Consider the following 248,179-nt stretch of genomic DNA (forward strand, 5'->3'; position numbering starts at 1 on the left):
GTGTATGTCAGGGATGGCGAACCTTTTCGTCGCGCGGGTCACAAACACGACCTTAATCCTTATAAAATGCACAAGTGGGTCATATATTTAATTATTTGCTTAATTCTAGGCGAAACTTTGCTGCTGCATGGTTTTAAGTGTTATTGTCTGGGTTGGTAATTCAAGGTTTTGAATGATTTCCAAATTCGGATTCCCACAAATAGTAAGAAGCCAAATAGTTAACAAATGCTGCAGCATTTTTTTGAAATTACGGGAGTTTTTTTGTTGTTGAAGTGAATGTAGGCCTACTCGTCACCCGTAAAACACTTTTGAACGACCCACAGATTTTCCAGCCCTGATTTAAACAGTATAATGCTATCTAACAAACTGTTTTTTTACATTTATCCTTTCGTGAAAATGATTAAAAACATTTCGGTATTTCGAGAGAGACAAGTGGGTCATTAAAAATCTGTGGCGGGACAGTCGTTCGCCATCATGGTGTATGTTGTGTTTAAGAGTGATGAATGCAAACATAGCTTAAATTGACCCAATATACTTAATAATCCGTTGGCTGTGTGAATGCGTGGCAAGCGGTGCTTTACTCAACCTAACTTACTTTTTGCTGTTGTTTTAAAACAAAAAACAATAAACGCAATAAAAGATAGCACTACCTATAACAGCACTTAATCTGGCGTCCAATCTAATTATGGTGGTAAATAGTTGTTAACATAAGAAGAAATGCAGTTAAAAGTCTCATGTAAAACAAGTAGGCCTACACCTTTAGCATTAAAAGGGATTCTGGTATGCGAGTAATAAAGAAAAAATGATTTATACCAAATTACAAAACCAAGTGCACCAGGGAGTCGATTTGACATTTTCGGTTCAGTTCCGGTAAGGGTTAAAACAAGCTACGTTAAACGTAAAAATGTGAGTAAATCAATGCATAGAATATTATTGAAGAATTGTAACTCGTTTTTGATTGAAGTTTTAGAAGTAATAAAATCCAGTTCAATATAAACCTCTAAACATAAAAAAGCAACATTTCGTTTAAAAATTATGAATTATTTCTTCATATGTTTTGCGCTGTTATCACTTTTTAACAGTTACCGGAGATGTAGCCTACACTTTTTCTCTCCTGGGTGGCCTAAACATTTTTATATTATTTCTAAAAAGTACTCCAAATGCTTGATATTTATTCTGTAATTAAACATCATGATAAAAATTAGGTTAGCAAATAAATGCTATCTTATGTTTTACGTCATACATTAATCGAAATATTTCGCGAACGGCGCTCTAAATTTGAACATGCTATAACTTGATTCTAAATCAGTGGGCTTGTGGCCCACTAAACAACAACAAAAAAATTCGCCACACTTTCTACATTAGGTTATTTTAAAAAAAAATAATTGTTCTGATTTTAATGCGTCCAACACACAAGGCGAATGGTAAATCTATAGTATCATCAGTTACCTATAAATATTGTGCCATTCACAAGTCTCACATGGTCCCTGCCTATTTGTAATTCGAATATTTTATTCAAAATTACAAAAAGTTTTGCGACATCTTGATGACTATCTCAAGGCACACGGGTGTGTCACAGTTTGAGAATCACACCTTTTTGAAAGGCTAAGCTTCTTTCAAAATTTTTTCGGCTTAGTTCCGGTTCGACCCTTTGAATTTTAAGGAATTCCTTTCCTTTTTTCCTTTGTTTATCGTGCACTGTACTAGTCGCATTCCGTGTTATTTACCCTGATGAAGACGACCTGTATAGGACGTCGAAACGTCGGAATAAAAATTACATTTGCCAGAAGAGCTCTACAAACCTGATATTATGCCTGGTAGCAATAGCTTATATATCGCATAAAACTGATTTAAAACGGGTTTATTTTAGAAGTAGGCTAAATAAAAATTGTTCCACTGGACAAATAGTTCTTGTTGCTCGCTATTTAAATACGTTAAGTTTCATTATGGTAAGCAATTGACAAAAGCCTCTGCGGCCATTTATGTAGTATTGATAAGAGGGCTTTTAAAGGTTATTTCTTTTAACAAAAAAACACAATGACGAAATTTAAAATAAGACGGGACTGCCTATTATAACCGCACGATGGAGACAAGGAGCGAAAAACTGTCGATCCAATCAAAACCTTGGAAATTCGCAGACAGAGAAAAAATTAGTAGATACTGCGTTGGTTTCTTGCTGTTTAGTTTCAAGCGGGCAGTACGGTCTCGCAGTAAGGTGCAGAAGTTTGGGGCGCGGGCCGCTTAAATGCTTGTAACGAAGTTAATTATCAGTGAATTTCATCAGAGCAGATTTGTTGATTTTCACAGTTTATAAGCTTAAAAGTGATAAAGCTTTCCTATTTCGAAATTAAGCAGTAACGTTATTAGTGCACGAAATGTGTGATCTTCAAAGTACGACCCTTAAGTTGTATACCTAAAAACGTTTTAAACCTTCAGCTGTTAGGTTTGAATCAGTATTTTATTTGGCGCTGGTCTAGAATCCTACCACAGTTTCGTCCATGGTTTATATTGCTAACAATATTTGGGTTAGGGTGAGAGACTGAGAGTTAGCGTTTGGGTTGGTCAAGTATTATTATTAAATTTATTCTTACATATTTATATGTCTTCCCTGCAATTTGAACTTTGACAACTCGTTTTGTTAACGTTAAAATAAATGTGGTAGGATTCTAGACCAGCTCCTTTTGTTTTCACCAAACGCAATGTTTTAACCGAAAAATCATAGTAATATTTTCAGGATAGGAACATTTGCTGGTTTTTATCTAATTTTCTGTAAAATATTTTGGAATCTATTGGATTACAGTGAAAATTTAAATTCGGGGACAGTTAAGAAGTAAGGAACAAGAAGATGACATAGTCTTGTATGCACCATTTGGAAGTTTAAAATATAAACTTGACAATTTTTTTTGGAGAAGACATTGTTTTGAAAGTTTTTTATCCATTTTTGCCACCATACCTCAAGAGTACAACAATGCAACTGCTTCAGAAGTACCTGTCACTTTCATTTTGGATTATAGTTAGCTACTTATGTTCAATATCAAGTGCAAACAGTGACACCATAACTCCACCTCCAGGTAATATCTAGTTCGATTTAAAGTTTACAAAATTTAAAGTATTTTTTTGAGTTCTCTAACTATTCTAGTGACGTTCTTTGCTGCAAAGATACGTTTTATCTACTTAGTATGCGTAGCAATGAGTTGTATATAAAATATTGTTAAGAAGCTGATTTCCACCACTATACCTAGTTCTAATAGTTCAGTACTTAATCTTGTTGTACACTTCTTGTTGGCTTGCAGTAGGAGAAATAACAATTCTTCCAAAAATTTGCAAATCGATGCTTGGTAAAACATTGATATTTGGGTATTTGGCATAACATGGCTCTGAACCTGAATTGAATATTCAATAAACCAATTAGAATGCAAACTGAAATTTGGTGTAAGAGTTTTTCAGCAAGAACAAATTTAGTGGAAATCTTTGGCAGCACCAAGTTGCAAATATACATTGGTGTCTGTCACTATTTATTTCTGCACATTAAATTCCACTTTCCTACAACTTGGTTTAATAAGTAATCGTCCATCATTACCATCGAATAAAATTTGTAAAATTTTCGAATAAAATTTCTAATCTTTTCTTACAGGTGAGGAGAACTGTGTTTGCGAGTGGAGCCCTTGGATGAGTGCCAGCAATCCAGCTGAAACAACTGGTCAGGACGATGAGACCTACGCCACCCTCCGCAAAAAGGGATACCACTTCTGCCAGAAGCCGGTCGACATCCAGTGCTTTAGCATCACTTCCAATATCCCGGTTGAAAACTCGCTACTGCTGACTTGCAACAAGGAAACTGGGGCCATGTGCAATCTGTTCTGCGAAGATTACAAGATTAGAGTGGCCTGTTGCTACTGTCCACCCAAACCCATAGGTAGGATGTTGACAAATGTTTGCGTTGCTTCAAAATTTATTATTGCATTTTTCTATACGTGAATATCCAGCAAACATAAGCAACCATCTGGAAAACCTTATATACATTTTTTTTTTCGAAACATGCCACCTGCACATCTTAATATTGATTTAAATAAGTGTATATATATATGCATGTAAAGAGCATAGTTTATGTCCAATATATTTTACTTTATTTGACTTTTTGTAGCTTATAAATTGTCATGCAGAAACAGGCAATGTTTTCAGATACCGATATGTCAGCAGAAAAATGCTTATTGTTGGATAAAGTTTATATCATCATGTGCATACTGTGCCAACATGCAGGACAAAGGAAAAGTTACCACAGATTTTATACCAGACAGCATTTAATTTGACCAGCATTTGTTTTATACGCCCCAGGGCTACAAGCATTCCTTGAATTCATGTCCAGATTATTGCCTTGTGAGAAGAGAAACTTATGTGGTTGGATTTATTGTCTGAATTTTTCTGACATTCCATTACTGTACATAGTTAATTTGATTAACACGTTCAAACAAAGTTACAAAGAAATACTGTTGCTACCAGGCAATTATAAAATTTTTCTTCCAAAATATTTTTTACTAGACATAACAACGTTTTAATAACCGTTGCAGGAAATCTTCAACTGGTCAATGTCACCAATATGGTACATTTAATAAAAATATTGCCAGCAAAACATTTTACAAAACTACCAATATGGTATTGTTGGACCATAAAAAATATTTTGTAGTGTGATTAAAGTTATTTTCTAAAGCTTAGCCAAGGCCAATTAACTTGCCATGACTACATGTGATATACTAATAATCCTACATTATTATTATTTGGGTTTTCTGTTGGTGCCTTTGTGGTTTCATTAGGCATATTTCTTGACTGAAAGCGTTTTATTTGTGAAACTTAATATGGCAGCAAAGAAAGACGTTTGTTTTGCCGTTTTAGTCGGTAAATGCTTGAATAAAATACAGTAACGTAAAATACATCCATAGAGCTTTTTCCCCAGAGTGTAGGGACAGTCGCGGATTTTCCCACCTATAATTGTGTTCAGAAACATTAACGACCTCCATTAAAAATAGTTCGCCGCGAAATCGTTTATCGTTTAAGACGCCCGGGCTTCGGACTTTCCATTGCCCACCGGTCACTTACTTAAACAGAGGCGCCTTGGCTTAAACATCTAAAGACGGCCAACTGTCGGAATTTTCCCTGACCGGACGTTCGTTTGTCAAGCGGTTAAGGCGAAACAAGCAGCCAGCGATGATATTCCCTGGAGGGACCATTGATTATGAATAAGGCCAGGGCTCCTGTTGTGTGAACCCCCACGCCGGCCTTGGGCATAATCGGATATATCGATCACACGCACTCGCGTTGCGCTGCCAGTTGCTGTATGTTGGTGGTAAACCGATGCAAAACCGAACGGGAATGCAATTCAACTCCCACCAGGCTACGTATGTGCTAGCCAATTCGGAAAGCGTCACTATTTTCGTTTTTTTCTTGGTCGTTTGCTTTTAGAAAATTGCCCTTTGACATTAGAACTGATGCGAAAACCAAACAGAAATGCAATTCAACTCCCACCAGACTACGTATGTGCTGGCCAAATCCTAAATCGTCACTGTTTTTCGTTTTTTCTTGGTCGTTTGCTTTTAGAAAATTGCCGTTTGGCATTAGAACCCACGCAAAAATCAAACAGAATGCAATTCAACTCACACCAGGTTTCGTATGCTCTGGCCATTTTTCGAAAGCGCCACTGTTTTGTATCGTTTTTTTCCTTTGCTCATTTGCTTTTAGATAAAGCCGTTTAACATTCGTGTCGTTCTTAAAACAAAAAACGGCGCGAAACTTTAGTGGACCGAAAAATGTGATCGGCTTGTTTTGAAGGGCCCTGTCGACTGGAGAGTGACGTCATACTGCGACGAGCACCCTTCTGAAATGCCGGTGCCTTTGTTGTCGTCTGACACTTGTCTTTTTTTGGCATCCAGTCTCCGGCCTCTGTGCGCGGTATACGGACTTGTGTATTTCGTGAAGCTATCTTACGAAGGTTGAAAATGACGAAACACGCTTTTAATGTTATTTAAAGCAACTTACAAAACCCAAACAAACTAGAAGTGCATTGCTTTGCATATTCAAAAACGGATTGAACTGGAAAGTGCAGATAGACGAGTTTTCTCGATCAGAAACAGCAGTTAAAACGGTCGGGTGAAAAATAATAATGCGCTTGCTTTTATTGTTTATATTCGGATTTAAGCCTGTTCCAAACACTGCCAGTTGTTTATCCATGTCGTAGGATACAAACATACAAAACAACCACAAAGGTTAAAAAGATCGTAAAACAAATTTATTAAACGACTGAATTCCGCAGTTACGCAAAAAAGCGGCATTATCGGTTCTGCTAAAAACGTATTCACGCCTCAGTGAACACCGGTCATGTGCATAGTGACGTCAAATTAGGCAATACAGAGTAACATTGCTCGGTAAATGCTACATTTAAATAGGCTTAAAAGTGTTTTAGATCTTTTCGAACTTTTGTGTTTTTTGGATCTCAAAAACAGTCGCGCGTTTTCGTGCTGGTCTTAGACGTGAAACTTTCGCACTACGACGATCAACTTGGTGGACTAGAAAGTTCTACCCAATGCCACGTCCCGTCGGTTCGATAGTTTATTGTCTGCGACCGACGCCGCTCCAGACAATTGACCAACAAAGGTGACCCCTTACCCCCTCCCTACCAACACCAAAGGCGAAAGGCCTTGTTTCGCTTGTTTGTGCAACGGCTGGAGTCCCTGTTTGTACTTGATCCCCCGTCCCCTTTCGCGGGAACACAACAACGAGCTGATTTCGCACCGGTTGCCGCCACCGATTACGACCGGCCGACCGTTCAGGCCTGTTTGCATGGCCCTTTTGAAGCACTTCGGTAATCTCTTGTCCACCCCTGGACTAGTTTACACACCGATTCAAAATTAATCATGGTCCTTTTTTTAATGGCGGTCCTATTTTGTTCCAAGAAAAAAAGGAGCTGAAATTAAAAAAAAGGAGCTGAAATGATATCTGTTCCAATTAACCGAAATAAATGGCAAAATGCGATATGAATCCAATTTGGAGTCGAAACTAAGGATCCCATGTTGTTCTTTGAATATCCCAAGACATGTTTCTTTTTTCTACGCTAGTTTGCACCAAAAATGGCCACAAGTTGGACAATAAGGAGCTGGCCGCTTTATAGAATAGCCTTTCGTGAGAAAACAAAAAAATATATCGATACCAATTACCCAAAATAAACAGCAATGCGAATCCAAGGATCCGATATTCTACTCTAAACATCTCTAGTCATGGTCATTTTTTTCTGCGCTATTTTGCACCAAAAACTGGCACAAATTTGGACAAAATAGAGTTGGCCGTTTTATAGAATGGCCTTGAAAGTTGGCCATCTTTGTACGTTGCAAGCCGAAGAGCAAATAGTGTAATTGGCGCAATCGAGTGAACGTCGGGCAACGAGCATGCATTGTTTAATATGGCAACCCTGTTCGTATTGTCTAAGGATTGACAACTGGGTTTCTTCTAATTTGCGCTTTTCTTTGCTTCTGGTCGATGTTTTTGTTCTCTGTGTGCCTGACACATGTTGATGACAGTCTCATGTTAAATATTATCGACCCGTTTCGTTGTTTTTACCCTTCGTTGTTCAACCTGGTTGCTTTCTGTTCAATGCTATGTTACTTTTTGTTTCGCTATGTTTTGCGACTATTGTTGGAAATTAAATGCAAAGTAAACTGACGTGACGAGATGGTGTTACAGTTGTGCGATCCGTCCCGAAAGGCGCGAATAGTACACAAAAATATCTGCTTTCAAAGGCAAACTCACGCTTGATTCGTGGTTGCCCTCATGTCACAATCCAGCATTGGTAAAGTTGGAAAACTTCTTTCAATGAAAGAACAGCTTTTCCCAACCCCTTCGCGGCCTTATTTATATTCGTTCACGGCAATTTTGGCCGTTTTCGTGCCGTCTTCACAACTAGGCAATGGGCTGGATTGGGGACTAATGAAGGATTGTAATTACCACCTTTAAAACTGACGTTTCAGTTATTATTTTTAAAACTGACCTTGAGTTTTTTGACCCTATGTTTAAAGGCACGCTTTACCTTCCGTGACAGGCGCGATGCATTTTTAAATACTTGTTTATGTTAATGGGTGGTTTTGTTGCCAGAATCTTGCGAATCTCCTTTACCACAAGGCCATCGATCATAACAGCAAGGCGACTGACAGGCCACACTGCAAGGCAAGCGTTTGTTAAGTGTAACTGCTGCTGGTGTCATTGACCAGCTGACTGATGCGCTTGCATTATACAGGCGCCTGTCCGCAAAATGACCGAGTAGGCGTTTTTTAACTCGGGTGATTTTCGGCATCTGTTTCAATTTTCCGGTTCCAAAACGACTACGGTTGCCGTCCCGTGTGAAATCTATGCAAAGTATCATTGGCTTCCATGAAATTAATTTATTTGACCAAGGTTTGGTTTATTTTGTTGGATATGTGATTTCCCGCAAACATATACGTTTTCGGTCGGCCCTTATTACGTAAAAATTATTTCCTAAAATACATCTTCAATGACCTAAATTTGGATTAAATCGGCATATGTGTAGTTGTTCACGTACAAAAGGTTAAGGTCGGTGCCTATTTACGCTAAAAAGCAATACTTTCCAAAAATTCATCTCCTTTGTCTCAAATTTGGTTGAATTTGGTATATAGGTAGTTTTCCAAATATAAAATGTGACTGTCGGCGTTTGTTCATGCCAAAAGGCGATAACTCACTAATATCAATTTCAATGGCTTGGGTTTTGTTTAATTGTTTCGTCGTGCGTCCCCGGTGCTTGTACTTGCAACAAAATTAGCTAATGTGTACCGGCTTTTGCCAACCTCGATCAGCCATTAAGAAAACAACGTCGCCTCTGTTTACCGAGGCTCCGATTTACATTGAGCTGAACCGAACTCGGCCAATATTTGTGCCTTATAAAGTCAAGTGGACTGGCTATTTAAAGTTGACTGGTTCTGATTTTTATACCAAGGTGTATGTTTTTATTTGAAAGCAAGCGTTCCCTGTCGCCGTTAATATCAACAGCTTTTATTGTACGGGAAATAAACGGTTAAAGAGAACTTATTTCTACATGTGCAGTTCACTGCCGTTAACGTGCCTACAAACGCCAATGTGTGCGCGCGGCTTTTCTTTACACGCGTTTATTATTAAGCGCATGCAGTAATTTACAAAAGGCTTGCGAGTGAGTTACGACCTTCAACGTGACGCAAAGGCACTGGTTACTTGCTTAGACAGCGACGCCGCGACCGCCCAGTCTTAACCCATGGACTTGAACACTAAGCCGCGTTACAAAAGCGTCTTTGTGATTTCAGCTACTGAGCCATTTGATTAGCCTTGGAGCGTTGACAACAAACCGCCTTGTTTCTTTCCCTTTTGAGGCCTATGGGCCCGTTTATTTTCTGGCCATTGTTGCTCGTTCGGCCGTCGGACGTTTTGTTGAGCTGCACTATGGAAAGTGTATTGCCTTAATTAGTCAATCGACTGTTGCGAATGCTTCGCTAGTGAAGAATAACTTCAAAGGGTGAAAATGACTGATTGTGTGTGGCCTATTGTTTCATTTCTCGCATAATTACAACTATAATGGCTATAATACATATACTCCCAATTATGAAAGGCCGAACTTCTTGACTTTTTGTTGGCCTTTCTGTTTAGACAATACACAGTGCAAACAGTGCAACAAAATTTTAAGCTAAAAAAAGTAATCTTTATTTATATGACTTTCGGTTTCGGAATGTATGCAATGCCAAGCGAAACTTATTTTTGGCATGTAAATTTTATATTAAATAGCGCATTGTGTATTTAAAAAAAAAAAAAAAAACTTTTTGCACCTCTTTGCCTTTCCTTTTTCTGACTGCCTTTGTCAATGCGCTTAAAAAAGTGAAGAATAGAAAATGACTTGCGCTGCTTTCTATTGATAGACGCCTTTCGTTGGATCATTCTTATGCTTTTCGGAAGATTTAAATTGTTTTGATGTACTTTTAAATTGCTGTTGCAATAAGTAAGCAAAAACCTGCTTTTCCTTATTATTTCGCAACACGTTTAAAAAAAATGGACAAGTTGTATTTTCATATAAATGGCTGAAATATTTAAAAACGCAATGGAAGAAACGTTCTAATGACGAGTACTTTAAACGGAATTTTAAACCAGGTGTTAAAGACAATAATATCTCGATTTATTCAATAACCCATGCGGCAGAATGTATTCCTAGTCCTACACAAGTTAAGCTCAACATTCAGGTATTTTTTGACATGTATAAAAATGGAACGGACAGATCGTGCAAACCGAAAAAAAAAACGAATGTAAACAGCATGATGCTGTAAGTAATACAAGGCTTCTACATGTGCCAGCCCGGCCCAGCACTTCTCAAACTTGCCCATTGTGCCTTCCCGACAAATCCGACCGCAGGCCTCGTTACACGCTCCAGCGACTTTCACGCTTCGCCACACCCTCTTACCTGCCCGCCTTGTCAGTGGCAATGTAGCCAGGTCGCGCAAGAACCCTCGGGCTATTGAAGCGAGCTTTAAGCTAACTTTTTGCGAGGTGATCACATCGTGTTTGTTTGTGGGGGATATGTAGGGACTAACCTTTTTTATAAGGTGTTTCCTAGGACTGAAACATTCACCTGTAACCTGTAATTCTCTTAAAAGTCTCTCAAAGCGCGTTTCCCCAGCTTCTGCTGTGTGGAATCTGCAGCGCTGCTGAACAATAATCATGTTGGGCAATAATATAGGCTGGTTTAACCTATTTTTTGATAAAGATTCTTTTTGAACTGTCACCAACGCATATATATGTATTAACACGGTATAATATGTGCAGAAAAAATAACCTTCTCTTCCTAATTAGTCCCACGTAGGGCAATTCCAACCAATTTGTATTATGTGCCAACTTTTAAATCAACAAATAAACGCCAGCGTTTAAAAATAAAGGTAAACACGCCCAATTGCCTCGTTCCTATGCGTGCAATTTAACCATCAAATTGATCTGAAACCTATTCCACCCTAACCTTACTAATGAACTACAACCGAGGACGTTTACATGGATACAGTTGTACATTATTTGTTGTGTTTAGCTCAAATGAAAAAAGTACCTTGTTAGACTTTATATAACACCTTACAAAAATTTAACATCCTCTGTTGCACCAAAAGTGTCAGTTATTCGAGACCAGTACTTTTAGAAAATAGTCTTTTTTCCCGGAACAAGAGTACGTCTCAAGTTTGCGGTGACCTCATCTGCTGTTTCGCCCCTTCGTAACACGACAGCGCAATTAAACGCGCAATTATCGCCGCTATTGCAATTCAGAAGCAAATTCAACCGGATTAACAGCGCCCTCTGGCTTCCTGCCAAGCGTAGCGTCAGCTGTCACCCCTCGGGCCCCCGCGGGACCCAGGGGGTGCAAAGGTCCAAAGAACCGACGCCTCTGGCCGCGAGAGAACAATCCCTCTGCGGTCGACACGGCTCCGCTGCCAATTCGTTTCGCCTCTTGTTCTCAGCATCTCGCTAATGCTTTGATGATTAGGAAGCGACTTGGCTTTGTTTCGAACTCGCTTGCAGTTGCTTGCATCGAATGACGCTGTTCGAATACAGCAATGAACTAACGAGCACTTGTATAATGGGTTGACGTCTTGTTTTCGACATTATTATTTCTGTGATTGTTTATGGTGGCTATGTGAATTGGTTCCAATGCAAGGTTTTTTTGGTGGTGACTTAGCTGCACTTTGTAGTCATCATTTTGTTTTGAAGTATCAATAACATCGTCCCAATGTGTTTTAACCGACAAACGCCTTTACATAGGCACCTGGTTGTTTGTCACTGTTTATAAACTTATTAAACAAAGACAATTATTTTAGCCAAATGTCGTACTTCGAGATTCTACCAGTTATTATTAGCGTAAATATTACCTCTGCTAATCAGTAGAAACATGTACATAAAAGCGATCATAAAGATTTTAGTTTAACCAAAGTATTACCGACCACGTATAACGTAGAATGGCTAGAGCAGCTATAGGTTAAATAAACCTTACTCGAAACTCAGCCCATGGACGCTTCGGTGTCAATGAAACAAAAGCCTTGGCGCCAACTCCCTTTCTGTCAATACACTTCCCAGCAAAGCCGCGATTGATTCTTTTCACAAAAACTCCCCGCCTTCTACGAGCTGTTGATAGGTTATCTCGGATTCAAGGTTGTATTTTCACACAGCGCAAGTTTCCAAGTTTCGCCCAATTTTATCTATTTTTTGCGGTTAATTGCTAGAGCTGTTAGTCAAACTCGCCAACTGTGTGTAAAATTAAACCGTAAAAATTCTTGATTTCGAGGTTATATGTTGCCTTATATTTCCAATTAAAAATGTTGGCTACTAATGATAAACAAACAATTTATTTAACTACGTCCAAGGTCCAACCCATATTTGTACCTCATTTCGTCCAACCGTTAACCTTTTTAGGACCTTGTACCCACATAGTTAATTACAATTATCAAGGAATTCCCTGAATTGCCCATTTGAGTGGAAACGTGCTATTTGCGCGAAAATGTCGCCTTTTGCTGGGCAATTAGTGTGTTTCGCCCCCGCGATTATTAGCACCACCGCTGACTTGCTGCGTGCCATCTAGCCCAACTGGAGAATTGCTAACCCGCCTGGCCGAATACACAGACGATGACGGGGCATTGCGAAGATCTGACTAAAAACAAAAGTGTCCCAAAATAGGTTCTCAAACCTGTAGTATACCACAAGTGATACGTTAAGGCTTTTCACCAGCTGGTATAACAGCATCTTACTGTTCTTATGCCGGTTTGGGAAAATCAAACGCAAGTATTATTAAATTATTATATTAATACGGCTGCCGTAAGTTATATTTTCTTTCGCCACTTTTATTAAACCTTATAAAATTTGGGAAAACCGCTATACCAAATTATCCTAAACCGCTATACCAAATTATCCTTATATATCGAATAGTGAAAAGGCGACTTTACAACCTACAAGCACAAGGCGTTATATTCTCGCCGACGTATTGCGACAATATCCACCCCTACGCTTTGTGCTGCTCGCAATCGATACGGGATTTGTCGAGGCGCGACTGGCGTGGGACTGTGTACACGCCTCACTTGGCAATATTTGCTGTTCAATGCGCAATATTATGGTCTTGGGTAGTGCAGTTCCACGGTCGTTATGTACAACGCGCTCGCCACTGGGAAAAAATGAATGTCCGATACTTCGTACCAGTGTTGTAAACAAGTCATTAAGTCTCAGTCGAGTCATTTGAAAGAGACTTTTGTCCAAGTAAAGTCATTTTTGAAAGAACTTAAGTCCAAGTCAAGTCAAGTCCCCAGTCAACTCATAATTCGAGCCAATCACAAGTCAAGTCCTTGTCATAAAAGTTGATCGTTAAAGTGTTAAAATTGGAACTAGTCCGATTATAAGAAGTTACTAAACTAAAAAATAACGTAAAACGCACCATATAGCAAGCAAAATGTTACGTGCAAATCTTAAATAACCTAATTTTCTAATGAAAAATGCTTAATTGAAGACACTATATTTCATTTGTCGAAAGCTTTGTACTGTATTTCGATATCGCTATCCTATATTTTAGGCATAAAATACCGGCAATCTGTTCCGAAACCAAATGAAGCCATTGCTTTTGCAAAATAAGTAAAATCGATCAATTTGAAACGTTGAAACGTGTTTTCTGGACAAAAATTGCTTGTTCTCTGGGCAACCTAGAACTTTACCTTCATCGTTAGACTCCAAAATTCAAGTAAAAAAACGCTAATCTCGATCGCAAACCATAACTGCAACACTTAAGTCAATTTGGTATAGGATCAACATCGATATACCACCCTTGTACCGATATGACCACTTGACATCGGTATGTTATCGAACATCAGTTCAGTGCTCCGACCCTTGGACATCTCTACAGCGTGTAGTAGGATTGTTTAATTATCTAAAATCACATTTGTTTTGAGCCCAGCCTTTCATTTTGCCTGTTGAGTTACCTTGGTTTTGCTCGGTTGCTTTGCCCGCCTTATAAGTCTGCTGATCCCAAGGCGCGTTTTTTTGTTTTGTCTCACTGCGGCGAGCCTGAAAGGGAACAGTGACTGCTGCAAAATTGCAGGGAACTTGGCATGACCAATAATAAAGTGCTCGTATGAATACATTTTAGACCTGACGTCCTTCGTATGAAGTGGCCTAGACCTCGAACCGTTTCCTAACTTGTCCTGCTGGAGCACAGTTGTTTAACACACATGTGTGTATATCATTCGTTGTCCTGTCAAATTAGGACTTAAGTCGTAGTAGTATTTTATAAGGTTTGGTGATGATCTTTTTTCTGGGGCATCCGGCCAGTTTATAAAAAAAATTGAAATCAAATTTGCCTTTATTTGTCACATTTATGTGCCTTTACCGCCTGGCTGTGTAAACAAGTACGGGCATAACTGAAACGACCTAAAAGAGAGAAAGGTGTGTTCTGATACGAACGTGGCTTTATATTCATCGTACAATGCAAGTTAGTCAGTCAAAATACAGCATTTTTCCGTATTTGGCATTTTTTCCGTACAAGGCCCATGTTGAATGCATTTCTTTTTGTAAACAGTCGCAAACCAACGCCCGGAATCGCCTTGTTCCGGTCGGTCGCCTTTAGCCTACGTCGAGGTGTGCGTTTGCTGGATCTGCACTACAGCAAGTAGCTCTTAACAGCGCAAAAAGACCACTCGAGTCGCTACTCGAAAAACGGCGCGCCCGTGACCTTTCCTCGGCAAAAAGGAAACGCCAAGGTCGCCCGCTGATTACTGTGCATGCGCGGCGAGTTTCCGTCATCTGGCCGCTAGTTGTGTAGCGATTTGTCTCGCATAGTCTTCGATTTTTCGCCAGGTAGCAGCGTCCCAAACAAACTGTAGCGCGCCCGCAGATCGTCGTAAAGAGCGACTAGACTCAGAAAAAGTTCAATTCGGATGGTGTTTCGCTTGTTTATCGCGCCAACTTCCGATAACAAACACGGGCGCGGATTTTTTGCGCGTTTTAGCCCAGCCGTGTAAACAGCGCCGGCGATTTTCGTGCGTGGGGATAACATGTAGGTATTTTTGATTTGCTGGTGATATGTGGCAACTTCGCCGTTTTTTGTTTTGTATGTCAACTTTTGGTATTTGTAAATTTATCGCGACTGTCTAAGAGGCATATTTCGTTTAACACAGTATTCGTCAACCCTTTTTCTCAGTTATCTAAATTATTAGCGTAAAAAGTATAAACAGCGAAGCTTTGGGTGCACGATACTCTTCACTGAAAAAATTAAACAAATACAAAATAAAGACAACAGCGATATTAAATTCAAATTATTGATTAATCGAGCTCTTCGCATTTCTATCTTGCTAGTATGCAATCTCAATCCATCTAACCATGTGAACGGCCGCAGCCGTTAACCCAACCAAATTCAACCGCGACCAAATTTTTGGTCGCGCGACATGCGTTAATAAGAAACATTGACCATCTTTATGCCGTTTCAGTTTAGCCTGTAAACATTCCACAAAAAGTCGCACTAGTTTTTAGGCTTTTTTGCATTTTTTTAAATAACAAATACAAAGTTACCGATGATTTAAAGCATTGGCGTAACCAGGCCTTAGTTTTAAGCAAAAGAAACTGTTTATGATTGTACAAGCGTTTGTCGAAGAAAAACTGGCGCTCGAGATTTTGGCGAGTTGTTCTGTCACGATAAGAAATCGTGCAAGAAGGCGACAACTTGGAATCGACGCCGAACGAACGGCTTTGTTTTTGATCCGGAGAGAGCGAATTAAAGCCGCTAGCAAACCAGCAAATCGCCTTAAAGTGTTTTGCAAAGCGCAACGGTCGCCCGCCTCGCTAGCCCGAGGGTCCCTCATGTCGGATTTGTTTCAGGCTCTCAGCGACCTGCAACTTAGTGTTGAGCTTGTGCCGCACGTCCTTCGCTTTGTGCACGAATTGGCAAATTGGATTGTACGCTGATCGGACTCTGTTCGACTCTGGGATTAGTAAATTGTCGAGAGCGCTCGCCAGCAGTCTGCGCACTTGAAAGTTGAAAGCAGTTCTTTTGCTTGGTCGACAATTAAGTGCCCGACTTTGACTCATTTTACTTTCCTAATGAGTGCCGCTGCTTTTATAGTGTTTCTCGGTCATCTCCCTTGAGCTTAATTTACGATGATTGTCCAGCGAACAGTTTCAAAAACAAAACCTGTGCGTCTTGATATATGGATGCCCAATTGGTATTTCGTTTCTTTGCATTTTGTCACCCTTTTGCAAAAAGGTTTCATATTGTAAAAAAAGGGTTTCTTGAAGAGGATCTGCTTATTCCTTATTCCCCGAAACTCGTTTCATTGCACCAACTTAGCATGAGAATACGACCTGCATTTTGCTTTTAAAACGAAACTTTTTTTGGTTCTAATGCTTTCCAAAGGGTGGAATCGGCATTTTGTTTTGGCTGAAGTTGCTTTTCGTTATTTTGATTGACTGCTGGCTAATTCGCAATCGATTCAAATAAGCGACGAATTACATCGATCCCGCCAAATGCCAATGCACGTTAATGTGTATTCCCGTGCCACGCGGTCAAACCTCCAACAAATTGCGCTTTAATAAAAAAGTCCGTCTGTCTTATTAAAATCTGTCGCTGCTTAATTTAAACCGCGACAGCTGTGGCTTCAAAATGTTCGCTATTGGACAACACTTAATTTTTAATTTTCGCACATTGGATTGATGTATACTAACAGGCACAGCAGGTGCAAACTAGTTACGGGTATAATCTCTCGGTAAATGTGCAACATTTGTTGGGGATTCACACGTTTTACACAAATGATTTTTCGGTGCTGTTGAACGTCGGATGTTTCAAATACAATATTGAGAATTTTCCGTTTGTGCGATATAATTTGGTCGTTAGGGCTTTTGTAGCTTTTTACGATGTCGCTCTTCTTAACTTAATTATCGCATATTGCTCTTGGCATGGAGTATAGGACGACAGATTAGGCACAAACTATTCTTGTCATGTGTACTGCCGCGCTAAAGGTGCTATTTAAAAGTTTTGAGTTTACATTTACCTGGTTTTATGTAGCCAACTGGGTTTTCTAGTGTTTTTAAAAGTTTTTCTTATAGTTGTACGTTTCTGAACTCTGTCTTTTTGCGATATAATTTCAGTTGTTGGAGAAATAGCTATTTTACAATACCCGGATTTACTTAATCACCCTTTTACGAAGCACCGGCTTTACTTAATTATAAATTTGTTATGATTATAACTTGTCAGACCGACCGCAACCTAACGGATTTACATGACATTTTCATAAACAGCGCCGCCATTACCGGGAATGATTCACCAGGGGTGACTAGCAGTCACACGCTCGCTAGCATTACGTACGCCTGTCCAAATTATCCCTTTGCTTTTGTGCGCGGAAGAGAAAGTGGCTTGATTCATTGATTCACGGAATCGTATATCATGCCATATTCAGACCCTGGTGGGTATTCGTATGCCTATTTGTCACCTCCTACTCGAACAAGCCATGTGTGTCGATACCCTTTTGAGAAACACCTTAATCGAAAAAATATTAAATAGATCACGTATCCACTAAACTCGTTTGGTCATAGATAGATAAAAGCTCACTGTAGATATGCTTTATTGAAAAAACGAGTTTACACCGTCTTTCAAAATTTGCTAAAAATAGATTTACTATTTTATTGCGAACATCGTAATGTACAACCTATAAGTTTTCACAAAAAAGTTTCGCATATCCATGTCTAATTTATTATGATTTAAACCTGACCTAAGCATTGTAGTAATTAAAATTTCAAAAAAATAAATTAAAATATGTTTCTCAAGATTTGCCGCGCCTTCAATTTTTTAGCAGTGGTCAATAACAACAAAAAAATCATGTCACAAAAACTTACACGATAAAGAGATACGTAAAATAAGTCTAACTGTGATTAGCGTTTTCAATTAATTGTGCTTTCCGCCAAAACCGACATTGGAATCCTCAAAAACCCGGCAAAAACCGTTTATCGCCACAGCTTAGAAAATCACCACAAGTTCCGGCAGCACAAAGCCAGAGAGTTTATTGACAAAGACACGCACGAGGAGCTATCCAAGGTCCCCAAACCCAAACCCAAACCCAAGCCGCCAGTCCTAGGCCGTGTTTCGCCTTAACCAAACCCAATCTCTCAGTCGCTCTGTTTTCACCGAGGCACATTAGCCGACGTCCGAGCCGCAGGTGACAAAAGACCACGTGATCGCTATGACGTCATGCGCTGTAAGGCTAGCCTTGACTCGGAGCTGTTTTGCTTGTTGTTGCTCCACCGATTGTTGGTGTACCTTGGGTTTTCGTTTGCCTTGGAGAGGTGTTCATTGGCGTTTTTGCTTTGAGGCCGCTGATCGCCGAGGATATCGCATACCGCTGGTGGGTAATGTTGCAGAAATGATAGATAAGGGTCGCGTTTCCTTGTGGAATTTTTCGATTTGATTTAAACTGCGTTTTGCCGTCGCTGGCTGTTATTTTCGAAAAGTCGCTGGCTGTTATTTTCGAAAAGTCGCTGGCTGTTATTTTCGAAAGAGGCTTTTTTACAACGAAAACCAAACTAAACAATAATCGCAACTCAAATTAGGCGAATTAGGAATTATAAAGTCGTTCCATAGTGTTGTTAACCCCACCCTATGGTTATATTATATACGTCGGCTTTTGTTAATTTAAAAGTAATGAGGTAGATGTTTTGGTGAAAATCTTAATTTTTGCTTCTGGGATCATAATAGACAACGTGACATTCCTGCCGTTGCGCTCTATATCATTACCCCTATTCCTCAGCCCCAACATTACCCCCACCCCCTAGCTGTTGTAACAATGCCATTAAAAGCCCACAGTCACGTAGCGATCCGTAACATCGGCAGTCGGTCTGTGAATCACACACAACACGTTTCCAACTGTGCTCGGGCGGATAAACAGACTTCTCGGCCAAATCCCGCTGACAAACTTCCCTTTTCGCCCTTGCTGCTTCTTTGAAACCTTCGAAATGACATGTTTTTGTTGTTTGAGGTTTTGCGCAATTGTTGTCGACCCCCTTTTTCAGCTTGTGAAACACTTATTTCGCGGCACTATATTTTACAACAAGCAGAACACTAAAATTGCTTTGGTAACTCAACATTGTTTATTATGAATTGACCGTTATATGAAAAAAAGAAAGACACTAGTTCAAAAGTTTCCGGTGCAAATAAATTGATCTCGCGGTACACTGTTTTTGACCTACGATGCCTTGTCAATGCTATGTTTTTTTCCAAGAATACGTTTCACGAACGTTAAAAAACAAAATGATGTAATGCGACAGGTCGTATTGGACTCGGGTAAAGTGTTTTGTCGCGCTTAAACTTTTCACCAGTTGTAAAATCTGAATATTTGCGACAGGTCGATTTTACTGGAATATAAAGAGTGCATCCAAGCTTCCAAAATGAAACAGAATGCGTTTGGGCTGAAAGCAGGACGTATATTAAAAAAAAACATCTTGTAATAAATAAATGAGCTTGAACATAAATCCGACAATCGAAATAGGTAGTCGTGGCAAGAAAACCCGTTTAACGCTTAAAATATTTCCGTCGCGCCATCTGAACGGTTGAAACCTTATTCAAGATTAACCGATATGGCCCTAGTGTGATTCACCTGTACCGGTAAATAAACAAACAAGCCAGTACGTCTTGCCGTTTACAGAACTTACTAAAGCTGCCTGACGCGTGTGAAACGACGCCAAATACCAGTCGTTTCCTTGCCAGACCTGTCGCCTTTTGTTTCAAGCGAGAAAGGCAACTTCCGTGTGTATTGTGCGCCCCGACACTAATCCCTTTCTGACCCCACTGCTACTTTTTCGCATCGCAAATACGGTAGAGCGGCGGCGTTCGCTTTTTATCGCGGCTGCCCGGGCCTTGTTCTTCCCACGCCTTATCCCGCTGCAGCAACTATCACCTGGAAAAATACACACAAGTCGGCGTGAGGCGTTAATTTAACGAGCGTAATTCGGACTGGTGTTTAACGCTTTGTCCGGTAACTTTGAACACAAGTTTCCCTCAGATTTTATATCGATTTTCCATAGGCTTCAAAGCACAAAAAAAACAGTTATGTCGAAATTACCTTTCGCTGAGGTTAAATAATTTGTTAAATATCTTCTCTGTTGAATTTTTTGCAGTTCTTGGCATAATTCTCGAGTCATTGGTGGTAGACCAAACGTTCGCGCCACTCTTTACTTAGTTATGCATCGATTTTGCATGTGTGTACACTTTTCAAAGATTTTTTTTCCGCAACAAACATCGTAATTCAGTAAGCATATTCAAGTCAATAATGCAAGGTATAAAGAACTTTGGTCTCTTCCTTAAAAGCCTATGCTTTTGAAATCAGTTAGTAAAGCAAGTGACGACTATCAACATACAGTTTATTTTGTCCTTCGGGATGAGTAAATACGTAACCGCGTCTCCCTAACCCGCTCGATTCCTTCATGGCGGTAAATCAAAGCCAGCCAAGTAAAACATTACACAACATTCCCGGCCCAGCGAATTGGCGAAGCGCCTTTATCACTGCCCGCATACTCGCGACATGGGAGAATCTCCTCGCAACGAAACAATTCCGAGCCTTGTTGAAATTTTGCTATGCGTCGTAAACCAACGTTGTCCGGTCGCCCGATGACGTAATTGCGCTGGAATTTCGTTCGAAATCGGTCGCTTTAAAATTTGACGAGCGGCGGTTATCAGTAGCTTAACGTGTTAGAGCAGTGATTCCCAAACTTTTTTTCTCGCGAACCATTTTGAGATTTTGTACAGTGTTGATGTACCACCTAAGTTACACCTTACCAGAATATCTCAAACTTTAACTCAGTGGTTCTTAACCTTTTTTCAGCCGCGCCCCCCTTTGGTAATTTTGTCATGCCTTGCGCCCCCCTAATATTTCGACATTTTGCAATTAAATATCACTGAGAAAACAGGAAAATAGTGAAGGAAGGGATTGTTGGTCGCGCGAAGCGCGAAAAATTTTGAGTTTTAGTTGGTCGAATTGGCTAAACTGTAACCGAAGAGGCGTTTCGCATTGGGCACGCAACAAATTGCGCGAGCTCGACACATTGATTTTATCGAGCTGATTTTGACAAACGTGTTGCGAGGGCATTTACTCCACAGTTGTAAGAGTTATTATGTCGAGCGCAAAAAATGTCAAGCGCAAATATTAAACATTACGTTATCGTGTTTCAAAAGATGTAACGACACACAATACAACGGCAATATTGCAAAAACAATATAGTTTCTCGCAAAAAAAGTTCGACTCCCCCTGTTGCTATAGCCTGTTATCATATATAAAATATGGATGAAAAATAGTCCGAAAGGGCGATAGCTTTTATCGTTTATCTATAAGTTAATTTAATAGGACGGTGATACCATGGATTTTCTAAAAGGGAACTATAAGATTCGCGCGCAGCGCGAAAATTTTTGCAGTTTTAATGTTAAAGTTGGCAAAAAACAGAGTTTGTATGTAGGAATTATGCCTAACCCAAACGAAACCATTAAAATCACTGCAAAAATTAAAAATATATAAAGTCGAGCTCGCGCCCCCCTTAGAATTCCTTGGCGCACCCCTACCCGGTTAAGAACCGCGAACCGCTGCTTTAACTATTTTAGCATATTATACAAAATAAGTAAGCAGAATTAAACTTTACCAAACGCCATACCAGGAAGACAAAGAAGCCATAAATTAAACAAAACCCAAGGTTCAATGCGATAGTTGTTTTTTCTTCACCAGCTGGTCGATACATACTACAACTACACCGCTCACTATTAGTTTATTACTACATATATATTAAACCAGCTAACAATTAGCGTTATATTATCTTGAACAAGATAAGTGTTACGTCATAAACGTGCGAAACCTCAAGTTAAAGGTAACTAAAACGCAGCACGGCAAATTACCCAATCTGAAAGTTTAAAAAGTTGAACGTTTTCGAAATTTATACGTATGCTGAAGTTAGTCGCGTACCACCTGAAAGACTCTCGCGTACCACCGGTGGTACGCGTACCACAGTTTGGGAACCACTGTGTTAGAGTTTGTTAATCTGTTGGTTATGGGTAATCAACCCAAAAGGGTTAAGTTTTCGTTTTTGCCGGTAGTAACTTTGAATATGTCAATTGGTACTATGTTTGACCGCTTTTAAAGCCCAAAAAAGTATTTTTGCCAGCCTTGAAATTTTCTTTTCAATTTCAATAGACGTCTCCATTCAAATAAATACGCCATTTTAAATTTAAAAGTACAATATTCATCAAGGCGTTAATTAAAATCCATAATGCTCTTCTTTAATCGTGTGAAATACTCGAGAAATTTAAAAGGAGCAAACCCACCACCACTTTACGTGCCTGCATCGTGTGTCTAACATCAAACTTGGTACACTGCGCTTTTGTTGTCTTTGGCCTGTGCGTCGTCTTACTCTTTTAGTCCATCCACTGCTGGTCTGTGCGATTTCGCGCGCGGCCGAGCGCGACTCTTTCGTATCTCGAGCGAGCTACGTACGGTCAGCACTCACAGTCATTTGCTACCTGGTGCACGGTTGTCATTCACGCGTGTCACCGCCACTGCGCATTTTTACATAGTCGGCTTACATAACTGACTCTTTGCATTTGCATGCCATGCCTGTCGCATCTAAAGTCGAATTTTTGAGTTTATGCTAGTGTTCTATGCGCCTGGATTTTTCTGGGCGTAACCCTTTGCATCCGTGAGCAATTTTTAGCTTGATTAATCCAGACGAGTGGAAAAAATTGAAAAGGGTTGTTTGTCTTTAATTAATGGAAGCGGAATATTGTCCTTTGGCAACTTTGGTGCCGCTTAGATGTTTCTCCAAATTGTAATAAATGTTTTGGGATTTTGTCTGTTCGAAAATAGAGACCCTTGTTTAGGCGGCCCACTGTCTTCGTATTTTTCTTTTTTAAATTGGAATGTAGCATAGTAAAACGAACGACTGATTGACATCGTCTGATACTAGGCAATAAAGCATTCGGTCTGTTCACAATTGCCGATAAATTTGCTTTTCTAAGTCGTGTTAAATGATTTCTCCCACTCCCACGCGAAACCCGAGGTAAATTAATGAATCGTTCGTGGACATCGATACCATTTTAAACCCAAACCCAATTGCAATCGTTTTTCAGAATGCGAAACCAGTAGCAGAACGTTTTTGTCTGTCAAACAGTGCTACTCTAACGCGTACATAAACAAGTATACGTTTAACATGCCTTTATTCCTCGACAGAACAACGGGTCCAGAAAAAATATTGTTCGGGTCTTCAACTTTCAAGTTTATAGTTCTTTACACGAAAGTTTATTATTTCTTTATTATTTGTGCAAGTTCATGACTCGTGAGTATCCTATCGTCCTTACTTTCCCATGATCTTAAACAGTACAGCAGCCGCTTTCCCGGTATGACTGAGGTTGGCAGAACCTCCCAAAAATGACGTAATGCGTAAATGCGTCCCTCTGAACAATGGTGGATGGCACTTGAACTGTAAGGTGAAGTTTACCGCACCCCTCGTCTCTTTGTACGTTGGAAATTCAAAACTGATTCAGCGGCACAACGCCGTGCTTATTTTTACAGCGGCTCTACTGATTCGTTCCTGATAACAATGTATAATTTTATTTGAAATTGAAGCACCTATTATAAACCCATTATAGGAAGGTGGTACATGTATCTTTAACGTAAACGCAAGCTGATTTTAGGTATTTTCTATTCAGATAGTAATTTATTCGTATTTGCCAGTAGTCCATCCAGATTAGCTGGTTTTAACCATGTGCATGAAGACCAGCTAGTGAAATCGTGGATAAAATAGGTTGAAGTCCTATATCTGTACAATAAGCGAAACTCAACTATCCAACTTTGAAAATGGCCCCTACTGTACACGCTTAAACTCAATTTCGATTTCTATAAATAAATGTTTTATCTAATAAAAAAAAACATCTCTGTACAATGTACAAACATCCTCGCGTGAAAATCATTTGCCATTCCTTACAGTTAGCTGTGTTAAATCGGAATGGTCCAGGGCGTAGCGTGCATTTCTTAGATTGTCCGTTAGGATGGTCGAATTACACGCAAAGCTCCGTTTTCGGCTTTAAACTGGCCTTTCTTTAGCGTCTGTAGCCGCTGTCTGAGAACCTCATGCGCTTCTTTGGGAACTTGCAGGCGACATGACAGATCGACAAGCATCTTCAGACCGCAATCAGTTGCGCGATCTTAGTGCTAATCACCACCCACCGCGATAATACACTGCTTTCTCACTGTAGGAAGAAACTGGCAGTTTGATCAAGTGCAGCCAGGGCAAGTTTTACGTTTCTTGGGTTATGTCGTCCCTGATGCTTCATAATCTTTTAAAGAAGTAGAATTGTAGCACATTGCAATTTTACACCTAGTACATGTAAGTCGGGATACCACACTGAAATTTTAAGCTTAATCTTTTAAAATTTAAACGGTTATTGAATACTCGAAATGAATGTTAAAATTTCCGTATAGCCGAAATTGACTTTGAAAACTCCATTCGCGTTTGGTCAACGAAAGAATGTAAAAGCTACTTAAAAAATCCGTGTTAATTGACTATTAGCCGACTTAACGCGAGTCGGAGGTTACGAGTGAAGGAGCCATACATCCTAATTGCCGCCTCGCCCCGTTCATATTGCCCACAGCTATTAACCGAAAGGCAAAAGTGAACTGTGATTGTGTATTGCGCGTTTTCCGCTCACACGAGAAACGACGGTAATTTACTCGACTGTGGTTCGCGGGAGGCGCCTGTAACGCTGTAGAAAAGAGCTATGCAAATTGACTATAGCTCTTGCATAAGGCCCTGGCGTTTTTAGGCCGTGCAAATCTTTTGTTCTGATATCTAATGTTGCATATTCATTTTTTGTTTTTTCTATCATTTTTTTTATCTTAGGTGTACTACGGCAAGCTTTTTTGGTGGTCGATGTAGAATTGCTGCTTTAAAACTATTTGGTCATATTTTAGCCAGTTTTTGTTTATTTTGTTTCTCGAAGAAACCTGACAAAATAATTGAGGTTAAGGCCGTGACCGAAAAAAGAGACGCCTAGCTTTTGCCACGTAAAATCCACTTACAAATACACCCAAGACCAACCTAAACAGCTTCATTTGCAGCCTGAGCCAAACTCACGTCGTATGAAAACTGTACAGGTGAAGTTTGGGTTTGGATTCTGCCAACTGCACGGTTGCTAGGTTTCCCTGTAGGTAATGTAGAACTTCGACTTGTAGTTGCTATCTTCCAAATCCAAAACAACAAGGCCAAACAGGAAAACCAGGCAGTTTTTCCCGATACCAAATCGAAAAATTTAAATTTTTTTTTAACTTTTGTCTTTAATTTCTATTCGTTTAAAGAACGAAATTTCCCCATCGCATTTAAAAACTATTTTCAGTCGAAGGGAAGTTTCAATGGCGCTTTAAAACAAATCGTAAAAAGTCGTAAAGAGAAAGAGCTCTTTCGCGTAATAAACAAAAACGACCTAAGCGCAAAGCTCTTAAATCTGCACATAAAAGGATCGCCCGCCCCTGTCATGTTTGCCGTCCACTCCTGGCACACCTGACAAGAAATAAAGGGCACTCTGTAACCGGTCTTTCGTTTTCCTCTCCAATTGTTTAAACCTCACCCCAAGGTTTGGAGCATAATGGTTGCAGGTTGTAGTAAGACGTAGTAAGGTTATTATAAAGCCCATATAGAAGTAGGTAGCATTTCGAACGTTTCGAATAATCAGATATTTGAAACGTTTAGAATGCTACTTACTTCTGTTTGGACTTTTCTATACTTATTGCGCATTACAGCTGTATGGGATTTAATATTCTTTACCACCTCGAAGGATGTATAAGGGACTTGACCAGAGTTGACAAAATGCAGTTGCCCACTTTAAATGCGGACAAATGTAAAGTTGTATGACTGTGAGAAGTCGATGTAGAAATGGAGCTGGCCACTTTTGCAGGCCAGCCTTCATGGTCGATCAGCCTAACGTTGCAATTACGCTGAATCAACAACACCAGCTCTCAAAGCCCACAGTTCGCGGGCGCATACCCTTTCCATTCAGTCAGCCGTCAGTCCCAACCCACCCACCTACACGCACCTTGCCCTGTCACGGAGCAAACATTTGTCCAGGCGCTTGCTCCGCTAAGAGATTGCTGACTGGTTCTGAGTCGTAACCCGTTTTTTCGACCGTGTCACTTGCACCTTTCGCAACCTGATTTGCCCGCCGCGAATGACGCCGTTTGAGAATGGCACGTCGAAACGCCAAGTTTAATTTGACCGCTGTACACGTCTTACTGCTGCTACTGTAAGCCGCAACCTTTAGGAGGATTTCAGCTGGAAATGTTTCCTTTAGGAGTAAAATACGGCCCGTTTTTTAACACCTGACCTTATCTAGTTTGAACACTTGTTTGTACGGAAATAAAATGCAAAAATAAATATTGTTGTTTTAAACCAGAATAACCTTAATGCCTTTTTTATGTAAAACAGTAAAACACAGAAGTAATTTATTTAATATATACATAATGCTGCGTAAACAGGGTGAATTCTAAAATTATACAAACAATTATTAGTTGTAGCATAAAAAATAGGCTAAATGCCTTAAAGATTGTTCCATAACATGTTGTAGACTGGTAGTCCAGCCAAGTTTAATTGACTAAGACTGCAGATATGCAAGCAAAGAAGTTTGTAAACCCCAAATGCGGATATTGTAATCTAAACTAGCAGTACACGCCGGTTGGTTTGCAATAGCTCTCACGTCGTATTCAGATACACTACACAGCCTCGGAAAACTGGTAAAAAAATTCCCTGGATGTCGTTTTTTCGCAAATTTGCGACAGTATCTCTTTTCGCGGCGAGCCTTTAGAAAACTATCGCGTTCGCTCGAAGCCTGCGTCTAATTTATCACCGCTTTTCGGGCGACACACGTTAACCCGTCGGGTATACGGGCCGGGGTTACTGCCAGCGGAAGGCCGCCGACACCCTATACTGCGCGTGGGGCAAAAACCCGACACGCAGGGCAAATAAAAAGTCGCCAAACACGCTGGCTGCTGGCAAATAGACGCCGTGTGACGTTGGAATGGCAGGTGACCCAGTTTTTTGGCGCAATTGGAATAGAGCCGCACACAGTAAGCGAACGTTCACGTTTGTGCCGCTTCGTCGCCGCACTTGAAAGACTTTAAAGCAGTGGTTCTTAACCCTTTTCTTTCCAGCTCCCTTTTAAATCACCAACCAATTCTCTCACCCCCTTCTAAATAGTAGTTAGTTGTACACTTAATTGAGCAAATAAATAAATTACAGTAATACATTATCTGTGTCTGATTCAGCATCCCCACACCCCATTGGAACAGTTCTCGCGTCCCTTGGAGGTGTGGCACCCCTGGTTAAGAAACCGTACATTAAAGAGAGATCGCGGATTAGGCTTCAGCGGTGCATTGATTGTGCTGTTGTGGTAGAATCGGAGCGCTACACTCTTTCAGTTCCGTGGGTCTGATGTGTAAATCAGTTTTCGGCTTTTAATACCTTGACGTAGGGTGTTATATGATCCCAAAATGTAGGGACATGCATCAGTATTCAGTATACTAGGAAATAAAAAATGAATTGGTTCTTCGAATACCATGATTTTGACTCTAGTTCCATTCTGGTCATGGTTGTCAAATTACGTTCTTTCCTCTGTTTTACGTGGTCTTTTTGTCGGGATTTTGTGTTAACTCAGGCGATATTTGAACATTTGTCTAGGACCGCACACAACTACGGTTTATTCATGCCTCTTAATGTTTGCCAAATCGTTAACAATAATCAAAGTAGAATGCATATAGCCTGCGTACAATGGTTTAACTTTTCTCCAAAAAAAATAACTTGCACGATCACTGGCAGTGTTTTAATCCCAGCCCTGTACATTTAAACTGCTGTTGACACTGTACTTGAAATCTGACGTTGCCCAAGTTTTATTTGTGCAGCTGTGCCGCTGTGGTTGTTAGAGAAGGTGCTTTTGCTATGCATTAGGTCATCGAAACGCCACACCTTTAATGTGAGAAAAGGCGTTTAAAGTGTTCCTTTTATTAGCTAACAGTGAAAGAAACAATTAGTGTCCAACAAATTTTACTACTGAGTTAGCGAAAAACGGTCACCGCCTCTTCGTTTTTGCACCATTCCTAACTATGCAGTTGAGCTTAGCTAAACAAAGCGGGCATTGTAACGGCGTATTCGAGAAATGTTCACTATTTGATACTTAAAAGAACTATTTGATGCTTTGAAAAGGGTTTATGGCTGCCCCAGCCGATGTCAATTTTATTAGCGGAGTCAATACAAGGAGAAAATTATTCAAGTCAAGCAAAGGCCAATGTTAGCATTTTAGGCATATTTTGCTAGCTTTGGAGATTCCGTTTGCTTTCAGTAGCTGTAAAAATAAAAACCGTTTCTATTACAGCGTTGTTCTAATATTGCTAAAAGTACCTAATTTATTCGGTTTCGGATTGTAACCTATATCGACCACCCTAGAATTGTACGGATTTCAAAAACCACGACCTGACAAAATATATTTATGCTTTTTTTACTTTTTCAAAAAAGAAAACTGTCCTTTTGTAAAATTTTCTTTTCTACCAACCAAAAAATTGTTTAATTCTCCCTTCCCAAAAATTTAAAAATTAAAAAAATGCGAATTCAACGGGTAAACGACCTGGGATTCGGCTTTGTATCAACATTATCCAACAATCGATACAAACAACAGCCTAACGCATTCTCTTCTTTTTCACGCAGGTCCCCTATTCCAGATTGAAGCGCAGCCGAGCAAGCGTTGTCTGACCGCAGCGCCGACGCCCGCTCTCACCGCCTCACCCAGCCTGTCTCTTGCGGCCACTTGCGACTCCACAGACGAGTCCCAGATTTGGAGCTGGGTGTCCAGTGACCAGATAAAAAACCAGAAAACCCAACAGTGCGTCCAAGTCAATGGCACCACTAGGGGATCGCTGGTTGTAACGGCCGATTGCGATGCTGCCTCGCCAGCCCAGCGCTGGACCTACGACAAGCTGACCACCTCGTTGGCCGGTTCCGGGGCCTATTTGGGCCGTGACGATGGGCGCATTACCGACACGTCCTCACGAAGCCACTGGCACGCGCTGGTCGAGATCGGCTCCATGGACCTGACCTACATGAAAGGTTGGGTTAGCTTTTTGGATTGTGTGTTTATGCAATTTTAATGAGCTGTGTTGGGGACCGAAAGGTCGCGTATGTTGTGGTGGTGGCATGCGTTTGAGGTTACTGCTTTTGAGGCGGGAAAAACTATGCGTTTTTTTTTGGACGAGACGCTGGCAATGCTGCAAGGTTTGAGGTTGTACCGGGGGTTAAGTGCATAAGAAAACACGTACACCTGTTTTAATGACTTCATTTTAAAGGACAAATTACCAAACCTAATCGAATTAAAAAAAAGTGCAAGGGTAATCGAAATTTGCTTTTGCTTTACCAAGCTAATTTAACTTCGATTTGTAAAATTATATTTAAATAAATTGTTTTCACCTTTGAAGGCAAATTAAGTCCAAGCTAAAAAAAGTCAAGGTTGGTTCGTAAACAAGGCTAAAGTGTTCATATTAGTTTGTTATCGGATCGGCACCGATATAACCTGGACCGAGTATCGGACGGGACCCGATACAATTCCTCGGTGGCTCGTATCACTTCTGATACGATTTCGGCATCCCTTATGACCGAGTGTTGTGACCTGATGCAAATTCGCCGAATATGCTCCGCTTTGTCGAGTGAATATTCTAGCGTTGAAATTTGCGGCGGTCGAGGTTTTGGCCGAAACGGCGCATACTCCCGACTAGGAAATGAATTATTCAAACAATGCCCACGCACTTTTGTCGAGTAGCGTAAATAAAATGGTTCAAATTCCGTAGGAGGAGGAAAAAGGGTCTAGTAGGGTTTGTAGACCCCTTCCTTATTTGAAAATAATAGCATGCTGGGCAAACGGACTTTTTTTGGAAAAAGGGCAAACAATTGTTTTTTGGTACTTGGGATTTTTTTTCTTTAACATGGCTTGTTGACCAGCGAGACACACAACATCTTGCTTCCACTAAATGTTCGATTTGCCCATCGTTATTATTTTATGAGGAGCCTTACTACCACGATGTCATCTTAAGTCACGAAAGTTATTTAACCCCGGTAGCTTTTAAAGAGGCATACAAACAAAGGTTTCGACCGTTGGCTCATCTAAAAGTGTTTTTTCTCGCCTCAAAAACAGACTGTTATGTTTTAACCATTTCCCTTGGTTGTTTTTTCTTAAATCTATGACCGATAAAAATGGAATCCACTGCTCTCAAATAGTCATGACCCAACGGCATGACCTAATATTCAACAGTTATTTGACAAGCAGGTTTTTTTTTCTTGTTCAGCTTTAGTTTTAAATGTAGAAATCAGAAGCCACAAAGAACAGTGTTGACCACTCTCAAAGGGTATAAAATCGACCCAATGACCACCCTCCGCTTTGTTGTAACTATAACCCGTTTAAAGCAACATGCTTTTTTCACTGCCTATTTTTGAAAGTAAGACCGCAAACACAGATCAGACCGCCTTCAAAACTCCCTACTAAAGCTTCCTCTTGCTGTTCTCCAGGTATGCCTTGTCAGACGCCTCCCACAGCTCCAGCTGAAGGATCTGTCGACTGTCCACTTGGTACGTACCAGGGATCGCAGTGCTCTTTCTCTTGTGACTACGGCTACCGGCTTCCCGCCAACGCAAAATACCCGGCCGTATGCATGACCAACGGACAGTTCAACGCCACCTCCACGACGTGCGAACGTAAGTCTTGCTGTCTTCTTTGGTGACTCTTTTTTGCGCAAGGCGAGGCTTTGGGGGTAGAGGGCTTGTACAGGACCCTGTGACAAAAGACAGGTCGAAATAAGATGCATTTAACTTAGTGTTTCTAACCCTTTTTTTCGATGAGACCCAAATATTAAGCGTTCGTAAAACAGTAGATCTTATTTCTTCCGCGTTTTTTCTTAATTTTTGGAGAAATTTGCTTACAAGCAATCTCAACGAATCTAACCATATGGTAGGACTCCAGAAGGGCTTGACCGCAGAATACAAATTGTGTATATGTACGTTTTAATATCTACAGTACTACACATTTCAGATTTGAGAAACTTAAAAACGCTGCTTGCTTTTTTGTGGGATCGGTTCGTTATCGTTTGGAACGAAGCAGGACATTTTTATTTTACTCTTAAAGATAGATCGTTAATAACAACTAATGTTATTTTCCTATTTCTTGAAAGAACGGCGTAATATAAGATTCCGATTAAAGTTTCGACACCCGAAGCCGTCACACAGTTATATCGCACTTGCGTTAATTTTTTGGTTCGCATTTAAAACAGTCTCACCGCCTGACATTATCCTGACCACGAATCGACGACAAACGATACGACGTTTATTAAAACGAGAGCACCCATTTTAGAGGTTATTTGTGTGCCAAGCTTCTGGCTTGTCCAATCGTACGAACCGATGAATAATGCAACTCTGTGGCTTTCGCGAGGGGCTTTTAATGGGAGAGGGTCTAGGGGTATTTTTAGAATTTGAATTACATTGGAAATGTGTCGCCGTTGGGTCGAATAACAGAAACGCCGGCATTTGTTAAACAAGTGTAATTTAGATTTCGGTTGGCCCTATTAGAATGTCAAATTGCTTCGGTTTTTAAATTTTATTGTGTCAATTTGTAGTTTTATTTCCCTTTTAATGATTAACGTCATAATATTATTTTTAACGCTTTTCAACTTCTTATTTTTACGTCAAAAAGCAGCTTCAGAACGGCTAGATCACAGTTGTTGAACGCATATGTGTGTGCTTCTTTCATTGTATTATTTGTTTATTATGGATTTTAACTTTCGCCGTTACTGAATAAATAACAAGTCAGGCCCCAGTCAAATCAAAATTAAGAGCAAGTCCATTCCTAGTCAAGTCCTTGTAATTAAAATTTAACGTTAAACTATTAAAATTGGTAAACCCTTCCGGTTACGAGCAATACCTCAACTAAAAAATGACACTCAACGCAACTTTTTGCACTCTTATGCGTAACATTTGCCGTTTTACTCTTTCCCGTTTCACAGGAGTCGTGTGTAGTCCGGCGCTGACCACCATCGAGAACGGCGCGATCGCCTGCTCCAACGACAACTTCCAGGACTCGAATTGCGTCATCACCTGTGACGTAGGCCACAAGTTGAGCAGCAGCCAACGTCAGAGCATTTGTCAGGAGGACGGATGGGACAACTACCCGCTGCCGGAATGCAAACGTGCGTGGTCTTGGTTTGTTCTTGTTTCAAAAATGTTCTCTGATTTAAAAAGGCAGTGTTGATATTTTGCACTTGTCCTCGCTATCTCTATTACTTTCTAGAACAGGGTTTCCTAATACTTTAAGGGTTTTTCCCCTTGGGGGTGCGGGGATGCTGCTGAATCATACACAGGAAATGTATTACTATTTACTATCATTTATTTCTTTGCTCAGCTAAACGTAAAACTAACTCCCATTTTGGTATTGTGTTACTGTATTATCAATTACTCAAATGAAAATGTAGTTTCAATGGTTTGTTATTTAAGCAATTCTAGAAAGGGGTGCAGCAAGAAAAAAAGGTTAAGAACCACTATTATAGAACTTTACGCAAAACTGCAACATGTCGCGTTGAAAACATAGCCTTTTTCTAAGCTGCTTGCACGATAATAAAATATATTATTTCTGCAAATAGATAAATAGATCTTTAATTTGCGTTAGGAGTAAACTCTTGCCTTGCCAGCGACGATTGAATTATATGAGTTCTTGTGATGCTTGATTTACAAGCTACATGACCATCTTTTCAAAGAAGTTGTCCCTATTTTATTCTACCTATTTCCCTATTTGTAAACTCCCTTTTAAGCTATCTCTTTACTTTCTTCGAAAAAACGACCATAGCGTTAAGGAAAAAAGCGTGGGCGAAAGTGCGAGCCCACTTCTCTTAAATTTCACGTAAAGTGGCGATATAAAATCTCACTTAAGTAACGATAGCGTTGACTCGCGGTCACTAATGGAAAAAAGGTTCAAGAAAGTAGTGGTGATTTTTTTGTATAAATTAATCAAAGCTTTGAGTGTTGATGATCTTGTTTACGAACCTGGGCTAACTTAAGAAAAAGCTTTGTGTATATTCCAGTGTTTTAATGACTTAAGTCTACCACTTTACTTAGTCAAATTAGGTCTTTGAGGTAAAATGTTTCAAATGACTCAACTTAAGTCATTTCAAATTGAATACATTTTAGTTAAATTTAGTTATTTAATTAAATGTTTAAATTTAAAAGATGTGGACTTGCTATAGATGTTTCATTTGCCAAATATTGCTCGGATGAGTACGTATTTGGTATTTCATAGGCATAACAACATTTAAATATAATGCAAATGAACGTGGCTTGCTTTGGAAATGACTTAGACTTGTCCTTGGCTTGCTATTCGTTAAAAAATGACTTGACATGGACTTGAGTTATTTGTACTGGGACTTATTTCAAAATGAATTGTGCGCAACGCTGCTATATGCTGACGGAAAAATGCTGCTTTAAAGTGTGATTTTGCACGCATGGCTGCCACATTCCTGTTCAGGGCTGGTAAAACGCTTAAAAACGACTTTTCGCCAATTTTATTTTGTTGCTATTAATGCAACAGCGAATTGACACTGAATCATTTTTTTCCATTTTTTGTGAACCTGTTGGTTGTTCGTTCCGAACTTCCAAAAAAAGATGGTAAACAAGTTTTACTGATGTTTGCTTAGCGTTGGGCGGGTGATCCGTGGAGGCCTCCGGCTCGCTTTCTCCAAAGCAAACAGGTTTCTTTGTTCTGTGCGACTTTTACAGCTCTGTGTTGAGGACGGGACCGTGATGAGCACCATGGCGGCCCAGTTTTCTACACAAAGCACCAAACAAAAAACTCTACACCAGTGTTATAAATAAGTCATTTTGAAATGACTTTAGTTCCGCGTCGAGTCATTTGTAAAATAACTCAAGTCCAAGTCAAGTATTTTTGAATAAATAACAAGTCAAGTCCCCGTCAAGTCATAATTAGAGCAAGCCAATTCCAAGTCAAGTCCTTGTAACTGAAATTAAACGTTAAACTATTAACATTTTTAAACTCGTACGATTATGAGCAATTACTCAACTCAAAAATATCACAAAACGCAACATGTCGCACGCCTATTGTTTTACATGCACAACTTGAAATAAATCACCCGATTTTACACAAATAATCCTTAATGAAAACGCTTCATTTCAACCCCAGTCATTTGTCCAGGAGACTTAAGTCAATCGTCATTTTACTTAAAAGACTAATTTAAGTTAAGTAATTTAAAAGCAGTGACTTAGTCAAGTCATTGATTTGAGTCATTACAACAGTGCCCTACACTTGTTTTTTCTGCAGAGTAAAACCAAAAATTTTCTTTCGATTAAATTCAACCCTTGTGAATGGTACTGGTACATGCAAACGATCGGGTTGTAAAGCCAGTGATTCCGACCTAAATGAAACATACCATGAAACCAAAGTGCAGCTTGTTTATGGAAAAGTTATGTGTATTTCAATGTAATGAGGGGGTTATTAGTAACTAATACTGTAAGCAGAGCAAAACATAAAGCCACTTTTATTTTTGAAATACTGGTGATACCCTCGTTAGGTAAAATATATTTATTTAAAAATATACGCAACCCCTTTTCGGTTCTTAAGTACGTTGTCCTTGATTGATTTTAAATTCATTGAAAGGTTTTCAGTATAAATAAAGAAGATTCGGTTTTGCACTGGCTTAAACGGTCCTTGTTCCTCTTCGTGCAGTCCAGCCTTTTACAAAACGGCGCATGTCCCCCGTTGAAATCGCACACCCAGCAGCAATAGACTTTCTGTTATTTTTGTAACCCGAATCTACACACTGGCTGGCCCGCGGCATGTGCGCTAATCACAAGAGGCGTTATATGGGCCACTGTGTCCATTGCTTACGGTCGAAACAGGCCTTTGGTCGGGTGGATGTTTTGCTTTTTGTATCCTGAGCTATAGCGATTCAGACTGGTAAAGGACGGCGCTCGTCAAAAAGACCCGGTGTGATTCACTAACACCACTTGTGTCGCCCACAAGTGTCTAAGGTGGATAGGGCTGCTTTGCTCGATGAGTCCGAACTACACCGTTTTGATTTTGCTACGATCAACGCCATACTGTTGACACCGGCGCAAATTTTTGCGCGTAAACCTTTTTTTGGACTTGATGTTGCACGCTCGAATTTCCCAAAATTCGATTTTTTTAAAACACGCTTTTGAGGATAGGCCCGGCTAGATGAAGTTTCACGTTTTATAAATTGCAATTTGCCTTTCGAAGAATCTAATGGATTTCGATAACCTTATTGGAAAATTTAGAATGTTGTTATCTACAGGCAAATAAAAAATAATTAATAATGCTTAAAATTAATTGAGGCAATTAGCTTGTGGTACTTTTGATATTGCAAACTTCCGTATTTTATATTGTTGAAATACCTCCTTTTTAAAGGTGTGATTCGGAATCAGATATTGAATAAAAAATGAAAGGCCTAAAGATAGCACGTAGTAGCATTTTTAAAGTTGTCCCATTTTAATTTACCAATTAACCCTTGGGGAACAACATCCCGCCAATCAAGAACCGAGGTTAAGCTCGAAAGCTCAAAACTCTTTAGTCTATTGGTGTTACTGAACCCCGTTGACACCCGAGCTTATTGATCGACCCTTTAGTGGGAATGTGTCACTGACTCTAATCCAATTTGAAAATTTTCAAGCCAGCTCATAAACACATGGAAATAATCGATAAAACGTTTTCTCTTATCATATTGAGTTACTGATGCGCGAATTTCCATATGGTTTGCGATTGGCAAAACTGTGTGAATGATCCTGTACCGCCTAACTGTCTTATTTGCTATATTTTGAAGCTAATATCTTCCAAATTCGTGTTTTAAAGCCACCTATAGTACTGGATTTATTTAAACAAGATACTTTAAAACAGATATGACTTCTTTAAAGGTCGCACAGTGCTTATTACCCTTTTAACCCCCCGCAATACAGAAAGAGTTCTAATTACTCTAGCCTATGCGTCAATATCATGTCGTGAACAAATGACCTCAAATATGTCTAAAATGTGTTTTTTACCATAAAATGACCTGGGATTGGTACAAAGCATTTCGCAACCCCCTGCCGAAGAGTGCATTAGACTTGTAGAGTTATGGTTTAAACCTGTTCTAACACCTATACCAGGGCTACTCAACTATTTTTAGCAAAGGTCCAGTTACAAAAGTTTAAAATTAGTTTGTTTAGGTTCGTTACAACTCTCATGAAATAATTTACAGTCATACAAAATGTAATACCGTATATAATTTACTTTTGTTCTCCGCTTCAACTGAGAATTCTTGAATGTCCGTTGATATAAAGGGGTTTTCAATGAACAGCAGCAATTGTGTGCCAAGGAAAAAATTCATCAAATCGCATTGCCAAGTAAATACTGAGACAGATAAGGTCCGGATTCAACACTGAAAAGGTTCGCATTCGGGCCGCGGTCCGGCAGTTGAGTAGCACTGGTCTATACTTTTCTTAACGAAAATTCCCCGTTAACCTTCCGCAATGTTGAGAAAGTTCAAATTATTTTAGCTTATGATTCAATTCTCCATTCTGAACTAATGGCCATTAAATGCCCCAAAACATGTTTTTTACCATAAAATGTCCAACGAATGGTACGAAGTTTGCATTTCGAAACCCCCTTCCGATCAATGTATTAGATTAGTAAAGGGACGATTTAAACCTATTATAACACCTACACTTTTCCTAACGACAATTTCCCGTTACAGGAACATCTTGCACGCCTGCTGCTGCCGAAGAACCGGTGTCGAATGGCATGGTGAACTGTTCGATGGGCGACTTCTACAACTCCAGGTGCAGCTACAGGTGCGACAAGGGATACGAACTGGTCGGACCCGACTCCCGCCTCTGCCTCGCCTCTACGATGTGGAGCGCCGTCAAGCCCATTTGTCAAAGTAAGTCGATGATGCTGATGACGTCAGTGATTACGTCATTATAAACCAGGGGTTATAAAATGGGCGTTTCTTTATGGCATCCAAAACCATTGGCTGCAGGTTTTCGCTTGTCGATCACTGTTTCGCTGACGCGTAAATAAACAAATATAACTCATTTAATGATCAGACATTTTGTTAAAGGAATAACCAGGGGTTATTTTGGGGAATTTTGGGTGCTCCTACTTACTATTTGTGCTACATTTGATTGGAGCTTGCTCGAAGAATGGGCGCGAAATTTTTGAGTGCGACCGAATACTACAACGCCGTCAACTTCGATCCATGCGTTTGGTCGTAGTCAATGGTCAGAAAAGTTGGGAAAAATTGTTTAAAATTTGAAAGTTAAATGAAAGTTTAAAATTCAAGATTTTTCAGATTTTTAATGGTTTATTAAGTGGATCCATCTTAGTAAACGTTTGTTGTTCTTATAATAAGGTTGAGGAATACAAACACTTGCCTTAGTAAGCTTCTATTTTATAGGGTTTCTGCCGTAAACCTGACAAAATGCCCTTAAAAGCGGCCGACGTTAGGTAACTTACCGCGCAGGGTTTCTTAAACTTTTTTAACTGGAACCCTGTGAAAAAATGCTTTGGTTCGCGTGAATCATGGTCGGCATGAAATTTTAGATGACGTCATAATATAAAGAAACTTAGAAACTATTTGTTTTCTGTCCGAAATATGTGAAATTTTAATGGAGTCTATACATACATTTAAGGAGAAAGCGCCAAAGCGTTTCTTCAATTAACATATTTTCTTCAAAAACAACTCATTCCACTTATTAAATAATACGTTAAGATTTCAATTAAGCCTTTATGCCCTGTAAAACTAGTCTTCATAGACCCCCCAAGGGTCCACGAAACCCGGTATAAGAACCCCTGGCTTAACGTGACCGATAAACTACCCTTGTTGCAGAAATCTCTTGTGCCCGCCTGACCGCTCCCGGCAACGGTTCGGTTTCGTGCACGGAAGGTTGGAGCTACGGTTCGGACTGCAGCTACCGGTGCAACGTTGGTTACCTGATGGACGGCAGCGCCACCACCACATGCCAGTATGACGTCACGTGGAGCAGTGTGCCGCCCACCTGCATGCGTAAGTCCTGCGTTTTTAGGGTTTTAAGAAGGGCTGGGAGCCACAGTAAAAAGCATGTGCTAAGGCTTCAGCTCCGGAGCCATCAATATCTCACATAAAAAGTAACAAAAACGGAGCACATAGCAAGAAAATTGTTTTGTGCGCAAAAATTAGGAAAAATAACTTAACTTTATTGAACAATGGCATAATAAAAACACCCAATTTTAACCCAAGTCATTCATTTAAAATTCTTGAATCAAGTCAAGTAACTTCACCCAAACAACTTAAGTTAAGTCAAGTCATTTGAAAACAGTGACTTAAGTGCACTTAAGTCAAGTCTTTGACTGACTTCATTGTCAAGTCATAGACTCAAGTCATTACAACACTGTCTTACTCTTGGTTCAGCGATCACCTGTAGCGCCCTGAACACGCCCAGCCACGGAACTGTGGCCTGCTCATCTGGTAACTACTTCGGTTCGGAGTGCACCTACAACTGTGCGGAGGGTTACCGTGTCAAGGGCGACGCCGTGCTCACTTGCACGGGCCAGGGATGGAACTATGGATCTCCAGAATGCACTCGTGAGTTAAAAATATAACTTTGTGGGTGTCGTTTGTGTCATTTTTTGCTTTTTTTACCCGTTTGTCGCTTAAAGTTTGAATGGATCTTCTATATTGAAAACATAAAAAGCTAGCACGATTAATTATTGTCAGTAAATTTGGTAATAGAGCTCAAATAAATACAGCAATCACGGACAGCAGATTGTAAAAACATGAAGAACTCTTAATTAATTAATTATTTGATTTGTACATAGTAGAATCGTTGAGCACACGTTTGAGTTAAAGTATTTTACCAACTTCAAAATTGAAATCTCTTTTTATTTATCTGAGAAACATATTCTAAAAAATATACTAAAGAAAAATAAACATTATAAAAATAATTTAAATCGGGAGCCTAATGGCTGGAGGTTGTACTAAGACGTAGTAAAAATATCATAGACCAGCAGAAGTAGACAACATTTTAAACATTTCGAATATCTATTTATTAATTTTCAACATAGTATTTAAAAAAATGTGCTTCTTACTATTATTTTGTTTTATTGTTTTTATTTTATTTTTTTTAATTTTTTTTTTTAATTAACTATTTTATTTTTATTTTTAGGAATTGAGTGCTCGCCCGCGCAAAGGGAGCCATCCAACGGCCGAATGACCTGCAGCGATTCCTCGTTTTACGCGTCACGATGCAACTTCTCGTGCTTCACCGGATTCCAGGTCACGGGGTCAAAGGTCGTGACCTGTGGGGCCAACGGGTGGAGCGCCGCGACCCCAACTTGTCAACGTAAGCTTGAAAATGTTGTTTGGAAACGTGTTTGTTTATTCCAGTCATAGACACTTGATCGAACTGAGCGCGTCGAGATTTTTATAGAGCAATATCTCCGAAAGTTGTGACGTTACAGAGTTAAAATTTTTTACACAGTCTTTTATTGGCTACACCTTTCCAGCAAACATTTTTAGCGAAAAATATTCATAAATATGAATATTAATATACAACGATATCCACTTAATTTAAGCGATATACCGCTAGGGTGTCATAGACGCCGACTTTTATTTCGTTTTGTTTACTAAGTGTGCTCAAAATCTTCCGCTAAATATGACGCCACTAAATGCCCGCCGAAAATATGAGTTTTTGTGTGGAGTAGGCTTTGGTATTTAATACTTTCATTGCTTGATAACTGCGAAAACAAATTTCTCCTTAATGGTCTAATCGGTTGTTTAGACGAAACAACGTTCTTTATGTAATAACTGTAAACGTTCGTGTTAAATATTTTGCTAAATTAAATATTTTTGCTGAATTACTATGACCAACTGTCAAATTCTTTGACCAACTGTCAAATTCCAAAATGGCACGCATCAAACGAAATATACAGTAATTAACAGGACTTTCTTATTAATTAGTTGGGAAGCTAAGCATCCAAGTTTCTGCTTAGGGTGATCTGAGCCCCTTTTTATTTTGTTTTTGTTTTTATTTTTGTGGCCTGTTTTCTTAGATGCTATTTTTATTGCAACACCGAATTAGACAAACAAAATTTGGTCCCGACAATGCTTATGTCCCATAAAACCTAACACAAAATTTGCGAAATATTTAACGTAAATTAAGTGAACCTATTTCGTTCTACATGTTTTTGTTCTTTTTTTAGTATTTTTGAATTTTAGTTTTGTTGCTTGTTTCACTTTGATGATAATTTTATTGCAACAGAGAATATGACAAAATGAATTTGCTCTCAAACGAGCTTGACAATTTCAATCTTATAGTTTTATCTTTAAAAAGGCTTCTTTTTCCTCGTGTCGTTAACCTCTCTAGCCTATTGAATCCAATCCAGGAAGTTGTTGAAATATATTACTTCCTCTGATTTGGCTCGTTACTTAGATCGAGCGCTCCACCTAGCGATTTTTTCTCTCAGTTTGAATAATCTGGTTTTTGTTGATCTATTTTTTTTTTTTTTTTTTTGTTGTTCATCTATTTTAAGTGATTTCTATTGATTAATATTTACTTGTTTTTGTGGTTGGATTGAAAATAGCTTTTCCAGATGTTCTTAAATCGCCTATTTGTCAAGCTTCTGTCCTTCGTGTGAGTTCATTTCGGCAGCTGCCATATAAATCTAGTTAATGGTTTTGTAGCCGTAATCTTTCCATACGTTGAATTTTTTTTTAAAATAGGTCCCGTTATTTTGGTTGGTTAAGTGGAAATTGATTTTGGCTTTCTTAAGTGATATTGGACGTTAAAAAAACACCCATGCATGGTATATTGGTGTATGATTAAAGTATAGCATACATAGGCTGTAAAGGCAAAGAAGAGATTCGCGACATGTCAGATACAGTTTTTCAATTTTCCTTTATCGACAATTTCTTGACGCAATGCTTACAACATATCTATGTACAGTTATTATTGCAAAAAAGGGGTATTTTACTCGTTGTTTGATTCTATGTAAAATTAGCACGAAAAAAAAAAAAACATTTCATCAAATTGACTTGGATCCTTCGCTTTTTTTAGTGTTTCACCCCATGGCTTTGGCATTTTAGTCAGTGTCACTAAACTTGGTGTGAGAATAAAAAAGGTGAAATACTCATTTCTGTTTTTAATTTTCAGTGACAAAAAAAAAATTCTGTTTTTCATTTTCAGTGACGCAATGCCCGGCGATTCGGGCCGGTCGCAATGGCGGTGTCGAGTGTTCAGAGGGCAACGACTACAAGTCGCACTGCATCTTCCACTGCCTGGAGGGCTACCGACCCAAAAAGTCCGGATCCTCTGACGTCACAGCCACATCCTGCCTGGCCAACGGCACCTGGTCGCGAAAGCCCTTCGACTGCAAAAGTAAGCAGTCGTTGTTTTTTGTGATGTGATGCTCTGTTTTTCTTTGGATTGTCGGCGTTTTGACTTTTTCTGATTGTCGAGTCAAATTTTACTCATTTTAATTCGCAGAGATAATTATTTTGTAACAAGCCCGAAGCTGTTTCTTGTTGCTTTCGTTTCCCTATTGTGTACTATACGTGTTTTTTTTTCTTTTTTGCCAATTAGTTCATATTACAAAACATAAATAAAGATAAAACGTGCCAAAAATTAACTAAAGAAGACTACACAGTTTAACAAAAAATAGAATATAAACAAGTAATGAACTAAAACTGTTATACTCTTTAATAAAATTATTTCAGCTTTAAATTTAGAATCTTTCAATAAGATGGTCCACTTAAATACGTGGCTATTCGCATCAAAATAAAATCTATTTACTGTCCTTCTTTTGCCGGGCTTAATATATGAACTAGAAATTACATTAGTTTATTCCCAATTTATTCTTATAGGAGTGTGAATGGTAAATATTTGTGCGCTAGTTTTTATCGTTTTGGCACAGCCAGTGCTTTTCAGTCTGTAAAAATCGAGCGTTGATTCAAACTCTTTTTTTCGACTTAGAGACCAAAAATGCCGTTGGATAAAAAAAACATTTTTTGTAAAATCCAATTTAGACTAGATTAGAATTAGAGCACTCAAGCAATTCACAAATTAGATTAGAATTAGAATTAGCAGCATTCTACCTTAATTAATTCAATTAGAAAAACAGAACTATCTATAGTTGTCCAAGTCTGGTACCAATTAAAAATCAAAACTGTTCGCTTTTGGAACACGAAGGTTGCAACTTGAACGCCGATTGGTACAGTACAGACAAGTTAAAAACTCCTGCTCGTTCTCTTTAACAGGAATAAAATGCCGCAACATGAACCTGCGAAGGGGCAAGGTGAACTGCAGCGACAGCAACCTCTACAACTCGGTTTGCTCGTTCACCTGCAACGACGGCACCAACATCTACGGCGCCACGCAAACCACTTGCGGCGCCCAAGGCTGGACCGAGCAGACTCCGACTTGCGAGAGTAAGTGGCGAAAAATTTGAATATAAGTTCTAAATCTGGATCTGTGGTTCTCGATCCATGGGAGTCTTTTAGTTGGTTTAAAGTGGTCTGCACAACATCTCTTATTTTATAGGATGACAAGTTATATTTCTCTAAAGCAGGGTTTCTTAACCAGGGTTGCTCGCACCCCCAATAGGTGCGAGAGATGTTCCAATGGGGGGTGTGGGGCTGCTGAATCAGATACAGAAAATGTATTACTGTAATTTATTTCTTTGCTCAGAGTTTCTGTGTGGTAACAATTTCACAACAAAGGGGCTTTAGGTCTTTAAAAAGTTTCGGTACCCAAAGTTCTAAACCGAATGTGTTTTGATAAATTTACCTTTCAAGCCAAGATTACTGCGCTAGATGACGAATCATGGCGAAAATTACTCTACGAATCGGGTAGCGCCACCGATACCATCCAAGTATCGGACAAGTACATATACTATCATTTAGCACCGGTTATATACGCGCCGATCCGATATTATCGTACACCCCTACTGAATATAAAACCATAATTAAAATTCAAGTAGCAGAAAGTGTATCCCGAAACCTTAAACAACTTTATTTAAAACCAGAGGGCGTGACCTAACAAACACAAAAAGGCGGAAAATGCTAACTATACTATTCGTTGAATATGCTGTTGCTGCAATATATTGTTTTCAAATGCAAAATAAATTGAACTTATACTATTTCTCAGGATTGTCTTGCTTTCCTACCCCGAGCCGTCCGGTGAACGGCAAGATCACTTGTACGTCGAGCGGAAGCCTCTCGTGCACCTACTCCTGTAACGAGGGCTTCAACCTGCTGGGAACCGACAAGACCCACTGCCAGAAAGACGAAACCTGGACTAGCACCGATACACCAACTTGTCAGAGTGAGTCATTTTTGTGAATATTCTTTAAAAGCATTTTCCGATTCACCAACTTGTTAGAATGAGTAATTTTTGTTTTGTTTTTGTTGTGACGCAGTTTATACCCGCTTTTCAGAGTGAGTTATTTTTTGTAGTTGTTTGTAATTCTTATTTGAAATTAATTTACTTCGGTTGGATTTGTTGCTGCAAATATAATCTTATTTTTTTCTAATTTTTTCGTTAAAAAACTTTCATTAAGCTTTTATCATATTTTTTTCCAGTTTAGCTGTCGGAAAAAAATTGGCGAAAATCAAGTTTGCCAATCGCCTCAATTAGAGTTAACAAATAATTTCGATTTTCTTCAGGAATCCGGTGCAGCACTTCGGCGACAGCGCCCTCCAACGGCAAGGTGAGCTGTACCTCCGCGGACCAGTTCGGCAGCGAATGCATTTACACGTGCGACGAGGGTTACCTTTTGGAGGGCGAGAACAAGCTAACCTGCACCGAGACCGGGGCATGGGACCTGCCAGCACCAAAGTGCAATCGTAAGTACTTGAAATGACAGGGTTCTTCTACCTTTGTTTGTGGGTTGTAAACCGCCATTTTTGGTCTGGGTAACACTGGTTGTTTGGGGGGTAGTAATACCTAATGTTACTACTATTTATATGTAGTAAAAATAGTGTTAAACGTCAATCAAACGTCTAGTGAAATATTGAAAATCTCCGTCTAACTTATATGCACGGTTGTTTTCTCCAGTAATTCTAGCCATATTTTTTTTTAATTTTATAGTACTTTTGCTGTTTTATGGGACTGTGGAAAGTAAATCAGTTACAACGGGTCAGCTACGAAATTATTTAAACAAATCAGAAACCACCGAGCCTGTTCTTCAAGCCTTATTATTATTAATGTCCAACAAAAAATGTGTTTTCAAAAACCCTTAATTTCAACCAAAGTCATTTGACTGACTAACTTAAGTCCAAGTCAAGTCATTAAAAGGCTTGAATCAAGGCAAGTCATTTTACCGAAACGACTTAAGTCAAGTAATTTACAAACTTACATAAGTCCACTTAAGTCAAGTCACATTGGAACTGACTTAAGTCATTGCAACACTGTTTTGGGGGTGGTAAAAAACAAAAGAGAAGTGCAATCGTAAGTGAAGCTTAGACTTCTACGTTTGATTGAAGATTTTCTAAACCGACCAGTTTTTCTGCTTTAGGCAAATACAACACTTTTTTAATCTTTAAAGAAATCGGAAAACTAATCAAAGATATAAAATCTGTGCATCTAATTAAACTTAAACTTAAATTTAAAGTTGTTTTATTAGATATTTCTGGTGGTATTTTTAGTTTTATAGCTCTTATGCTGGTATGGGACTGTGGATATACCAAAACAATTGCAACGGGTCAGCTACGAAATTATAACAAATCGCAGCCCACCGAATCAGTGTTTCAAACAAAATTTTTAATGTCATATTGGCGAAAACAAAAACAAAACTCTTTTCCTTTCTTGTCTAAGGTATTTCCTGTCCCGCCTTAAGCCTAGGGGAGGGCAGCGTAAAGTGCAGCAAGCAGTTCTACTACTCGTCCAACTGCAGCTTCTCGTGCAATCGTGGCTTCAACCTGATCGGAACCTCCATCGCCCGGTGCCAGGTGGACGGAACCTGGACCAGCCAAAACCTCCCGTACTGCGAAAGTAAGCGCGTGTTTAGTTTGCTATTGATTTTGCCGCCGACTGCTATCTCTTATTTTATATTATATCGTTTTGTTGTGACGCGGTTTATACCAACTTGTCAGAGTAAACGCTTCGTTTTGCCACCTTGGTTTTTCGTCGTTTTTCTTCACTGTATAAGTGTATATATATATACGTTTCTGCAAGGTTACAAGTTAATTTGCCCTGAAGAAGATTGCCTGAACAGGTAATCGAATCACTGTTCCGCTGACAAGTATATGAACAATAAAACGTTTGAAACCCGAGTAAAATCAGGATCAGATATTACTTAGAGGAATATATATATTCGCCTATACTTATTATTACTTTGTTATGTATATGTATTTTACTTTACGTATACGAGCTGACGATGCCAGTATAAAAATATATATATATATATTCCTTTTGATCCTGGTTTTACTCGTGTTTTTAAACTTTTGTCTATATTTTATATTAGGTTTGTTCAATTTTTAGTGTTTACTTTTTATGTGAAATTCTAATTAATATTTTGCTGCTTTTATTTCACTGGTGCCTGATGGTTAAGTTGTAGTTCCACAGCAGTTCTAAACCGGTTACTTGTGTAGGAATTACTTGCTCTCCCGACTTCAGTAACCCGAGCAACGGTCGCGTGAACTGCCTGGACGACAGCAACTTCGGTTCGGTGTGCAGTTTCCGTTGTTTGGAGGGCTTCAGTCTGAAGGGGACGTCTGAGACCAGGTGCAACGCCGACGGATGGTCAAGTCGCACCGCTCCCACCTGCAAAAGTGGGTTTTACCTTGCTGAGTTTTTGTTTTTCCTTTTTTACTGAGTTTTCTTTTTCCGCCGGTATGGTTTTGTTTTTGCTAAGTTTTTTTTTTTTTTTTTTGGCAAGTTGTTTTTTACGCTTGTATGGTTTCAATTTCTAGCTGATTTTTTGGGCCCTAGTATGGCTTCCATTCTTGCTGAGTTTTCTTTTTCTTTCACTGGTATGGTTTCATTTTTTCTGAGTTTTTTTTTGTAAGTTTCTTTTTTCGCAGGTATAGTTTCATTTTTGCTGAGTTTTGTTTTCATTTTTTGCTGATTTTTTTTTATTTTTTAACGATTTTTTTTGCTGGTATTACTTCAAAGCCATCTTATGCAGCCCCAACCTTAACACCAGCGATTTGTGATTATTTTGTTGTAGCTTACTCCGAATAACAAAAAAAACAAAAAACACGTACGCTTTCTAAAAAATAAAATAAATAGCCCATAGAACACGATAAGGCGATCGATAGACCGATTACTGTTTCCAAACCCTGTGTCGCGCCGTATGATTTGGTTGGGCACCGACTTGCACCTATTGCACTATATAGTTTAGATTCATTGAGATTGCGCTCTGAGCACGATTTTTTCCCATAAAATATTGTTAGAATTTATTTTGTTCAACTTTTATAAAAATTGCGGAGGCACTATTTTTTTATGCTGGTTTTACTGTTTATGCTATATTTTTATTTTTTCGAAACAATGATGCACGGCAACAAAGCATCTCACTTTTTACTGTATGCTGCAATCAGTTTCGAATAACCCGAAAGTTTCCACAGTAACCCGCTGCGTAGTTTTTTTTCCCAAACTCAACCGCAAAGAGACAGAACAACTTCAAACGTAAACAAGGCCAGTTCGAAACTCGCAAGGCGAACAAACGCGTTTGTGACGTCACTGACGGGTATTCGTTTTTCAGAGATAACGTGTCCGGACAACACGGCCAATCTGAAGCACGGAACCGAGAGTTGCGACCGGTCCAACGAGTACCGTTCAAAATGCACTTTCCACTGTGAGCAGGCCTACGAACTGGTCGGGGAGGCCCAGCGTTCCTGCACCGCCCAGGGGACCTGGACCGCCGAGAAGCCCAACTGCACAAGTAAGGCCAAGGCTAAAAAAGTAACACTTAAAAAGAACGACAAATAACTGATAAAATACGACGCTTTTACGTTGTAGACGAAACTCGGCGTAAGGTTTTTTTGTTTGCCCAATCATTGTGTCTATATCATGGGCATGTGACCCTACCGAACTATACGTTAATGAAAACAAACGAAATGTATCGATTTCTAAGCAACAAAAAACACTTCTATATTCTTATTTCGCCCTTCAACTAAAAGCAATTCATTGTTATTATTTTTCATTGCAGCAATGATTTATAGCTTAAGAATAAAGTGGGTGCAGTAAAGTTAAAAAAAATGGACATGCTGTTGATGCTAACAGGAACCATGGCATCGGAGATATCAAAAAAGAAGGTCTTCCGGCACCTATTTATTTCCTCCAACGTTTGGGCTATCTATGTGGGTACCCACATCACAAAATGCAATAAATACCACAGAAATCGAGAAAGTTAAAAAAAATTCTTTCAAACAAAAGCGAAACACCATTTCTTTCAGCCGGCACCAACTCAAACTGATTCAGCGTCGAACCCACAACCTATACAACTTGTTGTTTTTTCGCAGAAATAAGGTGTCCTTCAATCGCGCCTATCAACAACGGAGAGACGCTGTGCGAGTCGAAAACTACGCACTACGTGGACGACCAGTGTGGCTTCCTCTGCGCTCAAGGATACGAACGAGTTGGCTTCAGTTCCGTCACTTGCCTCGAAACCAAGAAATGGTCAGGACCGGCGCCAAAATGCGGTGAGTTATATTAAAATATTGGAAATGTTAGACGTCACTATTCTTACCGCCTTTTACTCGCGCTTGTGCTTTTACGTGCATTTCAATTCTTTTTTTATATTTTTGACTTGATGAGGGGATAGATCACAATTGTTGTACACGTATGTGTGTGCATCTTTCTTTGATTTATGTTTTGCTTTAGAACCTTGTAAATGTGAAGTTCCTTGTACTAAAAGAATGTAGTAGGTGTTGGCGTATTGTTGTTTCTAGACTCTCTCCCCTCTTAGCCTGTGTAGCTCAGTTTGTATAGAGCACTGGTCCCGGTATGGCCAGAGGTCGTGAGTTCGAACCTCACTGCAGGCTAGTTGTTTTCTAGCATGGTTTCTTACATCATTGATCGACAGATTTGGTAAGGTTGCGATGAAAATAAATAAAGAAGTATTCGCTGCGAAATTTCGCCTCTATCTAACAAAATTGTTTTGCTTGATTTTATAATTATACTTGGCTTTAAGCTTGGTTTTGAGGTGTCGTTTTTAAAATGGTTTGGTAAATTTTGCTATTTTGAAAAATTGTATGTTTCGCAAATTTGTCTGTTTTTAAAATTATATTGCTGCTGAATTTCGACTTCTAAATTGGTCTGTTTTGTTTTTAAATTTTACCTGTTAACAAAGTTTGCCTGTTATCAAAAATTCCCAGATTTTTTTACAATTTGTGAACTTCGAGAGTGCGGTATGTTTTCGAGGAAAGTGATAGGGTACGTCCTTTTTCGCATCAAGCCTATGTGTATAACCAAGTAAAACATTCTCCAATTTACCCACTGGCCTGTCTGGACATTAAGAATGCCAAACTGAAATGCAAAGCCTAACAAACTAGTTGAATTCACAATACGACATCACTTCAGGAAAAGGATTCTTTCGGTGGTTTAGCGCTTTATTTGAAATCGTATTGTGGCGATTACGAGATTAAGCTATTAGTGGCTTGCAGTCCAAAATTACACGCACACACACACAGCAACACCCGAGCCCCGGTGCTAAGTTCCGATATTTCTTTGATAGCATCTCCGGCCATTGACTGGAAGCGCGCTGCTTTCTTTTTCTTCCGAAAAGGCAAAACGCCGCTCCTAATTTAATTGCTCGAAGGGTTACAAAGGGGCGTGCGCGTGAAAAGAAACCGGCGGTGAAATCAACTGTTATTCGATACAGATCCGCCATGAAAAGGAGCCACTTGCGACGGGCAATTTTCCGCCCTTGGAAAGTTTAACGTTGTCTGGTTCCTTTATAAAGACGGATCTGTACTGCTCACTGTTGTTTTGATATAGAGTAGGTAATAGTTGCGGCTTATTGAACTTGCCACGTTTATGCAGCCGTAAGGAGGAATTTTTGAAAACGCTAAGAATGTCCTGTTTTGTTTTTGAGATTTTCTCTTCTAAAGAGATTACCAATTTAAGGTTTTTGATCGAGTTAGACGATAAATATTTAGTAGCGAAATACGGATTTTCGGTTTACTAAGTTCTGTACACCATTCGGATTCAGGCAGAATCTGTTATTCGAAAGAAATGTCTAGCTATTATTTAGATTGTGTTTTAAGATTTTTATAGGCCGTTTTGTTCTTATGGCTATGTAAGCTAAAAAGAAAACATTGTTTGTGATTATATTAAAGCCTAAATTATATGATTTTTCGAAAAAAATGAATATTTGCCATTGATATTCGATCTGCACTTGATTGAAATTACATTTGTTATTTCAAAGTAAAATTACATTGTTAAAATTCCTATAAACACGAGAAAGGCACCTTGCTTACTAAGAAAGAGTCGTCGATTGCAGGTGAATCACGCCTTGCTTATTGCGTCAAGGTCTGGTGTAAGCCGCTTACCACCTTTCCCAACCAGAAAATGCCTTGATTAATGGCCTCGGGAATTGTTGTGTGTTTGTCCTCAAAGACGCCGGAAAACTTGTTGTTTGATCACCGCGAGCCACGATCGTTTTAAGAGCACAGGTCGAGTCGTCTTTACGGCATCTGCAAACTAGAAATATGTTTTAATGCCGATCTGATATTTGCTCTAGTTATGGCTTCTGCATCGCTCGACGATTTGATCAGTAGTTAAACGACTGCAGTGCGGTCAGTATGCCGAAAATCGCTATCCCATCAGACCGGTGTGGATGCATTCAAAGCCAAAGTTGGATCTAATCTTGTTTTTTGATAACGTCAGCATTCATGGCATCGGTTGATTTAGCTAAGAACCAGTTCTAATTGGGTGTGGTTGCTGTAAGCCTATTTTGTGTACGCTTAAGATGAACATATACACTACAGATTCGATGCCTTACAAGGACATTTTAATGTTATGTACTAACTTAAAGGTTTTATTAAGTATTATTAAGGTATGCCGAAGGAATAGTTTATTTTATCTGATACATTCTTTAGTCAGATCAGCAGAGGTATTACCCTTTTCCTAATTTAATGATGGAATTAAGTTATAGCTTATTGCCCCTTAGATTGCCACATTGTTCAAATGCTTTATTTTTACTTGTTAGGTTAATAAAACTTAGTTGTATTTCTGTATTGAAAAGTCCAACTTTGCTTGGCGGTTACCTGCCAAGTCAGACGAGATGTCTGGATATGGGGTTTCCCATTCTGAAGGTAAGTGCCATTTCTCGCATTACATTTTGTCTACAGATTTTTTTACTGTTCTTCTGAACCTACAACCTTAAAAATAATAATTAGGCAATCGTGGTTTCATATAGGCAGAGAGGCTGGAAATTAAAACCACAAAGCACAATATAAAATCAATTACGAATTATCTTCAAAAGTTTAATTTTCTCTTTGGAACTATCAATTTTGCGTTAAAGCTTTACGTTAGAATTTTTTTGTTTATAACAAATTTTATTATTTAATTTCCTTTGCAATTGGGTGACTGCATTCTTAAAATTGCATTGAGATTTAATGGCATTTTCCACTGTCATAAAAATTCATCATCGAGCTTTTCCCTGCTGTTTACTGTACTTGTGTTGGAATATGTATGGCTCCTGCAATAACCTTCTTCCTATGTTGATAGCGGTTTGCTTGACATTTTTGAATAGTTAAATATTAATTAGCCGTCTTGAGGTAAGGCTCTCTTTTCGCAGACTTAGCTGGCAAGGTTACCTCCAGTGTTTGTCTGGCATTGAAATTTAATTATCGATGATGGATGTTTTAACACACCTAATACGACTAGATTTTGTTTGTTCATTGTTTAGAGATGAAGTTTTTATTATGTAGTGTTTATGTTTGTCGGAATCACAAAAAGTTTAAACGACTAGTTTTCACTATGGGTTTCACACAATTTCCATATAGGTCATTACTGTCATGCTGATTTTCGTGCGATATTTTAACTATTATTCAGTAAACTGTCGAAAGTTGAATTAGTAAAACCAAATAAAGTTAAGCGTGTTGCAGTTGGCTTAAATTCGACCTTGCAAATATTGTCCATTTTGGCAAACTATGTTTGAGGACGAGTTATTTCATGTATTTTCGGTTACACATTATGTTGTATAGCTTTAACGGTGTTTGCAGTCGAAAGGGAAAATCCATATCCTTTAAAAACGGCATACAAAACGCCCTTTCGCAATCTACCTGTATAATCAGTAATCACGAAATTAAACATTAACGAACACAGTAAACAGACCAAGTCGAAAGGAAAGTAAAAAAACGGAAAGCAGCTTCAACCGTAACGTTCCTACACGTTTATTCGCCGATAGAACGACGTACACACCTAGTTTCCGCAGTCTAAATATTTCATAACGCGAAATACGACCCTGAGCGGTTTTCCGTCGGCCAAGCTTCTCGAATTGCGTCAGAGGCGGCCATCTTGCGGGCAAACGCTTCTATGTCTAGAGCGTAAAAGGAGAAAGGCTTGAGCGTCGCATAAAGCTGCACTTGACTGACTGGCATCAGCAGCCAAGGCAAGGCTAGATCACTGCGGTCTGGAAGCCTCTACCCTATGATTCTGTGCTTGTTTTAGTATAGAGGGCTGTTGGTTTAGGTTCGGTCGTGGTGCCTCATTGTGCTCCAGAGGGTCGTCGACTTAGCTGCGAAATATCAAGGTCGTGCGCGTGTATGTCATTGCTCTTACACGACTCGCGCGCCATACGGAAAGCTGTTTAACTCAAGTTCAGTCTGGTAACTCCAGTGCAGTCTTTTTAAGTTTTGTGTTTATTTCAAGTTCGGAGTTTAACTCAATTTTGGTGTTTAACCCAAGTTCAGTGTTGGACTATATTCTAGGTAAAAACGACAGAAGACTCGCCTGGTGTGCTTTTCAGTCGATATGTTTTGGTTCTTGTATGTTGTGACAGTTTAGAATAATTCCGGATATCTGTGACCACTGCTATGTAGCCGGAAAAGGTGTACAGCTAATTTTGTGGCGGTTGTGTTTATGCGACAAGGTTGTGGATTGTAGCACATCGACATGGAGGGAAGCCACAACAAAAAGGGTCACGACAGACTGAACGGATCACACTGATGTGGTGTTGGTAACTGAGTATGTCGTGTTTAGTCTGTCCAGCATAGCTAGTACCTGAGTTTCGATGTTTCGGGTAGTCAAAATAGCTAGTACCCGAGTTTCCGTATTTAGGTTGGTCAATGTAGCTAGTACCCGAGTTTCCGTATTTAGGTTGGTCAATGTAGCTAGTACCTGAGTTTTCCGTATTTAGGTTGGTCAATGTAGCTAGTACCTGAGTTTTCCGTATTTAGGTTGGTCAGTAGAGCTATAGTACCTGAGTTTGCCGCATTTAAGTTGGTCAATACAAATGGTATTTCAGTTGTGGTGTTTAGGTTGGTCAATAGAGCTATTACCTAAGTTTGTCGTGTTTTGAGATAGACACTACTTAAGTTTTGGTCTGTACTGTATGAAGATTCCCATTTTTTTGGTTTTCGTTAGTGTTTCGTGTTTAGGCCAGCCTCCACAGCTAGCTATAGTACCCCAACGCGAAGCCAGAAATAGTAAATTTTAGACAAGGGCATTACTAAACGAAACCTTAGCGCCGTTCGGTACATTTACGGGCAGTGAATGTCGCGCGACGCGCGGTAACTATTAGTCAGCCGATACTGTTGTTTTCAGGCTCGATTTCACAAGAGGCTACTCTGAATTATAACAGATTGGCGAATCAAAAGGAGCCGCCTTACTAGAAAGCGACCTAGGGTTGAAAAAACTGCTCAAATGCTGGACAGGATGTTTTTCACACAGCCATATAACCAGATAAAAATGTCTTACATTGAAATAGTCCAGATGCGAAAACGATTCGCCAGATGTGAACCTTTTTCGCTTCAGTGATTGCGCTTTGCGGACAGAAACGGTTGTTGACTGACAAATTTCGTAGTTTTTGTCTTTTCCCGCCCCTGCCCGTTGCGAAAGTGAATTTGCTGAGCTCTGAAGGACGCCCAGGGTGCTAAGCTGTGTTTAAATGCGGGAGCGGCGCAATTTGAACGCCCGGGCGCGAAACCACTTGAGTGGCGAATAAAGGAAAAGAAAGCCAGCACCTCTCGAAATTGACGGAAGCGTCTTTGTAATTGGCCATATGATGGCGGCGTCGTAAGACTTTGCTACGTCAGTCGCTAACCGTACTGACCGCCGTTTAAAAGTTTTCAATCTAAGGTTGTAGCAGCATATTGCTAACTTTGCAGTTAGGGATTTCCATCGAATTATTGAGTTCTGATTTTAACTCAAGTTTGGCGTTTAACTAAATTTCGATTTTTAACTCAAATTATGTGTTTTAACTCAAGTTCAGGCTTTTTAACTTAAGTTCAGTATTTTTGACTCAACTTAAGCCAGTTTAATTTAACTTAGTCTGCTTCACTCAAATTCACTCTTTTGAAGTCAACTTCATTGTTTGACGTAAAATTGCTGTTTAACCCAAGTTCAGTCTGTTTATCTCAAGTTTAGTACTTTTAAGTCAACTTTCGTGTTTAACTTATTTCGATGTTCAACCCAAGTTAAGTGTTTAGCTGAGTGAGTGTTAGGTGTTGGTAAACAAAAATAAAAAACGATAAACAAACTTAGGTCCTTCGTTTAGCGTTGTGTACAAGTATTTCCTTTTCTAAAGAAACAGAAATTTTGTGAAAGAAACAGAACATTTTGTGAATTCTAAAGAAACAGAAATTTTGTGACCTTTAATCGAAATCTCGAGGCTTGAAGGATGAAGTTGACCTGTGTACCAGCTTACTACTTAAATTTTCGTGCTGTTAGGATTGCGGTATTGATTAGTTATTCGTTGCGCTAGGCTGACTTTCTAGAATATAGGGTGGGGTTTGTTTATTTAACTAGAACGAGTCTTAGCACTGCGAAACACATCATGACTCTTGTTTTCCGTATTTGTTTAGCCCGAATGGTTTTTGGGAAACCTAGATTAATGGTAGATCAGGCCAGCTGCGAAACATTTCGTAAAAATTGCACAGGCATTTAATGAATTTTGTTAAGAATCGATTCTTAACTTTAAATGTTGATTTTCTGTGACAGAACATCTTTTTTCAAAGTGTAAGAGTTTTGTAATGTCTAAAACATGCGCCGGACTGCTTAGGTAAACAAACGTCTGAATTTCTACAGTGGAAGGAACCCTTCAGCCAGCCTTGGTAAAGGTAAACTGCCTCATTTTATAAAATGGCACGACAAATGCTTATCATGTACTTTGTCCTTCTGTAGTACCTTGTTTCATCATTGGACCAATATGGCCCCGGGATAGGATCAGTCTGTGGCCTCTTGCCCGACTTTTTGATAACAAGGATGTAAATACGTTGGATAAGTGTTCACACGCACGACACGCCTGCTATGTTTTGTGCAAGCCACAACGTTTATTCCTTATGTGGAACGTTTCGTTGACTCGAGCAATTCAATTACTAGAACGACCTAGCATTTTATACTGCGTGAGTTAAATTTGGGTGACTATAGGAAAAGTAAATCTTAATACTCAGGACAAGACGTCTCAGTCAAAGCAGAAAGCAATTTTAATATAAATAAGTTGTATAATTTTGCTGTTTTACGGATTTATCAGCTTCAACGCATTTCATTAAAGCATCAGCACAATGCAACATTTGTAACATAAGATGATAAACGGCACATGGCATTTGTTAATCTACCACATTTAATTAAATAAACTCTCAACAACTTAACGTCACTCGTTGTCTGCTTCTGCACTAATATTTTTTAAGTGGTGTTGAACTCACTTGATATTTTTGTCTTGTGTGAGTTGATGTATCCATACTCGCGACTCTTAACATGGTTTTCGACCCTAACTTTGAAAAGCTCTGCTATAAGCAATAGTTTTGCATACAATTTCATTAAACCACTGCACAAAATTTAAAGATAAAACTACTGTACACATTTAAAATAATCAACAGCACTAAATTAAATTGCAGCATTTATAACAGAAGAGGATAAAAGGCAGATGCAAACATTTGTCTTAATCTGACACACCTTTCAACTAATTAAACTATCAACTACTTAACTTTTGACAGTGATAAACGAAAAATTACTCGCTATTTGCTCTTAATTTCAAACAATATGGAGCCTAAATTGTTTTCACGTAATGTTGAACTCACTGGAGAATTGTGTGTTCTGTGAATTGATATATCCATAAGCCCGACTCCGAAAACAAGTTGCTCTTCCACTATGTTTGGAAGCTATGCAATAAGATACAGTTTTACGTACAATTTCATCAAACGCATAACGAAATTAAAAATAAACCAATGTACGAAATTTTAAATTGACGACAGCACCAAATAGATTTACAACATTTATAGCAAAAGATTATAAAAGGCAGATGCCGAATTTATTCTTAATCTGACATCCCTTTTAAACAATTAAACCCTTATTAATTTTGACAGTGATAAACGGAACATTACTCCTATCTGCTCTTGCACTAATTTTTTTCAAGTAATGTGAAACTCACTTAAGAGTTGTGTCTTTGTGTGAATTGATGTATAGTCGAGACACTAAAACACAGTTGCTCGACTCCAATGTTGAAAAGCTCTGTCTACAGTTTTATTTACAAATTTTCATTAAACCAACTGCATACCTCTGTTTAAAATTCAAAATAAACGAGGCAGAACTAAGCTAAAAATCAATTAAAAACTAACATAAGTAATTTTTGACAGTATATATTCCAACCACGACTTCGACCACAACAACCAAAATGACCACGACCGTAGCCCCAACCACGACCCCCACAACCCCCTCACCGAGCCCCACTACCCCCACCACTACTACGTCACCGACCCCTGCCTCGACAGAAGCCGTCACCCTGCGACCCCCCATCAACGTTGTGAGTGACGTCACTAAGAAGATTGCGGCGACGCCTTTGCCCACCAGTAAGTTTGTTTTTATTTTTTCGTACACTTTTTTTGCTGGTTTTTGAAATGTTTTGTCATTTTATTATTTTTTCGCTTTTGATCAACCAAGTTTTAACATCTCTAACAAGGCTTTATGGGACGGCTTTATTTTTTGAGGATATATTGTTTTTGTAGATTTCGAACCCTTTTTTGGCAATGTGGTTTGATAACCGTATTTGTCTTATTCAGAATCAGGTGGCACTATTTAACGAGAAAAGTTTTTTTGCAAAGTAAATGGTATAGTTTCGCATATCATTGTTCACATTGCACCCAAAACTGTATGCACGTCAGCGTTGATGAATTACAGACAGGCGTGACTTTTCCGCCAGAAACTGTACTTTTATTTTTGTGGAAAGCAAGTGTCTCTGCTGAAGGCTTTCAACAGTAACGTGGCAATTTTATGGCGATAGGATCGAAACTTAAATGCGTGTCTAGTACGTTAACAAAATAGTAGTCTTTTCTACTTTTCCGAAAATCTATATTCGCAGTTCGACCGGGCCATTTTCCCCTTACTAGTGCCTACAAATGACTGCGTTTTTACTGTTCAAAGCACACGCATCTTACAGGAGTATGTGACGACGCTTGGCGAGGAAATGCCAACATTATTTTCACTGAACCCGATACCTTAACTTCACTCACCCAGAACTAACTCGGAATCTTTTCCCGCATAAAACTTGGCCGCCTTTTTTCTAAGTTGCTTTTCAAATACGCGTAAAATAACCTTTTTTGTAGTAAAACAATAGGTTAATTTTCGCAAACAGGTGTACACTGAAAGTCAGGTATTATGGTTAAAAGTTTTGCTTTATAAAAACATGATAAGTATTTGTAAAAAATAAACACAATTGGAGAAAAAAAAAGACTAAAATCGAGTTACTCCTCCTTTTATTTTCCGAGATATTGATGATGCCCTTACAGGTAAAACATCAAAACGTCAACGTAATGGCATTACTTTGGCAAGAACACAGTTGAGTAATCAGAAATTTATTTTGAAACTTTAAAGAAAGTTTTAATTGACAGTGTTTAGCGTCAAATTTTTCAAAAGTCAACTTTTCTTACAAATAGATTGCACATATATCAATATAGTGTACAACTGCCACACTAATCTCAAACGTTATATTTTTAGCCCCACCGTCCGATGTGCCCAAGTCCCCGGCCGGCCCCACCGACACCGAAGACCCCGGGCCAAGCGACCCCGCCACCGGGGGAATCCCCATCGTACCGATAGCGATCGGGGTCGGGGTTGTTTTGCTGCTCGTGGTCGGTATCGTGATCTTCCTACTTTGGAGGAAGCGAAGCAGAAAACCGACTCGATTCAGCAAGGATTTCTCGCCCGTGTACGAGTGAGTTGGATCCGTTGGTTGAAACTCTCGTGGTCCCATTTTTTCGCAACTTTAATTCGGGTATGAGGACAAATTAGGGGGGTCGTATTTTTGGGTATGACGTCCATGGACTGTTACTAACTTGGTATAGTATTAAGAAAACGTTAGTCCTAAGCAAAATGCGCATAACCTAACATACACTTTTATTCAAACTTCCGCTTCAGTTTTAAATCAACCACACTTACACGTGCCCACGAAGCACGTTCATTCGTTGGTTAAAACTCTTTTTTCGCAACTTCAATTTCGTGTATGATTAGTGTGGGTCGGATTTTAAGGTTTAAGGTCCATGCACTGTTGGTATAGCAAGGCTAAAAGAAATGTTCACACTCACACAATCTTATTCTTCATTAAATTCAGTTTAGGTTTAAATTAGCCTCACTTACACATGCCCATGTTCGTCGCCCTAAAAAACATCAGAGGCACTGCTAATCATACAATTTTACACACATTAAGCTTAAGTACACCGACACTCTCACTCAAACTAACGCACTCTCACAATCACACAACTTTATACATACTCACAATATATTAACCTTATAATAATAATTTGACTCTTAAACCAAACATGCACGACCCTTTCTCACACTTACACACACACACAGTGCGACATTTAGACTTTCAACACACAGACTAACCCACGCAAGTATACAAAACACACGAAACTGCGGACGCACGTGTACACACACCGACACCAAAACAATGTTACTCTTGATACTCAAACGGCACAACTCAAAAACACAAACAAACCTACTCACATTCACACTTGCACCGATCCAAGGTCACAGAGACTCACCTCACGTAAGTATACACAACATACGGACGCACAGACGCACACCAACACCGAATGAATGTCACTCTTGATGCTTGACTCGCACCACCTTAAAACGCACACACGGCCTTACTCAGATCCACATTTACACTAACCAAAAACTCACCCAGACTTAGCCAGCGCAAACCTAAACGTAAACATATCTCTAACTCACCCACACACATACACTTACGACCGCAAGGAACTTAGACATAGACATCATTTTCCCTGCGTCTAATACTTTATCCCGTCTTTAGCAGCGCGAGATATGACGACAGCGAACTGAAGAAGCTCATCCCGAACGGAAGCACTCGGGGGAAGTACGCGCCCGTCACGCTCGACCGACTCGAGTCCGAGTTCAATCGACGTCACGCTGATGACGACAAACTTTTCAGGGAGGAGTTCTCGGTGGGTTGAGATTTTAGAACCAAAGTGGAACTTGTTTCTTATAGACTGAGCCTGTGTTTGTTGTTGCTCTTAACGCGCTGAATAGGTTTGGCGGAAAAATTGCGAAATAGGTTTTTGAACGGCTGCTTTAAAATCGTTTTGTTCATAACCCTGAACTGTAGTTCAAATGAATAGGAAACTGTTTAGAATGTTTTGTAGTACAGGCGAAATGGGCAGCTGTTGTTATTTATTTAATAAAAAAAATAATAACACCTTAGTGGCTTCTTTATGTCTACTTTTATTAAGAAAACGTCAGAAAAATATGTACAACGAAGAACTTTCCTTAATGCGTTATCTTGTTAGATGATTCAATATTTACAAATAATAAAAATACATGAGTGTCAAACCAATATGGACATAACCAATTGTAAATACTGGAAGATTTTTCACACCATATGGTCATTTCATTGTTGATTTACGCCTTTTGAACGATTCAGAATAAAATGACGTCATTGGTCCTTATGGGTTATTTCTCCTTTGCTTTATCACGTCACACTTCGATTTTATTTAATGTTTTACTACTTTCGCTCGTTTAATTTTTTTGCTCAGCAGGTGTTTCCGTATTTACTATGGTTTTATTACATTCTTGCCGAAAAAAAAAAATGTTTTTCCTCGCTTTGTGCGATTCATCTTTTTTTTTGCTTTATTTTTGCGGATGGAACCGCAAGATATTAGGCAATAGTTAAAAGCTTTTCTATAAAGAACGAAATCTATTTGGCAGGTTGTGTTTTGTCGGATGAAGAAAAAACTAAATTAAACAATTGTAATTACCTTTTTTAAATAATATTTTGCAATTTACGTGCTTTTTAGGCCCTGCCCGAGGGTAATGGGGTTAAGGAGGCTGGTGGAAAGATTCAGAACAAGGAGAAGAACAGATACACCAACATACTGCCTTGTAAGTTACTAAGAGATTGTTGGTGAAAAAACTGGCTCTGTGTGGAAATATGGTATTCGTATTAAATTGGGAATATTTATTTCAAAAACGTTGACCGACCACTGTTCGCTGCTGATTGTGTATTGTTTTGAGAAATTTTGTGTTTTACTAAACTGAGTTTGAAATCAGTCCCTTTAAAAACGTATATATCGATAAAGCGTCATTGATCAGTTCATAAGTTCTTCTTGGACTATTGGGAGTCACATACTGTTTTCAAAATGTAATTTGTTCTAGAAAATGTTGTTGTAATTTTGTCGCACATTAACAGTGCCTCAGTATGCAACGAGTGACTTTCGCTTTCATTTTAACCCGGTTTCTTTTCCAGATGACCACTCGCGAGTCAAACTGCCCAAAGTGGAACCGAACGACAACGACTACATTAACGCTTCCTTCGTCGACGTGAGTTGCTCGCCGTTTGCTTAACACTAACAAGTGAACAGTGAATTCGCACCAGACTTGATTATTTTACAATGTTTTTTTGACGGGTATAATCGAACGGTTTTTGCTGGATTACTCAATTGAGTTTGACTTTTCAAAATAAAAACAAAAAAAATGTAAAAAAAAAACTTTTCTTTTTAAAGCAAACTATCATGCCTTGATACCTAGATTTGCTGCCACAATTTTATCATTTTTACTTACACCATTGCAAAATGAGACATGTTCCGCGGTTGTGGTAAATTTTTTTAATTAACTAATTAGTTACCGCATTGTCTAAACATTTTTTTCCTTCTATAGAGCTAAAGTTAGTAAATTTTTTTTAGAGGAAATTGTCATACCATAACTCCCATATTTTGCTGGACCTCTCTTAATTTTGTTACCTTTTCGTTACCTGTTTTATAGTTAGGTTCTGATCACGTGTAATATTTTTGCGGAAAATTCCTAAAAATGAACTTAGGAACTTAATTTCAGTAGCAACAAATACTAATCAGTAACAACAATGGCGAAACAATTTTTCGCCAACTTTAAACTTCATTCCTCTCCAACAGGGCTACAAGCACAAAGGCAAGTTCATCGCGGCCCAAGGTCCCAAGGATGGAACGATCAACGACTTCTGGAGGATGATCTGGGATCAGAACGTCACCACCATCATCATGGTCACCAATCTGGAGGAGGGAAAGGAGGTGGGAAGCAGACTTGAACAACTATAAACAATTCTAGTTTTCTAATTCAATTATTTAGAGCAGGAGTTCCCAACCTTTTTTACACCGTGGCCCCCTTTGAAAATTTTGAGAAATCAATGACCCCCTATTTTTTCAGCCTTCAAAAATAAAGAAACGTCATATTAATTTAAAATAACCGGTAGTTAGAATAATAAAATTATTTTATCAAATTTAACAATATTAATATTAATGCCCCCGGGTTGGTAACCCCTGATTAAAAGCCAAATGCCGCTAATTCCAATTCTTATCTAAATTGTGAATTGATCGTGTGCTCTAATTCTAGTTCTAATCTAATTCGAATTTTTCTAAAATTTGTTACTTTGTCCAACGACATTTTTAGTCTCTCAGCCGAAACAAAAACTTGAACAAATACTCTTTGGTAACTTTTGATTTTCACAGTTTGAAAAGAATAGGCTATGCTAAAAGTATAAAATTTAATAAATCTATTTTTGACCAACATAGCATTTGTTTATGATTCCAACGACAGGGTTGAAAATCCACTTAACATTGTTTTATTCACAACAAAAAGTACAAGATAATCCCAAGAATAAAATACATAATATCGGCATGTTTTTTGGTCATTTTAACTATTTATTTGCTGTCTTTTTTGAATTTTTGATAGAGAAAAAACAACAACCGTCAGCAACGCTTTAAACGGGCTTAAAACCCGACACACAGCAATATTTTTCACCACTTGAGATCTGTTATGGAAACATAACCCGGGGATATTTTTGCATGGCCGATAGTGCGTGCGGTCGTGTATGTTTTTGCGGAAAAGTCGCCAATTTGCCAAGGCTTTGTCGTGGAATGTTTGTCGCGCAGCAGTTTGCTTAATGTAGTCGACTAAAGTCGAAGTCTCGTTATAGAAGAGGGTTGTAACCAAAAACTTAGCAGCACAAGGAGCAAGAAACAACCGCTAGTTTTAACAATTGTGTAAATTCCATTTATTTCATTGAACCAGTCGTGCTTATGACGTCACTATTGCAATTGAATTTAATCAATGACATAGCTCCAGTATAATAGTTTTGTCTAATATAAATAGGAACGGTTATATAGGCTACAATAGACTTAGAGGACCCCTTTTATGACACTTCAAAACTCGATATTTATACAAAATTGAATGTTTCTACTTTGAATGCGCACATTCTAGCCTAATTTTAAAACAATCTGTCAAGAAATGCGAACTTTTTGCTGAGTTTATGTGTAATAAACATAATTTGGGGGGTCGCATAGGTTTTAAAAAATGGAAAAGGAGGTCGCGACAACCACAAGTTGGGTACCCCTGCTTTAGCCTGACTCAAATGACATGCCCTAAACTTGGTTTTTGATGGCAATAGCTGTAAACGGGCCTTAACTCGCCATTGGTTGCAAATGACTTGAATCTAACTTCGGTCATTTTTTTAATGACTTAGCAAAAAGTCTATCAGCTTATTACTCAAAATCTTGAACCCTAATTTATCGAACTATTCCGACAAAAAAGCTTCATCTTTTAAAGAACTGTCGATTGTCCAGCATGCAAACAACAATACCTTGCCTACGTGCAATGTTTAGATTAAGCCTGTAAAGCAAAACGGCCCCTAACCCTCTTTACGGTGTCGCAGCAGACCAAGTGTGCCCAGTACTGGCCAGGCAGCGGAAAAGATGTTTATGACGACCTTAGCGTTGTCTTCCTCGGCGAGAATCGACTGGTCGACTACACCATACGCAAGTTCACCATTCAGCAGGTATGCGGTGAAAAAAATTTAATTTTTGTTAATAATTTAATTTTTTCGTAAGTAACAATAGACAACATTCGTTTAGGCTGTTCAAGTGTTTAGTTATTTTATTTTTTTATAATTAATAATGTCTCATCAGCAGTTCATGCAGAAAGTCGCCATTCATATTTTGACATGGATTTTTTTTAAGTTTTTGAAATGCGTTTGAAATTTTAATGTGGTTACAAGTATTATTTTAATTAACACAAAGTTTTAAAAAATAACTTACTTGAAATGTAACTTTTGTAATTAAGTACTAAAATATTTTAAATAACACAATAAAAAAAAACATATTTAAAAGTCATTTTTTGTAAAGATGTCGAAATGTGAGTAAAATGTAACTATTGCATTAAACTAATTATTTAATTAACTCAAATTTTTTAACACAACTTATTTAAAACTACACCTTTAAAATCCCCTCCAGTCATATCTGTAAACTGATTTAACCAGGGTTCCTCGTAAAACAGTTGGGTTTACGGGGATTTGACGTTTAGATAAAACTTTCCTTTTTCGCAAATCCGGGCTTACGCTAGCAAATTTCCGCAAACCACCCAAATAAAATTTCCCGAGCCGACCTCCCGCTAAACCTGACGTCCGGTCGCAGATGCGCGGCGACGCCACCCTGAGCATGCGACGTAACTTGATGCACTACCACTTCACGAGCTGGCCGGACTTCGGCGTTCCCAAGTCGCCCTCGGGAATGCTCAATTTCATGCGAAAGATCAAGCACGGAAGCCCGACCGGTTACGGTGCCATCGTCGTACACTGCAGGTATGATGACGTCACGATGTGTCGGGTCGTGATGACGTTTGATGACGTTAATTTACTGCACCTCGTTAGCTGTTTTTTTAATGACTTGACTTGTCTTTGCTAAAGTTAAATTGCTAAGTGGCTTGATTATTTTTGTCAGGGTTTTTTGTTTGTTTAAGTTTTGTTAAAATGTACTTGATTCGTTTAAGTATTCCTGCAGTGGGATTTAACAACGTCAGATGGTTTTCGAAAACAACTATACTATAGTTGCTATAGGTTATGTCATTATTTTAGTTACTGATTTGGCTTCGGAATAACCTAATGTTTTCGTGCGTTTAAAACAACTAACGCCTTTTGCGTCGTCTCTGAATGATTTTGAAGGTGATTTTCTTAGATTGCCTTTTGGTAAAGACACATATATCATATTCATTGATCTACGAGCGACATTTTCCTTCGTTTTTCACCAACCACATCCTATTTTTTGTTCATCTTTTTACACTCTAACACATTTTTCTATACACATTAATAGCTCAAACTTAAAACAAAATCTTTAACATTTTATTTAACACTAAAGCGCTAAGCTATCGAACGTAAGTTATATCCTAAGAAAGACTTTTTGTGCCATTCAAACTCTAATCCGCAATAATTTTGTTTTTTTAATTCTTAGCAAATATATGTACTTTTTATTAACAACCCTTTACTTCTCTACTAGCGCTGGCGTGGGTCGCACTGGCACCTTTATATGCATCGACGCCATGGTGGACATGATGCTACGGGAAAGCAAGATTGACGTGTACGGCTTCGTCTCACAGATGAGAAGTCAGAGGCCGGAGATGGTTCAGACCGAGGTAAAGCACGATAGAACGCCTATAGTGTCTTCGTTTGGTTTGAGACTACCATTAGACTTAGGTACAAAGCTTTGGTTTTTCACATCTGCGAGGCGTCAACCCTTCCACGTTCTTGATAATGTTTGATTTAGATCAACTTTGCATAATGTTTATTTTGAAAGATTATGAAAGTTACTTTTACATGTTATAAAACTGTAACAGACAGGTAGCAAGTTTTGTAGTGTTCCGTTTATAGAAGTCGTTTTAAAAGGCTTTTTCACGTAACTATTACGTTATTCTCGTTATATTTTAATGTAACTATTACTTTATCGTAGTTATATTTTTATGTAGCTGTTACGTTATTCTCGTTATATTTTAATGCAACTGTTACGTTAGTCTTTCTGTGTTGTAACGTCAGTCTCATATAGAAGTCGTTTCAAGGGTCAATTTAACGTGACTACTACGATATTCTTGTTTTGTTTTATCATTAATTGATTACAGAATCACAGTTTGTTTATCTTCAGCTAGTGTTATATTACATGGCATTGTAGCTTTGTTTGCCCAAATCAAATAGAATCACAGTTTGTTTATCTTCAGCTAGTGTTATATTACATGGCATTGTAGCTTTGTTTGCCCAAATCAAATAGGTTAAAATCGCCTTAAAGCAAACGAAAGCTAGTGAATTGGGCGCGAAACAAAAAAATTAAAAAATTAGCGATTTAAAAAAATGCCGAGTGTTCAGTGTTATTCACCCTGAGAAAAGGCGATTTCAATAGGTTGCCAAAACGTTGGTTAACAATTACAATTACCAGAGGAGCTGTTTCCGGTTATTAACATTATGCCTGGCAGCAACGGTTCACAAATATTCAAAAAAAATGCAGTGTCTTTTTTTCGATCACAGCAACAGTACATCTTCATCTACAACGCAATGCTGGAGCATCACTTGTACGGCGATACAGAAGTGGATGCGAGTGACGTGAACGCGCACATCGACGAGCTCAACCAACGATTGCCTGGCAACGTCACCGGGATGGAACACGAGTTTAGGGTGAGACGCAGTTTAGTAAACAAGTCATTCTGAAATGAATCAAGTCCAAGTCAAGTCTTTTTGAAAAATACTAAGTCGAGTCCAAGTCATCGGTTGGCTGTCATCGGTGTATAAACTCTTTTAAATGCATTCTTTATTTTAACCACCTTAGAAATATTTTACGTTTTTGTTAGGCACCAACAGAAATGTTTGTATAAAAAGGCCCAGTCAAGTTATAATTTGAGCAAGTCATCTCCAAGTCCAATCCTTTCACACAAACAAAATGTTAAACTATTAAAATTAGCTAAATCGCCCCATTTTCTAGAAAAAAAAAACACAAAATGCAACATTTGGCAAGTAAATTGTTTTATGTACAAAATTTAAGATAAATAACCTAATTTTACAAAAAAATGCTTGATGAAAATACCTAATTTCAATCTTTTGTCATAACGACTCAAGTCAAGTCATTTTACCTAAAATAATTTGGTCTAGTAATGTCATTTAAAAAACATTGACTTAGTACCCCGAAGTAAAATAAATATTGATCGTTGACTTAAGTCATTCCAAAACTGGTAAGATACAACAAGTGTTTTTGTTTGCGGATTTCAACTGTTTGCACTTCGACTGTTTTTGTTTTTTTTGTAGGGAGGCGAATTTATTGGGAACGGTTTTGTTGGGCACTAGAGAAAAAACAGGGTTTCCAATTTTTGTAGACTGAAAGTCTGATATTTATTGTTTTTTTATTTTTTATCATCATCTATTTGACGAACTTTTTCTTTTTTTTTCGCTTGAATTTGGCCAGAAGTCCGTCGTGTCATATTTGCTCAATTTGTTTACTTGTGACGTCTTTTCGTGCTTTTTCCAACGCGCTATTTTCTCGCTACAGAAACTGACGACGATTCGCATTCAGAAGGAGCAGATGCGCTTCGGCAACCATCCCGCCAATATGCGCAAGAACAGGGTCGTGCTTATTCTGCCTTGTAAGTAAAATATTCCCTTGTTTTCTCGCGCCAAAAAGCTATGATCTTGAATTACTTAAAGTTGTGATATTTAACCCCGATTATTTTACTTTTCGTTGTTATATGCCAAATTGGACAACAATAATTTATTTGCTTGTCTGAAATGATTTAAGTTGATTGTCTGACATGATTTAAGTTGATTGTCTGACATGATTTTAGTTGTATTGTATGACATGATTTTAGTATAGTTTTAGTGACATGTAAGTAATAAATAAATAAATTATCGTTGTATTCTTTATTTTAACGGTCATTTCTATAATATTTTAAGGCTGTATCTGTGATGTTAACAGGCATTCGCCTGTGAAATACGTTTCAAATTTTATTGAATAGGCGTTTTCGAATAACGTTTGTTTCGTCACAGACGATTGGAATCGCGTCATTCTCCCGATCAGGAACGGTCTCGAGAATTCCGACTACATCAACGCGTCATACGTCGACGTAAGTTTCGTGCGCCTGATGTAACTATTTGTTTTTTATAAATAAAAAAATACCTTGGGACATTTCTTTATATCCATTTTCGCATAAATGACGCGGTAAAAAGTGTGTCGGCACATTACTCAAAACTTTGAATCAATCTTCAACCTCGTTTTGTTTTTATTTAAATCGTTGATTTCAAATCCCTTTTTTTTTCACGACACATACCTACATAATACAGAAGACTCGTGTGTCTTTTTTTGCAAAACTGTAATACAAACAGCGTGACAAGAAATCTACAATCATACTTCATTTATACAATTTTCAATGAACTTCGCCTAATATTGTCAATATCAAAACAGACAGTTTTTAATCAATGTGCTTCTAAGTAAGCTTTTGCAAAACTAGAATACAAACAGCGTGACAAGAAATTTACATTAATACTTTTTCATGACTTTGCAAATTGTCCAAATCAAAAAAAAGACAGGTCGAGTAGATCGACATCATCTTGATTGAGACGTTTCGATACTAGCTTGTATTATTGTTTTCATTATTGTGTCTTCACATTTTTTTTTTTTTTTTTTTTTTTTTTTTTTTGTCTTTGCAAATTCATTATCAAGCTACATTGAGATCCGTGCATAGTGTAGCCAAAACAGACAGCTTACAATAAAATTCCCTTTCCCTCCCACTGTTGCCAGGGTTACCGCCAGAAGGACGCCTACATCGCCACCCAGGGTCCTCTTCCGCACACGGTGGAGGACTTTTGGAGAATGATCTGGGACTCCAAGTCCGCATCCATCGTCATGCTAACCGAACTGGTCGAAAGAGGACAGGTGAGAAGATGTTGATATTCTTGAGAGGCAAAAAATCAAAATGTTTAGGGAAAGTGAAATTGATTTTTTATCTTTTTTATTATGAAGCTGTTTTCTTGCTTTCTTGAAGAAATGAAGGCGTCCATCAATTTGTAAAACAACGAAAATTTAGCGAACTATTTTACAAAAATACTCTCACGTAAAATTACTTACACAAACTATTTTCTGTACAATAATTTCAACAAAAAGAGGGTGTGATTTGGCCAATATTTATGAATGAATTTAAAGTATGTTGATTTTTGAACTAGGCTATAATGCAGTTGGCACTGCCGGTTAGCAATAGTTGAACAAAATGTATTTCATTATACATTTCAATGCAGAAGCTTTGTGCGAAATTTTAACTTAAAAATTTATTTAAAAAGCTTGCTCAGGGATCGTTCAGAACGCAGAGTCTCCGGATTATTTTTGTGAATCGCACCAAAAACCCTCTAAAGAATTAACCAAGTTACATAAATAAAAAGCCAAGTTCCCTATGAAAGGCATGTATTCTGCATAGGTATATAGGCAATCGTTTATTTACGGAAAGGGATGATGTTTAGTTTGTCGTTGACAAGCATCGCCTCCGGTTTCCATCAATAATTTAGCGTTTTTCCCACCAAATTGGATGGTTTATTAATTTTAGCATAACGGTTAAGGCCATAGAAGGACGTAGAATAAGTACCCATCTTTTAAAGAGAGACTAATATTAGTAATATCCCAGTTAAAATTGTCTAAACGTGGAGTTTTGTTTGAAAGGTTCCACCCACATTTTCTACCTATTTTTGTATAGGCATGTAAAACTATGAAGTAGAAAACCCACGTTATGTGTCAGTAGCCCAGTGTTCGTCAGACGAAGATATGTCATTGGTTTCAGGTTACAGTCACAACCTTTTACTTCCCATAAAGTTTTATCCAATAAGGAAACAACGTAGGAAAGATGCTAAGATTGCCCAGATGACTAAAAAAAAAACGGCCAATCAACATTAGACAAATAATTGGTAGACCGCCTCGAAATGTTAATGTGCGCAGTATGGAATTAAAAAAAATTGAAAAAAGAAAAAAAAAAGCAAAAAAAAATTATTTGAAAAAAGTATTTAGTTAGGATTTTACAAGGCACGATTTTCTACGTTTAATAATGTTTTTTTAGCACCAAATGGCGTGGTCAAAAGTTTACTTTTATGTCAACTGTCACACGCAAACAATGCATTTCAGCATCCAAGCGTTGCAATAATGTTAAAATTTTGGTTTCGCAGGATATCTAGTATATAACCGATTGAACAACACTTATTTTAATACTTTATTTATTTGTTTCAGGCCAAGTGCGAGCAGTACTGGCCAGCAGAGGGCGCTGTGGTGTACGGAGAACTGTGTGTCGACAATCGAGCCGAAAACGAGTTCGAACATTACACAACCCGTGATTTCGTCATCACCAGTACAGCCGACCACAACGACAGAAAACAGTCGGTTCGACAGGTGCGTTACGTTTTTATCTCCTCCGACGCGTCAAGTGCATCTTGTTTTTGTTATTTTTTCTAGAGACTGATGATGCCCAATTTTGTGGCGAAATATATTTCTCTTTTAAAATTACTAGAACTTTAACGACTGACTTTGACTAAGACAGGAGAGTCTTAACTGCAAGCTTTAAAAAGTGGTCAACTTTGTGTTAGGCTTTTGTCATGCTAGAATGAGCCCATGCAGTCCTTGTAAAGCGTTTATAAAAAGTATAAAGCCAAAAAAGTAAAATTTATGTCATATGTAGCTTGATATTCGAATTGTGAGGCTTAATCTTGTAACACGAAGCGCAGATAATGTTTTTTTGCTCTTGGATTACAAAAATATTTTCGGGGTCGCTAATTGGACGCTCTGTGCTGGTAAATAATAGTGTTTTAGTATCAAAGCGCCGTTTTTCGCCTTATTTCGGTGAAGATTTTCCCATTTTATTATGACCTTAAATATTTTTAACAAATAGCACATAAAATTCGCACATTTTACAATATTTTTCATAAGCTTTTATATACTACACCAAAGTGACCAAACGATCTAATTCCAACGTATAAAAATTGCCGCTTTGCGTGCGTAAAAAAATTCCCAACGTGCTGTGCTCCTCCATCCGTTTTCACTACCTGGAGACGCAAACAGCTGACCCGTTTAATTTTTTAAAAAAGACTGACTCCTTTAATTTTAACCCAGTTCCACTACCACGGCTGGCCGGAGTCCGGTCCACCAGTATCTGGCTTTAGCATGATTGCCCTGGTCGAACAAGTCCAGAAGCAGCAGCAAACCTCCGGAAACCACCCCATCACCATCCACTGCAGGTCGGTGGAAACCATTTACTTTTTTTGTAAAAAAATTGTTTTTGACAGTTGCGTGCGTATATATTTTAGTGTGTACTGTTAATTGCTGATGAAAAAATTAGATCCTCGTCATGTTTATTTTCACTGCGTCTAAACGAAATGTACAAAGAAGAAATCACACGCATACCCAAACACACATGTATTTATTTGTAAAAAAACACATACACCTACTTTGAAATAAAAACTGTTGACAACAGTAACATACAATTTGTCAACAGTGCCACTTGTTTTCAGTTTTTGAATGGGACAAATACGGCTTTTAATTATGATTGAAAATAAACTCCCTTTTTCAAAGGGAGCTGTGCCTTCAAACCATAGTAGAAAAAAATCGCAATAAAATGAAATAAAATTTTAAACGAAATCCTCTCGTTGTAGCGCGGGCGCCGGACGAACGGGGGCCTTCTGCGCCCTCTCCACCGCCCTGGAACAGGTCAAGGCCGAAGGAATCCTCGACATGTTCCAGATCGTCAAGTGTCTCCGAATGCAGCGGCCCCACATGGTCCAGAACCTGGTAAATTTGACAACATTTTATTTCCTTGTGTGAATTTTAAATTTTTTTTTGCCCTTTTATTATAGTTTATTTCCAAAATTTATTTTTATAAGAAGTCAATGTAACATTTCTAATTTTGCTGTGGTCTTCCTTTCAAGCTTTTTTGCCACTCGTATTCTAGTTTAACTCCAATCTTAACACTTTTAAGATAAATGTAAAACGTAACAGTATTAGTTTTGCTATGATCACCCGTCTAATTTATGTGAAATAAAATTCAATTTTATTATAACAGCAGGTCATACAACTCTTTTGCCTTCGCAAATATAAAACTTTCGATTTTTCGTTGTGTTATACATTTTGTTGTTTATCAGCGCCACATATTGAACTAATATTATTTACCTCGAAATTATAACCGCTCAACTGCGAAGAGAAGTTCGTGACTTACCTTTACCAATATTAACTTTTTACTCATTCAGGAACAATACGAGTTCTGCTACCGCGCCGTGCAGGAGTATATCGACTCGATGAGCGAGTACTACAACTTCAAGTAACTCGCTACTCTACACGCCACCCTGCCACGCCAAGAGTCGTGGTCTGCAAAGAGACCCCCCACCCATCTAAATCTGGGGGTGAACACCCTCACCCCAAACTGACGGGGACGCCCGGGGACCAGAATAGACTGTGCATGAGCTTTCGTTTCCCCCGGTGACGCAATACTAACGTAACCACGAGAGAAGATATGGCCGAAATACCGGCGAACACTAAATTCCGGGGGTCGCGAGTTCGATCCCCTTCCGAGCGGCTGAACGCCCGATTTTCGAAATCGCTCTTGGTTTGTTTTTGCGAAGAGCCCCTGAGCTTTCGGCCCAAAATCATGTTGTTTGTTTGCTTTTAATGAAAATAGCGTACATTTTCCCGGGAATATTTTGCGCGTTAAAAATTTTATCGACTTCCTTTTTTGTCGCTTCTCTGTGAGACGCGATTGTCCTCTATTTTTTGTTTTTTTAAATATTCTTTTATCGTGAAAATCTCGGCTCTGTTTGAATGAAATGCATTTTTCTTAGGCTTTCTTGTCATTTTCGTCGCCGCATTATTCGCTCGAAATCATTGCGTTGACCTTCTAGCTTTTTTATCCACATGTTTGTTTACTTTTCTGCAATGCGTTAACCCCTGTTTTTTGATGAAATATGACAAAAAATATATACGGATTTCTTGCTATTTATCCATGCCCAAACGGCAGAGTCGTCCTGGCAAAATTCGGGATGTTCTTTGCGAAAAGTATCGATTTGCTTTTTATTTTCGCTTAATGCGCTTACCGGTTGTTCGGTGATTTTTTCTGCCTCCTTTGGCTTTCGAGCGAAGACGAAATACATTGTTTTACGGAAGTGGTTCCCAACCCGTTACTTACGGCACCCTAAAGAAAAGATACATATACTAAGTTGTTAGCGCTCAGTGGTTTACTTAATATCACAATATATGAGTTTAATATTAAAAACAATTCACATCTACTGTGAGAAAATATATGTCTAATTATTTCACTCCAGACCCAAGATTTTTTAAAGAAGCTTATTATTACCACAAATAATAAGATTCATAAAGAAACTTTCTGCAGCGGCACCCCGGTTGGGAACCACTGTATTAGGAAATACTAATCTCAGATGTGCCGTAAAACGCCAAATGGTGTTTCGCAATTCCCCTCTGCATCTAAGTATGTAAATCTTGCTGTATCTTGTGCTTTACATTTCTGCCACCGTTTTATCGCGTTTTGTTTTCCATTTCACTTTTTTATTTTCGTTTTGGTTCTTGGTGTCACTAGAGTATCAAAATCAGCCTTAAAACGAATAAATCAGGTCCAGGTGCAGTTTCACGGTTTCTCGCGGTGCTATATCACTTTAAAAATATTTTTTGGGGGAATTCGGTAAGCATGCAAGATTAATTCTAAACTAGACAGGTTTTCGTACTTCCATTTTACATCACAGTTTTTCGTTCACGACGTATAGGCAAGCCGAAAAACGCTCTTTGTTCACGCTTTTGCTTTCATCTACGCGACTTTATTTTTACTTCCAGGGGGTTTTGTTTTAAAACTATTGTGTTTTAAGTCGCTTCCGTAGGCCGTGTATTCGTTCGCTTATACAGAATCGTATCGCTAAAACGTTCTGTGCTCGTATTGTGTTCGCCGATTACTATTTACTAAACGACGTTTTCTCCCCCCCCTTTTCTACTAAACTACAGTTGTAATACAGTCGAAGTACGTCTAATTGTGTCGCTATTTTATTGCCTAGCCAACAAATCTTGTTACGACAGGTTGTAGGACCACAAGATAATTTTGCTTCTGTGGTATGTTTTCAGGACTTCAAATTAAGAGAAGTCGGCAATTGTGAAGCACTTAAAACATCTTTTGAAAAAAAAAATTTCTTGCATCCAACTTGTGTACCACGAATTTTTAAAGTTGGGACTGCAAGATAAAATTAAACGCTCTAAAGATGCCGTGTGATCAATAGCCGTCCTAAACGTTTTATTATTAAAACGTGGATAAATTTCATTTATTGCCAGGTATAAGTAGGGTTCCGCCGTATTTTTGGCCTAAAACCGGGTAGCTTCCATGCAGTAACAAAATTCAGCTAAATTTGTGGTCATTTAAGTATGACGTCACGAAAATGCGTCATAGCGCAACATCACAAAACATGAAACTGGTTGTTGCCTGTCGAACTCTCGCGCGAATGTAGCTGATGTGCTGACAATCAAACCATCACTGCACTTTTTAGCCTACACTTATGGTGATGTAACAATCACATTCACATTTAACGCAAGATAATGAAAACACATCCAGTATCACTCTCAAGCAGGTGGAGAAACAAACTATTTTTTATTGCCTATAGTTATGTACGCAAAAAATGCTTCGCGCGAATCTTAGCTTTATAAAATGTCTTAGCCCATTTTGATTGTATCGTTTTAGCCAAAGGCGTCGTGCGTCCTAATCCACCTTAGAAAATAAAAGTTTTTGCTTAAACAATATAAAGGTGTTTTCCGCTTTGTGCGAATCAATAACATTTTTGTAATGTAGCTTTCGAATTGACCATCTACTACAGCCTAAAACCTAACAAAATAAACTTACTGTATGTTTTCCAGGTTACTTTTTATGACGTCACGTTTAGATGTTACTTTGGAAGTCATATTTTTAAGTAACTTTGTGAATTCACGTGACGTAACCCGACCTTTGCTCGAAACTAGGATTGGTTAAGGGGATTGCCCAAATGTGCCATAGCAACTGTTGTAGCTACTATTGACCATGCCATTGAAATTATCAAAAATGACAAATTATATTTATAAGCGATTCGCATTGATTCTGCTAGTTAACTACGTATATGTTTTTCATAAAAAGAAAAAAAACAAATATCGATGATTAAGCGTACTTGGGGTAAACGTCAGTCAAGCGCAAGCAGAACAACGATTTGCTTGATTAACAGACAATGTCTTCTTTAGTTACCGTGAAGTTTCTAAAGAAGAGGAACCAACGAAGTAACTTAACTCAGATAGACAAACACGGTTCGTAAAGCAATGTTATTTAGTTTGTTTAGTTTTTGCAGTGTGTATGTTCAATGCTGGCGTTTTTAACGTTTTTATACAAAATCAAAATTCATGATTAAAGTTACACCATGAGCTAAACACTTAAAAAGGTACCTCATTCATATTGGCAGATTATAATCACAGGCTTGAGAAGAAAAAAGTGATTGTCCTGCTAATTTTCAAAGTAACAGAAATAAATATAGGTTTAATATCATTTTTATGCAGCCTAAAATTGCGTGACTTTAATAAAATGAATTCTGAAATTTGTGGGACCGTAATAGGTTCAATTTGAACAAACTTGTATGACAGTAATGTAATTACTACCGAAAACCACAAGGGTGACTGTAGTTTTGGAAGTTTGACTAACTTTTTACGGTTAAAAACATTTCACAGCGATTTTTCCAAAAATTCTAGTTAGTTCAAATGGCCAGCTTTTTAAAGTTTTGCGTAGGCTTAACTTTCATATTACCCTTCCCATACGTTCGCACAGCGTTAAGTGAGTCACTGTCTCCTTATCTATTTATTACCTTGCAGAATGCATAAAACTACTTATAAAAATTATTTTGCTTGCCATAGCGCCATATTTTACACTTTTATTTTAAACTTGAAGCTAAAAAATAGTTTATGCTAAAATCATGGAAGTCTACAAATCCATGCTAATTTGCTAATTAAAATTGGTTATTCACAGATATGAGAAATAAACCCCCAAAGTGATCGATGCAAGTCGATGGATTTTCTTCGCGAATAACTGAATACCCAGTGGGTGAATTTCTGTCTTCCTGCACTACAGAAGATTACTTGGGAAGTGGTTCTTTTGCTTCTGCCCGGAGATGTTACCACGAAAGCGAGGGCACCATAGTTGTAAAGTGCTTCCAGGTCACAGGAGCAGACAAGGCACAACTGCGCAAAGCGAATGAGTGAGCATACCCTTTATGAAACTTAGTATTAGAAATAGACCTATATTTCAGCCTATGTTTTGCTATGAATATAATGCTACAGTGGTTCCTAAAAAAACAAAAAAAATGTCAAGTGTTTCATGTCAAGTTAACATGTAAAATAAGAGTTTATTAAATATAGGTAGATAAACTAAAATATTAGTTGGATTATTATTTTAATTAATTCAAATTTTGACTATATTTTAGGTATATAAAAAATCAGTGAATCGTATTGGTCTCAAGATGTGTTTTTTTGGTCAATCTTCGCTTAGCATTGCTATAAATTTTTTCAAAACGCATTTTATTTGAACTTTTTTAAATTGAAAAAAATTAAATAAACCATTTCTAAAACATTTATATTTTTCTACTAAGGTAATACCATTATATAACCTTAACAGGCAGTAGAAAGCAGTATTAGACATGCTGGCTGAATGTGTAATATTTACCCAGTCAAAACTCTCTGTTAAACAAATGTAAGTATGTATTACTGCTTGTCAGTCAAACTGTATTTTTTGTGGATATGTTGCAGCATAAAAAGAGAAGCCAATATTCTTGTCTCGATTGATCATCCAAATATAGTAAGAATATACGGAGTTACTTCATGGTCATCATGTGTAGGCATCGTGATGGAGTTTGCACAACATGACAACTTGGATTCACTGCTCTTTGGAAAAGTTGCTGACATTGGCTGGAGCATAAGAATGAATGTGTCACTGGGTATTCTTTCAGGGCTTGCCTACCTGCATCATAACTTCAGTCACAAATCATACTGTCATGGAGATTTGAAGTCTGAAAACATTTTGCTTAATGAAAAATTTGAAGCTAAAATAGGAGACTTTGGTTCGGCAAACTTGATAAGACACGGCTCCATCCTAAGTACAGAAACTGAAGTTACACCATCAACCCAATTTACACTTTATTACTGTGCACCTGAGTTTTCAGAAGAAAAAGATCCAGAACCTTCAATGGATATGTACAGGTATTTTATGCCTATAATATTTTATTTTTATATACCTGTAATCTGCATATATAATTATGTGTAGTTTCAATGTACATTCATTATCTACTTGCTTGTATTTTATTAGTTGGAAGCTGATTAAACTACTTTGTTTGCAGTGTTGGAATGATAATTTACGAGATTCTTACTCGAACACCAATCTACGATGGAGCACGACATTTGTCCTATTTGTCGGTTCTGATATCCCGCGGCACAAGACCCAATGAAATCTTGGTAGAAAATGTTCAAAGGAATTTGCCTGACAAGGACTGTCGCATATGTGAAATCCTGAAACCTCTCATGGTAGAATGTTGGAATGGGGACAGCAGCAAACGACCTGATAGCAAATCTGGTAAAAACCTATAAAAAGAGATAGTTATGTATGTTTCCAGGAGACAAAATTGCCTATGCAAAAGTTAAGCCACACTTTAAAGATAAATTTTTAAATAGTACATACTTTCTCCAGCTATGATGAAGTTATCAGTAAAGGCACAGGAAATATCCACAACTGAAGACTTGGACAGAGAATTTTGTGTTTTAAAGCAGCTCATTGCGGCTCAAAATCTGGAAACATCTGCCGCAAATACTAAAGGTGTTTTGGTCAGCTTGGAAAACTTTACCTATCCATTTAAGGAGGCTCCATTTCCACAATCAAACCTACCTGATGACCAAAGTACATCAACAAGTCTTGACTTTTCAGAAAGAAGATTTCATCAATCAGGTTTGACACATTTTTCAGTAATTAGGTTTTACCAGCTAATTGTTTACCAGCTGTTTTTTCATTATAGCGGTTGGAACAGACGCCCTTTCAAACTTTGGAGTGCACCTGGAGGGTATGCAACTATGCACATAAAGATATAAAGCATTTTATTTGTGAGCAACACTTTAAATAAAGAATAAATGTTTATTTCTCAAGCCCTACAACTAAACTAAATACATCACAAGAATAGAATCATCAGCAATCAATTTGTCACTGTTAGGTTTAACACAGCACGATTAGTATTTGTTTTTTTTACATTATAGGGATTGAAACGGATTTCCCTTCTAACTTTGGAAAACAAACACTTGTAGAGAGCATGCACCTGGAAGGTATGTACTTATTTTTTTTTGATTTTGTAAGCAACTCTTTTAGTAGGAAATAAATGTGTATTTTGTTCTCTTTGAAGTTTCAACCCCTATAATTAAACCAAATATCAACAAATATAGAATCATCAGCAATCAATTTGTGACATGGTTTAACACAACCCGAAAAAAAATAACAAATTTATGTGAAAATAATATATACATAATCGTTTTACCTAAATTATATAGGACCCATTTAATTCTGATTTTACTCCTCTCGTATTATAGCAACCAAAAGGTAAACAAGTGCGCATAACATTCCCAATTGTCCATCCTTTCTTTATGAGTAAATTTCAACAATCCTTTTTATTTGCAGCTATTGAGCCTGATATGAAGGTCTTATTTTGTAAAAAATTATTGCTTTGGGCTATTGCTGCTGTTTTAGTTCCATTTCTTCTTGCATACCTGGCATTAAAAAGTGAAAAATTTTCGGTTTTAGATTTATCGAACCACAAAGAAGCTACAGTTTCACTTCCAGAAGTGGTGACTTTTGATATAGACACAACTGTTGGTAAGTACTGTTCTTTACAAGCTAAATCAACCAAAGATTTCATGCTAACCATTGCATTTTCATGTTTAGAGTCTTACATTTCTCACATGGTTGACATTGAAAGGCTTCTGCTAAACAATGAAACAGACCGTGCACTTCTTATCAGCAAAGAATTGTCCAGAGTAATCGAAAATAATTTGCCGACAAGTGAAGCTTCCATGATGGGGAGTAGGTGTTTGGAAATGGTAGATTTGTTAAAAGATACTTCAGGCTCAGATGAGGCTTTATCATTTGCCCAATCAGCCCTAACACTCTTTTTGTTTGCCAAAGAACCACCAGCAAAAGCTGAGGGTATAAACAGCGTAGTCACAACCCTTGCCCAGCTAGCCACTGCCATGGTAGCAGGTGGAAAAACGGGCCAAGTGAAGCAAAATGTCTTGCCGATGATGCGACTGGCAAACTCAAAGTTAAAGGAAACACAGGACTTGCGACCTGAAGTAAAGGAAATTTATTCTGCAAATTATTTAGTTTCCCGCTCACAGGCCCTCCTTGCATTGGAGGAATATGAAACTGCGCATGACAATGCCCAACAGGCTCGTGACATAATTCTGAGGATGCATGGCGGCGAAGCTCACTTTTTTCAATTGTATGGTGAATCCCTATATTTAATGGGCAGTGCTCAAAAGAAATTGGGAGATACACAACAGGCCAAATTGGATTTTGAACAATCTGTGAAAGCTTTCGCAGAATGCAGAGATTGCGGTATTGAACAAAATAAACAAAGAAACCTTAACAAAGCAAAGAGCCAGCTAAGTCTGTTGGAAAAGCTAAGCTGGCACTTACAAGCGAGAATGCATATCTGATCTTACAATGTCACAGGACCATTTTTATCACCTAATGAAATATTTTAAGTTTGGTTTCTTTTATTGACTTGGTTTTATAAGGGAATATCTGTAATACACAAGAACTGCATGTTAAATTCTCGCAAGGTAATGCAAATACTTGTTCGTGCATATGGATGACGTCATTTGGTATCGGATCATAACTGTTTTTTCAAAAAATTTGGGATTAGCTATAAAGTTTCTGAAATCCCTATATTGCTTACGCTTACACAAATTGACTATGGTTTTATTTTCTGCCTTGTTATGTTATTATAAAGCAAACATCCAGATCTAATTTTTTCTTGATAAATTCAGTGTTGAGACGACAAGGTTACTTTAAGGGAAGTCCATAACAAAGTTATTGTTGTTTAAATCATGCACAAAGCAACATGAAGCATCAATGCACTACTTTAAAATGTTCATTTAGCAGTGGTTTATTTTCAATAAAAATCACGAATACCAAATACACTACTTCACTATAAAACAATAAATATTGGTGGACTTTTTTAGAAATAGTTAGATTTCCGACATGAATAATTCTACATCCGTTGCTGATCACTGAAGAGTACATGTAATTATGTTAGACATTTCGCTATTATAATACTTTACAAGACTGAACAGATAGCATACACTGTCCCATCCATCCTCCTTCTGGCTTATATTCCTGCAAATTAACAACCATTAGATCATTATTTCGCCTTTGGTGTTACGCCAACTTGGGCAGGTCTTATAGTTCTCCCTTTGAGTTTGTATCCAGCCCTTTGAATGAGGGCAATAGAGCCGGGGGCAATTCCCTCGATTGGGGCTTCAAACAAGGCCTCGTGTTCATGGGGGTTAAACTTTTCACCCTTCTCCGGGTTTAGAATTTGCAGGCCATGCCGTTCAAACACTTTATGCAGCTCTTTGTCGGTGAGTGTAACACCGGTGTAGAAGTCCTTCCAAGTTGGATCAGTTTCGTTAATGCTTTTTTCTTCGGGAATACTATTTAAAGCCATTTTTAGGACGTCGGCAACATCAAGAAGGTCCTTACAAAAGCTCTGTATTCCAAAGAGTTTTGCATCTGAGATTTCTTTCCGTAGGCGTTTCCGCACATTTTCATTTTCTGCCAGAGAGCGTTGGTACTTTCCCTAATGACAAAATCGGGGTTATTTTTCACTACAGTACAGTAATACAAAACCTAATTTATATGACATGTTTAAACACCATACAAATGTAAACGTTTTATGCTAAATAAATAATTAAACCAGTTTTCTAACAAAAAATATTTTAATTTCAAGAGTGATACGATTATCATAGCAAAACATCAAGTCCAAAATCACCTATATTATTTTTTTGGTTTAAAGAAATATTTGCAACCATAACAATATCATGCTATACCTTTTATCTTTGTTTTAATACACTAAAATTGAATGAGGTGGGGTTATATGACTCAAATACATGAACACAATGTTATTCACATGCTTCTAAATTATTTTTTATCAATTCAATTTATATTTAATATACAATCTAATTAAATATTCACCGTAAGTTCAGCGACTGTTTCATTTAGTTCTTTAACTTCATCTTCCAGCTGTTTTTGTGCTGCTGGAATTTCCTCGGCTTTGTTCTCATCTTCTTTGCCACTTGGGTTGGGATCAGTGGAGAAGTTCGTTAGGCTTCCATTTCTGTTAAAAAAATAGTTTATAAACTCTAAATACTATTTATACGAAATAATAAATAATGTGGTAGGATCCTAGACCAGTGCACCAGGTTGGAAAGTTTGGGTGGGCGGGGGATTTATTGCGCAGTAGCACTTTCAGCCGCGGTCACAGCCGCGCATTTTATAGAAAATGTGTCCAGCCGCGCAAATCTAGCTCGAGCAAACGCGCAAAACTTCAGCCGCGTAAACTTGTATGAAACTTAACAAGCACAAAAAAAATTGGCGGGCCGCATACTGAAGTTGCATAACATTTTTTAACGCTAGTCTATAAGACGTATATAATATAATGCATCATATAGAATCCCCTGCGAAACGCTAAAAACGCACAATTCAGCGTTTGGCGCTCGTCTAGAATCCTACCACAACGAACATTATTTGGGTTAGGGTGCCGGTTAGCGTTTGGGTTTGGGTGAGTCCAGTAATAGTGTTAAACAATATTACTTGACCTACCCACACCCAAACACTAACCGACACCCTAACCCACATATTATGCATTGCTTAATAATCATTTCAACGTTGTGGTAGGATTCTAGACCAGCGCCCAGCGTTTTGGTCACGCATTAGTGGACAACGGTCAAGTGCATAGTGACGTCAAATTAGGCAATATCGAGTTATATTGCATATTAAATGCTACACTATCCAGATTTTTAAATATTTACCTACGCACTGCGCTCGCACACCAACCAAAAATTGCGCAGTGATTCAAGTATTCTATTAACGCTGTAAGTTTAATATAAATTCGCAATTTACAACTTTCGGTAGCCTGATGGTTTATTTTCAGTCGCGCAAGTTCAAGTTAAAATTTTATTTTCAGCCGCGCATTTTTTCAGCTGCAAAACATCTCCCCCGCGCAATATCCAAAGTTTCCAATCTGGCCAGTGCACAAATACTATCCTTATGATTTATAACCAGTTTGAATTAATAATTGGTACTACCCACTGAACATTGAGTACAGGCTAGTACCATGCATCTGCATCCTGTGGCAGATTATTTTACAGCAACTTTAAATTTTTTAACTTTGTATTGGGGTTGTGTTGCCAGGATGCAAAAAAAATGCAAAAAAATTGACAATAATACAGTAGCTGCTTACCTCAATAAACTTGATCGTAGCTGAGAAAGATAACTCCAATTTAATCTCCCAACCGATGATATTGTTTTACTTGTTAACATTTCACCTTACGCAAAAAATAAATAGTAGAAGAATATTCCAGCAAGGGCAAATCGCATTACTAAACACAATTTATCGAGAAAGAGAAACGGCATGTACTTTTGGATAATATTTCCCGAACACCAGCGTAAACTCCACCAGTTTAAATTCGTTATTTGCAATTACTGTAAACAAACTTTAACACATTTACAATAGTTAACCTTTACATATTTTTGCACATTTAAACAAATGCAAGGTGTGAATTTAGAGGCAAAAAATGCTGGTAATTATTTAAATAATAAGTGTTTCCGTATAGGTCCGTAATACGACTTTATGATCCTATCCTGGCTCTTTAATTTCATTAACTTGCATCACGGTTATGCAGAAGCAGAGTTTCTGCAAACTTAAAGCGGACAACTTTAAGCGGTACACCGTGTACCTCAGGGTGTAATAAGGTGAAATTAGTCGGTTATTAAAAATTTCAATCAAAGATCATCAAAAAAAAAAAAATTCGCGGTGAGATTCGAACCAACGACCTTCGCCGGATATATAAATTCCTTGTCAGTTAATTCCCTTAAGTTCATAAATTTATACCTGAAATATTGCATAAGGTCAAAATACTTACAATACGACTGATTGAAAGATACCCTGAAACACAAGTAGGCCAAACACAACTACGGGAACGTCGCGGCACACCGGTTGCGCAGCACTATAAACGTAACAAAGAATAATACGAAAGCAAGGGGTTTGCCATTGTAAAAAGAAATGATGTTACAAATATAACATTAGGTCGACGTTTTGTTATTTATCTGTCGGACTCTTATGTGTTCATAATGACATGCTTTTTGACATCACTTTATGCAAGCTCTGTGGCGCACTAAAAACAGCGTCATGGCCCACTACTGGGCCATGACCCATAGGTTGAAAACCTCTGTACTAGACGAAATACCCGGCGTTGCCCAGGTTAAAAAGAATATTTACCGGTTATTCGTAAGATCTTCGTAAATGACATAAATAATGCAAACATATTTTTTTAAATGTCATGACAAATTTGCTTATGCCTAAACGTTTGAACTGAGTGTCATTAAATAGAAATTTCAAATCATGTGATGTGAAGTCGGTTAACTATAGCACACAACACTTGGCTAAACATGCAATACATCTTTAAGTAACGAAAACCCGTGACATTTGTCAATTGACAATAACTCTTAAACGTAAAACTTTAGGTTGCAGCAGCAATTGCTTAGACTTACTTGATAGCGTCATGTTTAAGCAAATACGTAATCCCGGTGCTAAACTGCGTCAAACGTGAGAAAAATCCTCATTGAAAAAACAAATGCTTACTGTGAACTACTGCAATAAACGCAATATTAAGTATTGCGTGGGTAAACACATTGTAAGAAGTCATTAGGCTTTGGTCTCAATCAATATCGCTAACAAACGGCTTAAAAATAAAAATTCAATTCTTCGTAAATTTGCGAACTCTACCTAAATGTTACGTGTAAACAGGCATCAATAAGTTCCTAAACATAATAGTCTTAGTTGAAAACATTAAAATTTTACTTTATGAAGGAAATGTACTTAGTTTTATTTTTTATTTCCCGGCAGGTAAATTAAACTTAGACTATGTTTTATTACTTACTGCGACAACAAACGCGATATTTTGCGAACTCTGCCTAAATTTGGCATTGTTAAACTTGAGTCTTTACTTGGAACGTTGCACACGTTTGTTAGCATAGTTTATAACAGTGGTTCTCAACCGGGGGTCCACAAATAAATCGAAATATACCTATATTAAATTAACTAACGCTGGGGCTTGGGATACATGCTTAAACACAAATCTTTTATTGAGTGTGACGTAACATTTCCATTGTGATTTAACACAAATGCATTGTAAAATGACTGGGCGAACATGTTGCCACACACACACACACATCTCACAAACTTTCTCTTTTATTATGCAGATCAGCCTTTCTTAACCTGGGTTAAATTTACCCCTGGGGGTAAATTTCCTCACTTTCGGGGGTAAATTAGCTATCAATCAAAATACCAACATCAGCTGACGAGACAGAAAAATAGTGCCAGCTATAGGTATTGGTAGCATAGTTTCCTAGAACTGCTGCTTTTTTGAAGTTAGCCTAGTACCTATTGATTTTTTATCGCCTTGTATCGATAACGTTATGCTTCGCTAATTGATCATTTTTTTAGTTTCTTGACAATATCCTTATCTTTCAGTTACTTCATTAATACGTCATTTACTGTTTGAATAAATCAGGTTCTTCGGCAGTCACGGCATAGATTAAGGCAGTGGTCTCCAACCTGTGGGTCGCGACCCCAAGTGAGGTCGCCTAAAATTTTTGTGGGGTCGCCATAACTCACCATATTCGTAATGTTTTAGTACGATTTATATATTTAGTTTTCTTTACAGTGAGATCTTAGGACTGTTTACATTAAACAGTCTTAAGATCTAATTTTAATCTGAGTTTCTTGCCTGCAAAAAAAAAAAAAAAGACAAGAATCTTTCTTTTATATTTTATTGTCCGCGGGAGATCCTTACTTTTCTAAAGTGTTTCAGCTTCTTTACAATGAGGTCCCACTAATAACGTGACTGAGTGCATCTTCTACATAAAAATTGCTGTTTTTAGCTCTCAAAGAGCTGCTGTATCAGTTAACGTACATTTGACAAAATTTGTGTTTTTTGATTTAGCGCAGCAAATGTCGCACTTTTTCTAAAACCACACCAAGTTACATGTACAAGTGTATCAAACGTAGACAGTAGACGGAGATGTTTAAAATTGTCCCTCATTTGTAGCATCATAACAAATGCTGTGGATTTCTATAGTAAAACATCCGCGTTTTTCTGAGATTGCATTCCACAGGCCAAATTAGAAAGCATATCTACTTAAAAACACAAACAGGCGAAGAGGCTTAACGCTTAAAACATTTTTTACTTGTCATTATGAATACATTCACCGGCAAAGTAGGTTCCCGTTCTGCTGCATTCTAGCACTTGTTTTACCATTGCCTATAATTTTGTCCAAAATGGGGTCGCAATGTAAATTCTGATTACATCTTATTTAAATTGGGGTGGCTTATTTCAAAGATTGGAGACCACTGGAGAAAGTGTCTGCGAGCAGTTTTGAAAGTTCCGATGCACTTTTTATAATTGCAGTGCTGGTTATACATGTGATTGCCTAATTTTGTCACTGGGTACGGCTTAACTGGCCAAGTTAGTTTATTGTTGATCTCTTTAGTCCAATGATTAAAGCAAACAACTCATTGACTGATTATTATAGTCTGTAAAAGTAACAAAAAATGTAATCTTAAAAATGGCGTGTCCCAAAAGAAGAGAAAGTACAAGAAAAATTATTTTAATTTTAGATTTACATATTTTATTGAGAATACCTTTAAGTTTCTCAGTGTGTCTCGTGCGTGGAAACATATTTAAACAATACCATGAAACCGGTTCCTTTAAAAAGGCACCTAGCAAATTCTTATCCAATTATGATGAGCAAAAACTGGCGTTTTTTAGTCAAAGTGGTCCAGTCTGAAATGAAAAAAATAGACCAAACTGGAATGTTTTGACAACAACTCGTTGCCAAAAGCAAGTAACCCGTCGCATTGATTAAACCTGATGTAATTTGTTACTTTCCTTTTTCTGATAGATAAGAACTATTTTATATAATGGGGGTAAATCTGATATTCATCTTTATTAAAAGGGTAAAACATACAAAAAAGGTTAAGAACCCCTGATGATAAATGCATTTTTATCGGGCAGTATACAAACCTTTTTTATGTGCCTATTGCGTCACGTATCCCATAAATGGGAAGTTTTGTCAACTTAAACTAAATACAAGCAATTTTTCGCGCTTAGAATTTTTTTAAATCAATTATTTTTTGACGTAACGTTTTGATGCACTTCGGTCGTAATCGCTGAAAATATTTTCATGCCAACCTTCCAAACAAAAATCCTAGATCCGCTCATGGTTAAGTGTAATATTAAACCAAACGATAATAATTATGTCCGAATTTTTGTTTGCCAAAATAATTCTTGTCAAAGGCTGCGTCTTGGTTACTGCATAGCCTTAGCCCAGCGTTTCTCAACCGGTGCGCCGCGGCGCACTGGTGCGCCATGGAAGGCTGCCAGGTGCGCCGCGAGCAAAAGAAAAAAAACATTTAATATATAAAACATGTATTTTTACTCTTCTATTAAGCTTAGCTCATTGATTCCACAGTAGGCCCTACTTTAAGTAGAAAACACAGGAATACCTACAAAGCAACAATATCTAAGTCAGGTAATCCATATAAAACCATATTACTCCTAGGACCACCGACATAATAACGCCAAATTCGCATTAATGTCAGAATAAGATCTAAAATAGTCTAGATAAGACCTGAACATTTCGAATTAAGCCCCAAACTAATCGAAATAAGACACAAATTACGCCCAGTACTGTAGCGAAAGGGTATGGGATGATTGGGGGACACCTGTTTGGAATTGGCCGTTTGCTGTCGGTCGACATTTGGGCGCCGCTGTTTTAGGCCCCGGATTTTTCGCCTCTGTTTTGGCTTATAGGCGGTAGTTGGTGGTGTTAGCAATTGGGCTAGGGTTAAAAATATTCGGGCAGTTAGTGATAGATATGGATGCTGTTTGGGGTTAGATAAAAGGTTGTATTGGCCTTATTTTTGCCATTTAGTTCTGATTCCGATTTCGTCATTTTTACCCCTTATTCCCAACTGTCGTTTATTCCGAAGTTCACGTTGTTTTTATTTTGGTTTCAAGGCTGGGGTCTCTTTAAACATATGCAACTGTAAAGCCTATATAATAAAAAATGGTAACAATTTAAGAGAAATACAGGTACACCTCAAAAATTCCGCGCTCGCTTCGCTCGCAAAGTGCGCCGCCACGTTTTCAAATGTCCCTAGGTGCGCCCCAAAGTTGAAAAGGTTAAGAAACACTGCCTTAGCCCATAACGTCATTTTCCAACTTGTATAGACAATATTTTATTTATGCTTTCTATAGACCAATACGTTTGGCCTACTCAATTCCAACTCTTTCAAATACCGATATTTTTGACTAGGCTTAAAAGATTACATACCGGTACTATATAATACCTGATTTTGTTCACCAAGATGTAGCCTAATGTTGTACTACAAATTATTTTTGCACCAGTCTCACTTCGTGGCAAAGGCTAGATTAAAGGGGCGCCGAAGCCAAGAATTGAAAAATGCTCTAGTAACAGGTCTAAGCTAAACCGTTTATAATAATCGATAAAAGGTGCTATCGCTGACAATCTAAGGTAGCATATATATTTTTTAATGGCATGTAAAGCAGCTCAGGGTGCTAAATTGCACATTTATATGCATCCAGATGTTGTATAAAATTTTTGGTGAACGTACGCTACAATATAATAGACCTACCGGAAATTATCTCAAATTACGATTGTTGCTCTCTTTTGATGGGTGGATCGACAGTGAATGATAACCAATTGCAAGTTTGTCACAACGTGCGCATTCGCAAAAATTCAAATTGAATCACTCCATTTAAACACGAGCGTTGCCTAATGACCTAGGGGAAACTAACGAGGCGAGTTACAAACATCCAAATGTCTGCTTCCGCTGCAAAGACACCTATTTCTTTGTCTGGCCAAAAGTCACAAAGCTGATAAGGTTTCACCAACTGCTTAATAGTTGTCTGGGGGAAATCAGAGATGATATCGCAAAGTTCTGACATAAATCAGCTAATCTTAAAACCTTGTTGTTCTGCAGCGAACTCGTGCGCTAATTATAGTTGCCTATACACAAGTGAATTGCAGTCAAATCGCGAAAAAAAATTAAAACACAACTGTATTTCCATATTTCTAAACATAATGGCATTTAAACAGTAGTTTAAGTTTTTTTTTAATTTAACTCTGAAGAATTCAGGAGTATGCTATCGACGCAACGTGATTTATTATGCATGGCTCCTTTTAGCAAAGTACACTCGTGGGAACAAAAAACATAACAAAAGAAGTTCGCGAAAAGAGCGACCTTTTTTATGAAGGGGTGATTAAGTTTTGGAAGGTCATTGCCTGTCATTTGCCAGCGGACCGCCTCTGCAAACAAGATTGCCTCCACTATTTCTGCCTGGGATTTTAAGAAGTTAAATTCTTGAACAAGCTGGGCTTGGAGATTTGCCGGAAATCTAAGATGTTTCGTTGTCATTTAGAGCAAATAGGGCATTATATAGATGTATAGATAATAATCATCGTAAGAATGTATACCACTATATATATATTCTTGTGTTTATGTAGGCTACAGTGCTGTGAAACTGCGTCACTTTACAATCGAAATAAAACGTACGCGACATTGTAGTGCTTTGGCGTGGTTTAACTAACGTGCTGGTGTTTGATTTGCGGTTAAACAGAAACCAATATCTTTTTGTGGAAACGAACCTTAGCAATACCACGGCCAATGCACCGCACCTGCGCCCTAGAAACAAAATGATCACACGTTGCTAGCTTTAGCTAAAATGCCTAAAATTCACCAACACTGTACCCAATGAAAAGAGAATAGTTTGCCATTGTTATGCTAAAAAGCAGGGAGTCGAACCGTTTGACTTTTCCGGTTCAGGTTCGGTTCGGGTTCAAGGATTTTTTCGTAATACGGTTCAGTTCCGGTTTCGGTTCGGAGCAATTCAAATGTTCCGGTTCAGCTCCGGTTCGACCATCGTTGTTTCAAAACCGGTTCATAAAGTTCCGGTTCAGATACAATATAATTTGCGTTAAATCTCAAAATGTGGGTCGATAAATGTAGAGAATAATCTTGAATAGTAAGTCATTCAATTAAAGTTACGTGATGTATTAAAAAACAGCAACCCCATCATTATTGAAATATCCAAAAAATAAAAAGGAAACGTTTTTTAATCAATATTCAAATTTGTTCATTAAATTTTAAACATGGCATAACTTGAGTCTTTAAAATACAAGTTGTGACGTCACGTTGGAGCGAACCGTTTTTATTAACAGGTTCGGGTTCGGTTAAGGTTCATGTTCTTTCAAATTATTCGGTTCAGTTCCGGTTCGGCTCCTTAAAATCGTTCAAAAAACGGTTCAGGTTCGGTTACGGTTCGAAAAAAATTGATCCAAAACCGGTTCATAAAGTTCCGGTTCGGTTCCGGTTCGACTCTCGACTCCCTGCTAAAAAGTAACGATCTGAAAATTATGTCTGGAAAGTCATCCAGCAGTTTACGTTTTGTATTGGTGTTAGGTCAATTTTTAGAGCAGATAATTTCCCAATTGGCTAAACCAATATCTGCATTTATCTAAAACATTGTTATGTCAGGTGAAGTACCTAAAATCAAGTATATGCCCAGAAAAACATCCCTGCAGGAGTGCATCGTATAAAACCAAAAACATAACACTCAGTTGTCTGGTCTCAAAGAAAAATGCAAACTAAATTTATTCTTTCATCGGGTTCTACTAAAAAAAACATTAGGTAAAAGGAGTATATGCCACAATGGGCACGATTTTTGCCACACTGGAATCTATTCTAAACAGATAATATTCACACTGTTCGGGCACCACGATGTGGTATAACTTTACTATCCTGGGAGAATTTGCAACTTAGTAGGTATTGTTTCGCCAGTCTGGAAACCATTGTAAATTAGTGGATTAAATTTCGCCCCACGAGTCTTTCTATATTTAACAAACATAATTTCGTTATTCTGTTCGAAACGACCACCATGAAAGCAGTTAAATTGGCCTTGTCTTTGAAGTTGTAAGTGCTATACAACATATTTGGGTTGTTCTCATTTAAAAAGATTACAACACGGTTATCCGCAGGTTAATTAGTTCTAGTAATATCATGAGAAATTGTCTAAAGCGGGCCCCAAGACAGTGTTTTCAAGTCTGCATGTCTGATACACATGTCACAAAAATAAAAATCAGCATCTTAATTCTAATTTATAAAATACCATGGTATTTTTATAAATAGCTGTTGACGCCCGTCGTAAAACTCAAACTGCGATACTTCTTTCAAAAGAAATTTAAAATACCTGACTTGGAATTTCCAGATGTGCACCTGAAGTAAAAGCTGCTTTGGCAACCGGACAATACGCAAATCGTGCATTTACATATAAACAAGTTTTGAGGGATCATGCCACAGACCATTTGGTTAAGTAATTCTGCGTCCTATGTTTTGTACCTGAAATCAGGCACAATCCAATTCTATATAACTATGTCGATGGTAGGCCTATCTTAATAGTTCAACCCTTAAAACACCAGTCCTGTCACCTTGCCTGTCGTAAGTTAGTAAAGCAACTAGTGCACTGCTCAGTTTTTCGTCGGCAGGTATTTAGCCCTTACTACCGCTAATCGTTATATAGGTTAATTTTTATAGCTTAATCAACCCGTATATCCTAATCTATGTTTTCCACCTATTGACGATGGGTCTCTTACAAAGTTATTTAGGGGTAAATCTGGTTTCTTTTGTTTGACTAAAAATTATTTTACCTCCTGTTCTCTTTATTTGACAATCACATATTCCATTTCTTGTCGTGAACTTACTGTTTTAATGACGGTTGTGTGTGATTGAGTTTGGTAAAATTGGTCCTAATAAACATACTACCGAGGAAATCAACATTCATGCGCCCAGGGGCTCATAGGCTGCGGGCTGGAAATTAATGCCCAAATGTCAGTACCAAAATAAGCTTCTACACTTAAATTTAATCAAAACAAATGTAGGAAAAAGTATTAAATATCGGAATACTGTATCTGTATATTAAAATAGTTCTACGATTATGTTTTGAAATTTACTCTAAATTCGGCTGAATATCGTATATTTGTCTTAAATCCGAGAGCGCGAGCACAATAGGAATGTATTTTGTATTACCGTATTATACGTGACGGTGACGTCCATTAACTGGTGTTCTCATTAGGTCAAAAGGCAATAAACGCTGTCACGTTCAACCATCACGTCACCGCAAAGTACGACTCGGAAAAATTGCCGGAAACACCAATTGTCGAAAGTTGGCTGTTGCGAGGAGTTTTACGCTTCAGTAGGAAAACATTTTATCAATCGATTGTTAGTTCACCGATAGACTTGCCGCGTATTGTTTAAGCTGCCTTAGCGCGGTGGTTCTCAACCGGTGTGCCGCGGCACTTTAGGGTGCTATTTTTAACGCTCAAGGGTGCCGTGAGATGTTTTAAATTCTTTGGGATTCAAATTTTTGCTCCTTTGGTAAGCTTCTTGATACAATTTTTTTGCGTACGATAAAAGTGCCGACTTACAAACGTGTTTTTCAACTTGGTTGCACAGTTAATGTGCTGTTTCAATCTCGTTTATTGACTATTGTAACGTTACACTTAACCACTCAACAAAAATACGAGCAAGGGTGCCGCGAACTATTTATAATTTCTGAAGGGTGCCGCAAGCCCAAAAAGGTTGCGAAACACTGTTAAGCTTATTTAGAATTGGCGCGGCATTCCTGCCTCGCAATGGGCCGAGCGATTTATTGGCCTCGGTCAAGCCCGACTGCCTTTGGTCGGGCCTGGCCGGTCTAGGGGCTAGAACAGGGCGGGCAACATACAGCCCGCGGGCCGGAACTTCCCACTACTTGCTATCTACCTAAAATAATAGTGATTACTAGTTATTATTTAATTTTTTGTTTTCTTTTAGCTGTTAGATTCTTTGTTTTGGGTTGAAATTAGATTTAGAATTTACAATAATAATAATATAATTCTTCCATGGATTAGCCAACAATCTTAAGGTTGAAGGAGTGTCGCGAATTCAAAAAGTACTTTTTTACTCCACGTCGGCAAGAAAGTGATATATTTGCTGTGCAATGTAAGTGTTGCCGTGTTTAAAGAGTAATACATTAGCCGGCATTATGCGACAAAACATGCAGGCTATGGCAGTACTTAATCCGGCCCGCCAAGTAACCGACCGTAGAAGTTGCCCGCCCCTGGGCTAGAGCCAGGGCCAGACGCTCGCCACCGAGCCAAGAATCACATCAAGTCGGCCTTGCCCGTCGCCTTGAATGGAATGTGTACTTAAACGGCGACGGCGGCTTAGGGGAGGGAGTCAGCCCTGTGTAAAAGGTTTAGCGACTTCAAAGCCTCTAACTCCGCGCGCCCGTCGCTGGGGACAGGCCGCCGCAGACCCTCCGGCTATTTTTTATTCGCCGCGCCGGATCGCCCTCTGGGACCCGCGGAAGGCGGTCCGCCACCGCCGCTTTTTTGTCCGGGCGAGCTGTAAACATTGCGAAAATGCCCCGACGGGCGATATTTGTGTGCGATATGGCCTACAACATTGTTTGGCAAAGTTTTTCTTTGCGGCCCAAAATACTTAAGAACTATTGAACGAGTCACACGGCAAAACATGGCGAACTAAATACGCAGAGCGTCTTAGGGATGATGGATTTCGATAAAACGAATGGCGCGAAGCAAAATTAATTTATTTACTTTAACTCGACAAAGAGTATAGTTTAGAGCGGCATGGCCTGGTGGCCCTGTGATGCAACAATGGGCCAAAATAAAACCCTTAGCCATACCAACTTTTCAAATACAGTGCAACTAATTTATGGCTATTACGCGGCCAACACTACATGATAAACCTGAAATTTTATTAAATAGCCCGTGGCGCACCAAAAATAGTTGTTAACTGTAATGTCACGAAAATTAAAACAAGGGACGTAAAATGTGCACAATGTGGGAAATATTGTAGAATATCAAATAATTATTTTAGTAAAGTTTGGTTAGATATTACTAGGCTATGTTTAACCCCCGATCCAGGTATGTACAGGTCGTGAGTTCGAAGCTTACCGCAGGCTAGTTGTTTTTCTAGTTCCTGCACTTTAATCCTAATTATGCTGACTGATTTCAGCAAGCCTTTCCAAACGCATCTTGTGTACCATTTAATGTGACAGGGGTTGCAACTTGCACAAACTCACAATTTAAGTTTATATAAGAGATTTGGTATGAATAATAATCTGTTTAGCAATTTTTGCATGCAAGAAGCACATTAATGTTACAGATGTTTTGCATTAGGATTTAAATAACATTGCTTAATTTGTTTTTTCTTGTTTGTCGCCACACTTGATTGTGCACCGTGAAATAATTAACAGTAAAAGTAATAAATTTAATAATAAAGTTTAATGAAGGTGTGCCGTAATATAAAAATCGTGAACAAGGTTAAGACACTGGTGTTATGCAATCTAATCACACACAACCAGTTTAATCAAATGTGTTAGTAAAATAGCAAAAAGAAAAAATTAAAAGATTCCAAAATACATTTTGGCAACGGAGAATTAGAAACGCCCCCAGGATTGGAACCACTCACATAAGCCGTTTATTCTGCTGTACAGTTTCAAGCCGATACTACTGATATGCGGCTTTCATTTCCACTATCCCTACTTATTTACTTGTAAGGTACTGGGTTTAATTTGTAATTCAGGTTTTAGTGTGTATAATATTGATACAGCGAGTTTTTTCTTCGTTGACTTCTCGAATGCGCGACTTTTACTGTTATATTACTTTTTATTTTCTTTATGATGCTAATAAACATAAAAAAGGCGGCTCTGATTTTAATGAATATTTTGCCGCGTGGCGCGGAATTTACATTTTAGACTCGGACGTGGAATAATTAGCGGCAAAACATGCATCTAAGACGTCATTTATCCATGTCAGGTTCGAAAACATGGATTCTATGAAATAAATGTACTACCTCGAAGGAAGGATAGTGTAAGTAAAAAACATTATTGCCATTTTGCAACAAAAATATTTCGGTTTGTATTTTTTTTTGAAAGGCGTTCTCGTTAATTTTATTCTTTTTGGGGTTGCATTTGCTCTAATGTTGTGAATAAGTCACTTTTAAATGACTTAGGCCCCAGCCAACTCATTTGTAGAAAAAAATGAAGTCCAAGTCAAGTCATTTTTGAAAGAACTCGAGTCCAAGTTAGGCCATTTTGAATAAATAACAAGTCAAGTCATAATTGGCGCAAGTCAATTCCAAGTCAAATCCTTGTCCTAAAATTCAAACGTTAAACCTTGTAAAATAGGTTAATTAGTCCGATAATAATGAGCAAAATATTTACTATCAAACAACTAAAACCGAACATGTTGCAAGCAAAATGTTTACAAGCAAAACTTGAGATAAATAACTCAATTTTTGAAAAGACAATTGCTTAATCAAAACACTTTATTTTAATCCAAGTCAGTTTGTTTAAAACACTATCAAGGTCATATAGCTTAATTAAACCACCAATCTTCGGAAAAACGTTTAAACAGCGCAGCGAGAAGAAAAGGCGGCTTTTTCTCGCTTCACCGCAGCGCCACCAAATCCGCCGGTCTGCAATTGGCACTGGCAAGCGATTTCTCCGCTCCGATGCCCGCGATAAACCGACTTCGCCGCCGTAGCTTTGCCCAGCGCCCGAAAAGACATAGGTGCACGCACACACACGCATTCCAATACGCTACGCTGCGCGCGCCGCACACGCGCGTTGCACTTGAGCGGCGGGGCGGCGGGACGAGCGTTTGCAAAGAAGATGGCCGCGCGCAAGACGAGAGCGTTGGAACACACTCGCGCGGCAGGCGAGGCGACTTGGGCCGGTGTGTTTGCTATCGGCTTTTCGCCACTGAGGTGTTTGACTGCCGGGCGAACGGCAAGGCCATCAGTGCTGTTTCTGTTGCTGCTACTGTTTCGTTGACAAGTTATCACCGTCAGGTTAGAAGTACTTACCTGCTGGTTACTACTGTGAGCTGCTCGAAGCAAGCCCGGTGTCGCCACGGCTTGGCGCATTTCCAGCAAAAGTGTCCGTCTGTGCGGGCGGACGGCTGGCTGGCTGGGCGGATTAAGTCACTCAGGTCAAGGTCAGCAGAGCGTGAAGACGACACGCACTGCTGCTGAGTTGTATATCGGCCAAAGTGTATGGTCGTTTGCGGGTTGCCTTAATCCGCAAGGTATTGCATCGCCGCCGCTGCCAGGTTAAATATTAATCTAGTTACCGCGAGATTGCTGATTCGTGGCATTGGCGATTGACCGCGTTTCAGTTTTTTGGTGGATAAAGGTTGCAAGTGGAGCAAAAAACATCGTGCAAGACTTGCCTGAGCGAACGCAGCCGGCTCCAGCAGCATTTTGTGAATCGTGAAGCGCTGCCCCCCAAACATTCTGGTGACGTAGAGCTGCCGGAAACGTCATGCCATGTCTGTCTGGCAAATTAATTAAGCGATCGCGAAATGAAAGATGGCCGTCGTGGCGATTACGTGCGCTGAGGTCTCGCACGAAGTTTGAGGCCTTCCTTGCTTGTTCCTCGTGCTCTGCAAAGGGAAAAAAGCGCCAACTGATCGGCGCGTGAGATTTTCGCTGCTCTAAGCGGCCCGACGTTCTGATAAGACGCGCGATTTGAGGTCGACCCGCGAGCGATGGCTTTTGGCAATTGCTGCTCCGCTCCTAGTCAGAGGTGAGCTGCTATTTTTGAAAGGGCGCCCGCAAATTCTCGAACAAGCAAACATAGCTGCGGCAAGGGATAGCTGCATTTCTATTTCGGGAGCGTTTCATTTGGAATTGGCAACAACAAGCGGCGAACGACTTCCGCAAATGTTGACAGTGTTTTCTTGTTTTGCGCCGGGCCCAAAACCGCCCCCCCTCGGAAAAGTCGATTTTTAGCAGGTTGCAGTTTTAAGCTCAGTCAGCAGAAGGCCAGCCAGCGTCGTAAAGCGTTGCTCAATTTTCGTGTACGCGCGCCGCTTTAAGCAGATTAACCGCAGGCTAGGCAAACCGTTTGGGGAGGGTGGATCTGCTTATCCAGTTAAGTCGGCGCAAAACCAAGTTAGCCCGACTGCGCGCAGCCCGGAAAATTCAACCCTTTGTGCATTTGAACTTGCCGCCGCCCAACGCTGGCCGACTGGGCCTACCCGGCGGCGAAGATATTTGAAGGTTTATTTACAGTATATTCCTAGAAAGAGCGACCCCGTGCCAAGACGGATTTTGGCGCCGCGCCTAATGCCATTCGAATTGTACTTGACGGGCGCGCCATTAATCAGGCATTCTAGAACGCGACTTTTCACGACTTGTTGTTTGCTCCCACACTTGGAAATCGCACTCTGTTACCCACGATAAGTCAATTATTGTTTTTGTTTTGCTTGGGAAATCTGTTTTCTTCTGTTTTTTTGCTATTGGTTGCTGTGTTTACTGCCGGGTGTTTTTGCTGGCATGCTCCAAGTTATAAAATTAGTAGTTGTTCAGTCACAAATTAGTAGTTGTTTAATTAGCTAACCTGTTGCAATTTTTTTGTTTTTGTTTTAAAATCAAAATTATTGCAATTTAATGTAATTGTTAAGGAAGTGGTTAAACGGGTGGATTTTCCAAGAACGTAATGTTTGAGGTATAGGCTACATAAGAACGCCCTGTAAGTGTTATAATGTTATCGACATATTGGCAAGAACCGTTTACAGCTTAATTTGCTAAATATTGAAGTCTTTAAACTAGGTTTCCATGTTTTTTTGTTGCTACTTGTTTTTATAACCTTAACGATATTTTAACTTTGTTACCCAAGGTTAATAGTGTCAAAACAACAATGCTGCAATTGTCGCCACCTTGGTTCACTTAATAACAGTTCGCTTGAAAAGGCATATAAAGTGAAGACTCTTGGGCCGAAAGCATCACTATGATGTCGCTGCAACGTCAACTACCGTACAACGAATCCTATGACGTCATGGCCGGACACCGTTATCTGGACAACGACCAGGCACAGCGCAAGCTCATGCTGGACCACGTCCTAATGCGCAACCAGTGCCAGAACGACGGCAACCCAGCCCATTCTGTGCCCCTTGCAATGAACACGATCGACTACGGAATCGGCGGCGAGTACCTGTCTACCACAGTTGTGAGTTGCAGTTTTGCTTATTGTTTTTTTTACTAGCCATATATGTAGCAACATGCGCGTTTTGCTGACGTGTAATGTATTTAAATAAGTGTAGTTATGTGCTGTGTTGTAAACACTTTCACATTGTCTTGGAAAATCAAAAACAGCTGTGAAAATTTGTTATAATACTTATAGTATATTTTTGTTACAACAATAATCTACTTAAATACTTGGCTTTATAATTGTTTGTTTTTAGTTACCGTACATTAATTGTTGTTACAATAGAATATGATAGGCCTATTTTATGTGTAACTTATACATACTTGTGGTGGAAGGACAAGACACTTATTAATTTTCTATTCCAAATTTTTTTATTGTTTTAAATCTATTACATTATGCAAAATATTAGTGTAAGGAAACATGTTTATCACAACAATGGATATTGACATTCTGCATAGTAGCCTACCTATAGTTGTCGTTTTGTGAGGTTAAGCTTTAGCCTAGGCCTACTACATATGCGCAGTTTACACACAGAGCAGAACTGTGTATTTAGGGTGGTCAGCCCATAACACTCTTCAACCTGCAGCACTGAAGTACCTGAGGTATATTGGGCAAGGTTCGCAGAGCATCAAAACGCAATCCAATCACAAATAAACCATCAATATAGGGGCGTCAGAATATTCGCGGCGCCCTGCAGCGGGTTTTGATTATTTATTTTTATTTTTGGTCAAGTGTTGACAAAACATAGGTTGCCGATACACGATGCCGTCTTCCGTGAAAGGTCACATCAACAAAGCTCACTTTTAAATTCCGACTCGATTTCTGCCGTGATTCGCGAGTCTCTGGCCCACGTACTGCCACAGACTGCTGCACGGATTTTTAGGTAACTGCTCCAAAACGACAAAAAACGGGTTTTGACTGTCAATTACCTGCAATCCTATACACACGCCGTTTCTCACACATCGGTATTTTATTTTTAGGGTGAAAATTAACTTCTGTAACTTAAAATTCGCTTTCAATAATAATTACTGGTAATCCTAAAATTTAACACAATACAAGAATAAGTCTGGGAAGCGGGGATAATAGTAGAAGGGGAAATGATCTAACATAAATTCCTAAAAACCATTTCGAAATGCCGAAATTAATATAAAAAAAAAACAGTGCTGCTGGCTTAAACTCGAATTAGGCCACAATATTTGTTTTATTTGATCACAAATATTCAAACAAAACATATAGAATTGGCATTACTGAAATTTTGCCAGTCGGTGAATCGCGTAGAAATGCAATGGCGAATAGTGGGCAAGGCACGTTCGTATTAAAATATAGAAATCAACCAGTTGACCGAACATAATTTTTTGTGAATATGCTATCACTTTCGGGACAGTGCATTGCCATACCTATTTGAAGTGTTCTTTTGGAGCTGATTTGGTTTATTAGCGACTGTAGCAGCTGAAGTTGCACTTCTTCCTTCTGTTCACACCCGATTGGCCCACCCGCAAGTCACGTGACGCGAACCGGAAGCAGTACGCGTGCGCTTGTTTTGATTTGAACCCGCGACCTAACGCACTATGCTATACAGTAACAGCAGCAACAGCAAAAAATGACCTCTCGTCGGCCGTGCTTCAAGGGTCGTCGCTTCATTTCGCCCCGCGACCGTACACTAAACAAGAGGGTCAAGCTTTGGCCCGTTGTCTTGTAGTGGCCCGTGCGCAATCGGTTTGACCGCAACTTGACACCTTCAAGTTAGGTCGGCTCGCTTCGTCAATGAGCGGGCCGAAAAACCGCGGTCAGCCATCGGCGAGAGAGCGACGAGTGGACTCGGCTTACCGTGCCTATTTACTTTAGACGCGTGCCGGCGGCGGACGCCTCAACCTTTGTGCGTGGCCAGTTTTAACCCGCAGTTCAGTATTTACACACAGTTTTCAGCCTTAGGCTGAATCCCCACCGGTCAGTCAAAAACTGTTTAAAGCAAACTGATCAAGACGAATTAATTTGAACGCTGCTTCTTTTGTTGTCGCGTCTTCAACGGCCAGACTTCTCACGCATAGCAGTCGGCAACGACTAAACGCGTGTTTTTTTAAACCACTCTTATTTTACGGATTTTCGTAGGTTTTATGTTGGGAATGTAATTTTGAAAGGTTCAGTACGGCTGAAAAGGCCAGTTTGTTCTGTTTGTAATTTTGCGTTTAATTATAGTTTTAAAAATTATTTTTAAGAAGCCGTATGAAGTACACACCAATACATTAAAAAAATAAACCCTAAAGCACCTGGTAAGCAGTTTTCGCGGACATTTATGAATTCCAACATAGTATTTACCATCATAAAGGTGCTGAAACATCAAGAAAACATCTTTCCAATGCGATCACTTACAATATCCGAAACAGCAGGAAAAAAATACATGAGTTAAAACAGAAGAGTCTCTTTTCGATCGATTGCGGTCTTCTGATTGCGTCTGTCTGCTCAACGTTGGGCAGCCAGACGATCCTCGACTTTTTGTTTGTCCAAGGATTTGTTACATCCACTTGACGGATTTCTGAAACATTCCTAGTGTACGTGGCGGGCTTAAGTTCATCATTTCGATTTTTGCTTTTACACGGCTGTACCACCAGCGTAGAGAAAGGCTTATAAAAGTCATTGTATTTTAAGGTAAAAAGATCTATGTTTAGATACACTTTTTTCTTTTACGTTGTGCTAAAACGTTATTATGTTGTATTTTAGTCGGGTTGTAAGCTGCGATGTTTACTTATTTAGCTATGTATGTGTTGGTTTCAATTGTGAGTGATTCTTAGAAGTAATTAACACGAGAACGTTTTGTTTTACCTTGGATTGTAGCTGATTAGAATCCTGTTTATTTTCATCTCCCATGGGGCAGATTTCTGCATGACTGTTGAGGCTTACAAATCCAACCGAAAGGCAAAATATGACTGCAGACTATAGTTTGGATTGCCATTGGTTTAGGCTGTGATTATTGAAATTCATTTGAAGTTGTAGCAGGAATTCCCCAGTTTCCGTTGCAATACAAAGCGCGAAAGGTGGTCTCGAGTAAGAGGACACTTGAAAAATGTCGCGAACCTTTTAATTCGGCCGGGTCAAGAGTTTAACGGCGAAAGGCCGCCGGGCTGGTCGAACACTTATAACATGCATCGCGAACCAGGTCTCGGAATTGCTTGTCGCAATACACCACTCGACATACCGCCTCTATGGCCGTGTGCGCTTCCTCTAATTGTCGGGTAGCCCAGTTCCGGCCACTTGCAACTATAAGCCACCGGGCCCGATCGAAATAACAGCGATTTCGTTTCAGTTCGCTTTCGCGCTTTCTCAAAAACATGAGATGCGAAAAAACCTTCAAAATGCCTCTGGATTATTCTTGCCACGTTTTGTATCGCGATACCCGATATTTTAGGCAGAATCGCGATCCGATTTGACGTCATTGCCATGCTCACATTAAGGTGAAAAACATCAGATTGCAAACCCGCAACGCCTTTCTTCGCTGGGATTAATTGCGGACCGCGGCGCCGGATTTTTATGTTTTTTTTATTGCAATAGGTGTCGTCAAATTATTGCCGCCGCGTAGCAAAACGCAGCTCCGCGAAACGTACATTTAAGCCGCCGCGCGCCCTTTAATCATACCAGGGCGTAATTGCCGAGTTCGGTTGGAGTCCGAAAAGGTGTGAAGTTGCCTGGGCGTTTCTTGGCGTGTTTTCTCAGATTTGGGTATACGCGTTCACGGCCTTAATATGCGGATTACAAGTGTGACGGGCGTTTGTTGTTTCCTGTCACAACCTTTCATTTTCGCGCCGTAAAACTGCTGTTGGTTTTTCCTGCGGCGACCGGACTGTGATTAGTCGATTGCTGCAATCAAGGTAGGGTTCGGGGGATGACGCGGCATTTATACGGCAGGCCTGAGTGTTTTAATTTTATAATTCATATAATTTGGCGTGCAGGATGTTAATCTACGTTAAAAGGGTCGGTTTAGAAACAACACTTCTCGTGTGACTTATTCGCTTTTCAGGTATTTGTCCTTACTTTATATTATTTCAGTCAAACGATGGCTAAATTTGTTGTCCGTACGATTTAAATATGTATACGCCCATTGCATTTCTCTAACTCTAAGCGTTATGAATTTTGCGAAATTTTGAGGAAAAGATGACAGACCTTAGACATTTTTACTCTGGAATAAGTAAAACATTTTATTTTATTAAATCTGCAATATTAGCCAATTAAATGCCGCCTTTCTTTCTGCTGACCCGACCTATACCTTGGTTTCAATTCGATTACGTTTGCTGTAATAGCTCATCGACATCGGTAAATCTAATTTAAAGCACATCTAACTTTTAACTAGACAAGAGTCGTAATGTATATATTGATTGACCTTTGAACCGAGGAGCGTCGCAGCTGACGGACCTGACCTTTCACATGACCTTGTCCAATATAGGGACAAACTGTTGCTCTGAAGTCGCGATATCGGCAAGATCGTTAATTTGAAAAGGGCTGCCATGAAAATAAAACCAAATAAAAACTGTAGAAAAAATAACAGGGTGCATTTTATCGGCTGTGCGCTTGCGCCATAACTGTTTTGTTTCACATTTTCTATAATATCTCGCTGACTTGATGAAGCACGACCATGCGAAAGGTTATTAACAATAAAATACAGTTGTATAACAGTGTCACTTGCTTTCAGAGCTTTCAGTGTAAACAAAAATACGATCGCGAAAATTCACAATGCTACGAACAAAACAAAAAATGAATCACGTATTCTGACTTGCGTGGTCGGGTGTTTAGCGTGTTGGCCGAAGCAACAGTCGAACTATTTATATAAAATAAAAATAGACGTGTGCCAAGTTTAACAACGCACCGCGATCGCCTCGACTGCTGAACTGCAATTCGTGACCGCATCCGACTAAAAACGAGCTTCCATCATTTGCCCAAATAACCTTTTCCCGTCGACCAGCGCTCGTGATGTTGCCTCGTTTCTAAATGCGGCATTGTAAAATCGCCGAAAAACAGCCCTTTCGTTGTTCGGTCGTGCGCGGGTATTTTAATTACCGTCGACACTGCTTCCCTCGTTCCTTAATTGAAAACTCCATCTGATAAGAGCGCTATGCATTAAGTTCAACAAACGCGCTCAGAGCGATCTACTTTCGCATATGGCGGCGCCGCGGCTCGGGATAGATGTTTATTGTCGGGACAGCGGGGACTTGATTAATATTGTACCCAGAAAAGGCCGCTCGAGATGCCCATAAACAGATAAGGCATTTAGAAAGAAAAGCCGTCGCGCCGGTTACTATACGCGCAAAAAGAGCGATTTTTTTCGGTTTATCTCCGCGGGCTTTTGGTAAACAAATTCCGGCGGGCAATTTCGTAAGTGGCCCGGGGCTGCGCTCCTCGTAGGGCAGGGCGGGCGGACCGGCGATTCCCGGGCCATCAATAAGTGATGAGCGGCGGCCGGGAACTAATCACACCCGTACGGGCATGGGCCGGAAAACTATTTTATTTCGCCGCTTATCTGCGACTGCAGTGGGACCCGGGCGATACAATCGACTGCCGGGCGCGCAAACCTTGCGAAAATTAAACCGGGACTTTATCCCGCCTGCCAACTACTTGACTTTTATTTTGCCCGTATATATTGAAGGCTGAGAGGGGGTCGCCGCCTATCGCCTTCGAATCTCGAATCCTTAGCAGCAAAACCCTGAACGCTGGCTTGTAAGCACATGTGTACAGCTTGGAGCAAACGTAATTAAATTTTCACGTCCAAAGGCCGGGAGATAGGCGATCGACGTACCTCTCTAGGTCGACTATTGGTGTTGAAGGAAGCATTTTCGCTCGTCAGCGGCAACTTTTTTACCGTGTGTTGTAATCAACTTGCGTCTGTCTACGGTTATCGATTATGTTTCAGCGAGCTTGTCTTATTGTCAGCGCGAGATACTTCCGTTTACATGATGGATAAAGGAATGGCCGGACTGTCAGCGGACTGCTGTTAATGCGCCTTCTTTTCTGATTATAAATCTGAAAAATCAAAAAGTGTGTAGAAAAACCTTTTAAGATAGAAATGTATACAGTATACTTGTATTTTAATCCGATACCGACACCCGCTCATTTGTCGAAAAATACGGTCGTCCAATTCGATACCAAATGACGTCAGTACTAAATCAAAAATAACCAAATTAATGAAAATTGAAACGCGTAAAAGCAAAGTTTCTCGGTTGTTTGGTTAAGTGTTAAAAACCTAATTTATCTAGGTTTTGCCTGTCCAATGACTATTTTCTATTAATTTCCTTGTCGAGGTAGAAAATAATGCGTTGAGTCGCAAACCACAAACTTGGTATTACACCAGCACCGATACCACCATTTAGCATCGAAACTATAGCTCTTAGGATCGGGGATTGGCTCCCCATATAACATCCCTATACTTCTCACTAGGAATGCAGCATTAACATAATTGCAAATGAGGGCGTTTTTTGCTGTCTAATCCCCGAAACCTCATGTGCCGGCCCCCGAATGACAAATCGCAGTTCTGGTTTAGATGCAGACTTCACGTCTAAACTTAAATTAAGAAACGCAGTCATCGCAGCACCGTGGGGTGACTACTGTCGCCGCGAAACATCGAAAACCGAATAACACAGAAATGCGCGTCACGTTTTTTACCATGCTGAAAGGTTACGTGCTTTGCGAAGCCAACTAGCAAACCTTGCCGCCTCTTCAGTAACCGGCTTCTCCGTTTTTTAACCCCATTTTGCTTTTTGTCTCTGCCAACCACTGAATGTAAGGTACAACATGTGGCTAACAACACTTACGCCGGTATTTTGATATAAATTGACACAGCAGCTGCTGTTGGGAGTCAACGCACGTTAAAAATGTTGTACTCCTAATTTCTCGTTCGTATAATTTACTTTTGCTTGGATAGTACTTTTTTGGTGGTTTTAAGTGCATTCTCACAGACATAAAATTAGAATTTTCTTTCGAATAATGGAATCTGCCTGAATCCGATTGGTAAACGATTCTGGTTGCAAATCAATTATAAAGATTAAACTAAGTACAGAACTTGGTAAAGCGAAAATCAGTTTGCTTGGATCTTATAATATGATAAATATGTTTCGCTATTAAAAGCATCATCAGTATCTAAAAACATAACACAATACAAGTCAAGAAGTATTCTTAAACTCTTGGCACTTTCTCACAGACATTTTATAATAAACGTGGCCTATTTTCAAAGTGGGTTTTCACTATAGGACTTTGTGTTTTGCCTTTACTGCTTTAGTTTGCACCTTCTGTCAAACTTGTGGTTTTGCAAGGGTATACGAAAATTCATGATAGCATTTTTGAAACACCCAACTGTAATGAAAGTTCAAAAAAGTAAAATAAAATTTGTCATAAAAAGTCCATTTATAAGCAGTCTGTAAGTCATTTTTCATTCCATAGCATTAAAATGACAACCCAAGATTGGTTTCTTCGAGCTTCCACGCCATCTTGTAATTTTTTACTTCAGTCAAATGTACAAAAATGACCAAGTCGTCACAGCTTTTACAACTCTCGGTATTGAGCGAAAGCGGTCGAGATTTCTCAAGAAAGTTAGTCGAGATTTTAAAAGGCGATACGCCAAAATTGCAAGCGTCTCGGTTCTATTGGGAGGCGGAAAATCGCTGCAGCAAGTCGACCGCAGTTTACTCCAGGCGGGCTTGCATTAAGTCTGCGGAGGCCGTTTTTGTTTTTTTGCATCTTAGCCATATTCGCGCTTAGCCGCCTGGGGCCATTTGGCCACGACGGTCAAGTATGCCACCCAACCGGGACAGCCGCGTGTCGTTCGCTTTGTTTTGAGCGGCCTGCATTTTGCGCAACGCTCGTTAACCAATGTTATGTAGTTTCAACAAGCTTTTGCACAGCGCTTGCCAGGAAACCGGTTTGGCTCTTACAGTACTCAGCGGTGGTTCTCTTTGAGTTTTTATTCGCTTAGCAATATTGTATTGTGGCCCTTAGTTTACTAACACGTAACCACAACTCTGGGACATTTTTACAAAACGAATCTTTTTTAATTCCATTTTCCACTCGCTGAATTGGAATAAACGCCCAAAGCGAGTTCAATATTTCACCTGTTTATGTGAAGTAGAAGCTTTGTAGATATTTTAAGTTTCAAGCTATATACTAAATACAAAAACATATCCATTTTAATATTGTTTCGTGGTTGTTTATTTTTTCCTTTTTTCGCTTATTAAATTTATTTTATCAAAATATTGATTAAAACCTAACTGTATGGACCTTTATCATGAGTCACTTTTTATTATTTAGATTTAGATTTAGATTTTTACTGCTCGTCCAATTGGCCCTCAACATGTAAACTCAATACATAAAAAGAATTACAACGAAAGGTTGACAAACTCTTCTAATACCAAACAAGGGTTCAAGTGAATACACAGTTGCGCCACCTTTTTCCGTTCGGCTTAATTCCGATGCAGTAACGGCGTCGCACTCATGTAAGCAGCCTCCTTCCCCCTTCCCCCTCAGACCCTTCTAAAATATTAAGCGCAGGAACACGAATATCGAGGCGTTTCTTTCGTTTAGCGCGAGAACTAAATTGCGCTTGTTTTGTGCCAGTCTGCCCGCCCACCTGCTGCAGCGGCGCGGACGCCCAATTTGGATTATAAATTCCATGCATAAAATATCGTGCGGTTTTCTTCCGCCGGCGACCGACTAGGGTAGCGCAAGCAGACGACGGGCCTGGTTGTTCTGTTTACAAACCTTTTTTTGCTGGTGATATTTTCAGCAAGGGTACCGGCTATTAATCTATGTGTGTTTTGTCAGTTAGCTTGGACATCTCGGACACCTTGAGAATGTCATCCTATCATTCAACCTTAATCCTCGGAAAATTGGCGAAACTCTATTTATCTCACCTCCTGTATCCCAAAATATCCTGGAAATAAACAAATATATGATTTAACCCCGTTGCATCACCCAAACAAATGTATTTTTTACTTTTCTAGCTTGTGGTACACGGTTATTTTCCAAGTTTACAAAAAGTTCCGCGGTACGCTTTTCAGTTCTTTTTTTTCAATCTTGTAAAGCTACCCTGGACTCTGGCGTGCACATACAGTTTAAGAACCCTGACCTAAACGTTGGGCTTGTTCTGCCTCTAAAAAGGCAATTTCGCGGTTCCACAACGACCACGTGGTAAACCTTTTTCAATTTCGCTTTTTATAGCGCTCGCCAGCCAGCTGTACAGCAACTGGATATAATTTTACATGGGAGTCCGTCCGTTGTACGCTCTCCCTGCTGGTGAAATTAAACTTGCCGGTTCGACGCTGATTGTAATCAGACCAGTAGCGTAGGCTAATCGCCCGTATACTGGATACACCCAGTCACCCAACCTATCCCTAAGCCTAAGGAGAGTGGTGTACAGTTTCGCCTCGTTGCTTAGTTTTGACAACGCGCCCCAAAAAGCAACTAGAAAAAATCAACCGCACTGTGTTATTGCTGCTAGCGGGGCATTAAAAATTAAATCGATATTTGGATAGTTTTTTTACTTGTTTTTGTTTTGTAAAGTTTTTCTTGACAAGCGTACACACTGCAGAGTAAAACGCTGCTTCGTATGATTAGTAGTAAACATCCGAGCTACAATTAAAACAACTCATCTTATTTTATTTTATTTTATTTAAAAAACTGACGAAACTTTTAAACCTATAGTAAGTATAGGCTACTTTTATTTTTCCAACTGATTTTTTGCCATATTAACTGTTTTGTATGATAGGTATTAAACAGTCAAGTTTTAATTGAAGAATCTTATCGGATCATTGTTTTACGTAAATAACTAAGAATACCTTACAAGCAAACTGTATTTTTGTTTATTTTAATTGATTTTACACTTTAATGCCCTCTTGCTTCGGCGAATATCATCGCAAGTTTGTAGCGTCCAAAGCGAAGAAGTGAACAAGTTTAACGTCACATGCTTTAGCCGCCGCATTTTCATGAATGATTTGGCCCAATTTGCCGTCAAAGCCGCGGTGGTGGACTTGCGACGCTCGGCAATTTTGCATTTTAAATTGTCACCTCCCTTTCACGGCAAGGCTGCAATGCAGAGGGTGGGCCGTTTACAAAAATAGCGTCGCCGGCGTCTTGTCGAGGTAAAACTAATGCATATCTGAGTCGCTGCGTCGACAGTTCGCTTTTGCCATGGTTACTTTCAGCTGTTTATTGCTGCCAACCTTAAACTTGTATGTGCATGTGGACTGGTAGACTAGGACTTGTAGATGTAAACATGGAATAGCTGAGTTGCTGGAGAGGGACGTTGTGCGAGCAAGGTCAAAGCGTTAAGAAAGCATACTCTTTAGTTTTGTCAGGAGCCAAGAGTCCTGGTTTAGAAGGGAAATGTTAAAAGCAATGATAAGCTAAATTTTTAGAAACAAGGTGTCTTCTCTCCCTTGCAAGTGAAGCTTTGGGTTTTTCTTTTAAAATAAAATACAGTCATTTTATAAAATACAACGGGAAATATATTTCGCAAAATGCATCCTTTGTCTCTACAGCTGCGTTTCTTAACCTTTTTAGTTCGTGGCGGTGCATCTGGCGAGCGCGAATATTTTGCGGTATTTCCCTTTAATTGCTTGTAATTTGTTTTTCATTGGTTGCATAGTTGCAGTTCTAGAAAGTATTCTGTTGGTTCAATGCCCTAAGACGAAAAAAATATCTATCTCTTATATAAATGAGAAATTTTTTATATTTTAAAATCATTTTCCTTGTGCCTGGCAGCCTTGCATGGCGCACCGGTTAAAAATGGCTGCTCTAGACTAGAGACCAGGCAACATGCTTTTTTTTTTCATTTCAAGTTTCGCAAGCTGTTTTTCGGTTTCGACAAAGACTTAAACTGGCGCTGCCCTGAATTCGGTTTCGCAGCTTGTTTTACCGGTTTTCTGCTCAGAATAAAATTGCCGGCGCCTTCGCAAAATCGAATGTGACGCGTGTCGCCGGTATTCCAGCGAATGCATTGCTGGCGATTAATAACTCTCTCGAGGTTATTCCTGTAATCAGGCGAGCTGTCAAGTGATGCTGTTTGGAAATTTAAACCTGGTCTGTAAACCAGCCAATCGCATTCGAAACGTATGTCTCCCCGCCGTCTCTTGAGACACAACCGTGGATCTAAAAGCTTGTCAAAACGACTAGTGTTTTGCGACTTAGGTAAACGACTTGGCTGAAATGCACCTAAAATACTTTTTTCAAAAAAAAAGACCCGTCTTGACTCATAATTGCAAATAAAGTACATCTTTTTGTAAGTTTCTGCGTGAATAATTCAAATTAATTCACTTTTTAAATTAGCTATACTCGGTTATAGATCTCAATTTTGTACACATAAAACGGTTTGGTTTTTTTAATTTATTTTTAATCTGACTCGTAATCGTATGCATCTTCTTACTTGGGTGGTTTGCATTAATTTTCTTATGGAAATAACTTCATATGCTGTGCTTGACTTGTTTTATGAGTGATTTAGGCTAAAGGACTTTACTCCGTAACTGGAGACTCAACTTATTGTTTAATTTAGTTGGAACTGATGACTTGGCTATATGTTCGAAATTCTTTTCAGTGAATATGTTTCTGTTGATCGAAAATGTCATGGTGGCTGTATCGCGCTCCTGACAACGATACCTATTTATTTATATAGGCCGTGCCGCTTTATATAATCACCACAAGATCTGAAACGCATCGGTAAGTCTTGCAAAGCGATAAAAAACGACGAATGTCAGATGTATACCGATACGTTTTTCGACGGCGGCGAAAACGTTTCTTCGAAAATTTGCTGATCACCCAAAACGCGGTAGGAGAGAGGCGCGCGTTCCGTTTTCTTGCTTTTTGTTTACGCCGCGTGCATTTTTTGACGTCTGTGCTATTTTCGAGCGTCGGCAGCAGCTACTGCAAGCGCCTGTGCCTTCTTGCCCTTGGCGTTTCAAAGCGCCTTGATTGTTTGCCCGTTTCTGCTTGGCTAATTCGGCAGCGCGCAATATTTTATGGCCGTGGCCTTCTACGGCCATTTCTCGGCACCTTGGAGCGGCGCCCAACCCCTGTTGACCCGATTGCTGCTTTTTTGGCAATCAAACTCGCAAATTTGTTTTATTTAAACCGGGGAATTTCAAACTTGCAAGTCTGCGACCCCTTGTCATTTTTCCAAAAAAACTTTTCGCAAACTTTCATGTTTGACAGTGATGATCAAAATATTTTAGTTAACTGCTTTGCTGCGCGCAGTTGTTAAGGTAGCCTAATGTGCAATTCAGCTTGGGACCGTGTTTTACTAGTTTTTAAATTTGCCTATCGAAAGAAAAAGTGCAATTTCTATAGATGTAAGTTTGTACTACGTCGTGGGAAAATTAAATGTGAGCCTATTGGCGAACCGCGAAACTTGTTGCATTAGTTTTGGACCCTGCTGTTAACAATGGGTCGGCACCTGGTGTTTTAAACGATAAATTTTTTCAAATATGCCACAGGAACAAAAAATCTCCTCCGTCATTTCGGCGTTTCAACTTTTAAACTGTGGTAATTGGCATCTAACAGAACTGCGACCCGCACTCCCGTTCAGATCTGGACGTCTGGGTAACTGTATCCGCTGCCGAAACGGCGACTCCTCAGGCCGACGCTTGTCGTGGCAGCCCGTTTGTCTATTTGTTGGCGGTCGGCCAGATCACGTAGCGGTCTGCGAGTAGACAGCGTCGCCAGCCAGCCAGCCAAGCAGTCAGCAAGCCTTCAAGCCAGCCAAGCGCGCCCAGACCTAGCAGCCGTGGGCTGTGGGCAGTCTTGCGTTGCATCCCGACCTTGACCCTCAGACAGTTCCAGTCGTTCGCCCTGCTGCTGGCTATTGGCTACTCTCGGGTATTGCGCCTTTCTTCTTTTTTTTCAGTTCTCTCGATCTCTCTCTCTTTTTCTCTCTCGCTCTCTCGTCCAAAAATCTGGAAGAGGTTTGAGCTTCTTTGTGTTGTAGCGATGTTAAACCGCCCGCGACGACGCGCGTTTTTCCGTCACCCCTCTGTTGACTCGTGCCGTCAATCGTCGCCCTTCGCAAAGCAAACAGAAAAGGACGACGGCCGCGTGTTGATCGCCGGACCCTCCCTCTCTCTTCTCGTTTTCTCTCCATTTTTGTAAAGTTTTCAGTAGCAGTCTGTATAGGCAATGAGAAACCCTTTCGATCAAAATTTCCCTGATATGTTTGAAATGGTAAGGTTAAGGGAGGCTTGAAATTCAAAAAAAAGAGTGTCACTTTTACACTTTTAGCGTTCAGCCCATAAATTGCCTAATTTTTATAAATAAACTGTCCTAGAAACATAAACGTACATACCGTAGGTCATAAGCACCACACGTCTATGAAATATATGTACATGAACACACACGTACTCTTGCCGTAGACACACACAAATGTGTCATACCCTGAAGAAGGTACGTATAATCGCATAATTAGCTGATTTACATGGCCTTCACCATTCGCCTTTTGGTCCTTAAGTATATAAAAGTAAAACAATCTGGACAAAAACAACATGTGTCCAAAAAATTTATTTTCGGGCGACATAATTCCCTAAGAAAGCTGATCCATACGGCGAAATATTGCAGGAAAGCCACGGTTATTAATTGCCAAAAAATGCCCAGCAGGCAGGCCAAGTTTGGAGTGGCCTTGTACACAAGGACGGAACGGGCATAATCCCGTAAGTTCCACTTGTGCTAAACAAACTTTCGGGGATCATGGGCTTAGCGATTTATCGAACATCCACAAGGACCGCCACGCTTTTGTTGAATTACGCCGGAATGACCCCCTCGAAAACGCAAAGCCGATAATTATGTAATCAGACGAGCTGCCGACTATATACCGTTGGCAAATTCGCGCTGGTCAGCAGACAATGCAGTTCGAGGTTTAGGGTTGTATGCCAAGTATTTTCGGTCATTTTGAACTTGTGCGAAATTCTGATGTTATATAGACATATGAAGATGACTTATCGCTGGGATTTGTTTACAAGCAATAACTTTTAGGTGGTGTGTATTGAGCATGGTGGTCGTATATATGCTAATATTGTAATAGTGATAATAATTTATTATCGCCGAAAGAATACTTTTTCTTTTAAGCAATTTTAGCGTGTTGGTAAAAAAAATACATAAGGCGATGGTAAGCTCAAGTCATTATGGCCTTGAAGGGAAAAGTTAAATGCAGAGTGTAGTTTTGCTACTGAAACTTTTCAAGATCAAGATCAAATTTTACTTAAATAAACGAAAACAAGGCATAGTTAAAAAAAAGATGATCAGTTCATATTTGAAATAAATCGCTCGGTTGTAATGCGCAGCCTTTTGCTTCGCGAGTTTAACTAAATGGGATTTAAACAACAAGGGAGCATTTAATTTAAATCTGCGGAATCAGAACAGGTCCGGAAATAAGGGCTCTTGACTGGATTATCCCGCTCATTGGCCCGACTGAACGACTTAAAGCCGCTCGCATTGGTGCTTGGATATTTCAATCTACGCTTTTTGGTTATTTCGAAGTTTAAGGAGCTAGCGCGCGATGTCATTTATCAGTATATATTAGCGCGATTAGCTCATAATTACATCGAAATTTGGCGCACAAGGGCGCGCGAACGCCGGGTGTGCGGGTATGGCGTTCAGGCAGAACCGCTCGATCGCTGCCAAAAGCGCAATCGCAACTACCCAAACCCTGCTGTGGGCCCTTGAACACTTTCAAAAAACAGTCGAGAAGCGTTTAGGGGGGGCTTGACTGGCCTTCGTCCGGGTCTGCGCAGAACGCGGTGCTTCCGAGGGCCCTCATTTAGTTCGAGTTAGGTGCGGCCCATTGACGGAACGGAGTTTACGTGGCCTCGGCGTATTGCGAAAGCGCCGGATCCTGTTCAAAGGACAGCGCGGGAATTTCCGCGTATGAGTTTTTTCTGCACAGCGCTATATATACACTTCACAGTTGGCCGAGCGCTTGACAGACACAGGAAGTGCGCCAGAAAAAAAACTTGGCCTGAGTCCGAGGCAGTTATAATGGCGCGCGTGCGCACGGCTTTTTCTATATTGGGATCAGACGAGGGCGCTTTGGCGATAGATTGGATCTAAGTTGAAGTAGCGGCAGGCAAACTCGCGAGGTATTCTTCGAGTGGCGTGCGCCGAAACCTTGCCGTTGGCCGTGATGTAATGCACAAAATTGCGTCGCAAGTTGAAAATAAAATTCTCGCTATTTTACTAAAGTCACTCTTGTGCTAGGAAGTTCGATACTTGGCATTTGATTCCGATACCCGATACTTTCTACAAAAGGTACGGTCTTGCAATCCGATATAACATGATATCGTTTTAGTGTATAAATAGTAAAATTTATGAAATGACCAAACGTGCCAAAATAATGTTTTCAGGTTGTCCATAGCCAAAATTTCTGTACGCGATAAAAGTCGAGTTAGTTGTTAAAAAAATGTTTTTTCGGGTTTAAAACGTTATATAGAATTGCAAACGATGCCTAAAATGCACAAATCAATTAGATATTCAGCACAATCCTATAGTTTCGGACGAATACCGATACCACCGCTTAGGCTTTCTTTTTCGATCCGATATTTTTGGACATCCCTGGTTTGAAGTTACGTAATGCCCGGCGTTAAGAAACGATCGTTTTTTTTCTACTTTCGACTGGCGTTTGACACCCGACACCGACATCTTGTCTACGCCAACAAAATACCAACTTGAGAAAATCCGTTTTAGTGTGCGTGCCACCTAGAGCACCGAACAATTGTAACCGTTTCAGCTTATGCATTCCGCTTTTAGACACACATGGTGTCGAACTTGTCGTTTCAAGAGGGTGCTGACCTTGTTTCTTGCCGCAAAAACAACAACCTCTAGCCCTTGACCATACACTCATACAGGCAGGCTGCGCCGCGTATGGCTTTACGCGAAAATCCTCTTCGCCGATTTTACAAGCGCGACCCTATCCGGTCGCGGCTGTCCATTTGGGTTGGCGCTAAATTGAAAATAAGGTATGTATTGAGCAGTTTCAACAGGCCGAAGCCGCTTGTACCAACATGAGTGGCGGCGGTCGTCACCAAAAGCGAAAGCGACAGTTTGTTGTCTTGCTCGCACGATGGCATTTCCGCCCTGACCTATTTGTGAAAAGCGGCAACTGTGTCTCTTGAAGGCAATCCGCTCAACGCCCGAATGTGTGCCCCCCACGCTGTCGCTATTCCTATCTTGCGATCTACTCCCGGCATTGTCGTTTTGAACAGCCGTCTGACCTAGATTCTAGCCGCGGTAAGACATCCCACGCGTTGGATTCCCATGCATTGTAGGAATTATTTTGTCGTAACATATTTTGATATTACGTTGTGATATATATCTCTGTAATAATTTTTGTGTTTATTCGTAATTCAAATTTACCTTTGGAGCATAATGGTTGTAGGTTGTAGTAAGACGTAAAAGAATATCAAAGCCCATAGAGAAGTAGGTGTCACTTTGAACGTTTCGAATAACTCTTTATTCATTTTTAACATAGAGAGAAGGCACTGATTATAAGCATTGACCTAGTTTTTTTAAAACTCATTATAAATTGCTGTTTTATCTTTGATAATTTACTTTCATTGTGTAAATTAATTTTAAAGTTGCGGCTAAGTATTCGTATACGATGTCATTTAACCGCTAACTGAGGTAATTCGCAGTCGTGTGGTTTCGAAACCGCAAATGTACCACATTAAAAAAGCTGCTTTATTTTTTGGTGACTACCATTTTAGTGGGATAAGGGTTATATTCTGCTTACTGCATACTCAAGTACCAAGTGTTGCAACGTATACGATGACATTTATCCACAAGCTGAGTTAAATCGTTAGGGGTAATGTGTTTTTAAAAACCACAATCGTACCGGGTTAAAAATTTAGCTTAATATTCGGCGAATATGTTTAATTAGTTTAGTGGGGGTAAGGATAACTTTTTATGCTTGCTGCATACCCAAGTACCTTTTTTCACTTCCGCCCGGCCTCTGACACGCGGTTGTTCTGTTGTTTGCGGGACCACACATTCCACTTGAAACGGCATTGCGCTCGCTTATACAGTACAGTAAGTACACAATAGTTGCCACCATACACTAAGTTGCTTTGTGCGGCCAAGAAACCCGACCCACTCAATTAGCATCCGCCCGGTGTCGAGTAGGCCGACCCGGCGCCGAAGCAGCCATACGTGACCGTGACCTTGACCTGTGACCCGGCGTTTCCTCGCACGACGTTCAATATATCGTGGCTTTGCGTTTTTGCGAAATTTGGATTTTGGCCGCCCGGTATTTTGGCTTTGCGCATAAATCGGCTTAACCACGGCGTTTTGGGTCGATTTCCTCGACAGGGTACAGAGGGTGTGTCTGTGGTTGTCACACACACTTGCGTAAAGCCTATACAGAGATCCAGCAATACGCTATAGCAGGGGGTTCTTAAACTGGGGTCCATGGACCCCTTTGGCATGCGTGAATTCGTTTTAGAGGGTCCATGACGGCCTAGTTAAAATATTAGTATATATTTAAAAATTAATCAAATTGTCAACGAACATAGTTTATTTAAAAATAAAACCTTTTCGCACTGAATGCATCAAGACTCCATTACACTTTCACATTTTTTTGCATTAGAAACAGCGGATTTTTAAAGTCCATTTGTATTGTGACGTAAATGTATGACGCCATCTCTAAAAATCTCCTTCGACACTGGTCTATGCGAAGCAAAAAAAAAAAAGTTCAACAACCCCTGAGCTATAGTCTGTAAGCTCACAAAGGACACAAATGATAAGTTTTATGGGCTTATGGAATCCAAATCCATGGCGGTAGGTTTCTGCTTGTCGATCACTGTTCCTCTGACGCGTATATAAAAAATAAAACTCAAAGTTAGAAAATCCGAGTAAAACCAGGATGAAGGATTTTTAAAGGAATATATACTTCGACTATGCTGGCATCCTCAGTTCCTAAAGTAATATATATTCCTTCAAAAAACGTCGGATCCTGGTTTTACTCGTTTTTTTTATATTGTGCAACTCACGAGTAAATTTTTGACAGTTTAACATTTATGCATCTCAAGTCTAAAAGAATGCAATAAATTTATGGGTAAGACTTTGTGTAACATTGTTATAATCCTATTCGATTCGTTTCTAAAGCTTGTTGTGCGACCACCTACATGGTCACTTCACCACTAGTTTTCAAAGCCCTTTTGCACTGTAGACTGAAGTTTGTTTGCCGACAAAGCATAGAATGCATACATGGCAATATATAATGTGAAGGTGTTTGTACTAGCAGAATGTAGCAAGCATTGGCGTCTTGGTTGTTTCTGGACTCTCGCGCCTATGTAGCACAGTTGGAAGAGCAACGATCCCGCTATGACCAAAAGGTCGTGAGTTTTAACCTCACCGAATATATGTTTTTCTAGATTGAGGGCTTGCATCATTAACCGACAGATTCGGTTAGTATGCTATAGCTTCCGGTTTACTACGATACGAATGCCGTTATTGTTGCCAAAAAGTGACTCCAGAAGGGCTAGATCACAGTTGTTGTACAATGTACACACATGTGGGTAACTTTCATTACATGGCAACATGTTGCAATTTAAACATACAACATAATATAGTAACGAAGTGTGTTACCCGCTACTCGTTAAAGTCAAATGTAAAACACAAAATTCTTCAATTTCTCACAATATTAATCGTTAAAGTTGGAAACTCAAAATGACACTTATCAAAATGTAATTTTAAAATACGGCTCACGAAAGGAATTTCGATACACGCCGACCGTAAAAAGTCTCATTCACAGCGACCAAAACGATATTTTCCGCTCTCGTAAATGTCTCTGGGTCGCGCCGCGGGATAGAATTTCCGTCCTTAACCACCCTTGTAGTCGGCAACTAAAATAACTTTGTTGCCGCGAGGACGATGACGCGGTTGTCTATGAAGACCTCGCTCGCTCACAAACCAGGCGTGCGGTTTTTTCATTAAAATCGAGTTACAGTGTATAGAAAAAGGATAAAGGGAAATAATGGAGGACAGTTATTCGTACCGTATGCCTATGCCTTTTTAGGGTATAGGGGTCATTTAAACTGCAGATTGGTATCATGACCATAATATAAAAAAAATCCATTTTTCTCTTCGATAGGAATCCTAGCTTATGCATTCGGTTCCATGTTTGCTAGGCGTTTCGCCATTTAAAGTTTAAGTTATTTGGTTTGAATGTATTTACTGCATATCGGTAACAACGCTGTTCGATATAGTGGAAAAATCTTCCGTTTGCCATTTTTATTGGGATGCAAAATCACACTTTAAACAAAGGCACGGTTAAGGTTGCTGTAAATCTAGATTAAGCTTGTTGAATTTAGGGATCTTAGACCAACTTAATCGCTTTAAACACTCTCAAGCAGCACGGAAAATTAGGAGTTTTATTGCCTGGCACTCCATGACTGTGCTTCTATATATGTTCGATAGGGTTCTTTAGCAATTATAAAGACTACTAAAATGGGAGCAGATGCCTTATATTTCGTAATGGAATACAGGATCGCATTTAACCAGTGGCAAAATGTCCTAAAACGGTGCTTTATATACATCGAGAAGCCTGCATTCTCACCCGCTCGCATATTGCTTGCGTTTTGATGCCAATTAAGTTGGAAGGCTTTTGTCTGATCTCGGTCATTGCCTTGGAGCGCCCGGCCCATGAAATATGCATGGCACGGTTTGTACACGCAGGAGCCTTCAAGTTATCGCCGGGCGCTTTTACACGAAAGCCTTGCGCGTACAATATGATGATGTATTGTAAAGGAAAAGGCGTCCAGATCTGACCGATTTAGACAAAGCTAGTTAATGCTTTGCAAGATCGCTTTGTTAAAGATATCAGGCTGTAACAATTTTACTTTTTTATTGCCAAATGTCGCACGACGTTCAATATATCGTGGCTTTGCGTTTGGGGTCGATTTCCTTTTTTATTGCCAAATGTCGATAATTCAATTCGTTAAAGACATTAAGCGTTCCAAAGTCCTAATATATATTATCAAGTGCCCACAATTCAACTTATGGAAAAATGAAACATTTCTATGTAACTTGTCTTGGCTTGAGGGCAACCCCTTTACGGCGCCAAGTTTGGGGTTTAAGAATGTCAAAGGAGGTAACTTATTTCCTTTTAAATTACTTTACATCGCTGAATCTTTCATGAGATTATTTTCACTTCAAGTTGGCCTTACGTTTAACGTTGTAATACCAGCAAATGACGCTTATAATCCGCATTAAAACAATGGTAAATATAGTGTTTTGTGTTTTAATTATGCTGTGTCAGTCAACTGCAATACATAAAGATCGGTAGAAACAGTGTTTTGTAGTTCCTTTCGACTAAATAGATATCTAGAAATGTCGTGTTTTTTGCCATAGATAAAAATATAAACCGGAATTCTCGAGCTCACCAATCTATAAAGTTCAGGTCATGACGGTTCTTTCGAGATATTGCAAAGCGAAGATGGGAAAAATGTCATTTGTATACACTAAGGATGTTTCGCATGATTTTGCCCAATTTCGCAGCGCGCAGAAACCTGCGGTGCGTGCATTTTCGAATACGCTGAAAATGGCGACGCTCAAAGGAACCCTAAACCCGCCCCCCAACAGAGACCCCGCCCCTATTTGGTCGTCCACCTTTCCAGAGGGGATCAAGGATGTATTGCCCTTCTCTCGAACGACTGGCCTACTGCCAGAACGCGCCCAGAAGCAGTTCGCTTGCATTGTTTCCGGCCGAGGCTAGGTGCCTAATGTGGCACCGGGAACGCTTCGGGGCGATCGCTTCCTCTTCTGGGTTAAATATAGCCCCATGCTCTTGCCGTTTGCGGGCCGCGGGACTCTTGCCAGAACTTCCTCCTCAGTACACATGTTTATTGCTTGCACTTGGTTGCCGCGACGAGCCTGATCCGATTTGGAACGCGGCTCGGCGTTTCTCTTTCTTCCTTTGTTCGCCTTTTTTCTTCTCTCTGTTTTAAACAGGTTCAAGTCGCTCTCTCTCGCTCTCCGAAGGAAGCGAACAGGAAATCAAGGTGCCGTTCTTGCTTTTCGCCATTCCTTGCAGGACTTGGTATTTTTAGGAGCCGAGGAGTGTATTTTTAGAAGCGGGGTGCAATAAGGACCGGGTATTTCTGTCTGACTTTGGTTATGTGTGCGTGTCCGTCCCCGGGATTCAGGTACTGACTGGCATTTTGAGTGTTGCCTATTGTTTTGTCGCAGCATGTAATCGACGGTAGCTATAAAAAAACCTTGTCTATATACGGAAAAGCTACATGATTCGCATACTGCGGCAATAGCGCGCAGGCTGTATTTATTAGTGCTCTTTCAAAAACTGATCCAGCAATCAACTCGCTCGCGCATGACTCATAAAGCAATCGCGGCGCATTTGCACTTCCGCGCGATTCGGACAAGTTGAAATCGATAGCAACTCCCCGAAATGGCAGCGGAATGCGACAATCGTGCGCGAATTCCATGTTCGGACACCCATTCCCTTGTTTCCTGGTTTCGACCGCTTTCAGTCGACTCTTAAGGGCAGAGAACTCGTCTGATCCTGCCTAATCATTTTTCAAGCTTATTGGGATTGGAAGGTATTTTCAGACTTTGATGTCGGCGTTGGGCCTACCGGGTGAGGTTTTCTGTTTGGGTAAACCCACACTGTAAATTGGAGTCCTGTTTTTGGGTTTGTCAAAGCGTGGGTATTTCTACCCTTCAACTGATGTTGAACAAAAACACCGACAACCTTAGGATTGAATTTGCCATGCTTCGTGTTTTATTTAAACCCATCAAGCTGAGTAGATGATGATTATTCCATGATGCACCAAATTAAAAAACCCTAGGATGGAAATTAACATGTTTTTGCAAAAGGGGATGCTAGAAGTTTATGGAGATTCCGTGTTAAAATGTGAGCGCTGGTCTAGAATTCAACCACTTTTTTACAGTAACGAAACGAGTTGGCAAAATTGAAATTGCAAGGACGAAATAAATGTTGTAGAATAAATACGTCAGTTATATTCAATGCAGCGGCTACCCTTGCTCTTTGGCAACGACAAATGAATTAACTAAGAAATAAGGAAGTTGACAATAAACTAAAAAAAATTATCAATTAGCGAAGCATCACATTACGGACACTAGAATATAAAGAATCGATAGGCTACTATAGTCTAGCTTCGAATTAGCGGTGAATCTGAACTGGGAAAGTAGGCTATACCAATACCTACAGCTAGCACAATTTTACTGTCCCGTCAACTGATGTGGATATTTAGATTGATAGTTCATTACCCCCTAAAATGTGGAAATTTGCCCCCTGGGGTAAATTTACCCCAGGTTAAGAAAGGCTGTTCTAGACCAACATAAATGTGAGATTCTATTATTGACGTATTTCTATTTTAAATTAAGCGCAGTTGTATTTCAAGCGGCGATTGCGAACTAAAACAACTATTTAATTAAACGTTTTTTTCACACATCTATACTAATTTGTTTATGACGCTGAAAACACATTAGCGCTCAGGTTATGGCTTAATAGCGGTTGAGGAAACATTGGTATCCGGGACATGAAAAGTGCATTATGCTCCCAAGCGATTCCCGAGAGATTGGCTGAAATATGTCACCTTGATCGTTACAAGTAATTATCCTGTAAGCCCCTTAACTTGTTGCCACTGAGGGCAGGTTGAACGCTGTCCTCCAATCAAGTACTTTGACTATAAGGCACTTCGGGTTATTTTCAACAGGACGTCGGCTATTTTTAGAAAGCGCTTTGATTATTCAGGCGTACAATGCAAACAGCGACGCAATCGCTTTGGCAAAGGACAAATTACCTCATGTTTAAACCCATCGCTAATATTTCTTTCAAAAAAATAATTTATACACCCTTGATTATTTTTTTTAGGGAATGTACATTTTCAGTAACTTATGCTATTAAAAGTGTTAAGCGGTTTTATTAATTCGGGCCTCATTTTATATTAAAGGGGTGAAAGGAACGAGATAAAGCAGAATGTAATATTCCGTAGGCAAACAAGTAGATTTTCAAAACTTCCATTTATGTATGTCATTCCAATTATTCAGGTACGGGGAAATGTCAATGAACAGACCCGTGTTTTTTGTTCTTTTTTTTTGTTTTTTGTTTTTTGAGCTTTTTTTGTATATATAATTTGTTGTTGACATAATATAACATGTACAAAGGCGGTCGGTCCGGTTTGGCTTTAACTGCGTTTCCAAATAAGTTCGGTATCTGGGAGAAATACGTCGACGTGGCCCATATTAAGAAAATTAGAATTTTGTCATAATATTTGTCTTATGTTTGGTTTACTTATAAAAGTTTAGCGTATAGACTTTGGTCGCCAGATCTTCGCTGTCATATTTACGCCAAGCATTCATGTCCCGGCGGCAAAAAGGTGGCCGAACGTATACATGGCCTTACACAGTGTTTATCAACCTTTTATGGCTAGCGGCATCCCTCAGAAATTATAAAATAGATTGCGGCACACCTACAAGACTTTTCCGTAGGTAATTCACCAGAATGTCACAATAAACGGAACTGGAACAACACACATCATCTCTACACAACGTATAGGAAGTTATAATTGGATTGATTTCAATCTAATCGTTACAAAAAAGTTGCAAGAGTTAAGCAAAAATCAGATTCTTAAAGATTCTCAAAAACCCTTGAGCATTAGAAATGGAACCCCAGTTGAGAACCACTGGCCTTACATGTAGCTGTTTGCAGGCGGCCTTAACGGTTGTATATAAACTCAATTCGACTTTGTGCCCAGGACAGGAAGTCATACTGGTCCGCCTATCTCCCGCTCTGATCTGCACCTTAGGCCAGGCATAGGGATCACCACAGGGCGGGCGGCAATGCCTTAAGAACTTGGGCAAGTCGATCGGAAAACGATCGATTCCTGTGTCGCCTTTAAAAATAGCGCCCGACTAGCGAACCTGTTGTTTTTGTTGGGCGGGCGCTGACACTCTGCCAGAATTGCGCGAGCATTTAAACGCATGTCGCTTTGTCGTCAAGTCCTCGCCTTCGGTTCTTGCGTTGAGCTGCTCCACTGCGGAAGCAATATGCCGCTCGTGAGATGGTTGGACGACATGTGAACGAGCGCGCTTTCCACGTTTGACATATTTTGTAAAGGCATTCGAATGTTGCCACTCAATCGAATTAAGAACTTAAACATAGCCTGGAGTAGACAATGCAAGCTTGTACCTTTGGCTAAAAAAATCTGGCATTTTAGTGTATTTCAAATAATATTTTAGCTACAGAATTGAAATCTTCCATTCTGATAAAGAAATCTATATATGGTTGAACAACGGAATGACAATGAAAAAACTTTGTCATTTTTTAACGTTACAAACATCTGCAATAAATCTTATCATATCTATGAGGCAAAAAATAGCCAAAATTAATATTGTACTGATGTTAATATGAAATTAGGAAAATGTCTTTACTTGTTGGTTTGGCTTACTTTAGGTTTGCAAATCATCGTTTTGATTAACTGTGTTTTATTTCATTTGGTATCATACAAAAAATAAGTGAATGTTATAAAGTTAAAAACAAAACAAAAAAATGTAATGTTGCCGAGACGCGTTGCTCGGGACATGGTGTACCAAAGCAAGCTGCGCACTTACCCAGGAGAAGGCTTTCTTCTAGTATATAGGGTTAACTGTACCGTACTTTCTGGCCCTTGAAACTTTTAACGCTGCTGGCAAACGGTGTTTCTTCAAATTCGCAGCATCAAGATACCCCGAATACGGTTTACCACCTTACCCGCAAAGTTATGTATTTTCCTCTAATAAATCCCTTATAAATTTGTTTCGTCAGACAGGGTGCTCAAAATCGTGTCCCGTCAATTGGTGGCCTTAATGAAATAAAGGGAAGAGCATTTTGACCGGTGTACGGCTAGGGAGCGGAAAATAGACGAATCACCGTGTTACCTTGTCGGAGATTCAACGTTATATTCGTTAAAACTAATTGCATGATTTACGTTATGAGTCTGTACGTAGACACTCCTTTTTGTTGAGCCCTATGTACAGTGTAATTTCTTCACCTTGAAGCTGCTAGCCGAACGGGGTAAATACGTTTATTTTGCCACGTTGCATTTTCCAAATAAAATAAAAGCACTGGACAAAATTCTACTTAACTTTTTACCATCGGGATTGACCTTCAAACTGCAGTTCTAAACAGAGCTCTTTCCGAAGCTTGTTGTTTCAAGCCATACTCGCTTTCTTAAAAAGATCATAAAAATTCCCCGCAACTTAAAAGCAAAGAATTTCGCGGGGCGCAGAAGCGCGCAGCCGCCGACCAGCCAAGAGCGCGCTTGTGAATCGTGGCCTAATCTAATTGGTCAATTAACTCAAGCGGGCCGACAACGGCTAGGCCCGGGCGCTGTGCGTCGATTCCCGGCGGAGCGTTTGGGCGTCTCGGGGCGCGTCGACCTTTTAGCTGATCAAAAGATTAAATGCGGATTACGAACCGCGGTGGAAGGAATACGCGACCGCGATATAGCAGGGCTATAGAGGAAAAGCCTCGGGCCCCAGGGCCTTTACATGCAACTTTTTGCTGACAAGGCAGGACTACTTTGGTTTGCCGCTTTAACCTGCAATAACCAAGTAAAATTTCAAATCATGTTAGATAGTATTCTGTTTTTTTTAATACAGTTGTTTTAGATCTTTCTTATAACCGTTGTGGTTCTGTTTGGATCTTACGATATAGATAAAAGATCAACAACTAGAAGTGTTGGAACAGCCATAGATCAAATATAAGCCATAAAAAATAATAACAATATCTTATTTTATCAACATAAAACATAAGACAAATTAAAACGTAAGATCGGACGTTGATCTGTATTTTACTACGTTATCTTTCAGTTGCAATTTTTATTTCTTACGTCACAAACATCGGAGTAGTCATTAAAGCAAAAAGCTCTTGTCAATCAAGGTTTTGGATTCCATAAAGACCTAATCTTTTATTTCTAAAACAAAGGCCAGTATCTTTGAAAGCCAATACCAACCAAACAATACTGCTTTGGGGTTGCGTAACTTGACAACACCTTTTAGGTGCTTGTTGAAACGATGGCGAAAAAGCGGCCACAAAAGAGTGCCGGCCGGTTTGCAAAGCGGCCGCGAAACCTGGCCGTCGAGTTGGCTCATCTCGGCCCCGAGATTCCTGGAAAGATGCGCACACTTATTTGCAATTGCAATTAGACGGCGGCCGACTCTTGCTCGCTGCCTCCACAACCTCGCTAAGGTTTGCACTTCTCGCCAAGTCCCGATCGTTACGTCATCAAGCCAAAACGTCAGTCGGGAGCGAGCGGTCGCGGTTCTGGCGCTCTATATCTGCTGCGATGCTTGTCACAATATTCGTCGCGTTTTACATTAACTGACTGCCCGGCGGTTGATTTTTACACTTTGTTATTCAGTTATGCCGCTGTATTTGTCTAAAGCCGCAAGAAACGTTTCGAGCATTCCTATCCCCAAAAGAGCGCTGTCGGAGTTTGCAGATTTCCCTAAATTATTCGTCCAAAAAAACAAAACTAACTCACGTGGGCCTATTTGCGAATTAAAAACGCACGGAGCCAAAAGTTGTCACAATCGCAGAAATAGTGATGCAACTTGAATACTTGTAGTTGCTATTTACGTTCAAGGGCTAAACTTTCCCGCGGCATTGTGGCCTTGCGACCAAAACAGCACGGAAGCCATTTGTTTTACAAACTATTGGGAAAATGTATTATACCTACGTGGAAATTTCGACAGGTGATGCCTTATGGTCGTTGCATTTTTAGAAGAAGAAAAATTCGATAATTGAACAACGTTGACTGAACGCGCTTCTTTTTCATCGGTGTGGTTGTATTTGATTTGAACCTTTCCGCCGTTCACGCAACGATATATTTAAAGAAGGGAATGATGTTGTTTGGTTTTACCATTTCTTCTGAAATCAATTACACAAAAAATCAAAGAGGATATTAAAATAACAAAGCGACACGTTACGGTACGAATTTCAAAGCGTACACGAAATACATAAAAGCGGTCCGGGCCGTAATTTGTTTTCGGCTAAGCGCGCTTTTTACGAAGAGCCAAACAGTGAAATTTGATGACATCCGACCTTCGCGGTTTTGTCGCATTAAAAGTGCCCCGACTTCCGTTTATCTAAGGCCTCGCCGCAGATTAGACGCGGTTTAAACGGCGAAATGTATTCGGTGCTCTTTGAAGTGGCCGTTAAGGCGGGCAAATCGCATCCTGACGCGAATGTATTTTTGGATATCCAGCCTGAGTAAATTACCGATGTGAGAATTAAAAGGGTCAACCCCAGTCTTAAAATCCTTGTTCCATGCTGATCAAGCCGTTTCTCGCCCGTATGCACTGTCATGTATTGTGGATCCGACATATTTCGGACAGCCGCCGGCGTTATAACTGTGCTTTTACGGTGCTGCTTGCAATCCTGTTTCGGGTGCTGCGGGCCTTGCTGAACTGACCAATCAGCGAAGTGGTGTCGCCTGCGCACCGGCATAAAAATAGAGCAAAGGTATCACCTAAGGCTGGGCGCTAAAAACGATACGCAAAGAGCTGACAACACTTAGTGAAACGCTAAAAAAATCGGCCGGGTTTCAAGGCTCGTTTTCCCGCGGGCTTGCGCTGATTTTTTTCCTGAAGTACCAACAAGCCGCTAATCGTAGCGTTGCAATGCCTTTTACGCATTGCGCTAGTCTGCTATGAGACCCGCCGATAGTCGTGCTGATTGAAAACCTGATGCAAATTCAATTGCGTAGCAGTTAATTGCGTTTATGTCGGTTTTGCTGTCCATGTCTATGTTTTTTGTCCATCATGATGTATCGCGGTTTAGCAGTGAATTACATTTTGTTTACTGCTACTTCCAGACTGCGGGAAAAATACAACAGCCAGCGTCTAATTTAAAAAAATGTTTTATTTTTCTTAAAAAAAAAAATTATGTGAAATTGGGCTAGTATAAATTGGCAAATGATGGAAGAAAAACATTGACCCCAATTGTACAACATTTCAAGTGCATTTTGCTCACATCTGTATACAAAATGTTATCTCTTTGGACTAAACGTTGTTAGTCTTGTGTCAGCAGCTTGCAACGCTTTTTTCCCGAGGCATGCCGTACATCAATTTCGGCCATTTCTCATCGAGCAAGCCGTTGAGGTTAGACGGTAATTTTTTTTACTAATCCCGGCCGGTCTGTGTCGAACACAGATTGGCTCAAGCGCCGATAAACACAAATAAATCAACTCGGTAACGTAATCCCAATGTTTTCCTCGCCTGTTGCGAGTTGACTGGCTGTTCTGTGTCTTGGTTTTTAAGCGGGTAAAGGTTATTTTTTGTGGGAGAACGCGTTTTATGTTTGCCCGCCGAACACAGCCCTGGTATGCGAGGAATTTTGAAACAAGTGTGTAATATTTATTCCTTTGGGCAGCAGTATACTCTAGCAAGGCTAGCTGTTGAGATCAATCACTAAAATTGCTAGCTTTGCTAGAGTATTGTGCTGTTACTGAACAGGAATTAAGGTCGACATTTATGTTACAAGGGTCGAGGTAATTTTAATTATCACATATTCAGTGCTACATTATTCATGTGGATTTTTATTGATTGATGGACGCCTTTAAAACTGATGCGAACATTTTTTTATCGTGATTATTTAATTTTAATTCCTTTAAAGGATTTTAATTATTCCATCTGCTATATAGTAAAACAATCGAACCGTGAAACTGTGGTTGAGAATTTTTCAATAAAAAGGTACTGTCAAAAAACTGTGACGAACTCAAAGCAGCGTAAATTTTTGATAACTCTTTTTCAATTTCTCTGGCTTAAAAAATCTGAATCGGGTGCCTTAGTCACAAGTAATCGGCTCAAAATTGCCGAGCGCGACATTTCTGTCGCTGATCGCGCGTCGCAAGCCGCCTCGACGGAAAGGGAGGGCCTTTTATTGATGTCGCTGCGACGACAGCAGTTCTCGCGACACGCGCGCTCTCATTGTGAACAAGCGGGCAAGTACACCAGGGGCCCGATTAGGTTATCCGATCGTCGTTAAGCGGCGCACTTACGGCCGGGCATCCGGCGTTCCTACGCAAGCGCCACTCCAACCGGGGTTTCGAGTTTTGATGTCCACTCGTGAGGGGCATTGTCAAGGCGCCGCCGATTTTTTATTGCCCCTGATCTTTGGCTGGCAAACAGCTGCCGGCCCTTTGTCCGCGGCTCGAGTACGCCTTTGCCCGATTCCCGATTGCCCGCGCGCCATTAGCGGCCCATGCGCAGCGCCAATTTGTGTTGGGTGTCAAATCAATTACACACAGCACTTTTGGGCGCGATTGACACGGGGAATGGAATGTACCTCTTCCGTCGCTCATGCCGCTCGTGTGTCTCTTTTTCGCTGGTTAAGGGCAGGTTTTGGGACGGCGAGATTATCTTTGTAGCAAGTTTGAAAACTTTACAGCCTGATGGAGTGATGGTTTTTCTTGCACTACAATTCTGATTACAGGTCAACTAATTTCAATAATAACCTTTAGAAGGCATCCTTATATTATTATGAGTATGTTGCATTCGTTGTCTTCTTTTCGCTGGTTAAGGGCAGGTTTGTGCGGTTCGAAATCCGGCGACATTATCTTTGGAACAATTTTAAAAAGCTAATTTTTTTAATCCTCATGGTCTTGCTTACACTACAATCCTGATTAGGCCAACTGACTTCGGTAATAGCCTTTTTGAAGGCATCCGTTATATTATTATGAGTATGTGACATTCGTTGTTTTCTTTTCGCTGGTTAAGGGTAGGTTCGGGCATTTTGATATCCGGCAAGATTATCTTTGGAGTAAAATTTTTTAGGCCTGATGGCCTTGAATGTCGAAAATAGAAAAAACGATTTCAACGAATTCCGCTGCACAAAAACGTTGCCACCGAAATTTTACCTGTAAAATCTAGCCGACACCATTTCTAGCTTTGTTTTTGCACCTTGTTCGAACTCTAAATATTTGCAATTTTCAAGAGTCTATCAAAACGTGATATCTCAGGCACTAAACTGTTTAGAACAAGCCTATTCGCCCACACGAAAAACTCAACAAGTAGCGTGATGTGATCAACAAACACCTGATTGGGAGCTCATCGTGATCGCGTCGTTACGTAACATGTGGAAATAAATAAGAACTTTTTTAGTAAAAGGCGAACGATTTACACGTTGTGAAATGAGAACTTGCCGATATTACGCAACCTCAAACGACATGAAACGCTTAAAAAATGGAGCGGCGGGTATGAGTGGCGGTTTTAGTCGGCTCGCACACAAAAAAACTCGCCGCCGCCGCGCAGCGAAAAAGAACAAGCGGCGCTGCAAATGCGGGCCAGAAAAAAGCATCTACGACGGCCGAGCTCGATGCTTGTGCGTCTCTCTCTCTCGCGCGCCTCTCTCTACACCCATATGTGTATTGCTCCGCCCGTTTTACCCTGCAGTTGGCCGCCGGCGGGTGCGGCGTACGCAGGCCGCTCTTGAACCTTACTCGCTCGCCTGGGTGGAAACGCTGAGCTTGGTTTGGCCGCGGAATCCCGGGGAAGGTCGACGTTAGTTGGCAGCGCGTTCGGGCCGCAGCGGCGCGTTTGTTTTTGGCAAAAGCGCCCGCTGGCTGCTGGCCCTTTCGGTTTTGAGGTTTTCCGAATGGGCAGTCCAAGTGTTATTTGACTGATGTGCGTGTAATTGCGCGTTTGCGCTTGGCGTGGCGAGCTTAAAGAAACAAGGCAATATTTGTCGTTGGAAAGTGTCTTTTTTTCAGTCGTGTTGCGTATATTTTCTTTTGGAAATTATGCAGTCGTACTGCATATACAAGAGCAAAATCTTGTATTTTGTTGCTTAAATTACATTTTTGTCAATTAAACGTATACAGGATTTGCAGCCAACAGTTTATAAGTTTATTGCTGCTAGAAATGCTTTACAAATGAAATTAGTTACAGAAGGACTTGTAGGCGGTAGTTGATAAGCTGGTCAAGTGCTTTTTTGGTCAATTAACTTAAAGCTGGACTTGGGTGGTAGTCTACAGTGTCTACACGATGTTTGTTTTCATCTTAGCAAAAGCAACGTTGCCGACCTAGCGATTCGGCGATAAGCGTCTTAAGCCAATGCACGCGCTTTTGGGCTCACATCCAAAATGGCGGCGCAACTCCTACGGTCCTGTTCTTAAGCTAGTTTATTTATTTTAAACACTGTTTCTGTAAACAAAAATGCGAGCGTTTCTGTAAACAAGAAAGTCAGCGGTTTGTTTCAATTGAACTTTTAGATACTTTTAGACACGATAAAGTTACAAAGTTAAGTTCCGAAAAAAAATTGATAACAACTTTGTTATGTCTTGACATCACCAGCGACTAAAAAGACAAGGTTGAAAGCTCGCCGGCCTAGAGTTACAGTTACTGAGTAGCAGCGCATTTTGCTTTTTGCAGCAACAACCGCGGCCGAGCAAGAAATACACGACAGAGTGCGTGGTTTGTTGTAGAGGGGCGCACGCGGTCGCCTGCGCGTTTTGTTTGTCGAAGGGCGCGCGCGCTATAGTCACTGGCCACGGTCCAATGTCAACTGTGTCGCGGACTCGAATCTCTCTCTCTCTCTGTGAGAACTTACCGCTGCCGGTTCGACCTCTCTGTCTCTGTGTGGCTTCGAATGTGTGCCGCATTGGTTCACCGCCACTAAACTACATGGACATTGGACGTAGGTTTTTCCGGCGGTGCGGACGGCATGCTTTCCTTCACGGGAGTGCAAATTTTTAACTGGTGAAAACTTAAAAAGTGCCACGGTTTGCTTATTTGTTCGCGCAACGCGTTTTTGCCTGTACCCTGCCGCTCTCCCCGCATTTTCACTAATTAAAACCGAGATTTATCCCCCGAAGGCTGCGTGCGATTAATTTTTTTAAGATATACAGAAATGCTTTCATGCCGCGTTTAGATCGCCATTTTACGATGTTTGTAGTACATTGCTGCACATTTCTGCCATAGCATCATTTAACAAATTAATTTACTGTTTCAAATATAAAAATATAAAATTAACTTCCCAATGATTTTGTTTGTTTTGTTGAATTGCAAAACAACTTGCATTTAAACTTGAAAAAAAAACTGTTTGCATGATCCAATGAAAAACTGCAATAGTCAAATATTGTCCATGAATTCGTCAATTTAAAACGATAATTTTTTGTTTTAAATTTAGCAACTACCCGCGGTTTGATACTGATTGGCCCCCGGCCACACAGTTTTCTTTTAAAAGCAACTCCAAAAACTCAACTGCTATCTTTAAAGTATCTTGCCAAACCAAACCCCTCTTTTACGACAATCAATATCTACTTCCAAAAGAAGTGCTTTCCTGTCCAAACTGAGAAATATCCTCCTTCAAGTGCCCGCAGTAGTTGCATGCAAATTTTGCCACAAAGAGCTGTTGACTGTGCTCTCTAAAGCAACACAAAATGGACCGAGTTTCAGACAAAATGTCTGGTCAAATCCGGAGTTGTCAGAAATGTATGGGCGGCAAAAATACGTTTTCGCTTACAGTTGTCGCAAAACAACCGCACTTATCCTGCTGTCACGCTCCGGTGAGCACAGCCCGCTTTTGCTAGTTCACGTCTATGGTTTTTAACTTTAGCGGAATTTAAACAAAAACACAATTCGGTAGAAGTTTATGCGGTCAGTCGTTGTATAAACCGTTTTTTCCTAGTAGTTGTTATGGTTGTTTTTTTATCGAGTGTTTTAAATGCTACCTTAACTGCTCTAAAACATATTCAATGCTAAATGAAGGGCAGTACAATAAAATCAATACTATTTTTAACTGCCGGGTTAATTTAACTGCAATTTCAAGTCAATGATTATAGTAGAAACGGTTTTTGATTAAAGTCTGTGCATTTGTAACCAGCGCTTTGCCTGGTGTTTTTGAATTCACCTGTTGCAACTGTTCCCAAAGATATCGGCGAAAAATGCTGGCAAATTTGTCAACGATGCCCGGCTAGTTGTCCCGTGCATTTGCCCGAATTGCGCGGCGTACACGTTCGCCGTTCCCGTCGAGTGATTTCGCTATCGATCCGAAACTTGTTGCCGGTTGAATTGTTAAGCGTTAATAGAACGGTTTGAGCGCTGTGTAAGAGCCAAGTGCGTATTGGCAAGTTCGCCGCTTTTGAAGTGATTTAGAACTGTGCTGAGCCGACTACAGAAACTTGTGTTACATAACTGCAATTCGAATTATTGAAAGCAAATAATTTTATTTATTTACTTGTTTAGCATATTTCAAGTGAATATATGTCTGATAACTGAAAGAAAGCCTTCGGAAATTGGATTATAATTAGTTTTGGCCTGAATGGATAAACGGCATTCTTCCGCCGCCATTTTTCGGTTTCTGCAAGTTAATTTAAGCGCCTTGTCTACCTTTATTGGACTCCCACAATACAAACAAAACCGAGTAGGGCAATTTGTCGTAAAACTAGGGAATGAAGTTACATGCAAGCAACAAGTGATACCCAACTTTGATATATCAATCCGTATTACGTCATAACCTGGCTCATAAAACGTCATTTTTATATTAAATTACCTACTCTCTAAGATTCTGCGTTTTAACAAGATTTTATGTTAATTAAAGTTTAAAAGCGTCATTTACAATCGCGTTGTCGTAAACTGTGTTTTGCATGTTCCTATAAATAATAACGTAAATACTTTTAAAGCCGATGTCAATTTGACAAAATTAATTTTACATTAATGCGCGACCTCCGTGGCGACACCAAGCGTTAAACTTGTCGATGTCCTTTTTATATTCATTGCTCTTTCTGTGCGTAGATTGGCATTTTAACACGCCAAAACGAATGTTTACTTGACTGACTCGATGGCGTGTCGTTGGACCGGTTTTCGAATCGCAGTGTGTGGCAGTGCTGACAGGAGTAGGCTGTGGCGTGCAACACTTCATTTTTGCACGTCTTGTAACTTTGGATGGGACGGTGTAATAGTGACCCTTTTGTAGTACGCCATAGTATAACAACATAAATGTTTGCTTAAAACTTGTTAAGTTCGTTGCTGAGTTACTCGTTTGGGACCTAACCTGATAATAAAACGCACCGAAAATTTGAGTCATGTTTCAATTTGTAACGGTTTGAGATCTTTATAAGATAATTTATTTCTACTCCAACAAAAATATACAAAACGAGTTGAAGTTTCATCTTAACTGAATATTAGTGTTTTCAAAAACAAAAATGAACTTTAAAACGCTACACAGGCCAGACTGATGGGTAAATATACAGACCCTAAAGGAAAGGACTATTTTTCGTAAAAAACACAAGGTGGACGCCCGGCAAAATTTTCTCGAAAATATTCTGCTACACCAGGAATTGCTAAACATTTTTTGAACGCGAAGCCTCTCATTTTGGGGGTTTGCGTTGGCCAGGGTCGGCATGGAATGTTTACATTTGACATCATAAAACAACTAGAGCCAGCTGCTTTGGTCCAACAAATGTGAAACTGAAATAAAGTCTAAATACATTTTTTTCTACACCAAGATTTTAATTAGTCCTTCATGCAGCCTCTAAAGCTATCACGTACCCCAAAGGGGTCCAATAACTCCTGTGCTATACAAAAGATGAGCGCCTTTCGCCTCTTGTGGGTGTCAAGGGCGAGTTTGAATTCCTAGCAAACCACGCAGTAATATTAACGCAGCAAGCCGTAGTGCACCGTCTCGCCTGTGCGCATCGTTTGAGACTACCACCCTCATTGCCGCGGGAAGCGTGCCGCTAATGACAGCAGACGTTAATTACAAGCTAATAATCATAAATCCATCATCGGCGGCACCCTGGAAGTTTTGTTTTGCCCTTTTTTTGCGTCTGGCGCGATCAAACATCAGTGCGCGTGCGCGGAAATGACGTATCACCAAAAACCCAAGATGTGGGCTAAGCCGTTGCCGGATCGCGCAAAATTTACTTTAAATTTAAATTCAGTGTCAACCACGATGCTTTGAAATAAAGTTTTTTCCCTTTTAAACCCTTGTGGTTGAATTTGAAATTTTCCACATAAATACTTACAAAAAGTTTTTGAGTGAAATCCTTAATATTTTCGACTCTTTCAATAGCAAGCAGAATACGTGCCATCCCCGGTCTGCTCATCTCAAAATTGTTGTCGGTGACTCGGCAGAAAAGTATTTTCGCAGAGGCGGTTTTGGTGCTGCTGATTATATTTGCGTTGTTTACCTTTTTCGCGATGGGACCGGGTCGATTTCGATTGCGACTTGGAATTGTTTTCGACATTAAAGTGCGCGTGACACAATTAGGCTGTGTTGGTTCGTCCGTGTGCAGACCCGACCACTTCGCAGTCAAAATGAGGTTTATTTTAAGCCTTTCTGGCGGCCCTTGGAATGCGCGGATTAATGGGATAAAAGTATTAATCGCAAATGCGACAAATAACAGACACGATTAAAAACGGAAACGTCGAACAACTGAAAACCGTCAAATAGCAATTAACGAACAAAAATAAAGGCGGTCATTCGCCAGGTCGTTTAAGTCGGAAACGTTTTAAAACGAAAACGTGTGATAATAAAACTATCAATCACGAAGCAACTATTTTGTTAAAGTGTTAGGCGTTTTTGTTTTTTTAAACTCTAATTTTGGCTTTTTAAAATATTAATCTCTTTCACATCTTTGTTATGTACGTTATAATTGGTGGGCTCTTGCTTTTTTCACGTATGGTTGGCACGCAATCGAAACGTCTTGGTTATACTTTTACTCTATGACTTGTATGAGAAAACAAAACACCACCTTAAAAAATATTCATGGAAACCTCGTCCGATGGCTGTGTGCACAGTGGTTATGCAAGAGTACATCCTACAGCTGCATATAGTACCAAAAGACTTTTGGCAACACTCAACTCAAGCAAGTGTAGCCCTTCACGGAGGTGTTTAAGCTACGGGCCGCCCGGCGCATCCTGAAAGCGGTCCATTTGTCCCCCAAGCGACCCCAAGTTACGAAACAAATCAATGTCGTGTATAGACTGTATAGTTTTTGGCAGCCTTTCTTTGACTGCGACAGAAGCCTAGCAGACAGACGTCAAATCTGCTCGTCTCGAATGTAGTCCAAGTTCCCGTTTCTGAGACAGTTTTGTTTTTAGTTCAAGGCGGCGAAGGCGACCTTCCTCGACCGCCTTGTTTCGTTAGGACCGGTTTGAACCGGTTTCAACCTGCCCGCATTCGCGTCAGTTGTAATCTTCGTCTGAAACAATATTTCGCCAGCGCTTATCTCGGTTTTACATCGTTTTTACGCGCGGCAACTTTCTTTATTGCCTTAAGCAAGCGTTCCTTTAAGTAGATTTACGTCCACCATTTTGCAGCGACGGCGTTCGTCAACGCGGCCAAGGAAAATACAGGACGATTTGAGATTCGCCGCCGCTGCCACTGTTATAACGCGCAAATGACGTTGATTTTAATGCCAGACTGGACCCTTGTAAAACAGTCAAAAGTCCAACGTTTTAGTGTACATTTTGAGAATTACGTCATTATAGAAGGAACGTGAAGGAGAAACCTCTTATTTCCCGCAATCACACTCTCGCAAAAACGTGAATTTAAGAAAGCAAAACTATACATTCAAGTCGTGAGAAAATAAATTCAAGTTGTTTACTATCAACTTAGTCTTAGAATATTTGCGAAGGAAGCGTTTATTCTGGTTAATGACGGTGTAATTATCTCCAAACGCAATACGCATACAGATTAAAAAAAAAACGTTCTCAGTGCTATGCTCTTTATGCAGCAATGAGCGTCCAAATTATGCAAAAAATAATACAAAAAAATGACATATGACGCATGGGCGGCAAAATCCGGGTCACGAACGCTTTTTCACGTGGCCGTCACGTTTTCCCGCGTCCGGACAAATCGTGCCCCCACCAACCCTCCCCTGCTACCGAAAAACGCAATAAAGCCAAAGTCGTGCTTGAAGTTGAAGCTCGCCTCCGGTTCCAACATTTTTTTACCTTGATTTAAGATAATAGTTTAACCTTAAAAAAAACAGCACTAAAACAGGCTAAACAAAAGTGGCTTTAAATTTGGTCAAGGTGCGGTAAAACGGATGCAAAAATATTTTTGGAGATGCCTGGACCAGTCGGTTGTTGTGGAATTCAATTGAAAAGTTAGAAATACTTTAAAAAAAATTGTAGCCTTTTGTAAACTTTAGTATCCATTACAAGAAAGCTGGGTTCACCTAACTACAGGTCGCGACCAGAAAATTTGACCTAAAACCGGCAATAAAACAGGCTAAACAAAGTGTCCTTAAAATTGGGTCAAGGTGCGATAAAATTAATGCAAGTATTTTCTGGGGGACGTCTGGGCCGATCGGTATCCCTTTCGCAGCTGCCAACAGCGCCCGCGCCAGATTAGTTGCGTTGTCTCGGCGCATACCATGACTTGTGCGCGCAACAAACATGACTAGTTCGTTTTCTTTCTTGTGTTTGACTGATTGCCTTTGCCCGTCTGCCCCGACCAGGCTGCCCCCAGCCGTTCGTTTGTCACTTTGCAACTTTGCGTCAGTTGTTCAGGTTTTCAGTCCGCGTTAAGGTTAAACACTGAGCACGCGCCGCAAGTCTCGTGAAGAGCGATTGCGCTTCACGCGAGCCGAAAGACTAGCTTTCCCGTCAGAATCTAATCCGAGAGGATTGCATTTAAGACTTCGAGGTTAGGGTTTCGCAACTGGCTTTGTAAGCGCTCTCGTTGCGAATGTGCGCGTTGCTCTCTTTTACTGCTGGTCGCGCAACTTGAAGTTTGTCGTGCGCATTTTGAGCTGAAACCTGTCGCCTACCAATGATACGGCGGTTTTCTTGTAAAAACCGTTAGAAATAACATTGACAACCGAGTACAAAGCGTATTCAAAGGCTTTAGATTTTTAGTTAAACAGGTGGCCTGTCGTTTTCAGTTGTGTCGTGCTTTTTTGGCAATTTCGAACAAACCTTACAATACGTGTCGCGGATTTTCACTTTCGGATTGCGGCCGTGTTTTTTTTTTCTATTTACAGACAAAAAAAATGGTTTAGCACGTTTGTGACAGTTGCCTTGTTGTATATTTACTTTAAGCCTATACTTGTAACGTCTGGCAATTTTTAGCCGATTCGATCGAGTCAGAGGGCGATTTTATTGCGACTTGCGCCATTGTTGAGATTTTAATCCCAGTTTCAGTTTCCAGCTCGTGATTTCGCGTCTTATTTTCGACGTTTTTATTTCACCTTTCGCCAGTCAACATAAACGAGCAAAGTTTGACCGTTTCTAAAGCAAACATCGGTTTCGAAAGTGATCTCGTTTCGTTGCAGTTTTATATTAATACCACAGCAACCGTTAGCAAGCATGTGGTTGTTGCACCAAGAGTTGACCCCAACGCGGAGTTATTGTCCACGTTTGCGCTTTTTAGCTTGGCCACATGACCCGATTTGTTTTGCCGTAAAAATAACACGCTCCTGACGTGGTTGGCAGCTTGCTTCCATTTTGTTCGCATCGCTTTTATCTTCTGCAATAGCGAAAGTACGTGGATTTTCATTCTCTCAGCGCCGTAGCGATATACAAGGCTTGATTTCGGACAAAATCTCCTTCGTTTTTCTTTCGACCTAATTTTTGACCGTTTATAGGGCGAAATTTTGGCTGTAGTTCCAAAAATTGTGGAGCGCCAATTTCCTGTGAAGGCCAGTGTAAACAAGTCACTTTGTAATAATCTAATTTAAAGTCAAATCATTTGCGAAAAAGTTGAGTCGTTTAAACCCTTAGTGAGTCTAGTCCCTGCAAGTCAATTGCCATTAAAACTCAAATCCAAGTCAGGTCGTTTGTATCAAATCGTTATATCGCGAACATTGTATTTTACAATACAAATATTAAAAACTAAACATAACGCTGAAATCTATTTCGCGTGTGTGAAATAGGTGAGTAAGACACTTTGTCGAACAGTTATTGAACAGTATTTTATCTTTTTTTTTTTATCTTTTCTTTTTTAGCTTGATAGACAGTCTTATATCACTACGATTTTAAGAAGACCGTTACGCTTTGCAAACAGTTTTCCCTATAGTATAAAATATTCCTCATCAGCTAAGGGTGTTTTGTCAACACTTAAAATTGCAATATTATTATTGCAATAGCTTTAAAAGTTGATGGCGCGGAAATAATTAATAATAATTTTGCCTCTTAGACCACACCTGGGCAAAATACGTCCCGCCAAACAATTTGGTATAACCCTTCAATTTTAAAATACCTAATGAAAAATGACACTTGCAGAGCAACCACGCTTTTTCCTAGTCTCATCAGATTTTCAGCTTTCCATAAAGAGAGTTACACTTCATATTTTGTGTATTTCAGATCCGATTTTGGATCCAAAATATTTTCCTATACTCGTGGGGCCTCTATTCTGTATTGCATTGATTAATTTTTTCTTTTCCCCGTAATATTTTCTTTTTACACTTGCCTTATAGCTCTCAAAAGAAAATTAGGCAACCCAAGGGGCCGGTTTTATCAAATCACAAAACATTTGTCAGAATATCGGCATACGCAAATCATCGGGATTTCTTAACACAGATGTCATTCGTTTTTTCTGCAGAAACAGTGTATCATAAAACTATTGCAAAAAAAATACTTTTGTGTAAAACTTCCGTAAACCTCGACGGCAGCGCTGGTCTCGAGACGCCGAAGCTTGTGATATGTAATGAGCGCAACAATTGGCCTGTGTCAGCAGCAGCACCTAGCAGCAGTCGGTCCGAGCCTGTCCAAGAGCTGCGCACACCAGTTCTATAGAGACGAAAGGCGCGCAAACGACAGTAGCAACAGCAGCAGCGGTAGCCAAGGCCAGGCTTCCGACTTCAGCAGTCCCATTCCCTTGGCGGGACCTGTGAGCATTATCGGAAGGCGCCATTCTTCGGCTGTTTTCCCGGCACGTTCAGTGCGCGCGCGCCAGACTGTACAGCAAGGCGATCTCATCTCGGATACGGCGACGACGCTGTCGCAACAATATCCTGCCGGACAGTGCCTCCGCACCTCCGACAGCGCTTGGCAATCGCCTTCAACAGCATCAGCAGTCGTAGGCTTCAACGGCAGCCACGAGCCAGTTCGGCGCAGCTACAGCGCTGGCACAGTGGAGGCCAGCGCCATTCTCTCGTCCAATGAGCTGCAGCACTCTGTAGGCGCAGCGGCGGGCAACCACCATCACCACCACCCTCAGCTGCACAGGTCGTGGAGCTTCAAGGACGACCCGTACACCGCTTTCCGCACGCGCGGTCACTGCGCCTCGGTCGACGAATCGGTGCTGACTGCTGCCGAGTTCCGCAGTCGCCTCTTTCAAGACGCTCACCCGCGTGCGCGCTCCGACTGCGCGCTGGACGAGGAGGAGGCCAACTCACAGCAGAACCAGCAGCTGCAGCAACAGAACCAGCAGCAGCAGGGCGTGTTTTTCGCGCAGCCGCGCAACCACAGCCAGTTCCTGCAGAGCTTCGTAGGTAACTTAGGCGCCGCCGCCGCGTCGGTTGGCGGCAGCAGCTCGGACAACTTTAACGCGGCGGTGGCGGCGGCCGCAGCGGCACAGCGCTACCCGCAGTTCCTACACAACCCGGCTGCTGCGTTCGTGCACGGCGCCGGGCAGTACGACGACAAGCAGTCGGGCCACGCAGGACAGAACAATATACAGCAGCGGTTTGCGGCGCGTGCCGACCCCTACGTAGCGCCCTTTCCTTACCCGCGGCACCGGCACCAGAGCGTCGGCGGCGCCGCGGCCCCTGGCATTTGTCCTTCCACCGCCCAAGCAATGCTCGCGTACGACGCGCCGCCTTACTCGTTCTGTTCCATCCAGGACGAGTTCCACCCGTTCATCGAAGCGCTGATGCCGCACGTGAAGAGTTTCGCCTACACGTGGTTCAACCTGCAGGCGCGCAAGCGCAAGTACTTCAAGAAGCACGAGCGACGCATGAGTCCTGCCGAGGAGCGCGCCGTAAAGGAGGAACTGCTGCGCGAGAAGCCCGAAGTGAAGCAGAAGTGGGCTTCCAGGCTGCTTGCCAAGCTGCGCAAGGACATCCGGCCCGAGTACCGTGAGGACTTTGTGCTCACCATCACTGGCAAGAAGGCGGTCTGCTGCATCCTGTCGAACCCCGACCAGAAGGGCAAGATACGACGCATCGACTGCCTGCGCCAGGCCGACAAGGTACGTAAATGTTTTTTTCGTTTTACAGATAAAACACATAAATCATCATTTTTTTTGTTCAATTTTTACTATTGTTGATTTTTTCTACTGTTTTTAAGAAAAAAAGTTGCACTTGTTTTCTTTTATCGTCGGCAAATTAGGTTCACTAACTGATTGTGATAAAAGAAATTAGGTTAACTAACTGATTGTGATAAAAGAGATGCAGCGAAAAACAGGGTTTCATTTTGAAAGGTTGCAGATCACGACAAAAAATGATTAAAACACAACCAAGCGGCGAAATACTGGGAATACGAAAACTGAATTTGCATAGCGTAAACCTCAAAGAAAACAAACTACTATAGCCGATCTTTGAACCCTTTGCCCAAGAGATTACTCCACACGGAACGATCTCAATTGCTAAACATGTTGCTTATCTCTAAAGTCCAATTATCCATGTCGCACATGTTTTTCCAAGTATTGCCGTTTGTTGTTTTAACTTGTGCAATGGGAATAGGAAAAACAACAGCATCAATATTGCAACTGCTGGTTGTATTGGTTCAACAAAATCGTTTGTTACGTCACATAGCGGGCATTGATTCGGCAAGGTCACCGACACTGAACTCTTAGCGCTGTAAAAATAAACTTGGCCAGTTTGGACGATTCGAAACCGCATTTATCCGCTTAAACTTCATAGTTGCATAACCGCTCCTACCACTTTTACGTAACGCCGTATTGCGCAACGCCAATTAGCAAACGTATAAAAAGCAATATTGTTGTTTGATACCGTTAAAGTCCAATTCAAGTAATTTGTAAAAAAAATGCAATGAGCTGTTTGGTTATCATGACGTTTGTTACCAAACAGCAGAGTAATCTAGCTAGCTAAAGATAAAAAAACAACGTTAAAATACTGAAATTCATTCGATTTCTAGTTATAGTTATATTTTGTTCAGCAAACGTCTAAATCTATGCATGTTGCAAGCAAACTGTTTCTACCATTTGCAAATTTAAGAAAAATATTCAGATTCCAAAAGATTTTTTCAATGAAACCCAATTCCAATTTGCATTAATAACCTAAATGCAATTCAGATAAAAATTTGTCTGAATAAATTTAGGTGCATCCTGGTTGTGTTTTGACACTTTGACGTAATTAAAAGTTCGACTATTCAAAGTCCCAAACACACTGTTCACTATTAATTTAATCTTGGTAACATTAATAATGCATAAATTTACCGACGGATTGATTTACGCGCAAATATTCATTCTGCAGCGAACGAGTGTCAATTCAAGGGGAAAAACACATCCTAATTCTCACATCTACAGTATTTAACCTTCTAAGTGCATCAGTTACCTACACACACACCTTATACCGTTCTATCCTGAAAAAGGCCATCTGAAATAAAGTAGCAATCGATATTATTATAAGTGATAGTTGTAACCTGTAGAATAAACACTATATGCATTTTAACTGTAGTTCTCAAACTTTTTTTCTCGTTAAGCCTGTGGAAATATTTGTTAAACTTTCGACGCACCCATCGATAGAAGTTTCACCAACCTATATATGTGTTTGTAACGGAAAACCGAAATCAATCCGTGTAGTTTTTTCGTAACAATGATTTCGAAATTACGTATCAGAGGTCATTCATTTACAAGCATTTTATGACCCATTTTGATTTACACACGAAGCGTAATCATTGTGCGGCGCCCTTGAAAAAATAAAACGACGCACCAGGGCGCCGCGACCCACAGTTTGTAAACTTCTGCCTTATAGGATAAAAAAAACTACAGCTAAAATCAAAATTGGGCCTGTTACTTTGCCGCTTACACGTAAACATAAGACATAACTCGATTGTAAGTATAGTTGAACCTTTTCTATATAGGTGTAATATAACATAATGTTGAAAAACAACTAGTCGCATTCTTAAACCCTATTTTAAAAGAAAATCAGCACGAATTGTATAATAATTAGAATCCACAATTGGCTTTATGGCAAATGATATACGATACACAAATGTGTTAAAAACAGCGGTTTTATACTTTACAATATAGGTGCACCAAACGACTGAGTGATTTACAGCAAAGGGAATCGATATACTAAAATCCCAAGCAGCGGTGTGTGTATAACGCCTATATTCGATTTTTAGGGGCCTTTAGCCTGTGTTCAGCGTTCCGGCTTGCGCACAAACGTTCACGGCGGTTGGGTCGGCGCGTGCCTTGCCCAATTAATTGCGCAATTGTCGGCTACCGGCGGCGCAATTACGGGTATTAGGGCAGCTCTAAGCCCTATAGCGGGACTGGGCAGATATTCGGGAAATTGACGGCCTGAAAATTGGGCGAAAAACAAGTTTGCGGAAAGTTCCGTGCTTTTGATTGTGGCTGCGTTGATCGGCAATCAAAATGTTGAAATGCGTTTAAAATGCCTGTTTCAAGTTCAAAAAGTGACTCTGCATGTTTTCGCCTGCTTTTGCCCGTTGTAAAATTGGGCGAAAAACAAATATTTTCTCGATGAATAGCTGCTTTATGTTGATGGGCAAACAAAATGTTTAAGTGAATTCACAGTGCCTTTTTAGGTAAAGAGAACGGCTATATTACTGTTTATTGTGACAATTTAATTTTGATCGTGAATCAAAATGTTTGACATCGTTCAAACATCAGTTTTTGGCCATTTTTTCCTGTAATTTTCCCGCTTAAAATCGAGAAAATACAAAGTTTGTGATAATTGTTCTATATACCTCTACTTGCCAGCTGCGTACTATAATCGGCAGTGAAAATGTTAAAATGCGCTTAACTAAATAGCGCTACAAATTAACGTTTATGTCAGTTTTCGATTTTTTGCCCGTCTTCAAATCGAGAAAACAAGAAGCTTGTGGTAAACGTTTTATGCCTCAAATTGTGACCGAGAAGCGTTAATCATCAGTAAAGATGTTTGAAAGCGATCGAAAATGATACCTGATTTAAGGTACAAAAAGTCGTCTTGCGAGTTTTCGCCTGTAATTGCCCGCCGAATTGGGAAAACGAAATTTGCTCCGGTATTGTGGTCGCGTTAATCGCCGACCAAAATGTTTAAATGCGTTCAAAAATGCCGGTTTGGTGTACGAAGAGGGGTTTCGTTGATGTAAGCCGACTATTTAACGTCGGGAAATTAGGCTATAAATAGGCTTTGCGGTATTCGTTTGATTCGCTTTGCTTTTCAAGTGGGTCCGAGTTGCGATAATCAGCCAGCAAAAATCTTGACGGCGTTCAAAAATGCCGGATGTTTTGTGCTAATCGGGTTTACATTACTCGCCGAAAACTTAGGCGAACACAGAATTTGCGAGAGTCGTATTGGGTTTAATATCGGACTGCTTTGAGATAATCAGCATCATAAAGTTTTAAAAGCGTTAGAAGACGCCCGGTATGAATGCGTAATATTTTGCAGTGTATTGTCCGATTAGCCAAATATAAAACGTGTATTCTCACTGTTTCTAAATTACTTTCTTCTGTATTTTGGGATTACCGATAATATCGGTGGCAATGTCTGATGCCAAGTGTATGTATCGGAACTCGTCCGAAACTAGGAATTCGTGCATTGCAGCCATATTTTGCACACAAACGTTTTCTACTTTTAAAGCTACATTTCCGAAAACGAAATATTGAAATAAAGATAAATATGTTTGCTAACACAAGAGCAAATTTGGGTCTAATACCCTGAAAATCATTACTAATTCCCTTTATTTCTTGATTAATTTTGCCACAATTTAACCACAATAATGGCGCCATTTGACATTGGATCGGACAGCGATACTTTTTACCAGTGTTGTAAACAAGTCATTTTGAAACGACTTAAGTCCCAGTCAAGTCATTTGATAAAAGATTTAAGTCCAAGTCAAGTATTTTGCAAAAAAACCAAGTCAAGTCCCAGTCCAAGTCACCGGTTGCCTAAGTCAAGTCCCAGTCAAGTCATTATGAGAGCAAGTCAATTTCAAGTCATGTCATTAACATAAAAGTAAATTGTTAAACTGGTCCGATCATAAGCAACAATTTAACTAAAAAAACACACAAACGCAATATACAGCAATAAAAGTGTTTAATGTGTAAAACTTGAGATAAATTCTAATAAAAACACTTAATTAAATCCCAAGTTATTTGACAAAATGACTTGAGTCCAAGTCAAGTCATTTGTCGAAACGACTTAAGTCTAGTCAATTCATTTTGGTCAAGGGACTTACGTCAAGTCAATTCATTTGAAAACAGTGACTTAAGTGCACTTAAGTCAAGTCAATGACTTAAGTCATTACAACACTGCTTTTTACCAAAATATCCGGTATCGGTATCGGAATGAAATATGTATAAAAAAACTAAAAAAAAAAAAACTAAAAAAAAAAAACTAAATAAAAAAAACTAAACAGCTTAACAGCTAAAAAAATTCCGTTTTGTGCGCAAATAGTTTTTCCAGCATTTAGACCCCCAAACCGCCCAAAACAAATTGAACCAATTTAAATAATCGACGAAATACGAGTTAACGATAGTGTATCGTCAGCGTCAGTCTCCAAAGCGGATGATAATTCGTTTCCAAAATCATCAAATCCGCTTCGTCGCGCCTATATTGTGACTATAGGGCGGCTCGATTACGCTACAGCGCGCACAGGTAAATAGATCGAGCAGCTACTTTATTGCGGTGACTTTTGGGAGCGGCATATCGATCCCCTGGAACGCTTTAAAACCGCCCGACTGAGCTGCCTTTAATTAGGCGCGCGTTTTAAATCAGTCGCACGCGGCGATTTCTTCGATGCAAAATCGTTAGCTTCCGCGCCATATTTTTCTTTATGTGCGAGCGTATATTCTGGTAGCCGCAAAATTTCCTGTGGGTCTTTTTGTTTTGCCCATTTCCTTGGAAATTAATTTCGACGCGTGTTTTATGTTGGCGATTCGTTTTTTTACTAAATGAGAAAGCTTTATTTGTTTAGATTGGCGATCTTTGGGCTTTTAGTCTTACACAACAATTTATTAATCTAATTAAAAAAAATAAATAAAGCTTCCGGCAATTTTTTGGCATCCTGTACACCACAAGAGTTGAACACAATTCTGAAAAGAAAAGCGTTCACGGAAAAATAGTAAAATCGAGTATGACATGTATTTTATTCGTTCTTGCAAAAAAAAAATTCAAACATTTTTCTTGATAACACGACTCTCCAGATTGCCACACAAAACACGGGATGTGTATGTGTTGCAACTTGTTGCTTTATAAGAAATCTGTCTTACATGATATGCCATTATCCTGATGAATACGTCTTGTATAGGACATCGAAACGTCGATTGGTTATATAATACTGCTGGATGAGCAACACTCGGTTAAAACATGGCAAGTTTATAATATAAGCCTTCTTTCCATATGTAAGAAGACCAATTCGAACGAAAAGAGGTCGCCCTATAAAACAAAGCGCTCTAGAGACCTCCCAAGTCTTCACACTTGGCTAAATGCGAATCTCTTCCGACTCACCTGCATTGGGAGTAATGGAGTGGGGCGGCGGCCGTCTGCCGTCAAGAACGTCACAATGCGGCGCCGTCGAAGCGCGAGACGACATTGTGACGCAAGGCATCGATCCCAACTCAAAGCCGGGGACCTTTTAGGTCGGGATCTTGCAAAGAAGTCAAGTCGTCCGCCCCCTCACCTTTTCGCGAAGAAGCGAGCAAAAACAAAATGCCCTTTGGTTCGACGTGAAGTTGGGCGGTTGGCATGTGGCAGGGGGGATGGGGGTAAGGGACCGCCGCTGCCACCGTCCGCCGCCATTACCTTTCCCTAATTAGTGTCAAACACCGTCGTGCGGGCATCAGACTCGTGCTTTGCCCCGGGGCCCGATGCCAGTGGAAGAGGGCCTATACAACATACAGGCTTTGCAGGCAGCGGACGGCGGGCCGTTTGCGCTCTATTATTCATGGCCCGCGTCCCGGCGACCGCCCCATTATACGACAGCGGAAATTAGGCGGCGCCGCGCCTTGAATGATATTGCGACGGCGACTATTCGCGCCGAAACTCGTCACTGCTGCGCCGCCCATTCCACGCCTGCCAGCGCGCCCCGACCGTCAAGCCCGGGGCCCCGGCGGCACACCCCCGGGGACCGCCGTCCGGCCTGCCCGCCCGCCCGCCGCACCTATTGGGCCACCGCGCCGCTTCGCCCGTCGACCTTGACCGCTATTGTCACGCGAACGAAATTCTCTAAAAAAATCGTTTTCTCTGTATACCAATGCTTTCCAAACAGTTGAGTGCATACGACACCTATTACATTGAAATAAAATTTCACGCAACACGTTAGGTTTTGCGGTTAAACTAAAGATTAATCGTGGTCGGCTGTTGAACACATTTGCTAAAGTGACGCGCAACACATTTGGGAATTGTGCTTTTTTAGTTTAGACAATTGCCGATCGAATGTCATAAAGAGTACAATACATTAGGTTGAAGTAACTGTAAATAGCAGTGTTGTAAAAATTTGTTGAAGATAGCGAAAAGGAATGTTGTCTTACAATTGTAATTTATTCAATAATAATTTCTAAACGGTCGAAAAAGTGGTCAAAATGTTAGTTTTCACCACGTACCAGAGTAAATTGCTCACCGGGCTGGACCTGACCCGCGGGCCGTATTTGCCCAGACTGCAACATATTGCAACAGCGCAGTCGGATTCCAGGTTTAACGGGGCTTTCCGCCTTTTAATCTCCGCCCTATACTGACTGAAAAGGAATATATTCCCGCGCTGTTTTGGGAATAGCGACCGTGAACGCTCGGCTGTACAGCTCGACTTCAGTCTGACAGCCCGTTGGGTCACCTTGGAATTAGCAGTCGCGTGGAATTCACAAGACACGGGGTCGAGAAGGAGATGTCAAAAGGATGCCAGCGCGAAAAATATTACTTTTATTATTTTCGGCGGATTTCAATCGCAAGACGCCATGTACTGAAACAGGCGCGCAATTCCGGTTACGCGTGTTAAGGCTTTTGACGTTTCCACCGCCGCTGCGCTAAATTCGCTCGTACCCGTATCAATTCGGATTGTGGCAGTAATGTGTTGCGCTAAGCTAACCCCCCATTAACATACACATTAAACAGCTCATGTATTAGACTAGTGGTTCTCAACCTTTTTTCTTTCGTGGCCCATTTTCGTTGCACAAAAATGATGTGGCCCAATACATTTTTATGAAAGAACAAAATATAAAAAAGGAGAAAAAATAGTGGAGCATATATCAAAACAGATTATTTATTCAACCGTGCATTAGTGAGGTACTTGCTTCTGAACAATAAATTCACGTTGATTTACATTCCTTCTCAATTTCCTTCCAAGCCATTATTCCTGTGAAATTAGGTATAGTGACACAAATGAAACTAAATTCTTCAATAAATCTAGCTTTTTTAAATTGGTCTGTGGTCCACCTAAAAATGTTTGGCCCCCTGGTTAAGAACCGCTGTATTAGACCATGGGCGACTATCGTCGCTTTTGTGGTATCGTGTTTTGCATTCTGGTTCTTCCGCGCTTGTGGTAAGCTGTGCGATAATAGATCACGACACACCTTCTTTAAAGACAATTTGTTCAAAAAATGTTAAGAGGATTTAACACGGCGACTGTGCCAGTTTTGGGTGGAACAAATGAGATAAAAAAAAACAGGGTTTTGTCATGGTCGAACACACGATTGTACTTTCATACAAAATATTAGTTATCAGTTGAGAAATAGAATACGAGTATATAAGGCTCCCCTAACTATTACTCTTTTACGCTTTGCTCAAATTGCGCCTAAAATGCGTGACGTAATCTGTTGCATCACCCGGCGATGGCGGTTTCGAGTTATACCGGCTTCGCAGCATGAGCGAACTTTGATCCTATCGTGGAGAGCAGGCCACCAACGTCGAAAGTCGATCCCGGAACCCGATCGTCGATTTCCGAGTCGCCGCCGAATTCCGGCGTTTCGTGGTTCGTTCTTCCGGGCGCTTCGCAGGAGGTATGCTTGGGTTTTGAGGACGCGCTGTTTTGTTTTATTAATATTGGGTTAGGACAGTCAGATTTTCAGTCCTTTAGAAAGAGTTCCAAGGAAATGTATTATGCCTTTGATAAAGTTTCATCCAAGAAACCTTATCAATTTTTAGGAACGGCATAATGATATTAGTAAACAGCAGTGTAAAAGCAAATAAATTTAAAAAAAATATAAATTTCTCCAAAATTCCCGTCGAATGTGAGAACATGTTTGTGTGAGTATTTAAGATTGTAAGTTGCAAAAAAATGTCGACGGCGTTTATGGAATTAACCAGGTGCGTGTACATAGTGGATCTAGATAATTTAGAGCCATATATGCGTTAACCTCACAATCGGTTAGCTTTTTAAATGGTTTTTGTTTGCCCTATTCACGTGTTAGTGGATTTAAAAGCAGCTTTCTCTTATATTTCTTCATACCATTTTTTCATGCTGTTTGTCATCAAGAAAAAAAAGAAATTTAAAAAATAAAACTTAATTATTTTGGCATAAAAAAGGTGAGACGTCGGCTTTTGAGTTCAAACAAACAGGCTAAAATATACTAGGGATTCTGGCGACGTTGGTGTTCCGATCGAGTCCCGAGCGGTCGCGTAATGGAATAGCGCTTCTCTTTTTATCGCGGCCAAGTCAGGGTTATACGTCGATCACAGCTGTGCAGAGCTCACCGCTGTATGTGTAGGGTGTCGGCCTTTGTCGAAACTTGCGATTTCGATTACCGGAAAGCCGCGGTTTGGGGTTTGAATTTGAGAGCAAATAAATGGTTTTAGGCTGACTGATCGGAATTTAGGACTTGTACGTTTAAATGATATCAATTATCTGGCGGTGCTTCGGACGCTTTTAGCATACCACTTCTTGGGGATTGTTGTACCCTCTAAAACCGCATTTCTTCACGTGTCGTGTATCACATTTTCCAGATAGTTGATTTTTGTGTATGTTTTGTTGGCCATGTCCCGATATCCATTCTAAAAGATTGGCGCCCACGTTTTGCAAAGTTAAAATAGCATTTCGATCAGTTAAATGGTTAAAACGGGAAACCATTGGATTTCTAGCTAATTACAATTAAGTCATAGCGGCATGGGTATTGCAGCAACGAAAAAGTCATTAGTGGCTTAAAAACAAGGAAAACAAACGGTTGTACTCATTGGGAAACACTAAACCAGAGCTTCTTCAACTGTGCGTCGCGGCACCTGTTGCGTTTTGTGGTTTCGTGAATGCGTCGTGACTAAAAATTATGTTTCGTTTAAACTTAATTGTGATAAAAAAAAGATTGCAAAAAACATTAGCCTATATACCCCCAATTTTTTGTTAGGGAATAACTACAGCGGGCGATTATGATATTCTAAACAAACCAATATAAAAATTTGATTTGGTGTTAAACAAATTGCCAAGTGAAATTCCGTAGTGCGTCGCAAGAAAATTCAAAAAAACTTTCCAGGGGCGTCACAAGAAAAAAGTTTAAAAAAAACTGCGCTATATATAGGCTTTCGTTACTCGAAAACCATCTCAGCAATCAAAGAGTTAAACTCGCCCAGTGTGGGAAAATCGGCATCGGGCGAGATTCGAGTCGGGCCCTAATGCGGCTATCAACTAAATTCCGCCGGGACCCGCGTTAGCTCGCATCTTAACGCTCTCGTATTTCAAACCTCTCTCAGCGCGGCGACAAATACGGCTCTCTGTTGTGCTGAAACGCGTTTGAAAACTTCGCTTTTTTCTGTATCGTTTTCGAGCAGGCGCGACCGTCAGGGCTCGTAATCCGATTGCGTTGATATGCGCCCGGCCCCGATTTTTATGTGGATTCCTGCGTGTCGGGACCTTTTTCGCCGCTGACACTGATCTGCAACGGCTCTGGGACTTTTGCGCTGAACGCGCGTCGCAATTGATTACGCGAAATGAAATCGCTGCAAAAATAGGCTTTCAATATTGGTTTCCAACCCAAGTGCCGTTTTTAACGCTCCTGGGTGCCAGGTGATGTTTCGAATCCTTGTGGATTTCCATTTTGCTCTATTGATGAGCCTCTTGCTAGATTTTTTGTGTGCAATTGTAGTAAAACAAATCAGGAATCTTGGTTTCCAACCTGGGCGCCGTTTTTAACGCTTTAAGGGTTTCTTAGTGATATTTTGAATCCTTGTGGATTTCCATTTTGTTCTATTGGTGAGTAAAAACGAACCGTCCTGGTATTGTCGAAAAATGTATTTAACTAAGTTTACTCGTTAACATAAGACTCAAAGTGTCTAAGTGCAAAAAACAACAGCAAATGAATATTTAGCAACAGTCCTCGATTGTTTAAAATGTCAGATTAACCCGCGATGGTCCTAAACTTTCCTTTACCACATTTCAAGTCGCATTTGTCGTTTGGGGTCACTCTTTGCTACCTGAAAGATTTAGCGTAAAACTTTTGCGTTGCCGCACCTAGCTGTGTCTTTATACACATCGCCTTAATTAAGAACTATTCCGCTAATTTTACAAAATTTTATTGACTTAATATGTATTTATGCATTCTATGACCACGCAATGAACCGCCAAAAAACGGTGGGATTCTAGCTATAGGTTCGCACAAAGGCGAAATTATTTAAAGCTACACTGTTTCGTTTGCCCACATTTCGTCCGTCGCCCGTCTGAATAAAAAGATACTCTTGGGGTTAAGAGGGTTTCGTCATTAGGCCGCAGCATCACTATACGCTATCGCGCCATTAGTGCCAAAGTAAATAAACCGCAAGTCTTCAAGGGGCAAATTGCATACCGCACATAATATCGAGCAAGGCGGATATAATGGTCTTCATTAAATTTTAACGCGCCCCTCGGTCGGTAATAGGGTCCCTCACAGTGTTTTTCGGGTCCTGTAAAAAATGCGACAGGCTGCGTACCGGCACTCTAAAACAGAGTGTCACTTGCCTAAAAATAGCACCTTTTTACCTGAAAATCAATGAGCCGCTGGCATAAAGGGTTATATTATGCCAAAATATAAAGGCACAGAGCGGGAAAGCGACCCTTTGTAAGTTCATGTTTCGTAAACCGTTGCAAATTTGCAGAAAACTTGTGGGTTGAAAAATGCTATCACGCCCCGAAACCAGCGATTTATTTTATTAAACAGATAGTGCTTCTGTTGATACAAAGAGCCATTCCTTTTATTCCAGACGGACTTTGATAGTCAAATATTATCCAAATCCAACATCGAAAACTACTTACTAAAATAAAGGTGGAGTGGTGAGAAAAAAAGGTTTGTTTGTTTTTCAAGGTATCTTTTTGAAATTCCTTGGAACAAACTTTTGCTACCTCTTGTAAAAAAATCGCGCAGTTAAGAAGTACGCTTTTGGCAAACTGTTTAGCAGCGAACGTTAAAACTCAATCAATTTCTACATTTCGTTTCAAATCAGTTAATAATTTAATGCGACAATAAAATTAGAATCATCCTTAAAATCCAGAAATCCTGAAGAGAGATTTAAATTTTTTTTGAAGTATGCTGTTGTTGTTTTTTAAATTTTCTAAAAAACAGTCCATTCAGATAACGAAAAACCGCGAAATGTATAATAAGCTTGGTTTCTTCACGAATGTTGCGACATTTTTAAACCGTCGTCCATTTTCACGCCATTAATTAGGCTTTAATTTAACAGCGCCCTACTTACTTTCAAGTAATTTTTAATATCAGATTAGCTTTAAAGTGCCAACAATTGTGATAAAAAACGAGAGGCTTTTTCATTCAAGTATTCAGTATGTTTTTTTAAAGTCTTTTTTTAACACGAAGTTGAACTTAGGTATTTATTTAGATTTTCATAGAGTTGCATAATGCTGCAGTTACGACATCAAAAAAAACAAAACCAAACACCTTGTAACATGTTGTGTTATAAAGAGGGCGCATTTTAACCGAGTTATCAGACTGCTGTTTCGTTTTGAATGCATTTTTGCCCATTTTGCGGCTTTTTAAAAACTAAAAAAGACACAGGTGTTTCGCCATTTATCTGAGGACGTCGTTTGTCCTTATTTGTGCACAAGCAAGAACAGCAGCAAGTATAGCCGCAGCAGTCGTCGCGACTTTGATTTTTATTGGGCGCGCAGTCGTTTCGCGTTAGCTGAAGCACGAGCGAAGAGGGTCTCTAGTTAAGTGCGACCCACTTACGGCCAAAGCCAACAAGCCGCCGCGGCACATGACGCTGTTTTGACAGCATGACGGCGGTCGGAACGGCACGACCCCGGTAAAAGCGAAGTTTTACAACCCACTTTTTGTGCGCCGGTTTTTTAACCTTGTCCAAATTTACAACTTGTAGAGAGTATATGTCTCAATTTACAACTTGTATTTCTCAATTTACAACTTTGTTCCTTCGCCTTTTACTAGACAAATAAATTGTGTATTTCAAATTTACATTGGAAGTTCAAAGTTCTTTCGGAATCATACCATGCCAGACCTAATATTGCTTAACTTGCCTTTTACCCCCTTTCGCGCTTTTTAAGCCTTGTTAAAACTTGGTATTAACGCAAGAGTGTGGTCTATACATATCGACGAAATGCATGCTACACATTTCACAACAGGAAAATCTTTCACTTTTTTCTAGAAAAAAGTTTTTTTACCACAGTTACATTGGGGGTTCAACGTTAGTTCGAAATCAAACCATTCCAGAGATGGCATTGCTCTGTGTAAAACTCAAACTTGAATTTTGTCACATTTCCAAAAAACCCTCGATCGACAACCGGATGTCGTCCAAAAAGTAAAACACATTCTGCCCACATAAAAAATCGCCGATTGGTCAAAGAAAGAGGTCCGTTTCTTTCAAGGCAAACTTGCCCTATACCCAGTCCGACGGTGCCGATAAATCAGCTCGTCGGCGCAATTTGAAAAGCCGGGGAGCACTCAGCTCGCTCGGCCAAACCGCAAAACCCCTCCGTTGCCATTTCGATCAAGTGCCCAGGAAACAACACTCCGACCGCATGTTTCGTTTTGTTGCGCCGTGCTTTGTCGACCGATTTTGAACGCGCGATGTTGCCATTCGTCGTTCGTTCACCGCACTTGTTACTTATGCGAAAAATAGCTGGAAAAGCGCACCGCTTTGAACAAAAATTAGTCTGCAGGGTGTAAAACTTTTAATATGAATATGCATTTCGCCATTCGCGATATAAATAGCATCATCAGTTTATCTGTACAAATAAATAGTAAAAACTATTAAAATATTAAAATTTGATATAAATTAAACTTTTAACGTCGGCATTATGTGTTCTGTTGGAAGGCAAGAGGGGAAACACGTACTAAGCTTGTGCGAAAACAGTGTTTTTTATACTCGAAGCAAATTTTAAACTTCCAACACGGCTGCACTTTTTAAAAGCTGGCCACATGACGGCATTTAAACTAAGACATTTAAAGCACAAACTCGTTTTTACGGGTATAACTTTTGCAGTAATTTTTTTTAGTAAGAACATAGATTTACACTATGCCTTTCCTAGGCATTATTTGTTTTTACAAATTGTTTAAAAATTTTCTGGAAGCTGGCATAATGTTACGAAACTGATTGTATAACCAAACACCTGTTTTAAAGTTATGCATACTCAAACCAGTTAGTGAATTGTGCCTAAAGAATCTTTTGGCGAGAGTTTTTTCAGTTTTTTTATAATGGCCTTTTGCATCACGCAAATTCCAAAAGTACACCTGTGGTTAGTTTCGCCTTATGAATTTACAACGGTCAATTTGCAGAGTTGCTTTAACCCTGAGAGGGAAATGATGGATTTTAAATGACATAATTTATAAATATATTTAAAACAATATTATTGTACTGGAAAAAATTGATGGTTAACAACACTATAATGAGCTAATAACTTGCATTCAAACATTCATCTCGAGTTAGACGATTGAGCGGCCAATATAATCCTTTATTATTTAGCGGTCAAAGGTAGCTTCTTGTATTACAGTAGGAATTGCCCTCGATAAAAGTTTGTCTCTTATAAGTAACTATACGCATATCAAGAACCATTACCTTGCGCGTATAGTAATACCGCTGCCAAAATGGCCAAGCGCAAGCTACTTGGTCGCTCAGCCTGTCAGCACGCATTTTACAGCGGGCGACATGAGTAGGCCTAAAAGCGACGCGCGACATTCTCGCCGCGACACAGCGACGGGTCAAACGTCGTATAAAGGGGTCGCTGGATTGCACTAGATGAACCTGAATTACCCACGCCTGCGCATAGGCCAATCGTTTTTTGGCCAACTTAAGAATAGCTACTGTTTAAAACAAAAACTTTCAAACGCTGTGAAGGAAAACGTGTTCAAATTTAAACGTAAGTCGTTGTTCTTAACCTTTGGTTCCGCGAAAAGAGTTTTTAAGTCCCCTATTTTTTTTCATAATTTTTTTGAAATAAAGGACGTCAAAAACTCTACACCAAAGGATAATTATTGTTGCTATACCCAAAACCAACAAAAATAGCGCAAAAAGGAACATTCCTACAACGTCAACCGCAAGGCTTTTAACATCCTTGTTTGCCCATCGTTTAAGCACGCGCCGCCCAAACCGCATCACGGCAGTCTCAACAACTTCCTACCACCGCCGAGTTCAAGTTCGGCCCCTAACTCACCCCAAAGGCCCCAGGCCGGATCGGGTTCGGGGTCCCCTTGTCGCGTGTCGCGTTGCAGCGTCAAAAAATCGCATCGCGTCACGCGGTAATTTCGAGCGGCCCACTTGCCTTTTTGGCAGCCCCAAGCCCCCGTTTAAAGCCCCCAGGGTGAACCCGCGACCTTGATCCCAACCGGCGCTAATTAAAATCGCGCCCAGCTGTTGGATTGCGCCTTGACTGGCCTGAAACAAAAGAGCCGCCGAAATTCCGCTCATTTCTACGTGCTTTATAAGACTGCTGGGAAACTTTGCGCCTGAGAAATGGAGATTCGACAATTAAAACTCTGTTTGTCAGGGAAACGCAAGAACACTGGTTAGCGCCACTTCATAGAAAAATGTGCGAAAACTTGAGTTTTGCGGCATTGACTATTTCTCACCGACTGTCGTTCGCACGCAGAAACTGACAATCAAGTCGCATATATGTTTAATTACTGGCCGAGATAGCTTGTCCTTGATGTGTCCCGTTTCCCGCCCGCTCACCGCCTAATTGCATTCCTGTCATCCGGGCATAATTATTAACGTTACACCGACAGGAAAAGCCCGTATGTTTCATGGCGGGGCTTTTTGCCGTATTTTGTTCCGATATGACTCGGTCCAGTTTCGGTAGCTCTTTATGTTGGATAATCTTTGCATCGTTGTTGGAATTCGACCGTTTTGCATGCAAGAAGCCATACGCAGATAACTTAAAAGTCTCGCTGCAAATTACTGCAGTTGCAGCGAAATTTATTTGAAAAAAGACAATTTTAAAACAGTCGAAATTCCAAGAGTTGACTTTAGACTCAAAACGAGCCTTTTTGTTGCCCTAAAAAGTGCTGTTTGTCGAAATAGACAAAATACTTGTTTTGCAGATACAAAATTTCCATAATCTTAATTTCGCATCTTATGCCAAATTGTATTCAGCGTAGGCCGCTTTAAGAGGTTGCGCGGGGGCACTATACTATGTCGATCAGGTTAGACTCAGGCGGCTAAAGGCCTGTAAACCTATAACCGCGGGGGCGTTACGACAGAATCGCTTGGTCAGTGCAAAAAAACAGCAGCTACGATGTTCTAAAAGCCGAATTAGTCGTGTCAGGGCGAAAAAAGTGGGTGTCCGTCAGTCTGAGGCCGGTCATTTTAACTCTCGTACAGCCGCTTAGGTATAGTTGGCCTCGTGTAACCTGCAGTAGTGCGCTCGCTGGTACAGGCGCTATATTTAGCCTGTAATGGATTTGAGCCGCACATCGATAAATGCCACTCGGGCACGGTATAGCTCCCGCCCGCTGACAAGTCATTCGTCCACCGCCTCTGCAGGCAATTCTCGCTACAGCGAAATCGACGCAAGGAAGCGGACTTGGAAATTCTAAACGTTTTTTATATGTCCCAACAGAACCACAAAGGGTATAAAAGGATTCAAGGCAAATTTATTCAAATGATTTTGAAATTAAGTTTTTAAGCAGAAATGATGATGTTGAATTAAGTTGCTTTAGAATATCTTGTCATACCCGTTTGGATCTACAACCATGAGTGTTTGAACGTAAGGCTTAGATCCCAATAAAAAAAATTAATAATAATATTATTAGTTTATTAACATTTTTTAAATTAGTTTGGAATTAAAATTAGAGCTTCTCGTATCTTTCACTTTGGATTGGAGTTGGATTTAGCGAATTCACACAAGCAGTTCACAGATACATTTAAAATTAGAATAGGATCATATTGCTCTAACTATAACTCATAATATCGAAAACAGTTTAAATTCCAAGTTGTCGATGTCTGCTACAAAGAGACCAAGTGCTTTGAGGCACTCTAATCCCGTCATTAAAGGCACTTCGCTCGTTCTAAGGGCGCAGTTTGCCTTCATGTGTGCCAACCGGTTTGGGTCAAACGCTTATTGCGCTTGACATGCTCATGTCTCGTTGTCCAGTCTGTCACACAGGGGCGATTTTAAAGTCCTGACCCTCGAGGTCCTTTAAATGGGATTGATCGATGATCGTGCCAAGTTGAACCACACACTTGACGCCGTTTTAAAGTATGGGTCCCCTTCGGACGGCGGCCTGTCGCTAAAATATTTGTAAAGCCTTTTTGTGCTGGATGTGGAAATTCCTCCATTCATTTTGACATGTACACAACGAAGGCTACGCATTAGAAGTATACATAATCTGTAATTATACTCAAAAGTATAATCATGCCCTTTGGGGATTTTGACCGAATTGCTATCAAAATTTTGGCCTTGTAAATATATCAAACTGTTTTGGGAGTTTTTTCAAATTTTTACTGCCCATTTTAATTCCTCAACGCCAAATTTATCTACTATTTGTAGACTATAAGTAGCAAAAACTTTAAATGTTTTTATTTAAATTGGATTTAAATTATCGCCATTCTACGCTACGGGTTTATATAACTAAACAATCTGTGGAAATCAACACAAGTATCCATTGATTGATTGAGAAATTTTTTTTTTTACTGAGCAAAAAAGAATTATAATGCAAGCCTAAAAAGTTAAAAACTTAATAATCTCATTTCACTGAAAACCTTATTCTTATAACGACGGCGGTTGTTTAAAATACTGCATACGGCCGACAATGCCAAAAAGTTTGGCAAACACTGTCTTACCCTATTTCTTTTAATAAAAAAGTTACACGCCCCCTAAAACTAAAACAAATTCTCCAGGTCTGGCGACTCGACCTCGTCATGATTATCCTCTTTCGGGGACTTCCCCTGGAGTCGACCGACGGCGAGCGCCTGTCTAAGGCGCACTCTTGTGGCCAGAACGCGGGCCTGTGCGTCCAGCCCTACCACATCAGCGTCACCGTGAAGGAGCTCGACCTCTACCTCGCCAACTTTGTTAAGGAAGAAGGTGAGTGTTATAACATATATAGTTGCTGGGTACACCGAAAACCATTGCAGACTCACCGAATCTGTCGATCAATGATGCAATCATGTCGGGCTAGATCTGAGTCTACAATGCTTTTCGGTGTACTATTGTTACGTAAGCTGTAATCGTTGGCCAAAAAGCAGCTTAAGAATGGCTAAATCTCAGTTGTTAACACACATATGTGTGTGCAAACTGTGCATGTTTCATTAAATGCTTGCTGGTTTACGAACGATTGGGTAAAACAAATGTCTTGCATCGCTATTTGTCGCTATTCAGAGTTGCAGGGTTACAATAAATCAAGTCAATGACTCAATGATTGACTTAAGTACTCTTATAGGTCACTGTGTTTAAATTACTTGACTTGACTCAAAGTCGTTTGGGCAAAATTACTTTACTTGACTTTACTCTTTTGGAGAAATGACTAGACTTGACCTGACGTAAGTCTTTTGAGAAAATGACTTTATTTGAATTAAATCATTAAACAGATTACTTGGGTTGCAATGAAGTGTTTCATCAAAGTATTGTTTTTTCATAAAACTTAGATTATTTATCTTCATTTTTTGAGTTTGCTTGCTATAGGTTGCATTTTTTATTTCTGTTTCGGACATAATCGATCTAGTTTCAATTTTTAATTGTTTAGCATTTGACTTTTATGACAAGGACTTGACCTGGAATTGAATCTTTCTAATTATGACTTAATTGGGAATCAACTTATTGTTTATTCGAAAGACTTTCCCTTATACAGTTTAAGTTTAAGCATTAAAATGTTTTCTGTTTCCTACAGACACGACAGAGGAAGGGACCAGAGAAGATGACGACACATTGAGGGAGGAATCGTGCAAAGGTGAAAAGTTTCTTATTTTTGATAGGCAGTCTACATTTATCACTATATACGAGTAGTTTCCAGTCGCTTTGCAAGTTTCCGCTCTTGAAAGCAAAATCGTATTAATTTTTATTCCAGACTTGATGTCTAACGCATTTCTCAAATAAATCCAATTGCCGACAAACCTTTTAAGTATTATATTAAAACAAACCCAAAACCGGTGGGTTTATATGAGTTCCGTTAAAATATTTACTCGATTACATTGAGTTCTGTAATAATTTACGTCAGGGGAAAACTGGGTTCTGTGAAGCACCTAGGGATACGTGATTGAGTTGGGGGCCGTAAAGACCTAATTTAAACCTTAATGTATAATTAGAAAAATGCAATTAACTTTAAAAAAAAATTAGGCTAATGGAAAATATTTTAGGCGCCCTCTTTGCCCTTTGTAACTGCATTCAGACTTTCCAGTTTTACATCGTTGAAACCGAAAACAGCGGGTTTTGTAGGTCCACTTCTTTTATGACGTCATCTGTAAAAATTCCGTGCCGACCTTTGTCCACGCGAGGCAAAATATTTTTAATGGGTCCACTCCGAAAAAATGTTTTTAGAAAAAAACTTTTTCTGAAAAAGTTTGAAACCCTGGTTTAGGTTGACAGAAACAAGATAAAAAGGCGTAATTTTTAATCACGTGTGTATTTTATTACACGATTTGGTACGAAAGAAAACTTTCCAATGGAAAATAATCTTGCGGCAAAAATCATATGGGTAACGTATCAATTTAAAAACCAAACGTCGACTTGTTCCTTCGCGTTTTGTCGAGTTTCGTGGATACAATCAGTCCGACGAAAGATGTACGTCCGCTCTCTTAACCGTCCGTCGCAAATCCGGAGCCGCGCAGAGCGATAACCATCGCCGTGGCGCGGTGCGCGCGCTTGACCCTTCGGACACGGATAATTGGTTGCGCGCGCAAATCTCCGTTTCGACACGGCGCGACACAAGAGTCGCCTGTCGCGCGCCGATCGTTTCGCGATTTGGCGAGCGGAGTTAGACGCAACCCTTAGCGCAGGGGTTCTTAAACATTTTTTTACCGCGGCCCCTAATATATTTTTTTGCTTCGCGTGGACCATGGTAGGAAAGAAATTTCCAGAGATGGCCTTATAAAATGACGTAAAAATATAAATCAAATTTAGAAATCTGCTGGTTCGGTCCAAAACATGTTTGAGCTAAATGGAGTCTTAATACATTCAGAGCAAAAAAACGTTTTATTTGTAATTACATTTTTTTTTAAATTGTCTACTTCGTAAATATACTTTAACATTTGAATTAAGCCTCACAGACTCCGGTTTAAGGACCCTGCCTTAGCGCGAACGGCGGCGGTTTGCCAGCTTTCGTCTGTCAGCGATCGTTATGACCTCCACTGCATTTCCTTGCCCATTGCCCAACCCGGCGGTTATCGCTCTCGCGTTCTTTCCTATATTTTTGTATATGGCCGTATTTGTTTAACTCTAAATCAATCAATCAGGAGGCACTGTATAAAAACAAATTCTATTGAATTCTCGACAAGCTTTCGCACAACCGTGTTTCATCCGGTCAAAGTATAACATAAAATAATTAAAATGCACGTAAAGCACAAGCGCAAGTGAAATGCAATTATAATGGTGACGTCTAACATATCCACACACACATGCCCCTTTTTTACGTGCATTTTAATTGTTTTCTTTTATAACTGATCTGATGAAGCATGCGAAAAGCTTGTCGATAAATCCAATGCAATTTGTCTTTATAAAGTGCCACCGGATTCATCTATTTCCTATTTTTGTGTGTGACATTTTTAGGGCGCGTATTCTAAATATGGCTGACGCTGTATAACGCGTTTTTTTCACGCTAGAAAAAGTATTGGTTTAGCTGTTTCTTCTTCAGTTTTGCAATGTGATTTATACCAAACTTTTCCAGTATGCAACAGAAATGTTAACAGCTATTCAGCCGCTCAGGTATATTTAAAGTTAACGAATTATTGTTTTTATGTAATGTTTAGCAAAATTTTATTTTTTAACTTGTACCAGTCTCAAATTCGTAGGCGTGAAATTTCTTGCAAAATTTCAGTTTTACAAAACAAAAAAACTTTGGGTGTTTCGGGTTAAATATCTACTTTCCTAAAAAGTCACTTTACACAACAGGTTAAATTTTATCAAGCAGTTCAAGTGCAAGCCCTGACTTAATTTTAGGCGGTGTGTTGAAAAGGTTAACTTCAGCATCGACCTTATGTGTCGAAATGCCAACATGCCACACACTGCCCACACACTGCGTTATTTGTATGGGGTTTACCTCTACCGCGTCATTTTTAGCCACCATGAAACTTAATTTTGACGTACTTGCCAATAAACGGCCACTGGAGATTCTCTTGCGGCCATTTTAGTCATCTATAGCACGTTTTACATACGTGGAAAATAGTTTTTGATCTTTTTTTAGGCGACTAACTTTATAAAAACCTATTAACGGCCTCCAGACCCTTTGACTAATGCTTTGTCATTACGCTAATTAACATACAAATAAGAAGAACTATTTTCTAAAAGAGCTTATATAGCCTGTCGAATGAAAAACACGCATTAAATCCATCCATCCATTGGCATATTCAAATTGAACATTCTAGAAGTAAACTATACCTTTCGATGTTTTTTTTTTAACTTTTAAAGATTAATTGTGTATACAAGTTTTACGGGATAATGCCATTTTCGTAACCGTGTTATTATGGTTTCTTGTACTCCATTGAACTCGTGTAGTCTGAAAAAAGAAAAACTGAAAAGCACTACTTTAATTAAACAATCAAATTAGATTTTTTCTGCTAACTTTTTGAAAACGCTTTCACATATTTTATTATTATTTTTGATTTAAATGAAATAAGTTAAAATGAACTAAAACAAAATGGCGGATCAGGGCAGTCTTATTCAAAACAACGTCGCGAAAACATATGCGTGGACGCGTTTCAAGGTTGGAGCAATTCCAGGCTGTTCGCTTGTTCTTCTGGCTTTGATTGGGGCGAGCAAAGTAACTGCACGCTGCGTAAAGCCGCAAATATAGGTTTTTGTATCTAAGCGACAAAGCTTGACAAACAGATATCTTACCCCAGTGTTCCTTAACATTTTTTCCGCTGCCACCCAAAATAATAAGCATGAGAATAACAGCGAAGCTTTGCCCACGCAATTCTTTTCACTAAGCTTTTTATAAGTAAACAAAGCATAACAAAAATAGCAAAAATAAATTCGAATTTGACTAATATAAGCCGTGACTTCGTAATGCTTCCGCTAATGCAGAGTGTACTATCTGCACTCGGCGACCCGTTTAAATCAAATCGCGCCTTAATTTTGGCTTGCAACCCGTAGGTTGAGAAACACTGTCCTAGCCGAACCGTAAAAAAACCTTGCTGAATAATAGTGTGATAAATACAATTGGCATATAATTTGGGTCGAAAACCAAAGCACATTAGATTCTACCAAAAGGTAGGAGGTTTCTCTTTTCTCAAAAATTGCAACGGGGCAAGTATACAAAAAGGCCCTTTAGGTAAAGCGAGCTTTGCAATCATACGAGAATTCCTCAACCTTTACCCTGACATTTCGTGCACAGCCGTGACGCGGTGGCATGGGACCGTTCGGCGTAGGACTGGGGTTCAAGTTCGCCCCAGTTTGCGGTGAAGGGTTCCGTTGTTGTAGCGGAACCCTTGCGTTTCGCCCCCTGGGTCTTTGACATTTTATCCGGTACAATGAATTATTGCGCTCTCGGTAAAAAAGGCTTTTCTTTAGCCTAAGTGCATCGGCCTGTAAATAGTTCTGTACGCACTGTTCACTCTTGGGATATCTTGACTAGTGGAGCCGCTCTTCTTGAACTTGTTTCCAGCTGACCGACCGCATTTCGTTTCTCGTGCGCGCGTGCGTGTGTGTGTGAACGCGTGTACTGTACGTGTGTGTGTGTGACTGTGTGTATGTGTGTGTTAAAACACACAGGTTGGCCTTCATCTTCGGTTACCTTGTTGCGCCCGCTGTTGTTTTCGGTACACAGTCTGCAGGCATGAAAGAACACTTTGCAAATCGTCATCGCAGACAAAACTTTTACCTATTTTTCTATCTTTCCTGTTTGGGACACGCTGTTCGTTGCCCATAACCCATTTCAACAGATTGTAGTTGATAAGCCACTGGCATTTTTAGGTACACTATGCACTGATCGGTAATGTTGCTTGATAAATGAATTGTAAAGCCAAAAAGGTCGAGTAAATCGAAATCAGCTTAATTAAGACGTTTAACATTAACTCAGGATGATACAAGTTCGTATTGAAACGTATTATCAAGATGGTGTCGATTTACTCGAATTTTTGGCTTTGCAGTTAATTACATTATCAAACTGGCTTTCTTGTTTTAAAAATTTCGTAACTTAGTTTAACTCTTCTTTTAACATCAAGTTTGCGTGATTGTCTTGAAGCCAGTCACCTGTGTAACTTAGTGTATATAGTTGTAGTAAGATGAGAACTGCCTCTTTTTTGTCGCGGCCTCTAAGTCGCGTTAGGCTTCGGCCTAAACGTGGATCATTGACTCCTAACGTTGCTGTCTCTTACTGCATGGAGATTATGTATGCGTTATAACAGTTTTGTCGCATTGTTGGTAAAAAAGTGGTGTTTTGAAAAGCATATGTCAAAATACAATCGTATGAAACGGCAATCAAAGCGATAAGGTTTGTTTAAAATACTGCGGAATCTTTCTAAAGGAAGGGCCTAGCGAAAAAAGCATCACTGTACATGGCGCTTTTTATTATGCCACGTCAAACAAAAAAAACTCGTGCAGCATTTATAATGCGAAAATTGAACTGTTCGCCTGTTTTTATGTTCGATGAGTTTTCTGATTACCGCTCCTTAAACGGATTGCGGTATCTTGTTTAAACTTGGAAAACTGGCACAATTCAGTGGCGCGGAAAATAAGCTTCTGTTATGCAGTGCGGTAGGGTGCAGCTGCATAACTCAATGGTGTAGTTAGAAAAGAAGCCTTGTACTCACTTTGGGCTGGGTTGCAACTAATTGGACGCCGCACGCTTTAGCTACCAACGTAGCCTAAATATAAATGGCTGTCGAAAAAACACTCTCTTTATATTCAATTGCCTTATTACTGTTCTTGGGCGAAACAGAACAAACACGAAAGCCCAAACAAACACTCCCTCTTGTTCAATTTTGTGGTAATGTATATTATTCTTTATGCGTTGATGTGCTTAAGACGATTTTGATTTCACATTTTGATGTAAACCTGATATATGTTTTAACTATAGTATTGTTTTCCAATTGGTGTTTCCCTTTTGTCGTATTTAACAAATACTTTCTTTTATTTTATTTTTTTATTAACGCCTTAATTTTATATTTTATGATTAGTAATAATTTAATCGACCTAAAACACAACTTTAATTGCAATATTTCACTTTTTTTGAAAAATGCCGGTTCAGGGTTTCTATTATTTCGTCTGAATGATTTATATTTACTGTTTCCTAATAAGTATATGAAACATATTTTTTTCTGAAAATTTTATAACATCGTAATTATAAATTATACCCTTCTGACATATAGTTTTCGCAAGCGTTATCCTCTATTTGTCACATCAGACGCATACAACACCGCCATTTTTAGCGAACTTGTTCAAAATTCAGAAACCCAAAATAACGTAAACGCGAGCGATTGAAAATCAAAAGCGTTTTAAAAATTGCGACCAAAACAAAAGAGGCAAAAATAAAGGACCTTTTGGCAAATAAGGAACCGAGTCTAAAGCGCTAAACATATCGCTTATGCTGCGCCGACAACAAGCTAAAGACACAGCAGAACCGCGCTCCCTTTGCGTAACATAATCCACCACCCTCCAGCAAAGCTGCTGTTGCTGCTGTACATTGCTTTGCGCGAAGGCGCAATTAGCGGCGCCGACATGAAAGGCGGGATTCCGGGCGCTTGGGACCCGCCAATTTCGCGCGGCCGACTCGGGGCCGGTTTTCGCGCGGCGCCCGGTTCCCGCGGGACTCAACGGCCTTAAATTAAGCCGCTTACAGGCAATTTGCTGCCGCTAATTCGATTGCGCGCAATTTGCGGACAAGACCGGCCGACGCCGTGTATTTTCGGCCTGTGGCGCCTAATTGCGAACGGGATCTGACAATGTCGTGCCGCTGCTAACGCGAAAACAACGCCCCCGCTACGAACGTGTTGTTCTGTTTACGCGTTTCGCTTTCGATTCTGCATTATCCGGTGATTATACGAGTGTTCGGCCATGTGAATGATGTGTGTGAAGCACTAGGCCTCGACCGCGAGGTCTGACATTTGTCCGTTTGCTCTTTTCGTGCCGCTCGTTTTGTGCGGCGTTTCTGATAAAGCACGGTTACTTAATAGCACTTCATTCTTGGATAGGGCCATTGCAATTTGTTTGTGTTTTTCAAGTTAGACCGAAACGAAACTGAACTTTGTCGAGCTTATCGTGTTTCGCGAAACTAAACTTAGAGCTTATCGTGTATCCCGAAATTAAACTTGGAACTTACCCTGTTTCCCGAATTAGGATTATCGAATTGGCGAAAGCTGGGAGTTCAAATTTACTTAATTACCCGGTTTTTTAAGTTCTCTCTTGGGTTTCGATCCTCAGACGCTAAGAACATGCTTTTCCATAGGTTTAGAAGATAAAGTTATATATATCGCCCATATACGTCATCTTGTCAAGCCCTTGGGAATGCGATGATGTAGGTTGATATCGCTGTAAAGCGAATCCGTTTTTGAACTTGTCAGTAAGGCATGAAGGTTTTATTGTACGATTCTTACAGCTATATGCTTTGAAATGCCAGCCAAGTCTCAGGAACTGATGATCACGTATTCTCGATTCTTTCCATAGTTACCGGTTTGGTGGGTCGTTAGCACTCAATTTTATCAATTTGCTGAAGCCTTATTTCATGGCGTAAATCAGGCCTACACAACTAAAAATAGTACAAGTGCCGCCACAAGAAAAAATAACTTCTCGGTTCACATACTGAAGTTACATAACCATAGTAAACGATGTGTGATTCATTAGGTACATAAATCGAGGCCCAATAATAGTTTTGTTTAACATAAATTTTGTAGAGTTTGTGCAACATATTTGCCCCCCTGATTCCGTCACTGTCTGCATTGCCATGTTTTTCCAAACTCACGGTCTCGTAGCCCGGCCATTTATTAAACACAAGTAATAATTTGGTGATTGCAGTAATTATGTGTGCGCAAGTCCGTACATATATAAAATAGAAGTACTGTAGTAAATCGAAAAATGTTATTAGCTCTTGAGCCGCACGTAAACTGAGTTTTTTTGGTTTAAATCCGAGAAAACGCTGTACTTTTAATGCGTAACATATACGCAAAATATAGCATCTCCTAAGCGACCATTGTGTTCGATTCAATCGTCGGTTTTCCTAAATACAGTATCGCGTGGCGAAAATACAAAATTCGCCGCATCGCATTTAAATTCAAGGAACCCGCCGCATTTTTTAGGAGTCTTTCCAGGAACGCGCGGCAAAAAAACTCATCAGCGCTTTAGGGCTGGTATTTCCGACGCTTCTAATCAGGGGGAAGCCCCGACTATTATCAACATTCTGAGCGAGTTTTGAATACGTTGGCAAGCGCTGAATGAGCGCTTCGCCTCGCCAAGATTTTCGAAAACTGACAGAACGCGTGACGTCATCTGACCGATTGTGACGTCGAAGTAATTCTGGTGACGCGACGGTTGGTATCAGGTGTACGCAATTTTTTTGACAGACAACTTAAGCATGCATTCTGTACAGTAACAATAAACGTTATGTAAATTAACAGACACTTTTTACCTCTATATAGATTAGAGTTACGTTTTTGCTTAGGTTAAATTCCGAATACGTCCCGATTCATTACAATAGGTACATATTTCTTAACATTTAGCAGACAATTTTACGTTTCGACTTTTGTGGAGGCAAAATTCTAAGCAGACATTTTTTACGTTGGTATGGATTAGCGTTACGATTTCTGATTTCTGATGAGCAACATTACAGGATGCATTCCCATATAAAGCACAGCCCGTCTTTTTTTTAATAAATGGATTTATTCGTTTTAGAAACACCATTTAAAAATAGATTTACGCAAGCCACAGTAATAACTCCACGGTAAAAGACATGCGTAACGTTGATATGGATTAGCGTTACGATTTCTGATGAGAAACATTACAGGATGCATTCCTATATAAAGGACAGCCCGTATTTTTTTGATAAATGGATTTAATAGTTTTAAAAACACCATTTAAAAATAGATTTATAGTGTTACGATTTCAGAGTAGGCCAAATTCAGTACGCCTTCTAAAAAGTCGAAATAGACATAGACGCAAGCCACGGTATTAAATGGACAGTTCACAATAATATAGATTGGCGTTAGCATAGAAAGGCGAAATATGGAATGCATTTCCAAAGGTCGCTATTTAAGCTCACGTCATTTTTCAGATTTTTCAGTTACGATTTTTTAAATGGGCATAAATTCGTGCTAGAGTCCTACTGCAGCGAACATATACACAAATTATCCGGGACATGTTTTTAAAAATCGGCTCATACGGCTATCTATGAGTGCTGTCCAATTGGCAGCGACACCCAAGATTTTATTTGAAAAACGTGTCGCGCCGTTCGCGACAACGGGGATTTTCCTTCCTCGCAACGATTATGGAGGTCGTGCTCGATTTACGTTTTTGCCTTGCTTTTGTAGCGCGCTGTCCGGTCGATTTGTTGCAACGTCGCTAATGCAAAGAGGGTTTGGATATTTGCAGTTCTCGATTTTTTTGTTGCAATCACTCACATGTTGAACATGTAAGCTTTATGAAATTTTTTCTTAAAACTTGCGAAGACCCAGACATCTGCAAAGCAAGTGCTATTTCGTTACTGTACCGCTTGAACTAGAAACTATACAATACTTGAGTATCGTTAGAACATTGTTTTACCCATAAACATTTTTCATAAAACACATGCAGTTATTTTCTGCATGGAAATATTTTATTTTATTATAGACGGGATTGATTTGCACTTAAATCGTCAAACACGCAATTGCGTTAATTTGACGGTTTAAAGCAAGGGTCACCTAATTTGATTGACGATCGTGTACCTGTTATAAATTTTGTGGTAAACTTTATTAACTCGACTATTATTAAACGAAGTAAACGTTGACAAATATTTTATAAAATGTATATAGCGAGTGTTACGAAATTGTCGTTATGTTTAAAACGCTATATGAATTCAGCTTAGTTTTGCACATGCCCTTTTTGGTTGGTAAACTATTAAACACCGTCTTTTGGTAAATATGCTGCTGCGGGCCGAAATAGTTAAACCTGCGGCCCATTTTTTGGAGAACCCTGTTTAAACCGAAGCATAAAAAATCGAAGGATAACAACCACCTGGCCCGGGACTCGAACCGAAAACCTTCAGATCTTTAGCTTTCGTGATGCAGCAAAACCTCATTCGCCATTGGCGTGCCTCGTACCCCAAACTTCTCCCGACATTTACAGTAAAACCGAAGCTGGCGCGCACACAGAACGGAACCTGTAACGGTGACACGGTGGCCGTCTCGAGTCTACGCACGTAAAGCTAGACACGAACGAAAAAGCAACAGCAGCACTAGCAGACATGTCGTGATGTCCCATCAACCAGCAAGCGCCTGATTGCTTTTGGAAGGCTTCCAGATTCCCTCGCCTAACGTTTCCGGCATGCCAATTCCTCGTGCGTGGGTCTCGTCTGGGCGCGGCGCTCAACCCTGTGCCGAAATCCGAGGAAATTGCCTAGACACGAACATGAAAGTGCGGGGATGCCCGTTTATTCACAATAAAAATTAAAAAAACGGCAAAATAATCCGATTGGGGCACGAACGTTGTGATAGATTGAGTCGTTTGATTTCTCCCGAACGTTAAAGCCGACTCTTTCTCAAACGACGCAAAAAACGTGTGAAAAATTCGCTACATTATTTAGTCCCCAATTCTCGACTCCGGTAAATTTGTCGAATCCACCGAGTCCCGAGCTGGGCGTCGATTATACAGAAATCCATCAGTAGGGCTGGTATAACTTATCCACTTACAAGGTACGTGGGTGAAATGTTTTACCATATGTTTTTCCATCTTAACAACTTAAAGTTTATGGCCTCATTAGTTTCGAAATTTGGTATTCAGCATGCGGACTGTATAGTTTCATGTAGTCTTACTCGAGTTCCGAGTCCGACTCTGGCGAAATAAACTCCGACTCCGCAGCTCCGATTTAGCCAGGCAAAAAAAATACTACATATTTTTTACCCATAAACATATGAAAATTCCCAAGTAAAAATCCTAAGGAAAAAAATATATAGGCACACACAGAGTTTTTCATACTTCAGAAAGAAAACTTCAGAAGTGCGAAACACTCGTTTTTACGCGTATCGTTCGACGATTCTAAAAATGTAAAACTTAAGTCTGACTGTTTAACATATCGGTATGTCCCGCCTTTCGGTTCTGCATAACAGAAAATGTTAGCAGCTGTTTCACGTCGTTGATCGTAAAACTCCCGACGACCTGACATAACAATCAGCAGAAAAAATCAAGAAGACAGTGGCGTCTTTTATGGGATAGCTTTGGTGTTTCTATAAACATCAGGCAACGTTTTCTGTCTCGGCTCAACCGATCGACAACGTTTTGCTTGCGGCGTTTTGTGTATAATTGTTTCTGCATAATCTCTATCGTGATCACCTGTTTTACATTTAACCCTGGGTTTTGAACAAAATCGGTTTCGTTCGTTGACAGTTACGAAATGGCTTTTTGAGGTGATGTCATTTCAATTTTGGATTTTTTAATTCTTTAGGAAATAACCTTCACTATCAAGTTTAGTCATATTTGCATAGGACTTGTTTTAAATTATGTAGTTACTTCCCACCTGACAGTGTCACGCAAGGAGGGGAGAGGTCATTAACCTAGGGGGTCTTACGTAATATTTACAAACACATCACAGAAAAACTAGCAAACTGCAGAAAAAAGTTTTTTTGTCCTATCAAGTTTTTTAGCGATTTTTTAAAGTCAATTAGCCTACTTAGGGAAAGCAAGAAGGATTTTTACTTTCTAACGGCACACCTGTATTTGTTGGTGATCCTTATGACAATGACAATCTTACTACCCTGTAGGAATCAATTGGTAGCGCTAATTTACGAAATCTTTCGCGATAAGCTGGTAATGTTTTTTGTTTATAAATTTACAGAAAATTATTTATTTTGCTATTAAACTTTAAAGGACGTCTGTCGAGGTGTCTTCTGCACACTCTTGGTAGTTCAGTGCAAACCGAAAAGTTTGGTAAAGGAATGTATAAACCAAATTGTGATTCATAGTAGAAAATTTCATCTCACACTGTGTTTTCTATAAACTTAGATAAGAAAGAAGTTAATTAATCGGTTATGTCAATGCAGGCATTTTTACATAGGTATAAAATTGAAACCTATACGACATTTGTCATACGTTCAAACAAACTTAACTTTAGGACGATTAGTGCATCCTAGTTTGTAACAAGTCTTGGCTTATGGAAAAGATGTGTCTATTACAGTTTTACATATTTTTGTTTAATTTTGTCGACTATTTTTCTGTAGGTTTGATTTTGTGTTAGCAGGGTACATCGAAGTAATAGATAAAAAAGGTCAATTACTTCGTGGGTTTTGCTGGGGAGGAATTTACTGTGTTTGAGCTTGTAAGGAAGGAATATGATAAACTTTGGGAACCACTGGCCTAGATTCAGTCCACGTCAGCACCGACCCGGGCCCGCCACCTAACGGTCGCTTCTAACGCTCCCACCATAGTGCTTATCGACAAACATTTGCCGATTGTATCGCGCGCAAAAAAACAGCGCCCGCTTCCAATAACCAGCGCACACGGTTTCTCTAAATTCCTGGCTTTGCCCACCGGCCAGAAAACGCCTCTTCTGCCAGAATATACGCGATGGCTTATTGCACCAACAAACAAAGCTCGGTGCTTTATCTCGGTAGTAAAACGCGCGCTGTTTTAGATTTCGTACGTTCGCTCGCTCGTGCTACTTGCTTGTGTTTATCACGCCTGGAGGCCGCATTACACTGAAACGCGCTCACCTCTCGTTTGTTTTGGAAAATCGCGTTTGTGTTGTGCGATGATAGTGCGATTAGAGTAACAAAATGCTGATTCGACCTTTTTATCTTACAATGATTTATTTTCGTCGCTTGATTTTTTATGTCAGGGTTTATCAAATTTTTTTTAAAGAGCCAAGTCATGGTCAAAACGAATAGCGTGGGCCGTATAAATAAATATTTTTAACATAATATGTAATTAGATTTTTTAATTTGTCGTTTAGATTTAATTAAAATTTAGTTCATATTTGCACCCAAGAAACATTTCCGTTAATAAACTAGCTATTATTAACCGTGCCTTTAAAAATATGTCTTTCCTGTTTTAAGACCCATGATCCTACACTGTTTTTATCTCTTGGTTGGATGAGTAGCGTATGACAATGCAAAATGACCACATGTCAATATGTTCATGTTTTAATATTTGTTTCATCCCACCCGTTTCATGCATTTTCGCGGTTTTTGATTGTTTGCGTGTATATGAGGACGCTTTGACCACGAATAAGCCAACGCCCCTAAGCGCAATAAGATTATTGCGTAAAAGTCGTTTTGGGTGAACACAAATACTACGTTGTATACACGTCCAATGGAAAACATTTAAAAGCGTATTAAAACAGGGCTTAAGGTTAACAGTGTGCCTCACTAAGACTTTGCTCTGCCTGATTTTATCGCAATGAACGCCACAATGATCGCCAAATGATCTTTGGGTGCTACGAGCGTTTCAACGTTGTCTGTGCGAAACCGCAAGATTGTTCTGTCAAATACCTGACTTGCCGGTTCGGCAGCCTGACAAAGTTTCGCACAGATAACAGTACGGTACTGCGCGTTATGGCTGCCTACTAGGCCAGGTTGAAAGACCAATTGGCACAATTTTACTCAAACTGTGTGTCGTGGAAGTTGCCATTTTGAGCAGAAACCAATTTTTATTGTAGACAATATATTATTTACTGGATAATTGAATTTATAATGTGTTTTTTACAATTGCCTTATCGTTGCTGTCAACCTATAATAGAATCGTTTTGTAGAACGTACCTCATTTTTTTATCTTATGTGGAAAAAGTCAGATGTTTGCTTTTTTAAGGACATCTTTGTGCCATCTTTCGATCTTGTGAAACAGTTTTTTGTTCCTTAGGACGACGATTTGCATTTTTTAACACTTTTATTGCCCTAAAATGGCTCGAAATAGAGTTGAAAACGTTATCGCATATCAAAAACTGAGCGGATTGAGTGCATTTGCCAATATTATTGTTTATCTACACTGGTGCTTATTCGGTCTACATATTATTCAATTTGTTGTGCCGCACTGTATTTTTATACTTCAATTTCAGGAGTGAATCCAAACCCAGTCGGAAATTTTTGCCCGTTTATCCCCGGGCCATCACGGAAAATATTTATATCCGGCTAAAGGTATATAACCCTGACAATAATCGGTGATATATGACATATTTTTCTGGGTTATTTCTGTCGAAGCTTCATAATCATCGGCGCTTCCCAGAATTTTGGTGATAAATGTGGTTTTCGTAACTTATTCGGCGATTACCATATTTTCTGGGAAAAATCGAACCTAACCACAAGTTGTTTTTTTTTACTTTGTAGACTCGCCTATTTTAACAGTTTCTTTGCTAAACCAAAATTTTAACCTATATCATACACATATGTAATAATGTTTTGGGGGTTACTATTTTTACTTGGGTATAAGTTAGCTGTTATAATCTTTATAGTTTTCTTGTTTAGGCAACATATTTAGCAAAGTTAAGAAGGTATATTTAGATATGCTGAAAAAAAAGATGTTAATTGATAAAATTTATTACATTAGTAAAGGTTAAGTTGCCTGAACACAAATCTTTTGGAAAAGTACTATTCGTACCAACGCTATACACATAGTTTCCTACTTAAGGCAACAATACTGGCTACCCGATGCTTCAACTTCGCGCCGACCTTTCCCCGCTCTGTCCTTGCAATTTATTATATTGCGTTTTTTTTTATTTACAAACGGCGCGCATATTTTTGAACTCCAGACGTCCGATTGGCCGATATGCGGATGACATCACAATCGAGTTTGAACGTTTATTGTTAAGACAATTGAAATCACAAATCAGTTGAAAGCTATAGGGCAGCTGAGTGTTAGACTTTTTCGTCAGTTGTTGTTTTCTTTTTTTACCTGCCCTAAAATTTTTACCTTAGCCCTAAAGATCAGGTTAGCTATCAAATATATGTTTAGGATAGTGTAGGCTAAGCTATATTTGAAGTTTTATATCAGAATAAAAAAATAAATTCATTGAATAAAATAACTTTTAGCAAGAACTAAATTTGTATCTAAACAAAGTAGGAAACAAGCTCCATTTTTACACCTGTTGACAAGTTTATTTCTGTGGCAGGTGCACATCCCAGATTTTTTACGCAATCTAAAGTCACATCTAAATATTTGTATTAAGTGAGCATAAAATCCTGACTAAATACCTGGAAATCTTAAAAAAACTAAAGATATCGACATAAAGTGCCAATAAATGCCAACACCAACATGGCCTCTGGGATTAAAAGCTGATGGATGTTAAAGATTTTCCTAATTGGGGCGGCTGCTTATCAAAATTTGCAGGTAAGTTAGTTAAATATCATACTGTATAAGGTGCATGTGATTTTTATTTATTATTTCATATGTTGGGCTCTAATGTTTTGCCAATAGTTTTTTTTTTAATTTTGTAAACGAATTATGTGTATTTTTGACTGATTTTAACTTGAAATAATTTTGCTTGTCAACAAATAATAATCGTCCTACTTATTAGTTACAAGCTAATTTTTTAGGCCTTCTCCTGTTCATAGGTCACAAAGACCAAACTGCATCTGTTATCGACTACAAGGTGCAATAGACTGGGATGGTGGCAGAGGTGCAAGAAGACAAGCCAATACCATTGCTAATAAAGAAAACACAGAACCTGTGATGACCACTCCCTGCGAATCAAGTCCGATATAGCTGAACCTGTGTTGACTGACTCATTTTCAGAATCTATATTTCTGACAGTGAATAAATCATACAAATGGAACCTTCAGACAATTATTGATGTCTTTTTAAACTGCAGTTTGTTATTGCCTTGTACAGTTTCTATTTCTGTGTTTCTTTTTGTTTCTTTCCATATTTTTAACGTGCATGAATAAAAGCTCAATGTAAATTTACCCATGGTGTTTTGCAGATTTATAGTCGTAATTTGACAGGATGCCCAACCATATTTATACCTTATGGCCATGACTGGGCCATGTACCTGCCGGTGTTGAATTTCCGTGCTTACATAACCGATTTATCACTGAACATATGTAGTTGGCCCTTGCAAGGCGAGGGGATAAAACAGGCATGGCACATGGATAATTTTCCGACTGGGAAGGTACTTTCCGGTAATTCTGTTTCTTGATTTTTGATTGGCGCTTTTGTCAGCCCTGGAAACAATACCTAAGGCGTTGTCAGTTGTAAGGGGTCCCGCCCCCTAGACCGAAACGACAGCAGACCGAATTCGCGGCTAATCGTCGGAAGTGCGAATTTGCACAAAGCCGATATGTTTTAATGTTGGCACGTTGTGCCGATTTTCTGTTGGAAGACTCTTAATTGCCCCTGGCTTCGTCGTCATTAGCACGCACCCAATGCGCTCGTGACCTAGTAAACTTATTACTATCCCGCCTAATTCATTCAGTTTTGGCAGATGGCCGAAGGGCTCATAAGGCACGTTTTGGTCGCAAACCTGCCAGCCGCCACGTCACATTATCCAATTTGACACATCGCGGGCAAATGCCCAGAATCAATCATGTTTATTTTGAATTTAAAACGAGTACAACGTGTGTAACGTTTGTTTGAAAATATACAAAAAAACAGGGTATATGAATAAATCGAAGCAGTGAACAATGATCATGCGTTATAAATTTACCAAGGTCGATTTTAGGAAAAAATGCAAAATGACTGCACTGAATCAGAATAACCTGTTGCATAACACATCAGTAAACCCACAGGTTCCGCTGGTCAACTTAACCGAAATTATTTAAAATATTATATAATTGGATAAACGCCAACCTAAATAACTTGAAGTCTTGATCTCTTTGTATGCTCCCCTTTGTATTAAACTAAGGTGTACGTGGTATTGGACGTTTGCGGTATGTGCGGAGCTTTGACAAATACCTCCGACTTACTCGGTGTTGTTGTGTTTACAGTGATCGGCGCCACGAGATGCTTCAAGACGAGTGGGGTGTTTGGAGTTCACGAGATTTACAGGGTCGCCAAAGGTAAGTGTGGCCTCTTTAATTTACCACACAGTGTACCTGGACGGTCGCTGGTTTCCTTTTTCCGGCTCTGCATGCTTATATGCCGGCATGTCCAAAATTATCGGAAACGAGCTGATACTGAAGTCAAGTAGTTTAATGTACTCGCCTAATACTGAAGTTTTTAGAAAACAGTAGTTTAACAGTAGTTTTGTTTTAGAAAACAGTAGTTTAACAAATAAAATGCTACGTTAACTCTGAAGTAAGTTTTGGTCATATAACAAAATAAATACCACTTTCGCAAGTTTCAATTTGTAGCAATATTACTTATTTGACCATAGCAATTGACGTCAGTTTATTTGAGCATAGCAATGACGTCAGTTGGTACCGGATCGGACCAACATACGTTGTTGTGTAAAATACATATGCTATCGAAACCTATACGAACTGTCGGACATACCTACATTTATAAGCCACCTATACCGTTTCTAATTGTTTCTTTGATCTGATTCGATTTATTAGTATTTTAAACAAATTTGTCAGAACTTTTTACTCAGATAGATTTTTCAGGACTTTTTAACTTGGCAAACTCTTTAAGTAACTCGTTATTTTTTTGCAGCGCCCATCGTGAGTGGGGACGGCCACGGACTGGGAGTGGGGAATTCCCTGGAAAGTCCCTCGTACTACTACGCGAGTCATCACCATGACAACCGAGCACCCCCGCCCAGCCCGCTCGTGTTACGTCAGCAGACCAAGTCAGTTTGCTATAATTTATACTGCCGTATTAAAATGTAAAATCTTACCGTGATGTGTCGCCGCTGAATTGCTTTGCCAAAGGACGCAAATTTACTACTTGCGCCATTTTCTGTCTTGTTTATTTGTACTCGGCATTTAACTCGTTACTTGGACCTTTGCCGCCTTTGTTTTTCAAAATATCCGCATGCGCTTTTAGTGTTTAGAACTATTATATTTCGATACGACCCAATTTAACTTGTAGAAATAATTTAGAGAAAACTTGGTTTGGGTGATAAGCTCTTAAGATGATAATACCCCGAGATGCAAATTTATCCATGAAAACAAAATATTTATTACGTTTTATATACTGACGTTTATCATTTTTTAAATTATTTTTAAAATGTTGTTTACCAAGTAGACTATATTATTTTGTGCGTAAAACAGTCGCATACTATTATTATTAGGAATCGGTTTTCTATGTATTGTTTTAAATTTTTTTCTGTGTCAGTCGAAATTGTTATCCTCAGAATTTGTCAGTGATGTAATGACTTCAGCCACTGATTTTAAATGACCTAACTTGAATAAAGTATGTTGCGTAAAAAGACTTGACTTGTCTTTCTGGTATGCGACATCGTTCGGACCTAAGTCATTAGGGTATTTTTATTGTAAAATTTGGTTGTTTTTAACCTTGTTTTATTGCCCTCCAAGTATTGCCCTTGATTAGGCAAGTTTGGCAAGTTAAACAATTTTATACTTTATTTTGATAAAAAGGACTTGGTACTTGACTTGCTATGTGAATGACTTGAACTGGAACTTAACTTTCTATTTTCGCAAATGACTAGACTTCGACTTTTTTTCAAGGTCAAAGTCCCAAGTCCTTTTTATCAAAATAAAGTATAAAATTGTTTTTTTCAAGGTGACATGTTTATAACACTGGAAATTGCTACTACTTTATAGAAACACATGTGCGTCAATTTCAATCCCATTTGTTTGTGCTGTCGTTTCCAGTCAGAACAAGCGCCTGAAGTCGTCCGGGAGCAGCATGTCGACAGAAGAACCAAACGGACTCGAGAGCGGAGGCGAAAATGACTCAGAGGCTTTCTACAATCGACCGCCCAGCTCGCACCCAAGCTGGCAAGGTAAGGTTTTCTTTACTTGGTGGACAAACCTGAAAAATCGTTTTAAAAACGTCTGCTATCTTGGTTTTGTCAGCGATTTGTAAATTTTCTACAGTGTTGTAAGCTAAAGTTATTTTGAAACGAAGGCCTAGTCAAGTCGTTTGCCAAATAACTAAAGACAGGGTCAAGTTATTGTTGATAAATAACAGGTCAAATTCCAGTACAAGGTACAACCTTAGCAATTCCAGTCGTTAACATAAAAGATAAATATTAAACTATAAAAAAATTGGTAGAAATATTAGATTTCAATCAATACTTTGCACAGCAAACACCAAAAACGAAACAATCAGCAAGCAAATTTCACATCCAAAATTTGGTAGATAACAATGTTTTCAATTCAAACAATAAGAGTAATGTCAGTAATTTTTCTCATTTAATTAGGTCCAATTCATTTTATTTTTTGAAATTACTTTAGTTAAGTTGTTTTGCCCAAAACACATAAGTCGGGACAAGTAAAGTTATTTGAAAAGTGACTTAATTTCGTAAGTCATTATACAATACTGAATTTCGGTATATTAAAACCCAGAATTAAGTCAAGTAATTTGAAAACAGTGAGTCCAGTAGACTTAAGTCAAGCCGTTGAGTCATTGACTGAAGTCGTTACAACATTGCGAATTAGAACAACACAAAATGGAAGTCTAGTCCTTGCAGCCGGGTGCTGGATTGACAAGGCATTTGCGCATCGCGCATCATGACACCCTAATAAAACCGCAATTAACGGCTTAAATCCCACGCGCATGTAAGTACAGCAGCATAAGTAGCATCAACAGGCCAGCAGTGAACGCCAATCATCCGTAGAACCTCACTCGACGTATACACGGTTATCAGATTAAAACGACTCCCTTCTGACTTAACGAATCTTATTGGAGTTTATTGCGGGGGGTTTTGGACGCGGTTTTATGCACTTTTTTTCTCCGAATAGGTTATAATTAAAGGTAAGGGGTATTTAGCATAGCAGTTAGGGGATCGCCAAGCTAATTTGTCGGCTCGTGGCATACTTCCCTAAAATGGATAGAATACAGTTAAAATTTTGTTGTATTCAATTCAGCAATAAATTGTGGTTTGAAATTAAACTGAACCACAATTGCATAACTTTTACTATAGTTTTTGGAAAACTTAATTTATTTTTACTTTATTTAACAAATAAGCTATTAAAAAGTTTAAATATAAAAATGTATAATTTTTAAATTCCGGCCGCGACCGCATGTCATTACAATATCTACCCCTTTATAGGAATGAAAGTTTGGTGACCTCCTGCTTTAAATTCACACCCGACTTTTTATGCATGTTACACCTAAACGGGTCTAATTTGTTCGTATGTGATTTCTTCTTTAGATCGTTCGATCTTTTTAAAATTCAAAACCATTGACAGCAGGTTTATGCCTGTTAATCACTGATCCGCTGACGACTTTATAGTTTAATTAAATAAACCACATTGAATGGATTCGCGGCCAGGTCATCATTTAGAAAGAAGTTTTTTGGTGAAGAACGTTGCGCAGTGGCACAAAAGTTTAAAGTGTCAAAAACTGAAGACATCACGAATATTCTGTAAAATGCACCTTAAACTTTCTATTCAACGATAATTTTAATTAAAATTTAGCCGTAACACTTATACATCCTCAAGCTTGATTTGTGAAACCTGCTAAGCTTTGATTAACCTCAATGCGTTCATGTTACCATCCGAAGCGGTGTAGTCTAATTGCTGGTTTTTACGAAGTGCTTAAAGGCCTCATGCCGACCTCTATAGCTACTCGAAACGCCACTCTTTGATCTTATATAATTTAAGGTAACTGCGGTGGAACACGGATATGTTCTCAGATTCTAATGAATCACCACCACGCCGGTGCCTACGGCCGATGAAATTCGATTGTAACAAAACTGAAAATGGTCGGTTTCGTTTCGATGTACTTAGGCTATTACACGCATTACCTCATCGCAATCGGAATAATACGCGACGCCGAAGCTTGGGCTAAGTTCAGCAAAGAGTTCCCGCGAATATTCAGCATCTTGGAAGCCGAAACCTTTTTGTACAACTAGTTTTCCGCGAAAATTTCGAGCATGTGCTGCTAAGTTAAAAGGCAAAGCTTGGGTTTAAATTGGAAATGAGTTCCCGCGAATATTCAGCATCTTGGAAGCCGAAACCTTTTTGTACAACAAGTTTGCGGCGAAAATTTCGAGCACTGTTATGTTGAGTTAAAAGGCAAAGCTTGGGTTTAAATCGGAAATGAGTTCCCGCGAATATTCAGCATCTTGGAAGCCGAAACCTTTTTGTACAACAAGTTTGCGGCGAAAATTTCGAGCACTGTTATGCTGAGTTAAAAGGCAAAGCTTGGGTTTAAATCGGAAATGAGTTCCCGCGAATATTCAGCATCTTGGAAGCCGAAACCTTTTTGTACAACAAGTTTGCGGCGAAAATTTCGAGCACTGTTATGCTGAGTTAAAAGGCAAAGCTTGGGTTTAAATCGGAAATGAGTTCCCGCGTGTATTCAGCATCTTGGGAGCTGTAACCTTTTTGTACAACAATTTCGCGGCGAAAATTTCGAGCACTGTTCTGCTGAGTTGAAAGGCAAAGCTTGGGTTTAAATCGGAAATGAGTTCCCACGTATATTCAGCATCTTGGGAGCTGTAACCTTTTTGTACAACAAGTTTGCGGCGAAAATTTCGAGCACTGTTCTGCTGAGTTAAAAGGCAAAGCTTGGGTTAAAATCGGAAATGAGTTCCCTCGTATATTCAGCATCTTGGAAAGCCGGATACTATTTGTACAATTAGTTTTCGGCGAAAATTTGAGCACTGTGCTACTGAGTTAAAAGGCAAAGCCTGGGTTTAAATCGGAAATGAGTTCCCGCGTATATTCAGCATCTTGGGAAGCCGATACTTTCTGTACTACAAATTTCGGCGAAAATTTCGAGCACTATGCTGCTAAGTTAAAAGGCAAAGCTTGGGTTAAAATCGAAAATGAGTTCCCTCGAATATTCAGCATCTTGGGAAGCCGATACTTTTTGTACAACTAGTTTTCGGCAAAAATTTCGAGCACTGTGCTGCTAAGTTAAAAGTAAAACGACAAACCGCAGTCGGCCAGAAGTGCGAACTAGGGAAATCGAACAGCTGCGCCAAAGCTGTAAGGCAGGAACCCACACGCAACACACATCACACGAAAACGGTAATGGGCCGTGCATTGCTCCTCGCTGTATCTACGCAAGTTCGAATTAATCGCGCTAATTTGATTATAGTCGGGGCCGTTCAGAATGTCTTTTACAAGGGCGGCGCAAATGATCAAACTTCTAGGTTGCTATTCAAGTTGTTTGGTTGTTTTCTAATAGGCATTTTGCTAATATATGTGGAATTAGTTTTTATCTTTTTTTCTCTATTTTACACCTTAGTGTTTTTAATTTTTTAGGTTTATCCACTTAAACACTTTTCGATCACCAAACAGACTTTAATAGGTACTTATATTAGAAAAGCAACAAACTTGCTTCAATCATATTTGTTTGAACTTACACAAGATTATTGGCGTTGGATTTTTGATTGTCAAAACTGTTTGTTGTTTAGTCGTATTTTCCATCTGCATTAAAACAAAACAACTTGCATTAAAACAACTTGACGTTGGCTCTTTTTCAACCCTAAAAAGGTACATTTACCCGAGGTCAAAAATACCTGGTTTGAGGTGTTTGTTTTAAGCGCCGGACACGGTCACAAGTAAACTTATCGCTTTCTTGCGTTTTATAATTAAACAGAAAAAAAATGACTAAAAAAATGTAGAACAAGCAAAAAAAAAAGAATTGACTAGGTCATCAGGGAAACGAGGTGTAATTTTGTTCCCCTCACTTTTAATAATATTTTAATATGATTGCGGTTATTCTTTTATTTACAGGCAGCCCCCTGCAATCCCCGACGGCTAAGACGACGCGCAACAACAACAACAACCAAGGTGACCTTTCCAACGGCGCCCACTCCTCTGTGACGTCACCAGGTAAGTGCTTTGTGACGTTGTTGATTGGAAGGGGTTCGATGACGCAGTAGCCCTATTTTTGATACGGACTGATGATCCCCCAGTGTGAAGTTGCTTGTACTAACAAAATGTGCAAGTATTGGCGCATGGTTGTTTCTCGACTCGCTCCTCTCTGAGCCTGCATAGCTCAGTTGGTAGAGCGACGGTCCCGGCTTGACCGGAGGTCGTGAGTTCGAACCTCACTGCAGGCCAGTTGTTTTTCTGGCTTGCTCTGCTTGCATCATAGATCAACAGATTCGGTGAATCTGCAATGGCTTTCAGTGTACTATTGATACGGAAGCCGTAATCGTTGGTCATAAAGCAACTTCCGAGGGGCTAGATCACAGATGTTATTAAACACATATGTTTGTGTGTGTCTTTCATAGCCCTATTTTAGGTCGATGAAACGCTATAGAGACAAGGTTTTTAAAGAGTTGTTTTTTTTGCGTGGTTGTTTTAGAACAGGGGTTCTCAACCTTTTTTGTATGTTTTACCCTTTTAACGAAGATGAATATCAGATTTACCCCCAATATATAAAATTGTGCTCATTTATTAAAAAACAACGTAAGTAACGAATTACATCAGTTATTTTGCGACGGCTGTCCTTGCTTTTCAGCAACGAGTTGTTCCATGTCTGATAAAGTAGTAGAGAATAACTGCGCCTGTTAAGCCGTACCCAGTGACAAAAAGTAGGCAATCACATGCAGCACTGAAATTTCAGAAGGTGTACTAAACCTACTTTAAACCCGCTATCGCTTAACTTGCGATAAGGAATAAGCTGAAAAAGTATCAATCAGCGAAGCATAACGTTACCTACATTAGAAAAAGAAATTAATAGACTTGCTTCGAATTAGCAGTTAATCTGAACTTGGAAAGTAGGCTATACCAATACCTACAGCCGTCACAATTTTTCTGTTTCGTCAGCTGATGTGGATACTTTGATTGATAGCTCATATTTACCACATAAAGCGAGAAAATTAAACCCTGGGGTAGATTTACCCCAGGTTAAGAAAGGCTGTTTTAGAACATATGATTATTGTATTTATGTAAATTATCGTAGGATATATTTTTCCGTTTAATGTTTTGATTTCCTGTTTTTTCTTGCTTTCAGCTGACATGCTGCCACCACACACTCCGGGTTCATCAAGCAGCGCTGTATCCGCCTTCCCAAGGCTACAAAGTAATATATGTTTAGTGTAACCGGCTGCTATGTATTGATTTTAATCGTCCACGGCAATAATGCAACCTACATTTTTTGTTTTCAATATAAAAGAATAGAAAAGTATCAAAATTAAATGTGTCAGTTATAAGTTATAAAATATATTTGTATTTTGTGTTGAACGGCTTCCGTTTTTAAGGTAGCTTTTCTATCCAACATTGTTGGCGGCAAGTAATGCTTTTGTCATGTTTGGTTTTACTGTTTTTATTGTTTGGTACAGTGTTCAGAAGGGAGGGTGCGGTTTAGGGCGAGATACATATCTTCTGATTCAACCAACTAATTTGACTTATTGACTTTACTATTCCAATTTGTGATCTTTTTTATGTTTGCATCATACCTTTTTAATTCAACAAAGGAAAAAAATTTCTTGCGCTTTTTCTGCTCTCAAGATCGATAAACAAAACAACCAAAAATGACCAAAATAATCATCGATGTATTTTCGTTTGCGATGGCTTTTCAGTGTACTACAATGATACGGAAGCCGTAATTTTGGTCAAAAGTAGCTTCCGAGTGGCTAGATCACAGTTGTTATTAAAACACATATATGTGTGTGTGTCTTTCATTCATATTTTCGCTACAGTCGCATTTTCACCCAACTAACACCCCCTTTACCCATTTAAAAGGCTCGCACTCGGCCGCCTGGCACCCCGTGCTGCAGCAGACCCACCCCTTCAGCTACGCGTCGCCCCAGCCCTTCTACCACCCCAACCAGGACCTGAAGGATTTCGCACAGTTTGCCTGTCTATCTGCCGAGGCCGCAAAACATACGCCAAGTCAGGTGGGCATTTGTTTTTTAATTGTTTTTTCATTCGTTTAATTAATATTATTATTATTATTAATCCAGTCCTAACAATAAATTAAAAAAATGTAAATTAAATTTTTAGTGTTAACATCAAACCAAATGTTTATAAAACAATATCACCTCGCTGCGAGAATAAGATTAAGAATGGCTTACTTTGACTGGGTATCAGTTGGGGCTGGGAATCAGGACTAACCGTTTTAATAATAAATGGGGTTTGTTGGGGCATTGCTTGCTTTTTCGTGTGAATAAATTTGTAAACAAGTTTTCTAGCCAAGAACATAGGTGATATATATTTTCTTAAGTGTAAGAGACAAATTCCTGCGTGTTTTGCCAAAAAATGTTTCTTGCAGATATCTTTGCTATACTTTTCTTTAATACAAGAACTAGCAGACTAGAACTAATATAGTTTCGGTATTAATAACGTAATATTTATCCTCAGCCTAATTGAGTTCCAATATTGTGTTTCATACCAAAGCAAAGTAACGCTGCGGACGTGCCATAATTCAATTTTAGCAAAACCTGGCAAACTTAGCGAAAGAAGAGGAATTGTATCAATTGAAATATCTTTACTAGGCTCATTGGCTGACTATCGGAATGAAAGTATTGTCCGCATAAACGATTTACATCTATTGAGTTACTTACGCTATTCACACAGATACTGAGCTACCATCCACACACGATGCCACATATGGCGCTCGGTGGCGCCAACTCGCGGACGGGAAGCAACGTCCAGGTGTCGTCACACGATGGCGCCACAGCGGACCGGTGGGCGCACAATCACATGGACGAAAACCCGTCGGCTGACTACCATCCCATGCTAGGCAACGAAAGAATTCAAAGTAAGTGAAGTAATTAATTTTGATTTTCAATGGCAATGTAGGTTTATGATTCAAAGAATTCATACAGGTTTCCATCAATCTGAACTTAATGAATTATTTTGGCTGGATGTTGTAACTAGTTGTAGGAATAATATTAAAGCACATACAAAAGTAGGGACCATTATTACCTCAGCAGTGAGAAAATTAGATACAATTACAGTATAAATAAAATACATGTAACTTACTGCTAGATTCGTTTGACATGTTTAAGTTTCTTTTGACAACGTCACGACTTTAATCTCAATATAGCTTTACAGTTTAAGTTAAGTTAGGCAATTGTATTTACGGCATTCGAGAGAAAGTTGGATTTCTCGGCTTGTTGTTTGTGTTTTGTTGGCTGTTTTAAACTGTTTTCAAGTTTTAAAAATCATTTGCTATAGTCGCTAAGATAAATATATTTGTAACAGTGTATGAAAAGCTTTCATTAAAGGAACTGTTCAGTTCGGTAATCGAATCATGCTGGTTGAAAACTAGAACGATTTTCCAAAATATAGCATGCTTCACAAATCAAGTAAAAAAAATCTTTTCTGCTTTGAATTTAGCCAAGTTTAGGCTACCCTTCACATCAAAGTATGTAAATATAAAAGTGGGTGCGTTTATTTTGTTAGATTTGCTTAAAAATTTGCATAGATAAAATTGGCAAATTAAACTAAAGGTTATTTTTTTGAAAACAAACCAATCTTGATAAATAAAGATTTTACCCCGCTTACCTCAGACGTTGTTCTCATGCATAAAACATCGCCTATAAATACTGTTGTTGAATAACTCGAACAAAATGCAAATAAATCGCTGGTATTTGGTTTAGACTGGAACAACTTTCATTTTCAAACGAGTGGTGGTCACGACGTTGACCCAATAAACAATTGCGCAAAGCAAGGTAGAGTAGTGAGTACAGTGCCAATCTTATTTAATAGTTTGATAAACTTTATTTGTTTCCCTTTTTAGAAGATTTGTGAAGTTGGTCTTATCCCCATTATTTACCCCTCTTTGGGTTTTGACCAATATGATTGAATTGAAAAATAACAATTTCGCAAAGGCAAAGGCATTTCTGCTTATTTTCAGACGTGGTCCCAGGCCTTAACCCGGGCGAAGCGCTGGTTGCCGAGGAGCGACTTTTCCCGCCAATTCCCGTTTCCATGCTGGACGCGTCGCGTGGCAACAACGTCGGCGGCGTCGGCCAGCAGGGGTCGTCTCAGGCCTCCAACCAGGGGCCGCCCCTCACCCCCAAAGAGTGACCCCATTTCTAACCCCGACACACCCCGACCCCTTATATGTACCCAAAGCCCGCTCTGTATCCAAAACCAGGAGTTATTGGGAACTGAAAATTAGCTAGATGACGTCAGAAGTGGAACTTGTCGTCTCTTGAGTAAAAAATGGACACGACTGCAAGTGGACAAATCCTCACAGTGGTCGTTGTCCGGTCATATACTGGGCCTTCCCCGTTTTGCGTTGTTTCGGGTTTGTTCCTTTCGCCGAGATCAGCACGTTTTTTGTTGCCCGACCTGTACATGAAGTTCGTATCCCGTGGTCTAGGGGTGTCCGATAAAGTATTTTTAAGTCTACGGCGACTGGCGGTCTAGGGGTGTCCGATAAAGTGTTTTAAGGTATACGACGACAGCCGATGATTTGATACCACACCCACAATTACTTAGTCATTTTTTTAAAGCGTTATTTTCTGACAAGAGAAGCCTATATCGACTGTATTGAGTCGTAACTGTCTTCTTTCAAGAGACCTATTTTTAGAATCTTAAACAACGATATTTTACGACTAAAGTTATGCTTTCGGTAGAATTGCCGCTTTTAAAAAAATCTCGACGACTAAAATATTAGGTATCGGTTCTGTGCCAATATAAAAAGTATGTTTTCAATGAAATAGTGATTTTTTTTCTATGAAACGAGTTTGCTGGAAAAACCTGAAAGGCTACAGTTACGCTGGTACACATCGTACGAGAACCTTAATACGGTAATCAGCTTGTATCCTACATTACCGGACATCCCTACGCCAACGGTCCTTGTTCGCATCCCGAAGGCCCTTCGCTTCCGTTCGGGTCCGTTCGCGTTTGTTCGCGCCGTTTCGCCGCGATCCTTGTCGTTACCTCGTCACCGAGCTGAAGCACGCGCCGCTCGACTTTGCCCGCCGATCGTCGACCTCACTTGACCCTTGTCTCCTCAGCACAGCACCTTTGTATACTTCTATCTACTTGCAACCGGCGCCGAACGATCGATTATGTTACCTCACTCTTGGCGAACGCTGCTCGAAAACGCGCTTTGCTGGCCTGCTGAACGCTTGCTAAAGAAAACGCGCTCCTAAAGCTCGGAATCCGCATTTTTGATGACTTTTGACGCTTTTCGTAGTGCGCGCGCGTGTGTGTTTTTGCAGTGTTGTGATTTCTTCGTTATTTTCAGTTTCGCTCGCTCGCCAAAGTTCCAGCATCTTGTCCCTGATAGTTCTGGCGTCGCAGTTCGGCTATTGTCCGGTCGGCGCACCCACAAAAGTTCCAAAGGTAGCGGGTTCGAAACCCGCCAGTTGCGCGGTCACCTAAGTTCCCTTTCTTCCGTTTGTTTTGCCTGTCAAGCGCAACAACATTACGATGACTGTTTTAGTTCATGTTTAGCCTATGCTTTCGCGTTTTTTGTGCGACTTCGAGGTCGAACCCAATAAAAAATTTACTGATGTCACGATGACAAAAATCTGTGACGTCACAAGTGTTGCGTAATCGACTATGATTTGTCCTCGAGACATAACAAAACTTCGACGCGCCAAGACTTACGCAAGTGTTTCGTATCCGCTGCAACGTGCAATTGACCGGTGAACAGGAAATGACGTCAGCGTTTGTGACGTTTTTGATGACGTGTCACCTCCCGGTTTCCATTTCTTCCTTCACGCCGAAGGCCTGTGAATAATCGCGTGTGTACAAGAAGCAAAAACCTTTTAAGCGCCGCTTTCTCTAAATGTTTCTCGCCTCTTTTAACTTTGCATTCGTCAGTGTATTTATTCTATCTTTTGCCAGGAAATTCGCTTTGCCGGATCAGCATACGCAAAGCGGCTGGCGGTCTGAAAAAAGTGATTTTAAAGTTCGCCGTAAGTTAATATTTTTCTAACGCGAACAAAGCGTTATCTAAATTGAGGAATTGATTCGTTTTGTTCCTTAGCCTAGAATGAAGCAAAATCGACCAACTCGAAAGTTGGACAAAACTTTTGCCTTGAACAACATTGCTTTAGGTGTAAGTTCGACTGTCCTAAAAAGTCCGTCGAACAATTCAGAGGCCTGATCTGCGTTTACCTTTTCTGTTTGTTTTCCCGTTGCAATTTCGCCGTGTCCGAGAAACAGTGGCGTTTTCACTTTTCTGCCAAGAGTTCAACTCTCTAAATTTTAAACAAACTGACTTCCGTTTTAGTTCTAAACTTGACGTGTTACAAACTATCAGCGAACCTTTTTGCCACCGACTGCTAAAAACAACCCGTTTTCAAATTATCTGTTTCTGCCAGTATTCTATTTGTTTAAGTATTGCTCCTCCTATACAGGCCTTTATTAATTTCATGTTCAAGCTAAAATCTGAACGGTTTTCGCACGAAATAACCCTTTTCGTTGGTATACCAAGCTCTTTGCGCTTAACTTAAAGCCTAAAATTCATTCAATGCAAGTTTTACTGGTTTTCTTTCGCCGCAAAGTCTTTGTTTTTTAAACTATAGCGTGTTGTTCAACTTTGCGATTTTCTTAAAAGTTCAATGGCTGTCAGTTGATCGCTTTATCTATTTGAGTTCCGCCTGATTTGTACAACTTTGGACTGTCTTGGTCCGTTGTCAGTTCCAGTCTTGAAAGCCACGAAGAACAATTTCCTGCAACACCAAGAGATATCAATTACAGTCACCATCAGTAAGAAAGAAATATCCTTGGCTAACTTTTGACTCTTTTGTTTCACAACTGTCAACAGCCCCTATTTGAAATGCTGTGCAAATATCCTCGACAACAGCTGTGTCGATATCTTTTTGGTGTCAAGCAAAAGGTGTAACACGCCAACTTATTGCAGAACTCCTGGTTCACCATTTTTGCAATAAGAGCGAAAAACGCTGCCGCTCAAAAAGTGTGTTAGTGACGAAAATACAGTTGAAGAGCAGATTTAAAATCAGTAGTAATATAACGTAAAACAAATATCGTCTTCATGTTCATTCAGCGTAACATTCATCGAATTATACTCTACAATACATTGCAACAGCTAGTTCGATTAAACTCAATATATTAATCACTGACTGAATGCTTGACTAGTCTGTAGACATTTTAAAGTGGAAAGTTGTCTTGACAAAACTATTTTCATTTATTGTTTTAATGTTTTCTTGTTTTCACACTCATTCGTTTCTTTTCGTTCGTTTTCTTGCGAAATAAAGTTGACTATGAAAGGTGAAGAACTATCACGTGGTTTGGTGCCAGGCTTAAAGCGTTTAATCCATTTAAAAATATTTTAGGTTTGGCGGGTGTAGCTGTATTTTGCTATCTATGTAGGTAATCTAAAACAGAATATGAAACCTATATAAAAAAGGGACGTCTAAGAATATGAAATACATGTGTAGGAAGTTATGCCCTTTTAAGCAGTGGTTCCTCACTGGAGACTATTTAAAAAATAATAAATTTTAAGCCTAATAAAATTGTCATGCCCCAATGCCTATATCAACCTGTCACCTTTATCAGGATTTTTTTTTTATCAGGATGATGTCGATTTACTCCCACCTTTAGGTTAAACAATTCATTATCAAGCTACCTTTCATATTCGTGCATAGTGTACCTAACTTGTATAATTTATTTGTTTTAAACTTCTATCTCAAAATAAGTTTTAAACGAAATAAGCCTAAATTATTTAGTAATAGATATATATGCAATTTTGAACCCTTTAAAAACTGTTACTACCAGAGTTATTTTAAGTAACGTTTTATAGTTTTTTAAAGGGCTTAAACAATAAACTTAAGCACACAACATTTAAATACCTTTTTCTTATGTCTTAAAATGTGTTACATAGTTTTAAAAATTTATTTTAGTTTGAAGTATAGTTCGTCAGTAAGATTAATTAAACAAGTTCCGAAGCTTTCAGGACTAAAAACTAAAAAAAATAACGCTATACTGGACACACACATTGCGTAAACCGCAAAGATTTTTTTATAATTCTACCTTAATATGGTAAACATTTATACTATGCTCTCTGTTCTAAGAAAACACTACATGTATTATACTGTAGGTCCTTCACGTAACAACTCTTTTTGGCAGAACATTAGTATTAGACGTTTCGAAAAACGTGTACGGTTTAATAGGATTCATGTTCGAAAATAAAAAAAGTGGTAGTGCTTATAATTTCATTTGTAAAACCTTTTGCCACATTATCAAAAAGAAAGCTTGTCAAATAATTGCTAAAGCCCAGCAAAAATGAAAACATACACGCTCGCTTTTTTAGGAGGCGGCATAACAACTTTTTAAACGCGTTTCTTTGTAGAAAAGTTTTTATCAAACGCTTTGTACCACGGCTACACTACAAAGACTGTGCTCATGTTAACTGTCGCGGCGACTTAAGAAAATGTTTTTTTGCGCAAAAAACTCTTTGTGGTCGACAGTACGACACAATATTTTCTATTTATAGCATAATAACCCAGTTAGATTATAACAGTTGTCCCATCGCGCAAATGAATAGCTAACGGCATTTGGTTCACACAAAAGACTCGAAAACTATAGACAACACTAATATACGTGCAGGTAAAAACGGGGGGTGAGTGTGACGTAACAATGTGCTCATTGTGATGTGACAGAAAAGGTGCCGAGGCAGAAATCTCTGAACAGTGGACAAAAAAAAACTGACACCAACGTGTGGACACTAAGAAATTCACAACAAAAGTTAAACGCATTTATGATTGCCACACATTAAAAACATGACGATATTTGTAACGCCGTGACGAATGGCTTTATACACATCAAACTGGTGGAAAGTCAGTGACTATACAAACGTATGATGAACAAAATGGATATATTTTACCACTAAACGTTCTACATCGACAAGATAAACACAAGTTAGGTGGTGAAGTAATGATTAGTTTCAAGCAACACAAAAAACAAGCTTCTAAGCAACAAAATAAAGCACGTCAATGGAAGAGCAACTCAAGACAAACACGAATTAAAGCGTGATTTTATTACGTCCTACAATTTAGACTGTGATTCATTTATAAACCTACAGAAAACAAAAACTATTGAAAGCATTTATAAAATTATATTTGCCGCAAACTTATTGCGTTTCTACGTAAGCAGTGCATTACAATGATAAAAACAAGCACCGCGTATACTCACTTTATAAATCCCGAATCAGCGACAAAACACAAAAATGCACTTAAAAAAAATAGCGAGCGGAAACTGCACTACAGTAATACAGCACAATGTGAATTAAATGCATCCTAAAATTGAGTTACACAATGAGATAAAACAGCAGGACTCAAAAAGCCAGCTTCGCGAAAAGCTGCTTACAAGTTTGGACAACTATGTAGATAAGGATTGAAACGGTTTCAATCCCAATTGGTTAAAAACGTGTACAGCAATAGCAGTCGTGCATGTGTGTTTGTTACGGGGTTGTAGTTGGTAGAAAAAAACAGTTGAAATTTTTGACCACAGTTTCGTGATGTCACAGTTGATTGGCGTTGCATAATATACAAAGTCCTAGTGATGGGTTTATTGAAAGCGGTTGTTACAATCTGTAAATGAAATAAAAACAGACGGATTAGTTAAGAGTTTAAATCCTAATTGTGATAACGATGTCCAGAAATAAGGTTGTTTATCTGGGGCGGTGAATAAAGTCATGCATTCAAAAGTTTTTGTCATTCTTAAACCACTTTGCTATACCTTTGGGAGTATTGAACCTTTTTATTTGGTTACATTCGTATTTAGCCAAGTATAACACGCGTACTTAGCATGCTAAGTAACCTTAAAAAAACACTACTAAAACATGGATATGAATATTAAAAGTCAGATATTTTACCTGAAATTCCTGAGCCGCTGTATGGCGCCAGTGAGCAGGGCTTGTTTCCTGGGAGGGTCGGAGGATAGCTTTGGTCCCCCGTTGGGATAGTGCGCCTTGTAGATGTCGGGGTACGACTTTTGAAACTGTAGAGACAAAACACCGTCAAGCAATGCACTTCAAATAAATTAAGTACACTTATATTTTGCAAACAAAACGCAAACAAAGTTAAAGAGTTATATTTTTGCCAGGTGCAAAGTTTTAATGCAACAATATTTTGTATCAACATTAAGAATAAATTTTGTAAAATCTCCTTATTTTAATAAATGCTGTAATAAAAGTGACACGAGTGCAAAATCCAAGTACTTAAAACTGAAGCGTTTTTTTTTTTATTTTAAAAATCTTTGACTTTTGGCCAAACCCTTCGTTTCTTTTTTGCGCTTAAACAAAATGCGTCGGATATGGCAGAACATTACGGGGGCGGAAAAAAAAATAGGCGGAAAAAAACAGTTGCATTGAAAATTTAGTACCTTTCCAGGATACCCGAAATATATTTAAAAGCCTATGAGAATTTTTGTCAAAAAAACTTTTTACGAACCTGTTTCAGTCGTTTCTTCTTCTCTTTGTGGGAAACGTTTCGGTCGTCGACTATCGTCTGCAGGAGTTCAGACAATGCCGACCTCAGTGTGGACTGACTGTGGTTGGCGTACTCGTCGCTGGTGACCTGACACAAAAAGGACGCCGCATTAAATGGGGTCGTTCAAGAGTAACGACAATTTTTTTCGCGCAAATTGACACTCGAATCGGCGTTTGGTTGTATTATAATTTTATTATAGCAAACGAGAACTGAAGTATAAATTTGACGCGTTGTTTACATTTTTTGTTTTAAAATATTTGGAAAAAGTCTAGCGGTGAATTAATTCCTATAATAATCACAATTTTTGCAATTAGCTTTTACTATTGCGCAGTCAATATAATGCAAAACTTTTCTGTATCCCCAAGCAAGCAAGAGATAGTACAGCAAGTTTCTAAAAAAAAAAAAAATTGGGGGGCTTAACATCGCGAGGGATGGGGCTGTCCGATGTTTGCATTTCAAATAGACACTAATTAAATCTTTATAACGTTTTGCGCGAATATTAAAACACTGCTATTTTATGTATTGGAATTTTCCGTATGTCACGACCTGCATAAAGTGTATGGAACGAGAGAATGATAAAAAACGTGAATTTTAGAAATAGGTATAAAAATTGTCTAGGTTGTACGCATTTAATAAATGCATTCAGCGCAAAAAAAATAAAAAAAAGTGATGAGTAACCTGTTTGCAAAACGTGAACTGCCGCGTCAGCTTTCTGGGTTTCGGCGCCGGGGCTTTTTTGGCCTCCTGGGCCGTCTTGGCGCCGGCGGCCACCTCGGCCGCCAGTTTTTCGGGCACGCTCATCAACAGACCGGCGTGGTCGAGCATAAAGCAGAAGACACGCTCCGACAATTTTCCGCTGACGTCATTAACTGATGACGTCGACGAAGGTCTGATGACGCAACGTCGAAACTTCTGGATTATCTGCGTGAATTTTAAGGGTTAAAATGTTTTTGGGCAGGCGAACAAATAACATTTTCCAAATAATATAATAAAAAACGTTACTTTTTTGCAAATATTGGTTTACTTTACCAAAATTTTGTCGAGCTTATCATTTTAACCTGTTTTAAAACTAATCGCTAGAAAAATATTAAACATATTAATTTTTTTCTGCGTGTCTATACTCCCGAATCGCTTAACTACAGAACAAAACAGGTGAAATATTCTCCGGAATTATGAGCAAAACTAACGAGTTTAAAATCTTCACGTATGACATTTCATCGTCAAATAATTCATTGCAAAATAATCATGTTCTAATCTATAAGTTTGGTCATTTTTCAATTATCAAATTTATCACAACAGTTTAAACCTACCAGCGATCGTAGCGAGAGATGTTTGTCGAAGGTGATCAAGTTCGGGTTTCTCAGCATCTTGGACAACAGCCGAAGCAGCAAGTGCAGTTTCCTGCGATGCGATTTTTGATTAAATAAATCAGTTTCTCATTTTTTTGATTGCAGCCTATGGTGAAAGTTGCAGCTATACAATCTTAAAGTTCTGTTGCAAATTCATTTACCTGGAATTGAAGCAAATATTTACTCCTTGAAGTGTCTATTTTATCATCTTATTGTTGGAAAACATTATTTTTCAATTTTGTCGATACTTAATTTTATTTACGTTGCACATAAGTTTACGAAGGCATTAACACTTGCAGCGTGTGCTTTAAACGTCCCTCTATATTTGCAACACACATCGTCCCGGCTTGACCAGAGGACGTGAGTTCGAATCTTACCGCAGGCTAGTTGTTTTCTAGCCTGGCCTTGTTTGCACTACAAGTGTACTATATATTGGTGCCATTATCGTTAGACACATTGTGTATAAGTATGTTAGACACATTGTGTATAAGTATGTTTCAGAAGACACATTTGTGTATAAGAGAAAACACATTTTGTGTATAAGTATGTTTCAGTTACATTTCAACAAATCATCATTTTCAGTTTAAAGCTGGAGATTTACCTTCTGTTGGGCGGAGGAAGAAGTAGAAGGCACAACTGGAAGGCTTCGCTCGAATGAGGGCGGGTCGATGTCTGGGCGTCTCCTGCACAAGTTACCAAATCAGGCGATAATTCGACAAAACCGAAAGCAAGCATACGCGCCGCCACCTCAATATGTGTGATTGTCTTGCGTTTATTGGCAAAGTGTAAAATAACATCATAAATCTTTAGCGAAATAATTGTTATATAGATCGTTACATCATTAATGCATTTGAATCAATTTCGAAGGTTAATCTAACGAAATGCACAAAGAATCACGCGTTTTATGAAGGAAGAAAACAGACCTATTTAACAACGACGTTAAAAGATAATAAAAATAAAACACTTACCAGGTGAAAAAGTTAAAAAAAATTGTCTTATTTATTTCAATATTAAATATCGTCGTTTTTATAAGTAAATCAACGTTTTTTTTTATATATATTGAGATAAGCAATGTTTTTAGGTTCAGTATAACTTTTGCTTAATTTATAAAAGTCAGTTTAGGTTTGTAACAAATTTTAAATTTACGTTAAGTCATTTTTTAGTTTTTCTAACCAATTGCGACTCGTTGTTTTCGCGCCAAATCAAGGGCTGCGCTTAGTGGCGATTGCGGCTCTTCTTGCGCCTGATTGGCCAACGCGCCCGGGCGGCCTTTGTGACGTAACAAGGGCGTGGTGGGGTCGGATGAGTTGCTCGATGGTGAGGGAGCAAGTTGGGAGGGTCGGACGGGAATTTGGGGGTGCAGACTGCTGTAAGATCTGAGGGGGTAAATAGAAATCAGTCTTTAAGCTCAAAGTAAAAAAAATATACTTTGAACAACTTTTTTTTGGCAGTAAACTTTGTATTTAAAGAAATAAAAAAAAACTAAAAATGTTTGCAAACAAATGTGTGGCGAAATAGTTATATTTACATAATATTAAGCGTTCGTTAGTGACTTAAATTTGGTACAGAAATTAAAAAAAAACTATTAGTTTTTCTTATAGAACGCGAAAAATGTAAAAACAAATGTTAGTGCAAACAAGCGAACCATTTCGTCTAACCTAAAAATTTGCTAAAAATTTCAAACCCTACTTTACAAAACTACAACAACCAAATCAACATTCATCAAAAAAATATACATTTCTAGATTGAATCACTCAAAAATAAAAGTTAAACAAAGCGTAGGACATTATTAGTCACAAAAGTCAATAAAACCATTGGAAATCATTTTTCCCAAACAAGCCGTACCGACTAAGCCTTTGGAATTTGCTTTCGACTTCCTTTATCGACGGAGCTTTCCCAATAAAGGAATGCTCTGTGGAGCCAGCCGACACATAAGGGAGCCTTGTGATCCTGCTTCTTATCTGGTGGGCCGCTTGGGGGTCCGGTTTGGTTCCGGGGGGAGGGACCTCCCGACGCTCGATGATGTCCGACTTGGGGCGGACACGGCGCTGCGGCACCGCATTTATGACGTCACTGTTTGCGAGCGGCTTTCTGTGGCGGTATTTGACCTCTGTGAACGAAAGGAGTTAACCTTTAAGGCCAAACAGAAAGGCAAATAAGAGATTGCACGATTACAGATGTTATAAGTTAAATGTTTGGAAATAAGGTGACACAGTTGAGCCATAAGAAGTTCACTTTATGACATTTTACTATATGCTATTTTATAGTGATCTGGTTACTCCCGGAAGTACAAGCCAAGAAAATTAACAATTTTTTTTAAATAAACAATGCTGTCTACTAGTTGCTACTTCCTATGTATAATTTTAAACGTAATGTTAACACAGTATTAACGTTTTTAAGGTAGACTTATTTTTATGGTTTGTCAGTCACATAAGATAAACCACAATTTATGCTTTAAATCTACGGATGCTATGTTTTGAATATAATTTCTAATATTTAGAGCAGGCCTGCGAGTTCGGTAGAAACTACCCCAGTCCCGAATCCGGTTCCCGATTCTACAGCCTGTATTCACCAGTTAATGGAACTAAAATGGGCTGGGGATATTGAGCAATTCACTCATAGGAGGGTGATATAATTCACCTATACCCACAATACATGATTTCAAAATATTTCACCAAATCCTTTTCCACCTTTACAATTCACAGTTTGCGGCCTTATCACTTTCGAAATTGCGCATGGGAACGTCGAACTCGGGACTAGGGTAGTTTTCGTATACTTCAGGGGTGGGCAAACTGCGGCATGCGAGCCGCATGCGGCTCTCCGGCATGTTTTTTGTGGCCCTTCTAGTTGAATCGTAAAATTTCAAAAAAAATGTAAAAGTTACCAAGAGTACCGTTTATAAACGTTTTTTCTTCTTTTATTTATTTAGGCCAGCATTTCGTTTATGACGTAACACTAGACATACAGTCCGAAGAGTTAGTTAACAAATAATAAATATCGTTTATGACGTAATACTAGACAGTCCGAAGAGTTAGTTAACTGATATTAATAAATACTGTGCGTGTTATTTGCTATTACCGTTATTACCGCGTTGTTAGATTACAATTCTGTTATTATTGCGGCTGGCCTTGCATTATTTACCTTTTTTGTATTATATTAATTTTGAGGCTCTTTGGTGCTTTTATTTTCTGCAAATGGCTCTTCCATTAAATACATTTGCCCTCCCCTGGTATACTCGAATCCCAAAGTTCCTAATACGAATCCAGCAAAATAAACGGACTCTGTCGATTTTCGTGTCACGAGTCCGACCCCGTAGCCCTGCTTTAAACCATCACTTCAATGTTCAATCGCTTACAAAGCGAGCTGGCGACTTTACCTTGAGCGCGAACAGAGTAAACTCTCTGCACAGTGATGGGCGACAACTTCTTCATGAAGCGAGGAAGACTCTTGTAACCTCCGGCCGCTCCGTTCATCCTGTTGTACATCTCGAACGCCGACTCTCGCCTCCCGTCATCCGAGGATACAGGAGGAGTCCTCCGGGACATGATTTCCATATAGGGATCGCATCTTTCGCTCTCAGGAGGAGATTCAGTATCGATTAGGTCCTCACAACTGGCGCTGACGATCTCGTCGTCATAGTAACCGGAAGAGCGATGCTGAACTCCGGACTTGTTCTTCTTCTGGAGGAAAGAAGAAGGAATGGCTTCCTTTTCTGTGTAAGAAGGAGGCGGGATAACGTCATCCCTCGGATCGGACGGAGGAAGATTTTCGTCGTCCGCCATCAGATCGAGTTCCAGCTCCTTCCTCATTGTGTGGCTCATGTTGAGTAGAAGGTTCTCCACAGAGGAGTAAATTACATCCTCTTCATCTGTTAATGTATGCCTATGGTTAATCGTGGAAAGCTTTGTGAAATGCATAATGGGTAATGAGCGGTTTAATAAATTGCCTAAAATAATAGGATACAAAATGGCGTGTTAGGCTAAATCAAATAATAAACAACACAATTTACCGCTGTTCGCTTTCTTGAAATCTCCGAAAGGCTTCTGGTGGAAGCTTAGGTTGACGTAGCTCTCACTCCCGGCTCCGACTCCGTGTTCCCTGATCCTCAGTTCCGGCAGGGAGGCTCGGATTCCGTTGTTGTTTGCTGATATGTCCCCGTAGTATGATATCCTAGACAGGGTGCATTTTAAGATTTGGTATCAATGTAATTAAAATGCAATTTGTACAAAACTCAATTTGATGGTCTGCGATAATTTATCTTAAACGCCAAAGACTGAAGACCAATTTTATTGCGTAAATCGCCAACGATATACAGTTGCGTAACTACCAAAACGAATTAAAAACGCTCGTCAAACATGGTAAAATCTCGGCATTTGATAGTCTGATACCCAATCAAGGTGAGTGCTCATTAATAGACAGTAACCCAACTGGTTAGTGCAAATATTAATTGAATATAAATCCTGTATGTCCTTTTCAACTTACTAAAAAACAGTCGAAGTCCTGAAAAAAGTAAAGCAATCCTGAAATACGTTTAACCTTTAATCGTCGCTTTTCGGTTTACAAGATTTAATGTGATTTCGGTTGGTAGCCAAATTTGTTTTAATCAAGCTCTGAAATTCAAGCGAATCTCTTGAGAGACTTTATTACAAAATACAAATTTAAAGTTAAAATTGCATTTTAATGTCACCAAGGTTAGCACAGCGGTTAACTGATCGCCGGAAAAGACCATTTTCAACAAAAAATACCATTTTAAACACTTTTTCAACTGCTCTTTACCTCCGGTTGCTCTCGTTCGGCTGGAGACAAAAAGAGTCCTCTTCATCAAGGACATCAAGAGCCGGGATGCTCTGAAAGCGATCGATCCAGGAGGGGTTTTTAGCTCCTCGCTCCTTGGCGCTTTGCCTCCTCTTTAACTGACGATCGTCATCACCATTGTTATTCGCCTCCTCCGCGTGCCGAAGACACAGATCCGGGACGCTCCCGGAAGTAAGAGGAGGAGGTTGAGGAGCAGTGAAGAGCTTCTTTGACCTTCCGCTCCTCCTGCGACGAACGGCGATGTTCTCGTGTCGCATTTGTGCCTGTTCCAGCGTCTTACGGATCCGGTCCAGCTCCGAGTCGTCGCCCCGGGCAACCGACGGCTTGACGTTGCTGTCGCCTTGGCAACGAGATTTTTTTTTTAGTTTTGTGGTGGTATCTAAGGACGTCCGATAGTTCGGATCGTTTCGGATAGCGATACCCGATGTTTTGACTATGAAGTACGACAGTGCGATTAAAAGCTGGACAGGGTTCATTAATAAGTCGATTTAATAAAGTGTGTAAAATTAACACAAACAAATAGCGTAGTTTACTTCACAGATTGTTATGCCAGCATGTTAGTACAAAACTAATACCTTACCAGGAAAATATGTTCATTGGTTTTGACAAATAATATGCGGTATCCTTATTTATTACAATTAAGTTTCTCCATATGGATTTGATTTGGTCGAGTAACAGAAGTTCGGCAATTAAAAGTACTTTTTTAGATATTACGTTGATATTAGGTTGTATTAATTTATTTTTTTATTTTTTGCAATTAAAAGTATTTTGTAGATATTACGTTGTACAATTACAAGAAACAAAAAAAATGACGTTGGACCTAAAAAATGTCTTTTACAAAACATTGTAGTTTGTAAACATATGTGTGCTTTTTACATAAACTTGGTATATAGCTCAACTGGAAGTTCTAATAACATTGTCTTAACCTTGCAAAGTTTAGGAAAAAATTAGGACTTTAAGTACGATAGGCGAAATACTTAACTTTTGAGCAAAAGTTGTCAAGGTTATTACCTTCAATGGCGACGGTGTGTGTGTGTCCCCTGCACATTTCGTCCAAGAGTTCGCATCGAACCAGCATCGTAGTGATTACGTCATGCAAGTCGACTGTGACTAGACAATCGGGCATCGCGTCAAAGTACTCCAGGATCGCCTTGAATACGTCTTTTTCGAAACCTACGAAAGTTCAAAGTGTAAAAGTACTTGATTCTGAGTCTGTAGTGTAGAGTCAAGGGCGGTTCTTGCGAAAGCGATTGAAGTTAACGACAAAACTGGCCGCAATAAATCGATGGGCAATTCATTTGGCAAATAAACGACAAGAAACAGTGTTTTTAGGAATTTATACTTTACGCGGAATATAAGCTACCGAGTTTCGCATTGTGACAAACGTTGCTTAAATATGATTTTGTTAAACTATTATATCGTAAAAGTATTAAACTGTATATCTATTAAAATGTTTGAGAATTTTGTCTGAAAAACAATGAATACTAAATAATATATAAAAATATTTTTACAAACATTTTAAGGGAAACTTTGATTGCATTTTTTTTTTGTGCAACTCGTGTCTATTGCAAAACAAAACTTCATAGATTAACATTTTTATTCCGTGTAATAAACCAAGCCTGGCTTTAAGAATGTGTCGGGCAAGTTTCGTATTTCATTACGAATTGCACACCATAGGTAAAACCAGGCCTGCGGAGTCGGTTAATAAAACAACCCGAGTCCGACCGAAAAACAATCAAGTTCCAATCCTGACTCGGAGTCCGGACAAATTTGCCGATTCGAGCCTCGAGTCCGTCTACGACTCTACAATCTACATCCTGTATCACATCCATTTACGTGACTGGAATATGATGAATAATATACAGCAATCCAACCATCGGAGTGTCATATAACTCATCCACCGGCAATACGTGTTTGGAAAATACTCCACCACACGCTGTTTTAACTTAACAATTTACAGCTTCGAACTTAAAACTGCGCACTTCGGACTCGGGTAGTCTTGCTCGAGTCCCGAGTCCGACTCCACGTCAATAAAGAAACTCGGTTGAGACCCAAGCCTGACTAGCCCTGGGTAACAAAGCAAAAAAAATGGAAAACTGTAAACTTATATACCTTCGTAGTTAGGCAGTCCGCTGTCGGTGCTATCAGGCCACCCGGCCAAACACTTCATGGCACTCAGGATCCAGCAGGGCAGCTCCTCTTCCGGGCTCACGTGCACCACACCGGAGGGCGCTATTTTGGTGGCGTTGTGACGTAGCCAGTCGACGTTGAGCAGCCTTTCTGGCAGGACGTCGCTCACGTTTTGAAGGTGCAGGACTCTTCGCAGGCTAAAAAGAATATAAAAACATAATGGTTTTAAAGTAGTGTTTTTTAATTTGTTTTCCTCATGGCGAGCACCTGGTTACAACGAAATCACTTTGCTTAAATTTACGCTAGTTTAGTAGATCAACGGAATTAAGAAACAAATCGTTCATAGCGCTAAAGGCGCACTGAGTCATACGACATACGTAAGACCCGGAAATGCGGGCGTGCCACTGATAATAATCGCAAAACAGGTCGAGATACAATGCTTTTAAGCAACTTGTTAGACAAGCAAAGGGTATAGGTTTTGGCAATTATAAAGTTTTAGCTATTTTAAAATTAAAAGGTAGTTACAAAATTAGTAAATAATCTAAAAGCCCAGTTAATTTACTTCTGTGACGAGTTTTCAAAGTAATTTATACATGAAAAGCTACGCTTTACAAACAGTTAAACCAACTGTTCACTATAAGCGACAGAACACAACCAACGGTAACACTAGCATAGCTGAATCATCAAGCGCATATTGCAATGGTGAGAAATTATTTTCAATTTAAACAGATGATGGAAAAAACGTTTTTGATTTAAAACTTCAAGATGATCGCCATAGATGCTTCTTGTGGCTTTCCCTTTTCCCAGTGTTTGTAAATGACACTTTTAAACGCACAGCGTTTAGTAGCTGTCCGGAACTCTAGTTTAAGAACATTTCTTAAAGCTAGAGCGCTTATTTGAGAATCACGGATATACGTCAGGCCAGCATGACCCCACGACGCAAACACTAATTAGTTTATTTAAAACAACCCTACTAAACGATATTCAAATTGATGATTTACCACCTCAGGAAAGGTCAAACGATGCACAAACAAATTCTTCGCGTTGTAACTCGCACGTAAAGAAAAATCAACAATAAATAACGGTACCATGTCAGGAAAGATTTCCTCCAGACCACTTCGGTTTCCTTAGGTGACAGCTCCATTCCGACTTGATCGACTGACACACTTGCGTCTTGGCTCGCACCTTTCCAGCTCTGCACGAGCCCATTGTCCCCTCGCTCCAACCTAATGGCCGGTGCAATCTAAACAAAGCGCTGGCAATTACAGATAATTTGTACCCGGGTTGAGAGGCCCTTTGTATCGCGAGGTGTGCGTGATACAGGGTGGCACAATTTCAATTTTATTTTAAAGTTTAGTTTACCTAGAAAAGAAATATATAAAGAATCCTATGACCAAGAAAATTATTTTTATTGGTTGAAGTAAAAACGAACTTGCTACGATGTTGTAATACGTGCCACAAACACCAACCCTTTTTGATTGCTAATTAGTAATCATAATCATTCAACAATTCAATGTTGTGGAATGCAATTTAAACAGATAATACATTAAAGTTGTTAAGTGGATATATATTTTGAAAAATTATAACCATAGAAAAAAAAACATTAAATTTAATAAGACCAGACACAATTTCCTCTAAAGCTACTTAAAAATCATTACAAATAATAATGTACAAATAATGTTCTATTTGGTAAGTTTGTTACCTGAGTGAGGTTCGGAGTCGATTTGTATTTCTCTTTTTTAATTTTGGGTTGAATTTTGTCCTTGTTATTGGGTACATTTGTGTTTGCTTGAAGAAGTGCGAGCGGTTGCCGAATTGATTCAAACGGGGACTCAGTCACAGGAAACCTAAAAATTATTTGTATTAAACTTATTGAGTTTAGGCCACTTCTTAAACTGTTGGTAGTCTTGGAAAATATACAGTTAGTATGGCTAGAGAAATTTTCAAGAATACTTTTTTTTTGTCTATAACAATTAAAAATAGTGAGAAAAGTTAAATATTCTCTTATTACGTTTTATGTTATTCAGGTCATTACTTTTTTGACCACATGCAATATTTGAACTGCCATTTTGTTAAATCTTGCAATCTTTGAACTGCAAGTTATTTTCATATTGACATGGTTTTAGTACATAATATATATTTTTTTTAAATTATGCATAGGCTAAACAGGCAGTTGCAAATTGTTCGTCACAAGTCTGTATGCTTTGTTCAATAAACTGCACGATTGAGAAATATGTATAAAAAATTGCAGCATAGATTTCTGCAACACCTATAAAGTTGTCCATTGTCGGCGAAATCCTCTGAACCCCACTGGCCTTGAATATCTTCGAACACATGATTTTTGAGAAACTTTTTTAGCAGCTGGATGGTCTGGTGCCTGGTGACCTATCACAATGTAGGAATAAATAATGGAAAATAGTTAGCTTTGAAAATTGCACTGAATTAATGAAAGAAAACAACTGTACAAAAAAGTATCACATTAAAATTCCACAAATACTTTATTTCCATTTAAAAATATAGAAAAAATTGAGGGTTAAAAATGGTAATATATTGGCAGAAAAATCGGCAATGATCTAGAATCCACTTTTTTAATGGTATAAAATCTTGTTATTAATTGAAATTAATAGACAAGGATGAAATAAATAAGGGATATCAATTTAATATTAATAATACTCAACTCACCCAAACACTACTTACTTGAGTATTTTAATTTAAGCGCTAACGGAAAAATAAACATTACTTACTTACTTACTTACTACCTCGCACCTCAACCTGAATAATGTTAGCGAAATAAAGACAAAAATGTGGTAGGATGTTAGACTAGCGGCAAAATAATGCTTTAGAAGTGATGATTATACAACTCAAAACTTTGTTGCTTAACCTTTAGTTTTGATTTTTAAACATTTTTATTGCTTTTATACCTGAGGACCAAAGTTTCCATTTGCCTTTAATAACGCATGGAGCCATTCAATTGCCTCGTTGGCAGTGAAACAGTCATCATATGTTTTGAGCAGTTGCCTGTGTTTCTTGGTTGGTATTCCTGCTTGAAAGAGGCGGACAACCTCATTCCACTAAAAATAGGTAAAACAACAATGGGTAATTAATTGTTAAAAAGAAGTCCCTCAAGTATTGTAGAAAACAAATTCTTAAAGTGGTGTATTATAGGTATCAACAAAAAAATAATTTTAGGCCTCATTTAAATTAAGCTAAAGTCCAAAACGATTAAAAAGTTTACTGTTTAGTAAGTTCACTGATCATGACATAACATATCAACAATAAATACATTTTAAAGTAAATCCTAACATCAAGCTTTAAGTCAACCTAAACAATAATTACACAATGGAGTTTTAGTCTGTAGTCCATGGCACTATTCGCCAAGATCTGTGGATATGCCGCTTAAAATTTTTTAAATTTATATCAATAATAATATTGCAATAATGTTAATTGATTAAATTCTGATTGATTGCTTCGAATAATATGTAAAAAATCGCTATTTTAATCACTTGCACTGATATTACATTTAAATGATGAAATTTTGAGCTGTGTGATCCACAGATCTTGACAAATGAGTAACATTAAATGTAGGTGTGCATCAAGGTATATGCACACTTGAGGTTCCTATTACCACAACTCAAACTTTTTGTAAAGTTTTTGTGAAATTATATTAGATGGGCTGCCCACTTGCCACAGAATGCAGACTTATGCAAATCAATTTAGCCAATTACCAATTTAGTAGCTCGGTAAGGTCCATGAGGAATGTGTCCAGACGATATCATTTTCTTGATGCTGGTAATTTGGTTATTCACATTCCATTGGCAAATTCAAAAACTAGCCAAAGCACAAGTGCACAACTACAAGAAAATACGATAAAATTGCATTCAAGTCCATATTTGAGGCTATTAATTGAACGTTAATTACTAGAACAATCATCAACTCGAAACGAATCAGCCTCATAAAACAATTTTAAGCAAAACGATGGATTGCTAAATTGCCTGTCTCTAACCAGAATAGTATTTTTTTCAACTGTTGATCGCGGCCTCATCTATCCCATATATAGTTGTAATTTAAACTGTATTCTATTTTCGCCTGTTGTTCTTGTCTCTAACTTTCATTAAGAATTATTACTACTGTAATTAATTTAATTTTAGAGCACTTACGTGGTTATTTGCAAAATTCTGCAACTTTGCTAATTTGTAATTCGCGCTGGGCTAAGGTGCGCCACGTATAGCGCTAAAGAGTAAATTATTTTTAACGGGAGTACTATTTCAAAATCATTTATTAACCAAAAGAACACGGATTCCAAAGTCTTTTTTTATTTGCTGTATATACAAAATTTAGCACACGGTTAATACAGATGAATATTTGGCACACCATAAGTAGAGATGAACATTTGACACATAATAAAATAATTAAGCTTGAGAATAATAAAAAACTCCTATAAACCGTGTAGTGAAAACTACAAAAATCGTTAAAGTATCAAAAACTGTTTACAGGTTATTGTATTTCCAACGAGTGTAGTAGTTTTGTTATTATTATACGTTGCAATGAAATGCACAGTGGAGACTTTTTAGGATAGGGCTTAAATTAGGCTACATAATGTACAACTGACTAGTCTAAACTATCACCGAACACAAAACTATATAGAAATTACTACTACACAAAGCTCAATTCATGTTTGACCCACATATAAAGGACCGTCAAACATTTTATGATGCTCTTTTTACCACTGGCCAGGCCCCTTCCGCCCATGATCACTTGTGTTGGAGAATGGATTGGGGTCGTACTGATCGCAGACACGAAAGGGCTGAACCGCGATGCATTTGTTGACCATGACCAAAGCGGTTCGAGACGGAAGATAGACCTTAACAAAATTCAAAGGTTAAAACAAATAATACATTTAAAATAACCGGATCGGCCTTGTTCTGGCCAACTGCAAAGACAGCATTGGTTTGTTAACTGTTGAAATAGTTTTCAGACCAAAACATTTTTTATATTCATGATTTACATAAATGTTTGACATCAAGATTTTACATTTCCTCGCTATTTCAATAGTAAATTTTCATTAATATGGTATCACCTGAACATTTTTAGTCTTTTATGAATCACAATTTAACATCTTAAATCACATAACTCATTAAGACAATGTTTACCTGTACGGAGTTGTTTCTGTTGTCGAAGCTTCCAGACTCAGTGTTGAAATCCACGCTTGATTCAATCCTTCCGTAGCCTCCGTAGTAACTGTTATCGCTGTCAAGGACGATTTTGTATCTGAAAGCAAATCTCGAGTTTACAAGTGTGATTGCGAAACTTGTCATTTTTTTATATTTTAGCACGGTCTGTAAGCATATGTAACTTTACTCACTGTTTCAATATATTTATCCAATATGGCGCCAAAAAATCTTGTCAGCTTGGTAACATTGCCGTTCTTGTGGAGTTCGAAAGATATTTTTGCAAATATGTTATACCGTAATATCGGTTTGAGTTATACTTTAACCGTACTACAGAGGGCGACTTTTAAGCACCTCTAATTAAAAGCACATCTTTCAAAATTGTAGGTTTCAAAAGGCTGAAGGCATTCAAGGGCACAAGCTCTTTACTTACGTTCCAGCCTTGTCAACTCCAACACGGTATCCGGGATAGCTCTTGGTTGGATGAAAGTTGAAGAGAAAAAGCAAGTCGGCCCGCTCGAAGACGAACACCTTGTCTCCCTCGTGTTTTCGACTCACATAGCCCTGTTAAAGAAAGGCAATATAGCACTGAAAATACTTGGAAACCGTTATCCATGTGGTAAAATGAGTGAGATAGGATACGTTAAAATATTTGTTTACGGCAGTGAAAGTAAGTCGGAAAGGTTTTTTTTTGGTACATATTATCCGTAAAAAATGTTCCTTTTTTACCAGGCCATGTTCTTTTTTCAACAGGCTTTCCTTTATAATTAAAAAAGTTTTTAAGTTGTATAGTGGTGCACTACATCGAGCGATAACCTCAGGTTCCTATGATTCCTTTTTAGACGTTCCGTTGTGACGTAATATTGTTACGTCATCTCTGAAAAATTCCATGCGTTACAGTAAAAAAAAATCACTGTTTCCGTAAGAAAATTATTCTACACTACCATTACTTGTTTGGTATATTTGCATTACGATAGAAAATGCCGTTTTTATTGGCTCAAAATTTACAATTGGGCATAATTCTTCACTGTTAAAAAATACCTACAAATTGGACCTATTTAAGAAGAAGAAACTACAAGCCAGTACAACAAAAATATAGTCTTTACCGGTGCAGAACAGAGCCATCCGTGCTGTTGTTCCAGCTCGTTGAGAGCCTTCTCGAAGCGAGCGAGGAACTTGTAGCGTAGCTGCTGGTCGTCACACAGCTCGTAGCGACGCCGGGAAAACTCCAAGCTCCAAGAGTTGTGCTCCGACGGCAGCTCCAGCTGATCTGGATGCCCGAACTCGTTGCCTGGCAACAAAGATTTTAAAGTCTCAACTTTTGTCTAGTGATTTTTAATAAGGGAAGGACTGGAGGTATCGATGCTTTGGATTGTTAAAAATTACGAAATATGTGTGTATAGCCGACTCGATTCGGAGTTTTACACTAGGGAATTTATTGTGGTATTACTTTTTAGATTTTAACATAAATAATGAATATGTTGGTTAAGGGGAATATGGCCATCCTAAACGTTTTATACTCAACATTCAGAATAAGATCGACACAAGAATAGAATAATTAACTGCACTGCTTTCAAAATACAATTTACTGAAATCCGTTCGACATATTGTACTGTATAAGAAATATTTACCTGAGGTTTAATATGGAGTTGAAATACTTTCAAAATATGTTTAAGCATTTTGACCAATCCTCAATATATATGTTGTATATAGGCTAGCAAGAATTTACCTTACGGATGGGCGAACCTACTTACCCATGAAGTTCATGTAACTCTCCCCAGCCAAGGAGTGGGTCATCAAGCGAATCATCTTGTGCAGCGCCATGCCCCTTTCCACCCCAGGGGTGATGGGTTTCGATTCGGACATGTTGTGGCAAAGTTCGTTGCCCATCAACTTGGAAATCAGGGTCTGTTGTCCTGCCATGCTCTGCGAGTGAATCACACATCATTAAATGGCACAGTATTCAGCATAAAATATACTAAAGTGTTTTCATGTTTGCATGGACGAGTTTACCATAAAGGTAAGTATGGGTATTGTTTTAAATTTAAACCTTTTTATATAGGCAAATACCGCCCTGTGGTTTTGGACATAAAATTGATTTACTAGCTTAAGCAGTTAATTAGGCTGTATTGTTTAATTTGAAAAATATACCGGTTTGTGATGCTTGATATCACAATAAAGTATTAGGAAAAGTGTATACCAGGCAGAACAAACTTAACGCTTGATCTGGGCGTAAATGAAACAATACACAACAAATGAATGTTCACACTTACCTGTTGGCGACTTTCAGCCATAGCAACTGTTTTTTCTCCTTTGCGTTTCTGGGTCATGGCGTGGAAAATAAATCCCATGTTCCAGTCTTCATCTCTGCTCTCATCCAATAACTGTAAGCAGAACACAAGGTTTTCCAATTATAAATCAAACGTTGATCAGTAATTTTTTATTACTACGCTCGTCTCAATTTATTGAACTATAGGGTGGCATGAGCAATTTGACTAATCATATAAAGTAGAATAAATTGTTAATTGAATATTGTTCCAACAGTTCAACGTCACCAAAACTTAATGGTGTTCCGAAACCTACAGTTTTTTCAAACGCTCACCTTCACCCATTTGTTGGGAACCGAGGTTCCGAGCTTGTAGTCGAATCCGAATCCACCTTCGCGGATCGATCGGCACATTCCTGGCATTTCTGATTCTTGCTGCATGCAATAGAAAACAATCAACTTTAAGTTATAGGCCTAAGTTGCAAAAACTTTTTGCTACATATATTGTACATTGTAGCCAGAACCTTACATCTAAATGAAGCCGCTCGAAACTTACCTGAGCAATCGTGAGGACGTTTGGGAAGAAGCTGTGAAGCATGTCGTTGGCCAATGTCAGGTAAGCAATCGATTCAAGATCGATGTGGGTGCCAAAGTACTGTCGGTAGTCGTCAGACCAACGACGACCTGACAAAAGTCTCTGGTGTTAGGACCAAACCAGTAATGTCAATAAAAAACATTTAGCTTTCAGCAAACGTTAAGTTAAGTTTATCAAATGTTTGCAAAGACTAATAAATAGGCACGGGGCTAGTGCATTGCTTAGGCCTTAGGCGTTGCTTTATAGCTCTATCATATACCTTCGCTGCGGTCGTGATAAATCATGGAATCGACTCCGTTGAACCTGAATCCGTCAAAGTTGAACTCGTCCATGAAATAACGGAGGTTGGACATCAGAAACCGCAGCACTTCCCATCTGGGGACAAAACAGTATATGATAATCTGCTGTTAGACGAACCTATACGCGGTTACACTAGCGATTTTCATGAATGCGTTGCCTATCTATATGTAAGATGGCGATTAATGAAATATTAAAAAGCAAATTAAAAATTGAGCCTATTTTTTACAGTTGCCTTTGCCTTGCTACCAATTCATGGAAGATTAAAAAACCTTGCGACACTAAAGATTAAAAAATATTGTGACACTATTAAGGCGGAGTTAATCAGCTGGCCAAGAACCATAGTAATTTCCGTACTTCGTGTAGTTAAACAATCGCGTTTGGCTCCGTTCCCTGGTGCCGCGTCTGCCCTCGTGAAAATAACCGTCCACTGATCCGTCGAACATGCTCAGGCCGGTCTTGGCCATGTTGGAAGCCTCGTTGTGGTGGACGTCCATCATGACCGTAATGCCAATGCCGTGAGCGCTGTTAATGAGCATCTTAAGGTCCTCCGGGCTTCCGAAACGGCTGCAAATTAAACTGATGATTTAAACCGAATGCTGTTTTTTGCCCATGGATATCATTTAGGCGTATATTAAGTGCTTTAAAATCGATATAAGTAAAATATTAGGTAGTTCTATGACAAGAATTTCATTTGTAGCCAATTTTACTATACATATTTATTTTATTTCAATTTAACTATTATTTCAATGTATTTGTCGGGATGTTTATTGTTTAAAATATTCCTTTTGGCTATACGAAATTAGTTTACATTTTACATTTCACTTGGAAGTACGTGGTAGGCAAGCAAACATATATTAGGCTATGTACTTTACGTCAGCTATATTTTGACTTTGTTTGAAACTTTGACCGAGCTCAAGGCCTTTTTTTTATCTAATTTTTTTCTCGCTTAACTGTATGCACTTGTCACGTCTTAGTTCCAATTTAATAATTGTTTGAAGTTTAAAATTGATTTAAAATTGATTTGCCATTGGTTTGTGGTTTTTACGTTTTTATGCCAAAATATTTCGAGTTTGTAATAATTTCAACTCGATATTATTATACCTTCCGGTACTACATTATTCATCTCACAAAACCTCACACGGTATATTAAGACCATTACATACAGCACACACAAGCGTCGTACCTCGACACGGCAAAGAAGTTGGCCACCCTTTCGCCGAAGCTGGCGTATTGCGGGTGTTCCATGACGGCCAGCAGCAGGACGCAGTTGTAGCCCATCTCGCGGATGCGGGGAAGCACCTCGTGAGCGAACTGCCGGTAGGTGGCGACCTGGGGACGCACTGAGGCGGAACCGATGTGAGCCTCGTAGATGCGAAGACGCTCGGGCTTGGGTGGTCGTCTGTTGGTTGGCTGTGAAGAAACAGGTGGAAACACTTTTTAGGTGTTTGCTCAAATTGTTTTTTTAGGTGATGCTTGCAATGTTATGTGGCCTGTAGCAAAGTTCTGTAGTATTTTGAAGCAAACTGGTTGGTTTCATCAACCAATTAAATTATAAAAACGATTTAAACCTTGCATATTTTAAGAATATTTTTTTTTTTTTTTTTTATGCCTATTTCGGACAAGCTTTTTCAAAATATTTAAGGGTTAATTTTTTGTCCAGTCAGTTTTTGCAAATTAGCATATTTGTGTTTATGCGGATTGTAGCCATTATGATAGAATGTCTTAAGCCTTAAATGGCTGATTTTACCGTAAGATATTATTCAAATTTTTGTGTAAAATTTGTTCGACTAAGAAACATATTTGTAATAGTAATGGCTATAGCTTTTCATAATCCATGCACTTTACTTCAGTAAAACCACAACATTTTTCTATATTTACTTATTCTTGTTTTATCAAATCGCAGTGTTAATGCATAACGCTTGATCGTAAAACCAAAGTAAGAAATTAAGAATGTAATCATTGATCGAATTTCGTTAGAAGGTATCAATCAGCGGCTATTTAATTGCATTGATATCCTCATGGTAAGAGCTTATCATTGTTGGCTTAACATTTAACAACAAGCTTTTCTACCAATAAAACATTTTTGCTTTCCAACCACAATCTCTCACCAAGCAGACTTCGCTCCTGGGAGGATTCCACATCCTCCATTTCCGCGATGAGGAGTTGTTTTCCTCCACGAGGTATCTTGCCCAGGGAGACACCCTATCGATTCGCTGCTCTCCCTGCTTCCCATTGTTCTTCGTCTCAATAACGATCTGCGAAAGAAAATATAAAAGTTTGGATATTGACAAATTTTCTCCGGTGCCGCGTCTTGCCTAGTGAAAATCAACTCTTTCCCTAGTGAAAATAAAATAATTACGCTGATCGGTCAAACATTCTTAGGCCGGTCTTGGCCATGTTGGAAATACGTAAAAGTTTAGGTATTGACAAATTTTAAGTATTTTTTGTAAGTTGGTTACTTGTGCGCAGATTTCACAAAACATTAAACAAAACGCTAGATCTTCCTCGTTTTGTGTTTAAGATCTACTTTTGCTATGTAAAAATGTAATGCAACCTGTAGGAAAAACTTTGCGGGTAATAATTTTGCATAACCCTATAAAACCCAAGTCTCAATTTAACACACAAAACGTTATACCATCGCTTTCAAAGGCGTTGCATTGACGTTATGTACTATACAAAGAAAGAAATCGACGCCAGGTGTATTACCTTCAATTCGCTGAGATGGTGAATGCGGCAAGTTCCGTCATGGTTGGGCGGAATGTACATCTCCCACTTGCCGTAAGCCTTCGCCTCGTAACCCCACTCTTCCCAGTTGTCTGCAAAAGCATTCCAAGATTACAGTTTTTTTTAATGCAACTTTAAACAACAAAAACATGGGACCCTCTATGTACAGGCACAGGTTTATACATGCCTGTATCAAATTTTTCGATTGATAAATTAAAATGAATGAAAATGAATGCAGAGCTCGATTTGAATAAGATCAACCATTTACAGCTAATCAGTCACAATGTACCTTATGTACTTCCACACGTATTTTCTGTCTCTACGTATTTCCGCGTACTAAACCGATTATCCTTAATCTAAACTACAGTATCATTGTTTTTTTTCTGGTTCACTGAGAAACGCATGCTCAACGCAACAAATTGTGGCCAATGACTTACTGAATTCTCCCTTAAGGAATATTGCTTTTGCGTTGGGCGCCCACTCTCTGCAAATCACTGCGTTGTCGGGCAGAACGTTCACTCCGAAGTCTTTGTAACTGCGACTGAAGTTGTCCATTCCCTCAGACGAGTCGATGGCCGTGCGCGCCTTTTCGTAGATCGCATAGCTGAAAAAATATTATGGAAAGCTTTACCGATTGTCCTATTTCAACATTGAGTAGGTGGAACTTCGCTTTCTTGAAGAGTAGGAAATAATTTATCTTGCTAGACGATAAATCACGATTACCACTTTAACAAATCCATTTTTTAAATAACTGTATGGCTGTAATATGCTACATTTCCCAAGTTGTAATGTTTATAACTTATTTTACTCTGCCTGGTAACAGATTGGAACTTACACAGTAATCTGTTAACTGTTCGAATTGTGATGAGCAACTTACCGTCTGCGAATGTCCTTCTCGAAGTTTCGAAGCTTCGGGTCGTTGTTCATCATGCTCTCGATGGCGGGGACTCCCCAGCGTTCGAAGTCGTTGTTATAGTCTGTGCTGTCCATGGCGAATAGGTTCGGTCCAAGTTGAAATGAATAAGGCAGCAAAGGTAACTGACAATTAGACGACTGTAAGGCACGTTGTACTCAATTGAAGCTCAGTTGTGAACTGAATGCTGATGGAAGAGATGAAGCTATTTTTATAGGCGCGAACGGGCGGATTAAAATTTGAGCGATGATTAAACTTAAGAAGATGCAATTTTACGGATTAATTTATAGTTGTATATGCGCTTCATGAGTTCGTTTATTATTTTAATCCACTTCCTATTGGACACGATCGGGAAATAGCGCATCCAGTTTCAAACTCTTCGTTATGAGGGTCACGTCAAACTTTAGAATGGGCTGACTTATATCAAAAATATTAAATACGAGCGGTGCTCTCACAAATACTTTTAAATGTATTATTCCAACTTTTTTAATGCCTTACTGCCATTAAACATAATTGTTAACTAAAGAACAATACACTTTTTATTTGACTTCATAACCTAACATTGTTAGCCCGCTTTGATGAATCTTCCTGTCCCAAAAGCGCCCTGCTTGTACAATTCATTATTATAAGTTCATTAAAAATGGACACGTAACATAAGGTGTAGCCAAATAAGTTAAATCATTTATCCCTCGGCATATAGGTTTTTGGCCAATAGGCTTTTAAATATCTCCCAAATTAAATCAGGAAAAATATCACAAAACGTAAGAATAAAAGGTCATACAGTATAGGTAGTAGGCCTACCACCTTTCTACATCTAGATACTACCTCCAGGTATTATACTTCAAAGTGTTTTTTTAATTTAATTGCATGTTTACGAGGAAGGGATTTTATTGGGTTGACTTGTATAATTTTTTCAACATTCCGTACCAAACATACATAATAGCAAGATCAAGATATTGAACAACTTAACAAATGAAGGTTACTCGATCTATAAGAGTGTTGAGGCCTAGGATAATACTATATGATTACCTCTATCGCACATATGATAACCTAAATTTGTAAACTAGGAAAGTGCCGTAAATTACGTAGTTCTGGACTGTAAAGGCTTACTTTCATCACTGGATTCGATAAAAATGGTATTTTTTCAACATTTGCCTAGCCTATATATATTTAGTTTTCAAATAAGACGCAGGTTAAGTAAACCATAACATGGTAACACTATATGGTTACGGAACATGCGTTAAACCAGTTTGTTTAGCAAAACATTACAATAAAATAGATATTTAGTAAAGTTACAATAAAAGAGATTGAAACAGCTCATTCCCTGTGCAACAAGGTTGAAAACCCTTTTTAATATTTTGCATTTTTATCGTACACAAAAATGTGTATCCACAAGCTTACCAACAGAGTGGAATTTGAAATCCTAATTTAATATCTCTCGGTACCCTTGAGCGTTGTAAACAACACGTAGAAGTGCCGCGGCACCCCGGTTGAGAAGCACTACCTTAAACATAACTATTGTTTTTATAGACACACTGTAACGGGGTTAATATATCAGGAAACTTTATTAGTGGACATTACTTCTAATTTACTATTTGTTGCCCGCAGTATATTTTATTTTACCCAATTTTGAGTTTTTAACGTGAGTGTTTACGTTTCTTGTAGCCCATAATAAGTATCTATGGCATCGTTATGAAGCGATTTTCGGGGAATCCTTTGAGTTTCTGGCGCATTTATCGAAAAGAAATAACAAAAAAAAATCTATTAGCATTTGTTTAAATGTTTCAACTTTTTTACTGCCTATAAATCAACTGCTACCTTTTCAAACATGTGAATATTTTGTATTGGATGGAATGGATTCAGCTGAGTTTAAATCAAAAAATAAGAATCATGCGATTTAAAAAAAGTCATACGATTTGATGAACAACAAAATCAGTTATGCGGTAAACAAACTTTAATATTAAACACAATTTCCATGTTGAAGTTGCGACAATCTGCATCAACTGCATATTTTGGTAATTTAAGTTGCAGCGCAATATGAAAATGATGTTTCTTAGCAATTGTCAAATTTTCACAACGTATAGGTGCGATAAGTGTGTGGGAATTTCAGTTCAAATTTCTTCCGTTTTAATAGCTGCGTCAATCTTTCAAAACTTTCCCAGCTAATCCGATCAACGTAATCGCCAAAGTTCCGACTTGACCCTAATTTGTAACATAATGATTTAAAACTTTTCGCGCGCGCGGTTTCCCGATGGCTGTACAATGGGAAATGGATTAAACTCAATGAAACCCATAAGCGAACTCACGCAACCCATATATCCACTTAATTTCTAAACCTCGGAAATTGCATTTAAAGCTTAATCATCGCGTGTATTGCAACTTAATCCGCCAGTTCGCGCCTATAAAAACAGCTTCAACTCTTCCATCAGCATTCAGTTCACAACTGAGCTTCAACCGAATACAACGTGCCTTACAGCCATCCAGTTTTCAGTTACCTTTTCTGCCTTATTTGTTTCAACTTGGACCGAAGCTAATCGCCATGGACAGCACAGACTACAACAACGATTTTGAACGCTGGGGAGTCCCCGCCATCGAGAGCATGATGAACAACGACCCGAAGCTTCGAGACTTCGAGAAGGACATTCGCAGACGGTAAGTGGCGCATCACAGTCTAACACTGTATAATTATCACATTTTTAACAGTTTACAGATTATAGTGTAAATTACATTCTGTTAAGAAAAATTAGGAACATTACATTTTCGGAAAGTTTGTAAATTACAGCATTTGTAAAAGTTCGAATCGGTGATTTAATCGTTAATTTCTCTTCTAGCATGGTAAATCATTCCAAACTCTTTCAAAATCTAAATTTTACCCTACTCAATGTTGAAATAGGATAATCGGTAAAGCTTTCCATAATATATCTTTTCAGCTATGCGATCTACGAAAAGGCGCGCACGGCCATCGACTCGTCTGAGGGAATGGACAACTTCAGTCGCAGTTACAAGGACTTCGGAGTGAACGTTCTGCCCGACAACGCAGTGATTTGCAGAGAGTGGGCGCCCAACGCCAAGGCAATGTTCCTCAAGGGCGAATTCAGTAAGTCATTGGCAACAATTTGTTGCGTTAATCAGTGTAGCATAAACGAACTAAGGACACTATGCACTTATTCATTGGTAATCGGTATGATAAACGCAATTACATTGTTCAGCGCTGGAAATGTCTTTGCACTGAGTTATATAAAACTCCATCTTTACATTCGTTTTATTTAGCTTAAATTTATCAATTCGAAATATTAAATTTAGACAGATTCAATCATGCGCCTATTCAGTTACACTTGCACAGAGGGCCATATAACTATTCGTTGAATTTAAGTTCTACTAATGGAACAAGTTGTAACTAGTTCAATGCCTTCGCAGACAACTGGGAAGAGTGGGGCTACGAGGCAAAGGCTTACGGCAAGTGGGAGATGTACGTTCCTCCCAACCATGATGGAACCTGCCGCATTCACCACCTCAGCGAATTGAAGGTTTGCGTTTTCCGTTTTATGGCGTGCATATAGGCTACATCGTACCAAGAAATGCCGTTATAAACACTACATTGCGTGCAAGTCGGTGGAATAAATCAACTTTTGAGGCTGACAGAGAACTATTTTTTAACCAACGTCAGCACGTTTTAACGTATATAAAACAATTCTAAAAAACAAAAAAATCTTCGCAAAAATTATTATGATCTACAGTGCTATAACAAAATGATAATATATTTAAGCTTATATGAATGCTTTAAAATGGATAAAAATATCAAAATAATTTACGAGTAATTTAAAAAAATACCCACATTAGCCATTGGATATTAAAATCAAGCCAACTTTCAATTATTTTCTCGTAGATCGTGATAGAAACAAAGAGCGAAGGAAAGCACGAAGAGCAGCGAATCGAGCGAGTGTCTCCCTGGGCAAGATACCTCGTGGAGGAAGACAACTCCTCATCGCGGAAGTGGAGGATGTGGAATCCTCCCAGGAGCGAAGTCTGCTTGGTGAGAAATTGCGATTGGAAATCGACGATATTATATTCATAGGAACGCTTGATGTTAAATGTTGATAAGCTCTTAGGCTAAACATATCAATGCAATAAAAAAACTGCTGATTTACAACTTTTAACGAAATCCAGTCAACGATATCATTTAATATTTCTGACTGAGGTTTTACGATCAAACGTTATGTATCGCTTTGGACCACAGAACATTACAAGCAGCACTTTTTTGAAAAAACTAAAAGACCAAACACCTGAAAAGTTTTTCCATATATTTTCCCCACAGCCGACCAACCGACGACCACCCAAGCCCGAGCGCCTTCGCATCTACGAGGCTCACATCGGGTCCGCCTCAGTGCGTCCTCAGATCGCCACCTACCGGCAGTTCGCTCGCGAGGTGCTTCCCCGCATCCGCGAGCTGGGCTACAACTGCGTGCTGCTGCTGGCCGTCATGGAACACCCACAATACGCCAGCTTCGGCGAGAGGGTGGCCAACTTCTTCGCCGTGTCAAGGTACGACGCTTGTGTGTGCTGTTTTTTATGGTCTCCATGAAACGTGTGAGGTTTTGTGAGACGAATAGGGACGGAAATAATATTAGAGTACCGGAAGATATAGTAATATTAGGTTGAAACAAAACTCGAAAACTTTTCAATAAATATAAACCTAAAAATTACAAACTAGCGGTACGACAATTTTTGTAAATAACTGTCAAACTTTAAAGAATTATTAAATTGTTACTAAATCGTAACAAGTAAACATAGCCTATCAAAAATTACTTCCATGTTTAAACAAGTACTGAAGCGGCGCATTATATTTTGTTCTTATCAATCTTTATGGATACAAGGGTCATCCAATAAGAGTAATTGTTCCTTGTTTAAAATCATCAGTTATTTTGCAGTCGTTTCGGAAGCCCGGAGGACCTTAAGATGCTTATCAACATCGCGCACGGCATGGGCATCACGGTCATGATGGACGTCCACCACAACGAAGCTTCCAACATGGCCAAGACCGGCCTGAGCATGTTCGACGGATCAGCGGACGGTTATTTTCACGAGGGCAGACGCGGCACCAGGGAACGGAGCCAAACACGACTTTTCAACTATACAAAGTACGCCAATTACTTTTCGCTAGCCCATAAGTGTGTTACAATCTTCTTAATCTTCAGTGTCGAAAGGGCCTTTAGTATTTTAATTTTGTCCTTAGATGGGAAGTGCTGCGATTCCTGATGTCCAACCTCCGCTACTTCATGGACGAGTTCAACTTTGACGGATTCAGGTTCAACGGAGTCGATTCCATGATTTATCACGACCGCAGCGAAGGTATGTGATAGAGCTATAAAGCAACGCCTAAGGCCTAAGCAATGCACTAGCCCCGTGCCTATTTATTATGCAGCACAAATCTATGCAACCCTTTAATGAACTAAACTTAAAGTTTGCTGAAAGTTGAATGTTTTTTTTTCTTGACATTACTGGTTTGGTCCTAACACCAGAGACTTTTGTCAGGTCGTCGTTGGTCTGACGACTACCGACAGTACTTTGGCACCCACATCGACCTGGAATCGATTGCTTACCTGACATTGGCCAACGACATGCTGCACAGCTCCTTCCCAAACGTCCTCACGATTGCTCAGGTAAGTTTCGAGGGAATTCATTTAGCTCTAAGTATCCTGGTTATAATGTACAATATGGTTATGTAACAAAAAGCCTTCACAACTTAGACCTATAACTTAAAGTTGATTGTTTTCTATTGCAGCAAGAATCAGAAATGCCAGGAATGTGCCGATCAATCCGCGAAGGTGGATTCGGATTCGACTACAAGCTCGGAACCTCGGTTCCCAACAAATGGATGAAGGTGAGCGTTTGAAAAAACTGTAGGTTTCGGATCACCATTATCTTTTATTTACGTTGAACTGTTGGAACAATATTCAATAAACAACTTATTTCATATGTTTTGTCAAATTACTCATGTCACAACACAGTTCAATAAATTGTGGTGGGCGCAAAAATAAAAAATGACTGATCAAAGGTTGAATTATTATTATTGGAAAACCTTGTGTTCTGCTTACAGTTATTGGATGAGAGCAGAGACGAAGACTGGAACATGGGATTTATTTTCCACGCCATGACCCAGAAACGCAAAGGAGAGAAAACAGTTGCTATGGCCGAAAGTCGCATACAGGTACGCTTAAATATCAAATTGGTGTGTATTGTTGCCAGAGAAAGCGTTGAGTTTTTGCTGCCAGGTGTATAATTCTTACAAATGTATCCTGGTGATATCAAGCATTACAGACTTGTATCTTTTTTTAATTAAACCACAGGTTATTCGTTAAAATATATGGTGATAAATATTGATATGCCATTCCCTCGCAGAGTATGGCAGGACAACAGACTCTGGTTTCCAAGTTGATGGGCAACGAGCTTTGCCATAACATGTCTGAATCGAAACCCATCACCCCTGGGGTAGAAAGGGGCATGGCGCTGCACAAGATGATTCGTTTGATGACCCACTCCTTGTCTGGGGAGAGCTACATGACCTTTATGGGTAAGTAGGTTTAACATTCAGTACGGTAAAGTGTTGCTATATACAGTGCTATATACAGTGGGGAGCCACCGTAAAATAGCATTAGCTCCGGCTCCAGCTCCGGAGCCATCAGACAATTATTAAATGGCTCCGGCTCCAGCTCCGGAGTCGTGAAACTCAATCCTTTGGCTCCGGCTCCAGCTCCGGAGCCATCAAACACACACCCAATGACTCCGGCTCCAGCTCCGGTGCCACCAGTCACTTATTCAATGGCAAGTTTTAAAAATTGCTTTTGGCTAACTAACGTTGGAGATGGAACAAAATATAATTTCTTAGCTTTAGCACCACAAATTGAAAAATGGCTCCAGCTCCACAAAAATAATAAAAAGGGCTCCGGCTCCGGCTCCAGCTCCACAAAAATAATAAAAATGGCTCCGGCTCCGGCTCCAGCTCTACAAAAATAATAACAATGGCTCCGGCTCCGGCTCTGGCTCCAGAGAAAATGCTTAGCTCCGGGCTCCAGCTCCGGCTCCGGCTCCGGCTCCGGCTCCGGCTCCCCAGCCCTGGCTATATACAACATAGATGTTTGGAGGATTGCTCAAAATGCCTGAAAAAAGTTGTTGCGCCACGATATAATTACAACCTTTAGCGAGGTTAAATACGTTTTTCAAATCTATAGGGGGTTTCTTTTAATTTTGAGTTTTTTAAGTAGTACAATTGAATTTGATTACTTAAATATTAAGTTAAAATTTTGGGATCGTGCAAATGTCGCAAATAGCCATATATATATACAGTTCTACCGCAATAAACCCATTTCGCGTATTACCGTTAAACTGGGATCAGGTCCGGATCCAAGATTTTTGCCCAAATCTTTAAATTATTTGCCAAAACTTTAACATTCGAGGGCTCGATGAGACGCACTTCGATTGTAAAAAAAATAGGCTGGCATACTACAAAACATAATTGAGTTTCGCACCTACGATTCGAGTCGACCCTGCACACATAAGACATTGTTTTTAAAACCGCGAACCGCATATGCACCCAAACCAAAATTTGAATGCCAAAAGCAAAGGTCAAGACTTCCGAATCTTTGTTGCCAGGCAACGAGTTCGGGCATCCTGACCAGTTGGAGCTGCCGTCGGAGCGCAACTCTTGGAGCTTGGAGTTTTCCCGGCGTCGCTACGAGCTGTGTGACGACCAGCAGCTACGCTACAAGTTCCTCGCTCGCTTCGAGAAGGCTCTAAACGAGCTGGAACAGCAGCACGGATGGCTCTGTTCTGCACCGGTAAAGACTATTTTTTTGTAATAACTTGTAGTTTCTTCGTAGTTAAACTAGGTCCAATTCGAATGTTGTTTTTGAACAGTAAAGTATTGTGCCCAAAAGTAAATTTCAGGCCACTGAAAATGGCACTTTCTAACGTAATGCAAATATACTAAACAAGAAGTGGTAAGAGTAGAATAATTTTCTTGTCGGAACGATAAAGTTTTTTTAATGGAACGCAAGGAATTCTTAATAGAGGACGTACAATATTACGTCACAACGTGACGTCTAAAACAAGTGACCTTGTTATCGCTCGATGTAGTGCACTAAAGTACAAATAAAAACCCATTTTAAATACATTCAAGAAAGCCTTTAGGAAAACGAACATGGCCTGGTAAAAAATAACATATTTTACCGATAATATATACCAAAAAACCTTTCCGGCTACTTTTACCACTGTGAACAAGTATTTTAACGTATCCTATCTCACTCATTTTGCCACTTGGATAAAGATTTCCAAGTATTTTCAGTGCTATATTGCTTTTCTTTCACAGGGATATGTGAGTAGAAAACACGAGGGAGACAAGGTGTTCGTCTTCGAACGAGCCAACTTGCTTTTTCTCTTCAACTTTCATCCAACCAAGAGCTATCCCGGATACCGTGTTGGAGTTGACAAGGCTGGAACGTAAGTTAAGACCTTGTGCTCTTGAGTGCCTTCAGCCTTTTAAAGCCTTGGCGTAGATTTTGGGCTATTTGCTATTAATTAGGTTTGCTTAAAATCGCCCCTCTCTAATGCGCTTACAGTATAACTCAAACCGATATTTGTTACAATATATCTGTAATGTCATCAAGCTAAAAAACGTTTTAAACGTCATATTGGATAAATATATTGAACTAGTGTGTAAAAATTATATATGTTTTTACAGTACTGGTGATTTAACCGCAAATCAAAAAAGACAAGTTTCGTAATCACACTTAAACTCGAGACTTGTTTTCAGATACAAAATCGTCCTTGACAGCGATAACAGTTACTTCGGAGGCTACGGCAGGATTGAATCAAGCGTGGATTTCAACACTGAGTCTGGAAGCTTCGACAACAGAAACAACTCCGTACAGGTAAACATCGTCAAAATGAGTTAAATTGTTTTGATTTCTGTAAACCTGTTTATTCTTTGACGTCCCAAAATACTTAGTTAATATTGTTTTAGGTACGAGTTAATATTGTTTTAGGCTAAAAACCTGGTAAAAATGGTAAAAAAAATATCGATGTCTAAACTGATGTAAATTATATGAAGAAGTCGTGTTCTTAAAATACTTTTTTCAATATACTAATTGCGGTAGATATCGATCTGGTAAATCCGTAGTTCTTTTTAATATACAATCACGTTTGATTTTGTTTAGGTCTATCTTCCGTCTCGAACCGCCTTGGTCATGGTCAACAAATGCATCGCGGTTCAGCCCTTTCGTGTCTGCGATCAGTACGACCCCAATCCATTCTCCAACACAAGTGATTATGGGAGTAAGGGGCCTGGCCAGTGATAGAAAGAGCATCATGAAATGTTTGGCGTTCCTTTATATGTGCGTCAAACATGAATTGAGCTTTGTAAAGTAGTGGTTTTCGTAGCCTTGTGTGTTCGGTGATAGTTTAGAGTTAATTGTACTGTTCATCATTACCAAGCGAAATCCTAACGAGGAGTCCCCTGTACATACCTGTCGATTGTGTAAAAAAATCAGGAAGAATCCTTTTTATTTTCACACACTCACAAAGTACATTTCAGATAAACGTTAAATTTTCTCTCTATTTTGATCTTGTAGTTATTGACTTTGTATCATTTGCCAAACTCTTTATTTTGTAATAAAGTTTTTACCTTCACTATTTATTAACATTATCATCACATGTGTTTATTTTAAGTGCCAACTTAACGTCAACATTTGCCAATAAACCAATTATCATATCATTATATATGTGTTCTTGTTTTAAATACAATAAAAAATGTGAATTGTATAAAAGTGATACAATATTGCAGCTCCTAAAAGGAAAAATAATACCACCAATTAGGAAAAAATAATACCACCAATTTACATTTGTAAAGAGTTTCTAATTTCCAAAATATACAAGAGTATGTTCACTTAGTTCATTTTATAGTTTGTTACAAATAATTAGGGGATTGTACACAATTTTCAATGGTCCAACATGGCAAAAAGGTTAAAGATCACTGGTTTAAACTTGCGAAACTATCATGCGGATATTTAGAGCAGGGGTTCCTAAACTTTTTTTACCGCGGACCTTAAATTTTTTTTGCTTCGCGTGCACCACGGTAGGCAAAAAAAACATTCAAAAATGACGTAATAAATTGACGTCACAATACAAATAGACTTCATAAATCTGTTGATTTCGTTCTAAAAAATGTAATTGTGGAATGGAGTCTTAATACAGTCAGTGCAAAACCGTTTTGATTTTTAATAAACTGTTTTACTTGAAAAATAGATAACTTCATAAATACACATTAATATTTCTTTTTGATATTCATGGACCCTCTAAAACTAGTTGACGGACCCTAGTTTAAGAAACGCTGATCTAGTGGGAAAGTGAGAGATGCGAAACAGTTCCTCCACTGTAAAAAAGGCGTGATCAAGAAAATGTGGCAAGCGTACGCCGTGAGATTACGTGTCGCACGATTTTGAAAACTTGGACATACATTTAGTTACGCAGGAAGCCCAATTGTCAGCCCGCGAATAAATTAAACAAAGATCCGAAAAGCAATGGGATGTTGAAAATGCAAAATCGTCAAGCGGGAATAACCGAAACATATGCTTTACAAAAGACTTTTAAGTCGAAGCATCATCGATAGCATTTTTCTCGAAATTTTATTGTTACGAACAATAAAGTCTATATAGGTCATTAGGTATATCAGAAACGGAGACCAAATTTATTGTATAACTATATTCCTAGTAGTTTCCATATCGACTAACCTAACTTGTCTAACAATTTCCAGGCGACACAGTGGTACACGGCGGATTGAGATAAATAACTCAATTTCGTGATAAATAACTCAATTATAAAAATAAAACAAAATTCAACTCAAATTATTTGTTCAACAGACTTGAGTCAAGTAATTTAAAAACAATGACCTAAGAGTAACTAAGTCAAGTAAAAGGTTTAAACAGTGTAAATTAATATCCTATATGTATTTTTATAATGCGTTTTAAGCGACCATGCAAAGCTGTCATATTTAAATCGTAAAACATTGGATATCAACTAATTAAACCTATTGCGTTCTATTATGTAACTCTATACAAAAATAACTTAAACTTAACTGGCAATCGCGAATAAAACAAAGCCTGTATTCCGAGTGGCATGAGCAAAAAACGGTCGGGCATAATGGTAACATAGCGGAATGATCACACAGCAGTAGACAATATCTCGACGTGCATCGCCTCCATTTCTTCAACAGCGTCGGGCAAAGCTAAACGCAGGTCAATCGCGTCGCCGGCGTTTTCCTCCTGAATCCCGTCGGGAGAGAGCGCCTTTTCCTGACAGCATGCGAACTTGTCCAGCAGCGTTGAATGGACCAGCGCGTTTGCTGCACTGCTCAGAGGCAGCAGGCTTCCTGCCAGCAGGGCGTAGTCTTCGGAGCTAAGTCGAAAAGCGCCGCCAACTGCTGGCAAGCAGATACAGGAGACCGGCGCCCAGCAGCAGAGGCGTACAAGTGTCATGAGTGAGGAGCGGCGCAGCATGCGAGCGTTAGGATGTCGGCGTTGGGTCAAGAGGCTTTTGTAGGCGAGAAGGCATGAAGCGGCCGCGTAGGACAAGAGGAGAAAGTTAACTGCCAGGATTGCGGCAGCGTACTGTTGCTGGCCTGTGTCTGAAGACGCAGCCAAGTTTGGCAAGCAAACGCTTGTAGTGCCGTAGTAGCCCAGGTTGCAGCTTAACGTTCGATCGGGTAAGACAGCCGCAATGAACTGCTCCGCTTCCGACCGGCCCATATTGGCGCACTTTGCTAGCTGAGCGGCGCGCTCCGCCAGTTTGAGCTTCATTGTTGACTCGGCAGCGAAGTAAAGGCGATGGGAAGAGACGTGAGACAGCACGCGTCCGCTGAAGTCGTACTGCAGAGGCAGTAAAGCCAGATAAAGCGCTAATAGCCAAGCGCACGCGCAAGAAAGCATCACGATTTTCGCATTCGGTTTCTTCGCTGGATGCCGGAAAACGACGTGAAGCCACAGCGATGACATTATGGCCATTATGAAAATACCCGCCTCACTGGACAGAGTAAAAATCACTCCCGAGACCTTGCAAACGTCAATGGCTTGTACAAGGTGATCGAAGTCCGCGTTGAAGTCCAACAGCTCCCAGTAGAACCTCACCCCGAACAGGTACACTCCGTTTAGGCAGTCGGCTGTCGACAAACTGAGAAAGAGCAGGTTCAAGCAGCGAGTCAGCCCACTTGCTTTTCTGTCGCACCAGTAGACCTTGGCAACCGTCAAAGACACAGCTAGGTTGCCGAAAAAGGCAACGTAGCACACGGCCCACAGCACGGTTTGAAACCAGGGCGGTGGAGCCACGAGCTGCCGCCTTAAATTTCTAAAGTCAACCTCTCTGTCCGTGCAAAAATCATCACAGGATGTGATTTTGTCGCAAAAGCTATCGCTATGTTTGGTTTGGCTGTCATTGGGGCTGTCGTGCAGTAAGGGGCAAAGTTCCGCCTCATCTAAAACCATCCCGTCGTTCGCGCCAAGGCAAATCCATTCGCAAGGCGACAGGTTGATCTTGCCCGTCAGACCGCATATCTTTCGGATTGGTTCGCATTCCCATTCGCGTTCCGAAATCCATTTTTCGCTTCGGTTAATTTGCCTTTGCCAAGTTCGGTTGCACGCCAGTTCTATTATTTGCTCAGTTAGGTTAACCGAATAGTGACACCCCTTGTTGGCAGCCACGCACACTAAGGGCAGCATCAGCACAACAGCTAAATCAAACAGCATACCTGTTGCATTTAGATACTTCGGCATCATGATGCCTTGGGTCTCGAAAGACTACCCTTTCTTAATTTCTCGAAGGATTTACCTTGACACTTTGAGCACAAATTATATCTAGCATATACATTCAGTTATGCACTTGAGCTTAAAAATCGACTTTAGAAACACAATCCAGGTTAACATTAACTATATGAATTTTAAATTTAAAGTCAACAAGTCGTGCTTTTCCGGTGTACGAAAAGTTGCAGAGGCTTAAAAACACCACCTGTTCTTGCTGAAAAGATTACTGTGTGTTGCACCGTGATTAAAACGTATTGTATACAATGGAGCTATAGATGCAGGCCTACGTCATTTTATACGGGATCAACAACAATCGACTCGCGGAACCGCAAGTATGGAAATATAGGAAATGCTAGTCATGGCATTATTTCTTCTGTGCCGTTTGCAACAGCCTTTCAATTCGGGATTTTTATAACACACTTTGTTAAAATTCTATACTTTTTTCACCAAATACGCAAAGCGACGCTTGTGCTATACGTATGGTTACGATGTGTGCATTCTGAAGTAGCGTGTTCAAAGAAATGAAAGTTCTTTGCAGACTTTGCGTCGTCAATCATTTTAACCGCGGGGCTGCATTGAATGGATTCCATTAAGATAAACCTTATGAAATATATCTAAAAAACGGATGTTATTCCAATGGCTAATAATTACTAAATAGATGTTATTGTTAGCACCATATTCGGGCAATGTATTTTCCACTTTTTTTTATTAAAATGCTATTTTTTCATTACAATGCCATATTTTCTCTGAAAAAACATTTATGCTGCAAAATTAACATGTAATGCAGGTTACGATTTGCCCACTCGGACATCGAAACATTGTGATCAATACCAAGCACGTATACAGCTACACAATATAAAGCAAGGATCTTAAGCCTAAATTTTTGGCGAGCAAATGAAAAACATGCAAATTATCCAAGTACATCTTGGGTAGACCAAGACCTAGGGGTGGATCCAGGATTTTTGTTTGGGATTGGGTTGGCGGCATAATTTTTCAGATTTAATGTCACAATTTGTTATCTTAAAATCGTGATGTTGTCAAACAAACTGGTGTCGAATGTTTCAACTGAAGTTAGGTTTGGGTTGAGGGCATTAGGCCATTCATCTGGGCTTTGCGCATATGGATAAATGTCTGTGTGATATCGCTATCAGGACTGTTGAGTCGGTTGAAAACAACCTAAGTCCGACTTTTGCCGATAAAATAAAAGTCGAGTCCGACTCAACTTTGCTGATTTTTTCGAGTGTCTAGGTGGACTCTGATATATCCCGCATCCAACACGTTTATGTCCTAATTAAAATACGGTTGATATACAGTAATCCACTCACAGGAGTGTCATATAACTGATCCATCCGGGATTTCACTTTCCGGGATTATATTTTACTTTTACAGTTAACAGTTTGCGGCCTTATCGGTCAATGGTCCTCACAATACGTTTGCCCAAATTACCTTGAAAAATGCTAATGTATCTAGTAATGTGCTAATAATTATGATGTAAAAAGCCCTCATGTTTTCTTGTCAATTTAATTTTTTGTCAAATTTAAAATAAACGCAACGCAGATATCACCATAGTGTAGGATAAGTAGAGATACCACCATCTGTTACCGGTCCGATTGTATCTATACGCAGTACCTCAAGCACATTTTAGATTGCCTCCAAAATTCGAATTTTGGGTAATAGACGTGTTGCGTTTTTTATAGTCCTTGAAATTCGATAATTTGAACTTGATTTTGTAAAATTAAACGGCATATAAACCAGAGTTTGAAATACTCATTTTGCTTTGTGACGCAGCATTATCGGTGACGACCAGAAAAAGCGGTGTGCTAAATAATAAAACCAAACAGTATTTGCATTGTTATGCTGACACTTATCTGCCAATGATTTTTTAATTTGTCCAATAGTCTAGCATTTTAGCCTACAAAGACATGTTGCAGCAGTTTAGCAAATAGTATAACATTTGCTTAGTCATGGTTGTCTGCTAAAGTGTTTCAGTGCTTGTATTTAAGATAAACTCAAGAGATTTAATATGCACATAAAAAGGATGTCTTTAAATTAATAGTTTTTCTTGAGAAACTCTACACTGTGCTTGCATGTTAGATTACGTTATCAATAAAACTCAGTTGGACGCTGGACTACAGTTCTACAACATTTATTTTAAAGCTAACGAAAGTACGAAACGAGGTGACAAAGTTGAAATTGCAAGCCTTGCAAGGAAGGTGTAATTGCGTAAATGTTGAATACTTGACCCACCCAAACCCAAATTCTCATACCTAACCCAAATATTGTTAGAAATATAAACCCACGGACACGGCCACGGACAAAATGTTGTAGGATTCTAGACCACCGCCATCAAAGTATAATTGCGTTTTGATGCTTTAGCAAATAAGTTGTTTAAGCGGGTTGAAAGTTTTTGCGGCTGTCATAACTTTAATTATGAAATTTGCACCTCTTCAAAGGTGTCACTACCTAAAACTGCAAGCACAACTTATTTTTTTCTTGGTTGCTCGGTAAAGTTTGCGTTGCTGAAGGAATTTCACGGCCATTTTCCAGGAAATGCAATTTTTCCAATCTGCAAATCTATTATGTAGATCTTCTGTTTTGAATAACGTACATAGGAAAGTAGCGATAAAAATGCCTATTTTTACCATTTAGGAAATTTATTTTATTACACTTATTTCATTAGGAGGATTTTGTAGACCTTTTTAAAATGGGTGAATTGCGATATGATGGAAAAGTTGTCTTGGTAACAGGATCTGGTGCAGGTTAGTTGTTAATGTAAAAAGTCAAACTCCATTATAACATGTGGTCAAAATTTTTTAGTTGTGCTGTTTTACTGAATAATGTATTTAACTTGTGTTTTACAGGGCTCGGAAAAGTCTATGCTCTAGAATTTGCAAGGCGAGGTGCATTTGTTGTAGGTAAGTGCAGACATTTCAACAAAATGTGTATTTTGTTGACACTTACAATTAATTGTGTCATTTAATTTAAAATATATATGAATTTCTAGTCACAAGGGAGGTCTCTTAAAGCCCTATTACATTTTAGTCTCTTTCTGCCAACTTAGATCTTTCGACTGAAATGCTTGCCCAAAACCCAGCTAATAAAGTAAAAAAAAAAATAGCCCGCTTAGGAGTATATTTATCCAAGAATTTAGACATAGGATTTCGGTAAAAATATTTTTTTTTTGCATGAACATTTGGCGTCCACAAATTATGGAATTCAGTAGGGTCTTAAAGTCATAATGAAAACCAAAAAATTAAATTTCCGTGATGAATAATAAAATATTTATATGCCCATGGATGAAGACTGAAACGTCACCCCCGAAGGGTAGTGGGTCATGGTTGAGAAACCCTGGATATGTGTATTTGCAACATGTATTATTAATTTCTTCTTAATAAATAACATAAAAATTAGGATATATATTTATATATTATACCTGGCCTAGTTAAAACATGTTTTTACAATAGAAGTTGTTTTTATTTTAAGTCAATGACCTTGGTTCCACACCTGGAGGCGTAGGTGAATCATCCAAAGTTGCTGACAAAGTTGTGGAAGAAATCAGAGCGGCTGGTGGAAAAGCAGTGGCCAATTATGGTTTGTACAATTTCTTACAATATTGTAAAATAAAATGAGGAATCTATTCTTTTTGCCATACTTTTTTTAGAATCTCATTTCAGCTACTAGATAAAATTGTGGTTTAGCCAAGCATAAATAATACAAATTAAACATAAATCCAAAGTGTTACATCTGTAAAAATTGCTTTTACTATTTTGGGTGTTTAGATTGTTCTATTACTATAATTATTTGGTTTTTTTTTGTATAGATTCAGTGGAATTTGGAGAAAAGCTGGTCCAAACCGCTTTGGACAACTTTGGAAAAATTGGTGAGACAGTTTCTTTTTCTGAAAATCACCTGATATACAATATAGAATAAGTTTTGTTTTGGGGTTGGTAAAATATATGTAAACAAAAGATATTGTATATAAACATTTGAGTTGTGATTTGTATAATGTTGATTTGTTATGATTTTTGTTGTGCGCTAGTTATAGTTGCAAATGCATGATACCTTGCTGGGAAGGGTATTATGCATTTGTTTGAAAGTAGTTATCAACATCAGGTTTAAATCATTGTTAAGCAACCACTATATTTTTGGCCATAGTTTTCTTGACAAAATGATAAATGTTGTATGGTTACACTAAAAGTGCATTGTGTAGAGCCTCTATAAAACAAAATAATTATGAAATGACTACCAGGACCGTTTTCAGTATACATAACATTGTTTTATATATATTTCAGATATTGTGATCAACAATGCTGGGTAAGCCATGCTGCGTTCTTTATTAGCAGAGTGACCTTTGAACGCTATTTAAGCTGCATGTTGTATTACCAACACTAGTTAACCATTAACTGGTGACATTTTATAGGATGTATCAGGCATTTTTAATGTCACCTTTTTGCTTCCAAGTATTTCCTCTGTTATCACAATGTTGCTGCAAAAATATAAGGCATTGCATATCATAGAAATGCAGCTTCACTATTATTCTTATATTGGCTACAAATCTAGTTTCTTGTTTAAGACATATATTTCAACATTGTTTTAATCTATAAACAGCGCATTTGATTTAGTTATTATCTGCTATGGATATTGGATATACCTTTGCAGGTTTCTCAACACTTATGAATTACATATTTGATGAAAACAATTGTTGAAAAATTAATACAAATTTAGTCTAAAAAACTAATATACCTATTGCTGATAAATATTAAATTGATTTATCATACTTGCTACCAGTAGTAGGCATGTAAATACAATCGTCTGATTTCCCTTAAAGAATCTTAAGAGACCGCTCTTTCAATCGGATGACTGAAGCAGAATGGGATCTGATCATTAAAATCCACCTTAAGGGAAGCTTCTCTGTGACGAAAGCTGCTTGGGATCACATGAAGAAGCAGGGTTTTGGCAGGATCATAATGACTTCTTCACCTTCTGGTATCTACGGCAACTATGGCCAGTCAAATTACAGTGCTGGTAAGTATATTATGCAATCTTTGACAATAAACATTTCCACACGGTAACTGACAGTGCCGTTTTTGCTTTTTAAGATCATTTTTTTAATAATTTTTTTCTTTATTTTTATAAAAGCTTGTATTTTTTTGGCACACAAGCTTTTATATTTTATAAAAAAAATATTATTTGACCACTTAAATTTTCCAATTATTATCTTTCTCAATCAGTTTTTCGAAAAAAAAATATTTCAACCAGCCTTTGTCTGACAGATATGTATTTATTTATTCTAAAATATTTTTTACCTTGTCTCTGTGTTACCACAGCTAAAATGGGTCTTGTCGGATTCGCCAATACTCTTGCATTGGAAGGCAAAAAGTATGGAATTTTTGTCAACACCATTGCACCCACAGCGTGGACCAGGCTAACAGAAAATCTAATGCCGCCAGGTAACTGATTAAGTTTATTTCTTTCAATCAAGGAATGAAGGATTTATTCACTAAGCGAACGCAACATTCAAGAATCTAGTTTAATTTTTCTCTATTCCACCGGAACACAAACGTTAACCAGGGGCTATATTCTTTGAGGCCATTAACTTAGAAATTGTGCGATGTTAAAATTCTATTCAAACTAAAAATCTTGATGCTAACAGTTAACAAAATTTTCTTAAACAAATTTAGACACATTTAATTGGTTTTTCAAAGCGTCAGCGTTATAATTAAACATGTCTGGAAACGATTAAGGCCAGTCATTTGATCTCTCTTTTTAAACAATATTGCTATGTTGTATGTCTCACTGGCTATATTTCTGTTACAATTGTTAAAATGGTAGTGTACATCAGTCGTGTTTTTGTGATACAGATTCGGAAAAGGAGATGAAGCCAGATTTCATCATGCCGTTGGTCGTGTACTTGTGTCACGATTCCTGTACAGAAACAGGTATGTTTGTTATCAGTTTACACTGATTTAACCTGTTACATTGCACTTAGAACCCAAAAGAGTTTAAATCCATGTCTGCTGAATCGAAGTAGGCCATTTTTACTGTTTCGTTTGGGGTAGTGTCGAATCCGAGAAAGTTTACAACCTTGTTATATATATATAAATATATACATATATAAGCATTTAAAAGCACAATCAAACGCTATTTTTCAACAATCCCTGACTATATTTCCGATAGTCTTGACACGGCATTGCATATGCGCATTCCGTTACCCCGCTCGGAGCGTTTTAACACGGGTTATAGGTGAACTTACAATTTAAAAACTTTCTTAAAAGCCTTTATTTGCCAATGACTCTTAACAAAACAGTCGTCGACCAGCTTGGTTTGCATCGTAATATGAGTGGCGTCGTCTAGCAGCGAAAAACAGCTTATTTTATTTCCGCTAGGCGGCGTGTTTGAGGTCGCCGGTGGCCTGGTTTGCAAGCTGAGGTGGCAGCGAACGAAGGGTGCCGTCTTGCGGGAGCTTGGTAAGCCCATGAGGCCCGAAGATATAAAGGACAATTGGACCGCGGTGACCGACTGGAACCAGGCCGAGGCCTGTCAGGTCAGTCTCAATAAGCATGCTAACCCAGTCGAATTTTTATTTAACTGTTTTTTTATTCAACTTGCCCGATTTGCTCCTTGAAATATTGGAGGTTCCTATATAGAAAATATGAGAAATCCCGGTACATAGCAAACTGAATGTGTAAAATATGAAGATATCTCCTCGCCTTTACACGTATTTGACGAGAATGACTTCAAATAGAAGAAATAGACTTTTCTGTCTTGTCATAGTGTCAGTCATTAATAAGTTCCACTGTTTGTATTTCATGCTCAGGCTTAGAGGGATATCTTATCGTAATAATAGCAAATTGTGACCAAGAAAGGAAAATTAAATTTCGGTACATTAAGTACTCTAACAATGAGGTCAGTACTTATACCAACTACTTACTGAACCTGTGTGTGAAGTTTACCGTGGGTCGCATCAGTTCTTATCGTTACCTCTTTCGATTAGGCTAATGCGGTTTTTATAATGCGTAGAACCAATAGTGCTATTATTTGTTTTTCAAATCGTGTCACTGCTGTGGTTAATTTACAGTGTTTACTGTTATCAGCCTTAAATTTGTTTCTTTAACGTTTTGCGATGCCAGGTTAGTCACATTGTTTACGAGAGTAAATTCGTCAACTTCCTCAATCAAGTATAATTTGCTACAAAACTAGTTTCGTGTTTAAGACGTATATCACAGTTCCTGTTTTAATCAGGAAACGTTTTTGCATGTTGCCAAAACATTACATGCTACAAAACCGGAACACCACACAGTTTGAGAATCACTTTTTCAACTTCTTTGACGTAATATTACTCTGCCGTAGTTGCAGTAGTGGCCTATGTTTAAGTACATAAGAGACAGTTTCGGCTACTCAAAACACCCTAGTAAAAAACACTGCACCGTTACAAAACGGGAGTAATACAAATGGTTAAAGGACCCAGCCATAAGTTTGAAATAAGAAAAATCCCATAGTCAAAATTAAACACAGGGATAAGAGCAAAATAGGACTACAGTTATTATGGCCATTTAGGCCTTATTCCGATGAATTTTGGGCTTCCAGTGAGTTTATGTCTTACTCAGACGATCTAGATCTTATTCTTTGGTGGTTATTACTGTGTATTTCGCTTAATTATGTCGTTGGTCTTAATACTATGGTATTATAGTTTATTCAGCTTAGATATGGTTGCTGTGTAGGCCTCGTTGTGTGTTTCCGATGTTAACCCCCACCCCCTTGCATAGACCATAGGCGAGGCGACCATGAAGGCGGGCGAGGCGATCGGACGCGTTCAGAGCGGTGACCACGACCTATCCTCGTGCCACGCGATCCGACCAAACGTCGCCAAGAAGCACGTCTTTGCGCCCATCACCACGCGACATGACCCCTACTCTATCATCCTCTATGCGCTCGGAGGTGGGTTTGGCGCTTGTCGCGTGCTTTGCGATGTCGCATGTCGCGTGCTTTGCGATGTCGCTTGACGCGTGCTCTGCGATGTCGCGTGTTCTGCGATGTCGCTTGACGAGTGCTCTGCGATGTCGCGTGTTCTGCGATGTCGCTTGACGCGTGTTCTGCGATGTCGCTTGACGCGTGCTCTGCGTTGTCACTTTTTGGATGCTCTGCGATATCGCTTGTCTCGTTTCTGCGATGTCGCTTTGTTAGTCTGCTCTAGAATCTAGATAAACTGTTTTTTAATTGCACGTCATTTTGCTTACGATACTCGTTTAAACCCGATTCTCGGTCGAGTCAAATATCTGAACCATTCAAACCTTTACTAGATTCTCTATCTCGTCGAATTGCATTTCGGATTGTTTCCCGATTGGAATGCTGCCCGAAACCACGCCAGTTACGTAATTTGGCGTAAAACTATCTCCGTGTTACATTAAAAAATAGCCTTTCTGGCGCAGGATTTCGAGAGAAATATTTTATTAGGAGTCGTTAGCGGTCACAAATTATGGAATGCAGTCGGGCATATCTTTATTTTTATCGGCGTGTTACCTAAAAAAATAGCGTTTCTGGCGCAGAATATCTGGCGTAGGATTTCGGAAGAAAAACAAGTTGGCAGGAATCATTGGCGCTTACAATTGTAATTCTGTCAAGCATCTCGTTATCTTTATACTTTGTTGTAGTTGGATCCTCCACGACCCAAAAGGATCATCTCAAGTTTCTCTTCGAATCAAACGAGAACTTCTGCGCCCTGCCCTCGTTCGGGGTGGTTCCCCCCTTCGAGAGCCTGAACCAGATCGCGTCGGTCGAGGGTCTCGACATTAACCCCACTCAGGTGGGTCAAACTCGGGGAATTCCCTCGGCGAATTTTACGGCAACGCGATCGCTAATGATAGGTTATGATATAGTGAAACTCGGCAAACTATTAAAAGTGTCGCTCTTAACGTTGTTATACCCTTTTAAGGGTTTCGTGCCTCTGTGACGTAATTGCGATCGGTTGGTGAGATGTGAAGTCAAATTTTTTTAAACTGCTTTCGCAAATTTGCGTTTCATCCCATTTCACCATAGTCCGAGCATTCGCTCAAAATTGCCCAAAATGTGTAGCTTCACAGTATAAATGGTTAAAGCACCATTTTTTTAATGAAGTGAATCAAGATTCCAAAGCGCTGTATAGGCCAATTCGTGGTCCACGGTAGAGGCGAGAAATTTACAAGTAAAAATTTTCCCAAAATACAAGTAAATTTCCGAAATCTGTTTTTTACGAGTCCAAATACATTCAGTGTTATGACGTGTTATTTTTAATGTAACTGTTTTCTTAAATTGATTACTTCTTAAATATACACTAATATTTCAATTAGGCCTTCATGGACCCCCTGAAACTAGTTCACGGACCCCCAAGGGGTCCATGGACCCCAGTTTAAGAACCCCTGGTATGGGGTATCGACAAATAAAACCTGTGTGTGCTTTTTTATCGACCAGATCTTGCACGGCGAGCAATACCTGGAGATTTGCAAGCCGATCCCCACAGAGGGAAAGATGACCAGTCATCCAAAGCTGGTGGATGTTCTCGACAAGGGATCGGGATGCGCTCTTATTATGAACGGTAACGAAACGTCTTCCTTTTATTTAAACATTAGGGTGTGTCTTTTTGAGTCCAAAACCATCGGCGGCAGGTTTTAGCCAGTCGATCACTGCTCCGCTGACGCGTATATTAACAAGTAAAACTCATAGTTGAAAACATGAGTAAAAACAGGATCAGACGTTTTTTTTAGAAGGAAAATATATTTCGCCAAGTGGCATCGTTAATTCTTGTAAGAGTACAAATAAATAAAATAAGAGCGCAGCCATCAACAGACCACTAATGTATTTGTACTCTGGCTTACTGATGGCTATTGGTGGCTCAGCTACTGGTGGCTTCAAAAGAAAAATTCCGTTTGAGATTCAATTGGTATTTTTTTTTCAGTCGACACTTTCGACGAATCGGGCGAGAAAGTCTTCTTCAACCAGTTCGTGACGTTTGTGGTCGGCGCTGGAGGATTCCGCGGAAAACGGAACTCGGACGAACTCAAGGTAAACACTTACAAAGGTGCATCACTGACATCAGTTTAGTGTTAGGTTGTTGATGTAAACCAGTGTTTCTTAACCTTTTTTACTTGTGGGCGCACCTAGAGACGTATGAAAAACGTGGGGGCGCACCTTACGAGTGAAGCGAGCGCGAAATTTTTGAGGTGTACCGATATTTCTCTCAAATTGCCTGCATTTTTTATTATATGGGTTTTACAGTTGCATATCTTTAAAGGGACTTAGAGCCTTTGGGACTAAAAACGCTATGTTGTCCATTAAAGTCTTATTCCGATTAATTTTGGACTTATTTCGACATGCTTTCTCCCTTCGCTCGCGGCGCATCTAGCAGCCTTCCATGGCGCACCAGTGCGCCGCGGCGCACCGGCTGATAAACAAATTGATATATTTGCAGATATGATGGATTTAAGATTACCGAAGTGCCATACCTGTGCAGAAAGGCTGAATAAATTCGCAGAACGCTTAATGTAATTTAATTTTAAGCAATTAGTTTTTAATTTTACAAGCTGGCAACTTAGGTCTTTATAGGCCTTCTTTTAAACTTGTATTGCAGACCGTGCCTTGAAATTATTTACTTCCATGAAAAACAAAATCAGTTTGACGGGCACGACCGCAGAAATGTAAAATTAATCCCAAAACTAGCATGTCTCGTATAACAAGCTTTCAAAATGTTTACCTATAATACCACAAAAATCTTGGTTAGCCGGCAATTGCGTAGAAGTATCGAAAAAATACCAAACTTTAAATTTTTACAGCCCCACGCTGCGCCGCCAAAGCGCAAACCCGACGCCGTGGTTGAGCAGAAAACCGGTCTGGACCAGGCGGCCCTTTACAGGCTCAGCGGGGACCACAACCCCCTGCACATTGAACCGGCCTTTGCAGCCATGGGCGGCTTCAAGCAGCCCATTCTACACGGGCTCTGCTCTTTCGGTTTCGCCACGCGCCACGTAATGGAAACCTATGGGAACAACGAACCGAGCAGCATCAAGGCTGTGAAAGTAAGTGGTCGGATGATTGTTCGGCGAGCGTTTTATTTCTGAAAAACTATAGGTATACGCCTTTTCTCTCTCTGTTTTTGGAGCTGGGTTTGGTTGAATTTTGCGTATTTTTTTGCCATAAATTCGGTATGAATATGCTGGCCATCCGCTCATTTTTATTTGTAATACTTCCGCTTTGTCTCTTTTTAAATTTTGATTTTTCTCCACCCTTTTTGAATTTCCTTTATATGAATTAATTGGCGTGTATTCTTTGTTTGTTTAACTTCGGTTTTAGTAGCTTCTCATTGTGGACATGAACGAGATAACATTCTTTATATACGTGCCAGTTTTGCAACCTCGTAAATTACAAGTGCAACATCAAAAAAATGCATATTAAATCAATCTAATAAAAAATAGGACGTCTGAAAAAACCCTGCACATCAAAAACGAACTCCACCCACTCGCAATCGTCAAGCCATCACAAAGTTTCGCCTTTTTTAACTCGTGTCCTTTTCCCGACGGTCGCAGGTTCGATTCGCCAAGCCGGTGCTTCCCGGCCAGACGCTGCGCACCGAAATGTGGAAGGAGGGATCTCGCGTTTACTTCCAGTGCGTCGTGGCCGAGACCGGCAAACCAAGTCTGAGCGGCGCCTATGTCGATCTTAACGAGGATACAGCCGGAGCCGCGCCGGGACCAACTGAACAATTGCCGCAGGTGATAGCTTTTTTTTTCTTGTTTTTTTTAGTGAAAAGTTTTGATTTTGTGTGAATTTTAAGTAAAGTTTTAGTCCGATTTTTAAATAGGATTTAGTTATACGGACAGCGCTAAACTTTATCCCAGTGGTTCTCAGCCGGGGTTCCGCGGCGTCCTGGAGTGCCATTTCTAATGCCCAAGGGTGCCGAGTAATACTTAAAAATCTTTAAGAATCTGATATTGGCTTAACTCTCACAACTTTTTGTGTAATATTAGAGTGGAATAAATCCAATTAAAACTTCCTACGTTGTGCAGAGTTGATGTGTTTGTTCCAGTTCCGTTTATTGTGATATTCTAGTGCGGTCATGTTTAAATGACGGATCCCTTTTGTGCGGATCTTCTAATGTAGTCTTAAAAAAATAAACTTTCTACAGTGCTTTCATGTGAATACCAATTGTCAGTGTTAATGAATTTAATGCTAATCTTTGTGAGCGTTTGAGGATATCAGTAGGCGACAGAAAGCCCCAATTCGATGCTATTGTAAGACCTGAAGTCTTTTGAACTAGATCAGCGCTTCATTACCGTTAATGAAAAACGCATTCAAAAATATTGGACATATATTTTTAACATTTTGTATTTTCGGCAATGTAATAAAAACTTGCAAGAAATTTAAAAGAAATGCCGGTATACCTAAAAAAATCGTGGTATGCCTAAAAAAATATTTATTATTTCTGAGAGGTACCGCAAGCCATAAATTCTTGAGAACCACTACTCAATTTGTTATCTGCTTTCATCGGAAATGTTGATGAAATATTAATCATTTTCCAACCAGCCTAGTAACGGTATTCGTATCCGACACCAACCCAGTATCGGTACTCGTGCCACTTGGCATCGGGTATCGGCTCCTATCCAAATTATATTATAATATATCCCTAATTCAACAATAACTCATCGATTCGACTATTGTCTCGTCGACAGTCTGCAGGTCTTGCCAGTGACGCGTTATTCGAAGGGGCTGCTGAGAGGTTGACCCCGGAAATTGTGCGCAAAGTGAAGGCGATTTTCCAGTGGGACATCACCGTTGACGGGAAGGTGGCGCAAAGCTGGGGTAAGACATTTTCTTCTATTGTTTGTTTTGTATAAATCGTTTAGGGCAGGGGTCGGGAACCTTTTTAGCTAAGAGAGCCATAACAGTCAGGTATTCTTGGTTGTATTTCCATGAGAGCCATATAATACTTTTTAACATCTAGTTAAAGGTTGGACACACATCTAGTTATAGCTTAGGTTTACAAAAACTAGTAAATTGGGCAGGGCCGTTTATTTTGTTCGCATTTTAAGGACAGAACATGATATGCACCAAAAAGCAATTAGCTAAGATTGCACAACTTTGATTGCTAAGTTCTGTTATTAGAATAGGGCCTTTTGGATATAAAGAGATTCGAGCGAAGCGCCGAAAATTTGCTATGTGTAATAGAAAAGGAAATTTTATTTTTTTAGTTTTTCGTTTTTAATTGTTATTTAAACTATAGAATTTAGAATTATTTAAACAAACTAGGCTACTGAGAAAAATGAACTTTACCTTAACTGTCTGTTTGAAATAGTTAAATACCTTCAGAGAAGAATACAGTAGTATACATTGTTCGAGTTTAAGAAGTCAAGCAAGAGGTTTAGCGATAAGGGTCCGCCTACACTTCGGTTATCATAACCTTGGCTTTAATTTGGTTTGTAAAAAAAGTTTGAATTTTAAATTACTTTTTACTTGGTGCATTATGGCCGAAGGTTGTAGTTAGACTTGGTAATCTCAGCTCTCGAAGAAGTGGGTGGCATTTTGTGGACGTTTCGAGTAAATCTTTATTCACTCTTCTTTTTGTCAATTCATAAAAAAAAAACTTGATCAGCTGTACAGGGGACTGACAAAAAACTTGGAAACCGAGATTAAAAATAATAGGAAAGATTTCCTGTTTTTTCTGTAGAAATGGATTTGCTAAACGGCGACGGTAAGATCGCGCGAGGCCAGGCTTCGAACCCGGGCTGCTCGATTACGATATCCGACTCCGATGTGATGAACGTCTTTACCGGCAAGGCCAACCCCCAGCAGGTATACACGCGATTGGAGTGCTCAATTTTACCTTTGTCTTATGTTTCGATGTTTAGAATTTTGGCAAACCTTGATTCTGTCTAGGGGTGTTCCATACTTCACAATTTTATCACGATTCCGATATTTTGGGCAAAAATTATCGCGGTCCGATCGGTTGCCGAATAATTATGCCCAATCAAGCAAAATAAATGAAATGAAAGTTTTTTTTCAGGTGATTGGGCTACAATTTACTTAGCTTAAAAAGTTTCCGCCAGTTGTTACCTACTGTTTGTTTTTGGCCGAAAAGCCATGACTTTAATTCCTATATTAATGTATCGGATGAGCACCGATACCACCTTGGTATCGGAAGAGTAACGATCCGATTATCGGACATCCTTAATACCGTACATATAGTCCTTGTGTAGCCCTCTCTCTTACCATTTTGACGAACTTAGCGGCACAGGCGCACTGACAAGTAGCACAAAAACACATTAACCTTACGGAAACGCGTGTTTCTTTTTGCATTTCATTGTATGGCATGGAAAGTTACCTGGGTGGTCCGATAACATGGGATGAAATCAGATCCGATACCCGAAGTGGTCGTATCGGTACTCGTCCGATACCAGTTCGGTATCGGTGCCGATCCGATACTAAATAATGTAGGAACTACAGGCATGATTTGCGATCCAAAAAAGCGATTTTACCTTCAAAAGTAAATTGTCAAAACTTAATAGGTTAACAACCGGTGGTAATTTAATTTCGTAGCGTTGAAGAAAATTTCGCCTCAATAACCTTCAAAAAAATTATATCTCAACGGTTTAATTTCATCTATTTTGCTTGATTAAGCATAGCAATGACGTCATTAGGTATCGGATCGAATCGGATCGCGATACTTTTTCCAGAAAGTATCGGCTATCGGTATCGGAATAGAATGTCATGCATATTTTGGCTTCTCGTTAAATGCATATTTGGGCTTCTCGTTAAAAAGCGTTTTTATCACTAAACCGTTTTCGCATTTTTCCTCAGCTATTTATGAGCGGCAAGATGAAGGTAAAGGGAAACGTGATGCTGGCCACAAAACTGGACGCTCTCTTCAAAGCGCAAGCAGCCAAGCTATAACTTGTCGCCAGAGGTGTTTCAGCGTTGTTCGCATGATCGCGAGCGTTCCGTTTGTGTTGTGTAATACCGATGTAGATATCTATATATATACGTTTATGCAAGCAATTCTTGTAATTTATTTGGCGCCTCAAATCGTGTTGCGCGTTTTTCTGATTCCGCTTTCGTTTTGCGCTTTTCAAGTATCTGATTCGGGTCTGATCACCATGACGGCGCGCAAATTACATGCTTCGAGCTTGTTTTGCAGTAAATTTTCTGCAGCAGGCAGTCTGTTTTTTTTAATTGCGAAACGCCGATATTTTGTTTTAATTCGCTACAATATACGAACTCTCTTGATATGTGTTGGATCTTTTGGCAGTCACAAGCCACGATACAGACATACACGTATTCCAGCCTCAACATTGGTGGTAATATGTTTGTTGTTCGTTTTTCCTTAAACATGTTGCTTAGACTTATTCCATTAAAGAAAAAAATTGTCATTGTGCACTATTGATGGGTAGTAACCTAATTACAAAGATTCTGCACGTCTTTGTAAGTTCGTTTCGTTTTTGCCCAACACGTTTTGGATATGTAATTTAATAATGAGTAATGTCGTGACGATAAGGACCGCGCCATTCTGAAGCACACATGTCCTGTTATTTTTCTGCAGTATAGACTTTGTCCTAATTTTCGTTTCAATAAATTGAATGTAATAAAGATTTGACCTTTTTGCTTGCGAAAGTGGCGAAGGTTTTAGGCGTAAATTGAATAAAATAGAGAATTTTCGTTCGTCATCTGATCCAACCGACTTAAAAGTTTAATAAATTTCTGACCGACTTCACAACCGGGTTGCGGAGCCGAGTCGGACTCGAGACTCGTGTTAGCCTCCCCGAGTCCGACTTGCGCATGCGCATTACCAAATTTCGACAGTGAAAACGCCGCAAACTGTATATTCTAAAGTTTGAATAGCATATATGGTGAGCTAGTTTCCAACCATTCACTGTATGTGGAAGAATTATATGACAGACGAGACCTGTGAGCGAATTGCTGAATATACACCTTATTTTAATTACATAAATGGGGGAAATACAGACTGTAGAGTCGGAGCCGGACTCGCGACTGGTAATCACACACTTGGCAGTTGACTGTGGAGTCGTGGTTTTTTGGTCGAAGTCAGACTCGGGTTAATTTTACCCGACTCCGCAGCCCTACTTAACACTTTGTTTCAAATACAAATTTGATATTTCTTTTGTTATAGTGTGAAATAAAAAAGGTTTAAAGTTAAACAACTCCAAATCGTTATGCCCTTAACGCAATAGCGATTCTGGCATATATTTTCAATGATGAAAATATAAATTAGGTTGCTGCAAGGTGTCGCTGTTTGCATAGAAAATGTAGCGCGTGATTTTTTCAATATATAGAGCTCCTTCTTCGCCTTCAATACCAAATGAATCGCTAAATTTCTGTACGTTGTTGACTGATTGGAAAAAAATTTAAGCCCCTTTACACCAAGGTAACCGCCTGAAGGCGTTCCCTAATGAAAGTATATGAAAAAAAACAGGGAATTATTATGCGTATAGAGCAGTGTTGTAATGACTTATGTGCACTTAGGTCACTGTTTTCAAATAACTTGACTTGACTTAAGTCCTTTGACCAAAATTACTTGACTTGACTGAAGTCGTTTCGACAAATGACTTGACTTGGACTCAAGTCGTTTTGTCAAATAACTTGGGATTTAATTAAGTGTTTTTCATTAGAATTTATCTCAAGTTTTACACATTAAACACTTTTATTGCTGTATATTGCGTTTGTGTTATTTTTTAGTCAAATTGTTGCTTATAATCGGACCAGTTTATCAATTTAATTAGTTTGACAGTTTACTTTTATGTCAATGACACGACTTGAAATTGACTTGCTTTCATAATGACTTGACTTGGGCAACCGATAACTTGGACTGGGACTTGACTTGTTATTTTTGCAAAAGACTTAACTTGGACTTAAGTTATTTTTCAAATGACAGCCGCACCCCCCTTTGGGTAATTTTCTCATGCCTTGCGCCCCCCTATGAAAATATTTCGACATTTTGCAATTAAATATCACCGAGAAAAGAGGAAATAGTGAAGGTCGCGCGAAAAATTTTGAGTTTTATTTGGTCGAATTGGCTAAACTGCAACCGAAGAGGCGTTTCGCATTGGGCACACAACAAATATCGCGAGCTCGACACATTGATTTTATCGAGCTGATTTTGACAAACGTGTTGCGAGGGCATTGACTTCACAGTTGTAAGAGTTGTATGATGTCGAGCGCAAAAAATGTCAAGTAACGACACACAATACAACGGCAATATTGCAAAAACAATATAGTTTCGCGCAAAAAAAGTTCGGCTCCCCCTGTTGCTATAGCCTGTTATCACATATAAAATATGGATGAAAAATAGTCCGAAAGGGCGATAGCTTTTATTACCGTGGATTTTGTAAAAGGGAAGTAGAAGATTCGCGCCGAGCGCGAAAAATTTTTGCAGTTTTAATGTTAAAGTTGGCAAAAAACAGAGTTTGTATGTAGGAATTATGCCTAACCCAAAAGAAACCATTAAAATCATTACAAAAGGTAAACATTAAAGTCGAGCTCGCGCCCCCCTTAGAATTGCTTGGCGCCCCCCTAGGGGGGCGCGCCCCCCCGGTTAAGAACCGCTGGCCTAGACTATAGATTATAATATATCACCTTTCATCAGAATTTGTTGTATAAAAATGGCGAGTTCCTACAATATGACACATTGGCAAATAAGGTCAACTTCCAGTCAAATAACATACATTTTGTCAAATAATAAAAACCAATAAAAAGTCGAATGGTCACAATCTGCAAGAAACCGGAATTTTTTCAGTATTTATACATCAACAGAAAATGGTTTACGAACTAATACAAACAACAATTCTCTTTCCGGCCGGAGCTCAATTAGAATGGCACCGGACCTTAATTTGCGAAATTGCACGCATGCTTTGGGAAAGCAGATATTCAATAATTGTCACCTGTAAAACGTAAAAATGGAAAACAAATTAGGAAGCTTTTAGATTAAATTTAACTTGGGTGCAATTGTAACAAATGATTCCCTTGATGCACTTGGTAAAATAGAGTCGAACCGATGTATTTGTTTGTCTGATGGTAGACCATGGCTGAAATACCTAAATATATTTGGTATCAAATCGGCTACGACACCAACCTTACATCGGACGAGAAGCGATACTGCCACTTGGCATCGCGTATCGTCTCCAATCCGATCTTATCGGACATACCTAAACTGTAACATTATATTGCTATTTTGAGGCACAGGTCCTAAAATATTTCTCAAATGAATTACAAATTGTTCTTAAACTTTATTCAACCGCGTCCACCTTTGTTAATTTCCTGTGCCTTGTTTGCACCCTTCTACCAAAAGCAATTTGGTATTTTTTTAATTACATATTATTGAGCTACCTACATAAAAAAAAAGGGCAATGTTGGTGGCGCCAAGCGCAAAAAATTTTTAGGTAATTTGGTTGAATTGGCTAAACTGTAATTCAGGAGGCTTTTCGCATTGGGCGCACAACAATTTGCTTGTGCTCGACATATTGATTTTTATCAGGCTAATTTAGACAAACGTGTTGTAAAGGCATTTACTCCACAGTTGTAAGGCTGCGTAAAAACTACGTTTCAACTTACAGTGTCGCCCGAAGCGCAGTAATTAACCATTGCGATAATGGTGTTTCAAATATTTGAATTGAGTTGGGCAAAAAGCAGAGAAACTTTTACTAGCAATAATGAGGTCCATATTGACTTTTTTTGTAAACTGATTTAGCATTCCTGGAAAATCTATCTAACAAAGTACCTTACAGCTATGTGTATTTAAAACGATTCCAAATTGAACAACATCATAGGCCAGCCCTAAGTTTAATAAACGGGTTAGAACAATTGTTTTAAAATACTTTTTCCTAGAAATTATTCCATATTTGACTTTTTACTAGCAATAATTTAGTCCATACTGACTTTTTGTGAAATGATTTAGTAAGTTAAATCTATCGAACAAAGTATCTTCTGCTGAATGCATAGTGTATATGTTCGAAAAATTCGAGGCAAAAATTACAAATTGGACCGATAAGTTACATGCAAAAGTGGATACTGCTACACTATATGTCCTTCTATAATCAAACATGTGAATTAAGTTGTTTTTTTTTACCCAATGCAAGCGTAACAAACGATAACTACTCGCGCTGTCAAATTTTAACCTAGATAAATAACCTTTGGTTATTTGTTTGTGATGCTTAAACTTGTTTACTGGGTACGTGGAATGTTCGTTTGAAACTGGTTAATAAATTGCTTGAGTCCTGTTGGTGGTAATGCATACTGCAAGGTTACGTCGATTTAGGCAGTAACAAGGTAAATTCGTTTGTAAAACCTCTTTTGTTAAAAATTGTATACTAAAAGTATATCGCTGGGTTAAAAATGGTGTTACATGTTGCGGCATTCTTCAAAGACAAATCTTTACCAAGATATGAACGATGGTCCTTAAGAGGTAGGAGGCTAATTTTTTTTAGTCGCTGATATTAAATATTTCTTCTTACCGTAAGTCAGTGTAGACCTTTATATAAGGATGTTTGATATTTATAATATTTCTACCAATGTGTTCGTTTTTTTTAAGGTTTGGTTTGGGTGACCGCTAAGTAGTTTTAAGAGACCGCAAGTGTTTCATTTAAATACCAAAAAGTTGCAAGTCCAAAATTTTGGAAACCGCTGGAGAAATTTGGGGGACCGTTTCGGTCCCCCAAAATACCTTAAAAAACACTTAATGTGTTATCTACTGCCACCCACTGGAAAATATAATAGGCTATACCTTATTATACACGCCCAAACCGGAACTGCTGTTAACAATTAAGGTAAACTTGTTTGATTGAAAATGTGGTTACTGCACTTGTTTGGTATTCTAAATATATTTAGCATTTGAGTTAAATCAACATTCGACCAAAATATATTTAAACCAATTACACAATTTTCAAATTTGCAGAAACTCGATTAAAATATATTAAAGTACCGGTAGTTTACCATTGCTCTTTCAGAGTCAGTAGCTCAGTGTTGTAAACAAGTCATATTAAAATAACTCACTAAAATAATTTGCGAAATAGACTTAGTCCGAGTCAAATCGTTTTCAAGAATAAGCAAGTCAAGTTCCAGTCCAAGTCATCAGTTGCGCAAGTCAATTTCAAGTCATAGCGTTGACATCAAAACGAAGCCAGCTGTACTAAAATGTTTTTAATTAAAACACCTTAAAATATGTCAGGTTATTGTTGTCTAATAAGTCTAAGTTCAGTCTTTTGTCTAAATTACTTAATCAAATCTAGTCATTTAGCGTAATATATTTAAGTCAAGTCAAGTCATTTACAAACAGTGCCTTAAGTGCACTCATGCCAAATCATTAACTTAAGTCATTACACCACTGCCGGTGCTTGACATTTTGTTAATTGTATAGTTTTAGATTAGGCTATACATATCGATCAAATTGATTATAGAGCATACCGAGTGATATATATCACAGGGTAAATCAGCTAAAAGCTACATTTGTTTCGTATTGAGCGCAATGAATAGACACTTCTGCCAAATGTAGTAAAGACCCGCCAAGAGCAGGGTTAACATTGTTTTGCCCAGGTGTTTTTCTTTTCACATATAACTATGTCATGCAATAAAATCACAGGCCACCAGGAATTGATGAAATGGGACATGGGCCATGTCCTAGGAATTATACCAGTGTTGTAAACAAGTCATTTTAAAAAGACTTAAGTTCCAGTCAAGTCAATTGAAAAACAACTTAAGTCCAAGTCAAGTATTTTGTAAAACAACAAGTCAAGTCCCGGTCAAGTCATTATGCGAGCAAGTTAATTTTAAGTCATGTCACTGACATAAAAGTAAACTGTTAAACTATTAAAATTGATAAATTGTCCGATTTATAAGCAACAATACAACTAAAAAAATAACACAAACGCAATATACAGCAATAAAAGTCTTTAATGTGCAAAAATTGAGTCAAAATGTAATGAAAACACCTAATTTCATCCCAAGATATTTCACAAAATGACTTAAGTCCAAGTCAAGTCATTTGCCCAAAATACTTAAGTCAAGTCCATTCATTTCGGTCAAAATACTTAAGTCAAGTCAAGTCATTTGAAAACAGCCACTTAAGTCCGCTCATGTGAAGTCAAAGACTTAAGTTATTACAACACTTTTCGAAGTATACGTACTCCAGTTAGGTTTAATGTTTTAAAGACCATACTATTTTATCAACGGCTGACGGCTGTATATACATATATGTAAAGGAGAGTCTATGAAAAAGCCAGAACTCATCAGCAGTGTGTGCATTCAATTTTGGAAATGGGGCATGTATTGCTGTGGCGGTAGCAAAAATGTCCGTCGACTGTGAGTGCTGCTGCCAGTCAAACTTTCGTTTCCCGAAATGACTTAATTATTATTCTCCCAGGCACTTTTTGTTTTGATGCAAACAGTTCTGAATTTTTTTTAAAAAGAGACAAATATATTGGACATCTGAAACATTGGGATAAAAGAATTGGTTTGGAACATTCATTTGGTTCATATTCCGACCAAAATTAATCTCAAAGATCTGTAACGCCTCTTAGGCTACATGTACAGTGATCACTTTCTTTAAGTTTACAGATGAGACACTAATGTCTTTTTTTTCAAGTGTTGTAGGCTAAACATGTCATTTTAAAATGCCAAATGTTCCAATTAATTATAAAAAAACATCCAAAATCGAAGTTAAGTATTTTGCAAAATTTTACAAGTCAAAGGACTTCAGTCGCGTTGAGAAGGGTAGAGGCTTAAAAAATGTGATTATAAAATTAAAAAAGTGTGGAAAGTATATAACTTTTAATTATTGGTATACCATACTTCTACTGACCAGTAACCTAATTGGATATTTGGATTCTTACCAGTAAAAATCCGATTCTAAAACACTGGCTATTCTATTCTTAATACCCTTTGCCCTGGATAATTTTGCTTAATGGGTAATCTAATTTCGCCCAAGCGCAACACAACTTATTCATACAGTTTTTGAGGGGTTAATAAACTATAGGGTCCGTGAACTGTAATAAGCGAACTGTTTTTAGGGATCTACCAAGGTCCCTCTACCAGATCTACCAATAAACTTTTTTCATAACTGGCCGAATAACTCCGACAATCGCTGGCTGGATAAACATTTGTATTTACCTTGTTTGACTTAATTATAACAATACCTGACAAACAATAAACAAAGATTATCAAAATGTATAGCGGCCTTTATGAAATTGGCGTTTGGTTTCAAATTTTATCAACATTTTTTTCTTGTAGTACCCTAATGCAGTCCCGATTCTTTCTAATACAGCTTTCTATCTAATGCGAACGATTGGCGCATAGTAGGCTACATGCTTTATGATGTCACAATAGACATCTTAAAACACGCTATATTATCGAATATTAAAACATAACTAAAGACTAATTATGCTGAATACGTAGTCTAATGTTTAAAAACATTCGCTAAAGCATAATGTTTAAAAACTTAAATAATAATTCTCATTGCGGACCCTCTGAAACTGCTGTACGGACCCCAGTTTGGGCACGGCTGGTCTAACTGTGTAGAAGTGTAGAATTCATAAGCTAATGATTTAAAAAAAAACGATTGGATAAAACACTTTGCCATTCCCTAATGTTTTTAAGCCACCATTTCAGTTATATTTTTGCACACCAGTTGGACCGAAACCTAAGGGTTTTTTTAAGTCATACTTGTTAAATGACGTTATCTGTGAAAATACCTTTAAAGAACAACTTTTAGCGGTCAGCTTGAAAAAGTTAAGAACCCCTGCTTTATTTGGACAAGGTATTATTTCCAAAACCTTAATTACAACCCTCCACAATCCCTTTTCATTTTAAATTACCAAAATCAAAAAAGCCCATAACAATGTATTAGAAGTGTCCGTTATCACTTTTTTATTATGGAATTTTAAAATACTTTTCAATTCAAATTGTTTATATGTTGGTATTTTTATGTGTTTTGGTTTACTTTACAGACCTACAAATCTATTGATGGCTATTCCAAGTCTTATAAGCATTGTTCGGGACTTAAGTCCTGAAGTCAAGGTATAGTGTAGCCTATTCCCTTGTGTTTCACTGTTGCACTTTCAAGCCTTAATGTATATTTCCCTGTTGCACCCATTTCGAAACTCATACTGAATAAAATATGAGGTTTTAAGTAAGTCAATTTTGGAGCGTAAGTCTGCACATGTAAAGTTACTATACTCGCCTAATATTACTCCATTACCTTATTGTTTTTGAAACATATTAAAGATTGTGTTACTACTGTTTACACTACACTTTGGCCACAGAAAAATGGCTACAAAATTCCCCTCGAATGAAGGTAAAAACTAGTCAAAAAGCATAATGCAATGGTACAAAAAATCGGCATTGAAGTAGTTAAATTTGGCAAAACCATAGACTAAGGGCTTCATGCCCCTAAATAATACCCCCCCCCCCCCAGTTTTTTTTATTTCAAGTATCATTTTCATTGCTAAAACGTTCAAAAAAACATTGTTACAGAAGTAAAAACAGCCTTGTTTTTTTTAGCTTACACTGGCTTTACTTGGTATGAGGAGTTTTGTGGCAGGTCAACGACAACAGCAAAATCTGGTAAAAAAAATTGTTTTCGGAACAACAAAATGTCACAACTAATGGATTGTTTTTGTTTTTTTAGGTGACTGAGATCGTGCAAAGGTTTGTAGACACAAAAATATTTTTTCGCAGTATCTCCAGTCGAATAGGCTGTAGCTTTTTATTTTTTTAATCGAAGTTGAGAAAAAGGAAATATATATACTACACCTAAATTTTGATATTAGGATATATTCTTTTTTGCCATGTTAGCTTAACTTTTAACATGGTATCATCAGGGTCGATCGGGCCATGTTCCCTCCCAAAAAAACACATTTGTTTGGCCATGTTTGTGATAATCATAAATTTATCTCGCTTTGCGCTAACTTCTATTCGTTTTATCAATGTTTTTGACAGTTTTAAGAAAATCTTCCGGCCTGGCGCGATTAGACGGAATTTTGTCAAAAAAACAAACCTTTAACAATATACGAAATTATTATATGATGTTAAAGTGTTTATAACCTACTATGTAGAAGCAGATAGGGTTATGGGGCTACAATACAGCATCGTATTTGGGTTGGTATATTTTTGTTAAGGGCTTTTATAAGCAAGATATTCTGATATACTCTACTAATCAATGACTTGAATTAAGTGCACTTAAGTCACTGTTTTTTCTAAAAAATTTAAAAATATGCGTTTTAAGTCATTTGGCAAATGACTTGGGTTCAAAATAAGCGTTTTCACTAAGCATTTTTTTCTAAATTTGGAATTATCGATCTGAATATTTGCACAACAATTTGCTTGCCTTATGTTGCACTTATCCTATTTTTTATTTAAGTTATAGCAAGTTATAGCTCACCAGTTTTAAAAGTTAAAAGTTTTAATTTTAAAACAATAACTTGGACTGGGAGTTGACTTGTTATTGATTCAAAAATACTTGACTTAGACTTCAGTTCATTTATCAATGACTTGACTGGGATTTATTTCAAAATTACTTGTTTGCAACACTGCGAAGTTTAGATCATTTCTTTTATTTATAAGCTGCGTTTTAGTAGAAGCAACTTTAATGAACGTGGAATAATAGAATTGGACGACAAGTTTGCAATTTGTTTCCCGTTGAAGCTGGAAAGACCAAAGGATGCAACTTTCGACAATATCCTTTCCTACTTTCAATCCGATTCTGCTTAAACTACAAAATTACAATCATAACACTGTTGGATAACACAACTTTTTATGTTTTAAACTCAATGTTAAACAACAAAACACATTTTATCTTAATAAAAAATGAGATGTAATATTTTTTAACTTGCTTTATCAAAATAATCGTGACGTTTGAACACAACGTTTAACTGCATGGGGCTGAATGATGTGCATGTTTATTTGTGTGAATACGTTGTTATAGGATCGAAACTCGAGTTTTAGCATGGTTGCTTTTAATTTTACTTTAAAAATCGACACCAAATTACCACGAAATTAATTATCTACTTATAAGTCTCGCTGCAGTTCTGAGGTAGTCTTAACAGCGTTTGGCAATTTACCAAATTTTAAAAGTAAGTTGTGCGTCGTCGCCCTAATCGCATTTTATTTTGTTCGTTGGTTATCGCATTTTTATCCCTTTTTTATGTATTTTGCGTGATGTTGAGCGTAGTATTTGTTTCATTCCCTGATGAAGGCATTTTGAGTATAGTAAGGCGAAACGTTGGATAAAATAAATGTATATACCAGAAGAGCTTTTATGTTTTGCCTGGTAGCCAGCATATTTATTGAAAAGAACAAAACACTAAATTATGGTGGCATCCAGGTGTTTGCGGTATGATTAATGGAGATGTGTTTAGCAAGTTAGTTACATATTCCGCATTATGCTTTTTCCGACGGTAAACGTACACAGGTTTATCACTTGAAATACAATATGCGAATTGTATTTTGCTACACTTTAACCAGTTCGGTCCGTCTTAGTCCAGTCATTGTCTCTTTGGCTTTTTTATTTCATTCGAAACGGCGAGTTGATTGGTTCGTATCGCTAAAACTTTTTTATGCTTTTTACTTATCTTTCATTCTTTATCACATCTAAGCATTATTTGTAAGGTATATACGAAGCTAAGAATAAATAGTGAAATGTTTGCCGCGCATCAAAGGTTCAAGAGCACTGCGATAAAATTAAAACCTAACGCCGGTATACAGTTTGACCTCATCCGAACAGAAATCAGTCGTTATGGACACATTTACCCGAGGACGATCTTATTTAGAGTATGTGAATGTTAGACGCAAAATCATAGGATTCATATTGGCTTTTGGTTACGCTGCCGGGTTAACTACACTGCGCCTTTCAGCGGCAAAACCGAAAAAAATACAACTGTGTAATGCAGTTGCGTATATAATAGCGTTTTCTTTGTTCTACACTGAGTTTGAAAGTAAAGATCAAATTACGTTGCACACGGTAGGTTTCATATTTTTGATACGGTAGTTTGACTGTGCTATACACGCCATTTCGAATAGTGGACTGGTCGAAAGCTCGCAATCAAGAGTATCGTAACAAGCAAGGTCTAGAGATACAATAAAAATTTCGGCGAGACAGATTTTTGAAAAACTGAATGCATAAAAACTTGTTGAAGGACTTTTGCGCGAATTCGCAATAAAGAATTTGAATCCGCGTTGATTGCGTGATTGAGCAAAACATTTAGCTTTTGTTAAAGGCCATACCAGATACCATACTTGTAACTGCTTGTAAAAAGAAAGCGTTTGGCGATACAAACGTAGTACGCAACAGGATTTTTATCTGCGATATTATTTTCGTGTGGTGAAGTGTATCGAATTTAGGTTCGTTATTTTCCCAAGGACGACATTTGACATTGGTGTGAGCGTTAGAGTTTGTGACAAGCCGTGAAAGAATGAGGTAATGAGTTTTTTTATAAAAGCAAATAGATGGAAATCAATGAGAGTGGTTTAACGGCTGTGAGACGCTTGGACTGACGCTCGCAACGACACCTTTATACATAAAGGGGTATGTAATAAAAATAAATAAAAGCCCATTGATTGTTGCTCAACCCCTGTATGCGCTTGAGCTAACCCAAAGGCAAACTAAATATATCACACGCTACATTATTTGTTGGGTCAGGCTGCTTGTGCTACTATAGCGAGTATTGCTATACGCCAGATATCGGTACAAGTTTGAACGAAAGGATCAGCGCTAATTCACTTGTGTACTGGTTTGAATAAGCGAGACATTTAGTGCTTTGAAATGTTGTTAATTTTTTGTTAAATAATTGTTTTTCCATGCTTTTCGATTTTACCAAGATGTTATTTATGGGTATAGTCTAACTGAATTTTTTAACCTGTTTTAGGGTAATTTTGTCCGAACCGAAATCAAATCTAAACG

At 39.1% G+C, this 248,179-nt stretch overlaps 8 protein-coding genes and 1 non-coding gene across 12 annotated transcripts; 6 read left to right on the plus strand and 3 right to left on the minus strand.

Moving 5' to 3' along the window:
- The first annotated feature begins 2,415 nt into the window (after positions 1-2,415).
- LOC146164776 (uncharacterized) lies at positions 2,416-72,592 on the plus strand. The gene is made up of 34 exons (XM_083381729.1): positions 2,416-3,071; positions 3,635-3,916; positions 28,786-29,184; positions 30,634-30,819; positions 32,121-32,303; positions 36,870-37,055; positions 38,004-38,180; positions 38,565-38,738; positions 39,319-39,495; positions 41,338-41,529; positions 42,408-42,578; positions 43,297-43,473; positions 43,815-43,994; positions 44,965-45,141; positions 45,741-45,920; positions 46,853-47,032; positions 47,613-47,792; positions 55,893-56,068; positions 57,210-57,466; positions 58,571-58,721; positions 59,571-59,655; positions 60,020-60,093; positions 60,681-60,815; positions 62,456-62,578; positions 63,213-63,379; positions 64,071-64,206; positions 65,087-65,233; positions 66,099-66,192; positions 66,593-66,669; positions 67,344-67,478; positions 68,811-68,969; positions 69,687-69,811; positions 70,226-70,361; positions 70,817-72,592. Exons 1-34 carry the CDS (start codon positions 2,969-2,971, stop codon positions 70,889-70,891), a joined length of 5,556 nt encoding a protein of 1,851 aa, XP_083237855.1. The 5' UTR covers positions 2,416-2,968; the 3' UTR covers positions 70,892-72,592.
- Positions 48,058-48,134, plus strand: Trnat-ggu (transfer RNA threonine (anticodon GGU)). The gene has a single exon. It is a non-coding gene; the product is annotated as a tRNA-Thr (tRNA).
- A 1,212-nt stretch (positions 72,593-73,804) lies between the features above and the next one.
- LOC146164778 (uncharacterized) lies at positions 73,805-78,622 on the plus strand. Of its 2 annotated transcripts, none has more exons than XM_083381333.1 (9): positions 73,805-73,886; positions 74,596-74,824; positions 75,372-75,821; positions 75,959-76,191; positions 76,306-76,560; positions 76,628-76,672; positions 76,863-76,928; positions 77,278-77,472; positions 77,542-78,622. In XM_083381333.1, the coding sequence occupies exons 2-9, from the start codon at positions 74,625-74,627 to the stop codon at positions 78,312-78,314; spliced, it is 2,217 nt and encodes a 738-aa protein (XP_083237459.1). In that variant the 5' UTR covers positions 73,805-73,886; positions 74,596-74,624; the 3' UTR covers positions 78,315-78,622. The 2 variants fall into 2 exon arrangements, with proteins under 2 accessions (XP_083237459.1, XP_083237460.1); XM_083381334.1 differs by having other exon boundaries at positions 77,401-77,472.
- On the minus strand, positions 78,446-81,253 carry LOC146164779 (grpE protein homolog 1, mitochondrial-like). The gene is made up of 3 exons (XM_083381336.1): positions 81,122-81,253; positions 79,855-79,996; positions 78,446-79,459 (listed from the first exon to the last, which is right to left on the minus strand). Exons 1-3 carry the CDS (start codon positions 81,199-81,201, stop codon positions 79,022-79,024), a joined length of 660 nt encoding a protein of 219 aa, XP_083237462.1. The 5' UTR covers positions 81,202-81,253; the 3' UTR covers positions 78,446-79,021.
- A 14,662-nt stretch (positions 81,254-95,915) lies between these two features.
- LOC146164780 (nuclear factor 1 A-type-like) lies at positions 95,916-183,634 on the plus strand. 3 transcript variants are annotated; one of them, XM_083381252.1, is made up of 12 exons: positions 95,916-96,041; positions 136,783-137,130; positions 154,334-154,520; positions 155,323-155,382; positions 171,683-171,754; positions 172,350-172,485; positions 173,474-173,604; positions 177,515-177,613; positions 178,743-178,811; positions 179,474-179,628; positions 180,308-180,491; positions 181,593-183,634. In XM_083381252.1, the coding sequence occupies exons 1-12, from the start codon at positions 95,919-95,921 to the stop codon at positions 181,763-181,765; spliced, it is 1,737 nt and encodes a 578-aa protein (XP_083237378.1). In that variant the 5' UTR covers positions 95,916-95,918; the 3' UTR covers positions 181,766-183,634. The 3 variants fall into 3 exon arrangements, with proteins under 3 accessions (XP_083237378.1, XP_083237376.1, XP_083237377.1); XM_083381250.1 differs by lacking the exon at positions 95,916-96,041 and having other exon boundaries at positions 135,547-137,130; XM_083381251.1 differs by lacking the exon at positions 95,916-96,041 and having other exon boundaries at positions 135,547-137,130; positions 155,338-155,382; positions 177,515-177,646.
- A 3,507-nt stretch (positions 183,635-187,141) lies between these two features.
- Positions 187,142-200,221, minus strand: LOC146164781 (DEP domain-containing protein 1A-like). Its single transcript, XM_083380827.1, has 18 exons — positions 200,171-200,221; positions 199,367-199,516; positions 198,715-198,830; positions 198,148-198,292; positions 197,534-197,688; positions 196,428-196,642; positions 195,327-195,488; positions 194,277-194,655; positions 193,510-193,670; positions 192,877-193,368; positions 191,346-191,610; positions 190,674-190,876; positions 190,102-190,183; positions 189,462-189,552; positions 188,830-189,072; positions 188,113-188,238; positions 187,536-187,660; positions 187,142-187,251 (listed from the first exon to the last, which is right to left on the minus strand). The coding sequence occupies exons 1-18, from the start codon at positions 200,219-200,221 to the stop codon at positions 187,245-187,247; spliced, it is 3,168 nt and encodes a 1,055-aa protein (XP_083236953.1). The 3' UTR covers positions 187,142-187,244.
- Positions 200,222-201,165: 944 nt separating this feature from the next.
- Positions 201,166-208,488, minus strand: LOC146164782 (1,4-alpha-glucan-branching enzyme-like). Its single transcript, XM_083380828.1, has 15 exons — positions 208,376-208,488; positions 207,936-208,102; positions 207,481-207,590; positions 206,883-207,029; positions 205,958-206,184; positions 205,129-205,338; positions 204,734-204,849; positions 204,436-204,563; positions 204,216-204,314; positions 203,887-203,997; positions 203,368-203,539; positions 202,720-202,904; positions 202,047-202,177; positions 201,596-201,713; positions 201,166-201,306 (listed from the first exon to the last, which is right to left on the minus strand). Exons 1-15 carry the CDS (start codon positions 208,486-208,488, stop codon positions 201,166-201,168), a joined length of 2,175 nt encoding a protein of 724 aa, XP_083236954.1.
- Positions 208,489-210,950: 2,462 nt separating this feature from the next.
- LOC146164783 (1,4-alpha-glucan-branching enzyme-like) lies at positions 210,951-217,761 on the plus strand. The gene is made up of 15 exons (XM_083380830.1): positions 210,951-211,063; positions 211,342-211,508; positions 211,829-211,938; positions 212,298-212,444; positions 212,727-212,953; positions 213,340-213,549; positions 213,645-213,760; positions 213,944-214,071; positions 214,194-214,292; positions 214,509-214,619; positions 214,811-214,982; positions 216,062-216,246; positions 216,777-216,907; positions 217,221-217,338; positions 217,624-217,761. Exons 1-15 carry the CDS (start codon positions 210,951-210,953, stop codon positions 217,759-217,761), a joined length of 2,172 nt encoding a protein of 723 aa, XP_083236956.1.
- Positions 217,762-223,941: 6,180 nt separating this feature from the next.
- LOC146164784 (peroxisomal multifunctional enzyme type 2-like) lies at positions 223,942-236,790 on the plus strand. Its single transcript, XM_083382963.1, has 18 exons — positions 223,942-224,015; positions 224,118-224,171; positions 224,740-224,847; positions 225,077-225,136; positions 225,549-225,570; positions 226,085-226,281; positions 226,584-226,706; positions 227,118-227,195; positions 227,643-227,800; positions 229,023-229,194; positions 229,908-230,059; positions 230,704-230,827; positions 231,188-231,294; positions 232,062-232,304; positions 232,812-232,997; positions 233,955-234,084; positions 234,950-235,074; positions 236,080-236,790. The coding sequence occupies exons 1-18, from the start codon at positions 223,961-223,963 to the stop codon at positions 236,170-236,172; spliced, it is 2,187 nt and encodes a 728-aa protein (XP_083239089.1). The 5' UTR covers positions 223,942-223,960; the 3' UTR covers positions 236,173-236,790.
- Positions 236,791-248,179: the final 11,389 nt, after the last annotated feature.

Source organism: Ascidiella aspersa, chromosome 2 (assembly GCF_963924565.1).
Source record: "Ascidiella aspersa chromosome 2, kaAscAspe10.2, whole genome shotgun sequence".
In the NCBI taxonomy this organism is placed as follows: Eukaryota; Metazoa; Chordata; class Ascidiacea; order Phlebobranchia; family Ascidiidae; genus Ascidiella; species Ascidiella aspersa.

Excerpts from the sequence above, each read along its gene's own strand:
- LOC146164782 (XM_083380828.1), bottom strand. The coding sequence starts at position 208,488 with ATGGACAGCACAGACTATAACAACGACTTCGAACGCTGGGGAGTCCCC. Across the intron at positions 204,850-205,128 it reads CGATTGTTTAACTACACGAA|ATGGGAAGTGCTGCGGTTTC; the intron begins GTACGGAAATTA and ends TTTTGTCCCCAG. Across the intron at positions 202,178-202,719 it reads GATGGCTCTGTTCTGCACCG|GGCTATGTGAGTCGAAAACA; the intron begins GTAAAGACTATA and ends TTTCTTTAACAG.
- LOC146164781 (XM_083380827.1), bottom strand. The coding sequence starts at position 200,221 with ATGATATCGTCTGGACACATTCCTCATGGACCTTACCGAGCTACTAAA. Across the intron at positions 193,369-193,509 it reads TTTCAAGAAAGCGAACAGCG|ATGAAGAGGATGTAATTTAC; the intron begins GTAAATTGTGTT and ends ATACATTAACAG. Across the intron at positions 190,877-191,345 it reads AAATTCCAAAGGCTTAGTCG|ATCTTACAGCAGTCTGCACC; the intron begins GTACGGCTTGTT and ends TTACCCCCTCAG.
- LOC146164779 (XM_083381336.1), bottom strand. The coding sequence starts at position 81,201 with ATGTTAACAAGTAAAACAATATCATCGGTTGGGAGATTAAATTGGAGT. Across the intron at positions 79,997-81,121 it reads CTACGATCAAGTTTATTGAG|AAATGGAAGCCTAACGAACT; the intron begins GTAAGCAGCTAC and ends TTTTTTTAACAG. Across the intron at positions 79,460-79,854 it reads AAACAGTCGCTGAACTTACG|GGAAAGTACCAACGCTCTCT; the intron begins GTGAATATTTAA and ends TTTTGTCATTAG.
- LOC146164776 (XM_083381729.1), top strand. The coding sequence starts at position 2,969 with ATGCAACTGCTTCAGAAGTACCTGTCACTTTCATTTTGGATTATAGTT. Across the intron at positions 38,181-38,564 it reads TGTGCCGCCCACCTGCATGC|CGATCACCTGTAGCGCCCTG; the intron begins GTAAGTCCTGCG and ends CTCTTGGTTCAG. Across the intron at positions 68,970-69,686 it reads GAAAACAGTCGGTTCGACAG|TTCCACTACCACGGCTGGCC; the intron begins GTGCGTTACGTT and ends ATTTTAACCCAG.
- LOC146164784 (XM_083382963.1), top strand. The coding sequence starts at position 223,961 with ATGGGTGAATTGCGATATGATGGAAAAGTTGTCTTGGTAACAGGATCT. Across the intron at positions 229,195-229,907 it reads CATCCTCTATGCGCTCGGAG|TTGGATCCTCCACGACCCAA; the intron begins GTGGGTTTGGCG and ends ACTTTGTTGTAG. Across the intron at positions 232,305-232,811 it reads GCAGCATCAAGGCTGTGAAA|GTTCGATTCGCCAAGCCGGT; the intron begins GTAAGTGGTCGG and ends CGACGGTCGCAG.
- LOC146164783 (XM_083380830.1), top strand. The coding sequence starts at position 210,951 with ATGGACAGCACAGACTACAACAACGATTTTGAACGCTGGGGAGTCCCC. Across the intron at positions 214,293-214,508 it reads TTCCCAACAAATGGATGAAG|TTATTGGATGAGAGCAGAGA; the intron begins GTGAGCGTTTGA and ends TTCTGCTTACAG. Across the intron at positions 214,620-214,810 it reads TGGCCGAAAGTCGCATACAG|AGTATGGCAGGACAACAGAC; the intron begins GTACGCTTAAAT and ends ATTCCCTCGCAG.
- LOC146164780 (XM_083381251.1), top strand. The coding sequence starts at position 135,646 with ATGAGCGCAACAATTGGCCTGTGTCAGCAGCAGCACCTAGCAGCAGTC. Across the intron at positions 178,812-179,473 it reads CGCCTTCCCAAGGCTACAAA|GCTCGCACTCGGCCGCCTGG; the intron begins GTAATATATGTT and ends CCCATTTAAAAG. Across the intron at positions 179,629-180,307 it reads CAAAACATACGCCAAGTCAG|ATACTGAGCTACCATCCACA; the intron begins GTGGGCATTTGT and ends CTATTCACACAG.
- LOC146164778 (XM_083381333.1), top strand. The coding sequence starts at position 74,625 with ATGCAAGTCGATGGATTTTCTTCGCGAATAACTGAATACCCAGTGGGT. Across the intron at positions 74,825-75,371 it reads CAACTGCGCAAAGCGAATGA|CATAAAAAGAGAAGCCAATA; the intron begins GTGAGCATACCC and ends GATATGTTGCAG. Across the intron at positions 76,561-76,627 it reads AAGAAGATTTCATCAATCAG|CGGTTGGAACAGACGCCCTT; the intron begins GTTTGACACATT and ends TTTTCATTATAG.